This window comes from Schistocerca americana, chromosome 4, assembly GCF_021461395.2.
Source record: "Schistocerca americana isolate TAMUIC-IGC-003095 chromosome 4, iqSchAmer2.1, whole genome shotgun sequence".
NCBI classification, from domain to species: Eukaryota; Metazoa; Arthropoda; class Insecta; order Orthoptera; family Acrididae; genus Schistocerca; species Schistocerca americana.
The window spans coordinates 557,057,949-557,346,306 of NC_060122.1; positions in this window are offsets into that span (position 1 = coordinate 557,057,949).

Genomic DNA, 288,358 nt, shown 5'->3' on the forward strand with positions numbered 1-288,358 from the left:
GTGCCTGGTCGGTCCTCCGGCGCTAGCTATGTGGCGACACATTGTTCCATTATTGCAACCTGACTTTCATTTCTGATTGTTTCTCGCATGAAAGAAGGACTCATAATGCATCTGCTGTACACCGCAGCCCAAACAGTAACTTTTGTAGAATACAGTGGTTTCGCTTCAAACAAATGTGGATTTCCAGACCCCTAAAACTGCCAGTTCTGTTCACTCACAACTCCATGAAGTGGAAGTATGCTCATCTATGAACCAGATGCAGCCAACATTAAATCCTTCATTATCAATCATCGTGAGAATCTGTTTCGCAAAGTCAGCCCTCTGTCTCGTAGCTCGTACGTATATGGATGGCCTGATGGCCTTGGATTCTGAATGTGTGACCACTGCCGCAGTATTTTCTACGCGTTGGGACTCTTCAAACCAGTCTGTTTTGCGATTCTTTGGACAGATTGCCTTGGATTTTTTTGAATAATTCCAGAAACTGTGGCGAAGTTTTCAGGAGTAACTTCAGTTTGCCTGAGATAAACAGTCCCAGCTAGGTCAACAGTCACAGAGTCCGTCTGTTGTTGTTGTCGCAACGCGTCCTTTCGGAACATTAAAAAGTGTATGAAAACTGCGCCTTGTTGCCATAGGACTGTGTTCTAACCTGTGGTATACTACCACCGGAAAAACACATTGTTCAGTGGAGTACATTATTTCAACCTCTTCCTTTGGTACACTAACCTCCTTTCGTGTTTCATCGGTGGAACTGATCGCTCCGAGTTGCGGCATATTGTTTACACGCGCTACGTACTGCGGTTACAACGACGTCTGTAGCCTTTCGAACCACTGTATAACTTATGTATAAGATTCTTACCGTTTGTTGCAATCTATTTATCTTAGTTTTCGAGACATTTAATTCTAAAATCAGGGATTCTTTCGTTTGACACCCTGATATTTTCCCACTCATGTGCATCTGTTTGTCCACCTTCACCGATTTGCAGACAACCAGTGTCTTCAGCAAGACTGTACACCAAACTGTCTCTCTCCAGTTGTGTGTATACAGTTTGATAAACACACATCGGACATGAGGATGCTTGAATGACGCGCCAGTTCACCTGTCATGGGTTCCATTGACCACTACTGAGATGCCACTAATCAATACGAGTGTGCTTTGAACTCAACTCCGACCGACTGCTCAACGCTTCAGTGCCTCTTGGAGTCCTCGCCACAACGCATCACTGCCGTCATCAGGCAGAAGTCTCTACTTGCACTGCTAACAAAAACAGCGGTGAAATACTACCATAAATTACCTTAAAAGAATACATAACAGCGGGGAATTTTGTGTGAAATAAATAAAGAAAATGGAATTTTTTTCGAAACAACTCCTCATTTTGCACCACAACATTCAACATTTGATTTCTCGTCTGTAGACTTGTTTACTACACATTTCTACTGTAACAATCCAAAGTGAAGTCTAAATTAATCTATCGAGAGAAGTGAGGCTTTAGGCGTCAGGTGAATTCTCGAACGATTTCTTAAACAAGTCCACGGACTATTACCCTCGCCATCGTTTTCTTGTCTGAACTCGTGCTTAGTTGTAATTAAGACGGAACAGACGTCATATGCAGATAACAGCAGAAGATGGCTCACGAAAATAACAAAATAAGGAATATTTTATGACATTGTGCAGTATAAAAAGAAGAATGACATTTTCACTCTGCAGCGGAGTGTGCGCTGATATGAACCTTCCCGGCAGATTAAAACTGTGTGCCGGACCGAGACTCGAACTCGGACCTTTGCCCGCGAAAGGCAAAGGTCCCGAGTTTGAGTCTCGGTCCGGCACACAGTTTTAATCTGCCAGGAAGTTTCATAAAAAGAAGAGTGAAAACATTCGTTTAAGGCTAGGATACAAGCGAGAACGACGAAATAGGCTTCTAAATATAAAAGTAGTCTTCAAATTGCTGCCATTCAAGCAGATAATACAATTAAAGACAAAGTGCTGTATGAGGTAAAGGTGTTCAGCAAATGAGCAGATCAATAAAAATTTTCGTTCTTTCCTAATACACTGGAGGATGGTTAATTTGAGAAAGTACGAGGTGCATTCAAGTTCTAAGGCCTCCGATTTTTTTTCTCCGGACTGGAAAGAGATAGAAACATGCACATTGTTTTAAAATGAGGCCGCGTTCATTGGCAATACGTCTCAGAGATGGCAGCACCGTATGACAGATGGAATTTTACCGCCAGCGGCGAGAATGAGAACTGTTTTAAATACTTAAAATGGCGACGTTTTCCTTACTTGAACAGCGTGCAATCATTCTTTTTTTGAATTTGCGTGGTGTGAAACCAATTGAAATTCATCGACAGTTGAAGGAGACATGTGGTGATGGAGTTATGGATGTGTCGAAAGTGCGTTCGTGGGTGCAACAGTTTAATGAAGGCAGAACATCGTGTGACAACAAACCGAAACAACCTCGGGCTCGCACAAGCCGGTCTGACGACATGATCGAGAAAGTGGAGAGAATTGTTTTGGGGGGTCGCCGAATGACTGTTGAACAGATCGCCTCCAGAGTTGGCATTTCTGTGGGTTCTGTGCACACAATCTTGCATGGCGACCTGAAAATGCGAAAAGTGTCATCCAGGTGGGTGCCACGAATACTGACGGACGACCACATGGCTGCCAGTGTGGCATGTTGCCAAGCAATGTTGACGCGCAACGACAGCATGAATGGGACTTTCTTTTCGTCGGTTGTGACAATGGATGAGACGTGGATGCCATTTTTCAATCGAGAAACAAAGCGCCAGTCAGCTCAATGGAAGCACACAGATTCACCGCCACCAAAAAAATTTCGGGTAACCACCAGTGCTGAAAAAATGATGGTGTCCATGTTCTGGGACAGCGAGGGCGTAATCCTTACCCATTGCGTTCCAAAGGGCACTACGGTAACAGGTGCATCCTACGAAAATGTTTTGAAGAACAAATTCCTTCCTGCACTACAACAAAAACGTCCGGGAAGGGCTGTGCGTGTGCTGTTTCACCAAGACAACGCACCCGCACATCGAGCTAACGTTACGCAACAGTTTCTTCGTGATAACAACTTTGAAGTGATTCCTCATGCTCCCTACTCACCTGACCTGGCTCCTAGTGACTTTTGGCTTTTTCCAACAATGAAAGACACTCTCCGTGGCAGCACTTTCACCAGCCATGCTGCTATTGCCTCAGCGATTTTCCAGTGGTCAAAACAGACTCCTAAAGAAGCCTTCGCCGCTGCCATGGAATCATGGCGTCAGCGTTGTGAAAAATGTGTGCGTCTGCAGGGCGATTACGTCGAGAAGTAACGCCAGTTTCATCGATTTCGGATGAGTAGTTAATTAGAAAAAAATCGGAGGCCTTAGAACTTGAATGCACCTCGTACAAATCGTTCATACATTCATCCGCCTTTCCTCTTGTAATCACTGTCCTACCCACAAAACACAGTATTCCTCGTCTTCCATATTTTCCATCAACTATATTTCCCGCTATCCACCCCAACACCTACGTACCATCTCCATAGTTTTCCTGCCTAACAGACCCGTATCATTTTACACACACGGCTCAGCCCTGTGGAAAATACTATCTCCTCCGACAATATTTCTCACCCAGTGCAGGTCCTTCAGATTTTAAGTGAAAGAGCAGTGCTTCAGTATTTTTATCAGAGGAATATCACCTTCCTGCGATGTGTTTTTAAAGTTATATATTTTAGTTTTTAACATTCCGTCTGTGATTTTTAATATAAAATAGAAAAAAAGCGCCAACCTTTGTTTCGAATTCTCATTATACTTTTTTCTTAATTCTCTCGGCTGAAACGAGGAAAATTTTTCAGCTGACAGCCTAACTCTGCCCTTATGGGGAGAGAGCGATGAAAAAACAATAAAGGATAACGGAGGGCCCAGGTCTCGGTTGTGATCCATCTGCACTCGCGTAGCGTTATTTGTAAGCAGTGTTGCTTGGTTCCAGATATTGTTGCATCTAGGCTCTTGACTTTGGTTTACACTCCAGACATATTATTCTGCCATGCCGTCGTCTTGTTCGTCCACCACTCTTGTTACCTTTCGTAGATTTCGGCGACTCAAGTCGACGCCCTCAGCCGGTCAGCCTCGTGTCCTGCTCCTGCCCGATTCCGGTTACTGTACGTAGACTTTCCCACAATTTCAAATTGCCGTAGTAGATCGGGTCGTTACCGATAACCCATTCGAGCTCCACAGAAATTTATAAAAAATTACAATTTATCTAAAAAAAGGAGCGGTTTTTCCCCACAAAATGGAGCAAAGCCCCGCGAAGAAAAATGGATGACTGCATAAAAAAAACCTGAAATAACTCTTTGTAACTTTGATGTAGTGTAGCCAAATTATCCGGCACAATATTGGACAGCAATTTCTCATAAATCTGAACATAACCCTTTAAAATAGTTGTACAAAAATAATACTTCGTTACGTCCTCTGAAAAAGTCATTGCGTTATAGAACTGTGCTGTGTTATGCTAGTGGATTTCGTCAGTGTCAGTACCACCTCGTCAGTGCCAATGAATGACTCTTCCTATATGTCACTAAATTTGTAGATTCCTGGAAGTTTTTTGTAAAACAGGTCTTCATAGTTTTCTTCTTGGTATACTGAAATTACGTTGACTAGAAAGGGCCGGAATGAGTTTCTAGGTTTCCTTGCACTTTTACTACAGCCGAATCATTGAGTGATAGGGAAATCTGATTCTCTCTAGAGTCCAAGGCTCTTGTTCTTGTTCTTCGTGTTCTTGTTCTTTATCTTCTTCAAATATTTCTTCGCCAATTTCTAATTCTGTATTCTGTATCTCAGATACTGCCGCGACGTGAATCTGAATCTAACTCTGACGAATAATCAGCTGGCTGTTCGATACGTTTTTTCCCTGTGTTTTAAATTGATGTAATGCAATCGAGCTTACATCGTTTTGTTTACAAAGCTCGCTGTTTTCTTTCTTTGGTACGTTTTTTCTTCGGGGTTCGTCCACTCTTTTATTTTTTTTTATTGGGTGTCGATGTTAGAAGAGCAGATTTCAATTCTTTGCCTGAAGGTTTCTATCTGTATATCTTATACAGCGGAATAATATTTTCATACTATGTAAATTGAAGATGCAAGGAGGAGGGAAAAGGCAAAGGAAAAGGAAGTAATTCATGACGTCAGTTGCATTGGGACTGTATACGAAGTCAGCAGAGACGAGTGAAAATATGTACCGGACCGGGATTCGAACCCTCCTTACTTTTATTTTTCATCGTTATTACATATTGTTCGTTATTGTTCGCATCATTTGGTTTGAGCGGAACTCACAAGACACCCTCTTCAAGTTTATCATTGTATATCTCACTCAGTTTTTTTTTTTTTTTTTTTTTTTTTTTTTTTTTTACTACAGAAGGCAGCCAGCTATCTTACCGAACATGCTGAGCAACCACGCTGGCCAAACTAGGTATCTGCGTTAACCACTGTGCAACCTGGACACAGTACTGATCGCAACTGCTTGAACCATCGCGGTATGCGCTCTATGACCCCCCTCACAGTCCCTCCCAGCGCCATCTATCCACAGTCGCCATACATGTCGCCCTTGTCCATTACGTTGAGATTCCTGCAGGAGGTCGAACGTGATGATGCATTCGCAATGAAGGGGTGTGATTCAGAGTCTGTCGAAGGGAATCATTTATATGAATGCATGGTGTCTGTTCTTTTGGACATGCCGAGGCATGGTGTCTGTGCTTTCGGGCATCTTTGGGAGAGCGGACAACACACATTCATATAACTAGTGCACGTCAATGGGCTCTGAATCCACCACCTTCAGTAAGAATGTACAATCAACTTGGACGTCCTGCAGGAATCTCAAAGCAGCGAGCAAGAGGGACATGAACGGCAGCTACAGACAGATGACGCTGGGTGGGGATGTGGGTCGGCGACGTTGCGTAGCGAGATACTTCACGCAATTGCTATTAAAATGTTGTGTCCACGTGGCACAGTGGTTAAAGCAACTGTTTAGTAAGCAGAAGACCCCGTGCTAGAATCTAGGTCCCATACACATTTTCACTTGTCACCGCTGGCTCCAAGTAAAGTGACATCATGAATTCCTTCCCTTTCCTATCCCTCCCCTCCACACTCCCTCTCCAACTTCAGTTTACATAGTATGTTATCACAGCTGTGGATGTCCGAAAGAACGGACACCATGCATTCATATAAATAATATCTTCAGGTGATATAATCTCACGCAGGGTGTGTTCAATGTCATCTTACGCGAAGGGGATATGGTTGAAAAACTGTTGTCACTTTGTTGGAGTTGCGGAAATTTTGTCTTTAAAACATGCGGAGATTTAACCCATTTCCTCATGTTCTCGCAAATGTGCCGTTATTGATTCTGGGAACTACCCAGAACAATTATATCACGAGAAAGTGAAGCTTAAATGCAGTAGCGTTAACGAGTCATTCCATGGTTCTTCTCTTTAGACCCTATATTGTACATTGTTCAAGTAAAACATCAGAAAAGTTACATGTAAGTAGAAAAATTGGCGCTGGGTAGCCGTGCGGTCTTGGGCGTCTTGTCACGGTTCGCGCGGCTCCTCCCGTCGGAGGTTCGAGTCCTCCCTCGGGCATGGGTGTGTGTTGTCCTTAGTGTAAGTTAGTTTAAGTAGTGAGTAACCTTAGGGACCGTTAACCTCTGTAGTTTGGTCCATAGTCCTTACCACAAATTTCTACATTTCTTGAATAATTGGAATACTTTATTTTCTCACCACTGGAGCAAACTGGTGGGATGAACTTTGATGGAATAATCAGTAAGACAAACCTGTCTTGCTGGCCAACTCCTGAATCGATGGCAGTCAATTCAAAAAATCAATGCGGGTTTATATCCCAAGCGGTGGTTTATCTGCACCTAACCTACTTTACGAGCTAGTTCCACGTCGAATCTTTTTTATTTAATTAGTTATGGTTATGTTATAACGTAAACTATGAGTTAGTGCCATTAGGCGTACAAGTGGATAAAAAGTAAGTAAATAAACAAATAAGTAGTGTACATTTTGTTATAATGTCTAGAGAAGCTGGTAGACGCTCAAGAATTTCGGACCTTTCCATATTGGTGCTGTTGTTTAGTGTGACGGGAAGGTTATTATGTTATTAACTTTAGCTTATCAGAACGTGTTAGCTCACTTTCATATCCTCCTCATTTTCTGCCTATGCGAGAGTTTTCAGTATTCGTTTTTTTGGGTTTCGAGTCCAAAGTACACACAGCACTGACTTTTTTCTTTCTTTTTTTTTACTAGTGGGAGCTAACAGTATTTCTCACTGGCAGTTACATCACCGAAAAAACAGTTCGTTTCTTCTGGCTCTGAATGATGTACGTTAATTTTATCTCGGGAGATGTCATGTAGTGGTAAATGCCGCAGAAATCGTGTTCTGTGTAGCCACTTCAATAAAGCATGAGGCGATCACAGTTGATTTGCGTCGTGTTCAGTGACAGCCCCATTAGCTCTCTGCTACAGTAGGAGACTGTTTAATCAAAGCCGATATGTAATCAATCTTGTTCTGTACTCCGGCGGACCTTCACAACATGGAGCGTCGGATTAGTTACTACAAGAGTATATCCACTCTACAGCATATTGTAGACAAAGCAGTCGGAGTACTGTTCATCCTCTCTTTTTTTGGACAGTAAAATATGAAACAAGTGTTTATCCACACCTAGCCGAGCATCATGAACACGTCAACACTAGGGCTTCAGAAAATGAGACTAGTCACCGTCTATATGAGATTTCGAGAAAACACAGCTATTCCACTTCCCTTTCCTTTAAATTAGAGTGTTGTTACTACTTGGTGAAGTTTTGCATACACGACGCTCAAAATACGATGGTAAAAGAAGGTGTTCCAGTCCCCTTTCCCAATATTTAAAGGAGAATGCAATTGTGCCGTGCTCATTTTTCGTTTAGACTCTGTGACAGTGTTCATCTTTCTGCAGATAAAATGCAAAAATAATGTGTCAGAACAACTGTATAATGGTTCTCACACTCCACTCCTCTTCACGTTCGTCCGACATCAGCAAAAACACCCTATGAGTGCGTTAGCGTCACTAGAATAACTGTTTGGGGTTAGGAGACATTTGAACCATTTTTAAAATATTTTTCCACCACTATGTTAGGTGATACTACCGATTCCGTCGCCTCACTACTACTTTCTGTACGGTTTTCAATGCACTGCTCCAGTTCTGTTCGAATCTGTTCATACCTCTGCTTATTTTTCGAGACGATGTTTACAATGCGTGTATCGAATGCTTTTAACGCGGCTCGCGTGACACGTTTCGTGACGTTGAGTTATTCCACGATTTGTTGCGCCTTACCAGACGCCTTACGAGCTAAATTATAAACTCTTTGGTTGATATTAGACACTGCTTCTAGCACCTGGTCAATATCAGTACGCATCTTTTTCTGACCGGCTCTGAGCGATGGAATAAGTTCGCGCGCATCTCTCGCCTCTTTCTGGATTACAGTAAACTGATCATTAACTTCCGTTCACATCTTTTGTTGATCTTTGCGGACTTTTTCGAACCCAGCATGGGTTTCTATTTGAGACCATTCAAAGCAGCATTTGTTTCGGTTTTTAAATTCGCCATTTCGGCTTTTAAATTCGCAGTTTCGGTTTTTAAATTCGCTGTTTTTAAATCTGCTAACCCTGCTCTCATCGTTTCACTTGTTTGATTGACAAGAACAGTGGGTTGCTTCAACATTGCGAACACACTATCGGACTCTTCGGCATCGTCATCTGTCACCATTTGGTGTAGATTTTGCCGTTCGCGTCTTTCTTGTGACGTCTCACTGACTTCTGTGCGTAGTGCTAACGCACCAACGCACATTCCTTCCTTAGCAAACTGTCCCGTTTGGTTCAGAATTACAATGTTTGGTTCAACGTACTGAAGTTGCACGTCCTCTTATTCTGCTTCTGAACCACTGGATTCATCATCTATTCGGCTTTGTACGTTCTGGACCTGATATAACGATTGCGAAACTGCCACCATTCCCTCTGTATTGTCACTTCGTTCTGTTTCGTGACTCGCATTCGATACATTTTGTTGTACGTTTTTTTCTATCCTATCTAGCTCTTCTGTTTACCTTATATGCGAGATCTACGTCCGTCCGCCATCTCAGACCGTCTAACTGGCCTCTATCTTTCACGATTTGTGCGACTGTGAGTTCTAGTTGACATGTAGTTATATGACCTGACACGCTTCTAAAATATCATGGAAAGTTTCTTATGCCATTAACACATCATTATAAACTTCATCCACAGTTTGTGGGTACTCAAACCAACACAACAAAAAACAAAAATTCTTCTTTACTCGATAACACAACCTTTTCTACTCTGTGGATCACACATTTACAGTAATCTCACCACTATGCAGACACATACACTGAGTAACCTTGTCACTTTCTGGTTTACAAAAAGAAAAAGAAAATTCTTAATCCAAATTTTAATTACTCTTTCTAATTTGACTAATTGCCATCCTGGCAGACCAACTGCCATCCTGGCAGGGTCGCCATTACCTGACACTCCACTCCTTTTCACGTTTGTTAGACATCAGCAAAAACACCCTGTGAGTGCATTAGCGTCACTAGAATATCTGTTTGGGGTTAGGACTGGACTCTTATTCTATGACTGAGCACAATGATGTTTAGCTGTACTGAATTTGTTTTATTTCTATTTTGTTGTTAAAGAAGCACATGGGTTTACATAGATTGTGACATGAAAATTTCAGGACAGTTCTCAAGATAACGCATTATGTCCTGTTTTGCAGAAATAACACTGAACACAATATCCAATTTTAATAGAAGATTCTCTACAGGATTTTTCTTACTTCTAGACAGTGAAGTTGGCCAATATTACGACAAATCATGCGATTCCGGTTGTTAGTTCAGTGCTATTTAGGATGACAATCAAGTCTAATGGGGGATGGTTAGTTTTTGTGACAAATTTGAGCGAAAGATTACTTAAGGTTTCTCTAGTTCACCATGGTCGCAAGCTGCTGATCCATCAATTTTACGCCTCTGTGAGCGCATTTATCTTTAGCTGCGACGTGCTGTCAGCTGTGTGGCTGCTCTCGTCCTCTGAAAATCCTATAAAAACTAAAAACATTCTTTACTAATTTTATCAGCTGAAACTGTCCTATGTTGCTTGTTAGGCGAGAAAACATACACTCATCCCTACTCCGGAAAATATGGCGCTATACACGTGCATAAATGGAGCAGCATGCTTCAATGCCCTCTCTGTTCTCGCAAGAACAATTAACTATGTGGCTGTTTCGTTTCTCCGCTATCAAAGCTCAACGGTTCTTCAGCTAATTTCTAGCTGAATGTCAGCCAAAGTGAATGCAATGTCCACACAAAAATTCCTCTTTTGGCATTGTACAGAGCGTGATGCACCATGTTCTACACTCGACGCTAGTTCAGAGGAGAGTCCCTGAAGTTTTCGGTATTGTGTCTTTCGCAGCAAACTGTCCCCACTTGTGTGTTTTCCTTCTTCACGTCACGGCTTTTTCAGACCAAAGGGAGCGTTCCTTTCATCTTCTGTGAACTTCCCCTTCGAATCACCAAGGGGCTACCTTTAAACTGTGCCGCAACATCGCCCCTTTTTCTCCTTCTGTGTTGATTTCAGCCAACCGGACATTTTGTGCCCGCTCCTGACGCCTAAATGCGTACACCACGAGCGTACCGAGGGCCTCTCACGCGATGAATCGCGTCGCTGGTCTGTTTGTATCCATCTGGAAATTCCCCAACACAGTTTTCTGAAGAATTTCTCCGTCGAAAGCAGCGCTGGGCCACTACCTGCTCCCCTCACTGTATCGCCCGGCGCGTTCGTTGTCTCTGTGGCTGCGGATCACCAACCCCTATTAGAATCCTTCCGTTGCAAGCGGGCTGTGATGGCGCAACTCGCGTCTGGCTTCACTAAAAAGTTTCTTCCAGCAGCTTTTTCCACCTTTTGCTCGTTGACATGCAGGATTTTTGTTTGTAAATATCGTCGAATCGTGTGTCATCCCTTTGCATTATTGTATGTTTTGATAGGCAAATCTGCTTACTACAACCGAAGTATGTCAAGTGACATATTCATCCACTTGTTATGACGTGTAAAATCTCATGTATGGTGCGAAATTAGCATCCATTCAAGCTGCCACTGTACATGGTGCGGTTCTTACCATTTTTTCTTTTTGTGAAAATTTTGAAAACAGAAAGGAACTTTGGCCGAAGTTTGTGGTGATTTTCTGAATGCTCCTAATGCTTCCTGTTAATTAAATGTTGCAGTGATATACTGAGTTGATGGTGAGTTACGCCTTCACCATGGGCGCAGGCAAAGAGAGTGTACAAAAACTGACTGAAGAAAACAAGAAATAAAAACAGTTTAAGGATTTAGCAGTAGAGGAATGTGAGAGTTCCAACTTCTAGTGTTCCTACCTTCCACCAACAAGAAGAACTCTTCCCATTAGATCGCAAGTGTACACGCACACTGTTTTATGACAAGGAAATCCTTGAGTGTGAGATCGCAAAAGGCCAGTGAAGTTTACAGCATTCGACATCTCACATATGAGTCTACCATGCAAGCTGCAATATTGACTGCTAATGGCGATGGGACTGGAGGTATCCAATGGTGAGCAGCACATCCTGAGGCCACTGACCAAGCGAGGTGGCGCAGTGGTTAGCACACTGGATTCGCATTCGGGGGACGTCATTTTAAACCCACGTCCGACCATCTTGATTTACGTTTTCCATGATTTCCCTAAATCGCTTCAGGAAAATGCTGGGATGGTTCCTTTGAAATGGTACTGTCGATTTCCTTCTCCATCCTTCCGTAATACGAGCTTGTGCTCCGACTCTAATGATCTCGTTGTCGACGGGACGTTAAGCACTAAAATCCTCCTCCACCTCTTCCTCTATGAGGCTACGCAGCGTAGCTGAACTGCACAATCGATGAGAAATTCATAGCAGTGCTACAGTGCTAGCGGTGCTGATAAAAAGCAGAGCAATGGCAACGATAAACAAAGCAAACAGTGCATTATGTCTACAACAAGGAACCCAAGGAATTTCGCAGAGTGAGAAAGAAGTGGCAGAAGCAATAGCGTTTCTGCAAGATGAGTCAGTGGAATGTGTGGTGTATACGCCGACTGTGTGGGCAATGTCCATCAGGAATACAAGGATGACAACACGTGATTAACAAATGAAGGTGATACTGAAACAGGTGTCGAGCCATATAATTCATCATTCTTGTCAGACAGGGATCCACAAATCCACGTTCATTCTAGACAATGTGTAAATTTGGCACTTACAAATTCTTCATTATGTTGTTCGTCATTTTATAACAAACCCTTATCAATGACAGTACATAATATATGTTAGATATAACATCTGTTATCCCGAAGCCTACATCTCATGTGATGTGTTAGATAAGGCAGCTGTAGCCCGAGACCTACATTCTGTTTAGTGTTTTTTTAAGCCTTTACATAAGCAAGTACATATTGTGTTCAGCAATCACTTGCCTGGATTAGATAACATTTTTCTATTTGGCTCTCAAAATATATCTTTAGCGGCTGAGCCTCTAATGCCTTTTAGCACCAATATTTTATTCATGTGTTACCAACATTACTTAAAGCCAAATCCGGGCATATGCTTAGTTGTATTGTGGTTATTTGCCCCTCTTCCTTTCTTTATGGCATTAGTATTATCGATATACTAGGCTTCTAATTAAGTACTTTAATGAAACTCTCTTAATCTTTGATGTTTTACTCTATATGTAGTCGAAATTTTACACTAATGGTTCATTACTGTAACTTCGGTGCATATGAATACTGGATGACATTTCAACCTGTTTCTGAACACTCTGTTTTACTTGTTTTTATGTTATTGATACTATTTTTATCACGTTCATGATACAGTTGACGTTTATTTATATACATTTCATGGAGTATATGCAATGATTATGCTGCTGTTTAACATTAGGGTGTTATAACGATTCTACCTTGCATTACAAGATTGGTGTTATTCTATGTTGGGGATAGCAATTTCGTTTTTCTGTTTAGATGTGATGATATACCAAATATGTTCGCCAAAGACAGTCTAGTCCTCTGCATTCAGCAAGAAACTTATAATCGAGACACTTTTGTACCACACGATGAAAATACTTTGTAAAGATTTTTAACCAGCTTCTCAATATTTTGTACAATTGTGGCACTTATATCTCCGGTCTTCTTTTCAGTACTGTTCTGTTTACGCATGTTATTAGTGTGTTTGCCTTTAAAAGTCTTGTGTGTTATTCTGGAATTGATGGCATGCTCTACATATGAGACGTGGCCTTTATGTAGGTAATGACAGATGTGATGTTGTGGCCTAAACTGTTTTACCCCTGTAAGTATTCGCATATATTTTGCACATCCTTGGAAAAGGTTCTGTAACATTTCCTGTATAATACATGTATTTTTTGTATCTTTGGATAGAATCCTTGAAGACGGTCTGTGACTGAAACCGATCGGCATTTGGGTTTTGTCTTACGTAATTGTGCTCTGCCTCTCTCTCTGTCACTCCCTCTCCTCCCCCCCCTACCCTCCCCCCTGCCCTAGTATTTTTGGGAATCGAATAAAAATTGAGTTTCGATGCCTTTCGGCCAACGGGCTTCTGAACCAGGGGCTTCACTTGGAACAGCATTTCATACTATCAAATGCCTGAGCAGCACCAGCGCCACTTGCACCTGGTACTTCTAGCAGTAATCATGATGAACTGCATTAAGCAGCAGCAAGCAGCCGGTGAGCATTTGCAAAAAAGATATTGGTATTTAACAAGTATTCGTATTGTCAAAATATATTTTTGCTATTATAATTACTTATTTCAGTACTAGACGTCATGTGTTCAGTTGAGGAGATGACTATGTTGAGTAAGGAGGGATTCGATGGGGCTATTTGTTGTAAACATCTAGCAGAGAAATGTGATCTCAGCTGTCTACATGGGAAGGGAAAGGCCATAATAGTGGCGCAGCGTAAGACCGCAGGCAGACAGAATACTGTTCTGCAAATAATGGAATGCAGCAGAATGCCAAGAAGCTGTATTACATAACCTACACATCGTGCCGCACATCGCTGGAGTTGCAGAACTTTCGTAAAAGGGTTATACAGTCTTCCACCACGCAAGAAGCGTCAAAAATTATTGTAGTAGGTCTTAATCTACCTTGGGTAAAATATTCCAGAGGTAAAATAGTCCCCCATTCGGGGGACTACTCAGCAGGACATCGTTATCAGGAGAGAGGAAACAAACGTTCTGCGGATCGGAACGTGGACTGTCAGATCCCTTAATCGGGCAGGTAGGTTTGAAAATTTAAAAAGGAAAATGGATAGATGAAAGTTAAATATAGTGGGAAGTAGTGACGTTTGGTGGCAGGAGGAACAAGACTTCTTGTCAGGTGAATACAGGGTTATAAATACAGAATCAAATAGAGGTACTGCAGGAGTAGGTTTAATAATGAATAAAAGAAATAGGAGCCGGGATAAGCTACTATGAACAGCATAGTGAACGCATTGTTGTAGCCAAGATAGACACGAAGCTCAAGACTACCACAGTAGTAGAAGTTTATATACCAACTAGCTCTGCAGATGATGAAGAGATTGAAGAAATGTTTGATGTGATAAAAGAAATTATCCAGATAGTTAAGGGAGACGAAAATTTAATAGTCCTGGGGGACTGGAATTCGATAGCAGAGAAAGGAAGAGAAGAAAAAGTAGTAGGTCAATGTGGACTGGGAGTAAGGAATGAAAGAGGAAGCCGTCTGGTAGAATTTTGCACAAAGCATAACTTAATCATAGCGAACACTTGGTTCAAGAATCATGAAAGAAGGTTATATACTTGTGAAACGCCCCCTTTGAAAAATTATACAAGACTGTGCTTAAACTGACACACAATATTTTTAGCGCAACGCAATCTGACTTTCAATAATCCCTACAAAAGAATGGCCTTGACAAACATTAACCTATTCCTTTCACAAACCACTTACCTCACAAAAACTTCGTTACTCGAACTACTGCAATACAGCGAGCGCCACTACTGCCAGCTAAATAAAAGATTCAAACTACGGAAGGCACTAACTACTGATAGGCATAGTTAGCAAATGAAAGATTTTAATAGAGAACAAACAATGTATTTACCTTAATAGTGTTGAAAAATCATAATATACATAGCAGTTCATGACATCCAGTCTTACAAATTTCAAAACTCCGCCAATTCTCTCCCCACATTCACCACTGCTGGTGGCTCACCTCCAACTGCGCAACGCTACGCGCTGTTCGCATCCAGCTGCCCAACACTACAATGGCAGACAACAATGCAAACTAGCCAGAGACTGCACACAGCACAGCCAGTGATTTTCATACAGAGCGCTACGTAACGTTGCCAATAAGAAAACATAAACAGCCTACTAGCACAGCCTGTGATTTTCATACAGAGCGCTACGTAACGTTGCCAATAAGAAAACGTAAACAGCCTACTTACAGGGTCTTTCTGGCATAAACAGCCTACTTACATAGCCCCCATGCTCCCCACAAAAAAATTTTACAAATTGTTTTGGGCAGTGGCCAATAATGATTTGATAAAATTTTTCATAATTACAATAACAAAGATATCAAATGCACACACTTATTGATGGAATGTTGGTCAAAAGCTAAAATTTTCTCACAGTCCATAAAGACAGTCCTGGTCATTCATCACAGTAAAACTGCAGTGTTTTTCTCAAAGTCTGAGCAGTAAAAGAAAATCTACACGGAAGTAGAGGATTTCCATGCAGTCTTGAAGAAGTAGTGTTGTCCTTCCAACGGAAAGACAGTGCTGACTCTCGACATGCAGACAGGTAATGGGCCACAACAGAGCAAACCCACAGCAGAGTCATTCGACGTTTTGAAGAATATTGGTAGGTAGGTCATCACAGAGAAGACCCAGTATAGTTTGGTAGAGAGTATGGTATTGGTGGGCCACCAAAGGTGCAGACCCACTGCAGTCCTTGTAGAAATAATGGTACTGATGGATCATCAAAGGTGTAGACCCACTGTAGTCCTTGTAGAGATGGCCAGCAGCCATCTGCTGCGACTGTGCAGGCGCACAATCACCATCAAAGAGTTTTGCGGACAATATAGCAAGTCCATAACCACCACTTGTGCACTCACAAAGTTTTTGGAATTGTCCTTAGAACCAGCAATGCTGTTAATCAGTCCCTTGCTGAATTATTAACACACGTCCAAACACTAACAGTCCTCTTTTTTTTCACATATTGTGCATATACTATGACCAACAGAAATATGTGCAGTGAAATGAATGCTTACAAGTTACTTAATTTGATGAACTGGTGTCAATTACAATTTTATAATATGAGAATACAATAACAAAGGTACAAAATACATCATTAAGAACATAACAACACAGATAACATTTGTAGTAATACGGGCTTTACAAAAGAATCGAAATAACATATACATCAGTGTTACACGAATTATGATATAAATACATACATAAAAGATCAGAATAACTTTTGAAACATCAACTTCACACATGAGCAACAAAACAGAACAGATAAATAATGTCTAAACATCTTTACAAAATAAATAACATAGTATTAGAAAAATTCTACAATGTAACTCTCATCAGCTAAACACATAAAGACAGGAAAAACACAAATACACAAGGGTACACAAACACATAGCAGAATAACACAAGATGAAAGGGCAGGGTTTGTTTTCAGTGTAACATTTGGTACTGCAGTCCAACCCAAAACTTCATTCCATAGATCTTTCGTCTTATTTCAACATTTGTTTCCACCAAAAAAATCCAATCCAAGCATGCTTTCTGTATTTATATGTTCACATATTTCTTACCTCATTAGTTATTTTCCATTATCTTACCTCATCATTTATTTCCAAGAAAATCCTACCTAAACCTGTTGTCCCTAAACCCTGCTTTTTTTTCATATCCTCTTTCAAAATACTTTTTTGGCCAAACCATTTTCTTATAGCTTTCCAATGCATTTCTTCCAATTCATCACAACTTGTTCTTGCATATAGCCTACCCCATCTTAAGCTAACTTAAATCTACGGAGCTCAGATGCTAAACTAAGGGACGAGGCAATGCAGCAGCACAGAACAATTAACACAAACAACAATGACAAAAAAATGGAAATTGGCAAAGCAAGCTACAGTAAATCTAAATTACCAAGCAAATGCAACATTACAACTAATATGAGCCAATGTGCAGCAACAAGAAAAATAAATCAGTAGTAAAACTGGCTTAACAGAGTAATGTAAAGTGAAATTTAGTAGCACTATGCCTGGCAAACAGCAGCAGCAGATGCAATAACTTATATCTAAACATCACATAGCTCAAGCAGAAAAAATATTACAGTAAAAATGGCCATGTTTAATACCTATGTCACATCTTAACACTAGAGTGATGCATCATAAAAACTTACTCTGCAAGAAAGTTACCAAGTCATTAAAAAAATTATTTATGCAATTCCTGTGAAGGGAAATGTCTATTTGTGCTCTCTTTTCTAAGAAAGTATATCATAAACGTATTCTCTACTGGGTCTGTAGACAGAAAATAGTGATATTAGTACATCTATTAAATTTTATAATAACCAGTGCTGCAGTGCAGCTAGAAACTAGATATTAAAGAAAATGAGCAAATATGTACAAAGGAAGGCATGAAACATCATTCATTAGCCATATGGCATTTAATAAGGTAGTAAAAAAAATTTCTCAACTAGAAAGACAGTAGTCATAATCAGGTGTATAGACATAAAAATATTTCTCGTCATTTCATTAGGCATTTCAGTAAATATCATAAATTAAGAGCTCCACAGTGTTATCATATGTTTCCAAGTTTGAGCGTGTCGTATTTGCGATGCTTTCTACAAAGGAATGTCAATAGCGAGGATAATGGCCCCTTTTTTTCCACCTGTGCCTCTGAAAGGCACACACTAATGGCTTTTTTCCAGGCGACTGTCGCGCAGCTGGGTGCCCACGACTCATTACGTGAAGGTGGTCACTTAACTTTCTTACTGAGATATTTACGACACCAGTTTGCATTACAGTGACAGTCTCATATAAAAAATTTCACATGTCGAGAATTTGCATTGCAAATGTGTAGAAACAGAATCCTATGAATATAACAGTGTTCAAAAAGTTTTCATCGGAATTGTGATACATTCACGCATTTACACACATTTCATAACTCTTAAAGTACGATTCTTGGTTTCCAACATCCTTTTCCACAAATCAGAGTCCCTAACCACTACTCATTATTCATATACGTATTTGTCGACACTTCTTCAATATTTCATCATAATAAATACGTAGCATAATCAAATTCCTCATATACGGTAGCATCATCTTATTGATCATAAACATACCTCAACAGCATAATACACATCATCGTCCTAAAAAAACCATCATAACACCTCAGTCAAATCTCAAAATCGTCGTAGCTTCCTCCAATAATTTCAAAACCTAAAAAAAATTCTCTGCTCATTTAAATATTGTCATCTACCTCAAATGTACTATAAAAATCATGATCCCATATCAAATATATCATTCAAAGCTCTCATAGTATCACAATGGTTCTGAAAAAATATGAAGAGTCCACAAAGTACATACAAAATACAGTTTCATAAGTGTGAAGTCATCCAACTGTGTAATTGTGTAAACATGTGTCACTGACATAGTAAAAAAAATGTTTATCTCTCGGTTAAATGATCAGATAGCTGTGAAATTTGTGTGTTAGAGAAATATGGTACCTATGTGTAAAGTTGTATAAGCAAATACCATATTAGCTAGGGCTCCTTGTGCTTGCCAAACACATGGTACACAAAGTAAACGTGTACCCCCCTGAGGATTAATGTAATTATACCCTCAGGTGTTACAGATTACAGCAATGGAATGAAATGTATCATGGAAAACCTTTATATCATTGTACTTCAAATATCTTTAAAAATAAATGATTTAAGTACAAAATTAATCACTCAAATACGTGTCCTGTAGCGCTAAATGTGCGTCTTGCTGTAAGATAATCTCTGTGGAAGTGTTGTAGTTATTGTCCTCTGATAGCTAAGTTCTGCAGAAGCCAATGTACTTATCTCATGAAAAAGAAAAGTGAAATGCTTTGCGTATAGATATCTTAGTTATTACGCTTATTGCCGTGATGAAGATAGTACTGTGCTGTAACGTATTGTTGTGCTACAGAAAAGGCTGTCTCATTGTAGCTATACCACAAAAGTTACTACTAAAACATGTTTTACTTTCGAGAATAATTCAGAAAAACTGTGCAGATATAAAACAGAAACACCGCAAAAGCAACATTGTAAATTGTCACTCATTAGTAGCGTCGTGATAAAATCGTGTAGCTGTCACATAAACTAACCACTGTGTCATCTGGTATCTCACAGAAAGTACTTTAAATCCAGAATGTATTTTCAAGTAAACCAAAATGTTGCATTAAAATCTCATTAGCAGTACTGGTAAATGTTCTAAGTATGTGAGCCTTATAGTCATTACGTAATCGTGCAACTAACAAGCAAGAATGTACAAATAACAACACTGTGTCGTCTGTTCACTATAACAATGCATTCGTAATTTCTGTTGAAATAAGTTCTCTTGGTTCTTGACTGGATATTTAACTTCAAACATTGTTGCATGGTAACAGTTTCTAAGTCTGACGAAGTGTACTAGTAACGTGAAGTGAAAAATTTTATAGCAAAGACCAAGTTAAAAAGCAGATTATCTCTCAATAAACGGTTATACGTGTGAAGTGTGGTGCAATCTTTTACTCTTCATAGTACTAAGAGTTTCAACTCGAATACAATTATCATGCGGTATACGTCGGTAAAGAATACTGGAATTTTTCTCAAGGTTAGCGTCTATGCTATTTTTCTCTGAGCCAGCCGGCGCACGAGGTTGCCTGCGGTGCGAGTCATTGCCTATTGTGTCTTTGTTGGCGCGCGTCGTTATTGGGATTTGAAGACCTAACTTCTACAAATTCACGTTGTCGAGAGAGCCCTGCTCTGTTTGAATCCCGCCAGTTCTGATGCAATTCAGCTCTTTCGTTACGATCATATCGTCTGTCGTCATGTCTGTAGATTCCATAGTTTCTTTCTTGTCGGTCACGTGGTGGAGAATTTCTCCCTGAATCGTAACTGCGCGCTGGACCGTTGCGTCTAAAGTTATTCTGTCTCCCTTGATAATAATTATTTTGCTTCCCAAATTGTCTTTTTCTCTGATTGTCTCTGTGATAGTCACTACCGCAGGGAGGTGATCTTTCCCTGTAATTATTACTACTCTGCCAACGGTTGTCATACGGGTGGTGTCTGTTTTGATCACGATTTGTGTTATGAGAATAGCCTTTTCGTGTCCAGTTATTATTTCTTTCATCGCGGAATTGCGACGGCTGTGACCTGTAATTGTTGTGTTCCTGTTTTCGCGTTTCGCGATTGTCAGTGTCAATTTCTAACTCTTGTAAAAGTCCCTGAAAAGCTTCAATGTCGTCTTTGCAACGTCCTGCCAAAATAATATGTCGTAAATGTTCAGGTAATTTGATTAAACAAATGCGGATGAGTTCTGAGGGGCTGTATGGGTTTGACAGGTACTGATTCTTGTGCAACATGTCTTCAAAATATTTCACAAGACTGGAAAATTCAGATTGTTCGAAATGCTTCATCATTATGATGCTAGTGTTTTACTCGGTCTTGGGTAGCTTGAGACCAATATACTGAGAGGAAGGCATGGTAAAATTCTCCTTCACCGTGACAATCGTGAATGACCGATCACATTCTTACAGCTGGTTCATTCTCTAAATAGCCACACATAAATTCTAATCTGTGCTCTAATGACCAGTTGGGAGGAAAACGATGAGAGAACTGATGGAGCCACGCTTGTGGATGAATGTCGTTGCCAGAATTCTTAAATGTTTTGAATTTACGTGTAGTAATGAACAGCTTATAGTCAAAATCATCATGTCGGCGAGTCGCATGTCGGTCATTGTTACGTCGCTTTGGCGGTTCAATCTCAAAATTCGGTGTACCTTGCCAATTTCTTTCATAATTTCCGAAGTGCCCTGAGTTATTATTTTGTGGCTGTTCCGTATTTATATGTCCCTCTTCCCGTATTGGGGCGCGAGAGTCCTCTGAAATACGTAATTCTTGTATTACCTGTGTCAGCTGATCTTGTACTTCCAGGATTTCTCTTTGGTGTTGCGTATTAATTTGATTTTGATTTTGTTTGAATTTCCTAATTTGTTCGCACTCTTCTGTGTCATTAAAGACTACCGGTTTTGTGTCATTCAGATTATCATCTACCTTCGTAGATAAATTATTTAGCTGATCCGAAAGTTCAACTACTTTCTCTGATAATGAACTAATTTCCTGCATGTGTCTTTCTGAACCAATTTTCAGAGTATCTACTGTGTCCTTTAAGTTTTCCTGAGTTTTTGGAGGTTGCGTAACCGAATCGGTAGGTGCAACTGAGTCAATTTTAGCTTGCAAGGTCTCATGATTTTCATGAACATTAGTTTGCAGTTCTTTTATGGCTGCTTCGTGATTCTGTAATGCTTTTTCATGCCGCGAAAAAATAGGTTGAAAATGCTCACAAATTTGTGTTTTTACGTCATTACAAACTTTTTGACATTTCGATTCAATGTTATGTAACTCAGTAGTTAAATCTTCACTTGTAAGAGGCCTGGAGACGCTGGAAGATTTCAGATTGAGTGTATAATGGTAAGACAGAGATGTAGGAACCAGGTTTTAAATTGTAAGGCATTTCCAGGGGCAGGTGTGGATTCTGACCACAATTTATTAGTTAGGAACTGTAGATTAAAAATGAAGAAACTGCAAAAAGACAGGAATAAAAGGAGATGGGACCTGGATAAACTGAAAGAACGAGAGGTTGTAGAGAGTTTCAGAGAGAGCATTAGGGAACGATTAACGAATACAGGGGAAAGAAATACTTTAGAAGAATCATGGGCAGCTTTGGGAGACGAAATAGTGAAGGCAGCATAAGATCAAGTAGATAAAAAGACGAGGGCTAGTAGAAATCCTTGGGTAACAGAAGAAATATTGGGTTTAATTGATGAGAGGAGGAAATATAAATATACAGTAAATGAAGTAGGCAAAAGGAATACAAACGTCTCAAAAATGAGCTCCACAGGTAAGTGCAAAATGGCTAAGTAAGGATGGCTAGAGGACAAATGTACGGAGGTAGAGGCATATATCACTAGGGGTGAGATAGATACTGCCTACAGGAAAATTAAAGAGACTTTTAGAGAAAAGACACCCACTTGTATGAATATCGAAGCCTCAGATGGAAAACCAGTCCTAAGCAAAGATGGGAAAGCAGAAAGATGGAAGGAGGGTCTATACAAGGGCGATATACTTGAGGGCAATATTATGGAAATGGAAGGGGACGTAGATGCGGATGAGATGGAGATATGATACTTCGTGCGTGAAGAATTTAACAGAGCACTGAAAGACTGAATTCAAAAAAAGGGGCCAGGAATAGACAACATTCGATTAGAGCTACTGATAACCTTTGGAGAGCCAGCCATGACAAAACTCTGCCATCTGCTGAGCAAGATGTATGAGACATGCGAAATACCCTCGAACTTCAACAAGAATATAATAATTCCAATTCAAAAGAAAGCAGGTGCTGACAGATGTGAAAATTACCAAACTATCAGTTTAATAAATCACGGCTGCAAAATACTAATACGAATTCTGTACAGACAACTAGAAAAACTGGTAGAAGCCGAACTTGGGGCCACTCAGCAAGCCGACCATGTGGTGCTGGTCGTTGGCCGAAGCAAGAGGGGTCCAGCCCGATCACGTGGCTGGGAATTCCATGTTGTCTCTGTGACGAGGACAGTGCTTTGTGTCGATGAAGGAGATGTCTGTGCTGGGAGTGCCAAAGATGTCGAACCTAGTGAAACCATAATAGCAGACATTTCACAGTTAGTATAGAAATTAATAGTAACGAGATGAATGATGATACCTAAAAAAACATGTACATTATCATTATTTGCACGACGATTCTGATGGTGTAATCAGATTTTCGATATCTTTATTAGTTTAAAGTTTAGTATCTGACTGTAAATTATACAAGTAACACCCAGCAACGAATTTCCAAAATCTAAACGCTTTATCTGAATTTCTCGATCGATGTGTCTTTAGAAAGGTATTAGTGTGAAACTGAATTGGTATAAATTTCAGGCATTTAACTAAATAGTGCCTGAGTTATTGGAGGGCAAAGTGGGCGATTACTATCGATCGCGTCAGGTCATAAGTACTCCACAGTTACACGAAAAAAACGATAGCAGCATGCTTATAAATATATTTATTCTTCTATGTCTTTGTTGATATCCGATGTATACTATTCATGAAGAAATTGGTCAAATATTTACTGTGTTTTAGAAAGCACAGAGACATTAGGCTACTGGCCTACTTTTGCTTGCTATTCTTTTGATATATGTTTATTTAATTTGTTTATGTATTTAATAATGTGTCTTAGAGCTTGTTTATGGTCCAGCAGTAGGAATATTTATTTAATTTCAAGTTATTTAAATGTAAATCCAGTATTTTCTACATGTTTCAATATGTTTGTGAGTGTACGTTGGCTCCGAGACATGGAGGGAGCGCTCTAGCCAATCAGAGCGCTCGTTACTAACAAGGGAACCTCCCCATCGCACCCCCCTCAGATTTAGTTATAAGTTGGCACAGTGGAAAGGCCTTGAAAACCTGAACACAAATCAATCGGGAAAACAGGAAGAAGTTGTATGGAACTATGAAAAAATAAGGAAAAATATACAAACTGAGTACTCAATGTGCAAAATAGAATGATAGTGTGGGCATAGGAGCGCCGTGTTCCCGTGGTTAGCGTGAGCAGCTGCGGGACGAGAGGTCCTTAGTTCAAACCTTCCCTCAAGTGCAAAGTTTAATTTTTTATTTTCAGACAATTATTATCTCTCCGTCGGTCCGTCCGCTGCATATGTTTTGTCAGAGCACAGGGAAAACTTTGCGACTGTAAAACTGTTGCATTCATTTCTTGCAGTTTATGTGACAAACTCTTATGTTTTCATGGGAGTGATTATCACATCCACAAGAAAACCTAAATCGGGCAAAGTAGAAGAATCTTTTTACCAATTCGCCAAATGTGCATGTTAGGTGAGTCGACAACATATTTCCTGTGATGTGACGCATATTCCGTCACCAGTGTCGTATAGAATATATCAGACGTGTTTTCCTGTGGAGGAATCGGTTGACCTATGACCTTGCGATCAAATGTTTTCGGTTCCCATTGGAGAGGCACGTCCTTTCGTCTACTAATCGCACGGTTTTGCGATGCGGTCGCAAAACACAGACACTAAAGTTATTACAGTGAACAGAGTCGTCAATGAACGAACGGACAGATCACAACTTTGCGAAAATAAAGAAAGTAAAATTTTCACACGATGAAAGACCTGAACTAATGACCTTTCGTTCCGCAGCTGCTCACGCTAACCACGGGACCACAGCGATATTGAGGTTACACTCTCCTTGATGTTACCAATCTTGCACATGGATTACTCAGTTTGTGGAACTATGAAAAACATAAGGAAAATATACACAACTTATTCCTGTTTTCTCGATTGATCTGTGTTCAGTTTTTCAAGGCCTATCCACTGTGCCAACTTATAACTAAATCTGAGGGGGGTGCGATGCGGAGGTTTCCTTGTAAGAGAGACGTATAGAGGCTGGGGACGAGCATCGTTTTCCGGAGAGGACACGAGGTAGTCCTGAACAGGTGCAGCGCGAGGGAGAGTACGGCACGGGACTCGGGGACGTGGAGTACGGAGCGAAGGACGCACGGTCGCGAGAGACACTTGGAGTGTGGAGTGGTTTGCACGTGGCCGCGAGAGATAGAAATACTTTGGAGTGAGGACTTGTTAACTTGTGAGATTCCCGAGGTTTCTACAGTGAGACGTAGTATGCGTTTAGAACTGAATATCTCGCGATCTATGTTGTCGTTCATAACTAATTACATGCAGTAGCAATCTATTGTTTCCCTGTTATTCAACATACATTTAATTGTTAGACCATCGAAACCAATAAGTTTTTTGCAGTAATGTATCACATTCTCAGAAGTACTTCTACTGTCGTTGTTGTCATTTAGAGTTGCTTAGATAGTACCTGCAGATTTTATTTAATTGCAATCTGTCATCCATAAATTTGTACGTTACATTCGCAATTTCTGAGTGATAGAAACCTTCGACCATACGATTCATATGTCTATTCATATTGTATACTGTAGACACAGCAGTATTTGGCTCGTGATGCCGCAACTATATATCTCAGCCCTTAGACAACGAAACCAGTCAAAACTTTTAATATTTCAGCTCTGAGTCAGAGGGTGCGTAGTTGAGGGCCATCACATCATTTCATTTCATTCACTTATTCGAAAGACCGCAGTTTCCAGCATTTTTAGACTTAGAGAAAGCTTTTGAAAATGCTGACTGGAATACTCTCTTTCAAATCCTGAAGATGGCAGGGGTCAAATACAGGGAGCGAAAGGCTATTTACAATTTGTACAGAGATTAGATGGCAGTTATAAGAGTAGAGGGGCATGAAAGGGAAGCAGTGGTTGAGAAGGGAGTGAGACAGGGTTGTAGTCGATTCCCAATGTTATTCAATCTGTGTATTGACAAGCAGTAGAGGAAACAAAAGAAAGGTGTGGAGCAGGAATCAAAATCCATGGGGAAGAAATAAAATCGTTGAGGTTTGCCGATGACATTGTAATTCTGTCTGAGACAGCAAAGGACCTGGAAGAGCAGTTGAACGGAATGGACAGTGTCTTGAAAGGAGGGTATAAGATGAACATCAACAAAAGCAAAGAGAGGATAATGTAATGTGGTCGAATGAAGTCAGGTGATGCTGAGGGAATTGGATTAGGAAGTGAGCCACTTAATGTAGTAGATGAGTTTTCCTTTTTGGGGAGCAAAATAACTTATGATGGTCGAAGTAGAGAGGATAAAATGTAGACTGACTATGACAAGGAAAGCGTTTCTAAAGAAGAGAAATTTGTCAACATAGAGTATAGATTTAAGAGTCAGGCAGTCTTTTGTGAAAGTATTTGTATGGAGTGCAGCCATGTATGGAAGTGAAACATGGACGATGAGTAGTTTTGACAAGATGAGAATAGAAGCTTTCGAAATGTGGTGCTACAGAAGAATGCTGAAGGTTAGATGGTTAGATCACGTAACTAATGAGGAGGTACTGAATAGAATTGGGGAGGAGAGGAAATTATGGCTCAATATGACTAAAAGAGGGAACAGGTTGGTAAGACATGTTCTGAGGCACCAAGGGATCGCCAGGGAATCGTGGAGGGTAAAAATCATAGAGGGAGATCAAGAGATTAATGCACTAAGAAGATTGAGAAGGATGTAGGTTACAGTAGTCACTCGAAGAAGCTTGCACAGGATAGAGTAGCATGGAGAGCTGCATCAAACCAGTCTCTCCAGTCTCTGGACTGAAGACCACAACAACAATATATTAACACTTTTTTTTGTAAATATCTGAGCATAGCTTTCTCTCACAGGATTTGAGGTTTGACAATGACGGAAACGGAAGACGACAGTCATAGTTGGCATTCAATGTGTTTTTTATTTATTTTTCCCCACAGCGCACCTTGATAAGATTATTTTCTGCGGTTGTTGACAGGAAGAGAAGTGACTGTGCAGTAGCAGTCGAGAGAATGGGACGCAGAAAATTCAGGACTGGGAAACAAACAAAAATTATAAAACTCAATAATTTGATAATCAACAGGTAAAATTTGATGATGATATCTTCAATAGTTTTAGAAATAATGGGTTAAAATTTGTGTAAGGTTTTCGTTAGGTGGTTTCATATTCTATGACTGCACACAACTGCATAAGCTGTAATGACATTGTTTAATATTGCAATTTTGTCACGGAAATACACACTTTTACACAGTTTACAATGTGACAATGTTAAGACAGTTGTCGAAACGACGCATCTAAGCCTCCGAAGGTGAACTAATCCTAAGCACAACAGTATTAAATTCTAACTCTCAGAAAGCTGAATAATCCTAAACATAACGATATTAAATTTTAACTAGAACTTTCTTCACAAAATTATTCATATGATTAGGTTATGAAGCTGGCGAGTACTACGATATATCATCCGATTCTGTTTCAAAGTTCAGGACTGGTTTTAGCATGACAGTCAAGTCCACGGAGGATGATTTGTTTTGTGACAAGTCGAGCGAAAGATTATCCAAGGTGGCTCGAGTTTACAGTGGACGCAAGCTGGTGAACTAACAAGTTTACGCTTCTGCACATGGTATTTACCTTAGCTGCGAAGGCCAGCCGGGGTGGCCGAGCGGTTCTAGGCGCTACGGTCTGGAACCGCGCGACCGCTACGGTCGCAGGTTCGAATCCTGCCTCGGGCATGGGTGTGTGTGATGTCCTTAGGTTAGTTAGGTTTAAGTAGTTCTAAGTTCTAGGGGACTGATGACCTCAGAAGTTAAGTCCCATAGTGCTCAGAGCCATTTGAACCATTTAGCTGCGATGAGTTGTGCTCTGCATGGCTGCTCTCACTCACTGAAATTCCTATAAAATCTAATTAAGCCTTTGCTGAATTTTGCAGCAGAAACTCTCCCTGTGTTTCTTAATATGCGAGAAAACATGAATTCATCCCTAGTCTCAGACTATGGCGATATACACGTGCACGGCTGGAGCAGCGTGCATATTATTATGCCCTCTCAGTTCTCGTAAGAACAATTAACTACTTGGCTGATTCATTTCTCCACAGTTGGAGCTCAACGATGCTGCAGCTAATTTCTAGCTGGAGGTTAGCCGCTGTGAACGCAGTGTTCATAAAAATTTCTCCTCTGTGTCACACAGAGCATTATGTGCTCCGTTCTGTACTTGCCACCAGTTCAGAGAAGAGTCTCCTCGAAAATTTCACTCTCGTCTTTCTTGTAGCCGAACTCTCTCCCCACCTGGGTTCTTTCATTCTCCACATCACGGCTTTATTAGACCAATAGGAGCATTCCTCCTATTTTGAGGAAACTCTCTCTACCAATCGCAAGGTGTGTTTCCGTCAATCGGACGTTTTGTGCCTGTTCGAGACACCTAGAAAGTTATATGTGTCTATCGTGTGTGTACCACTTGGAGTTCACGTGATTGAATGAATCACTGGTTTTGTTCATATGCCATTGGAATTCCGAAACGCAGTTTTCTAAACCTTTTTTCTGTCCTACTTCTAGTGACCCCGTTACTCTCCCTGCAGTATGCGTCACCTGTCCGGTCGCTAGCCCTCGCTGCAGGACGCAGCCCCTTAAAGACTTTCCGTAGTGCCTCCTGAAGTGCGGCCTCTGCGTCTGCCCGTGAAGACTTCCGCACAAAATCTCTTCTCTCACTGCTTGTTTCATCTTCTGCTCATTGACATGCATTATACAGGGTGAAAAGTATTTAAACCGACAAACTCTGGGAGGTTGTAGGGGACATCAAAACAAATATTTTTCCCCAGTGTCATTTTTTCCTGTGAGGAGTATTTAAACCGGTAGAGGAAGATTTCTCTGGCGGCAAATTAATTAAACCAAAAAACACTTTTCTATTTTTTTATGACCAAGAGACAACACATTAACACAATCCAGTTCCAATTACAGTAGATTTTTAAAAAAACTCCTCCATTGACACGTAAACAAAGGTTACACCCTCGGATCATGTTCTCTCCGACACGGGCAAAAATCCCAAGAGTATCCTGACTTGTTCCTGCTGCTGCTACTATCCGGGCAACCAGATCCTCTTCTGATGCAACAGGAGTTGCGAAAACAAGGTTGCGCATCTCTCCCCACACAAAAAAGTCCAGAGGGGTCATATCTGGGGATCTAGAAGGCCATTGTACAGGATCACGTCTGCCAATCCACGTTTCTGGGAACCGTCGGCTCAGGAATCGACGCACACGATGACTGAAATTTGCCAGAGTCCCGTCATGTTGGAACCACAAGCGTTGTCTTGTAGAGAGTGGGACGTCTTCCAGCAATTCTGGCAATGCTCTGGCGAGACATTTGTAATAGTGCCTGCCATGTAATGGCCTAGATAGCAGATACGGTCCAATTAAACAGTCTCCAACAACACTGACCCACACATTAACGAAGAACCGCACTTGATGAGCGCTAGTAACTGTGGCATGTGGGTTATCCTCACTCCAAACATGCGAATTGTGCCTGTTGAAGACTCCATCACGCCTGAACGTTGCTTCATCGGTAAACAATACAGAGGATGGAAATGTAGGATGCATTTCAAACTGTTCCAGGTACCACTGCGAAATTGTGCCCTGGGTGGATAATCAACTGGTTCCAGGTTGTGGACACGCTGTAAGTGAAATGAACATAATAATTGCTCTCGAAGGACTGTTCTTACATTCGTTTGATTCGTCCCCACGTTAAATGCAATTGCACGAGTGCTGATTGAAGGATCCCGCTCCACATGCTGCAAGACAGCTTCCTCAAATTGCAGCGTTCTTACCGTGCGACGGCGTCCCTGTCCAGGTAATCTGCTAAATGACCCGGTCTCACGCAGACGTTGGTACACTGCAGCAAAGGTCGTGTGATGCGGGATACGGCGATTAGGATATTGTTGTTGATAAACCCGCTGTGCAGCTCGTCCGTTGTGGTACGCTAAGTAGTACGCACCAACCACATCAGTGTAGTCACTCCACGTGTAGCTCCATTAGTAAACAGAGACAATGCACTACTACACTGGTGGACAGCAGTTGCCTACAACTGAAGAGCATAATACGCCCTCTAAAAACTGAAGCTCGTAATACGGCCTCTAACAACTGAAGAGCATAATATGGCCTTCACCGGTTTAAATAATCCTCATAGGAAAAAATGACATTAGGGAAGAATATTTGTTTTGATGTCCCCTACAACCTCCCAGAGTCTGTCGGTTTAAATACTTTTCACCCTGTATAGGAGTGGTGTGTTAATACCGTCGATTGAGTGCCATCCCTTTTGCTTCACATACTTATAGGCAAATCTGCTCATTACAGGCCGAAGTAAGTTAGGTGTCATATTCACCTTCCCGTTACGATGTATAAAACCTTTATGTAAGTTGCGATATTGACCTTCATTTATTCTGCCACCTTACATATCCTCCTCCTTCTGTGTTCAATTTTGCGCTGGGTCAATCAATGATTGAGAAACTGATTGAAGTCAGTGCAAAATTGTTTGCAACTTTAGACTGTAGCAATTGACCTATTTACTGACCAACTTCCTATTTTATTATTTTATATACCTTAGACAGTAGTTTGATCTAGTCTCCTTATCGTTCTATTTCACTTTGTACTTGATTTCATATCTACAGATTTGAGCTCTTAAGTTATGTTCTTTTCTCTTTCAAGATTTAACATTTTTTTTCTAATTTTCTGATTTTTATACAATTCTATTTAACTCGTCTAAACTCCTTTCCTTTCAATATATTTGTCTACATTTTTTTCAATTTAAATACAAACAATTGGAGCTTATCTTTAAATTTGTATGATCCTTAAAAATTTTAGTTTTGAGACTGATCTGTTTTTTGATTACCTAATTTATGTTAAATGATGATGGATATGTATTGAATTTGAGGAAACCGTCATTTAACATTATCCTCCCCTTTTTCAATATCTCCAGGTTTCATATCAATCATAACCTAAGGAAGTTTCATTTCTTATAATAAAGCTTTATAATTTATTTTAAACTCAACCAAATGATTCCCATGACTTTATAGGCATAATCCTATTAATGAACATATTTATATTCCCCCAAAATCTTAAATCTATGCATTCTAACCTTACAAAAATTTTCAAATTTGACTTTTCCAAACATATTAAATTACTAATTCCATTAATTACTTTACAAAACTTAAACAGACATCATGGAATACCTAAACCTATTTATATTTATCTATCCTCTCTTTTTTGAAAAACCTCTCACGCACTAGATTCTTAACCTTTTCAAAAGTGTTAACTTTAGGTTTTCTTAATTAAAACATGTTGAAAAATATGAAATACTAGGAAACATTATCGTTGTGTCAAGATAAGAATTATTAAACGCATCGCCAATAAGGATCTGTTGCTAACACATAAGTCTTCAAATGCAAATATTTTTAAAAACAATCGCAAAAATTTTTCTTATTTCCCTTTATTCGGATACTAGTTTGTCACAGACAGTTATTTCTCTTAACTCTTTAAAATAGTTAATTGAAATCGTCTCTTTGTTTCTCGCCGCGTCTCTGCTGAACATGGAATGACGGTCGGCAGAGAGAAAGGTCACTGAAGGTCTGAGCGTGTTGTGAATGCGTGGTTGCCTTTGTTCCATTTCGCATGTGTCTATGTCGACGTTGTATTGGGGATCTATTCTGGCAGCATAAACTTTTCTTCTTCATTTGATGAATCTTCATGTCGGTTCATCAATGTTCTATTCGTCTCTAGGTTTTCATATCAGTAGTCATCTCCCATCTTTCGGTATGATATCTGAAGCTGTTGCAACTTACCATAAGGATAATCGGATTTTTGTACGGCTAGAACAGTTAAGTGCAACAATGGTCTTGTATGGGAAGAGGTTTGAAAAGGTTTCTTGATCTCTTCTGGTCCAGGCTCTTCTTTCTTCCATATCTTCTGCGTTGCATCTTCTGTTCTTGGTGCATCTTTCTGTCTTCTCACTTGTGCCTTCGTTCTTCTCTGGATCGGGAATTGGGATTCAAGACCTGCTGAACCTCGTTCCCGTTTAATCCGTTCTTATGGCGACTTCTTTGAAATTGTTGTGTATTATTTTATTGTATTCGATTGTTCATCTACGTAGATTGGACAGCCTTCCATCGTTTTCTCGCTCCGTCCTACGAGTTTTCAGGGACTGTTTCGCAGTTGTTGCATCCCGAATTGTCTGATAACCATTCCAGCGATTTTGCAAGTTGCGCTACAGAAACGCGTCTTGTTCTTTCTGTTGTAAATTTAAACACCCACTCTTCCTCGCTGTACCATATCCGCCTCCGTTCCGATTCAGTGGACATCCATCATCTCTCCATATGCTGCTTTGAACAGTTCGCGATAGAAGTATCAAGTATCTAACACTTTTGCAAAACCATTGTTATAATGCATGTGCGTGGCTTTAGTATGAGTAAAGCTCACTTCATGGTACATGTTGATTGTATCCAGGATCCGTTGTAGCTCTCCAAACTTTTTACCCAGAGGTGTTATCCTCTTGGACCGTTACTTTTACCAAGGCGGCTTCTTTCGTCATCTCGTAAGGTGACGTACCGGACATTCACGCTCAGTGTCCCTTTCACGCCTAACCGCTCTCCTCAGTCCTGCTGTCGATCTGGTCGCAATGATGGTGCACCTTGTCTGCTGACTTCATATCTAATACAATGTTTGTCGCTGCTTTGCGTATCTTACTCTTCTTACGTCCTCACCTATCCTCTATTTTACAGGATATCATTATCTATTTTATTCTAACCCTTACTCCCTTACATTACAACTTTACAAACATTAAATTTTTTATAACTTTACAGAAAGCATCATTAATTCTATCCAAAAATTGTTTTTTAATCACTATTTTTACTTATTTATCTTTTTTCTCCCCATCTTGCTTAATTCCTCCTTAAGATAAAGGTCATGGTTTTCTCATCTTCATCACGATGGATAGTAAGAGTAAAGTTGATGGTGATGACGTTAGTAAGTTAGTGAATTTTCCCCATTACCGCTTATTATTTTTCTAACTAAAAGTATATTATGATATGTGATGAAAGACGAGGCGAATGGCTCACAGACACTGGAGTTCGCAGGGCCCCGATCTAAGCTGTACGTGTACCATATAGATACTGGCGCCACCCAGAGGCGGGCTAAAGGTGTATAGTGTGTGGCCTCAATATATCTATGATCGAGGACTACGAGTCATGTCTTTTAGACGGCGACGTTGCTGCGCCACCTATGCCGCAACAAGTGGTGCAAAGTACTCTTTCGGTCATTAGATAAAGATAAATCTGGTGCACACCGCACCGTAACTAAAGTCGGATTGTCATGTCATGACGACAAGCAATTTATTGTCATGATGGAACTAGACGCCTACCACTCTCACACAGTCCACTTGCTCTCTCTCTCTCTTTCTCTCTCTCTCTCTCTCTCTCTCTCTCTGTGTGTGTGTATGTGTGTGTGTGTGTGTGTGTGGATAAGGTATTTACACTACGGACACCTCCAAAAACATACGTTTTTCGTATTAGGTGCATTGTGCTGTCACCTACTGCCAGGTACTCCATATCAGCGACCTCAGTAGTTATTAGACATCGTGAGAGAGCAGAATGGGGCGCTCCGCGGAACTCACGGACTTCGAACGTGGTCAGGTGATTGCGTGTCACTTGTGTCACACGTCTGTACGCGAGATTTCCACACTCATAAACATCCCTAGGTCCACTGTTTCCGATGTGATAGTGAAGTGAAAACGTGAAGGGACATGTACAGCACAAAAGCGAACAGGCCGACCTCGTTTGTTGACTGACAGAGACCGCCGACAGTTGAAGAGGGTCATAATGTGTAACAGGCAGACATCTACGCAGACCATCACAAAGGAATTTCAAATTGCATCAGGATCCACAGCAACAACTATGAGTGTTAGGAGGGAGGTGGGAAAACTTGGATTTCATGGTCGAGCGGTTACTCGTAAGCCACTCATAACGCCGGTAAATGCCAAACGACGCCTCGCTCGGTGTAAACAGCGTAAACATTGGACGATTGAACAGTGAAAAAACGTTGTGTGGAGTGACGAATCACGGTACACAATATGGGGATCCGATGGCAGTGTGTGGGTATGGCGAATGCTCGGTGAACGTCATCTGGCAGCGTGTGTAGTGCCGAGAGTAAAACTCGGAGGCGGTGGTGTTATGGTGTGGTCGTGTTTTTCTTGGAGGGGTGGGGGGGGGGCTTCCACCCCTTGCTGTTTTGCGTGGCACTATCACAGCTGATGTTTTAATCACCTACATGCTTCCCACTGTTGAAGAGCAATTCAGGCATGGGCACTGCATCTTTCAGCACAATCGAGCACCTGTTCATAATGCATGGCCTGTGGTGGTCACACGACAATAACATACCTGTAATGGACTGCCGTGCACAGAGTCTTAACCTGAATCCTATAGAACACCTTTTGGATCTACTGGAACACCGACTTCTTGCCAGGCCTCACCGACCGACATTGGTAGGTCTCCTCAGTGCAGCACTCCGTGTAGAATGGGCTGCCGTTCCCCAAGAAACCTTCCAGCACCTGATGGAACGTATGCCTTCGAGAGTGGAAACTGTCATCATGGCTAAGGGGGGACAAACACCACATTGAATTCCAGCATTACCGATGGAAGGCGCCACGAACTTGTAAGTCGTTTTCAACCAGGAGTCCGGATGCTTCTGGTCACGTAGTGTATTTGTAAATAGAGAGATGTATATGTATGCATACAGAATAGTAGTACGGTCAATTGATTGTCGTAGGTATTTGTGAATGTGTCTGTAAATACGTTATCTGCATACTGCGTGTGCGTGTGCGTGCGTGTGCGTGTGCGTGTGCGCGTGCGCGTGCGCGTGTGCGTGTGCGTGATTTTCCGACTGCTACTGCTATTGTAAATAAAATATTTCAGTGCTCTCTCCCTCTCCCTCTCGCTTTGTTTCTCTCTCTCATTCTCTCCTTCTTTCTCTTTGTTGATAATAAGTGTTTATCTCTCTCTGCACACATGTAGTAAATGAGAGCAAATGACAAAGGATGTTTTGTAAATACATTTTAAAAATATGAAATGAAATTACCAAAGAATTTTTCACGTATAAAAACTTATTCTTCTTCATTTACGAAATACCCTGTATCTATACCTATAAGTTTTTTTATGTATGTTGATGATAGGAGTCAGAAAAATTAAAAAAAAGAGTCTTTTTGAGCATAATGTGTTTCACACCACAACATACACACACACACACACACACACATATATATATATATATATATATATATATATATATATATATATATATATATATACTGATCTAGCTGGTCCTACTTCACTTTGTTGGCGTGCAAATACGTAACGACGACATGGAACGTTGCTCTATCATACTGCTGTCAGTGACACATTTTATCTGACACGATCAGTAACGCATAGTATAGGTCATGTAAACGCACTACACTTGTATACTTCACGTATGTGGCGTGGCTGAACCATCAGTTCTTAGTTCAAGCATTGCCTCTCCATTGCCTATTCACTACTATTTTACCTTTTAACATTCGGACATTAACTGGCGTAAGCAGAGAACTAAGTGTACTCAATCATGCCACACAAGTTGTGTAATTCCAGTCACGTATAGAGCACTTCAGTAGCACTTCGCTGTACATTCCCTCTGTCGATAATAACTTCGAAGTCCATGTCTGGCGCTGGCCACACATTCTCTCTCTTTGAGCCATTTGCTGTTAAATTGTACATTCCAGTGAAGAGCAGTTGCAGCCTTCTGCTGGTAGTAGACTTGACTGCAGTTTCGATGCTGCTGCTGCCGGGTAGGGTCGATCGAATGCCGGCAGATAAAACTCAAATACAGGCTGCTGCTGCTGTGATGGCGGCTGGTCAGACGCCAACAGGTCAGGAAGATCGGCTGCCGCTGGTGGCTCTCTGTTGTAATGCAGTTCTGCAACAATAATAAAACAGTAACGCAAATATATATCCATACGTAATAATAATAACAGCACCAATAATAATGAGCAAGTACTTTCTTTCAAATAAAGTCTTTTTATTGTACTCCCTGGCTGATGGCTGCCGCTGAATGTGCTTCATCGTGATTACTACTCAAAGTACTGGACGAAAATCGTGCTGGTGCTGCTCAGGCATTTGATAGCATGAAATGCTACTCCAGGTGAAGTCCCCGCGGGCTCAGGAGCCCATTGTTGGCCGAAAGGCGTCGATGCGCAAACAAACGCTATTGGATCCCCTCAAAACAATTACGTAAGTGACCAATTGTAGACCAATTAAGTTGTTATCTTATCAGGGGTCAAGATCGTAAATTGGATAAAATATTCTGGAAATAGTAGTACCATCCTACTGGTGACTGGGAGCTGAAGCACATGTGCTGTTCAACCGAAGGCTTACGATTTCTTGCCGATCTATATCGACTAACAACTGGAGCGAAACTACTTGCGCTAGAACACTCGAAAGGATTTGATGGAATAATAATAACAATATTTAGCCCAGATCTCACACACGTCACACAATTTCATCTATATCTTTCACGGAACACCTTAAATGAGAACTCTGTATTTTATTTTTGAAAATGTGTAGCTGATTTTGGAGCCAAGTGCAGCAGCAGTATTTACACAGCAAAGCTAGTTAACGAATCAGCTACTTTCAATTTCAAGCAAATAATTTATGAAGAGGTTTGAAATGGCTTTCCGTTTGGCTGTTTTGAAGGTTGTTTCACAGTCTGATTAAGAGAAGTTTATCCATCATCGAAATAGCTTTGAGGATGTGACCTGACTGTAGCATGTTGTGAACGTAGTTTCAGCAAATTAAAGGCGAGTATGCCTGAAAATAGCGTGTCAAATTTAGCTGTGTTGTTGACAGAATACCACACAACTTCTAAACTTGACTTCAATAGCATGATCGAGGAATTTTCTTCGCTCAACGCAAGGGAATCCAAAGCAAAATTATGATAAAAGAAAATTTCCGTCAAGGGATATTTTATCAACTCTTAATTATTGTTCTTATATTTATAGTCAATAATTTTGCACTGTTAATAATTTATGTGGAACAAACAAAATAATTGCACACTCATACTTTACGTCTACAGGCCCAGAGGATTGCATCCAGTTACGCCTCCTCTTGCACTGGATTCCGTTGCTTGCTTTCGGTCGCCAATCACTCTCTATGCCATTTTGCAGCAAGTCCTCAGGGATTCCATCTCTCCATCTTTTTTCTGGTCTAGCTACATTCGGAGTCATGAACAATAGACATACATTAGTACACAGACAAAAGCGCATCTGTTACTGAAGCCTTACGCCGCTGTCTTCCTTCGCCAAACGCCATAATTTGTATGTCGTATTACTGCGATTTTCTGAAACGAAATGAACATTAAAAGCTTCAAGAAGTGGTCTTAACAAATTCTGCGGTTGGGCTAATATTTGCGTACTAATTGAGTTTAAAGCATACACGGAGAATCGTGTTATGAAAAGAACATCAATTTACATTGACACACGTTTAAAATAGGCTGCAATTTTCGTAAGAACGCTCAAATAAATAAAGACAGTTGTTACCAACGACAAAAATCACTTTAGGCTTACGGGAGCACTGTCGTAAAGAGCATACTATCCAAAGAAAATCCGAAGTTTATCGAAGTGCAGTAACACCTCGAAACCAACGCGACTCATTACTGCATCATAATGAACAATAAAGAATAACACAAGAGTTTTGTATCGACATTTTTTAAAACTTTCCTAGCCACTAATATACAAATGAAGACTGACTACTATCACTTACCGAGCCAAAATTCGTTCATTGTTGGCCTTGTAAGCTATACCAGAAGATATGATCAGTTCTTGCAGTACGGTTAAAAATGCATTAAACACACACGTAAAATTATATTATGAGAACACAAGCTAACATTTACAGCAGTTTCGTAAAATCGTAAAAACGTCCATATAAATAAAATTATTAACGTCAAATGTTATGTCCAACTTCCACAAATTCTGAAAAAGAATGCAAAGCTCCTCAAAAATAGTAAGAGATTAATAAATGAAGTCGTAAAAGCGTGGTCCGTCATTACTGTATATTAACGCATCTGAATAATCATTCCACCACTACTATGGAAAAAAGGAGGAAAACAGTTCTTTAGTGCTTTCATTCACATAAACACTGGTGGCACTCCACGTGAGACGAACTGAAACGTAATTATTAGGGTTTACGTACAGTGCAAAAGCAAATACACTGAGGTGACAAAACAGGCCGGTGTGGCCGAGCGGTTCTAGGCGCTTCAGTCCGGAACCGCGTGACCGCTACGGTCGCAGGTTCGAATCCTGCCTCGGGCATGGATGTGTGTGATGTCCTTATGTTAGTTAGGTTTAAGTAGTTCTAAGTTCTAGGGGACTGATGACCTCAGATGTTAAGTCCCATAGTGCTCAGAGACATTTGAACCATTTTTTTGAGGTGACAAAAGTCATGGGACAGCGATATGCACACGTACAGATGGCGGTGGCGGTGACACTACGTGCGCAAGAGCTAATGGTAGGGTTAGAGTGTGGCGTAGACCCCACGAAGCCATGGACCGAAGTTGTGAACAAGGCACTTTGCAAGCTGGTGGTGGCTCCCTAATGTTGTGGGCTGCGTTTATAGGGAATGGACTGGATCCTCTGGTGCAACTGAACCTACCATTGACTGGGAATGTTTATGTTTGGCTACCTGGAAACCACTTGCAGCCATTCAAGGAACTTAATGTTCCCAAACAACGCTGGAGTTTTTATGGATGAAAATGCGCCAATTCGCCACAATTATTCGCTAATGGCTTTAAGAACGATCTGGACAATTCGAGCGAATGATTTGGCCACCCATTTCTCCCGACATGAATCCTATTGAACAGATATGGGATGAGTTGCTACACTACGCCGTGAAAAAAAAAGTCCAACACAGTATCAGGTTTCCAATGACATTTGTCACCTTAGTGTATAAGTAAGATGCTTCTGCTTACGCACACACTGAGTCGTGTTCCTTTCCTTGTACCTCCCGTCTGCTAAACTAAAAATTGCAGCATCACCCGACGCAGGTGTTGCACATTATGTCAATACTCTAAAGGTAACATATAGTTCATCCCTATTTCTTTCTACTGTTTCATCAGTACACACACAATTGTTTATACGTCCTTTAGTATCGTAATAGGGCATCGAGAGCGATGTACTGGCTTCAGTGACACCAATGATGCTGTATACTGTATTTCCAGTCTAGTAATGTAGGTCTGCGTCACGAACAATAGCAGTTGGCATAGACTGGTTCTGCGCACCTACGTCACGCATTTTTCGGCCGTTAATGAGCAGTCAGCAGTGTTCTGGGCCCTCTATACTGAACGTCGTATCCAGAGCCAGCATGAAACGTAATCGTAGCGAGTTGCTTAATGAACCTTTGCTCCATATGTTGCAAGTTCTCGTCGCTGAAGGTTGTGGTAAGCGACAATTCTACATAAGTAAGCGATCGACATAATTTGCAGGCTACATGCTTTTTTGAATCGCAAAACACATGTATACACGCATCGCAACTGTTGCTTGGAATAGGTAACGATCCTAGCCCCACAATACCTTTTTCTGGGAACCGCCGTTATTCTTGTATCAGACTACAGTGCTCTTCTTCTGCGGGGAGTAATATTCATAGATTTGTCAGGCTGTCGCTTTGTATCCATCTGAGCGACATTCCCTGCCCATACAATCCATTTGGATCCTACAATGCCTACAACGTTTGGTCTGTTGTAGATCTCATTCAGCTCTCAATTATGTTGTATCTTCCATTCTCCAGTGATCTTAAGACATAACGCTCGAAAAGAAGAAAGTTATTTAGGTCTAACTCGAAGTTTCGCAACCTTACAAGAAAATGGCTCTGAGCACTATGCGACTTAACTTCTGAGGTCATCAGTCGCCCAGAACTTAGAACTAATTAAACCTAACTAACCTAAGGACATCACACACATCCATGCCCGAGGCAGGATTCGAACCTGTGACCATAGCGGTCGCTCGGTTCCAGACCGAAGCGCCTAGAACCGCACGGCCACTGCGGCCGGCTCGCAACCTTACAGTCCAACGGTTTGGGGAGGTGTTTTGTGCAGCTGTCAGTGACCCAAACAGAAGCACGATCCTAGCTTTGATTTTTATGTCACATGTTGTGCCATGTATAAAGGTACCACCAGATTTTTAAAATCATGAACCCTGATGAACGGGTTCCGATTACCAGAGTCTGGAGTGGGTCTCTTGAATAGGTACCGGTCATCGTTTCATTCAGCGCTGCCGCTTCCACGCTGTCACTCATACGCATCAGTTCTTCCTTAAATCTGAACAAAAGGGCCACGGTTCCCATCTCTCAGTAATGTTAAACCAAGTGTGGATTACTTAACTTTACAGTACATCTTTTGCGCCTCTTTTTCCAAGATATCTTGTTGACCATCCTCTATCATTGTTTTGAAATGCATATTCTTTACTCTGCTCAGGGCTGGTTGAGTATTTCTCCGTACTTATTTGAATTGTACTTTACCTTGTGCAAATATGTGCTTCGTAGCCAGTTGTCCTTGGGTTCTCTTATCATGATCGGTGCCTTAATGAGCCGGCCGCTGTGGCCGAGCGGTTCTAAGCGCTTCAGTCCGGAACCGCGCTGCTGCTACGGTCACAGGTTCGAATCCAGACTCGGGCATGGATGTTTGTGATGTCCTTAGGTTAGTTAGGTTTAAGTAGTTCTAAGTTCTAGGGGACTGATGGCCTCATATGTTAAGTCCAATAGTGCTTAGAGGCATTTGAACCGCCTTAACGCGTTTGTTCCCAAACCAAATCTTCAAGCCTTTGATCTGGTTCTTGATAACTGCTCATTCCACCGTATTTATAGCATCCCTGAATTATTTCAGTACTTTTCCTTGGTTTCTTTGTGAATTCTCTTCCTCCAGAAATCCAAAGCGATTGATGAGCTTGTAAGCGTACTGTCATGTCGCTGGCTTGGTTGCGGAGTATCTTTGCGGGCAGCCGCGTCTTTCGAGTCGAGCACCCGGACACGGAACTGTTATGTTGTGAAACGTGTAGCTCTGCGTGTGAGAGGCGTTGTTAGTATGGAAGTTGAAGTGTTGCTGCAAGTGATATTATAGTAAAGTGATGAAATATGGAAGTGATTCAGAGGGAAGTGCTTAATGATGTAATTAAATGTGAGCAGTGCCGCCGATGACGTATTTGTGTATCCTCCATTGCACGTCACACCGTTGATCAATCATCCCCGCCTTGTTCGGTCTCCCAGAATGAACTGGTGTGAATCAGTAGAAATTAGTTACCATAAAAGAATGCAGTCAAGTGCCAGTGTCTTGTAGCGAGCTTGTGAACGATCGTGCGATCATTGCGTTTCCGCAGCATCAACAATCAGCCACGCAGCGATGGTTACGCGCACGCTCGTACAAGTGAGAGCTGAGAACTGAATAATTATCTCTATAATCAGTGTTATATCACTACTAGTGTCAAGGAGGACTGGACTGGTACTGAAAGAAATTTGTGTATGCGTGACGAGCGTAAGATCTTTCGTGCGATCATTCGGCTTCCGCATCTTCAACAATCACCCGCGTCGTGTCGGTCACGCGTACGCTGGTCTGAGTGATATTGTGAACTGGTAATCATCCATTAATTGAGATAAACACTTATGATTTAGAGTGTAAACAGTGCAACCTGTGATTTCTTATCGTCTCAGAATACAGATGTTCATAGCAGACGTAGGACTATGTTGAGTTTTTACGTTGAGTGGCTCCCCTAAACCCGCATGTATATTTTGAGAGATAATTTCAGGCAAACCAGCAGCAGTGTGGAGCAGGACAATACGACCGCCGCGGGATTATCAGGTACGTGGTGTGGACAGGGCGCAAGGTCAAGGAACGACAACCAGTATAAAAAGTACCCCCACCCATTTGTACCCCCGGGTGTGTTAGAAGCTGGAACCGAAATTCATTTCTCTTTGTAGTATCTTTGAGCATATGGATGAAGTGACTCTCTTTAGAAAGTTGTACGTCACTTCATCCATATGCTCAAAGGTACTACAACGGTGAACTGTGCTCGTAGCTAGCTTTTTATTAGGAAGTAAAAATAAAATATACTAAAAAATAAAATATACAAAAAAATAAAATATACTAAAAAGATAAACTATACTAAAAAATAAAATATCACACAAAAACCAATGTATAGGAGCTGTTGAAAACAATGTATAGGTTTCGTTTTAATTAGAATTTTTAAAGGAATTTTATACAGTTTGTAATTTATGTACTACAATGATAGATTTAATTTTTTTGTGTGCAGTGTTTTTATCGACACTGTTCATTTACGTAATATTTGTCAATAAAATCTCATTTTTATTAAAACTACTTACAGAAATATAAAAAATGTTAAATCGCCGAAGAAAAAGCACGGAGAGGCAGGTTTACCGGTCGGTGGCAGGCGGCGGTCGGGAGGGGGGGGGGTAGGGGGGGGGAGACGGGTGAAAGGAAGGGGTGTAGGTTTGGCATTACCGCCAGGGGTGCAGACTCATCTCGGTAAGGCGAATTTTCCAAAAATAACAGATCAGAAAACAGAAAAAAGAACCGTGGTGGATCAGTGAGAGAACAGCATCATGCGGTGGGAGTTTCACATGAAAATTTTGAATTTGTCATAGCTTTACATAAACCTGGGTGCTAGAAAAAAAAAACCAGAAAAGTGGAGCTTCGTCTGCAGCAGAATCTAAGAGCTACTGTGTTTAGGTCGAGGAAATATACGGACAAAAGAGCGTTGTATGTTCAACAAGATCGATGTAGAAAGAAAGAATGAATATGGTGACTAGGTATTCACTTCAGAGACTTAGTGTATGTAACTACAAATCGTATTACAATTACTGCATCCACCCTAAATTAAGACGGATAGATGGCGTCTGTAGTCATTGTTAGACAAGAAAGATTAACAAAAACCAGTGGAAATGGAAGTGTGAAATTGCCGTCACTTAATGAACCTTACAGAGGCGCCGCTATGTTTCGTACCTGATAGAACAGCAAAAGCACAGCACACAACACGCCATACAAGAGTTAACAGTTAAAATTTTCAAATTCCATATTTTGACGTGTCGTGTGTAGTGCAAGGAAAGGCTGATTTGTTAGTATATCTGCCTTGCTACAGGAACCGATACTTACACAGCAAGCAATACGCGAGAGATGATCATTTGTGCGCATAGTGTTAAGGCGAGAGAGGAATCGTCAAATCACATTTAACCATTTCGCCATCCGTTCCAAAAATACTTCGTGAGTATTTGTGCTAAGCTGGAAAGTGAGCAGCTACTTTATGTAAGATTAGATAGGTAAAAAGTGAGTGCTCATTATATTCCCTTACAGGATAATGTTTCCAATGGCTAGAAAGTTAGTAATACTGTTTGAATAGTTATGTTAACTGGCAGAGTGAGGCACGTTCAAGAATATGTTCAAGATGATCATATGTCCTATGATCGCAATCACGCCATAAGAACCTTTAAAACATTTACGCACCACCCAACTGGACAGAGGTTACAGTTCATTTTATGGAAAGTCAAGTACCGATTGATATAATTTTAGAGAAAAGAGATTTTAAACATGTGCTGAGCAAATTTATTGGCGTTCTTACTAAAACCAATACATATAGCCCTGAGAGGTGAAACGAAATTTTCTGAGGAGTAAAAACCAAACGATTCGATTCTGTTTCAGTCATGAAGCTAAATAATTTTCAAAAGATTATGACTAGTATAATAACTTTGTAAGACAAAGTTGATTATATAAGTTATCAATAATTACTTTTTCTCAATTAGTACCATTAATGTAGTGGAGGTGCAGGTTCCTGTCACAGTCCACCCACTACACACATGCTGTGCTTTGTCTCGCACATCGATGATGATGAAAGTGAGACATATACGTAACAAATGCTAAATATTTCAAGAAAACTTCTCAAAGTTGTAGATAGTACTTGCAGAAATTGCTTCATTACTCTCTTCGAAACAGATAAATGAATTAATTGACAGTACGACTCAGTAGTAACTACATAAGGGCTACTATAGTACTGTACGCAGTTTTATTATTATTACTGTTACTATCAGTGGCTGTGATCAGACACAGAGCGTTAGCAGTCGCAAGTTTTCCAATTTTTGCCAGTTCAAAAGTAAGGAGCAGCAATCAGATGCTTTACAAAGAGCAAGTATAGTGCACACATTTTAACCTGGTTGATTTTAAATGGGGTTGCAGTGCACAGGTCAAGTAAGTCGGAAGGAGTAATTCGGGATAAGCAAGTCTTGCAACAAGTGTCTACCCTCACTGTGGACAGTTAGTTTTCTTATCTGAGAAGGAGTTGTGGGCAGCACTCGCGATGCTCCACGAATTCCTTCGTCATTCATTCTAAACACCCTTCTCTCCTCCACACACACAAACTAAATATCATTCATCTTTCATCATTTTAAAAATAAAAGTCTTTCATTCTACAGTTTTGTTAAGTGCTAAAGTTGGTAATAATATGGGCGAGGGGCAGCAACAGACGGAAAGCGGGGAGGAAGGGGGGGAGGGGGGGGGAGGAAAGGGGTGCTAGCTAATGTCTGATTGCACAGAGAGATAATGATCTAAGATAGATTGGAACAGTCTTCCGCAAGCACACAAATGACTCAAAGAAATAATAGTCCGACTGACGGAATAAATTTTTAAATAACTGCCAGATCTGCTGCTATCCGAAGACGGAAACCTGGAAATGAAGGCATCAGTGAGAGTGCTACAGTTTAAGTTATCAACCAAAACGTAACCATCTATATTGACAAGTAGAGCCTGGATTTCCATGGAAATGTATGTAATGTGTAAGTTTGCATGTTTTCGCTATTTGGGGGAGCAAATGGATATTTCAAAGATTTTTAGCTATAATAGCATCAATTCAGACATTAATAATGTATATTATATTATTTTTCTGCTTCATTGTATACATTAGAATGACGCGTGATACCTCATTTGACTGTTTTTTTTTTCATTTGAGTTATGCAAAAGTGCAGAATATCAGTAATTTAGTTAATTTTGTGAGTGGGCTTAAGCGTCCTAATTCGGCTCGGTAGACGCCAGTAGAAGTCAGTATACTTCGTGCCTTCTCTAACTGCTGTCAGTCCTTGTTATCCACAGTGAATGGTACGAATTATTGTACGTGATCTATGGAAGTACTGAACGTCAGGTATGTGGAACGAAATGTGTGTCGCCAGCACTGCAGGAGATATTTCCCTTCACACCGCTGCTATTTGCCGCTCAGTAGCCACGGAACGCAATCGCCTCTGTAGTGAACTCAATGTGAAATTTACGGACTGTATACCACTAATTATTCACGACATGAAAAATTTAAGCGATTGAGAGCAGGACGTTGCTTCGTAGAACTCTGTGTAAAATATGGCAATAACACGTCACTAAACCATTTCCTTCCCGCGTTTGTATTACGAACTCGGTCGACAATGCAGCACTTTTCACTATCGCTAACAAAGGAGATGATGTACTTCCGGGATCTAATGAGCACGGGTGCTTCACATGTTTGTGCCAAAGTATAAAATTTAGTAATGTTTTCTGATATCGTCCAAGATTTCTTCACTTAAGTATTCACGTGTCACTTACGATTATATAGAAAAGTCATTTTACATGTACAAAAATATTCTATGACAGAAGTGTGTGAGCTTAAGCGAAAAAAATTTGGGTAATTTGTTTATTGTGTACTGTTTTAAGAGAAACTCGAAATACAGGACTGAATTTTGAAACTTCGTATTTATTAGTCTTTTATTGCCTCACTGTGCATGTTTAGTGATATGATACTGCATGAATTCATGCATGTTTTACTATTTGTTGACGCATGGAAATCTGGGCTCTACTGATGAGACACGGTTTGTGCCTTATTCCTCTTTCCTTTGTAATACGTTGCTCGTGTACCTCGTTGACGAGTGCTGCCACTTTGCTAAATCGGTTAAATACGGTCCCGATTATCAGACCAAATACGGGTCGGCGTCTGCAGAGCTAAGCGAAAAACACGAATCCAAAATACACAAGTAATTCCTGGAAACTGCTGTCTACCGGTACTCTACAAGTAAAACATTTACAAACATGTAGACCGTCCGGAGCTTCAGCAGCAGTTAGCAATTTAACATTGTCAATGTTCCATTTTTAAGGCAACAGTACTACTGAAACTTCCGGATGCTGGAAAAGTATGATGAACAGTACACTCCCACCGGGGATACTTAAAAGTATGGTTTCATTTCGTTTCGGTACAGAAGAATAATTATGAAGCAAAAACCCATGGAGGAAACTTAATCAATTTCTTTTACTACAGATATGAAGTAAGTTGGAAGTTATCTATCTTTAGCTTCTAGGGAAGACTTAGACAAACATACAGACAGGAAATAGGCCGCCGGCATATTACGATGGTGGTAGATGTTATTATTTGTCTGAAGATGAAATGGGAAACAACGGAGAAATATTTCAGGGATGCGACGGTGCGACTGGTGCCCACTTCGTCTTTTGGCGGTAAAACATGAGTCACATGTAAAGTTGTAGAACTAGTGTAGGCTACTGTAGACTGCCGTAAGTAAGCGTAGACTGCAGTAGTTTTCCTCGTAGCTTTGATCAGTTAAGGCAGTACCTGCATTACCTGTACGTTGGTGTACTGCATACCTACCGGGCGTTAGCTCATAGCGACCAGTGTCTTACTAGGTTCCCTAGCAACTGGCAGTGGTGAAATATCTAGAAACTGAGTGAGGCTACATAAAAGGCTGAGTAACCTATGGAACATTTTTGTTCTGCATACTTTTCCTCCTTTCTGTTACTTAAGAATAAACTGTATTTAAAGCAAAACTGAAACTGTCAATGTTTAATTCAGTTTTTTGTCGAAAATCGTTGACTGGTAAAGTGAAACAGCAGTACGTTATCGTAAAAATAAATAAAATAACACAGATTTATCATACAGCGCTAGAAAACGCAATTTACTCAACAAGAAGGTAAAATAAAAAACGCACAATGAAAATATATCAAACATCTCCAAAATACTTCGTCGAACTTATATAAAACAAGTTTATGTTACTCATGAATAACTTTCGCCTTCATCAATAATAACAGTAAGCTATTCCCTTTGATCATGATGAAGAACATTCTATTGAGCACTAAATAACAGTAATTATATATATTTTTATGTTTGTGCATGTAAACTCTACTTGCATCAAAAGTAATTTCTTTGGTTACATAAGAGCCTAGAAGTAATGTGATTAATTTTTATTATTGTTCTTATAAAATGCAATTTGTATTCTGTAAGGATATAAAATCCATAGCGGATCAACGCTGAATAATGTGCAGTTCGAATTATGTGCAAAACAAACAACCAAACAAAACAAACAAAAAAGGGGTCTTCGGCTCCCATTTTCTCTCTTAAACGTTTATTCATGCTCTTTTCCATACCATTTCTACCAATACCACCGGTAATCCTACCATTTACAACGCCATTTATGTAGTGTACCATAGCTACCGAACCGAAGATTTGGTATAGCGGTACTCCAGTCACATATTATACTGTATTCTACACAAAATATTCCTTATTAAGTCGAAAGGTTAAAGACACCTGGGGGGGGGGGGGGTAAAATGCTGACGTTGAGCACGATTATGGCAGCGAGATTAAAGAAAAATGACGCGTTGTACGATTTGTCGACCTACAAAAACAGTACGACAATGTAAAATGCTCTTGTTGTTATTGTGGTCTTCAGTCCAGAGACTGGTTTGATGCAGCTCTCCATGCTACTCTATCCTGTGCAAGATTCTTTATCTCCCAGTACCTACTGCAACCTACATCCTTCTGAATCTGTTTAGTGTTTTCATCTCTTGGTCTCCCTCTACGATTTTTACCCTCCAAGTTACCCTCCAATACTAAATTGGTGATCCCTTGATGCCTCAGAACATGTCCTACCCACCGATCCCTTCTTCTAGTCAAGTAGTGCCACAAATTTGTCTTCTCCTCAATTTTATTCAATACCTCCTCAATAGTTATGTCATCTACTCATCTAATCTTCAGCATTCTTCTGTAGCAACACATTTCGAAAGCGTCTATTCTCTTCTTGTCTAAACTATGTATCGTCCATGTTTCACTTCCGTACATGGCTACACTCCATACGAACACTGACTCCCTGACACTGAAATCTATACTCGGTGTTAACAAATTTCTCTTCTTCAGAAATGCTTTCTTTGCCGTTGCCAGTCTAGATTTTTATATCATCTCTACTTCGACCATCAACGGTTATATTGTTTCCCAAATAGCAAAACTGATTTACTACTTTGTCTTATTGCATAATCTAATTCCCTCAGCATCACCTGATTTACTTCGACTACATTCCATTATCCTCGTTTTGCTTTGTTGATGTTCATCTTATATCCTCCTTTCAAGACACTGTCCATGCCGTTCAGCTGCTCTTCCAGGTCCTTTGCTGTCTCTGACAATGTCATAGGGAAACCTCAAAGTTTTTATTTCTTCTCCATGAATTTTAATGCCTATTCCGAATTTTTCTTTTGTTTCCTATAGTGCTTGCTCAATATACAGATTGAATAACATCAGGGATAGGCTACAACCCTGTCTCACTCCCTTCCCAACCACTGCTTCCCTTTCATGTCCCTCGACTCTTATAAGTGCCATCTGGTTTCTGTACAAATTGTAAATAGCCTTTCACTCCCTGTATTTGACCCCTGCCACCTTCAGAATTTGAAAGAGAATATTACAATAAACATAGTCAAAAGCTTTCTCAAAGTCTACAAGTTTCAGAAACGTAGCTTTGCCTTTCCTTTATCAGTCTTCTAAGATAAGTCGTAGGGTCAGTTTTGCCTCACGTGTTCCAATATTTCTACGGAATCCAAACTAACCTTCCCCGAGGTCGGCTTCTACCAGTTTTTCCATTCGTCTGTAAAGAATTCGTATTAGTATTTTGCAGCTGTGAGTTATTAAACTGATAGTTCGGTAATTATCACATCTGTCAACACCAGCTTTCTTTGGGATTGGAATTATTATATTCTTCTTGAAGTCTGAGGGTATTTCGTCTGTTTCACACATATTGCTCAACAGATGGTAGAGTTTTGTCATGGGTGGCTCTCCCAAGGCTATCAGTAGTTCTAATGAAATATTGTATACTCCCAGGACCTTGTTCCGACTTAGGTCGCTCAGTGCTCCGTCAAACTCTTCACGCAGTAACATATCTTCCATTTCATCTTCATCTACGTCCTCTTCCATTTCCATAATATTGTCCTCAAGTACATCGACCGTGTATAGACCCTCTATATACTACTTCCACCTTTCTGCTTTCCCTTTTTTACTTAGAACTGGGTTTCTATCTGAGAGCTTGATATTCATACAAGTGATTCTCTTTTCTCCAAAGGTCTCTTTAATTTTGGTGTAGGCAGTATCTATCTTACCCATAGTGATATATGCCTATACATCCTTACATTTGTCCCCTAGCCATCACAGCTTAGCCATTTTGCACTTCCTGTCGATCTCATTTTTGAGAAGTTTGTATTCCTTTTCGCCTGCTTCATTTACAGCATTTTTATATTTTCTCCTTTCATCAATTAAATCCAATATTTCTTCTGCTACCCAAGGATTTCTACTAGCCCTTGTCTTTTTCTCTACTTGATGTTCTGTTGCCTTCACTATTTCATCTTTCAAAGCTACCCATTCTTCTTCTAATGTATTGCTTTCCCCCGTTCTCGGCAATCGTTCCCTAATGCTCTCCCTGAAACTCTCTACAACCTCTCGTTCTTTGAGTTTATCCAGGTCACATCTCCTTCAATTCCTATCTTTTTGCAGTTTCTTCAGTTTTAATCTACAGTTCATTACCAACAGATTGTGGTAATCTGCATCTGGAAATGTCTTACAGTTTAAACCCTCATTCCTAAATCTCTGTCTTACCATGTGCGATCTGATTAGTCAACGCTAAGACGCACGCTCAGAATATCTGACATACCAGATATTGCTCTGCACGTTCGGAAAGACTCCCGAGCGTGCTATTCCATGCTGTGACGTCAGAAACTCGGCGCGCTCAACGCTCAACGTTCGGATGCACGGTCCGTGTGCCGACGGCTTAAGTGAGGGAGGTCAGTGGTCGACGAACCGACAGAGGCACTGGGGGTTGAGTACACTTGCCTCGCTCAAGCAAATACGTATCTTAACAACAAGCTATGAGGATGCCACTTACATTCCACAGCAATGTGAAGATGTTCACAGTGATGGAAGTAAAGGAATGAAACAGGTGGGACGAAGAGAATAAGTGAGAAAATAGTGTTTGTGTCATTTCATAGACTTATTTTCGCGAGTAGACGGGAAATCATAAAGTTTCCATGCGTTTTCCTGTCCAAGAAACCAAATATTTGAATTTGGTTGCATTTGCTAAATAAAGAAGGAAACTCATGCTGTAGCTGTTGTATCTCAGCAGATACATTTTCCTTTCTTGTTACTTCATTCCATCAACCGTCATGTCGAGGGTGAACTGGGATCAATAGATTGCTGCACTTTACCTGGGGGCATTAATAAAATAAACACACTATTTATAAAACGTTAAAAACATAAAATATATACCTTTTTAGAATTATTAAAACTGGCGATTGTATATAGCCTTTTTTCAAAAACTCTCAGTTGATAATCATTAAGAAAACAGTGCACTTCACTTTACAGGGAAACAGGAAATGAGCAGTAACTCAGGGGCATTGTTGGAAGGAGAGTAGTTTGGAAAGGATGTGGGACAGAAAAAAATATAAGAGGATGCTGCATCAAGCTTTTGAAAACGTAGTGAAGAAATGGTCGAAGAGGAACAGTCACATGTATAGGAAGAGGAGGATTCTGTTGAAGCTGGAAGGATTGGTAGTACTTTGGCCGATAGATGATTATATAAGGGGAGGCGGTTGAAGTTCTTTGGCTTAGGGATGTAAGGAATGTGTAGTAAGTTTTGAGAGAGTATGTTGGTACAAGCAGACAGAGTACAACCGTCAGTAATAAAAAATGAAAACATAGGATGGTTGGTGTGAAGTTTGAGGAAAATGGAGGAAATCTGAAACTGTTCAGTGTGAGAGAAGAATAAGGAGAGATTAAAAAGTTAGTACAGGATCTTAATGAGAGATGATAGATGTAGAACACAAGGATGAGATGAAGAACATGAGGACTAATTTACTGTTTTTAATTGAAAAATCAAAAACCGAAGTCTAAATAGCGAAAATATATACATTAAAGAAGAGCGAAATTATTCTAGGGGAAAGAAAATCAACAACGACACCACACTTTTGCCTAAAATCTGAAAGATTTGTTCTGGGAGAAAAGTATTTTGGAGGAGAGAATATGTTCCATAGGGTTGAGGGTTGGGGAAAATCATGGAGGTCAGGGTAGATGCTGAGGTGGATAGTGGGAAGACAGAAGTTGGGAAAGATAAAGGGTGCAGAGGAGTTTGGTTTGTGGGTGGGGTAGTGGTGACAGGATTGAGAGAGGAGCACTGATATGGAGTACGATAGGAGGGGAACAATCGAAGTTGGTAGAAAGGATCTCAGTGTTTGGGATAAACGGCAACGCGAACATTACTCGACTATTACTTAGGAAAATGAAGCCTTCGAAACGCACCGAGTAGGCAAAAAATCATTGCAGTGAGTTGTAGCCCGCTCATTATGAAATCCTACCTAGATGTATGCTACACAGCAGACGAAAAAAGGGTACGGTGATTTCATAAAACTCGGTAAGGAGTCGAGATGCGTAGTGGTTGGGTTGGGAGACGGCTGCAAGGGAAACGGGCGACAGTTTGGCGGGTAGCCGCAGGACTCGGCAGCGCCACAGTCGCTGCGCCATGTTAGCTGCGGGATTAGCGCGGGAGCAGCAGTGCGATGAGCCGCGCCAGTCATAACGATAAACATGTCGACTGGCGGGAGGGGAGCCCACTGTCGCAATTAGGGACAAGCCGCGTCGCCGCCGCTTAATTAAGCCGACTGCCTCTGGGCCGGGCTAGGCGGCTGCATGCCCCACTTCCAGGCGCCGCTACGCCCTACTCTGCTCTGCTCTACTCTCTACTCCACTCTAGCAAGGCAGCAGCGCCGGCCTTATTGGCTGTTGGCAAACGCTCCGCTGCTCAGACCTTTCTGGGAGGGACAATGGCCGTTGCCCGTCTAGCAGCCGCCGTTTGCTTCGTCTCTTTGGTGAGGGCCACGAAATACATAGACTTCGAATGGTGTGAGAGTGCGACTAGTCGGACATACTCGACAGAGAATCCTCGAGACACAAGGAATGTATTGAGACTTGCAAATATTGCACATTTCCAACGAATTTAACTCGATGTCTGTTTCACATAACACTATCAGTTACTTGATGGATGTCACCTTTGACATTGTTCATCATAAGAATAAAAGTGATGTAAAATTACACAAACGCAGTGATTGGTCACCAACTGTAGCACAAATACTCTGCTGTTGTTACGCTCTCGGAAGTAGATAGTACGTATGTATTGTTACTTTGCTGCTGTAAATGAACTTTTAACATATTATAATTTATTAAGAGCCCTGTCCGCCGCTGGTAGCTGAGTGGAAACCAACAGTTACGTGGTCAGTGGTATGGCGTACAGTGCACCACCCACACCTTGATACGGGAACGCGCGCACTGTGGTATCAGGTGGTAAATGGGAAAATAAGTGACTCGTTCCACGTTGCATACAATTCGTATGGCGGACGAGCCACTGTGTCCGCAGTGCAATGTTATAGACACAGAGGAGCATCGCCTGATACGCGGGCCTTCGGCGGAAGTATGGTCAAAAAAATGATCGCCTTCCTCCTTCGGGTGGGGCTGCAAGAAATAGAACCACGGATACTACTTCTCCCAGATATGGCATATTATCCCCGAACAAAGACAAACGCAGTGACTTGGATTCGAGGTTTGACTGTGCGTTATCTTTTCCGAGACGGCAGTAAGAATGTGCTCGACTTTTGGGCCTTACCGCAAGAGCATCACTCACAGCTTATGAGACATCCGAGATATCGAACACATTACGCTAAATTTTTAGGAAGTGCCTTGCTTGATCTCCCACCCAGTTGGGGTATCTCGGGTAGGAGAATGTAATTATTGCCTATAAGTATCAGAACAAGAAAGGATCAGGACAGTGGAGAGGATTCACCACCACACGTGAAGACGTACCCGACACCAACGCGAGGTATAACGGGACTAGCGGGGAACGCGCGCAAACGAGGAACGTGGTATTGTTTTGTACTGACAGAAGCAGAATATTTTTTCTCTATTATGTAAAAAAAAGTCAACTTATTTACGTTTCCCAGAAATATTTTATTTTATAAAGGTCACCGTTTTATACGTTAAAAAAATGCTAGATGCAGTTTATGTTTGTTGTTACTACAACATTATGTAAAAAAAGTCCATTTATTTACGTTTCCCAGAAATATTTTATTTCATAAAGGTCATCGTCTTATATATTAAAAAATGCTGGAAGCAGTTTATGTTTGTTATTGTTACACCACTATGTAAAAAAAAGTCCACTTATTTACGTTTCCCAGAAATATTTTGTTTTATAAAGGTCATCATCTTAAAAAAAAAAATGTTGGTAGAGGACTTGCCCACGAATGGCAAAGGTCCCGAGTTCGAGTCTCGGTCCGATAAAAAAAAAGTGGTCAGCGCGACAGAATGTCAATCCTAAGGGCTCGGGTTCGATTCCCGGCTGCGTCGGTAATAATTAAAAAAAAGAAAAAAAAGTGGTCAGCGCGACGGAATGTCATACCTAACAGTTCGGGTTCAACTCCCATGCTGGGTCGGAGATTTTCTCCTCTCAGGGACTGGGTGCTGTGTTGTCCTTATCATCATCATTTCATCCCCATCGACACGTAAGTCGCCGAAGTGGCGTCACCTCGAAAGACTTGCACCAGGCGAACGGTCTACCCGACGGGAGACCACACGGCATTTCCATTTATATTAAAAGCCATCAACGCATTTCTTAATCATACTACAGGTATGGAAAGTCGCAGTCCCTATGAACACTAGATGAGCTTATTGTAGCTCCGTCAATATGTACTGTGAAAATGGCTGGCACTGCTTACTGATCCGTAGTGAAACACGCTCGTGAAAGACCGTTAAAATAGCGAGAAACAGATTGTTCTTCAAGGTTTTCACTATATTAGAAACAGATTGTTCTTCAAGGTTTTCACTATATTACAGATAGAATCGGCTACAAATTTTAAGACTTTTATGTAAATTGATACATGTGGCTTCATCGGTAACGTTGGTTAACTTTATTCGGCTCTGCTGTCGATCGCTGTTTCGAATCTCGCTATGTGTGTGTTTTTTAAATTTTGTTTTCGTCAAGTTCGATTATCTACGTAATTTAAATATGCAACTCCACATACATATGTTAATTAAGAGATATATAAACACCATTATTTTATGAAAAAAGCGCAGCTTCTCGCTTCCAGTTACACACCGCAGTCAAAATTCCAGTTTCCATTGCAAATATAAATTCTTAACTATCAATATTTTGTAGGAGACTAACTACAGTGCCCGGAATGTTTAGTATCTGCCACACAAAATGACTGACCCTGTACCTTGTTGATACACATTTTTGAAAAAAAGAGGGCAATCAGGCACAACCTATCTGTTATGAATTTCATTATCTTTGTTTCGGTTTTTAACTGCAAGTGTGGTCCCTTTTTCAACTTTCCGTCTTCTGTATAACGGACAACCATTGATACCTAATTGGGTATCATAAATGAACTGACGTTTAGCCGTGCCAGTATGTGTGTATGTGGAGGACCTCGCTTTTGTGGTTCAACTGAATACATTCAACAACGGTCTCTCCAAATATCTGGCTTTTCGAAATAATGTCAATAAATTTGGCACTGTGGATTTAAATATTAAAAAAAACTGTAAAGTATCTTCTACGGTATATGTCGTATGTAACAATGGCAACTAAACAATAGATAATAGTTTGTAATCATGTTTCTGTCAAATTCTCAAGCTTTCGCTCATTGTGCAATCTAGTGGCGTCTGATGGTACTATCCTCAAGATGGGTATCGCCACTGTAATTTATTTTCACAATAGGAATTGCAGTCAGTTTACCATGACATATTTCGTTTGTTAGGCATTTAATTTTTCACAAATCTTCTTCATTATTTCATCTGAATGTAGAAATCTGTAGAAAATCGGTCAAGAACTTTGAAGTAAATCAGTGAAGTACTTTTTCAAAATGTTTCATAACAACGTTTCTACTTTATATATACATTTATATACTGATGACTGTCTCCTCATCTGGATCCCTCATCTCTGCTGTATCCAATCCAAAGCCCACAACTGCCTCCAACTCCTCAAACTCCTCTCTGGGCGGAAATGGGGGTTGAACCCCCCTGCCATCCTCCACACCTACAAATCCTTAATCCATCCCATCCTCTGTTATGCCACTCCTGCCTGGATATCTGTCCCCCCCCCCCCCCAAATTCTATAAGACCCTCCAGATCCTCAAGCACCATGCACTCCACCTTGCCTTCCATATATGCCTCCAGCCCCCCATGCGGATCCTCTACGACCTGAGTCCTTTCCCCCATCTGCTCCTATTTCTCGAACATATCCGCTTTGTCTACACCTCCCGCCACCTTGATCCCCTTAATCCCCTGGTTGCTCCTCTCTTCTCTAGCTCCCGCCCTCTGTCGCGCCTTCACCATTGTGTCCCCCCTACCCTCCACGTCTAACCCCTCCATCTCCTTTCCCAAGGTGGCTTGCGTCAACTCCCCCACCCGGATGATGTCCTCTCTCCCTCCAATTATCCCCCTATCAACTCTGATCTTCACCTCACCTCCCATCCTCTGTCTTTTTCCTGGGCTCTCTCTCCCCTCCTTCCATCCTCTTTTTTCCCTGCCTACCCTCTCTCTGCCTCCCTTCTCACCCGCAAGTCCTTTTTCATTCCCCTCCTCTGTCGTTCCCCACTCCCTCTTGCATCTGCCCTGCCCCCCCTAGTGAGCCCTCTCCCTCCGTCGGTTCCCCCCCCCCCCCCACTTAGTTTTTCCTCTCCTCCCCCCCTTTACTTCCTCTCATCTCTCCAGATTCCCCCCCCCCCCCCCATCCGCCCTTGGCTGTGGTGTGTCCTCTTCGTGACAGTTTTTTGGTGCATTGTTTGAAGTGAGTGTTAAGTGTTGTGCTTCTTTTCTGAAGTGTTGCAAACGGAAATCATATTTTACCTCTTGCGAACAGAAACCAGACTGTCACCATGTTTTTTTAATTGTCTGTTTACCATTTTACCTGCTTGCTTCCTGTGTATTTTATTTGCATCGCCAACCCTTTGTTTTATGTTTTAACTTCCACAATTTTCTGCATTTTACTATTTAAGCCATCGTTTTTATTTCCTGCTTTTATTTTTTATTATCGTCTTCTTATGTTTTAAAAATTCTGTAGGCTGAAGAACGGTGTACTAAGCTGTTGTCAGCCCGCCCCCTTTGAGGGGAATCGAAACTCAATAAACGAAACAATTATATACTGAATATATTAAGAAATATATACCCCATGTCCTCTGAAATATTCATTAGGGGACCGTGTAGGAATCTGATGTAAATCAGCCAGGGACATTTTGGTAACAACCTTTCCACTTTACATATTAGGTACATATATGGTTCAAGTTACATCACGAAACCAGAATATTATGCAAACAGTAATCTTCTTCTTGCCTTGAAGGTAAACTGTGTAAAATTACATCAAGATCGCAATAACATAGTAGATTTGTTTTAATTAGCAACAAACAAACAAACAAACAAAAGGACACCCTTGTTATGTACAATATATAGATTGCTAATAAAAAGTGTTTAAATTAAGAAAACATTAAAAATTAAATTTGGGACAAAAATGAAAGCTCTGATACCCTTTATATGCAGTGTGTCACTTGTTTTATACCACACACGTTTCACGCAAGCGTCGCAGGAAAGTGGAAAATGACAGTTTTCAAGGCATCGAGCACATTGCACATTGCACATTGCACAACTGCTGCATTTGCACTGTTGCTACCATACACGTGCGATCTGAACCGAATACAATCGATCTGGAGCCAGGGATTTGTCGCGAGAAATAACAAGACATTTAAGCTGCCAGATGTACTGGAACTAATGCACGAAGCTTTGTCACCCGTCACTACCGAAAGCTGGTGGGATGTCGAACAAACAGCATGCCATAACAAAGAGGAGAAAATGTGATGTTTGGAAGGCTTCTTGGGTTCTATTCCTGAACTCGTCATTATCAGCGTAGCAGCTGACAGTTCTAGTACTGAAATGTATTTCTCATATTTGGATATGGAAGGAGTTCAGATTACCAGACGACTGAGTGCGAGCAACGCCTTCAGTGGCTTCCATATTTAATTAAATGGTGAAACCCTGCAATACGCTTTACGCCACTCGTAACCCAGGCAGGAAAATTACCCTATGTTGAAGATAGGAATTTTCATCAGTCTTATTTTGAATTACAGTACTGTGGTGGCTAAAAACGAGAACATATAATGTTTTCCACCTGGATCCCTACGAAGCGTACTGCCGGAGTTTGGCCGTATACTATTTCATTCTGTTTAAAAATTAAATCACATTCGAAGCTATATTGTTTCTGCACGTGTCTCGGTTTACGTTTCACAATACTACATGTTAGTTGGAGCATGTGGCTGGCCAGTGCCGTCCAGATTAAATACGCTGATAAACCAGTTGATACGTATTATTGCAGAGTCTTAATTATCGAATTTGCCTGCACCCCAGACTGCTTCGCTTCCTCTCCAAGTGAAACGCGATCCAATAAGAATACATAAGAATACATAAGGATACATAGTGTAATGTTTACAGCAGGTCTGCTCTCATGAAAAAAAGCAATATAATTAGATGTTTCCTCTCAGTGTAGACTGTTTTACACGACTGACTTTCTGGTCAAAATCGACTGCTCGTTGTGGGTATACATCATGAATTTGCTTCTAAATCAGCAGGCAACCACAACCTGAGAGGGTCAGTGACGTCAATGACCAATGACTTCAATTATGTCTTAAATTACGAGTAAGCTGCAGACTCGAATGAGCAGAAACAGGGGACTGTGGCATCGTCTGATAACATCGGAAGATTACTCAATCCTCGCAGGCCTCGCTCCTGTTAATAGCAATGGATTTTGTACATTTGTGCCTTCTTAAGCTTTACTTTGGGTTTGCATTGTTTTCGTGACACATTGCAGAGTTTGCACCAGGGCCTGGCATTTTTCCATGTAGTGTTCTATCACAAGAGAGACAAAATATCTTAAAGCATCGGCAGCCAGAATGTGGCTCATGAGCCGTGCCATAGCACTCAGCCTCATTACACATTTGCCCCTCTGCCACGACACCGTGTCTTAGCCTGAGGAGGAGGTAGAGGGGGAAACTGCGAACGAGCCGTATTTAAATGGCAGTGCAGTGGCACTGCATATTACTTGGTTTTATATTTCATATTTCTCAACAACATAAATCACATACAAATTGGGGCGCTGAAGACGTAATATAATTTTTGTGCTATACAAATGTCGGCATACGGATAGATGTAGACAGCTACACTCAGGTTGCCATGTAATCGTGACTTACTTAGTTTCATGATGAAAAAACGGCCTTTCACATAAATATGTTTATCGAAATATTGTAGCGCTTCTGGAGCTTCATTATCAAGACGCGGAAACTCTACTGAGAAAAGCTAAGTATACGTCCTGGACGGTTTATCGTAAAACGGTTTGTCATCAAAACGGGTATTACTTTTCATGTCAGTCAGTTTCATTTGTGCATGCCTAGTGGTGCTTTCAACTGAAACGGCAAACAGGGTCGAAAATAGCTCGACAACAGTGGCATGATTGGCAGTGTCTTCAAAACATTCGGGAAATGATCCTTGTAATTCTTTCAAGGTCACAATGAATTCTTCAAACCTCATACTTTCTTTAACGGCAGTGAGCTTAGGGAACTGGACTATGTTTGATAGAATGTGTCCTTGCTGTAACATAATAATTTTCTTTTTAAATGTTTTCCCATCAAATCAGAAAGAAGTTGTCTCTCACCTTGTGGTGTTTTACCGCGGGCAGTGTGTGGTCAAGTTCACTTAAGATGCGAAGTCTGCAATTCATTCTGGATGCTCTAATTTTCGTTCTTGCATTAATGTTTCCTTCATGAATTCAAAACTAGCCAATTCTGAATCGAAAAACCGTTCTATTCATTCCGTTGACTTAACTGACGTACCTGTGAGACTATGTAATACTCTGCAGTATTATACTGCAAAGTACTATATAGTCTCCATACTCTTCATTCGATTCCATCAAAAACTGTTGCAACTGACAGCGGAATAATACGCCTGACTTCAGAAATTTTACTATTGGTTGGTTGAAAAGGGGGTAAAGGGACCAAACTGCTTTGTCATCGGTCCCTCTTACTATTCATACGACCACTTTTTTCACGCACAGAATGCTACTTCAGAAATTTTACCATTCAAATGACCAATTTCTTCACATGCTGTATGTCTGCAAATTTAACACAAAGAGCTTCTTGATATCCAGAGCAATGAATCCCATTTCCTGATCGTTGTAATTTCTTGCTCTTTCATTGTCAATTAAATCCCTAAAGTCTTTCTGTATGGTATTCATTGCAAAATTTCAGTATCCGTTGTTTATACGACTACATAATATATGCTGAGAATTTTTGTCTCTGTATTCTGTCATTCCAATTCATTTTTAAAGGCTTGTGACGAAAGATCAATACACTACCTCTTTTTGTGGAAACTGCCACTGGACCTGTGAATGTCCTCTATACCAGATACAAATAGCGAAGAGTAAATAGAGGTGACACCACGATTCTTGTGGCATGAAGAGATCTATACAGCACCAAAAATGTCATACCGCAGTTCTAAATGAAATGCCGCTCTGTACCTACACTGAAGAGCGAAAGAAACTGCACCTGTCTAATATCGCGCAGAAGTGCCGCAACACGAATTGGCATGGGCTCGAGCGACTAATGGTGCTGGAGGGAACTGACAACATGAAACGTGCTGGGCTGTCCATAAATCCGCAACAGTATGAGGGGGTGGAGATCTCTTCTGAAAAGCATGTTGCAAGGCATTCCAAATACACTCAATAATGTTGATGTCCGGGGCGCTTAGTGGCCGTCAGAAGTGTTTAAACTAAGAAGAGTGTTCCTGGAGCCACGCTGTAGCAATTATGGATGTGTGTGGTGTGGCAGTGTCCTGCTGGAATTGCCCACGTCCGTCGAAATGCACGACGGATATGAGTGGATGCAGGTGAACAGGCAGGATGCTTAGACTACGTGTCACTTGACAGAGTCGTATCTGGACGTATCAGGGTCCCATATCACTCCAACTGCACAAGTCCTGCACCATTACAAAGCCTCCACCAGCTTGAACAGTCCCCTGCTGACATGCAGGGTCCATGGATTCATGGTGTTGTCTCCATACTCGTACACGTCCATCCACTCGATAGAATTTGAAACGAGACTTGTCCGACCTGGCAACATGTTTCCAGTCATCAATAGTCCAATGTCGGTGTCGACGGGCCCAGGCGAGGCGTGAAGATTTGTTACATCAGTGGTACACGAGTGGGCCTTCGGCTCCGAAAGCCCATATCGATGATGTTTCGTTGAATGGTTCGCACGCTGACATTTGTTGATGGCCCAGCGCTGAAATCTGCAGTAATTTGCGGAAGATTTGCATTTCTGTCACGTTGAAGGATTCTCTTCAGACGTCGTTGGTCGCGTTCTTGTAGAATCTTTTTCCCGCCGCAGCGATGTCGGAGATTTGATATTTACCGGATTCCTGATATTCACGGTACACTCGTGAAACGGTTGTACGGAAACATCCCCACTTCATCGCTACATCGGAGATGCTGTGTCCCTAAATCTTGGTAAACGGCCATTGTAGCAGCAGTAACGATCTAACAACTGCGCCAGACACTTGTTGTCTTGTACAGGTGTTGCCGACCGCAGCGCCATATTCTGCCTGCTTGCATACCTGTACGTGAATACGCATGCCTACACTAGTTTCTTTGGCGCTTCAGTTTGACAACGCAAAAACTGTAGAGGAAGAAAGAGGTTGGGATTGGAATGCATCCAGCAAATAATTGAAGAAGTAGGTTGCATCTGCTGTTCTGAGATGAAGAGGTTGGCACAGGAAAGGAATTCGTGGTAGGCCACATCAAACCAGTCCGAAGACTGGTGACGCAAAAAAAAGGAACCCATTTGTATTCCTCTGATTACAGCAGCATCCGCCGGTAAAACGCTTCAAACATAAAGTGCTTCAGACATAAAGTACGTAGATTTTGCCATAGAGTCGCAATCTGCAATAAAAAACGGGAATTCCAATTGAAGATTTCGAAATTTCCCATCTCCCCTCCTCCCGCCACCCATAGACGGATGAGGGGGGGGGGGAGGGGGGTCGAGTGGTGGTATAATTGGATGTCCCCTTCCGAGACAAACAAATTGGAACTATAAATTTTTTTGACCCGATGTGTAGTTTTCGAGACATTTCGATGCCTTCAGGTAAAATGAACACTGTGTGTGCAACAGTGACACCATGTATGATTCATAGCACAATGTTTCCTTTGCTACATGTGAGTCACAAATTCACAGTCTGATCATTTAGTAGCGGGTTGTTACCTATGCAAACATACGAGACATAATTTTTTTCTGCGTATGTCTCATCATTATCATAAATTATAGTGGGAATGGTAGTCAAAACAAAAAAAATAAACAAATTTCACAGTTAACTTTGACATTTTATGCTGTCACAACAGTGAAAACATAGAATTTAATATATACTCCACTTCGTTGTGAATCTTTTGTAGACTATCATCTACTGCAAAAAGTAATTTTTCACTATTTGCGTAAATAATTGAGACGTCTCAAATATCATGTACTGCAAGAAGTAATTTCTTGCTATTTGAATAAATAATTGGGACATCTCCATTACATGGCTAATTTTTCATTGCTTCATCTGCCTTAAAAAATATAAATATCACTGAATTGCATTATGTGGGAAAACTGTATACGATGTGAATAATATATCCTTAATGTAACAGTCAATAAATTTTCTATACTGGAGTAGTAACAGTTCAGTGTAATGAGTTCATTGTGCCTATCGTGCACTTTAATAACTTTTGAAACTTTAATAACTTTTTATGAAAGTGTACTTCTGAACAAGTATCTATCTATAACACAACCAAAACAAGCAGTCACAACAATATTCGTTTAGAGATCTAATATTAATACCACTTGTAGATCCACTGCTTGATTCTTTGTGAGTAGGATCTGACATTTTTATGTTCAAAGTTTTTCTAATAGGCGCAATGAACTGTGTAACAATATTTTCGAAATGGAGTGTGTCCATGTTCTTCATTTTTACGTGACGTATCATGCACACTCTACCACTGTTGAGAAAGTCGTGTGTAGCAGCACTGATGCTCAAAAATCTTACAGTGTTTCAGATGAAAAAAGCATCGCTCCTCCAAATTAGGTGTTGACCCATCTGGCGCTCTGGTACTAGATGTCGCCAGCCCATTTGTAATGCTGATAGTTTTTCAGTGGACACTTACATTTTGTGAAGAAATCAATGACAGCAGCTATGATGATAATAATGATGACGATGATAGCTCTTTTTTAAAAAAAAAATTTCCTCTCCGGTGCCAAACTCTTTCATCTCAGAGTAGCACTTATAACCTACGTCCTCAATTATTTGCTTGACGTATTCCAATCTCTGTCTTCCTCTACAGTTTTTACGCTCTGCAGCCGCCTCTGGTACCATGGAAGTTATTACCTGACGTCTTAACAGACGTCCTATCATCTTGTCCCTTCTCCTTGTCACTGTTTTCCACATATTCCTTTCCTCTTCGATTCTGTGTAGAACCTCCTCATTCCTTACCTTATCAGTTCATCTAATTTTCAACATTCTTTTGTAGCACCAGATCTCAAATGCTTCGGGTCTCTTCTGTTCCGGTTTTCCCACAGTCCATGTTTCACTACTGTACTCCAGACGTGCCTTCTCAGAAATTTCTTCCTCAAATTAAGGTCGATATTTGATATTAGTAGACTTCTCTTGGCCAGAAATGCCTTTTTTGCCATAGCTAGTCTGCTTTTGATGTCCTCCTTGCTCCGTCCGTCAATGGTTGTTTTAATGCCTAGGTAGCAGATTTCCTTAGCTTCATCTACATCATGCCCATCAACCCTGATGTTGTTTCTCGCTGCTCTCATTTCTGCTACTTCTCATTACCTTCGTCTTTCTTCGATTTACTCTCAGTCCATACTGTGTACCGATTAGACTATTCATTCCGTTCAGCAAATCATGTAATTCTTTTTCACTTTCAGTCAGGATAGCAATGTCATCAGCGAATTGTATCACTGATATCCTTTCACCTTGAATTTTAATTCCACTCGTGAACTTCTCTTTCATTTTCATCACCGCTTCCTCGATGTACAGATTGAACAGTAGGAGCGAAAGGCTATATTTTTGTCTTACACCCTTTTTAATATGGGCACTTCGTTCTTGGTCGTCCACTCTCATTATTGACTCTTGGCTGTTGTACATATTGTCTTTGACCCGTCTCTCCATATAGCTTACCCCTATTTTTCTCAGAATGTGTACCATTTGTTTCTTCCTCGCCGATTCTGCGCAGTATCTCCTCACTTATCTAATCAGCTTGAACTTTATTCTGTAGCACCACATCTGAAATAGTTCGACTCTCTTCCGCTCCAGTTTCCCTATAGTTCATGTCTCACTACCATACAATGTTGTGCTCCAAACGCAGATTCCCAGAAATTTTTTCCTGAAATTAAGACCTACGTTTTACACTAGTAGACTTCTCTTGGCCAGGAATGCCCTTTTTGCCTGTACTAGTCCGCTTTTCATGTCCTTCTTGCTTCGTCCATCATGAATTAGTGTGCTGTCTATGTAACAGAATTCGTTAACTTCGTCTACTTCGTGATAAAAAATTCTGATAACTTTCACGCTGTTTTCATTTCTACTTCTTTTCATTACCTACTTCTTTCTTCGGTTTATACTAGTCCATATTCCGTATTCATTAGACTGTTCATTTCATTAAAAGCGTCCAGTAATTCTTCTTCATTTCCATTGAGGACAGCAATGTCATCAGTGAACTCTATCACTGATATCTTCTCACCTTGTATTTTAATCTCACTCTTGAACGCTTCTTTTACTTCCGTCATTGTTTCTTCGATGTATACATTGAACAGAAAGGGCGAAATACTACATCTTCGCGTTACACCCTTCTTAATCCGAGCACTTCGTTCTTGGTCTTCCCGTCTTATTGTTCTGTCTCGTTTCTTGTACATATAGTATGTTACTCTTCCTGCAATATAGATTAACCTTATTTTTGTCTGAATTCCGAACATCTACCACCATTTGACACTGTCTAACGCTTTTTCCAGGTCGACAAACGATATGAAAGTTACTTGATTTTTCTTGTCTTGCTTCCATTATCAACCGCAACATCAGAACTGCCTCACTTAAGATGATGCCAAACTGAACGTCATCTAGCAGAGCCTCAATTTGCTTTTCAATTCTTGTATATATCGTACTTGTCAGGAACTTCGGTGCATGAGTTGTTAAGGTGATCGTGCGATCTTCGTAAATCAGTAGATGATGTTTTCTTGAAAGTCAACGGGAATAATCGTTTTGATCCTACTTCCCCCAAAGGTTTTAGAAATTCCAATGGAATGTTATTTACCCTTCAGTCTTATTTGATGTTATGTCCTCCAAAGCTCTTTTAAATTCTGATTCTAACAATCTCTTCCCTTTCGACTCCTTCCTCTTCGTCTATAGCATCATCAAAAAAGTATTTCCCATAGTAGAGGCATCCAATATTCTCCTCTGGATTTAACCGTGGAATTCGGAGTCCACTCTTAATATTACGGCCCTTGCTGTTAATTTCACCGAAGGCTGTACTGGCATTTCTATGTGCGAGCTCGTCTTTTCGACAACATTTCTTTTCCCATTTTTTCACGTTTTCCGTGCAACCATTTTGCCCTTCCTCCTTACTTTGTTCGTAAGTGAGTTGTATTTCTGTATTTCTGAATTTCCCTGAACATTTTTGTACTTTCTTCTTTCATTGATCAACTAAAGCATTTCTTCTGTTACCATGGTTTCTTCGAAGTTGCCTTCATTGTACCTTCGTTTTTCTCCCCAACTTCTATGATTGCCCTTTCTAGGGATGTCCATTCCTATTCAACTGAACTGCCTACTGAGCTGTTCACTATCGCAGTATCTATAGCGTCAGAGAACCCGTGTCACTTTTTTTTTTTTTTTTTTTTTGAGTCATCAGTCTGACTGGTTTGATGCGACCCGTCAAGAATTCCTCTCCCGTGCCAACCTCTTCTTCTCAGAGTAGCACTTGCAACCTACGTCTTCAATTATTTGCTGGATGCATTCCAATCTCTGACTTCTTCAACAGCTCCCTCTAGTGTCATCGAAGTCATTCCCTCCTGTCTTAGCAGATGTCCTATTCTCCTGTCCGTTCCCTTGTCAGTGTTTTCCACATATTCCTCTCCGATTATACGCAGAACCTCCTCATTAATGCTCCAAACGCACATTCTCATAAATTTCTTCCTCAAATTGAGGCCTATGTTTCATAGTAGTAGAGTTCTCTTGGTCAGGAATGCCCTTTTTGCCAGTGCTAATATGCTTCCGTCATTGGCTATTCTGCTGCCTAGATAGTAGAATTCCTTAACTTCATCTACTCCATAACTACCAGTCCCAATATTGAGTTTCGCGCTTTTCTCATTTCTAATTACTTTCGTCTTTCTTCGATTTATTCAGTCCATACTAGGACCCATTTGGTTCTCATTCGCGGCACTCTTGCTGCTAAGCGGTAAGTCGCCGATGTTCTACGCCCCGTTTTGTTGCCCTTCATGGAAAGTCATCCTGGGTTTACATTTCAGCAAGATAATGCCCGCCCGCACATGGCGAGGGTTTTTTCTACTTGCTAGTAACTTACTAGTTATTCGGTTTGGCACAGATTGACAGAGTTGTCCACCTGAGGGATAACATACCATACTGTCCAACTGGCGCGTTGGATCCCCAAAATACCGGGATGGTTGGAGGGCTCTTTCCAAAATGCTGGAAATGTTCTCAACGTATGTACTGTAAACTACTCAACTACAGAAAGAGAATGTCCTGCTATGATGTGGGCCATGTGCAAATTTCGACAGTAACTCTATGGAAGGCTATTCACAGTTGTTACAGACCAGAATTTACTTTGTTGGCTGACAGGTCTTAAGGATCCAACAGGACGACTCGCCAGGTGGGCACTACGTCTTGAAGAGTATGACACTACCGTAGTGTACGAAAGTGGAAGAAAACACCAAGATGCCGACTGTCTCTCAAGAAACCCTGTGCAAGACTATAAAGACTTTGATGAAGATGGTGACTGTCTCGCTGCACTTCAGGATCTCTCTACTGAGCAGAAGAAGAACGCCAAGATATCTCAAATTACGCTTGCCTTAAATCGGTCAGTGGATGTGAAAGAACAATTTAAGGTAGTTAATGGATTACTTTGCAAGAAAAACTTTGATCCGTTTGGTAAGTGGTGACTACCAATGATTCCTAAACACGTTCTACAGAAATTCCATGACACACCTGATGGCGGACATTTAGGATTTATTAAGATCTACGACAGAATACGCAAGAGATTTTTCTGGCTAGGTTTATTTAGGAGTGTCCGTCACTAAGTGTCGCACTGTAGAGAGTGCCAGAGCAGAAAGGCAGTTCCTCAGAAGCCACCTGGCTGACTCATACCAATTCCACCAGCTGAAACGCCTTTCCAGCGTGTTAGGATTGACCTCTTCGGACGATTTCCAAAGTCTGCTAGTGGCAATAGATGGATTATAGTTTGCATTGATTATTTGACACGCTATGCCATTACAAAAATCGTGAAAACAACCGAATCAACCGAGGTAGCCAAATTCATCGTGGAAGACATTGTTTAAAAAAACGGCGCCCCAAGGTCGTTAATTACGGATCGGGGGAAGCTTTTCAATCGAATATCGTGACAGAGATAAACAGTCGGTGCAACATTACCCATCACATGACTCCATCCGCAAACTAACGGGCTTACTGAACGCCTTAATAAGACCTTGGCCGAAATGCTATCAGTGTTCGTCGCTGTTGAGCAGAGCAACTGGCATGAGGTGCTACCTTTCGTGACGTTTGCCTGCAACACCGCCAAACACGACACCACAGGATTTACGCCATTTTTCCTGGTGCATGGTCGTGAGGCGACTACGACGATGGACACTGTGTTTCCGTTACATCCTGATGACGCGGCTGACGACTACATTGGCTAGTTGTTAACCAGAGCTGAAGAAGCTAGGCAGTTAGCTCGACTCCGCACGCTGCAGCCTCAAGAAAACGATCGCCGAAGGTATGACGCGAGCCACCGCCCTGTTGTCTACCAGCCTGGTCACCTCGTCTGGACCTTCACTCCTGATCGGAAGGTTGGTCGCTCTGAGAAGCTGCTCAGGCGCTAATTTTTGACCTTATAAGGTTGTCTGATGTTACTTATGAAGTTGAAGATTTCGACCCCGATGCAAGGCGACGAAAGATCAGAGGTACGGTCCACGTCCTTCGAATGAAGCCGTACAAGGATCCTGCCACCCAGGGCAAATTCGAAGCTTCAGCGAAGGGCAACAAGTGGAAAGGTGACGAAAAGCGTAGCGGCAAAACAAGTTCTAAGAAGATCACAGCCAGGGCGAGTATCAGTCATCGGGAGTCGGAGTATGCAGGACCGATGACTCGTTCCCGGACTAGGACGCCGTAACACCGAGACGCTGTTCACTTAAGGAGGGAGCAACGTCACAGAAGAAGCTGAGTAACACCGTGGTGTAGCGGTAATGATACTAAACTGTTGCATGGAGGGTTGAGTTCAAAACTCACCTGCACTGTACAATTTTAATTTCTATATTAGCAGTACCTACAAACGTCAAGAATTATTGTACTGTAATGTTCTGTAACTATATATATATATACTGTATGTGTTCTGGCCGGAGGCAGTTCTCTCCACGCTCTTGTATGTGCAAGTGCTGAATAAACCTCCTGTGGTGTCTACGTGACAATATGACACTTAGTTCCTGAGATACGACCTCATAAAGACTGAATATGTGAAAAACTATCGTATCACGTAACACTTTTGCCGTCAGTATTCACATTTGCCGCTGAATGTACCTACAAAAATGTATTATTGTACTAATGGTTCAAATGGTTCAAATGGCTCTGAGCACTATGGGACTCAACTTCTGATGTCATTAGTCCCCTAGAACTTAGAACTAGTTAAACCTAACTAACCTAAGGACATCACAAACATCCATGCCCGAGGCAGGATTCGAACCTGCGACCGTAGCGGTCTTGCGGTTCCAGACTGCAGCGCCTCTAACCGCACGGCCACTTCGGCCGGCTTATTGTACTAATCATACTCCATAAGATATTATGTGAAATACTGAGATGCATGAGAAACTGCCGCATCATGCATAGCCTTTTAATTAATTACTTCTTTAGTACTAACTCTATTTGCAACACGTTTCGCAGGCGGTATTTACAAATGCACTTAGACAAATATATCATTGTACGACCTACGAGTAAACTTTAGGAGACATGACCTCATAAGCACTGAGACGTGTGAGAAACTGCCGCATCGAGCATGATGTTTTAATTTATTACTTCTTTACTACTATATTCACAACACATAGTGGAGACAATAGGCATATATACAACATGATGTGTCTACAATATTATATGATTGTACAGGACAGACATCGGGAGGTACGGTGTCATAAACATTATGCTGAGTGAAAGCGAAATTGCAGCGTGAAATTCGCTAGACATACAGGTAAAATATGCATACAAATACACGTGAAACATGTTCACCATGTGTGAGATACATTTGACATGTGCGTATGCAAGCAAAACTACGGGTAAAAAGCTCACCCTAAACCACTGGAAAGATTTCAGTCAAACTCCAGGTAAGGTAACATGAATAGGAAGATGAGAAGATGGACAGACAACGAGGAGTAAGGGCACAATAGCGCCTTTCTTAGCAATCATATACAGCCACTCACTTGACGAAAGGTCTGTTCCTAAAGACTGGAAACTAGCGCAGGTCACACCAATATTCAAGAAAGGAAATGGGAGTAACCCATTGAATTACAGACCCATATCACTGACCTCAATTTGCAGTAGGAGTTTGGAGCATATACTGTACTCGAACATTATGAATCACCTTGAATAAAACATAACCAACATGGATTCAGAAAATATCGTTCTTGTGCATAGACGGTAAATCATCGAGTAGAACAGAAGTGATATCTGGCGTTCCGCAAGGTAGTGTCATAGGCCCTCTGCTGTTCCTGATTTACATGAATGATCTAGGTGATAATTTGAGCAGCTCCCTTAGATTGTTTGCAGATGACACTGTAATTTAGCGTCTAGTAAAATCATCAGACAATCAATTCCAATTACAAAATGATCTAGGGAGAATATCTGTATGGAGCGAAAAGTGGCAATTCGCACTAAACAAAGAAAAGTGCGAGATCATCCACATGGGTACTAAAAGAAATCCGATAAATTTTGGGTATACGATAAATCGCACAAATCTAAGGACTGTCAATTCGACTAAATACCTAGGAATTACAATTAAGAGCAACTTAAATTGGAAAGACCACATAGATAATATTATAGGGAAGGCGAAACAAAGACTGCGCTTTGTTGGCAGAAAACTTAAGAGATGCTACAAACCCACTAAAGAGACAGCCTACTTTACACTTGTCCCGCCGGCCGTTGTGGCCGTGCGGTTCTAGGCGCAGGTTCGAATACTGCCTCGGGCATGGATGTGTGTGATGTCCTTAGGTTAGTTAGGTTTAAGTAGTTCTAAGTTCTATGGGACTGATGACCTCAGATGTTAAGTACCATAGTGCTCAGAGGCGTTTGAACACTTGTCCGTCCTCTGCGCAGTGTGGGATCCGTACCAGGTAGGATTGAGGGAGGACATTGAAAAAGCGCAAAGAAGGACAGCCCGTTTGGTGTTATCGCGCAGTAGGGATGAGAGTGTCACTGATATGATATGCGAGTTGGGGTGGCAGTCACTGAAACAATGGCGGTTTTCTTTGCAGCGAGATCTATTTACGAAATTTCAATCACCAACTTTCTTTTCCGAATGCGAAAGTATTTAGTTGACACCCACCTACACAGGAAGAAATGATCATCATAATAAAATAAGCGAAATCAGAGCTAGAACGGAAAGATTTAGGTGTTCCTTTTTCCCACGCGCCATTCGAGAGTGGAATGGTAGAGAGGTAGTATGAAATTGGTTAGATGAACCCTCTGCCAGGCACTTAAGTGTGAATTGCAGAGTAACCACATACATGTAGATGTAGATGAGTTGTTAGGTAGAGATGTACAGGGATAGAGATGGAGGAAATGAACAGAGAGAGGGGAGAGTAGAAGATGGGTGTAGAGAGGAGATAGTGGGGGAGTAGAGGATGGGCAAAGGGAAGAGGAGAAGATTGACAGAGAGAGGAGATAGTGGGGGAGTAGAGGATGGGCAAAGGGAAGATGAGAAGATTGACAGAGAGAGCAGAAAAATGAGATGGACAAAGAGGAGATGAACAGATAGTGCAGGATGGAGGAGGTGAACAGAGAGAGGGGGTGGTGAGATTGACAGAGAGCGGTAGGGTTAGATGTGATGGACAGGTGTAGTGGGGATGAGTAATGATAGCGGAGGTGAATAGAGGGAGGAGGGAGGAGAGGTAGATAAAGGGATAGGCAGAGAGATGGGGGAGAAAAAGGTGGAAAGTGGGGCTATTGATATAACGTTGGCATATCGATATTATTTCTAAACATATCGATAGGTAACGACGTTATTTCTTCCCCGATATATAGCTATATCGACATCTAAATTGCAATAGCGAATGCCGATATTTTTATTTTACATTACACTTTTTTCCCAAATTTCGATAAATATTCGAAGCTGTTGTTTTGAAATTGTAATAGAACAATTTTATTTTCACTGTATGAAGGAGAACTTTTTGAGCTTTCAAGTCCATCCTTTCTCTTTGACTGTGTGAAGCAAGTATAGATGGCACAAAGAAGAAATCCGATTGCACTGTGAGGTGGAAAGTGGGGGGGGGGGGGGGGGGGGGAGAAGCGGAGTGAATGGAATAACAAGAAGTTCGACGTGAAGAAACAGCACTAGTTGCGTTAAACAAAAATTTAAATGACAAGACTGCTCTTTGCGGTGGGCAGAGACATATGAGGGGAAATGCTGACGCAATCGGCGCCCGGTGCTACTAGCAGAAACTGAAACGTTTAACTTCATTACGCTATTTTGGCACTAAAGTGCTAGGTGGCTGGCTTTTGCAGAAATGAGGAAACAGGGAAGTCGACATGAAGTGTGGCAGACAAATCCGATATGTGACGAAATCGAACGACGGGTCCATCGGACACCTTTTGTTGTACCACCTGCAGTTACCATTGTTAACAAAGTGATTATCGTCAAGCGTGAACGTGCATCGTTTTCCTTTCAATTCTTGCTCTAATGGAGATAAGCAGGCTGCTAGCTTGTTGATGTACATGTAATATCTCTTTATATTCTACTAATTATCCCTGCAGAATTCTATGAGTGAATTACGTTTCCTACTTGACAATCTATATACTGGCAGAATCGATGCGAAAAGTAGTACAGTACTATTATTATTCTATGAGCGCATAATTACTCTTTGTAATATTCTCTCTGGTGGGTGGGTGTTGAGAGGACATCTAGGATTTTCTCCGTGCCGAATAGCCGCATTGAATAACTGTAATTTTGCTATCGAGATTACTGAAGGAAAGAGATTGGAAATATATTGTATGCTAATCAAGAGAATATATACTAAGCATTTACATAAAAGGTCTGTAAGGAATTTCCTTATATATGTATTCTCTAATTGGAAATTTGCACGGATGTGTCGTTTCGTTGGTAATCAGAAGGGAACTTCCGCTGAATTGGAAACGAACCTGCAATTATTAGATCCAAGAGCTCCATTATTTCATCGGATAATTAAACTCTATCAAAGCAAACTTTCCGCTTGATCTTAGGTTTCCCGACTGACTACGCAACGCAAAAAAACCAAGACATTTTATTTACACAGGATTGCAGATCGCTTCGAATGATCGAGACTGCGGACACGGAGAGTCATCGTCCGATTCTGATGAAACAAGTAAAGCTTAATTATAACTTTCTTGAGCGACTGTGATGACTGTGATACGGCTGCTTATGAATGAGATCATTAATTAAAATACTAATAACTAACTTTCCTCCTCACCAGCAACCAGAATAAACACAAATATTAATTAAAATTATATACAGAATATCTAAGAATTAATCAATACTTAAATGTACAGGTATAAAACTGGCAGTATGCTTACAATGTGTAGCCGATATTTTCTTTTTGTCTTATGGATTGATATGCTTTCTGTCGATACATCGAAAATATCTTCCGATATATCGATTGCAGACAGTGATAGCTTTTAGAAATATCGATGTATCGGACTTCCGATATTTTTAAAAAATATCAGTAGCCCTAGTAGAAGGAAAGAGGGGCAAGGAAGAGATGGACAGAGGGAGGGGGCAAGAGTGGATGGACAGAGTGACGGAGATAGATGAGGGAGGAGGAGATGGACTAATAGAAGATCGAAATAAATAAATACCTGGGCAACGCCAGGTTTCTCAGCTAGTATTTTAATATTTACCGTGTTGATTCGTGGAAGAGGTTATTATCTAGGGCTGGATGAGAAAGAAAATCGACGGCGAATTTCATTTCCACACCCACGAAACTTACAGATTTGCGACAGAGGTAAGTGCAGGAGAACAGGAAGAAATGCAATTAGAGGAGAAAGACGTCAGTCTCCGACACGTTGCAGGGGGCAAAACTTGGTTTTTCCCCGTGCACTGTCTTGCTGTCGGTATACAAGCGTGCTTAATGAAACGTGCTGGGGAAGTTTTCCAAGGGTGGCGGCAGCAAATAAGAGCGCGCGACTCGTGTCGGGTGCAGTCGGCGGCTCCCCCGGCGCGAGACGGTGCCGCCTGATGTACGGCAATGGCGATGCAGATGTCTGGCGCCGCCGTGCCGTGCCGGCCCGGGACGCCGCAATTAGTGGCGGCCGAGGCGGTCGGCGCGCCGCCTCGAGGAGGACGCCCTGCGCCTGCCGCCCGCGATAAGGGAGATTCACGGCACGACGCCGCAACCTTCCACTGTTGCAGACACGCTGCCTCTATCACGACGCCCCACTTATGGTTCCGTAGAATACGACCATGTGGCCTACTGCCTGATCGAAAGTATCCGGACACCTGTTAGCGGATGTTAATATGGGTAGTGATTCTTCAGTTTCTCCCGGCGTATTTGTTGCTCGAACAGTCCACGGGTATACCTGACGATGGCGACGTGTCTGATCGCCGAAACATTGTGCCCGTTGGACACTATGAACCGGCAGTATACCCGTGGACTGTTAGAGCAATATGGGTAGTGTCCACCCTTCGCCTTTATGGCGGGATGAACACTGCTGGGGACATTTTCAATGACGTCTCGCAATCTCTGTGGGAGTATGGAAGCCCATTATCCTCCAACATCCTAAACTAGAGAACGGCGTGATCATAGACGCTATGGTCTGAAGAGTAGTCGACGTTTTAACTCATCCCAAAGCTGTTCCATCGGGTTCAGATCGGATCTCTGAGCAGCCTAGTCCATTTCAGAAATGTTATTGTCCACAAACCGTTGTCACGCAGATGCTGCTATATGGTGGGGTGTACAACATGCTGATTCAATCATCGTCACCTAACTGTTTGAAACGTCCCCTTAGAGAAATTTATGAATTACTCTGCTGGTAAACCCCTTACGTTATTTGATTTTCGAAAAGCTGAGCAAAACTGAACGTACTCAGACATTTCTCTCTTTACTTATCCTGATCATCACTATACTGACACACAATATTTTTAGCGGAACGCAATCTGACTTTCAATAATCCATACAAAAGAATGGCCGTGACTAATAATAACCTATACCTTTCATGAATCACTTACAGAAATCTTCGTTACTCGAACTGCTGCAATACAGCAAGCGCCAATACTGCCAGCTGAATAAAAGATTCTAACTACTGAAGGCACTAACTACTGATAGGCATAGTTAGCAAATGAATGATTTTGATAGAGAACAAACAATGTATTTACCTTAATAATGTTCAAAAGTTATCATATATATATATCAGTTCATGATATCCAGTATTACAAATTTCATTTTTCTGACGGACACACGTCCAAATCCTCCGCACTCAAAACTCTGCCATCTCTCTCCCCACATCCACCACTGCTGGCGGCTCGCCTCCAACTGCGCAACGCTACGAGCTGTTCACATCCAGCTGCCCAACACTACAATAGCGAATATTCCAACAATACCAACAAGCCACTGACTGCGCACAGCACAGCCAGTGATTTTCATACAGAGCGCTACGTGACATTTCCAACATAAAAACCTTCTTCTAGTGAACTAAACATTCCCGTAAAATTTGATCCGATCCTTCCGTATTTGGTGTTTTCTTAAGAGCTATAACGAAACCACAACCTAATTACAAAAAAACACCTTCATACACTAACTCCTCCACAAGTCGTCAATGATGGCAGGGAACGTTAACCAGGTATCCGTCAAATCCGATCCATTCCGTAGGTTTAGCACAGGGTACACCGCGATTCGTGACGACAAAACCCTCTTTCCCGGGAGTCCACTGTCCACTGCCGTCGTTTTGTACTCAAACCGAAGCCTTGCATAGCACTGAGCACAGATAAGTTTCGCTTCTGAGGAGCTGATCGAGCGTTTTATCTCATTATTTTTAACTCCCTACTCACAGTATTTGTTGTAGTCCACAGTGCTGGTAGCACTTTGGTATTTATGATTCCTCCCGCAGATTTCTTGCGCTTTTTAGAGTTGCGTACATCAGTCTGTAAAAACAGAGCTCCTATAGGAGCGATTTGTTGTTTTCTATCTGTCTGTCCGACATATCAAGTTCATATTGATGTCACAGCACAAGCAAAGGGAAATATTAGAATTTATTAATTTGTAATTACATCACACGAAAAAATATTTCTTTTCTCATTTGTTATTCGGCTTAAAACTGGAAATTAAAATATCCTCGTAAGTCTTGGATTCCCTGGAACAGATATATTGTCAATATTAATGTCGATAATAGGCAAAAATCGTCAATATCTTCGATTCCCGGAACGGATAAACTGCCTGTATACGTAATTTAATAAATGAAAAGCACCAGTTTGCTTTTGTCCTACAATATTACTTTTATTGTTAACCGGTTTTCTACAAACAAGGCCATCTCCAGGCATTTACTTGTAAGCCGAAAACCGGTTAACAATAAAAGTAATATTGTAGAACAAAAGCAAACTGGTGCTTTTCATTTATTATAATGTTGTTCTACCAAGAACCGGCGGAAGATTCTGTTAATACGTAATTAATTTTGTACAGAAACGTCAGCGCGCGAGTCCTACTTGCACTTGGCCAGTTTTTTACAAACACCCTCAGCAATGCTCGACGCTCCCTTACCGCCAGTATATGAGTTGTGCCTTTTGTGGTTTAGCTGTGGCTGTTTCCACTTCACGATCACATTATCTACAGTCGACTTGGGCGGCTTTAGAGTGGTTGACATTTCCCTGGTGGATTTTCTACTCGGGCGATGTCCGACGACTAGGCCAAGTTGGAAGCTTATCCTGACCTATCTATTCTGTTGTTGCATTGTCTCTCTCTCTCTCTCTCTCTCTCTCTCTCTCTGTGTGTGTGTGTGTGTGTGTATGATTGCACGGGGAACGCTCTCTCGGTGCCACCGTTGTGGAGTGATAGAGCCAGTATATTCTAGGTGTCGGGTAGTGGACCTGAGTTCATCGATCCTATGAAGGATTGCTTATCAGATTCAGTCAGAGATGCTTGGGATGTTCAGTTAGGCGTGAAGGTCGGCAGTCCAGGCCCATCTTTGAGCTCTAAGATGAGGCGGAGGCATCTGTTTTGAATGTGGCCGAAGATTGGATGGGCTGGTAGTTACCCAAGTGGAGCAGCCATAAAGAAGTCCAGGTAAAACTGTCGCTCGATATAGCCGAAGCTTCGTTCGAACATTCATCTGACAACTGCTGAACAGTGGGTGCAATTGTTGTAGGAGGTAAATAGTTGAATCCTCTTGTTATATGTATGACATTTGGAAAGGTGTTTGCTATCCAGGGTGACACCCAAGTATTTGACTACATTCATCCATGCAAGTTCTTGATGGTGAAGAGTAAGCCTGTCCCGCAAGTCGGGGCGTTTGCGAGTGAAGTGTTGTTGCTTCGCTACCCGCCTCATTTTGTATTAACACTCGCATGACATGTAGTGGTCAGTTCTGTACGCTGGCGGACTAGAGAGCCTGTATCGAGGGAGAGAGTGGCCAATGGTGATAGCGTCGCTGAATGGCTGAGACCTTCGAAAGCCAATTCCATTGTACAGTTATGTACAGATTGTAATCCAGTAGGTATTGAAGGACTTTTGCATGTTCTCTGTCGACTCTATCTACGTAAATTACCTTAGTGTCACTCTGTTGGTCGTATCTATGGCGATACTTTTAGAACTTCACAGCAATTTTAGAGGCAAAAATTTTATTTAAAGTGATTTACTGAGTATCACTAATAATGTGAATTACAAAATCATTAAAGACAGTCAAGAGGAATGCCTGGTTGCTCCGCTGTTGGGTGCAAAAATTGAAGTGAAGATGGATGTATGATGCTCGTTGTAATCCGAAGGTCGTGAGTTGGAATCCTGCTCAATACAGGTTTTCTTTAAACGTTATTTTCTATACTTTTAACAGTTCTTGAGTGACACGACGTGTTTTAACATGTATACAGAACCCTAAGTCTACGTACTTCCGACTGGTGACTCGCACTTGGCTCTGTAGTCTTGGCTATTCACGTTCCTGTAAATTATAATTATCGTGTGGATATTCAGTTACCTATTTTGAATTACTTTCTGCTGTTTCAGTAGAGTACCTAAGTACTGATCTTTTTCCGATTTTCTGTGGTACGGAGTTCCTAAAAGTTTGTACAGAATGAGGTGTTTCGTCGGCATAAGAAAATGTTATAAGATCGACACACACTTAAAAGGCATTATGTTGGGACGGAACGAAGCAAGAGTTTACCAATTTCAGCGATGAATATCCGCACGGAAAAATCTGAAATAGCTCTGAGATACATTAAACGAAATTTCTTCTTCTTATTAATCAGTTGTAATGTTTATATAGCATCACAAAATACAGCTGTGGAAATTCGGCAGACATACACACTGCTTCACGATACTCCCATTTGCTCACAAATTCATTAGGCCAGGGCTTCCCAACGTGTGGTCCGCGGACTCCTTAGGGGTCCGCCGGCTCTTTCTAGGAGGTCCACGGCCACCGTTAACCAAATCGTGTCAAATAATGAGTAAAATTATTCAATAAAAATGTGAAAATCAAATTCATCACTATTTTTTTTTTTCGTGTGAAAAACATGTGTACTTTTACTTCAGGTCGTACTTCCAAGCAGCCTTTGCGGTTCCTAAGTGAGAACGCATATACAGTTTAGTGCCGGAGAATGGGGGCTTCTCTGATCGACTGTTTCGCAACAATACGGGGGTCGTTTGTGCGCCGGCTCACGGCTCTAGATCTGCTGAAACCTTTTACGAATATGCGGAGCGAGCTTTGTCGACCAATCACAGCGCTCGCTGGCACGTATGCGGCCCCAGGCATAATTAAATGTTAAACTCGCTTTGTCAGTGCACTGCCTATTTCATAAGTCGATTTTTGATCAGTTTATTACTTCTAACATGGATCGGTGGCTGAAGTCAGTATCATTGAAGAAGGGTGCAGTTTCTCCATCGCCTTCACAACAAGGGAAGTTTCCAGTTGAAATGAATGAGGAGGGAGGACGACCAAAGGAAGAAAAATCACAAGAAGCTCCACAGCCGGATTTATTATGTGAAAACGCTGCAAGTACTCCATTGGTTGCAATATCCTGTGGAAGTGGCTTAACCAAGAAGCGTAAGTACAACGAAAGCTATTTAGAAATGGGTTTTATGGCGACAAAGGAGGCTAATGTTCAGTGTGTAATTTGTGCGCGAGTCCTTCCGAACAGTTCAATGGTTCCAGTTAAATTGTGCCGTCATTTTGAAGGTACTCACCCGGATTTCTAGGCTAAAGACATCGATTTTTTCAAAAGGACGAGTGCTGAACTAGCTGCTTCCCAGCATTGCATGAAAACTCATGCAAAAACAATTAATAAAAATTCATTAAAAGATTCCTTCTTGGTTAGTTATCGAGTGGCAAAAACAGGCAAAGCTCATACCATTGCAGAAAATCTCATAAAGCCGTGTGTTAATGATATTGTTTCTTGCAAGCTAGACGAAAACGCAATAAGGCTTGTATCTTTGGTGCCATTATCAAACAATACTGTCAAGAGACGCATTGTTGACATGTCAAATGATGTGAAAGACCCTCTTGTTTCTCGCATCCAACACAATTCATTTTCTCAGCAGACAGATGAATCCACTGATGTTGCAGAATTAGCGATTTTATTGGCTTTTGTCCGTCATGAATATTCTAGATGTTTTGAGAAGGACCTCTTATTGTGCAGGCCACTACCTGCCAACACAACAGGTGCTGAAATATTCCGTCTGTTGGATGATGTTTGAAGGACTAACGAAGTTTCATGATCTAATTGAATAGATGTGTGCACAGATGGTGCAAAAGTTATGACGGGTCCCACAGTCGGAGCAATAATGAAAATAAAAGAAAACGCCAAGAATTGCAGCAGTAGTCATAGTGCTCTCCACATATACGCTTTAGCTACGGAACAAATGCCTCTTTCGTTCAAGAAAGTTTTAGACGAATCCATTCAAATCATTAACTACATAAAATCGCAGCCGTTGAAGTCAAGACATTTCAAAATACTGTGGGAAGATATGGGAAGCATTCATCGTTACCTGCTTCTCCACATAGATGTGAGGTGCCTCTCACATGGGAATGCACTCTCTCGGTTGTACGAATTGAGATTGGAAGTCTTAGCTTTCCTTTTGGAGCATAACACCAAATTAGCAGACCGTATTAATGACGAAAATTGGCAGTGCATACTTGCCTATTTGTCAGATATTTTCTCCAAAATGAACGAAATGAATATTTCACTCCAAGGGCAACGTGAAACAAAAGTCACTGCTATCGACAAAGTTCGAGCATTCAAGAGGAAAATCAATTTTTGGGCAGAGAGTGTCGAGGAGGGGGAGGTCGAGTGTTTTCCTCTTCTCAAGGAGTTTTTGAAAAACAAAACATTGGCGCTTGGGAAGAATTTGTTTCATCAAATCCTGGAACATCTCCGAAGCTTGATGTCATTGTTGGAGCATTATTTCCCAACAGCTTAAGATGAGAAGCTGTAGAAATACGAATGGACGATCAACCCATTCACTGTATCCAAAAAACCGAACATTCTATCATCAAATGAATATGAGTTGTTGACAGAAATTACCACATACCCTACCTTGAAATAAAGTTTTGACATTGACGGTTACTCACACTTTTGGATCCGTTTGGATAACAAGACATACTACCCCCTTGTTGAAAAGGCAAAACGTGTACTTCTTCCATTTGCCACAACATACATGTGTGAATCTGGATTCTCCATCTATGCTGCCCACAAAACTAAGTACTGAAGCTGTCTATATGCGGAACCAGACACCCGTCTGCAGTTGTCAAGAACTGAACCCAACTTTTCAAAATTGTCAGCAGAAGCACTCTCAACCATCACGTTAGGATTCCATTATTATTCCTACAGACTCATCTATAGTAAAGAAGAAAGCATTTTTCTTTGTAGATGCTCAGTGAACGCATCTGAACTATAACTCTGTAGGGATTTTGTTTCTGTCTTCTATCATTTACAAAATAATTATTAATTGAGTTCTGTTGGCATTGATATTTTTGTTACGAAAATTAAAATGATCTCTAAAGCTAAGCTTTTTCTTATAATATATTCCGTCCTCTCAGTTAAAAATATGGCTTGCCTATACCTCAATTACAATTACTTGCTATTACTCTGACACTAAATTGTGGCAACTGGCTGCGAGCGTAAACAAATGAGTACTTTTCACGTGCCACCTTTTAAAGGGAAACCTCCTCTGCCAGAATTGTTTCCTTTGAGAAAAAAAGTCTTTCGTTCTGTGAAATGCTTTGTCTTCTTATATAGAAATAAGAGAGTCTGTCTGTTTGTTTTCCTAATTTGTCTACAGTCGAGGCTGACTGCCACGATATAGTGTCCAAGTAGCAGTTGAAGTTGTCAGCTGTGGCTAAACTGTTGCCATGCCGCCTGCCAGTTGCCAGCTACCAACCGACAGTACACTGTTGCAAAGCCGCCTGCTAGCTGCCGGCTATGGACTGACAGCTGCCGTTCAGTAGATACGCAAAGACGTAAAAATAACTAGACTTTCCGAGCTGTTTACATGGACACTAAAATCGATTGTGGAACTGGAAAACGGCTTTATCAAAGCAGATTTCCAGAATCGATTTTGAAGTGTTTACCTGACCAACCAAAAGCGGAACTGGGACATAGGCTTACGAAATCCGGTTTTGGAAACGCATGTAAACTGGGTGAATGTATTCCCACACACTGCACAACAGATGTCACAATAGTTCTTTAAAGGCAATTCCTTGGCCGCTTTTCTTTCGTGATGTGTTTGTATCCCGAATCATGGGTCTGCCTCTTTTTCTTCGCAGCCGCGCGGAATGGCCGCCCAGTCTGGGGAGCCATGTCGTCGTGGCTCCCTACACAGCAGTAGCCAAACAGTGGAAGTGAACAGACCACAAGTGGCAGCTTACCAACAGCAAACAGTTTGGACGTGACGGTGATTGCGTTTGGAGGAAGGCAGCTCCAACGTGTGAAATGTCAATCACCAAGTAATTTTAATCAGGCTATAGTATGTTGAACAAAGGGAGTAAGTCCACTAGTAAATGTCTGGATACAGTGGGAATTCAAATTGGATCGTTAATTTCAAGTTGTTTTCATTCATCTCTAAACCAAAGACTATTGATACTTCGGGGGAGGGGGAGGGGTCATTGGGAACATGGCACTTGCATTAAGAAGCTTTCAGTTCCCATGGGTTTCGCTCTGAAATTTAAAGTTACTGTGCTCGTGACTGACTAGGGGTCCGCCATGAATTTTCGACTGAAGAAAGGATCCGCCAGCTGAAAAGATTAGGAAGCCCTGCATTAGGCCTATATAAACGTAGACGAATAGCATTTGTTTTAATCATGTACCGAGTATTGAGGTAGAAGATCTGCTTTGGTCTCATGCGTCAAACACATGCCTGAATTTACTCTTGAAGTGGCTAGCTTTCTGCTTGCGTTGCTGGATAATTGCAAGTCCCGAGCGCAATCTGGTACAAACATGGCGGCCACGGGCCGATTGGCCACTCTCTCCCTATATAGGCTCTCTATGGCGAGCCTGCCTTCCGTGACATCTTGTGGCAAATTCCGCAGTACTAGGGTGTCCGGATACTTCTGGTCAGACAGTACACATTCATACCCTGCAAACCACCATAAAGCACATTGCAGAAGGGATTCCAGTTGTGCCATACAAAAACGCCCGAAAGGAAGATAGTCACACCTGGTTGTCGCCTTTTTAATTGCCTGAAATTGGCGACGAAGGGAGTCCACAAGTTTTTTCAGATACGCCGTATCCAGTTGACGCCAGTTATTGATTTTGAATGAAAGCAATCTCGATTGCAATTTTTTTTATTAATTACGTGTTTCTTCCTTGTAGGGCATCATCAGATTATGTAAAAATGTAGTAGGATATGCTTCAAATGTCAGTTGCCGCTGAAAGGCACTAAATAACAGTAACAAACGTGTGAATTTAACATGCAGTCGTCAAGTGTTTTATCAGATACGTAAAGGATAGTCAGTTACTTTCTTGTGCTGCGCGCACTTACATAGCCGAACGTGTTGCGTGCATGGCTCTGTGCTGTGTTCACCATGCCGAGATTGCTTCACTACACGCTACGTCCTTTACGTATCCAGCAAGACAGTTGACAATTCAATGCTATATCGAGACGCTTGTTACTCTTATTTAATACCCTTCAGGGGAAACTGACAGATGAGACTTATCCCACTACATCTTTATGTTATCTGGTGAAGGCTTACAAGAGCGAAGTGCGTAAGTTTTTGTCAATAAAACAGTTTTGCAGCAGAAACTGTTTTCAATCAAAATATTCATAACCGGTTGCTGCACCAGAGTGCCAAACAGGTGTGAACCTATATTGCCTCTTATTGATGTTTAGGTCTTATACCGCTACAATATTGTGAAGATGTTGATTGCTACGTTTCAGCCGGGCGGAGTGGCCGCGCGGTTCTAGGCGCTTCAGTCTGGAACCGCGCGACCGCTGCGGTCGCAGGTTCGAATTCTGCCTCGGGCATGGATGTGTGTAATATCCTTAGGTTAGTTAGGTTTAAGTAGTTCTAAGTTTTAGGGGACTGATGATCTCAGATGTTAAGTCCCATAGTGCTCAGAGCCACTTGAACCATTTGATTGCTACGTTTCACCTCTGTTCCAAACAGCGCAAAGCAATTTCTGCGCGATTGCAATCGAGCGATACAGCGGGCTAGTCGAGGTGCGATGAGGCGCTTGAGTGTTCACCAAACAAACATCATATGTGTGCAGTCCTGAACAGCTGTTGTTATTTTTGAAGTCGGGAGTGCCACAGTATTCTCGTCATGTAGAAGAAAGGGCAACACCCCGACACCAAGAACTTTGAAATAGGCATCCTGGTTCATGTTCACGGTAACCTGAATCTGTAGGCCCAAGACATGACAAGAAAAACACACCAAAAGCGTCATAAACTACACCCTGAACACACAGCGGCTTAAGTGTCTCATTGGACCGGTGGTGCCCTCGGCGCCTTGATTCTTTTGAGAATAGGCAAAATCGTGACCCTTTGAACCGCACTAAATCCCTACAGCGTGCAACTGTCCAGTTTCTCTACTGTTTGGCTCACTGGTGAGATGCAACTTTACGTCCAGCAGTCACTAATGACTATTTGTAAGGTATTCCACTTCGAACGACATTTGCATACGATTTGCTTCTTTATGTTAGTTTGAAAACTGGTTGAGAAACCAGAAGGAACTAAACTCACAGTGGAGTTGCTCATAAAATTCCCCTTTGAGAGGGTCATGAGAACTGTTCGCTGATCTAGATCCTTATTGAGTAGGAGAGAGAGATATCAGAAGAAGAAGATTCAAAGAAGAGCTCCACAACGCATCGTTCTGTGTAGAATCGCGGACGTCCAACCGTTTAGCTCCTAGTGATAGTTTCACTGTCCTCTCCGTAGATGCTCACGACAATAGCAAGTTAAAATTCGACCAGCTTCGCCGTTTTCGAGATACTCGTTCACAGACCCTGCGTAATAATAATCCGTCCTTTGTCGCTTATCTCAATGGATTTCCAATTTTGCAGCCCATATCTTCCCACATACTTTTGTTGGTGCGCCGTGCGACCGCAACGCCACCTCGGGGTGGGCAGAGGTCATAATGTTTTGGCTGTTCAGTGTAATAAGAGTTAAAATAGTGATAATAATAATGGCGATATTAACAACAATAATAGTGACATGTGTAAAAAGACTTTACAGCTGTGCAAAATAGATGTTTTGTGATATAGTGAGTTCTGGGGAAAGCTTCTACAGGAGCTTTCAAGCTCACATAGATACATTTCAAGTGCAGCGTAGGTGTATGGTAGAAACTGAGATGGCAACACGCCGCGTTACCAGAATGACACTATTTGTTGCATGAGGTGCACATTGTATAATGTATACAGCAGCTACTTGTATAATGTATACAGCAGCTACTTGTATAATGTATACAGCAGCTACTTCAATAAACTCTCGAAGCACTCCCGACGTTACCCGACTGACACCATTCCAGGACGCTGGTTTGGAAGAGGAGGAGCAGAAGATGAACATCGCCGATGACCTCTCAGGTCTCCAGCCCTCACACCTTGTGCCTTTCATCTGTGGGGTTACGGAAAAGACCGCGTTTTTATCCCCATTGTGCCTGACACCCTTGAAATTCTGTGACATCGCATTGTTGAAGCTGTGAATTCTATGACTAGAGACCAGCTGCTTCGTGTGTGGCAGGAAGTGAGCCACCGTTTTGATATTTGTAGTGTAACTTATGGTGATAATATTATATGCACAAAAATTTGAACTTTTGTCTTTCCAGGAACGTTGGAATTTTGTTTCTGTCTTCTGTACTCTAGAAGCAATAAATGTTTGAAATCTTTTCCTTCTTTGCGGATAGCCCTGTGCTTAGTGTAACAATAGTTACGTACTCAAACAGGACGTGCACAGAGTACAGCTTGTTTAAAACACTGTCCATTTCGTAAGTCCATCGGCGAAATGCAGGATGACGTGAAATGAGTAGTGATTCTAGCACGGTAAAGAAATAACACTCTGTACAGCTAAAGCCTTTGACTAGCTGTCAATGAACCGTTGGCCTGAGGGTAGAAATGGTATTGGCCTAGTCTCGCTGCAAAGCCACTAACTGAGAACTACTATGAGCATTCTTTCTTCTAAGTGATTAATAGCAATAGATATGAAATTTTCGTCAGCTAAGAAATAGTACGACCTTGCATACTTCATGTCATAACGAAAGGTGATTTCTCCAGAATTTAGTTCATTGTTGTATACGAGTCATTCATTTATTCATTGAAAATTTATATTTCTGCTTTTTATGTAATGTTATTTATTGCTGCTTTTACTGTAATACTAGCTGTTACCCGCGACTGCACTCGCATATCAGTTCGTTTTGATGAGTGGTGGTGAGTAGACAAGTTGCTGCATGTGCCATAACATCAGCTGCTGTCACATGCCTGCCGGTTCGCGCAAGCATAGCTCGTGACGTGTGCCCCACTCTCCGCCATCCCAAGATGTTCCATGGTGTCCGCATGTGCAGCATCGCTGCCAAGCAGTGAATGCAGAGTGGCACGAGCATCGGGCTACAGAAGTTGCTACTGTGTACATTACACAACGTGTACATTGCACAACAAATAGTGTGGAAGTATGGATTAAAGACACTTGCTATTGTGTAATCATTGCATTCTTTACTTTGAATTGTATCGCATAGCTCATCTCAATTAATAAAAGAATTTCCAAATATATGATAAAGATCAAAAGTCAAAGTGTTAACAACTTTTCCGAAGAGGACAAATTTTACCTAACTCAGGTGATAGTCTTCAGATCAGTAAACAACTTGTACCACACATTTGTTCTTTATCAGTGTTCAGTCTACCTCCATACCAAATTTCATCGAAATCTGTTCAATAGGTTACCCATGATAATGTAAAAGACAGAGGTAGTTTCGCATTTATAACTTTAGTGTGGATTATTACTAAACTGAGAGGACAGCCATTATACGACTATCTAAGAAAACTTATAACGAGCTATTGTCGGACACAGAAGGAATGCTTATATTTTCTCTGGCGTATGGAGAAAGCATCCTTTTAATACGTGAAATATCATCCTATTGTGGCAACACAGAATGCTGCAAGAAACTAGTTTTTGCGCTAGGAATACTGGAAACTGACAAGGAAATGACAATCAAATATGGATTCAAGCAAATTCAGAAAAAAATGGCAGATCGTTTTCATATAAATTTTAAATAAAACACCGTACACTCTTTAGCAGTAACTGTCGATGCCAATAGTTTGTTCAGAAAATACGTTTCTTTCAGTGTCAGTTTGACTTTGTACAGCAATCATTAAAGCTGTTATCTCAATTGATATCCTATATCTAACAGCAGTCATACTGTTATTGTGAATAAATTTTTATACAAATTTTTGACTAGGATCTTACTAGTTTCTCAAAAATATTTGCTCTGGACATTTTTGAATTACTTTCTGAACCAAGTTCCTTGACGTCGAAATGTGTATCATACAGACCAAATTCACTACGATTATTATCAATGTATATTCGAGAAATGCTGTAACTGTTGAGAAATGATTTTCATAAAGAACTCCAGAATCGTCTCTAGAACAGTTAATCTAATTTGCTGTACATATAACTAATAAAAACGCTGTAGGGGTGATGCAATCGTAACGTATAAGCAGTCTGTCATTCTTCATACAGCAAGCCAAAACGGAGATAATTGTATTTTATGGATTGCAACCACAGTTGTTACAGGTATCCATTGTACTTACAAAAAATAAATGTTTATCTCGCAAAGCAGGCTTTAGCAGCCGGTATTTATATCCTTGGAATTTTTTGTTATATGGGCATCAGATCGTGGTCTAAGGCTTGTCTATGTCCCAATGTTTCGTGTACTAAAGCTGCAGACGACATCACAGCCTAATGTGCCTTGTGCACATAACATCCTTGGCGCTTAGCTGTCGGTAGTATTTGACGTGTAGATGTGTCTGCTTCGTTGCAGGAAAACTGGAGAATACCGGCCTGCAAGAGGGCGAGTGAAAAATGATTCAAATGGCTCTGACTACAATGGGACTTAACATCGGAGGTCATCAGTTCCCTAGAACTTAGAACTGCTTAAACCTAACTAACCTAAGGACATCACACACATCTATGTCCGAGGCAGGATTCGAACCTGCGACCGTAGCAGTGACGAGGGTTCCGGACTGAAGCTCCTAGAACCGCTCGTCCACCGCGGTCGGCTAGAGGGCATGTGACTAGCGGCGGGTGGGGATGCAGCGGTGTGCTTGACGGGCAGAAGTGAAGGTACTTTCTGGCAGCAGTGTGGAGAGTTGGAGGTCTTGGACGTGTGAGTGCTCCGCTGCGCCAAACACAGGAGGTGGTGTAGACTCTGGATTCTTATTGGTGCCATCACGCCATTAGGAGCTTAACTGTCAGCTACTCGACTATCGGACGAAGCGGGCCTGCTCGGGGAACCGTTTCCTCAACTGACATGTGACCCAATGAATCCTGGTTCCCTTCGGACATAAGAGGTATCTGTGGCTGTTCCTTCGATATTCCGTTGTGTGTCAAGGTGATCGTTTGTATTTTTCTACGATTCTGGATTTAGCCAATTTTCTGAACATATATTCGCGATTTGTGGCAAACGTGGGGTGTAAATTGGATTTTGATTCCTACTTACCAATTACTGGACACCGTGACAGTTGATGGTGCACGCTTTTTTTAAAAAAAGTTCTTCTGTAAGGTAATTATCTGGCACACCACATATTCAGTTCTTGCCAGCATTGTTTTATTTTACTGGTGTTTTGTATTTTATGAGAGTAGTGTTTAATTCTGTTTATGTGTGTATCTTACATGACCGATTAGCCATTATTTAATACCCTGTTTATTGAATTCGAGAGCGAACATAGAACGGGGCTTCAGTATACGCTTTAGTTGGTTTTACGGCTATCATCAGATCATTTTCGGTAATGTATATTCCTCGTAAATTTATGAAAAAGGTATCTATTTTGTAAGACAGCTGGCCAGCTGATTCTAGTAGATCCACATTACTTGTGACTAGCTGTTTGCCGAACTAGTTACCCGTGTAACAATTTTATTGTTTGCCGTTTCTGCCCGCTGCGTCTAGCTGATTCTTTCTGTAAATATGATAGGCCACTGCCGTTGTTTGGTTGCCTGTAACCCCCTGACGTTACCTCGAAGTTCTGTGTTTAACTGTTTATGGTTTTAGCCAGGGGCTCTTTATTTTTATATTTAGTTTACGTTATGATATACTACGGCTCATTCCTTCTAAATCCCCCTTAAGAAAATCTAAGGAGCAGCGTTTAAGGTGGCTTTTAGAATAATTTTTTTATATTTAGTTTACGTTATGATATACTACGGCTCATTCCTTCTAAATCCCCCTTAAGAAAATCTAAGGAGCAGCGTTTAAGGTGGCTTTTAGAATAATTTTGTTCCAGATGTTCCAGGCAATTTGCCGTGAATGTTTCAGGAACTACACGCCTTGTGCCTGGTCTTTTGATTGGCTACTTGCAACGTAACCTTCCAGTACTGGTGGTGGTAAAACTCTAGGAAGTAGGAAGATTACCGTCGCTTTGTCATGTCCTACAACTCCTGCAAGCTACCGCCTGTAGTAAATGGTTTCTGAAATTCGTGTTGCCCACGAAATTACTGGTCCCCGCGAGCTATTGCCGGGTATTAATAATTTCTAGCGGAAGGTTTTAATCAAGCGGTCAAAATTTGAAGGCAACGGATAGCGCAATATTTTTTGGAACCACCACAGAAGGCACCTATACAATGCTTAATTGGCTGTATACAGCTTTTATTTGCTTTCATGACCCAGGATTCGACGGTGATAAGGACTTTCACTTATTCTTTATGATGGAGGCAGCAAATAACCTGTTGATGGTAGAGATTAATTGATATTTATTCAGTACCGATGGCATTTCAACAACTAGCCGTGTTTCTGTTGTAATATACATCACAACTGGTCTCTCTAGTTAACATGGTCCAGTTTCGCTACGTAATTATGGAATGGTAGTGGGGAGGGCAGACCTGGCTTCAAAGTAATTTTATACAAACACACAATTATACCTAAACCCATGCTTATTGCATCCAATTGCTATAGCTGACTCAGAACAAATTCAGCAAAAACACTACAAGCAAACTAGGTCAGGGCGGATGAGTGTTTCGCAAGTCTTTATGGAATCAATGGGGATTAAAAATGTTACTTTTCCTAGTGGCACGAGTTTACTTAATGCAAAACATTTCCAACAAATCAAATAGTTATGGGGGAGCACAAGAAACATTATCACTTCAGTGCCAATCAACACGCATGGCCAAGTTTCGGTAGCCAACAGAAATCCAGAAAAATACGGGCACACAAGATTATTCCTTCCCTATTTTACACTCGCCCACTATAGTATGGTTATTCACCGTGTACAATACATTTTAAGATATAAACTACAATCTATGAATGTGGCGGTTGCTCCAGCCGACCAAGTAGCGCGAAAGCAACTTCACAAAGGAAACATATGGAAAATAAATAAAAATCCCCCAAATATTACTGTAAATGAATGAGCAGATTAAAATACATTGAATGAGTGAATTTCCGTAAAGCACAGAGCTATAATATGACCGTGAGCTAAGGCCCATGGTCCGTGGCCTGATCAAGGCACAAACGCAAAGTTCTGCTGAAATTTGAATAAATTATGAAAATAAACTCCCTGCTGGGGGGTTTAGTAGCAATCTTACACCTGATTTCAACAACTGGACTTCATTACCGAGCAGATTTCAGACAATCAAATACCTTTGTTAACATTACCAAATCGAGAGCTGCGTCTCCACGTCTGTCCAGCGCCGAGACCCAGGAAGAACTGGACCTCCAGACACCTCGACTAACCGTCCTTCGTTCAAAAGGTGGTGGAGGGGATGGTTCGCCAACCTAACAGAGCCAATACTCGTGCCTTCGCGACCTCTCTGACCTGATTCGCCCACCATCTCTGCCAAACTTGTTCACGTTTAGGGGTTGGTATTCTCCTACCACAGAACCACTCTAGACATGCAATGCTACGACCTCTTACCAGAGCTTTCTGCTACATCATATACTATCTTATTCATACAGTCCAAGGTCGCATACGGGAAAGGATACAAGGAAACATGGCACACATGAAATACAATGAATAAATAAATAAACACCACTTGGTCGAAAAAAATGTTCAAATGTATGTGAAATCTTATGGGACTCAACTGCTAAGGTCATCAGTCGCTAAGCTTACACACTACTTAACCTAAATTATCCTAACACACACTCCGAGGGAGGACTCGAACCTCCTCCGGGACTAGCCGTATAGTCCACGACTGCAGCGCCTCAGACCGCTAGGCTAATCCCGTGCGGCACCACTTGGTCCATTCTCTTCTGTTTGTTATACGCGGAATTCACTTCTACCGAGTCAAAACACTCTGGCTATAATTCTCCTGTACCGGAATTTATTTGAAAAATATGGAACGGGACAACAAGTTCCGTTTCGTACTGTGCCGTAAGGCTTACTGCATTTGTACGTCTGAGAGCCTGCTAGCCACGGAGGCGTGTTTGGAAGAAATCTTAAGATCCCGTATGGGCCTACTGTATTCTTCACTAGATTTCGTGTAAATCCTAAAGCACCTCCGCCCATTGTACAAGCTTTTTGCGTGGCCGCCGGCTACTGAATACATTTAGTAGTAAAGAAGCAATAAATTAAAACGGTATGCCTGATGCGGCTGTTTTACTGCATTTCAGCTATAAACTTTTTTACTTTCATCATTTTGTGGGAGTTGTGAGCGAGAAAAAGTATCTTAAAGGTTTGAAATTATGTGTAAAGGAAGTCGCTAAGCGCTCTCACTCTCAGGCGCTGGATGAATGTAATCTGGCTATTTACGCATCGTGATCTACTCTACTATTTCACCCGCACGCACACCCCTTTGATAGGTAATGGTTCTTACCCCCACAATTACCAAGTTTGGTTCAAATCGGTCCTGTATTTACAAAGCTGTTTGCTGCATGCCGTACGCGCCTCAACTCCTTTTATGTGTGAAGCGTCCTGAGTGGTCTCTACTATACGTTTGTTGCATCCATATACATTATAAAAATTAGCCAGGTGCAAGTAGGACTCGCACTTAAGGGTTCCGTACCAACTTAATTGTGTATGTAAACATTTCACCCAATCTGAGAGTCGAGAATCTCTACGGTTTTTGTTTCCTATCGACATTGATACTGGCAAGACAACGATACCGGAAATTCCAAGACTTCAGAGAATGTTTCAAGTTTGAAACCGGATAACAAATGACGAAAAACAAATTTTTTTGTGAGTTAATTAAAAATTAACACTTCTCGGTTTCTTTGCTTTACTTGCACTACGAAACCTTGCTCCTTGCCAAATTTCATTATTCTAGATGAACTGGAAATGTACTATTGGTTTTGGTGTGTGAGTTTATGAGTATCAAAATATGTGACATAAATGGCCGTATTTTTTGACTTCTCTGACTTAGAAATTTATTGCGTTTTTTACATATCAGTTTAATAAGTCACGGCTGCAAAATACTAACACGAATTCTTTACAGACGAATGGAAAAACTAGTAGAAACCGACCTTGGGGAAGATCAGTTTGGATTCCGTAGAAACACTGGAACGCGTGAGGCAATACTCACCTTACGACTAATCTTAGAAGATATATTAAGGAAAGGCAAACCTACATTTCTAGCATTTGTAGACTTAGAGAAAGCTTTAGACAGTGTCGTCTGGAATACTCTGTTTCAAATTCTGAAGGTAGCAGGGGTAAAATACAGGGAGCGAAAGGCTATTTACAATTTGTACAGAAACCAGATGGCAGTTATAAGAGTCGAGGGGCATGAAAGAGAAGCAGTGGTTGGGAAGGGAGTGAGACAGGGTTGTAGCCTCTCCCCGATGTTATTCAATCTGTATATTGAGCAAGCAGTAAAGGAAACAAAAGAAAAATTTGGAGTGGGAATTAAAATCCATGGAAAAGAAATTAAAGCTTTGAGGTTCGCCGATGACATTGTAATTCTGTCAGAGACAGCAAAGGACCTGGAAGAGCAGCTGAACGGAATGGACAGTGTCTTGAAAGGAGGATACAAGGTGAACATCAACAAAAGCAAAACGAGGATAATGGAATGTAGTGGAATTAAGCCGGATGATGCTGAGGGAATTAGATTAGGAAATGAGACACTTAAAGTAGTAAAGAAGTTTTGCTATTTGGGGAGCAAAGTAGCTGATAATGGTCGAATTAGAGAGGATATAAAATGTAGACTGGCAATGGCAAGGAAAGCGTTTCTGAAGAAGAGAAATTTGTTAACGTCGAGTATAGATTTAACTGTCAGGAAGTCATTTCTGAAAGTATTTGTATGGAGTGTAGCCATGTATGGAAGTGAAACGTGGACGATAAATATTTTAGACAAAAAGAGAATAGAAGCTTTTGAAATGTGGTGCTAAAGAAAGATGCTGAAGGTTAGGTGGGTGAATCACATAACGAATGAGGAGGCATTGAATAGAATTGGAGAGAAGAGAAGTTTGTGGCACAACTTGACTAGAAGAAGGGATTGGTTGGTAGGACATATTCTGAGGCATCAATGGATCACCGATTTGGTATTGGAGGGCAGTGCGGAGGGTAAAAATCGTAGAGGGAGACCAAGAGATGAATACACTAAACAGATTCAGAAGGATGTAGGTTGCAGTAAGTAATGGAAAATGAAGAAGCTTGCACAGGATAGAGTAGCATGGAGAGCTGCATCAAACTAGTCTCAGGACTGAAGACCACAACAACAACAACAAGGGACCGAAGACCCTAGTACGTGACACAAATTTCAACTTGATACGTCAGCCCGTTCCTGAGAAGAAGCGGATTTAACGGACTGACAGACAGTCTGACAATAAATTGCAAAGAATTTTTTTTCGTGTGATGTAATAACGAATTCACACTTTTCAATTGCTTGTACGGCGAAGTCTTGTTCGCTGCCGAATTTCATGATTCTAGGTCAGTAGCCTATGGGTTTTGATGAATGACTTTTCGAGTATCTGATATGTAGCATAAATGGCTGAATCTTTTCATTGCATTAACTTCAATTCCTTACACGGCCGAGGGACCGTAGATTGCACTATGTGATATAAATGTCATCTTGATACGTCCACCCGTTTCTCAGAAAAAGGATTTATAACAGTCGCAGAGACAGACGGACCGCTAAGCTATCCTATAAGGATTTAATTTTTATAGATTGGGATACGGAACCCTGCAAATGTATATATATATATACGTGTGTTTCGGAAATATTTTTTATAAATACAGTGAGTATCTGTAAGTGCTATGGTTGCAATCCGTAACATGTATCATCTGCAATTTGCTTTGCTACGAGAAGAGTGACAAACTGCTTATACATTACGATCACATCATTTCTGTAACGTTTTTATTAGTTGTATATACAATAAATTGTATGTAATTCCTCTAGAGACAATTCCAGAATTCATTAAGAAAAACGTTTCTCAACCGTTATCAGATCTCTCGAATGCAGAGTGAAAATAATTGCACAAAATATTTAGTCTTTACTGTATGTATTTGGACGTCGAGAAATTTGATTCAGAAGCTAATTCAGAAAAATTGCAGAGCAACAATTTGTGAGAAATTGGCTGGATTTTAATTAAAAATTTGTACAATAATTTTTCGCTTAGCTAACAGTGTGTCTGCTGTTAGGCATGGGATATCAACTGAGATAACAGCTTTAAGCCAGCCGGAGTGGCCGAGCGGTTCTAGGCACTACAGTCTGGAACCACGCGACCGTCACGGTCGCAGGTTCGAATCCTGCCTCGGGCATGAATGTGTGTGATGTCCTTAGGTTAGTTAGGTTTAAGTAGTTCTAAGTTCTAGGCGAGTGCTCAGAGCCATATGAACCATTTGAACAGCTTTAATGATTGCTGTACGAGGTCAAACTGACACTGAAAGAACGTATTTGCTGAACTGAGTTCTGGAATCGAAATATACTACAAGTGTACGGTGTTTTATTTAAAATTTATTTGAAGAAGATCTGCCCTCTCTTCTGAATTTGCTTGAATCCATAATTGACAATCATTTACCGATCAGTTTCAAGAATCAGAACATGTAGCTCAATAACAAGTTACTTCATCAAATTACCTTCCAGGAATTTGTGTCCATGCAATACGACGATATTTCACATGTTAAAAGTAACTTAGCTGAACAGTTACGCCTTTGTTTCACTCCAGAGGAAATACAAACTTTCCTTCTGTTGCAGACAGTAGCTTATAATAAGTTTTATTAAAAGATTGTGTAACGGCTGTGCTCTTCATTTAGTAATAATCCATACAGATTATAAAAATGTATGTGTGTTCCACATTTCTCCTAAATCACTGGACCGATTTCAACGAAACTAGGTACACATATCATTTACTGTTTGGAATGAATTACTGTGGGGAGAGGAATCAACCAACTATCAACAGAGAGATGGGGGAGGGGGGGGGGGGCTGGAAAAGAAGTGTAGCCCACGACGCGAGAATAACCCATATTCATTTATCCAGTATTTGAGAATGAGCGCACTTAAAGACTTGCAACAAACTTAACACATAATTTCAAACCTTTACGAAACTTTTTGTCACCGACGACTCCCAAAAAATGATGAAAGAAAAAATGTTTATCTTTGCTACATTTTCTCTGTTCATGCTGTAAAACTGCCACATGAAGCATGACGTTTTAATCTACTATTTCTTAATTGCTAACTGTATTCATGACAGAGTTTGTGGACAATATTCACATATATCTTTCAGTATACCGTAAAATTTACGTACGCAGTTCAGGATATATGACGTCATGAACATTGAAACACATGTAACAGCACTGCATCACCCAACGCGTTTTAATTTATTACTTCGTTGACACTAACTCTAGTCGCGGCCCTTTCGAAGACAGTATCGACATCTGCCGCTGAATGTATCTACAAAAACATATCATTCTGCGTCACACAGTTCAGGAGTTATGACATTACAAACTGAGATGTGAAAATAATAACTGCCGCATCATGCCATACGTTTTACTTTACTCCTTTTTTGCTGCCAACGCTATTCGCAACATATTTCGCAGACAGCATCCACACATTCCGCTGAATGTATCTAGAAAAATATATCATTGTGCGACACGTAGTTCAAAATCTTGAATATGGCAGCAGTCATCAAGTGCAATGGATACAATGGGATCATTCAGCTAACCAGTTACACATCAAAAGTTTATTTACATCGTTACCTAGGTTTCGAGAGATATGAGCCTGTCTTACTCTAAAGAAGTAATAACACCTAAAAATAGGATCTATTGCAGTCATTGCAAAGTAGTCATATGGCCAGAAAAAAGAAACTTGAAAAATTACGTACAGTGCAAAAATAAACTCACGTGTTACACAGTGTGTGAAAAGAGAAACGAAGCATAAGGCTTACTCAATAGTAAAAATGGTCCATGTAAAATTTAAATTAAATCCAGCATGTAACTTTATAATTTTTGTTAAGTCACTGTTGATAATATGTTATTTTACTGTCATTTTATCAGCATGCCGGGTGTCTTCTGTGGAAGCCACGGCTTCTTATGTGAGCGCCACCTGTGCGTAAGTGAAGGGAGCCGATAATTTTTTGAAAGTGTCAATAAAACTCACACCTACGTAGCAAACAAACTAAGATAAAGAAAAGGGAAACAAAAGCGATTCTTTCCGCTCATCCACAACCACACACAGTAACACCTACAAACAAATAAATGATTACCACAAACATAGAGACCACAAAACAAAAACAGAGGTGGCCAAAAAATGTTTTAAATTCATGGTGTCCTACAGCCTTTATGAAGTTGAATGACTATTCCCTAATATACTTGTATTAATACGAGTCGTATATTACTGTCCCTTCTTGAGTTTTCCATATACGTTGCCTGACAACAAAAATGAGCAACTCAGAAACCACAATCAGCTGTCAGTGTAACTTCAAACTCGTACGTACCATCGTCGGTTATGTAAACAATTAGAGTTGCAAATTATGTGTGACAGATACCAGCTCCTGTGTGTTTTTAAGGTATTTGAGCAGCGTCAGATGTTGAGTGGTCACTTTGGAGGACACTGAAATGCTACGTAATCGTATGAGATAGCGTTATCATCAACTGCCAGAGTTTGAAAGCGCCTCTTTGTGGGTCTCCATTTGCGCGGCGGTTCCAATCGTGCGATATCCAGATTTGTGGGGCATTCGGATGTTACAGTGGCCTGATGTAAGACGCCATGACAATGCGAGGGTGGCATACTCGATGTCAAGGTTCCGGTTGACCACGCCTGATCACCACAGGGCAGGATCGCCAAACTGTGCACCAAATACATCTTAGTCTCTTCACATCTGTGCCTACCATCCGAGAACAAGTCATGGACGCCCTACAATGTCCTGTATCATCGCGTACTTCAGATCAGAGGGCAGCAGCAGTCGTAGTAGGGAATTATCGTCCAATGTGTAGGCAAACGTTGACACCGCAACACAAATGACAAATTACTCCCGGGGAGCCATCGAATATGACTTCTGATCACAGCTGATAGTGATTGAGGGAACTCCGGCGGCTCAACGATACCTCACGGATATCTTGTTCCACATGCGCTATTTCTCAGGCGACAGTATTGCAGTGCTATTTTTCAGGAGCAAAATGCTCGTCCACAATTGACACGTGTCTCTATGAACTGCCATTGGCAGCATGATCCGCAGATCAGAAAATGGTTCAAATGGCTCAGAGCACTATGGGACTTAACATCTGAGGTCATCAGTCCCCTAGAACTTAGAACTACTTAAACCTAACTAACCTAAGGACGTCACACACATCCATGCCCGAGGCAGGATTCGAACCTGCGACCGTAGCAGTCGCGGATCCGCAGATCAGTCCCCGATAAAACATTTGAGCTACCAACTGTAACGTCAACACATACAAAACACCCTGTGTCTTCTCTCACCACTGACTGGAGACTGGCAGCAGCCACACTAGGAAATCATCAATCCATGCCTACGCTTCCATTAGCACCACAACACAGACGGCTCTGTTTGCACTGGTGTCGTCACCGAGAAGCGCACACTGCTGATGAACGGCGTCGCATCGTGTCCAGCGAGGAATCGTGGCTCCATGATACCCCAGATGACCACCGTCAGCTAGTTTGGCGGCGACTTGGACAGATATCCCATTATTTCCAATATTTTGGAGAGGCACGAAGTGTTACTCCTCATGTCATGACCTGAAGAGCCATCGCATATACTTTCAGGTGACGGCTGCTGCGACCGGGGAAACTTTGACTGCCCAACAGCACGTCACCGACAACATGCGTCCTCATGTGACAATATCTTGATGCCATATTTGATTAGGACAAATCTCGTCCACAGTTGGAACCTGTCTCTGTGAACAGTCTCTGTGATGTTGATGCATTCCCGTGGTAGCATGATGCTAGATCTCTTCCCGACAGAACATGTGTTGATCAGCTCGATCGTCAAGGCTGTCCCATTGTCAGTATCATTGGTATCTAGGGCAGTTACGAAAGTTGTGGTCCAGCTTGAATCAGGAGAGCGCGGCTCCTTCCGCCGGAGATTCGAGTCCTCCCTCGTGCATGGGTGTGTGTGTTGTTCTTAGCATACGTTAGTTTAAGTAGTGTGTAAGGCTAGGGAACGATGACCTCAGCAGTTTGGTTTGAACATTTTGAGTCAGGAGAGGACTACGACGCACTTCCAAACAGAATCAGTGCATGCATCCACTTTAGAGGGGCTGTAGCGTCAAAGTGGGCTCATACTGCCCTGTTCTTGGTAAATGTAACTCGATTTTGTAATCGTTGAAATAACATCGCACACCATCTAGATTTGGGAAGTGTCGTTTCGTTTCTTCCCTCCCTTCTGGTTGCTCCACTTTTTCCGTCAGTGAGTGTAATTATTTTCCAGAAATTATGAATATTAGCTCGTTTACTTTTCGGCATTCTCCTGTAACACTACATCTCAAACGTATCGTTCTTTTTTTCTATTGAGGCTTCCTTTTTACTATAAAGAACACATGTACTGTTACAGGCATTTTCCGCAATATTTCAAACGTTTGCAATTCAACTGTTTCAATCCTTGCCACCTTAGAAATTTCAGACCAAACGTGAAAGACTAAGGAAGACAAATACCAATGACTAGGCTCACGGTTCATGTGGGTCATATTAATTGCCGTGTTCCAGAAGTCCACTGTCAAAAATTTATTTGTGAAATTGAGGACTATTTTCGATACTAGTAGACTCAGTTGTGCGAGGAGTATCTATGACTGAGCTTCGTCCGTCATGCGTTTTGTTGCTCCCATCGTAGAAGAGCTTCCTTATTTCTTGAGCTGCGTGGTCAGCAATTTCCTTGTCGAGTACGTGGCTACTCTCGCTTCTGCTATTTCTCATAAATTTCTTTCTTTGATTTACTCTCATCCCTTACCTTGTGCTCAGTAGACTGTTCATTACTTTCAAGGGGTCCTGTGATTGTTTCTCAATTTCACTGAAGGAATGTTATACTGATATCTATTCACCTTAAGATTTAATACAGCTTTTGAACCTCTCCTTTTATGTCCATTGTTTCTTCGATATAGCTATACAGGTTAAGCAGTAGAGGAGGAAGAAGTGTGTTCCTGCTTTATGTCCTTTTCGACTTGAAGACTTCTTTTTCCGTCCTCTGTTCTTATCGTTCGCGCTTTCCTCTTGTCAATTTTCTATACTGCCCGTCCTTCTGTATACCGCATACGACTTTTCTGAGGGTTTTAAACATCTTGCATAGTTTTACGTTGTCGAATGCTTTTCATTTCAATTTTACCAAGTCACTATTGTTCTTTCTTCTGCACTTCCCACTTTTGTCTACCCTTGAATATATTTAACCAATATTATATACTAAACATGCCATCCATTCCACTGAACAGTTCTTTAGCCTCTCTCAGCCTGGCGCTCTTTGGCTGTGAACCAAAGCATTGGCACTTATTTCCCTCAATCTTTGGCGTATGGTCTAAAAGTTCCAAGGGATCAAAGCCTAAAACATTTGAATCTTTCGTTTTTGAAGTATTGAGGAAGGTGCCCGTAACAGTGGAAATGAGCTATAACAGGTGAACTCATATTTAAACGGAGAACTCCAATAAAGTAGTCACATACAAGGCGATACAGAAGAATGCTGAAGATTAGATGGGTAGATCACATAACTAATGAGGAAGTGTTGAATAGGATTGGGGAGAAGTGAAGTTTGTGGCACAACTTGACTAGGAGAAGGGATCGGTTGGTAGGACATGTTCTGAGACATCAAGGAATCACCAGTTTAGTATTGGAGGGCAGTATGTAGGGTAAGAATCGTAGAGGGAGACCAGGAGACGAATACACTAAGCAGATTCAGAAGGACGTAGGTTGCAGTAGGTACTGGGAGATGAAGAAGCTTGCACAAGATAGAGTAGCATGGAGAGCTGCATCAAACCAGTCTCAGGACTGAAGGCCACAACAACAACAACAATAATACAAGGCGAATCAGGAAGAAAGTCACATAATTTTTGTGCTGATACTACATGTGAAAATAAACCGAAAAAGTCCTATGAATATGTGTCCGGTTTTCAATTGTTACGGAACTGCAGCAGGTTAAAGACTACACCCATCCATGAAGTAAGTATGTAGACAAATGTGTATATTACTTGCTGAAATGCTGTATAGGTGCTGTGGTAGAAAGAATAATGGTGGGACAGATAACTGACCCATCTTGTAAGAGGTGTGTGGGTTCTCAAATAAATGGCAGCACCGTCACGTCGCACTGAGGCAACAGCTGCAAGTGATCCCAATCTGTAATCGTGGTTTGTATCAGCTTTCAGTCTTGAGGTGCTTGTGCGTCGTACTTAAGTGTTGTTTAATTGAGCAGATTCATTGTGTACATGAATAGAAACATGGCGTATACGTCCACCCATGCAGAATACGCAGACATTCTGTTTGTATACAGGTGCCGTAATGGCATTGCTCGTGCAGCTGTGACAGAATACCAGAGACGTTTCCCTGATCGACGCAACCCCTGTGCCAGGGTATTTCCAAGGGTTTTCTAACATTATGAGAATCCAGAACAGTACCCAGTGTACATAAACATCAGAACGTGAGTCTATTCAGTCAACTGAGAAAAAGGGAGACATTATTGCACTGGTACAAAGGAGTCCCACCACCAGTGCACTGTGCATTAGTTGTCCGCTCGATGTTCCACAAACGTGAGTGTGGCGTACGTTATATTGCGAGAGCTTGTACCCATTCAGTGTGCGCCCCGTGCAACATTTGCATCTGGATGACTCAGTAAGCAGACAAAAATTTTGTGAATGGTTGGCTGTACGCTCAGACATAGAACAATACACTTAATTTACGCACAATTCTCATACACGAGCGGTGAAGAACGCACATGACACTAGGGAAACAAGATTCCAAATTAGGTTCTCTGCGAATATCTGGTGTAGTGTGATTGATGACAGGGCCTGCGTTCCTGCCAAATCGGATGATAGCCGCAACAAACAAATATTTCCTGATGGATGACGCGACATTAGAGCAACGACAGCAAATGTACCTTCAGCATGATTGATCACTGATTCATGGTACCAGACAAGTATCCCAGTATCTGAATAACACATTTTTTTGACGGTGGACTGGACATGGCGGACCCATTAACTGGTCTGCCATATCACCCAACCTAGCCCCATTAGACTTCTGTTTATGGGGCTGGTTAAACGGGGATGTGTACACTACGAAAGTGGATACAAGTGAAGAAGATACAAGTGAAGAACTCGTCGCTCTCATCAAGGACTCTGTTGCCTAAATTAAAGCCCACCAAGATTATGATCTATGTGCGTACCCTCCAACCTGTTGACAAACGCGGTGAGATGAGTGGGGGACTTTCCGAACACCTCTTGTAGGATGGATCAGTCATCTGTCCAACCATTATTCTGTCCACCAAAGCGCCAACACGGCATTTCGGTATGTAATGTTCACACTTGTCTTCATAATCATTCATGGACGTATATATTCTTCACACCGTTCCAGTTCTGTAAAGATCGCAAATCGAACATATGTTCATAGGACTTTTTCTGTTTATTTTCGAATGTAGAACCACCTTACAAATTATGTGACATTCCTCGAATCACCTTGCGTGTTGCCCGCTTAAAGCCGCTCTCAGTGGACATGGCTGATATCATAAACAAGGCCAAGGCTTAGTGAGGGTGAACGCGTAAAATATAGACCTTTTTCATCAGCTGTAAACGCCTTTGTTTCTCTTTTTACGTCTTTTCCACCCGTGTTATTACAGCTTTTGACCCAATGACGGTGCGTGCGTGCTTTTATAAATTTACGACGCGTATTTGCCGTGCTTGACACGTCCAGTGCCGGTACTTAACCGCCCATCCATAATTTCAAATATGTGCCGTTTTCTCTTTGATCAGCACTTCCTCATACATATTACGCAGAGCGCGGCGCCGCCTGCCGGCGTGTTCGCGCCATTTAATCGAGGGCGCTCTTGCGCACGCCGTGTAGCTCAAACAGGCCGCTGCCAGTGCTTTAATAACTCCGGCCCCTACTTCATTCCGGCTGTTTTTAAAAACGTTTTACTTTCGTATTATGAAAGCTCCAGCGGTATTTTTTGGTCGGAATTATACAGTGAGCTCGACAGTAGAAGCACATCAATTATTTCAGTTTTAATTGCACATTCAAAAATTTTAATAAGCGTGGTGTAAGCTAACGCAATTTTCAAACAAAAGATAAGCTATAGATCATCCGTCCTGTACAAAATACGATTTTAATTGGCAGTACTTTTCAATATATATAACTGAAATACAGTTTCAATTTGTAATAGAGCGTCAGTAAATAAGTTATCAGTGCGCACAGAGTTGAAATCGACGGCTGGATCTCGGTCATATGCGGTTGAGCTCTTCTATTTTTACGCAGAGGTTCCGGATGGAGCTATGGATATGATGGTACGAAAAATTTCGACTAAAAAGCTTTGGTAAACGCCTGTTCTGTTTAAAAGGGATAAAAAAATTGAAAATAATCTTCGAAATTTATGTAGATCACTGGGATGACCTATGGATGAGTGTCGAGATTCCCATAATAATCGAGGACTTTGTAGTAGCGTAAATTAAAATTTTGATTACACACCAGACGTTTAAAATTGTAACGTAAACAGGGACGAAACCAACAAATACTATAAAAACACATAATTGGAGCTACTAGTCAACACGTGGGGTACATGTTCAGTTGCAGCTCCAAAACATTCTCCACGACACAGTATTGAGACAGTGGCTGCCAACTCTTTAGGGGCATAATGAAATTCTCTGAAAAGTAAATACCATAACGTTTCGAACATGTTTGATTCAATCATAACATTTTTTGAAAATATCTGCTATTGCTCTTTCAAAAATGGCTCTGAGCACTATGGGACTCAACTGCTGAGGTCATTAGTCCCCTAGAACTTAGAACTAGTTAAACCTAACTAACCTAAGGACATCACAAACATCCACGCCCGAGGCAGGGTTCGAACCTGCGACCGTAGCGGTCTTGCGGTTCCAGACTACAGCGCCTTTAACCGCACGGCCAATTGCTCTTTCATAATATAATAATATTTAACAGATAAATAAGCAATAATTACCGAAAATTTGCCAATGTGAATATTAGTGCCTGACGCGTTACTGAGGGAGCGACACCTTGTGAATCGAATGTGTGGTGGATGTTGTTTAAATTTCGCATGCAGTCAGCGATGCTGTAATACGTAAATCACTGGACAACCACTTGTAGTTGCGCTTGCAGTGGTTCAACGGAGATGTCCCCTCCATCATCGATCACTATTTCGCCAGACACTTTTTCACTCGACGACAGGGTCAATGGATAAGCGATCTGAAGCGCTGGCAAAGCTGATGTCTCCGCTTTAGCTGCCTTTATCAACGCATTTTGAATTGTCTGACGAGGTACAGATGAGTGAAATATTGTTTAAGCAGCAAGTATTTGGAAAAACAATTGTAATTACAGCACTGAAGTTCGTTCACCATGGGACATATACAGCCGAGTTGGTAATTGTCTGCTAGTGAGGGGGAGGTGAGTCGTGGATCCTTGGTTTCTTCGGTTTGTTTCTGGGAAAGTCGGCACAGGAAAGAGAAAAATAACAGAACAAGTACTAAGTAGAAATTGCCAATAATTGTGCATTTCTTGTAAAAAAATTCTTTACGTCACTTTGTAAGGAAACTGATGAATATTTTAATAGCATATGGTAAGACTGTCCGCACATTTCGCAATCTGGAACTTTACCAACGCGAAGTTGAGGTCATTTCTGTGTTCCAAGAAAAAGACAATGATGCTAGTCGCAGTCAATAAAAAACGCTCATTTACATACTAAATAAGTCACCACTTGCCTTCAGACATAAATTCTATTCGCAAGTATCGAAAAGTAAAGACCTACGTCCTAAGAACAGTTTCAGTCATATGAAAACGAGACAGATGGAAAACCGTAAATCAGCTTTTTATTATCCAGAAGTAATCCCCGCAACTATCAATATATTTATCCCACTGTGAGACAAGACGATCAATGCCTTGAAGGAAAAATATTTGCTGTTGCCTACGGAGCCACGATGTGTATCTCTTCGTCCGAAGCAAATCGACGGCCTAGAGGCCTTCCTACAGGGCTTCAAAAAATAAGGAAATTATTATATACACTGATCAACACCCACGTGATAGTAAAATTTGCTTTATTAGGTGTAGCCAGGACACCACTTAATTTTACAACACATTGCCTTCTTTGGAAAATAAAAATGGCTTTTCTCCTGCCCAAAAATTTAGTATCAAAACACGAATATACAACCTTAATAAAACTGACTATTAAAACTGAACTGATTTTACGTTCCTTGGTAGTGCTCTCTCGATGCCGAGGAGTTAGACGGGCGCCGCTTCCGGTCGAAGACTGGCGTATTGAAGACGGGCACCTGGTTTCCACCTGGCGGCGGTCCGCGGCGGGTCGAAAGCCACCTGTTTCCTTTCCTGCCGGCTATTTAACCCGGCGACTTAAGTCTTCCTCCGCGGATTCTGTCGTGAGGATTGGCGGCCGTTGGCGATACCCGATTGGCGGATGGTGATGTCATCGTATTACCATCCGCGTCGGGAAAAGGGAAAAAGGGGTCGTGGCGTGCGTATTAGGCGGCTGCTTTCATGTTTGGCGGGAAACGCCTTTAGTGCCGGCTGGCGGAACGCGCCGGAACTACGTTGCAGGTGCGGCTTATTCTGCAGCGGTAGCCGCCCGTTGTATTTGCGTAGCTGTGAGCGCCACGACAGAAATCGCGTAGGGAGAAATCGGGACTGTGTAGGTGGTGTAAGGCCTCCCAGCGAAACAACCTTGGCAACATGTGGGCAGGCATTATGATGCCGTCCGTAAACCCGCTGCGCATTCACTTTATGGAGCACGGCGCCACGATTGACGCACAGCTCTACGTAGACGCTTTGCAAAGCTTGAAGCGGGAAGTCCTAACTCACGAGAATGTTCACCGATGGCATCACTCAATTACGGGAGAGCTCTCGCTCATATGCTGTCGAGGGAGTTTAAGCTACGTTGCAGGCATTCCCCTGGGAAGCTCTGACACATCCCCCATCAGGACCACCCCATGCTATTTCTATATTTTTGGGGCCTCAACGAACACGTAAGTGGCCGTCGATTTGCTTCGGACAAAGTAATTCACTTCTGGTAACAATCTTGGTCAGTCTCCTGGCTGGTTTGATGCGGCCCGCCACAAATTCCTGTCCTGTATCAAGCTCTACATCTCAGGGTAGCACCTGAAACCTACTTCCCCAATTATTTACTGGATGTATTCCAGTCTCTGACGTCCTCTACTGTTTTCACTCTCTACAGCTTCCTCTCCGATTCTGCACAAAACCTCCTCATCCCTTACCTTACCAGTCCAACTAATTTTCAACATTCATCTGTGCACCACATCTCAAATGCTTCGATTCCCTTCTGTTCCGGTTTTCCCTCAGTCCGTGTTTCACTACCTTACAATGCTGTGCTCCAAAAGTACATTCACAGAAACTTGTTTCTCAAATGAAGGGCTTTGATTCATACTAGGAAACTTCTCTTGGCCGGGAATGCCCTTTTTTCAATTGCTAGTATGCTTTTGACGTTCTCCTTGTTCCGTCCGTCCTGGGTTATTTTGCTGCCCAAGTTAACTTGACTTCACCTATTTCGTTATCACTAATTATGACACTAAGTTTCTCGCTGTTCTTATTTCTGCTGCTTCTCATTACTTTCGTATTTCTTCAATTTACTCTCAGCCCAAATTCTTTACTGTTTAGATTGTTTACTCTATACTGAAGATCATGTAATTCTTCTTCACTTTCACTTGGGACAGAACTGTCATCAGAGAATCGTATCATTGATGTCCTTTCACCTTGAATTTTAATTCCACTCCTGATCTTTCTTTTATTTCCATCACTGTTTTTTTCGAAGTATAGATCGAACATTAGGGAAGAAAGCCACATCCCTATCTTACACCATTTTTAATCCACGCACTTCGTCCTTGGTCTCCACTCTTATTACTTCCTTTTGGCTCCTGTACATGTTGTATGTATCCATCTCTCCCTATACCTCACTCCCTATTTTCCTCAGAATTTCGAACATCTTGCACCATTTGACGTTGTCGAAGGTTTTTCCAGGTCGACAATTCCTATTTTTCTTTAGTCTTGCTTCCATTATCAACCGCAGTGTCAGAAATGCCCCTATGGTGCTTCTACTTTTCCTAAAATCAAACTGATCGTCATCTAACACATCCTCAATTTTCTTTCCCATTCTTCTGTATATTATTCTTGTCAGCAACTTCGATGCATGAGCTGTTATGCTGATTGTGCCATAATTCTCTCAATTATCGGCTCTTGCATTCTTCAGAGTTGTGTGCATGATATTTTTCTGAAAGTCAGATGGTATATCGCAGACTCGTACGCTTTACACAAAAGCGAATAATCGCTTTGTTGCCACTTTCCCCAATGATTTCAAAAATTCTGATGGAGTGTTATCTATCCTTCTGCTTTATTAGGCATACGTCTTCTAAACCTCTTTTAACTCTGTTTCTAATGCTGGATCCCCTTTCTCTTCTACATCTGCTCCTGTCTCTTCTTCTATAACCTCAGACAGATTTTTCCCCTCATGGAAGCCTTCAATGTACTATTTCCACCCAAGTGCGTTCTGCTCTGCATTTAACAGTGGAATTCCCGTTGCCGTCTTATTGTAACCACCCTTGCTTTTAATGTCAGGGAAGGCTGTTTTGACTTTTATACACTCCTGGAAATTGAAATAAGAACACCGTGAATTCATTGTCCCAGGAAGGGGAAACTTTATTGACACATTCCTGGGGTCAGATACATCACATGATCACACTGACAGAACCACAGGCACATAGACACAGGCAACAGAGCATGCACAATGTCGGCACTAGTACAGTGTATATCCACCTTTCGCAGCAATGCAGGCTGCTATTCTCCCATGGAGACGATCGTAGAGATGCTGGATGTAGTCCTGTGGAACGGCTTGCCATGCCATTTCCATCTGGCGCCTCAGTTGGACCAGCGTTCGTGCTGGACGTGCAGACCGCGTGAGACGACGCTTCATCCAGTCCCAAACATGCTCAATGGGGGACAGATCCGGAGATCTTGCTGGCCAGGGTAGTTGACTTACACCTTCTAGAGCACGTTGGGTGGCACGGGATACATGCGGACGTGCATTGTCCTGTTGGAACAGCAAGTTCCCTTGCCGGTCTAGGAATGGTAGAACGATGGGTTCGATGACGGTTTGGATGTACCGTGCACTATTCAGTGTCCCCTCGACGATCACCAGTGGTGTACGGCCAGTGTAGGAGATCGCTCCCCACACCATGATGCCGGGTGTTGGCCCTGTGTGCCTCGGTCGTATGCAGTCCTGATTGTGGCGCTCACCTGCACGGCGCCAAACACGCATACGACCATCATTGGCACCAAGGCAGAAGCGACTCTCATCGCTGAAGACGACACGTCTCCATTCGTCCCTCCATTCACGCCTGTCGCGACACCACTGGAGGCGGGCTGCACGATGTTGGGGCGTGAGCGGAAGACGGCCTAACGGCGTGCGGGACCGTAGCCCAGCTGCATGGAGACGGTTGCGAATGGTCCTCGCCGATACCCCAGGAGCAACAGTGTCCCTAATTTGCTGGGAAGTGGCGGTGCGGTCCCCTACGGCAATGCGTAGGATCCTACAGTCTTGGCGTGCATCCGTGCGTCGCTGGGGTCCGGTCCCAGGTCGACGGGCACGTGCACCTTCCGCCGACCACTGGCGACAACATCGATGTACTGTGGAGACCTCACGCCCCACGTGTTGAGCAATTCGGTGGAACGTCCACCCGGCCTCCCACATGCCCACTATACGCCCTCGCTCAAAGTCCGTCAACTGCACATATGGTTCACGTCCACGCTGTCGCGGCATGCTACCAGTGTTAAAGACTGCGATGGAGCTCCGTATGCCACGGCAAACTGGCTGACACTGACGGCGGCGGTGCACAAATGCTGCGCAGCTAGCGCCATTCGACGGCCAACACCGCGGTTCCTGGTGTGTCCGCTGTGCCGTGCATGTGATCATTGCTTGTACAGCCCTCTCGCAGTGTCCGGAGCAAGTATGGTGGGTCTGACACACCGGTGTCAATGTGTTCTTTTTTCCATTTCCAGGAGTGTATATGCAAGTTAGTCCTTCCGATAATGAATTGTTTTTAGGTTTCCTCACATTTTAATGTATTCATTTCATTTCAGCTTCTGTGCACTTCCTATTTATTTCATTCCTCAGCGACTTGGATTTCTAATCTCCTGAATTTTCTTGGACATTTTTGTACGTTCTTCTTTCATCGATCAACTGAAGTGTTTCTTCTGTTACAAATGGTTGCTTCGCAGTTACCTTCTTTGTACGTATAGTTTTCTTTCCAACTTTTGTGATTGCCGTTTTTAGCGATGTCTATTCTTCTCCAATTGAACTGCCTATTTATGTATTCCTTATTGCAGTATCCATAGCCTTAGAGAACTTCAAGCGTATCTCTTCAATCCTTAGTACTTCTGTATCCCACTTCTTTGCGTATTTATTCTTCCTCAGTAGTTCTTACACTTCAGCTTACTTTTCATCAGTACACTGTGATGTAAACACAGTATTCGCTATTACTAGCTAAAATTTTATTATAGAACTCAATTAGTCTTTCTCCGCTCTCATTTCCAGTACCGAGCCCATACCTCCCATAACCCTTTCTTCTATTCCCTCCCCTGCAACCGCATCTCAGTCCCCCATGACTATCAGATTTTCATCTCCCATCTCCCTTTAAATACTGAATTACCCGTTCAATATCACCATATACTTTCCCTATCTCTTCGCCTTCGTCTTGCGACGTCGGCTTGTATACCCTAGCAATCGTTGTCGGTGTTGGGTCTTTATCGATACTGACGAGAACAACCCTATCACTGAACTGTTCACGGTAACACACTCGCTGCCATTGCTTCCCATATTTAACGAATCCTACTCCTACCCTTCTCTGCTGCTGTCGATATTACCCTATACTGATCTGGCCAGAAATCCTTGTCTACTTTCGATTTCACTTTGCTAGTACCTACGATATCTAGATTTAGCCTATGAATTTCCCTATTAGATTGAAGTCAGCCCATGGTATGCCGGCATGGTAGCTCAGCGTGTTCGGTCAGAGGGCTGCGTGCTTTCTGTAATAAAAAAACTGAACGGATGTCTTGTGACGTCCACCCATACCAAACGCAACGAACTATTTCGAACAAAATGAATTCGCCGGCACGGTAGCTCAGCGTGTTCGGTCAGAGGGTCAGCTACCCTCTGTAATAAAAAAAAACTGAGTTAATCGATCAACAACGAACTTAAACGGATGTCTTACGACGTCCGCTCTGAGCAGATGCAACGACCCGGGTTCGATACCTGGCTGGGTCGGAGATTTTCTCCGCTCAGGGACTGGGCGTTGTGTCGTCCTTACCATCATCATTTCATTGCCATCTACACGCAAGTCGCCGAAGTGGCGTCCACTCGAAAGACTTGCACCAGGAGGACGGTCTACCCGACGGGAGGCCCTAGTCACATGGCATTTTCATTTCCATCACATTGAAGCTTCTGATGTTCCACGCCCCGAGTCGTTGGTTATTGAATCTTTTTCTCATGGTCACCTCCCCGTTGGCAGCCCCTCCCGGAAATCAGAATGGGAGACTATTCCACAATATTTTGCCAATGGAGAGATCATCGTGACGCTTTTCAATTACAGGGCACGTGTCCTGTGGGTATGCATTATGTCCAACATTAAGCAGCCCTGTCAGCAACTGTAGGAATATTAATTTTAATTTTAATAACTAACAGCTTCAGTTACAAAGTTTATCTAGATTTACCTAGGTTTCAGTCGGGATAACCCAAACCTTCTTCAGAATAAAAGTAACTACCGTTTGTCCATAGTGGACAAACGGTAGTTACTTTCATTCTGAAGAAGGTTGGGTTATCCCGACTGAAACCTAGGTAAACCTAGGTAAACTTTTCAACTGAGACTGTTGGTTTTTAAAATTAAAATTAATATACATAATGTCTTTAATGCAGTGGTTTCCATTGCCTTCTGCATTCTCATGCCGTTGATCATTGCTGATTCTTCCGCCTTTAGGGGCAATTTCCCACCCAATGGGCAAGAGAGTACGCTGAACTTCTGTCTGCTCCGCCGCCCTCTTTGACAAGGTCATTGGTAGAATGAGAGTGACTTCTTATGCCAGAAGTATTGGGCCGCCAATGCAGATTTTTATTCAGAATAAACAATAACTAGTGCCACCGCCACTTTTACCCTAAAAGGTATCTAGGACGGATGTTTGCCACCATTCAGGCTCCACCCACGAACAAAAATGAAATAGCGGCTGATTTTTTTTTGTAAAAAAAGGGTACTATGCTTTATTGTATTTTATTTTTTCTTTTTCTTTATCTTCTTTTGAGGCTACCCACAGCAGGCGGGTGGAGGGGTCGTCTTCTCGTTCAGCGAGAGTTAATCACCCTATAATTACCGTTGATGTCGCTCCTTGGTCCCTCCTGTGCCTATATCTTCGCTTCTTTCTCACATACGGTACACCCTAATGTTCTGGATTAGATTAGATTAGATTAGTTTTTCGTTCCATAGATCCATGCTGAGGAGATCCTCATGGATGTGGAACATTTCAATTTTTTTTAAAAGCTGAAATAACAATACTAGTAGTATGAATATATACATCATTTGTTTCTATTAAAAAATTCGTCAGTGGAGTAGAAGGAGTTGGCAACTAGTAAGTTTTTCAGGCTCCTTTGAAAATGATCTTTATCTCTAACTACATTTATTATGTTTGCTGGCAAATTATTGAAGATGAGTGTTCCTGAGTAGTGGACCCCTTTTTGAACTAAAGTAAGTGCTTTTAAGTCTTTGTGCAGATCATTTTTGTTCCTGGTATTGTATGTATGAACTGAGCTGTTTGTTGGAAAAAGAGATATATTATTTAGGGCAAATTTCATTAAAGAGTAAAGATAGTGAGAGGCAGTAGTTAGTATACCCAGTTCTCTGAAGAGGTTTCTACAGGACGTCCGTGGATTTACTCCACAAATAATACGTATTACACGCTTTTGGACTCTGAAAACTTTTGTTTGACTTCAGGAATTACCCCAAAATATTATACCATATGACATTATGGAATGAAAGTAGGCAAAGTATGCTAGCTTTTTCATTTTTATGTCGCCTATGTCTGCTAACACTCGAATTGCAAATACGGATTTGTTAAGGGGGTTCTGCAGTTCTGTGGTGTGCTCCTCACAACTGAATTTATTATCAAGTTGTAATCCCAGGAATTTAAGACTGTCAACCTCTTTTATCTGATCTTCTTCATACTTAATGCATATGCTGGGTGCAAACCTCTCGCAGGTTCTGAATTGCATATCTACATCTACATCTACATCTACATCCATACTGCGCAAGCCACCTGACGGTGTATGGCCGAGGGTACCTTGAGTACCTCTATCATTTCTCCCTTCTGCTCCAGTCTCGTATTGTTCGTGGAAAGAAAGATTGTCGGTATGCCTCTGTGTGGGCTCTAATCTCTCTGATTTTATCCTCATAGACTCTTCGAGAGATATACGTAGGAGGGAGCAATATACTGCTTCACTCTTTGGTGAAGGTATGTCCTCGAAACTTCAACAAAAGCCCTACCGAGCTACTGAGCGTCTCTCCTGCAGAGTCCTCCACTGGAGTTTATCTGTCATCTCCGTAACGCTCTCGCGGTTACTAAATGATCCTATAACGAAGCGCGCTGCTCTCTGTTGGATCTTCTCTATCTCTTCTATCAACCCTATCTGGTACGGATCCCATACTGCTGAGCAATATTCAAGCAGTGGGCGAACAAGCGTACTGTAACGTACTTCCTTTGTTTTCGGATTGCATTTCCTTAGGATTCTTCCAATGAATCTCAGTCTGGCATCTGATTTACCGACGATCAACTTTGTATGATCATTCCATTTTAAATCACTCCTAATGCGTACTCCCAGATAACTTAAGCAATTAACTGCTTCCAGTTGTTGACCTGCTGTTTTGTAGCTAAATGATAAGGGATCTATCTTTCTATGTATTCGCAGCACATTACACTTGTCTACATTGAGATTCAATTGCCATTCCCTGCACCATGCGTCAATTCGCTGCAGATCCTCCTGCATTTCAGTACAATTTTCCGTTGTTACAACCTCTCGATACACCACAGCATCATCTGCAAAAAAGCCTCAGTGAACTTCCGATGTCATCCACAAGGTCATTTATGTATATTGTGAATAGCAACGGTCCTATGACACTCCCCAGGGGCACACCTGAAATCACTCTTACTTCGGAAGACTTCTCTCCATTGAGAATGACATGCTGGGTTCTGTTATCTAGGAACTCTTCAATCCAATCACACAATTGGTCTGATAGTCCATATGCTCTTACTTTGTTCATTAAACGACTGTGGGGAACTGTATCGAACGCCTTGCGGAAGAAACACGGCATCTACCTGTGAACCCGTGTCTATGGCCCTCTGAGTCTCGGACGAATAGCGCGAGCTGGGTTTCACACGACCGTCTTTTTCGAAACCCATGGTTCAAATGGTTCAAATGGCTCTGAGCACTATGGGACTCAACTGCTGTGGTCATAAGTCCCCTAGAACTTAGAACTACTTAAACCTAACTAACCTAAGGACATCACACACATCCATGCCCGAGGCAGGATTCGAACCTGCGACCGTAGCGGTCGTGCGGTTCCAGACTGTAGCGGCTTTAACCGCTCGGCCACGGAAACCCATGCTGATTCCTACAGAGTAGATTTCTTGTCTCCAGAAAAGTCATTATACTCGAACGTAATACATGTTCCAAAATTCTACAACTGATCGACGTTAGAGATATAGGTCTATAGTTCTGCACATCTGTTCGACGTCCCTTCTTGAAAACGGGGATGACCTGTGCCCTTTTCCAATCCTTTGGAACATTACGCTCTTCTAGAGACCTACGGTACACCGCTGCAAGAAGGGGGGCAAGTTCCTTCGCGTACTCTGCGTAAAATCGAACTAGTATCCCATCAGGTCCAGCGGCCTTTCCTCTTTTGAGCGATTTTAATTCTTTCTCTATCCCTCTGTCGTCTATTTCGATGTCTACCATTTTGTCATCTGTGCGACAATCTAGAGAAGGAACTACAGTGCAGTCTTCCTCTGTAAAACAGCTTTGGAAAAAGACATTTAGTATTTAGACCTATAATCTGCCATCCTCTGTTTCAGTACCATTTTGCTCACAGAGTGTCTGGACATTTTATTTTTACCGCTTTGACATAAGACCAAAATTTCTTAGGATTTTCTGCCAAGTCAGTACACAGAACTTTACTTTCTAATTCATTGAACGCCTCTCGCATAGCCCTCCTCACACTACATTTCGCTTCACGTAATTTTTGTTTGTCTGCAAGGCTTTGACTATGTTTATGTTTGCTGTGAAGTTCCCTTGGCTTCCGCAGCAGTTTTCTAACTCGGTTGTTGTACCACGGTGGCTCTTTTCCATCTCTTACGATCTTGCTTGGCACATACTCATCTAACGCATATTGTACTATGGTTTTGAACTTTGTCCACTGATCCTCAACGCTATCTGTACTCGAGACTAAACTTTTGTGTTGAGCCGTCAGGTAATCTGAGTCTTTTCGAAGTTTAATGTCAGTGAATTGGCTTTAAACCATTTATTAATATCCATGAAAATATCATTAGAAGATATTTCTAGTACTACACTCGACATACTATTTATTGCAATACTTGTGTCATGTGCAAACAAAACGAACTCTGCTTCTGGCAGTGTAACTGATGAGAGATTATTAATGTACACAAGAAAAAACAATGGCCCTAAGATGGATCCTTGTGGCACACCACATGTAATATCTTCCCATTCTGATGATGACTGATGACTTAATTCACTAGTGCCTTGCACTGACACCCTTTGTTTTCTCTTAGTGAGATATGACTTGAACCATTTTGTAGCACTGCCTGTGACACCATAGAATTTTAATTTATTTAAAGGGATGTTGTGGTTCACACAATCGAATGCCTTTGACAAATCACAGAAAATACCTGCTGCTTGTAACTTGTTATTTAATGAATTAAGTATATTTTCACTGTAGGTGTAAATAGCCTTCTCGGTATCAGAACCCTTCAGAAATCCAAACTGTGTTCTTGATAATATGTTATTTGTGGTCAGATGGTTGAGAAGCTGCCTGTACATTACTTTTTCTAAAATTTTTGTGAATGCTGGAATAAGTGAAATCGGTCTGTAGTTTGATGGTATCTCTTGATCCCCTTTCTTGAATAGAGGCTTAACACCTGCATATTTTAGCCAGTCAGCAAAAGTCCCGGTTATAATTGACTGGTTACACAACTAACTCAGAATTGTACTAAACTCACAAGAACATGCCTTAATTAACTTTGTTGATATTTCATCGTAACCACTAGAATGCTTTGTTTTTAAAGATCTTATTTTGGAAGTTATTTCTTTTGGTGAAGTGAGTGACATACTCATGTACCTGAAGCTATCTGTAAAGGCTAGTTTCAGGTATTCAATGGCATTATTTACTGATCCTGACAATCCCATTCTATCAGTAACGGATATAAAGTACTTGTTAAATAGATTTGCCACACTATGCCCATCGGTTACTAATGTGTCATGTACTGCAGTAACCACAACCAACAGCGGGGACGCCTTGGACTGCGGATCGGAGCCGCCAGGCGGGGAAGCACGCATCACCGGGGAAACACAGGACGAGTCGGACGACAGACCAACGACAACTGATAACAACCGACCACGACCGACTATGAGCGACACAACAAGGAAGAGATAAACAACGGAGGCTTGTGGAAACCACAACACCAAACGTAGATCCACTCGGAACCAGAGCCAGGCAAATGTCAACAACGAGCAACGACCAGAACGCAGTACCGCCGAGATAGAAACGAAATCCAGAGCGAGTACCAGACTGGCTGGACTAGGGCAGAGCGGGTCCCTATATACGAAACCGGAGGGAGCGGCTATTGGCGGCTGTCTGCACGTGGCTTAGCGGTGGCGCCCTCGCTGCGCGAGAGCCGCTGCGCGGAATAGCCGCCGCGGAGGCGGAGCCCTCTATGGGCTGACCACGTCCGTTTGTTCTGGCGCGTGTTCGACTTCCGCGGCGGAAGGTACTAGATCTACCCTTAGTGCGTAAACAACCACCCCAAGTAATTCGCAAAGAGAGAAACATACGACGTCTTGCGCCATAAAACCGTGTAGCTGCTCGTCAGATAGCGCCAAAAATCTAACAACTCTGCAACACCCTCGCTACAAAAAGTATGACAATGCCAGACGATTAACCCTTAGCGAAGCGTTATGACGAGCAGCAGGGCAGTAAATGATGTCAGGATGAATCAGTTACGTGGACGCCACGGACTGAGGCGTTCGTCTCAACAACAGTGCCAATGTTGATGTGTGAGGAGCCGACTGTCGGCAGACATAGAAATGAAACGGTACATGTCGGTGTCGACAGCGGCGCATATGGGGCCAGAGGGTCCGCGGCAAGACGTTTAGTGCATAAACGTTGTCGGGTGGGGAATTTTTCAGTCGTTATTACATATCACAGTGCCCTCTCCGCAGTGGGAAGGAAAGGCGAGTGCGTGTTACTCCACACCCGCTTCCAGCAAATCGCTGGATGTCGGCGCTGAATCGCATTAGCTGGCAGTGCCAGTTGAAAGTAGTGGTAGAAGTCCTTGGTCCGAGGCCCCCACGTGGTCAGCAGGAATCCTTATACCACGGGCATTTGGTTCCATAGAGAACCGCAAATACACTCCTGGAAATGGAAAAAAGAACACATTGACACCGGTGTGTCAGACCCACCATACTTGCTCCGGACACTGCGAGAGGGCTGTACAAGCAATGATCACACGCACGGCACAGCGGACACACCAGGAACCGCGGTGTTGGCCGTCGAATGGCGCTAGCTGCGCAGCATTTGTGCACCGCCGCCGTCAGTGTCAGCCAGTTTTCCATGGCATACGGAGCTCCATCGCAGTCTTTAACACTGGTAGCATGCCGCGACAGCGTGGACGTGAACCGTATGTGCAGTTGACGGACTTTGAGCGAGGGCGTATAGTGGGCATGCGGGAGGCCGGGTGGACGTACCGCCGAATTGCTCAACACGTGGGGCGTGAGGTCTCCACAGTACATCGATGTTGTCGCCAGTGGTCGGCGGAAGGTGCACGTGCCCGTCGACCTGGGACCGGACCGCAGCGACGCACGGATGCACGCCAAGACCGTAGGATCCTACGCAATGCCGTAGGGGACCGCACCGCCACTTCCCAGCAAATTAGGGACACTGTTGCTCTTGGGGTATCGGCGAGGACCATTCGCAACCGTCTCCATGAAGCTGGGCTACGGTCCCGCACACCGTTCGGCCGTCTTCCGCTCACGCCCCAACATCGTGCAGCCCGCCTCCAGTGGTGTCGCGACAGGGGTGAATGGAGGGACGAATGGAGACGTGTCGTCTTCAGCGATGAGAGTCGCTTCTGCCTTGGTGCCAATGATGGTCGTATGCGTGTTTGGCGCCGTGCAGGTGAGCGCCACAATCAGGACTGCATACGACCGAGGCACACAGGGCCAACACCCGGCATCATGGTGTGGGGAGCGATCTCCTACACTGGCCGTACACCACTGGTGATCGTCGAGGGGACACTGAATAGTGCACGGTACATCCAAACCGTCATCGAACCCATCGTTCTACCATTCCTAGACCGGCAAGGGAACTTGCTGTTCCAACAGGACAATGCACGTCCGCATGTATCCCGTGCCACCCAACGTGCTCTAGAAGGTGTAAGTCAACTACCCTGGCCAGCAAGATCTCCGGATCTGTCCTCCATTGAGGATGTTTGGGACTGGATGAAGCGTCGTCTCACGCGGTCTGCACGTCCAGCACGAACGCTGGTCCAACTGAGGCGCCAGGTGGAAATGGCATGGCAAGCCGTTCCACAGGACTACATCCAGCATCTCTACGATCGTCTCCATGGGAGAATAGCAGCCTGCATTGCTGCGAAAGGTGGATATACACTGTACTAGTGCCGACATTGTGCATGCTCTGTTGCCTGTGTGTATGTGCCTGTGGTTCTGTCAGTGTGATCATGTGACGTATCTGACCCCAGGAATGTGTCAATAAAGTTTCCCCTTCCTGGGACAATGAATTCACGGTGTTCTTATTTCAATTTCCGGGAGTGTATTTTCCTATGAAGGCATTGATCGCCTTGTTTCACGGGTGACGTAACGATTGTGATGATTACTTTCAAGATAATGAAGAGCTTACTTACCTGTTTTCCTCTCTGCCTCGTTTTCATTGACTGTCTTCTACAGGATTACGAAATATAAAGATCGCTTAGGCTTCGTTGTAAGTAAGGCAGACGGCAGAATTCGGAAAATGCAATAGGTTTTCAAAGGAGATTGTTTACAGAATAACCTTACTGCCCAAACTAGAACTGGAATATTGCTCAAGTGTAGATCACCAATAGCAAACAGGAGCAACAGAGACAATGAACGTGTACAAAGAAGGGTAGAACAAGAAGCCACAGGCTTGTTTGATCCGCAGGAGAGCGTCACGGACATACTAGCAAACCTAAATTGGCAGATCTTGAGCCAGAGCATACTTACAAAGATTCAAGAACCAGTACTGAGAAAACTAGTAATATACCCTGCCTGGCAAGAAAGAGTGAAGCACCCAGAAGATATGGTCGGATGTCGTAAATTAGTAATCGACTCCCTGCAACATCCTGTGCCATACCGCAGCAGCCAGGCTAGGGACTATCAGTCCTCGCCGTGTCTATACTGGTGCCATTACTGGAGACCATGGACTGCTCATAAATGAAGTCGCATTGTGTCCAGCGATAGATCGTGGTTCCGCGCTAAGTGACTATCGTTGGCGGGTGTGGCAGCGACCTGGAGAGATGTCCTATGCTTTCATTGTTTTGGAGAAGCACAGTGTTGCTAACGCCGATGTTATGATGTGGGGAGCCAGCGGGTATAGCTTCTGGTCACGGCTGGTAGTGACTTAGTGAACTTTGACAGTGAGACGGTATGCCACCGGCATGCTGCGACCTTCTGTATCACATCTCATGCGGCGGTATGTCGGTGGCGTTTTTGAATAGGACAATTCTCTTCCACAGTTGGAACGTGTCTCTATGAACTTCCTCCGTGATGTTGAGGTACTTCCATGGCAAGCAAGACGCTAGATCTGTTCCTGATAGAGCATATGAGGGACCAGCTCGAACATCAACTCCGCCCCAGTGTCAGTATCAACGATTTCAGAAACGAGTTACGCAAGTTGTGGGTCAACATGCCTCAGGAAAGGATACAAAGTCTACAAGACCCTCTTCCCAATATAATCACTACATACGTTCAAGCCAGAGATGGTGCAACGTCATACTGATAAACGGGCACATACTGCCAAGCTTTTTTTTGTAAATTTGACTCTGATATTCTGATCACTAAAAGAAAATCACATACTCTCAACCTGCGACGTTTCATTTGGTTTCCTTCTTCGCTTCTGGGAGTTATACTTTTTTGTCATGCAGTCTCTTACAACCCCACAGGGACCGCGAAAACAAGATTAGACTAACTGCAGTGCGCTCAGAGGCATTTAAGTAATGATTCTTCTCACGCTCTATACGTGAATGGAATGGGAAGAAATCGCTGCACATTTGTAACGTACTTCACAGTGTTCTGCAAAGTGTAGATGATGTGAGAACTAATGCACGCAGTTAGGGCACCCCTATGACAATAAACGTCAGTTTATACGCTCCACAGTGTTATTGCGATAGGCATGGACGCGTTTGGTGCCATGTAATGTCAGAACCACAGCGAGAAATCTAGTTTATAGTGGGCAGCGTACAATCTGCAGCACTGCAAGCGCGTGCGCGATGCGCATGGCGTTCACGCGCATACGATGTGGGACAGAGAGCGCAAATACACTTCGCATACTTGGCGGAAGTGCCGAAGATTACCGGTGTTGTTTAGCCTAATAGCAGCCAAGTGAGCACTCGTACAAGGCCACACGGATGTCACGCGCTTGCATTCACTTGCATATAGGCTGCGAATTTGCAGTGAGAGCGTGCACGATGAACTTCGCTTGTACCAGAGTTGGAGGCATTTTATCCGAATGACGAATAACGAATGCAGATAAAAATTATTATTCGTTATTCGTGAATAGCGAACACAATTCGAAACATTATACACTTACACGAATAAAAACATTTATTCGTAATCAGTGAATAAAAAGTGTTACACATCTAGATTAGTAATAAAACCGTTGTGTATGTCTGTTTGGACGTAATAATTTCCAAAACTACTAAACGAATTTTCACAGGTAACTTCAGCGTACCATGGGGTAACATTGGCCTTATTTCATCAAAATCGGATCACGGAGAAAATACACTCCTGGAAATTGAAATAAGAACACCGTGAATTCATTGTCCCAGGAAGGGGAAACTTTATTGACACATTCCGGGGGTCGGATGCATCACATGATCACACTGACAGAACCACAGGCACATACACACAGGCAACAGAGCACGCACAATGTCGGCACTAGTACAGTGTATATCCACCTTTCGCAGCAATGCAGGCTGCTATTCTCCCATGGAGACGATCGTAGAGATGCTGGATGTAGTCCTGTGGAACGGCTTGCCATGCCATTTCCACCTGGCGCCTCAGTTGGACCAGCGTTCGTGCTGGACGTGCAGACCGCGTGAGACGACGCTTCATCCAGTCCCAAACATCCTCAATGGGGGACAGATCCGGAGATCTTGCTGGCCAGAGTAGTTGACTTACACCTTCTAGAGCACGTTGGGTGGCACGGGATACATGCGGACGTGCATTGTCCTGTTGGAACAGCAAGTTCCCTTGCCGGTCTAGGAATGGTAGAACGATGGGTTCGATGACGGTTTGGATGTACCGTGACCTATTGAGTGTCCCCTCGACGATTACCAGTGGTGTACGGCCAGTGTAGGAGATCGCTCCCCACACCATGATGCCGGGTGTTGGCCCTGTGTGCCTCGGTCGTATGCAGTCCTGATTGTGGCGCTCACCTGCACGGCGCCAAACACGCATACGACCATCATTGGCACCAAGGCAGAAGCGACTCTCATCGCTGAAGACGACACGTCTCCATTCGTCCCTCCATTCACGCCTGTCGCGACACCACTGGAGGCGGGCTGCACGATGTTGGGGCGTGAGCGGAAGACGGCCTAACGGTGTGCGGGACCGTAGCCCAGCTTCATGGAGACGGTTGCGAATGGTCCTCGCCGATACCCCAGGAGCAACAGTGTCCCTAATTTGCTGGGAATTGGCGGTGCGGTCCCCTACGGCACTGCGTAGGATCCTACGGTCTTGGCGTGCATCCGTGCGTCGCTGCGGTCCGGTCCCAGGTCGACGGGCAAGTGCACCTTCCGCCGACCACTGGCGACAACATCGATGTACTGTGGGGACCTCACGCCCCACGTGTTGAGCAATTCGGCGGTACGTCCACCCGGCCTCCCGCATGCCCACTATACGCCCTCGCTCAAAGTCCGTCAACTGCACATACGGTTCACATCCACGCTGTCGCGGCATGCTTCCAGTGTTAAAGACTGCGATGAAACTCCGTATGCCACGGCAAACTGGCCGACACTGACGGCGGCGGTGCACAAATGCTGCGCAGCTAGCGCCATTCGACGGCCAACACCGCGGTTCCTGGTGTGTCCGCTGTGCCGTGCGTGTGATCATTGCTTGTACAGCCCTCTCGCAGTGTCCGGGGCAAGTATGGTGGGTCTGACACACCGGTGTCAATGTGTTCTTTTTTCCATTTCCAGGAGTGTATATAGTAATTTAAAATTTTAGGATGCTGCTCAGCTTAGTATGTTTATCTTAGTGCCAGCTTAGTGCACCAAATAACCAACAGACGCCGCTGTTAGTTTCTTTACCTCATGGGCAGAAGTATTTTCAGAAGACAGAACTAAGTACCGCAACGTTATGTTTGTTTACGAAACAACTTTGAATTTATTTGGATAGGATGTACGGATTTACAGATTTTTTTTGTATATAAAAAACTTAGGGTTCCGGTTTTACCGATTCAGGTACAAAACCCTATAAACCGACGGCATGCAAAGCACCTTTGTAACTTCTGCTGCGAATCATGGTCATATAGCTAATAATAGATGAATTTGAAATCCACTGACATTTATTGCTCCAATTCTTTGACATTTGTTAAACGAATTTACTTTCTGTTGCTTTTAAATTAATTTTCAGAACAATTCTTATTGTCAAATATCTCATCAGAATTCGTTTTTTCGTTTTCGAAGATCTGCCATTGTGACGCTAAAGAAAATACATTCTACACATACAGAGATGATATCAGTGCGTTATTTCTCCTGAATTCGTCTTTTTTTTTCGTGATAACGTTACATGACTTTCAGTTCACAGTCTTCTTAGCAAAAACAAAATAAAATTTTCTTTTTGTATTACAACGCCGCTCGAAACTCACGACCCGAATTTTTCGACATTTCTTTGGCTATTACATATCTGTAGTTTGCTGTAAGCCTTTCTTAATGATATAGGTGAACTTTTTCTTTTTAAATGTTGGGCAAGACATTGCTGCAAATAAGTGCAGTTGATTTAGATGGACGGAAAAGTCTTCCAATAATCTCTTGACAGTTTCTTGACAAAAACGTTTCCAGTGTGCTGCAATATTATGAACTCTCTTATGTATTCAAATCCAGAGTCTCTTCAGAAATGTTTGAATTTTAAAGCTCTAAGTTACTGCATAGAGCATGTAAGATAGAAAAAATATTCCATATTCTTATGGAAAGATTACTCAGAGTTAATCCTAAATCAGTTTTGGAAAACACTAGACGTGGATAAATTAAGAAAAAAATGTTAGTGGGGGATCGAACGCAAATTTTTAATTGTGTCGTCTGGAAATTAATCCATTGAGCCACAGAATCACATTTATTTGGAATCCAGTTTTAAGGTATTTATCAAAGAGAAAGTACGCTGAGTCAATGGAACCAACACTAATCACAGAATTCGAAACTAGGACTAATACACCAAATACTGTGGCGTTGTATGATATTTACTCACGAAAAAATTGTTGAGTGATCTACTTATTAGAGTAATTATCTAGACAGAGATTTATTCGAATAATGACCATCTATGTTTATCACTACAGCTTGTGCTTTCTTCCTTTTTCTGTTCACTGCAGTTAATATTATCAACTGTAACGAGTATTATTATTTATTTTGTTCGATTAATGCGTGGGAGACTACAGTTGTACAGTTGGATTGTAATTCTTCGTTTTCAAAAAATTAATCGACCATTATATTAGTTTGTCGTGTACCTAAAGATAAATCTCTTATTTTGTTCTATCCAAAATATGTCTCAATATAAGTGAGATTTTAGGAGTAGACTTAATTGCTAGCACTAATTCATCAGCTATTCTTTCACAAAATCTACAATTCCACATCTGAGTCAGAGTCCTTCAGTAACACTTAATACGCGATTATCACCTTAATGATCAAAATCAATCACTATAATACTTTGTGAAAATCAGGTATACGGCACACACTTTCTCCATAGAAAACGTTAAAGATCGACAGCTACAAAGAAATTCTCATTCTAAACGCATTCCGACGTTTGCTGGGCCTATTAGTGCCACTTCGTTATGATGAAGCTGCATAGAGTTCATGTCCCCTTAGCTGCGTGGAAGGAGAGTGAGAGCGTGCCGCGTGATACGGACTGCGTAAACTGCTGGCCACTCTGCTTAGTAACGAGTGCGAAGCGAGTGATGGACACTGAAAGCTGCTCACGCGGTTTAGCGATGCTGATGCAGCGCCCTGGTACTTACTCGCATTACGTACAAAATTGATAGCCTACCAGTAGCCGTTGACTACAGGAAAAAAAATCACAACACCAAAAAATAATTAATGAAATTTCGGTACTATATTTGTCTAGGTAACATATTTAAGTGATTAAAATTGCAAGATCAAAGGTTAGCGAGATAAGCCATTGCAAATGTGAAATCTCTGTACATTTTAACTGGTGTAGCCACCAGATTGAATGCAAGATTGCAAGTGTGTAAGCATTATGTTGTACAAGTGCCAGAAGTCAGTTTGATCGATGGGGACCAATGCCTGCTGCACTTTATCAATCAATACAGGGACGGTTAATGCTGTTTGTGGATGACGCTGGAGCTCTAGTCCGATGATATCCCATATGTGCCCGATTGGGGACAGATCTAGTGATCCAGCAGGCCAAGGCAGCATGTCGACACTCTATAGAGCAATATACTTGTATGGATATGGTGTCTGTTCTTTCGGACATGTCACCATATCCATATAAGTATATAGCTCTAGCAATACCGGCCATGACCTTCTTCTTCTGTACGGATGCACACATATTCCCCGAACTCTTACGGGACTTGGTAAGAATGTCTTCCACGAGTAATGAGTGTGTTGGGGTGGGACGCTACGAATGTAGTGTGTGGACATAAAAGGTGAGAATGTGGGTCTCGTGGGAGGCGTGTGCTAGATATTCCTTGCAGTCGCACTGTCCTCTGTGCCGTCGGTGGCTCAGATGGATAGAGCGTCTGCCATGTAAGCAGGAGATCCCGGGTTCGAGTTCCGGTCGGCGCACACATTTTCACCTGTCCCCGTTGATATATATCAACGCCCGTGAACAGCTGACGATATTAATATGATTCTACTTTCTCTGTAGAGCATGTTGGGTTACAACAGAGGTGTTTGGACGAGCGTTATGTTGTAGGAAAACGCCCTCTGGATGGCAGCACAGCAGTTCGAATCACCAGACTAGCGTACAAATTCGCAATCAGGGTGTGCGAGATAACCACCTGAGTTCTTCTGCTGTCATACAAAATCGTAGTCCAGACCACAGTCTAGATGCAGGTTCAGTGTGTCTAGCATGCAGACAGGTTGGCTGCAGGGCCTCAATTAGCCTCCTTCTAATCAACACACGGCCATCACTGGCACCAAGGAAGAACCAAGTTTTGTCAGAAGAAACAACGGACCTCCACCCTGTCCTCCAATGAGTTCACACTTGACATCGCTGAAATCGCAAATGGTCGTGGTTTGGGTTCACTGGAATGCACGCTACAGGGCGTCTGCCTCGGAGCTGTCCTTGTAGTAACCGATTTGTAACAGTTCGTTGTGCCTCTGTGGAACAAATGCTGCTCATATGGATGCTACAAATTCAGTACAATAGGCCAGAGCCACACTCCGAACAAGGTAGTATCCCCCCCTTTCGGTAGTGCCATGTGGCCATCCGGAGCCCAGTTTTCTAGCGACCGTACATTCTCGCGAACACCGCTGCCAGCAATCATACATAGTTGCTATATTCCTGCCAAGTCTTTCTGCAGTATCATGTAAGAAACATCCAACTCCTTATAGCGCTGTTACATGATCTCATTCAAACTCAGTGATTTGTTGATAATGACGCATTTTTCGCCTTGAAGGCATTATTAACATCAACTCACAACCCCCAATCTTAAAAGTAATTATCGCTCACGACCATTACAGCGTGTATTTAAAGTAAACGTGATTTGCATCCTCATAGTAGCGAACTAGATCCACTCTTATGCGACTGGGGCATCATATTTCACAAGTAGAAACACTTCTACCAACTTTCATTGCGTCACACAACTCCTTCTTGGCAATCCGATTTTTTTACTGTCAGTGTATAACTTCGAAACGCTGTAACGCTATTGGATTGCGTTTCCGGGCATGGTTCTATATCTTCAGTTTGTTCCATAAGGTAGGTGTTAGAGCCCCTCGAAGATTGCTACTCACTGTACGTAAATCATGTCTGCAGCCTCTGAAGGTTTTACATTGAAGATACAGTTGTGCACACAAAGGTCGCGTTCTTATAATGTTGTTGCGAAAAATGCGACAAGTACTTACAGATCATCAACACTTTGATTACAGTCTACCAGGTTAGCATAAATAAGTATAGATGGGATTTGACTGCATAGCTTGGTAAAGGGATATTGTTCTTTCACTGCCTGGCATTCCAACACATGCCATCTATAACAATCAACCACATACTTCGTAAGCGCCGGGGGTTTGCTGATTTTTTTATTTTCTTTTTTCACATTTAGACACATAAAGTTTCGTCTATGACTGAAACTCTTGTTTCAACGGTGGTATCTCTTACGCATGAACGTCTACTTCATAGTCCTGTGTAAACTGATTTAAAAATTTTGTTGGCGACTAACCTTGACAGTAGCTGTTAGGTTACCAGCCGAAATATCGGAACAAGAATTAATAATATCCAACATGCGCATCGGAAAGATGACGGAATAAAAAACTGGTGGTTTGGCAACGATATTCTAATTCAGTCAGAGACGGCCACTGACTTGTGGGAGAAGCTGAACAGAATGGATACTATCTTGAAGAGAGACTACTTGATGAACATCAACAAACGTGAAATAGGGGTACTGGAATGTAGTCGAATTAAATCATGCGAAGCTGAGGGAATTAGATTAGGATATGAGGCACCACAAGCTGTCTATGAATTTTGCTGTTTCGGCAGCAAAATAACTAACGATGGCCGAATAAGTTATACACTGGAGACTGGTAATAGAATGAAAAGCATTTCATAAAAAGAGAAGTTTACTAACATCGGATGTAAATTTAAGTTTTTGGATGTCTTTTCTGAAGGTTTTTCTTTGGAATGTAGACTCGTACGAATGTGAAACGCGGACGCTAAACAGTTCACACAGGAAGAGAATAAAAGCCTTTGAAATGTGTTGCTACAGAAAAATGCTGAAGATTAGGGGCGTAGATCGTGTAACCAATGAGGAAGTACGGAATCGAATAGAGGTGAAATAAATTTACGGCACAGTTTAACTAACTGCTTGTTTTATAGGAAAATTAATACACAAGGTTGATTATTATCGTGAAGCATACAATGGGTATTTTAAAAAAGAAAATCCAAAAGAAATATGTGCATGCACTTAATAAAAAGACGCAGAGAATAACGTCAGAGTAAAATGTATTACCATCATGCCCATACGGACATCAAAGCAAAAAACCAAAATGTTCTACAGGCGATTACTCCGAAAAAAGCGAATAATAAGCGAGAAGTGTAGCGAAGTAAAGAAAATGATAAATGGGCGCATAAGCAGCTATGGAGAGAGTTTGAAAGTCATATCAAGCTTGATCTACGTGTATGCGAAAACTTCGCATGTGCGGCCATAAAACTGTGGAACACCGTGGAAGATGCGAAGAAAATAGCTGTATGAAGGAACGATGGGTTAATGGTTTTCTGGGAGCTCTTGTGGAAACCAAGCAGGGTATTCTGCAGATGCCGTACTAAACGGAGCGTGATATGACTGAAAAAACAGAATTCATGAGATCCTGAACATGTGCTGGGAATAAATAATGTGTTAATCGAATTTGGCAGCCCACCCTTCATTAGGGATAACTTTTAATTTCATTAAAGGTGAAAGAACTGGCATTCACGTTAGTTTATTTTTGTTTTGAAAATTGCTAAGTGCTTCATGGAATGTAAAGGACTACTAACATCAAGGAGTTCACATATAACACATCCAAAATAAAACTGAACTGGAAAAAAATGTTATACGGAATTGTTGGCTGCGAAATCTGTGAAATTTGTGAATACAGATTTCGTTTAATAACTTGGAAGGCTGATGTTCTTTATGCTTAAAATCGTCTCCTCTGTGAGCTGCCGGCCGGAGTGGCCGTGCGGTTCTAGGCGCTACAGTCTGGAGCCGAGCGACCGGTACGGTCGCAGGTTCGAATCCTGCCTCGGGCATGGATGTGTGTGATGTCCTTAGGTTAGTTAGGTTTCATTAGTTCTAGGCGACTGATGACCTCAGAAGTTAAGTCGCATAGTGCTCAGAGCCATTTGAACCTCCGTGAGCTATCTTCGTCGTACTTGTAACTGACCGATTGGATTAGTGTGGCGAGAGCGCTTAATGCCACACTTCTGTCGTTGGTGAGTCAAGTAGAATGAATGTGATAAAACTCTATGCTAGTGCATAGACCTCATCAAGGGGTTTGTAGACTTTCGTCTTCATGTGATAGGGTTAAGCCTACTCTTTCTGAGATGCTGCAGAGAGATTTCGAATCAATCTCAGGACACTGATGAAAAGTGAAGGAGCACAGTGTCACAATAACGTTATCAGTGAGTGTACCGCGTTCTAAGATTTAGAGGTCAATACGCCCACGCAACATTACACCTCCCCACACCGTGACACCTCGACCACAAAACGCGATCACGTTCGGCAATGTTGCTGGGTGCATTACTCGTTCCCACGTCTCACATTGTGAGGGTACGTACAGAATTGTCGAACGTGATAGTTTTGGCGGTCTAGGTGTTATGTTGTGCGGAGGTATAAATGTTTCGTTGGCGTACTGACCTCAAGATCTCGAACACGGTACACTTCCAGACAACGTTATCGTGAGACTGTACTCGTTCCGTATGAATGTCTTTTCAGGGGGGCATTCGGCTTCAGTTTTATGGATGAAGTGTGCATCGAACGGCGCTGGTGGAGGTCGTCTTTGAACGAGAGGATATTCAGCGATTGGACTGGACTGCCCTGTCTTTGAATAAAAATGTCATTTCTGTTCGTCTCACTGAGTATGACTCTCAGTTATCTTCTACACTATACTGTAATGTGCTGTGCTATATTGCAGCCGTTCTTTCTAAGTATGGTATATTATCCTTTGATGAGCTTCAATTTATTTCATCGATAAAAGCCAATGGTCGTACGGTTTCCAGTTTCCTGACAAGTACGCAGGTGTGCAAAACTTAAGGACGAAAGAAACTTTCGCATGATGTCTCAAGTAACATAGCTCGATGAAAATAGTAAACGACTTAGGGAAAAAAATAAAAAAATCACAGATTGAAAATAGGAAATCATAGGAAGAAATGAAATTGAAAACAGAAATTTTCAGTCCAGCGTAGGGAAGAAACTAAAAATGACCTCCAACCAATAATAATCAGTTTTTAACTAAATACGTGACCTTGAAACGGAACAGGAAAACATGAAAACAAATTGGCGTAATAACAGGACGAATTTTGGCTAAAATCAACGTAAGTCCCGAGTGCGACTGTTACACAGATAAAAGAACTGAAAGAAGAGCTTAACACAACGGCAAGAGAAATTAGCGAAGAACTGGAAAGTTTTGACAGTAAACAGTAATAACTTTTGACAGTAAAATCTTAAGAACACAAAGAACAGTTAAGCACAGTTAAAGAAAAAGTTGATGACAGTTAAAGAAAAAGTTGATGACCTGACAACGAAAACGGGAAATTTGTCAACCACTGAAGATAGAGATTCAAATGACATGCTACCAGTACAATTATCAGAAACAGTAGAATACCTCCCATTAATAAAATTTAAAAAAAAAAGCAGGAGAAAATTTATCGGGAAAATAAGCGATATAGGGAACATAATGAATGAAAAGTAAGCATAACTGCGAGGACGAAAAGAACGTATTTGACTGTTTGCATTCATATTCAGAAAACTTCTGTGACCACACAAATTAATGACGTTTGGATAAATTTCCACGAGACCGGTACCACCCATCCAGATACGACAGTAAATCGCGACGTGGTGCAATGGAGAACAATTTGGTTAACACAAAAATGATAACTTCGATTACAAACACATTTTGACAGTACGTAAAATCAGAGTTTTCAGGAATTACAGTAACGAAATTCACTCTCAGTATTGGATTGATCAGTTCTTATATTCTTTACCGCAAAACTGGCAACTTGAACGCAAATTAGAATTTCTCTGCGGTTATTTGGATAATGAACCAGCAGCAAGAATGTACTCAGTGGTGAGAGATAGCCTAAGCATACATGATTCCCACTGAGCATTTCTGTGAGGCTACTGTACACACGCCACGCCAGATCGGGTAAAACACAGCATTATAATGTTAGAAAACTTTGAACAGTCTAACATCTTTAGCTCAACAAGATACTTTGAAGACATGATATGCAGAAATCACTGCTTATCAAACCCACACAGTCCGTTGGAACTAATTCGCATGTGTTTAACACAGTTACCTACCCATTTGAGACACGTGCTTTTTTGGCTTTCAAATGTAATGATTACTTAGAAACATTTCAAACTTTACTTCAGGAATTGGAATTCGACAGTGATAATGGTTTAAGAAAAAACGCAATTACAATCACAACAGAAACTGTGACACGTAAGATGCTCTTGTACCACGTGAAAAAAAAGAAAACCTATGGGAAACACCACATCCCGCGCGGGATTAGTCGAGCGGTCTAAAGGCGCTGCCGCCATGGACCGTGCGGCTGGTCCCGGCGGAGTTTCGAGTCCTCTCTCGGACATGGGTGTGTGTGTTTGTCCATAGGATAATTTAGGTTAAGTAGTGTGTAAGCTTAGGGACCGATGACCTTAGCAGTTAAGTCCCATAAGATTTCACACACATTTGAGCACTTTTTTGAACCCCCACAACAAACACAAACACAGAACAATTACAGATCAGATAACCGACATCGTCCGTATGAAGCATAATTATCGCAGCTGAATAATGGTTATTTCGATACAGATAATTTCAGGAGCTTACCTTACAGGAATTTGCTAATGAGAACATGCGTAATCATAACTATCATAACAATCAAAATAATCACAGACAATGCTCTTACTCAGATAATGGCTGAACACAAAATTCTGTCTAAATCTCATCCATTATCTTGTACAAGCAAGCATCTGAATCACAAAGTCTTTAATGTATGTAAAGGACCTTATAGGATTCATAGAATTCTACACGACGATGTTGGGGAAACTGAAACTATTCGGACCCACAAGAGCAAGGGACTTCGACATATTTCGCAAATCAGCCCATATATAGAATAATTCTATTTGCTTAAGTTGTACCCAGATGATAGAACTGCATGTCAGCTATTTCTAATATATTTCTTGTATTACAGTGCACAGCACCAGTTAGTGATAAACAATGCTATTGCACCGCATGCCAGAGCGACTTCCGTCGCGCGGCGGGGAACATTTGCACGATTCGGGCGACTTTCGTCAATCAATAAACTTCATTTGCTGCTACGACGAGTATGCTAAACAAACTGCTTCGAACTTCGGAATTTCACTTATAATCGAAATAACAACAAATAATTTCTAATAAAATGAACGCTGACAGCATTTTATTTAAAACCAGTTCTGAGACGATACTGAGGTTATGAGCAATTTGTTGTCCACTTGAGAAATATTTTTTATTATACACAGTGATGATAATACAGAGACACATAACATTTTCTAATATTTAGGATGGTAATTGTTTTGTCTGGAAAGAAGCGTTATAGGTATTCTGATAAGAAGTTTTTGGGGTCAGTTATGAGGTAGTGAAGTTGTGTTTATTGAAGTGAAATATTTACAGTTATAGCTATGAGGTGTTGTTCATGTGGAACTAAGTGGACGAAAACAGAGCAGCGAATTGTTATTTTAAGTGTATTGAAACGAAGACAGCGACTGTGATTGATTTTGTAATAGGACAATGAGATTTATGTTGGTTAGGTACATTAGATGATAATAATGAGATTTATGAAGCATACTGTAATAGAATGAGGCAATGATTAGGATGATTAATGTAGAGAAATAGCAAGTGAGTAATGGTTAGGGCATAGGAACCCTCTTTCTTGATACAGTCAAATTTGATGCCATGTGGATGCATTTCGTATTTATAAACGTAAAAGGTATGTTTTTGAAAATCGGAAATATTGAATGAACGTGAATGTAGACAACACAGTTGTTTCTCTGACGTGGACTTTGTGATTATCTGATGCAAATTATTCAACATTTTTGCTAAACATTCAGTGTCATTTTTTTGTGGAATAACATAACATGTAACAGTTACGCAAATTTTACAGTAACTCGAGAAGGGTACGTTTTTGTCTCCATTTGTACACGAAAAATGTTTTGCAAAGAACTGGCTTAGCATTGGTTGCTACTATGTATTGTGACACATTCTTTTAGCACGTGGTACCTCATTCAACTTTTTGTGGCTTATCTTTGTGGTAGTGTTTATTTCCATGTTTACACTGATGAATGACATTTTTCTCTTAATTGCCTATAGCTACATACACACAAAATTTAACTTCTACTGAATTTCGTAGAACTAATCTGCCTTTTCTTTGTCTAACCTATAAACTCTACATATGTATGAAACGATGTCATAACAACATTGTCCATCAGTTTAGGTGTTTGGGAAATTTTCGAAGTGAAGATGAAATTCACGACTCCCGAGGTGCGATATGGATAGAAAATATACTTAGAATAACAAAGAGGAAAAAAAAAGAGAAGTGAGATGCAGGCAATATGTGGGACACTATTGATGATTTTTTTTTTTTTACTTTTCAGCTTTTGCTTTCTGTCATAGCATAGGATAAAATTCTTTTTTATGTATTTTTCTATTACCATGTGTGACTTTACAGACTGTCTTCTTGTATTTACATATGATGTAATATAATAACTTGCATTGCTTTAGCTTAAGGAATTTTTAGGTTAAACTTGCCTCCTACATTTATGCTTTCTATTGAGTTTCTTTATAACGCGTATTCTCTGCATAAATTGGTACTATAGGATATGGCGCCGTTAGTATAATAATTATGTTAGGTGTCGTACTGCAGTGAGCTCTCATAGAAGATGTGTAAGAAATAATGAAAGGTGTGTAAGGAGGAAGCAAAGAGAAAAAAGTAAGAAAGGAAGTTGTACACATATACATGAGCAAAGAAATGTTTACAAAGATAAATTTGAGATGAAATGATTAGGTTGGGTAACTATTTGACGAAATATGGTTAGGTAGGGCATAAATGAAAAATGGTTGAATTGGGCAATGGTTCTGAATAAGCATGAAATACATGACAGAAAAAAGAATGAGGTAGAGTGAAAGTTATATTTGTTGGAAGTTTGTGGAATCATGGATATTATGATTAAGTGGTGCACAAACTAAATGATGAAATATAACTAGATAGAATACTAATTACTGACTATATTAGGTATAACAATAGACTGATGTTTCACTGACAGTGTAAAGTATTCTTTGTTGTGAATCTTTGATACTCTCAAGTGCATGTTTTTCGTAATTATGTATTTGTGTTCGCTATATCTGCGTGTGTGACCACTAACCTCAAGTGTTTATTTCTTGTGTCTTATCACTATCCTTACATATCTCTTTCTGCCTCACTCCGTATACTTTTGTGTGTTTTACTGATTTTAAGCATACCTATTTATTTGATTAGATTTAGAATTCTCCCTGTCTGATATTTCTGTAAAACCGTGATGCCATTTTTTCTTACTTTTTTATAGATGTAGAAATCCGTTGTTACCATTTCACTACATACGCGGTCCATACGTACAATTACATGAAATCTTATTACTCCTGAGTTAACATAGGTAACTGTATGTTGTAAATTTAATAAATTGTAACTGATTGACCACTCACCACATATGAGTGAGACCTGTTAGGACAGGAGATATACTGAAATACTCTCTGCCAAATGTTGACACACATCACCGATACAAGCTGCAACTGACTTTTATAAGGAACTCTTCGTGTTTGTTACACGTTTTGTAGGTTTTATCCTTATTGTTTAGAGTTTGGTCCCCATCCCATTCTTATCACTAGTGCTACACATACAAAATTCTACTCAGGAAGAGTGAGGATAAGTAAGGTGGGCATGTCATTTTGATTTTTTTAAGTTCTCGTTGTGCACGGCAGAGAGACAACAAATTATGTTGCTGCTAATCTTTCGTCTTGTTGGGGCACAATCTTTGCCTCTGCACAGTCTCATACATTCTTAGCTGAAGTGTGATAGGTGATGGACGTATTATGTAGTGCTGTGTTGACTTGTTATTGTATCTGTTGTATGAAGAAAGAGTTATTGTAAAGGACAGTAAGGATGAAAATCATGTATATATTGGAAGGCGAAAAGAATATAAATTTTGGATAATGTTATTATATCTTAAGAGAAGAAGTTTGAGGTAAGACTGCAGTATCGCGCAGCTAGTTTGCCGGAATGATTAATATCAGCTAGTTAACTTGCTAAGAGATAAGAGAAAGACCAACCCACTTCCCTGCATCATGCATTAAGATATCAACTGATTAAGCTGTTTGGTTTTTATAGAAATTCTCTGTTAACATTGGACGATTTTGATATCATTGTTCACTTTGTTAAGCATCGTTCAGACCAATGTTAGGTATGAAGATGCGAAATTTTATTCTGTCTTTTTGAATATATATCTCGTTGTTTTGGAATAGGAATAGTTACTTTCCCATTGTTTAAGGGAAGTTAATCATTACGCATTTCCACATTGCATTACATGGTATGCAACAGTATGAGCATTGCTAGGAAATTTTATTTAAAAATAGAAACGTAGCTTAGCCGCTGTTTGCTTTCTGCTTGCTGATTTGCTTTCGAGAAATCTGTAACTACGTCGTCAAGACGAGACGTAAGTGGAAATTTTGGTTGCAGTCAGATAACTGTTTTACGCGAGTTGCGCCTTTAATATCGATACAAGTTGTTTTCAGGCCAGATACAATTCAATTCAAATTAAGTTCTGTTTAGTCAAATGAGTTTAAGTTGGATAACAGTTTGTGAGTACATGGTTTTGGTAATACGTAGATTTTTTTTGTAGGGAGTGGGAGGTAAATTTGGACTAAGTTCCTTTTTCTCCTTTTTTTTTTGAGTCATCATTCTTCCGACTGATTTGATGCAGCCCGCTACGAATTCCTCTACTGGACCAACCTCTTCCTCAATTATTTGTTGGCTCTATTCCAATATCTGTCTTCCCCTACAGTTTTAACGTCTTCAGCTCCCGCTAGTACCTCCTTGGAATCTTAACAGATGTCCTGTCATCCTGTACCTTCTCCGTTTCAGTGTTTTCCACATATTCTTCGAGTCTGCACAGAAACTCCTCATTATTTTATCATTTCACCTGACTTTCAGCATTCGTCTGCTGCACCACGTCTGAAATACTTCGACTCTCCTGTGTTCCGTTTTTATCACAGTTCATTTTTTACTTCCTTACGGTGTTGTACTCCAGACGTACACTCCTTGACATAAAACTCGACCGGCGGCTGGCCGCTTCAGAGGCTAAGTCCGCGCCGATCGCGACATGGGACAAAAAAACTGGCCAACTCGCTAATTCTCCAAGTCCGGTTATCTGCACAATCTGGCAACACTGTAGGCTGCAGCACTTCCTGGAGGAAAACTTGTCCCGTGATAGAGAAACCCTAGGCTGATTACGCCTGTGGTCTAGCGGTAGCGTGCGTTGTTTCTGTTCATAATATCAGTGGATCGAGAGCAGCTCGCATAAAATATTTTTATACCCTCTTCTGTCTGAATGCTGAAGACGTGAATGTAATGGCAGCGCAGATTCAATCTATTTCGCTTTCTGACACACTGATATCAAAATTTTATCCAGTAACCGTTTTGCGGCAGATTTCCTGCAGACTGTCCGCTGGACGCCGTACGCGGCAAAGCTCCGGGATCCATTTGCTGGCTACTGGCAGCGGCCGTGGCGACAGCAGCGGCGCTGCACTCCCCCGTTCTTTATCGAAAGCTCCTGCTACCGCTCATCGCTTCTGATGATTTAAAACGCTTTATTATTAAATGTTGCTCCACAGAAAATTTCTACAATTTCCATTCACGCTGAAAAGCAACGGAGACAGCCGTCCTGATTAGTAGGCGGATATTATATTACATTAATCGGCAAGAGCTGAGTATGGCCCGAAATTAATTTTATAGACTGGAACGAAATTAAACCACCTCACTACATTCGATGAATTTATAAATGCTTCCTACTTCGTTTCTTTTCCTTTCAAACTCAATTATTTGTGCAACTTTTGGTCAATGTTCGGACGTTTTCGTCAAGCCAGAGTGAGCGTCTGTGGTGTAAAGTGTATTACAGTTCTTGTTTCATTCCTTATGGTAAGTCTATGCGATAAACTGTGTGAATACCTTGCAATGCATGCTCTGTAGCAGTGTAGGAACACTGCACATTTGGAGTTCCATGTATGGGTTCATGAAGTATTTATTGTTGATCGGAAGTGATAGTGAAGGTCATCAGATTTAAACCAGAAAAATTTGTCGTTTTGGAGGTTTCAGAGAACGGAAAGGAATTGCTAACGCCGGTGTTAGAAAACGTCTACAGTTAAATGCAATTGGAAAAATTTGGAAGAAGGGAACTATATTAATCAACATGTGCACTTCATAAACAACCTTCTGACATCTTAGACCTATATGACGAACAAAGCTAAAATTTATATCGTTGACAGTCGGTTTGAATCTTTTCAGGATCTATTTTACAGAGAAGCACCTTGGCATTTGCAAAGCAGACAACCATGATATTAACTTAATTTACTAAGTCGAAATCGGACGAATATTGATGTTTAAAGGCATTCTTCAGATTTCGCATAAGGAATTTTTACTAGCAGTTTGCAACTCCATTAATTAAAATGGAAAATAAAAGGTTGTAGTCAGCGGCTTCCACCGAGATTGTAACTGCTATGTCATACAGTACGAACAACGCAACGCACAAGGGAACCTCTTTTTTTTCAATTTTGCTTTTTTTCTTTTACTTTTTTTTACGATTACCCCTTTTTTCCTCTCTTATTTTAAAGCCCCTTAGGAAAATGGGACTAAAAAAGGAACTAAATGCCACCGCCACTTTCCATCCTATAACAACAAAAAAAATCTTGTCCACTTCAGGCGTTGGCTCCTGACTAAACCTTCCCCAGAGAGCTGCCTATATACCAGGGGAAATGTGGGAACTCAAGGTTAGGGCTATCCTTACAAACAAAACAAAATCTTACTTTTTCTGAATTTTATTTTTATTTTGATTTTTTTGTTTATTTTTGTTGTGTAATTGATCAGACGTTTTCTGCGGACCGCTGGTAATATGTTGGGTCACGTCTTCTCGAAATTGATGTGTTCCGTTCAATAGTTCAGAAATGATCATTGGTTCAAACAGGAAACCTTCTTCACTCTTGGCTTAACACATTCCAGCTACGAGGCTGGTCGTGGAAAGCACTCCGAAGGAAGTTCGAGAAAAATTGTCTGTATTTAGGGTGACGGACAACGACTTAATGACGGTCGTTGAGGTATGTCCAAAAATCGAGAACAGAGTCTACTGTTTGTCCAAATAGGTAGTGAATGGCATGTCCGCGAATCCAATTCACAGCATTGTATTCCGAGTATTCCGATTCCGAATGTCTCGCGTTAGAAAAGCCACAATACGACGAATAACCTCTGAGCTAACGACACACTGGCGACAACAGACGGACTATAGTCACTGAGATGTTGCCTAAGCCTCAAAACGCAACCTTAAAACACACAAACAGGTGTTACTTATGTGAAGAACGCCGTTCTTGGAGTCCAGAAATTAAATATACTTTCTAATTGTGTCATATTACGGTGGATTATATCGTACGAGTCTTCGATGTGGAAAACGAATGTCAAGTGAATTTAGCGAGGTAATGCCGGCCTACACCCGGAAGCAAATGCGCTATCAGAGTGTTGACAAATGCTTGCTACGACGCTGCCATTTCTCGGCTCTCTTACGAGGCAGCTCTACAGCGAAATGCTTGCCGTGATTCTCCGATACGGTTCTTCAGAATGGAGACGCGCGTGCACGTTTGGTTTTAATGCGGCGTTCTCCCCTGATGGTTTCTGGCGTCGCCTTTGGGCTATGTATACATTTGAGACATTCAATTATCATTAATCCAGAATGATACAAGTTTCAGCTTCCGGCGTGGAAGAAGGCTGTTGACGCCGACATTATATCATTTCAACGTAGGGAAAGCAAAACAGATCATTCAATGTTTCTCATTCAACATAAAGCATGTGAGATAATTTTCCGTAACGTTCATAATCATCTAAAAATACAAACGAAGTAAAAATACATCGGAAGCTTATTCGAATTGAATATAATGTAAGATACCAAACGCTTTGCACCTCGAAGTCGAATTTGTCCACGTGTAATCTTTTGCAGCATACACAGAGAATGTCATGATTACCACGAGAATGAAGAAATATGTTGGTAAGGATGGAAGCAAGAAGAGACGCAACCAACAAATATTCGATTCCTCATGGCATTCATTTAATTTGAGACGTAAGAAGAGGTAAAGCGGGATATTACTTTCGTTAACACGAAAGATATGCCGCACATATTGATAACGAGGAAGTCTGCGTCTTCATACGTTTCCTCCTTGAAATCTGTATGCTCTATTATATACTAAGTAGCCCGATCATTGTTTCAGTAATTTTACCCTCTTGTTTGACCCCGTAACGATGAACAGATTCCAAATGCATGTCTCTGCATGAAAGTAGCTGTTCGAACCCTTCCTGGGTTGTTTTTTGTGTTTTATTGCTTGGAATTCCTGACTAGACCACTGTGCCTTCCCCCCTCGTGGGTTAGGTCTCAAAACTAAACCGCTTTTTATCCAATGGCATAATTTATTCAGACAGCATCAGCACAAGACTATCAAACAAAGCCTTTCATTTACAGTTGCAGCACTCTAACCAGCACTGACCGAAGTGTAATCCTCGGTCTTGGTCCGAAATGAGCAGCTGTCTGCTACTGCGGCAAAGTCCGTACTACACTTTCGATTCCGCAGCACCATTTTATCTGGTAACACTGTGTAGTTGCAGAGTTGTGCCAGCATGTCTGTCCTCACACTGTCAACTTTATGTATCTCACTTCTCCTGTAGCGTTGATCACGAGGAGTCGAAGTAAATGAGTGTATTCTGCATGACGTAACATTCAGTATTCCCTTCTTTCATAGCCACTCTTCATGTGCATCGATTCCAAATAGGAATGTGAAAACTCTTGCGAGTGAGAGAATGACAATAACAATCATAACAAGAACAAGCAAATAATGAATGATAATTATTCCAACGCAGGACGAAAATGGCTTTAAATATAAAAATCTATATTTATATCTATATCCATATCTATTGATCTTTGAGTTGGCACAATGCAAATATATTCTTAGCATTTAGTTACTGAATTTAGTTCTGGATGTTTACAGAGAAAAGGAAAAGTCGGTACTTCTCGCTAGTGTAATATAATGCGAACCAGCAACTACCCTTTCCTTAGAACACGACTGAAGCAGGTCCCCAAGTTGGTACCAAGGCACTGCTCCATTCTGTTCCCTGACATTGCTCTGATGACGGTTAATGCAGATAGTTCCGATTATGAAATACAAAACGTATTGCAGGTTAGTTCCTAGGATAGTAACATTAAATTTGCGTTGTAGACGGCGTATGAACGTGACGACTATCCATATTACTCATCAGTATAAAAAGACAATATTATGGGAATTTAGCAGGATTACTCAACATGAATTCTGAAATTGGATGACTGACCGCACAGGTGCTAAACGTCCTCAAGAGTATACGATGTCCTAATCGCATTAGGAATATGAAGATCGTCTTCGACAGCTCGCAACTTTCACATTGCTATCTCCACCCTACTCCAGACAGCCCTCGGTGGAGTTGCGCTACGTTACCGATGTAATGGAAGGCCTTCAAACCGACAACAGACCACATATTGAAAAATACAAGCGAATTCTCTTGCAGCGTAAGCTTATTGTAACTAATCTAAAAATTATTGGAGAGGAACATTGTCCTATTCAAAAAAAGTAAAATGTTACACACTGTTGACGTCAAATGGACATTATCTATGTCTTGTCTTGTGTCCTACTCATCTATAGTATCAAGTGTACTATCAAAATGATTATATATAATGGATGATAATGTAATGTATTGATACCAGATGGTGGGTTCACAACAGTATTGATGCGAAAATAAAACAGAAGTTCGCAAAAGTGCAGGTGTGCATTTTCGTACGTGTTCACCTCGAGATGTACAGTCGTGCTCAAAAGTATCCGAACGACCTGAATTGCATTTCGCCTGATTCGCATGCAACCGGCATAACGCAGCTGTCTAGCAGGTCCTCTAATCGCTCCTTGGTACAGTCGTTTGACTATTGAAAATGGTTCCAATAAGTCACCACTAGAAAACACTGCTCTGAATCGCAATATCTCAAGATGTAAAGTAATACCACGATACTACAAATATCAGGGAACACCTTATCACAGATAAGACTGTCCTTAAGGCTTGTAAGCTCACATTTACTACAATAAATGACATACCTGAAATGTTACCACTCTCATTATTACGTCAAAATTCTAATGCACGTAGTAAGTTCGTCGTATTCATGATTTCCTCTTCAAAGTAACGTACCGTACTTATTATTTAACACAAAATGACATTAAAAATTTAAGTTACTCACGAGCAGCTAGTTGAGAATATGTATGAACATCAAATGACACGACGAACCGTTTTGTTCCGCATATGGATTCAAACCCAGCTCATGCAGACTAAGCAAAAATTTCGTGACTGACGGAAACTAACAGTCATTCCTGATTAGGCATACAGAGAGTGATATACCTCAATTTTAAATATTGCTTCTTCAGAAGTAACTTACTTGAAATGCCGTGAGGTAAAGCTTTGTGTTAGACACGGATTCGAACCCAGAACCTAATCGGATTGCTATCGAAGCACAGTCAAATGTGACATATCGGATTTTCGCGGCAGCAGCAAGATGTTTTAACTGAAATGACGAGACGAAACATTAATTTTTTCTTTCCCAGGACTCCAACCCGGCACCTATCGCTGTTATATTCTAGAGAAAACGAACGTTAAATATGGGTTTGTTGCACCAACAGTGACATGTGAGCATGTTTGAACTAGAAATGATATGACAAAGAGTTCAGCGCTCACTGGGAATAGAGCCCCACACATATCGTTGTTGACTACACACAAAGAGACGTCAGCTACCGAATTTTTCTCCACTAGCTGCTCAGAATAACATCTTGAACTTACAGTCATCTCGCAAATAGTTCTGTGTCTCACTGGGAGTTAAAAACGTCAGATATCGTTAGTGTTGACAACGAATGAAAATACATTAAAAATCAAAATTATTATCCACCAGTAGATAGGTGTTCACATGCTAGAGCTTGATAATACATAATTAAAAGTTTAGTGCCGGGCCAGGATTCGATTCCATTCACGAGTAATATGTGGAGATGTTGAGGAATCTGCAGTTTTGAACAAACAACAAATTGTAGCCGAGCTGTATTGCCACGAAGGGATCGAATTCCGCGTTAAGGGCGGTCTGAGTTGCATTCCCAGTTCAGAAACAATTTTATCGACATACAGAAGCTCGGATAAAAGATGGAATAAGTGTCCTGTGACCATACATAGCGTTTGTTTCGTCACTTGAAATAAATAACTAGTACAAGAAAGGTTACTGGTGATAGAGTTTCTACATGTCGCCACTCCAGACTTTATTGAGGTTCAACCTACCGTCTACTTGGTAGAGGACGAATATAATCTTTAATGTGAGTTTTCAGACCACACTGCCATTATATCTTCTTCACTTGCTGTAGCCAGGAGAGAATGGAATCTGTCTCTCCCTATCTCAAATCATTGACAGAAGTGGGAATCGAACCCAGACCATAGGTATAACAACCTACCATCCGTCCAACAGACCACGAAATCCTCTTCTCTGCGACCAATTTTTCTGTCGTAACGCCGTTGCGCCACACTGGATGAGAATTCTGACACACAGGCTCCCTGTAGTAATTTGCAGCATGTTCAGTAAATTCATTTACTTCGTTGACCGAATCACCATGAACCAGCTGCCTCGGCTACCCGGTGCATACAATCGACTCTATTTTGTAATCACCGAAATGAAATCACGTAACTGCCACCTACACAGAACTGCCAACAGTGAAGGATGCAGAAGTATTAATAGGATGTGTTCCTTTCCACTTGAGCTATTCTATTGCGCTATCTGTTTGTAGAAAACGTCGTTCAGTCCAAAAGAAAAGCTATAACTGTTTGTCTCTCAGAAGTCAAGACCTGGCCATATGCATAATCTCACAGTGCTGCAGGATCCAAAAGTTCTGGTGGAATAGCTGTCGAGGTCTGAAGCAGTTGTAGCTACGTGTCAGCTGGTAGTGTAGATAATATGTCGCGAGTTCGAATACATTCAGCGCTACATCTTTTAAAACGCAATTCTCCTGAAGTTATCAATCTAATGGAACTTTGAACATAATTCCCTTCACTTCTCAACCCAAAGTAGTCGCATGTGGAAAAAGGGCTAACTACTGTGACATTTTGTTCCATTCAGTTTTAATAGACAGCAGGCAGCAGATGCATCTCGAAGATGTGTAGGGAGAGCGCATCGTGCCATAATATGTTAGAAAAGTATTTTCTACATTAGCTGTCATGTGTTAGTGATATTTTATTCTTCTTCAAACTTTGTTTGACAGCTTTAACTCAGAACAAGTTTTCTACATGCATGTAATCAATAAACTGCATGTGCATTGTCAGACTGTCATAGGTAACATCAGAGAATTCGCATATATCGTTGATGATTAATTTCTCTTTCATGTTTAATATTGTTTTAACAACACTAAAGGAAACCTTACGAAAATTGTGCACTGTATTATAAGAAATGAAATAAAACTAACCACGATAACCTTACGACGAAAGTCTGTTTTAATAAAACCGAGTATCTGTACACAAGCGTGCCTCTATCGACACGAAGTAGTAAAATACTACTCACTTAAATTTTGATTGGGTCTGTGTTTAATTGGTATGCTGTGTCATACTCAAGAGGTATGCAAATGTGGCATTTCATAAATATAGTTACGTATTCCTAGAAACCCAAAATTCGCTTGTCAGCAGCGGAAAGAGGCGTTACCTGTTGTGCAGCATTGTAAGTTTTTCAACATTGCACTATGAGCCGAAAGCATTTTCTTGCGATTTCCTTATTGATGTTTGATCCGACTGCATGTAGCTCTTTCACAGAAGGGATAAAAACGTTACAGTCAGTGAGACTGGAACTGCGAACCATAACAGACGCGTTTCCACATTTTTTTTAAATTTTTTTTTTTTTTTCGTGCCTCCTTCCTCCCCTACAGCCCGTCCTTCCGCTCGCCATTTGTGCCTTCTTCGGCTAGCTTCTGTGCTATGTTTGTTACGTAAGAGATAGTTGACCAACGAAGTAAATGTGTACAAGTAAACAAAATCCCTTCTTTTGGGGTTTTGGAAAGAAAATAGGCCCGCTACATTCTTCCATCATTGTGTGGGAGCGATTTTTATAGGAGAGCCAGGCATACTTCAGCCTGCTGGCGTCTCATGTTTGCGTCAGCAACCTATTAGTGCTGCTTCGCGAGGGCAAAGGGTAAACGAAATAGCCACCTTGTTGGCGTAAAAGGAATGAGAAACTTAATAGATAATTTCATAAAGAAAGAAAGAAAGAAAAAAAAAAGTAATCCTGAAATTGTACAAAATATCGTTTAATTGTTCTTCAGCTCTGTCGGTAAGACAAAGTTCGGTTCAAGAAATTTGCGTAATTTTCTTTGTATTTCTTTTGTCGTTCGAGCTTTTGATGTTATGTCATCAGGTACATCTAATAGTCTGCTGCACCCTTCGTCATAGCCGTTGAGATGTAATGGACTGTCAGTCCTTTGAGCCAGTTGGCTGACCTTCTTTTAGTGTTAGGATATGGCACGTCATCTGGCAGAAGGACGTGTGTCGGTGTAATCGTGTTAGGTGACGTGCGGAGCACATGTGCTAGTTTTTGCCTGAAGAGATTCCAAACGTCTTTCACATCGTCACAGACGAAGCGATGTTCTTCAGTGTCGACGACATTGCAGCTGGGACAGTTTGGTGTGTGTGCCAGACGTATCGCGCGGAGTTTAGAGTTGTTGGGGATTTTTCTATTGACTGCGAGGTACCACGTCGATCGCACATTGGATGGTAGATGGGGGTCAGATATGTTTTCCCATATGTTTTTCCAGTTATAATGTCGAAACTTGTTTTCTATTCGATTGCGCAATTTTCCTTCCAGCAAGGTGTTGTAAACCTCCTTAACCTGATATATGTCCTTCTCCGGTATTCTATGGCGTACATAGCTGTATTCCACAAGAAAATGTTTATAGTGGTACAGCCCGTGGGAGATGTGAAGCACATCGATTGGTGGATCTCTGCTGACTGGGGTGATTTCACGTAAGAGATGAGCCACTAAGGTCCGCGGTGATCGTTGCCACTGTTTATAAGTTTTGCTAACGTATAGCGCTTGCGCTTTAAGGTAGATGTCTGTTAGATGTAGCCCTCCACTGCGTGTCGGTAGCGTCAAGGTATCATATGAAACCTTAAATATCTGACCTCTGCTGACAAAATAACAAAGCGCTGCTTGCATTTGGTGTGCTATGGTTCGTGGCAGAGGCAGCACTTGAGCAACATAGTTTACTTTTGAGGTTATATAGGTATTGGCTAGTTGCACTTTTTGTATTGCATTTAAATTACGCAAGCTGTGTTGTTTTATGCTTGCTCGTAATGTGGCAAGTAATTTTCTATAATTGAGAGCGGCTGTGCGGCGGATATTATTGTATATTCTATTCCAAGGCAATTTATTTTTTCCACAGTGTTGATTCGTCCAGCGGCTCTGATCTCTATGTCCCTACCAAGATTCATAATACCAGATTTGTTGCGGTTGAGTTTAGCTCCTGACGCCAGTTCGTAGGTCGCCACAACTTCAAGTACTGTTGCCACCTCGCTTTCGTCAGTCACAAGTACCCCTACATCGTCCGCGTAGGATTGACATATGATCTTCTGTCCGTGTATATGTAGTCCACGGAGTTGCCGAGTCAGGGATACTAAGAGAGGTTCAGGCGCAATCGCAAAAAGCGTCATGGACATGGGGCAACCTTGTCTTTTCGAACTGTGAATATTGATCGGGTGACTGAGTTTTCCGTTGACACTGATTCTTGACGTGCTATTCGTCAGTATGTTTTTCACGGAGGCTATAATTTTCTGTGGGAAGTGCATGGATGTCATACACCGGAACAGGTACGAATGATTAACTTTATCAAAAGCTTTTTCAAAGTCAAGCGACATCAGGGCACAGCGAATGTTGCAGGCTTCCGATATCGCTATAACGTCTCTGTAGTCGCATAAGGTCTGAAATATCGTTCTATTCTTTCCAACACTTGTCTGGTAAGCTCCTGTCACTGTACGAATAACTGAATTAAACCTTTGCATCATGATACGGGCGAAGATTTTATAATCACTATTGAGAAATGTTATGGGTCGAAGATTCGCCACGGTTTTGCCTCTTGGTGTTTTGGGGACTAAGACCACTGTACCTTCACAGAATTCCTTCGGAAGGTCAGTGTCGGCCTTTAGTATTTCATTGCAGACGAGTGTCAATTTAGCAATTATCTGTTCGCGAAAAGTTTGATAAAATTCAGCGGGTAGCCCATCTGGTCCAGGTGATTTATTCTTTGGACTCCTCGAGATGGCATCTTCGACGTCTTCGTCCGTTATTCTTGCTGCGAGCACATCAGCTTCTTCTGGGGTGAGTCGCTCTGTCGTCCTAGCAGTGAGAGCTTGGCCAGCAACTCACTAAAGTGTGGATGGATCTCGTCTCGTATTGCAGCTTGATCTATCAAGAGTCTCCCGTCTGAAGTTTTGAGTTCCGTCAGAATTTTCCGTTTTTGTCTTTTGTTCTCTTGGAGGATGTGGTACATCGATGTTGTTTCTTCTCGTGTACCGTTCTGCAAACGCGTTCGTATTTTACAGCCTTCGAGATGGTGTCTCTGCAGGGTGAGCAATTTTGCTTTTATTCTGTTGATTTGCCCATAGTTTGTTATGATTGTAGCATTCCGAACGCACAAGTCTCTCAGACAGCTGTAGTAAAAGTCTAATGTCCGCTTCCGCCAGGCGACTTTTTCACGGGAGTAAGTTTTCATTGTCTTTATTATTGCGGGCTACGCGCAGTTTAGCCACCAATTCAGCGCCGTACCGTACAAGTGGAACTTCCTTTCACATTCTGCCCAAGTGGTGTGGAAGGCGGCGTGACATCCAGGATCCGAAAGATGAGCAACGTTTAGCTTCCACTGACCTCTCGCCCTGTAAGTTCCCTGTTTCTCTAAATTTATCGTACATATGTACGCAATATGATCAGAGAAAATAGTGGGCCATAGCTCGGACTGTAAAACGTGTCTCCTTAAATTGGATGTTGCGTAAATCCTGTCGATACGACTGGCAGAATGGCTGGTGATATAGGTGAAACCTAGCTGATCACCATGTTTTAGTTCCCAAGTGTCTAACAGATGGAATTCTCCGACGATGTTCTCCAGCTCCAGAGATTTGTTAAAATTTGGCGTCTGATCTTGGGGACTCAGCACGCAATTAAAGTCACCCGCAAATATTATTTGTTCAAATCGCACCGCGAAAAGGGGGGCGATGTCCTCCTTGAAAGATTCGGCCCTGCGGCGCTTGTTTCCGGTTCCTGACGGGGCATATATGTTGATAAACCTGGTGTTGTTTATCGTGACAGCGAGACCTCTGCTGTTCGGCAGTTTCGCCACGTCTGTAAGTAGGATCCCCTCTTTAGTCATAATCGCTGTGCCGAGGCTATTGTCATTGCCAGGATTGATGACGGCGTTGTAGCCAGTGATGTCTTCCAAACGGATAGCCGTTACTTCTTGCAGCATTAAGATGTCAACATCAGCGGCGTACAGAAAATCTTGGAGATTTCTCAGATTGAGGTCGCAATTCTGTACGCCTGCAAGGACGTCATGTCGACTATACCGTGTCAGGTGGGATACTGTTTGCCAGGTGAAGTGGATGTTTGCTCTACTTAGAAGAAGTCGGCATCATCATCTTCTGCACGAGCGTCTTTGATGGTGGTTTGTTGTCGGGTGGACACATCTTATCGACGGTATGGTGCCGTCCGTCCTGAACGTTGTGGTATGTCAACCATCTCTGCATCATGGCTTTGCTCCTCCATGTCATCCGCCCAATCTCGCGTGCACGTAACTTCCCGCGTGTCCGTTTTTGGTACAGGTGGAGGGTCCTTCGGACTAGCTGTACCGCCTGGAATGTGGATTCCACGGTCGGGTTCAGTGTCCTCGTTTGGGGTCTTCGTTTTTGTTGTTCGATCTTCCAGAGGAGCTGCTTGTGTCGTCTCCGCCAGTTCTTGGCCTATCTGTTTCGTCTTTTCACGCAAGATTGGCGCGATTTCTGCTGCTACCTGACGGGCTATTCGACGTTTCTTCCGTTTCTTTGGTGAAACAGTTGTAGGCTGCTGGTCATTATCCTCCGATGTTGCAACTGTGTCCTCTTTGTGGTGCCCGACTTCTTCGAGTGGTTTGCACACGCCTTCTTCTGCCGTCTTAGCCTGGTCTTGTTCTGCACACCTGTCAGTTTCCTCGTCTTGGTGTGCTGGACCTGTAGCTTCTGTGCTGCTAGTATCCATGGCTATTGTAACATTGGGAACGTCGGCATAAGCAACTACCGCCCTGTCGAAACACATATCTGGGGCGACGTCACTGCGAATTACGGCGGCGTACGACACGGGTAGCGTGGCCATCTGACTAGGCGGGTCTCGCTCCCCAGTCGGCAGTTGCGTCACATGCCGTTGAACACACTGCGCGCGGACGTGTTAGGTCGAACCACAACCCGAGCAGGTTCTCGGCTGGCCATCGTAAATGATGATCGCTCGATATCCACCAATCCAGAGATACGATGGGATATGTTTCAGCATGTCAATCTTAACTTGCCTGACTCCATTTAATACTGAATACTTGTGCAAGCTAGACCATTTTTCGGCGACATTGCTGATAATGGCGCCATAGTCTCTCAGTTTGTTGTTAACCTCCTCGGTCGTTATTTCAAAGGGGAGCTCAAAGATTCGAACCGTTCTTATTCCCATTCCGCCATGCGAAACCGTGACCTGCCCTATGTGTCCGTCTGAATGTTTGAATTTTGCCACCCCACCACATGTTTCTACGATTTGGTCGCACTTGTCAGAACTGGATAACTTAAGGAACACAGTCGGACTGACAATCGACAGGTGAAATCCAATCAATTCATCCACTTTGATCTGAAAAGTAAGATTTCGGTTGGGCGTAGTTCGGATCGAAAATCAACATCAAAGTATCGCGTCGCGTTGTCTGTTCCATTATGTCATTCTAGAATGTGATCGTGGACTATGACTAACGCAGAAAGCGCGCACTCACCACACAGCGCCGGCCGCTCGCAGCGACGATGTAAACACCGCAACAGCCGCTCCGCACGTCCGCACAGCACGGCCGCCGGCGGCGGAATATAACCACAGAGCTGGCGAAGAGGTATTGTTCTGAGCTTCCTCTTACGAGGGCAATAGTGACTAGAACTCATAAACCGCTATTTAAAGGTCGAGATTAGTTGCGATTTCCACCTGCAACGACTTTCCTGGGCTGAAAACCGTAAATTTACAATCTTTTGTTACCCTTCAAGCGATAATAACTCAGATTATTCAATGGAAATGACAAGTAAAATCAAGTGAACTTTGAGGCTTAATTCCGTGCGCACCAGGAAGTAACTCGTCTATCACAGAGTTGCCAAACATACGTTGCCTTGTTGCCAAATCTCAGTTACAGTACCAGCAGGAAGAAGGCGAACCGATGTGATCCTACAGCGGGCTGGGAAGTGACCATAGCTGGTGTCTCCAAGTCGCGGCTGCTACGGCCTGGAATACGTAATGTATCTGATCCGCTTTCTGTAACTAGGTTTAGGGACTGGAGCGTAGTTACTAATAATACTCAGAACTGACTGCAAACTAAGCATCGTAAATCAGTAATTCTCATTGTTGTTTTTATATTTCTTTCGTAAGTGTACTGAAAACTAAGAAACTCATTCACAGGCGTTTTCGTGCCTCGGCGATAGTTGAGCACAACAAACAAATAAAAATAAAAAAGAATCTGTATGTGTGTGTGTGTGTGTGTGTGTGTGTGTGCGTGTGTGTGTGTGTGTGAGAGAGAGAGAGAGAGAGAGAGAGAGAGAGAGAGAGAGAGAAATAAAAAGCAATGAGAGAGAGTGTAAAAAATTGTTGTAAAGAAATTGAATCATGGTCTTTAAAGAAATCTTTCATTAAAATGACACGTTCCACATCATTACGAAATGTCGTATTCATGATCTATGGAACAAGAATTAATCCAATGTAATATTGATGACTAGCCATGAAGAGTCATGAATTACCGAAATTTTTGCCAATACCAGTAACCAAATCTAAACTTGAAAATAAAAGCCGACAATTTTTGTAATAAACCGTGACTCCTATCAAGACCCTTTCGTCCCTGTTACCTAACCACGAAAGATGTCTGATATACCTCCATTCTGAAGTAACAAAGTGTGCATGCATTTAAAGATGAAGTGCATGATGTGAAGTTCTGTGACGGAGATACGAACCCAACACGTAATTGGATTGTTAACTAAGAAAAATCAAATGTTACGTATCGGTTTTTCTTACGAGCCGCTAGGTGTCTGAATCTAAAATAAGGATACAAACTTTTGTGCCTAAGCGACAATCGAACTGCACACCTACCGTGCATTCACGAGTATAGCTTACGTATCAGTTGCTTACTCATGAACAGTAAGATGCGTAAGAGTAATCTGGTGGAACGAACTATCACAGATGCAATGCATGGGTTCAGGCATTTACTTTTAAGAGGCACAAACAGATTTATTTTACTTCTGGTAACCTCAAGAGAAAGACGTTATAATCCAGAATCCGCATTAAACATCACGTTCCTTCATTACTAACTGGGCAGAGCCGGTTTACGTTGGGAAATGACATTGCGGTAGTTGTGGTAAACAGAAATACAGTCGCCAGTTAGCTTACTTACATTAGAAAATTTTATTTTATTTAATGAACCGATAGCCATTTAAAGGGACAGGGCTCTTATTTTACTTGTACTTGATTGAAGTAGAGACGTTGAAAAATTTGGTGCTGGACTGTGATTCGAATTCGTATCTCCTCTTTCGAGGATCTGAATCTCTCAGAACAGTATAGTTCAATCATTTCGTTCCTTTTCCCAAGACTGCAATCTTCTCTAGGTCTCCTCCAAAGGTAAGTATGTGGGTCTGAAACCTGATCCAGTACAAAAACATTCATAATTTCATTTCAACCTTTATCAAGTGCACACCCACCTGCTAGTGAAAATTAATGCGCATTTTTAATGTCTGTTCATGCGTTGCCAACAATCGCAACAGGTGTCGTTATTTCTGGTCAAACACGCACTCATCTTACTGTTCATGAGTAAGCAACTGATACGTAAGCTATATTCGTGGATGCACGGTAGGTGTGCAGCTCGATTGTCGCTTAAGCACAAAAGTTTGTATCCTTATTTTAGATTCAGACACCTAGCGGCTCGTAAGAAAAACCGATACGTAACATTTGATTTTTCTTAGTTAACAATCCAATTACGTGTTGGGTTCGTATCTCCGTTACAGAACTTCACATCATGCACTTCATCTTTAAATGCATGCACACTTTGTTATTTCAGAATGGAGGTATATCAGACATCTTTCGTGGTTAGATAACAGGGACGAAAGGGTCCTGATAGGAATCACGGTTTATTACAAAAATTGTCGTCTTTTATTTTCAAGTTTAGATTTGGTTACTGGTATTGGCAAAAATTTCGGTAATTCATGACTCTTCATGGCTAGTCATCAATATTACATTAGATTAATTCTTGTTCCATAGATCATGAATACGACATTTCGTAATGATGTGGAACGTGTCATATTAATGAAAGATTTCTTTAAATAGCATGATTCAATTTCTTTACACTCTCTCTCATTGCTTTTTATTCTCTCTCTCTCTCTCTCTCTCTCTCTCTCTCTCTCTCTCTCTCTCTCACACACACACACACACACACACATACACATTCTTTTTTATTTTTATTTGTTTGTTGTGCTCGACTATTGGCGAGGCACGAAAACACCTGTGAATGAGTGTCTTAGTTTTGAGTACACTTACGAAAGAAATATAAAAAAAAGAATTAGAGTTACTGATTTATGATGCTTAGTTTGCAGTCAGTTCTGAGTATTATTAGTAACTACGCTCCAGTCCCTAAACCTAGTTACAGAAAGCGGATCAGACGCATTACGTATTCCAGGCCGTAGCAGCCGTGACTTGGAGACACCAGCTATGGTCACTTCCCAGCCCGCTGTAGGATCACATCGGTTCGCCTTCTTCCTGCTGGTACTGTAACTGAGATTTGGCAACAAGGCAACGTATGTTTGGCAACTCTGTGATCGACGAGTTACTTCCTGGTGTGCACGGAATTAAGCCTCAAAGTTCACTTGGTTTTATCTGTCATTTCCATTGAATAATCTGAGTTATTATCGCTTGAAAGGCAACAAAAGATTGTAAATTTACGGTTTTCAGCCCAGGAAAGTCGTTGCAGGTGGAAATCGCAACTAATCTCGACCTTTAAATAGCGGTTTACGAGTTCTAGTCACTATTGCCCTCGTAAGAGGAAGCTCATACCCATACCTCGTCGCCAGCTCTGTGGAAACGTGCTGATCTGTGAACCCGCGTCTGTTATGGTTCGCGGTTCCAGTCTCACTGACTGTAACGTTTTTATCCCTTCTGTGAAAGAGCTACAAGCAGTCGGATCAAACATCAATAAGGAAATCGCAAGAAAATGCTTTCGGCTCATAGTGCAATGTTGAAAAACTTACAATGCTGCACAACAGGTAACGCCTCTTTCCGCTGCTGACAAGCGAATTTTGGGTTTCTAGGAATACGTAACTATATTTATGAAATGCCACATTTGCATACCTCTTGAGTATGACACAGCATACCAATTAAACACAGACCAAATCAAAATTTAAGTGAGTAGTATTTTACTACTTCGTGTCGATAGAGGCACGCTTGTGTACAGATACTCGGTTTTATTAAAACGGACTTTCGTCGTAAGGTTATCGTGGTTAGTTTTATTTCATTTCTTATAATACAATGCACAATTTTCGTAAGGTTTCCTTTAGTGTTGTTAAAACAATAGTAAACATGAAAGAGAAATTAATCATCAACGATATATGCGAATTCTCTGATGTTACCTATGACAGTCTGACAATGCACATGCAGTTTATTGATTACATGCATGTAGAAAATTTGTTCTGAGTTAAAGCTGTCAAACAAAGTTTGAAGAAGAATAAAATCTCACTACCACATGACAGCTAATGTAGAAAATACTTTTCTAACATATTATGGCACGATGCGCTCTCCCTACACATCTTCGAGATGCATCTGCTGCCTGCTGTCTATTAAAACTGAATGGAACAAAATGTCACAGTAGTTAGCCCTTTTTCCACATGCGACTACTTTGGGTTGAGAAGTGAAGGGAATTATGTTCAAAGTTCCATTGGATTGATAACTTCAGGAGAATTGCGTTTTAAAAGATGTAGCACTGAATGTATTCGAACTCGCGACATATTATCTACACTACCAGCTGACACGTAGCTACAACTGCTTCAGACCTCGACAGCTATTCCACCAGAACTTTTGGATCCTACAGCACTGTGAGATTATGCATATGGCCAGGTCTTGACTTCTGAGAGACAAACAGTTATAGCTTTTCTTTTGGACTGAACGACGTTTTCTACAAACAGATAGTGCAATAGAATAGCTCAAGTGGAAAGGAACACTTCCTATTTAAACTTCAGCATCCTGCACTGTTGGCAGTTCTGTGTAGGTGGTAGTTACGTGATTTTATTTCGGTGATTACAAAATAGTGTCGAGTGTATGCACTGGGTAGCCGAGGCAGCTAGTTCATGGTGATTCGGTCAGTGAAGTAAATGAATTTACTGAACATGCTGCAAATTACTACAGGGAGCCTGTGTGTCAGAATTCTCATTCAGTGTGGCGCAACGGCGTTACGATAGAAAAATGAGTCGCAGAGAAGAGGATTTCGTGGTCTGTTGGACGGATGGTAGGTTGTTATACCTATGGTCCGGGTTCGATTCCCACTTCTGTCAATGATTTGAGATAGGGAGAGACAGACTCCATTCTCTCCTGGCTACAGGAAGTGAAGAAGATATAGTGGCAGTTTGGTCTGAAAATTCGTATTAAAGATGATATTCCTTCTCTACCAAGCCGCAGTCGTGTTTCGGTGGGCGAACTGTGCGGACGGGCCTTGTTTACGTGCTCTCTGCGGCCGGCGGCGTGCTGACAAGTAAGTGGGCGCTCTTGCGGCTTGCACGTCAATTGTATAATTGAAAATGAATCGAACATGAATATGACGCAACCGCTTCGCCAAGATACTTTGAAGTTCACGTTCGATGAACGCTTTGCTCGACCTAAAGCATTGGAAGTAGCACAGTTCTTGCGCGATGTAGTAAAGCTCATTTCCACTGATATAATTGGGATCCACTTATCGATTTTGAGTAGCACAGTTTGCGTAAAGATGGTGAATGCTAAAGGCTGTGATAGGAGTATTGAAGGATGTGGAGGATCTTTTAAATTTAATCACTGTGATGGAAACGTCGGTGATGTCAAAGTAGTTCATGCAGGTTTCGGGATAAGAACAGTCCGTATTTTTGAACTTCCCTTTGAAATAACTACGGAACAAATTAATTTCGTCCTCAAAGCATACGGGAGGGTCATTAGTAATGTTGCGGAAAAGTGGACCACCTTTCAAACGTTTCCAGTTTTAAATGGTGTCAGGCAAATAAAAATAGATCTTCAGCAGCATATTCCCTCGTATGTTTACGTATGCGGTTATGGGGCTATTGTGATGTATAATGGACAGCCGCGTACTTGCTCTGGCTGTGGACAGACTGGACATGTACGTTCCGAATGTATTCAGGGGAGAGTGACGCAGTTACCGGCGGGGGAAGCAGTCCCACCCATGACGATGACGACCTTACCAGTGACATATGCTACGGCCACCCGTGGCCACTCTGCTACGACACCGAGTTTCGCTTTGGAGAGCAGTGGCGACAGAAAAGACGAAAACCAAAGCTTGTCCGTTACCACTAGCTCTACTGAAGTAACGACCGTCGTTCCGTCGCCTGAAGCGGCGCCCATCACAGAAGCAGGTTGTCTTTCCAAAAATGACGGAACTATTGAGCAAGATGTACAGAGAGACGAGAACGAGGATGCTGCACAAGATCCCAGCACGGCTTCCGAGACTGAAGAGCGACAGAAATCCGGATCTCTTCCCAAAAAGCATTAAAAAAGGAGGATAGCTCCACCTGACGCTCCTCAAAAGGTACAATCAGTGCGTGAAAAGGCACAACAAATCGGTCGCAAAATCAGTGGTATGACATCCGTCAATTTTGACGTAGACCCACAGAGCCCGCATACAGCGGGAGAAGACGAATTTCGACAAGTGAAAACGCAGACGCAGCAGGATGGCGAAACGAAACGGCCCACAAGTAAAGAAACAAAGAACAAGACTCCATCTCAACGTGGGCCAGAGATAGAGATGTCTCAACACAGTGATACGAGAAACTGGGCAGATGACATTGAAGAATTTCCCGCAGATGAGGAAATGAAGGAAGTGGCACTTCTACCAGGAGGAAAGATTCCAGTGCAGAAAGACAAGCAAATGAGGGGCGAGACATCGTCTCCGCCAATACATGGAAAACCTTAGGCTTCGTCGGCAGTGGACCATATCGACTTGTATACTTACTTAATTAATCATGAATTCATTACAAGCTTGTAGAATCGGGACTTTGAATCTAAACAAGATCCGTAGCGAATTCAACCGTAAGAACTTGCAAGACATGCTCTATGCCGCTGATATTGATGTTATTATGTTACAAGAAGTAACAGATATTAGACTGGATGTCATCACAGGTTACAACGCAGTCGTAAATCCAGGGAGCGACCGTGACCTCGGAACAGCGATACTCGTCAAAGACGGAATTATCATCAAAGATGTCGAGAAACTGGTAAACGACAGAGGTCTGGCTGTCACCATTCACAATACGCGTTTTATAAATATCTATGCACCATCTGGCACCGGGAACAGGAGGCGAAGAGCTGAATTTTATAAAGATGATATAGTTCCCCTTTTCGGTGGCTGCTACGAGCATATCATTTTTGGAGGTGACTATAATTATGTGCTGTTTCCAAAAGACCAGACGCCGCACTTTAATAACTGTGCAGAACTCGGAGCCGTAATTACAGAACTCCGCTTAATTGACACCTGGGAGCTCATGAACGGTGCATTGCTGGGTTTCACTCATATTACGAATCATTCCGCTAGTCGCATCGACAGGATCTATGTAACAGTCGACCTGGAAATGCACGTCCTCCAGACAGAGTTATGGCCCGCTATCTTTTCGGATCACACTGCATACATATGTACCATGAACCTAAAACGGCAAGAAACGTGTAGGGGACGAGGCTTGTGGAAGTTGAACGTGGAACACCTAAAAGACCCTGAATACCATGAAATATTCAATAACGTATGGAATGCGTGCGAGAACAAATTCACTTCATATACCTCGCCACTGGCATGGTGGATGAAATGTGTGAAACCCGCGATAAGAAAATCGCTGATGAATTACTCCCGCGTGAAAAGTGTTTAGCAAAAACGGACGATAGAATTTTACTTCCAAGTCCTTCGTGACCTATACCAATCTGATGTGTCTGTAATCAAATGGTTCAAATGGCTCTGAGCACTATGGGACTTAACAGCTGTGGTCATCAGTCCCCTAGAACTTAGAACTACTTAAACCTAACTAACCTAAGGACATCACACACATCCATGCCCGAGGCAGGATTCGAACCTGCGACCGTAGCAGTCGCGCGATTCCGGACTGCGCGCCTAGAACCGCGAGACCACCGCGGCCGGCTGTCCGTAATCGCCAACTACGTGGAAATAAAACGGAGTCAGGCTAAACTTCTCGGACTGAAGCGGAAACAGGTGGAAGGTCATCAGGTAAGAGCAAGACTTCACGATGCTGTAAAAGGAGAAGAAACATCTATATATCACGTGATTAATGAGAGGAAGAGGCAACGCAGGAAAATAATAACCAAGATCTTCTGACGGCATGTTACTGACGCAGCAAAGCGACATCAAGAACGAAATTCACATGTATTACAAAGAGTTATTAGGTAAAACGACAATGGATATCCCGGTGGACAATGACTTCATGACGGGATTCACACGCAGGCTCGACCCGGTAGAAGCAAACAACTTGTTAATTGAAATTACAGAAGAAGAAGTCGCAGACGCTATAACACGAAGCCCGAAAAATAAGTCTCCTGGGCCTGACGGAATCCCGGCGGAGTTTTATCAAATGTTCAGAAGGCAGTTGATTCCCAAATTAGCGTGTATCTGTAACGAATTAATAAATTCCGCCAATGGCGCTCCACACGACTTTCTAGAAGGAACTATTGTTCTAATCCCGAAACATCCTACACGAAACTCTGTAACAAATTTTAGGCCTATCACTCTCCTAAATTCTGACTATAAAATATTTGTCCGCATCATAAACGAAAGATTAAAATCAGTATTGAACACAGTCACTGGATCACATCAATCGAGCGTAGGAAAAGACAGATCAATTTACCAAACACTGTGCGACTACAGAGATATTATTTCCAAGGCCGCAGCCTGTAAAATAAAATGCGCCATCGTGTCATTGGACTTTGAGAAAGCGTTCGATAGAGTCGATCATGTTTACCTTTTTCACACCATGCGTGCCATGAACTTTCCGCAAGGTTTTATCATCATTATTACAAATCTTCTGCAGAAGTCAACATCGACAGTTATGGTAAGCGGTGAGTCCAGTAGGCCCATTGTAATGAACAGTTCGGTGCGACAAGGGTGCCCGATGTCTATGTCACTCTTTGCAATAGCAATCGAGCCATTACTTTTTCGCCTGAGCCACAACTTACAAGGATTCACTACACGCGGCCGTAGGATTGTCTGCAGGGCATATGCCGATGAAGTTGCATTTATTGTCAAAGACAACGACGAGATAGAGAAAGCACTCGACATAATAAACAAATATGAACAAGTATCTGGTGCGAAACTGAATAGAAATAAGTCTGGCATAATGAATATTGGAAGCGGATTAGGAGCTCCCATTCATGGGCCAATGAAGGAAATTGTCACCATGACATGTCTTGGGGTGGAGTATACAAGGAATATTCGGCAGACCATCGCAGTTAATCACAGAAGAATCCTCAACACCATCCGTGCCTGTATACGCCAGCACAATATCCGTACTCTTGATGAGATACAAAGAATGGCTCTCGTCAACATTTATTTGTCCTCTAAATTAAATTACGTGGCGCAAGCCCTGCCAATGCCGAGGGAAGTGGCGAACAGGATTTTGGCTGCTTTAGGCCACTTCGTCAGCCGCGGCCACATCTTCAAAGTCAAGTACCAAACGTTGACTCTACCGACTGGGAACGGTGGATTGAATCTCACAGATGTGTACAATAAAGCACAAGCATTATACGTCTGTAAAACATACAATCTGTGGAAGCGGTCAGTCAACAGTGTCGCCGAATTCTTGTTAAATGAAATAGCGCCGGCCAGCCAGGACGCCCCAATAGACGTTCACCACATCCCAAATGAACTCTACCACCTAAAACATTTCTTCGTAGAATATAGCTACATTAGACTGGGAACACCCGAGAAAGATGTCATCAAAGTCAAGAAAATATACCAAAACTTAATGAACTTTCAGACCACGAATTTCATAGAACAAAAATTCGTCGGTCACTCTTGGCATGATATCTGGAGGAACATACACCACCCATATTTACCAACAAAAGTGCGGTCATTGTGGTACTATTTTGTGAACAGGAAATTTCCAACGAACTCCAGACTGCATTCCATTCACCTGGCTGATCCCCCTTTGTGTACCACTTGCAACCTGATTGATACAGATGAACATCAATTTGTCTGTGGAAATGCGAATAATATATGGTTGTCAATCAGAAAAAAATTATCAACTATGCAGAGAAAACCGCCGTATTTGATAACGCCAGCGTGCCTTTTATACCCGGAAGAAGAGCTATACCCCACCTGGAAGAAAAATGCCGTCAACTGGTTGAAGGGACACGCCGTATTTTACCTGCTGTCCAGTAAAGAAAGGAGCGAAGGAGATTTTTGGACGTACATTTCCGACCAGCATCACAAGCTACTACGCATGAATAATTATTATGATACATATGCCAACTTCCCCAGAAGAACAGTCATGTGAACTCCATTTTCGATGATGCGATTCAGAACCTGGAGAAACCAGAGACATTTTGATCTTTGAAAAACATATACGATCAAGTGACGAACATAACTATCTGGTTTAGACTTGGAATTTTTTTTCTATAATGCCAATGAACCTGTAATTAATTGAAGTTTGTTTTACTACCTTTAAATCTTAGTTGAATATTATGTACTACTGTGGAACGTTATTACTAAAAAAAAAAAGTGACGAAACAAACGCTATGTATGGTCACAGGACACTTATTCCATCTTTTATCCGAGCTTCTGTATGTCGATAAAATTGGTTCTGTACTGGGAATGCAACTCAGACCGCCCTTAACGCGGAATTTGATCCCTTCGTGGCAATACAGCTCGGCTACAATTTGTTGTTTGTTCAAAACTGCAGATTCATCAACATCTCCACATATTACTCGTGAATGGGATCGAATCCTGGCCCGCCACTAAAGATTTAATTATGTATTATCAAACTCCAGCATGAGAACACCTATCTGCTGGTGGATAATAATTTTGATTTTTAATGTATTTTCAGTCGTTGTCAACACTAACGATATCTGACGTTTTTAACTCCCAGTGAGACACAGAATTATTTGCGAGATGACTGTAAGTTCAAGATGTTATTCTGAGCAGCTGGTGGAGAAAAATTCGGTAGCTGACGTCTCTTTGTGTGTAGTCAACAACGATATGTGTGGGGCTCTATTCCCAGTGAGCGCTGAACTCTTCGTCATATTATTTCTAGTTCAAACATGCTCACATGTCACTGCTGGTGCAACAAACCCATATTTAACGTTCGTTTTCTCTAGAATATAACAGCGATAGGTGCCGGGTTGGAGTCCTGGGAAAGAAAAAATTAATGTTTCGTCTCGTCATTTCAGTTAAAACATCTAGCTACTGCCGCGAAAATCCGATATGTCACATTTGACTGTGCTTCGATAGCAATCCGATTAGGTTCTGGGTTCGAATCCGTGTCCAACACAAAGCTTTACCTCACGGCATTTCAAGTAAGTTACTTGTGAAGAAGCAATATTTAATATTTCTCGTAGTTCGTTAACAGGGACAATAGATGCTGGGTAGGAATTCGTGTCCGTTAAAAATGTTGGCGTTATGCAATTTAAAGTTGATATTTGCTAACTGATACTGTCTAAAATCGAGGTATATCACTCTCTGTATGCCTAATCAGGAATGACTGTTAGTTTCCGTCAGTCACGAAATTTTTGCTTAGTCTGCATGAGCTGGGTTTGAATCCATATGCGGAACAAGACGGTTCGTCGTGTCATTTGAAGTTCATACATATTCTCAACTAGCTGCTCGTGAGTAACTTAGATTTTTAATGTCATTTTGTGTTAAATAATAAGTACGGTATGTTACTTTGAAGAGGAAATCATGAATACGACGAACTTACTACGTGCATTAGCAATCTGACGTAATAATGAGAGTGGTAACATTTCAGGTATGTCATTTATTGTAGTAAATGTGAGCTTACAAGCCTTAAGGACAGTCTTATCTGTGATAAGGTGTTCCCTGATATTTGTAGTATCATCTTGAGTTATTGCGATTCAGAGCAGTGTTTTCTAGTGGTGACTTATTGGAACCATTATCAATAGTCAAACGACTGTACCAAGGAGCGATTAGAGGACCTGCTAGACAGCTGCGTTATGCCGGTTGCATACGAATCAGGCGAAATGCAATTCAGGTCGTTCGGATACTTTTGAGCACGACTGCACATCTCGAGGTGAAAACGTACGAAAATGCACACCTGCACTTTTGCGAACTTCTGTTTATTTTCGCATCAATACTGTTGTGAACCCACCATCTGGTATCAATACATTACATTATCATCCATTATATATAATCATTTTGATAGTACACTTGATATTATAGATGAGTAGGATACAAGACAGGACATAGATAATGTCCGTTTTACGTCAACAGTGTGTAACATTTTACTTTTTTTGAATAGGACAATGTTCCTCTACAATAATTTTTAGATTAGTTACAATAAGCTTACGCTGCAAGAGAATTCGGTTGTATTTTTCAGTATGTGGTCTGTTGTCGGTTTGAAGGCCTTCCATTACATCGGCAACGTAGTGCAACTCCACCGAGGGCTGTCTGGAGTAGGGTGGAGATAGCAATGTGAAAGTTGCGAGTTGTCGAAGACGATCTTCAGATTCCTAATGCGATTAGGACATCGTATACTCTTGACGACGTTTAGCACCTGTGCGGTCAGTCATCCAATTTCAGAATTCATGTTGAGTAATCATGCTAAATACCCATAATATTGTCATTTTATAATGATGAGTAATACGGATAGTCGTCACGTTCATATGCCGTCTACAAAGTAAATTTAATGTTACTATCCTAGGAACTAACCTGCAATACGTTTTGTATTTCATAATCGGAACTATCTGCATTAACCGTCATCAGAGCAATGTCAGGGAACAGAATGCAGCAGTGCCTTGGTACCTACTTGGGGACCTGCTTGAGTCGTGTTCTAAGGAAAGGGTAGTTGCTGGTTCACATTATATTACACTAGCGAGAAGTACCGACTTTTCCTTTTCTCTGTAAACATCCAGAACTAAATTCAGTAACTAAATGCTAAGAATATATTTGCATTGTGCCAACTCAAAGATCAATAGATATGGATATAGATATAAATATAGATTTTTATATTTAAAGCCATTTTCGTCCTGCGTTGGAATAATTATCATTCATTATTTGCTTGTTCTTGTTATGATTGTTATTGTCATTCTCTCACTCGCAAGAGTTTTCACATTCCTATATGGTGTCGATGCACATGAAGAGTGGCTATGAAAGAAGGGAATACTGAATGTTACGTCATGCGGAATACACTCATTTACTTCGACTCCTCGTGATCAACGCTACAGGAGAAGTGAGGCACATTAAGTTGACAGTGTGAGGACAGACATGCTGGCACAGCTCTGCAACTACACAGTGTTACCAGATAAAATGGTGCTGCGGAATCGAAAGTGTAGTACGGACTTTGCCGCAGTAGCAGACAGCTGCTAATTTGGGACCATGACCGTGGATTACACTTCGGTCAGTGCTGGTTAGAGTGCTGCAACTGTAAATGAAAGGCTTTGTTTGATAGTATTGTGCTGATGCTGTCTGAATAAATTATGCCATTGGATAAAAAGCGGTTTAGTTTTGAGACCTAACCCACGAGGGGGGAAGGCACAGTGGTCTGCTTCAGGAATTCCAAGCAATAAAACACAAAAAAACAACCCAGGAAGGGTTCGAACAGCTACTTTCATGCAGAGACATGCATTTGGAATCTGTTCATCGTTACGGGGTCAAACAAGAGGGTAACATTACTGAAACAATGTTCGGGCTACTTAGTATATAATAGAGCATACAGATTTCAAGGAGAAAACGTATGAAGACGCAGACTTCCTCGTTATCAATATGTGCGGCATATCTTTCGTGTTAACGAAAGTAATATCCCGCTTTACCTCTTCTTACGTCTCAAATTAAATGAATGCCATGAGGAATCGAATATTTGATGGCTGCGTCTCTTCTTGCTTCCATCCTTACCAACATATTTCTTCATTCTCGTGGTAATCATGACATTCTCTGTGTATGCTGCAAAAGATTGCACGTGGACAAATTCGACATCGAGGTGCAAAGCGTTTGGTATCTTACATTATATTCAGTTCGAATAAGCTTCCGATGTATTTTTACTTCGTTTGTATTTTTAGATGATTATGAACGTTACGGAAAATTATCTCACATGCTTTATGTTGAATGAGAAACATTGAATGATCCGTTTTGCTTTCCCTACGTTGAAATGATATAATGTCGACGTCAACAGCCTTCTTCCACGCCGGAAGCTGAAACTTGTATCATTCTGGATTAATGATAATTGAATGTGTCAAATGTATACATAGCCCACAAGGCTACGTCAGAAACCATCATGGGAGAACGTCGCATAAAAACCAAACGTGCGCGCGCGTCTCCACTCTGAAGAACCGTATCGGAGAATCACGGCAAGCATTTCGCTGTAGAGCTGCCTCGTAAGAGAGCCGAGAAATGGCAGCGTCGTAGCAAGTATTTGTCAACACACTGATAGTGCATTTACTTCCGGGTGTAGGCCGGCATTACCTCGCTAAATTCACTTGACATTCGTTTTCCACATCGAAGACTCGTACGATATAATCCACCGTAATATGACACAATTAGAAAGTATATTTAATTTCTGGACTCCAAGAACGGCGTTCTTCACATAAGTAACACCTGTTTGTGTGTTTTAAGGTTGCGTTTTGAGGCTCAGGCAACATCGCAGTAACTATAGTCCGTCTGTTGTCGCCAATGTGTCGTTAGCTCAGAGGTTATTCGTCGTATTGTGGCTTTTCTAACGCGAGACATTCTGAATGGGAATAATCCCCTTTCATTATTAGTTCCGAGACGTGACTATTTTCCTCGGACAAAGACCAATGCTGTGAATTGGATTCGCGGACATGCCATTCACTACCTATTTGGACAAACAGTAGACTCTGTTCTCGATTTTTGGACATATCTCAACGACCGTCATTAAGTCGTTGTCCGTCACCCTAAATACAGACAATTTTTCTCGAACTTCCTTCGGAGTGCTTTCCACGACCAGCCTCGTAGCTGGAATGTGTTAAGCCAAGAGTGAAGAAGGTTTCCTGTTTGAACCAATGATCATTTCTGAACTATTGAACGGAACACATCAATTTCGAGAAGACGTGACTCAACATATTACTAGCGGGGCGCAGAAAACGTCTAATCAATTGCACAACAAAAATAAACAAAAAAATGAAAATAAAAATAAAATTCAGAAAAAGGAAGATTTTGTTTTGTTTGAAAGGATAGCCCTAACATTGAGTTCCCATATTTCCCCTGGTATATAGGCAGCTCTCTGGGGAAGGTTTAGTCAGGAGCCAACGCCTGAAGTTGACAAGATTTTTTTTGTTGTTATAGGATGGAAAGTGGCGGTGGTACTTAGTTTCTTTCTTTAGTGGCATTTTCCTAAGGGGCTTTAAAATAAGAGAGAAAAAAGGGGTAATCGTAAAAAAAAGTAAAAGAAAAAAAGCAAAATTGAAAAAAAAGAGGTTCCCTTGTGCGTTGCGTTGCTCGTACTGTATGACATAGCAGTTACAATCTCGGTGGAAGCCGCTGACTACAACCTTTTATTTTCCATTTTAATTAATGGAGTTGCAAACTGCTAGTAAAAATTCCTTATGCGAAATCTGAAGAATGCCTTTAAACATCAATATTCGTCCGATTTCGACTTAGTAAATTAAGTTAATATCATGGTTGTCTGCTTTGCAAATGCCAAGGTGCTTCTCTGTAAAATAGATCCTGAAAAGATTCAAACCGTCTGTCAACGATATAAATTTGAGCTTTTTTTCGTCATATAGGTCTAAGATGTCAGAAGGTTGTTTATGAAGTGCACATGTTGATTAATATAGTTCCCCTCTTCTAAATTTTTCCAATAGCAGTTAACTGTAGACATTTTCTAACACCGGCGTTAGCAATTCCTTTCCGTTCTCTGAAACCTCCAAAACGACAAATTTTTCTGGTTTAAGTCTGATGACCCTCACTATCACTTCAGATCAACAATAAATACTTCATGAACCCATAGATGGAACTCCAAATGTGCAGTGTTCCTGCACCGCTACAGAGCATGCATTGCAAGGTATTCACACAGTTTATCGCATAGACTTACCATAAGGAATGAAACAAGAACTGTAATACACTTTACACCACAGATGCTCACTCTGGCTTGATGAAAACATCGGAACATTGACAAAAAGTTGCACAAATAATTGAGTTTTAAAGTAAAAGAAACGAGGTATGAAGCATTTATAAATTCATCGAATGTAGTGAGGTGGTTTAATTTCGTCCCAGTCTATAAAATTGATTTCGGGCCACACTCAGCTCTTGCCGATTAATGTAATATAATACCCGCCTACTAATCAGGACGTCTGTCTCCGTTGCTTTTGAGCGTGAATGGAAATTGTAGAAATTTTCTGTGGAGCAACATTTAATAATAAAGCGTTTTAAATCATCAGAAGCGATGAGCGGTAGCAGGCGCTTTCGATAAAGAACGGGGGAGTGCAGCGCCGCTGCTGTCGCCACGGCCGCTGCCAGTAGCCAGCAAATGGATCCCGGAGCTTTGCCGCGTACGGCGTCCAGAGGAGGACAGTCTGCAGGAAATCTGCCGCAAAATGGTTACTGGATAAAATTTTGATATCGGTGTGTCAACAAGCGAAATAGATTGAATCTGCGCTACCATTACATTCACGTCTTCAGCATTCAGACAGAAGAGGCTATAAAAATATTTTATGCCAGCTGCTTTCGATCCACTGCCGTTATGAACAGAAACAACGCACGCTACCGCTAGACCACAAGCGTAATCAGCCTAGGGTTTTTCTATCATGGGACAAGTTTTCCTCCAGGAAGTTCTGCAGTCTACAGTGTTGCCAGATTGTGCAGATAACCGGACTTGGAGAATTAGCGAGTTGGCTAGTTTTTTTGTCCCATGTCGCGATTGGCGCGGACTTAGCCTCTGAAGCGGCCGGCCGCCGGTCGAGTTTTATGTCAAAGAGTGTACATTCTCAGAAATTTGTTCCTCAGATTAAGACCTAGGTTTGTTACTAGCAGACTTCTCTTGGCTAGGAATACCCTTTTCGCCAGCGCTAGTCTGCTTTTGATATCCTCCTTGCTCCGACCATCATGGGTTATTTTGCTGCCTAGGTAGCAGAATTCCTTTACTTCTTCTATTTCATGACCATCAGCCCTGATGTAAGGTTTCTCCTTGTTCTTATTTGTGCTACTTCTCATTACTTTCCTCTTTCTTCGATTTACTGTCAATCCATACTCTGTGCTCATTGGAATGTTCATTCCATTCAGCAGATCACTTAAAATCTTCTTCACTTCCACTCAGAATAGCAATGTCATCAGCGAATCATGTCAAAGATATCCTTTCACCTTGAATTTTAATCCCACTCCTGAAACTTTATTTCCATCACTGCTTCTTCGACGTACAGATTGAACAGTAGGAGCGAAAGACTACATCCCTTACACCATTTTTAATCCGAGCTTGGTCTTATTATTCCCTCTTTGCTCTTGTCATGTTGTATATTACCGTATCTCCCTAAAGCTTACCCTACTTTTCTCAGACTTTCGAAAATATTGCAACATTTTATACTGTCGAACGCATTTCCCAGGTCGACAAATCCTATGAACGTATATTCATTTTTCTTGCGTCCATTATCAACCGCAACGTCAGAAATGCCTCTCCGGTGCTTCTGTCTTTCCTAAAGCCAAACTGGTCGTCATCTACACATCCTAAATTTTCTTTTCCATTCTTCTGTATATTATTCCTGTCAGTTAGTTGGATGCATCAGCTGTTAAGTCAGTTGAACAAAACATACAAACTTTATTTTCCTATAACAATGACACATGCCCTTAAAAGCATTCAAAAACAATACGGCTGAGGGGCCAAACACATGTTATTAAAATTGGCTTAAGGAATACACAGGGCTGAAGGCCTTAGTTACAAAATTTTACATGAAAACTCGGCTGAACGCCACACACTGGAGATAGAAGAACTGAGGGATCTAAGATCTGGATAACAAGAAATTCAGACTGAGAAAAATATTTTCAAAGTTGTAAACAAGGATTTTTCAAATTTTAATTTAAGACGGCTGACGGCCTTATCTTAAAATATTTCACGTAAAGTTTGGCTGAAGGCCACATACTGAACATAGAACAACTCAAGGCTTAAGACCTGGATAAAAATAAGGATATCAAATGGGAAAAAAACGTTTTTTTTAAATTATTTTAAGCAAGAATCTTCAAAGTTTAATTTTAAGCTGGCTGAAGGCCTTTGGATTAAACAAACTAATTTAACAGACGGGTGAAGGCCTCACACAATACTTGAGACTAAAAGAAAGTAAACAATCTACAACAAACGAACAGTGGTGCTCACAAGTGCTCCAAAGATCAGAATGAGGAGGTAACTAACATAAGTGAGGGGACGATTTGGATGGGATTCGGTTAATGAAAAGGGGACATACAATTCAAGGTTTATTTCCCAAAAACAATCAATTAATTGTAATAAATTACACTGTGGCTTACAAATTACAGTGACACAAACAAATCAAGCTGCTTACAATATGAGGTAATAAACATGTTGTATACCACAGGTAAACAGAGAAACTTCAAATCTGTTTACAATTTGATACATTACAAATAGTCGTTGTGCATTAAACTACATACTTTCAACTAATACAGTTAAATTTTTAAATGTGAAGCACAAATGTATAATTTATAATTAAATTTTCAGTTTAGGTTACTCCTTCCTATACCTTCTTTAAAAGAGTGTTAAAATCCTTAACACAACAACACGTACATGACTAAATATATGTACGGCAAGGCCCAACATCAACAGCGCAAAACACATTCAAACTTTCGCCAACATGGGGCGCTTGTCGGTCAAAACATGTTACGACTACAGCTGTGGGCAAACTTACATAGGTAATAACACAGGTCACCTAGCAATCTTTCCAAAATCAGTTTACACGAAGGAGTAAGAAGGGGGGAGGGGTAAACACAATAAATACCATACGCAAGTGCACTTGCCAAACCTACTACTAAAAATACAGTATAAAAAAAAGCTCTCAATTAATGACAATCCAGGATAGACCCGGCAATATTGCACCTGAGCGCTAGTAGCCAAAATAAGGTTGACAGATACCAAGGTGTGACATCATCTTAGGGCTAACTGGCACAACAAATAAATAAGAGTAAAAGAACAAGCAAATGCCAATGCCCAAGAATTTAAATAGGGTTAAGTACACACAAGGCTAAAATCAACCTTGGACATTGTCTTAGGCTTAATTGACACTGCAAATAAATAAAGGTAAAAGAACAGACAAATGACAATGCCCAGCAATTTCAATAAAATAAGTAAGCAGAAGGCTAAAAGTAATTTCTAGCAACTTAACAAGCACGCATAAAAATATCAGACTGCTGCCACATCACAAACGGAACAGGGGCGCGCGCAGTTCCCAGCAAGCCAGAAAAGCAATAACACACACTCCAGCAACCGAGCCAGCCTGACCACAGTAATTTCAACTCAGAAACAGAGGCGACGACCGGGTACACACCAGCAGAAAACTCGACACCCAGACTCCGGCTAAAACGGAATCACACAGAAAATATAAACAGCTGAAGTAAGGTGAAACGAACCCCGCCGCGCAGACCGGACAGAGCAAACACACAGAAAACCTGCCCTGCAGTCCTTGCAACTCCTGGGTGCGGAAACCCAAGCGATATCGTGGCACCCTTTGCAGAGGCTGAGAACCTCGAGCGATCTCGTGCGGGAATCCGTCAGTTGTCCACTACACCACATCATCAACACGCCACACTGCCCAACGCCCAAATCAATGAGGCCCGCCGACAACGAGACCACACCTCCGTGCCGGGGCGGAAGGCAAAATACCACCAGCTCGGTGCGAATCCAACAGCCGAGTCGAGCGCGCGCGGCCCCCCGCGAAAAACGCTCCAGAGGGCAGCAGCCGCCTCAGCACCGAACCAGACGGAAACAGAAATACAAGTCGCTATCGGTAGTGCCGGGTACGCAACGCGCCAGAGAAAAGGCACAATAAGTTTAGGTGAGACAGGCAGCCAAGCGTAATACTAAATAACTGGATGGCCATCCTACTCAGGGACGGCTGAGGGACCGACCAAAAACCTAATCAATTCCCTTCCGCCCGACCACAACGGAAAAATCAGCGAGGACGAAGATACTAGCAGCATTACGTCTTGAAAATTGGCGTCTGAATACAGTCAAGACACAATAACCACTCAAAAATATGAACAGCACCCAAGGCTGAAGAACTACACGTCGTGCTGGACAGCATCAATACGGCGAGGAAAAACACACTGCCGGAAAACTATGCTAACGACCAGGGTAGGTAACTGGAACGTTAACGGCCAAAAGGCAGAGGATACTGCTGGTGCACTTCACTAATAAGTATCAATTAATTCAATAGTTAAACACCATACTGGAAGACGGCTGCAAAATTTCACAAACTGCAGCACGCCATACGTTTTTGCTTGCGGGAACGGCCCAGAAAGGAACAACTGGCAATGAACGAAGAGATGTCACAGCAGTTGAGGTTTCATACCAGGCTAAATGATCAGTCAACTTCAGCGTCCAGGTTCGGTGGGCGACGAACTTTGTAGCTTTCCCAGCTAGCGTCTCACAAATCCGACCGTGGGTGCACACCGCCCGATGCCCCAGCCTGACCCCGCGCCGCAGAGACTTCCTTGCTGCTCTGTCCCAATTGACCGACTGCAGCATGCAGACAGCATTAAAATAACTGCTCAGTCAAACCACACAAGCCACACACGGTTCAGCGAAAACACTTTCACAAACAACTCGAACAATACTGAAACCAGTCAATGTGGAACAACAAGAACGAATCACAAGTTGACACACAGAGATCCCAGAAGCGGCCGGCGACCAAATACACGTCGTCCGGTGAGACGACCGACCGAACGACTAACCGAGGTCGCCCCCACTCAAGTCATGCGTGACGGCAACGGTTGGGTGAGTCATGGCTATCTGGACTCCACTGCTGCTCCGTGCCAACTCCCTTGATGTCCGTTCATAACTTGGACACACGACGACCCGGAGACACTGGCTCTGACCCAACCTTGTAGAGGGAACACTTGGCCATTGGCCACCACAGCATCTCCACACAAGCAAGGAACCGACCCACGTCTCACAAGGTGACCAACTGAAGGGGCCCGGAAACGGTTGGGCGAGTACTTGCTGTCTGGTGCTCAATCCCGACAGAGAAGTTGCAGCATTAGAAAATTGTAGTGAAATGCAGGAAGATCTGCAGCGGATAGGCACTTGGTGCAGGGAGTGGCAACTGACCCTTGACATAGACAAATGTAATGTATTGCGAATACATAGAAAGAAGGATACTTTATTGTATGATTATATGATAGCGGAACAAACACTGGTAGCAGTTACTTCTGTAAAATATCTGGGAGTATGCGTGCGGAACGATTTGTAGTGGAATGATCATATAAAATTAATTGTTGGTAAGGCGGGTACCAGGTTGAGATTCATTGGGCAAGTGCTTAGAAAATGTAGTCCATCAACAAAGGAGGTGGCTTACAAAACACTCGTTCGACCTATGCTTGAGTATTGCTCATCAGTGTGGGATCCGTACCAGATCGGTTTGACGGAGGAGATAGAGAAGATCCAAAGAAGAGCGGCGCGTTTCGTCACAGGGTTATTTGGTAACCGTGATAGCGTTACGGAGATGTTTAATAAACTCAAGTGGCAGACTCTGCAAGAGAGGCGCTCTGCATCGCGGTGTAGCTTGCTCGCCAGGTTTCGAGAGGGTGCGTTTCTGGATGAGGTATCGAATATATTGCTTCCCCCTACTTATACCTCCCGAGGAGATCACGAATGTAAAATTAGAGAGATTAGAGCGCGCACGGAGGCTTTCAGACAGTCGTTCTTCCCGCGAACCATACGCGACTGGAACAGGAAAGGGAGGTAATGACAGTGGCACGTAAAGTGCCCTCCGCCACACACCGTTGGGTGGCTTGCGGAGTATAAATGTAGACGTAAATGTAGACGTAGACGAACTCACCGCACATCACGACCTGGGAATACTAGCGGTCTCTCCAAAGATGGTACTAGTGTGTTCTTATCGATAGCGCTGCTGCTGCCACTCAGGCAGGCTAGAAACCTAGTGACGCCAGTAAATCGAAAAAGAAAAGGGACGGCAGTACCGCAAAAGACAAGATGTCAAGTAATAAATGGCATGAACATGAATCGCGCAGGGCTCAGTTTGGACCTGTCTAATGATAAAGCGATTGTAATTTACCACTACATTCGTGAACAAAATGCATACTAATGACCCCCCCCCCCAAACTGTGATCTGGTTATCTACATGACACAGCTTACTACTTATATTTTTCATTGCTAGGTTCTGAGAACGCTTTTTCTTAGCTTAATCGGCTTAATACATTTCTGTTGGGTTGTTAAACTCTGCAACCATCAGTACTGTTTAATTAGTGGTATTGATATTTAGATCCACATGAAATAAAAAAATTTTTGACTGTCTGATTACAGTGCACGCTGCTTTGTGCTACAGCCTGGCAGGCGACAGTACTCACCGAGGCCCATTATCTGAAGCTTGGGCGATTCTATCGGGCGGCAGGTGGGCGTGTTCCGGCAGTTGCTGTCAACCACTGTCCACACGTTGAGACCGCTATGGTTCTTTCTCTCCAACTACATGGTTAGCCCTTATGCGGGATGTAGAGACATTTAACTTCTCAGACAGTGGTCGCTATTGCTGAAAGCACACCGTGGGACGTTGGAAGCGATGCGCACTACAGATGGTCCCGAGAATCGATACAAGATTGCGTTGAAATGGAAGTACTTACCCCATGCTGTTGTATACGTTTTCTGTTGTGAATAGAGGCTGGTAGAACTCAACGCACTGCTTCACAGAGCATAGTTCCATTGTCAGCTAGCTAGCTGCGAATATAGAGTATAACACTACCGCGTGTTAATGGTTACCAAAACTGGTTTAACCTTGCAGTAAATGTTACCCTCTGGGAGGATTTTGAAAGTTTTGACCGTGTGTTACCTAACAGACAGAGGGAATCGAACATGAAGTTCGTAATACACTACTGACCATTAAAATTGCTATACCACGAAGATGACATGCTACAGACGCGAATTTTAACATACAGGAAGAAGATGCTGTGATATGCAAATGATTAGCTTTTCAGAGCGTTCACACAAGGTTGGCGCTGGAGGTGACACCTACAACGTGCTGACATGAGGACAGTTTCCAACCGATTTCTCATACACAAACAGCAGTTGACCAGCGTTGACTGATGAAACGATGTTGTGATGCCTCGTGTAAGGAGGAGAAATGCGTACCATCACGTTTCCGACTTTGATAGAGGTCGGATTGTAGCCTATCGCGATTACCGTTTATCGTATCGCGACATTGCTGCTCACGTTGGTCGAGATCCAATGACTGTTAGCAGAATATGGAATCGGTGGGTCCAGGAGGGTAATACGGAACGCCGTGCTGGATTCCAACGGCCTCGTACCACTAGCAGTCGAGATGACAGGCATCTTATCCGCATGGCTGTAACGGATTGTGCAGCCACGTCTCGATCCCTGAGTCAGTAGATGGGGACGTTTGCATGACAACAACCATCTGCACGAACAGTTCGACAACGTTATCAGCAGCATGGACTATCAGCTCGGAGACCATGGCTGCGGTTACCCTTGACGCTGCATCACAGACAGGAGCGCCTGCGATGGTGTACTCAACGACGAACCTGGGTGCACGAATGGCAAAACCTCATTTCTTCGGATGAATGCAGGTTCTGTTTACAGCATCATGAAGGTCGCATCCATGTTTGGCGACATCGCGGTGAACGCACATTGGAAGCGTGTATTCGTCATCGTCATATTGTATCACCCAGCGTGATGGTGTGGGGTGCCATTGGTTACACTTCTCGGTCACCTCTTGTTCCCATTGACGGCACTTTGAACAGTGGACGTTACATTTCAGATGTATTACGACCCGTGGCTCTACCCTTCATTCGATCCCTGCGAAACCCTACATTTCATCAGGCTAATGCACGACCGCATGTTGCAGGTCCTGTACGGGCCATTCTGGATACAGAAAATGTACGACTGCTGCCCTGGCCAGCACAGTCTCCAGATCTCCCAACAATTGAAACCGTCTGGTCAATGGTGGCCGAGCAATTGGCTCGTCACAATACGCCAGTCACTACTCTTGATGAACTGTGGTATCGTGTTGAAGCTGCATGGGCAGCTAGCTTTACCTGTACACGCTATCCCAGCTCTGTTTGACTCAATGCCCATGCGTATCAAGGCCATTATTACGGCCAGAGGTTGTTGTTCTGGGTACTGATTTCTCAGGATCTATGCAAAATGTAATCACATGTCAGTTCTAGTATAATATATTTGTCCAATGAATACCCGTTTATCATCTGCATTTCTTCTTGGTCTAGCAATTTTAATGGCCAGTAGTGTAGTAGCAGTTGGTAGACTGCAGAAAGATTAAAATTTTGTAAGAAATTACAGTAACAGAGTTCCTGTAAATGAAATATAAAACGGTCGCCAGCCTAATTAGGCATAATAATGTGGAATGAATCTATCTTTGCTATTGCAAAAGGAACTTTCCTTAATTCTTTCTCATTAAAGTGCAATGAACACCTGCAATAACCAGACGAACTACACAGTGAATAGCAGTAGTTACAAACAGCATACGTAAGCAATAAAAAAAAAAAAATGGAGTTTATCCCACTCACCATCCTCTCTAAAAACTTCAGGAAAGACTTTATTTAAAAGTTAACTTCAAATCGGATTAAAAATTTAAGTGCTTCATAACATCACTTGTAAAGCAAGTGGTTTTAAGTTAACCTCAATTTTGTTCATCAATACTATAACTTTGGCACTTTCCAACTGTAGCAATTCATAGTAAATTAAAAACTTTTCGTGTGATAAATATTATGTGCCCCTTATCTCGTAACAATATTAATGTTCCTACGCATTAAACAATGACACTTGTAAAGTAGGAACTATTCAAAGTAACTTGGAGCGTTTCATAAATTCAACGTAAAATAAAATAGATTAATACTAGTCTTTCACAAACAGGACACTCGGACTGAGGAAAGAAACCTGCTTGGTTAATTGAAGAGGAAAATATCATGGTTCAAATACCAGTGTTTGCAAAACTTGGATTATTATTACAAAATTGAACATACACAAACACACTGGTTCATACTAATATAGATTTAGAACCTCCTGAAGTTGTTGGAGCAGTGGCGCAATAGCGGTGGCGAGCACGTGGCAGTTACCTGGTCTCTCATCTGGCGGATTATTGCTCTATTTCATTTCTTCTTGGCGACGTGAATATCATTTTTAGAGCCATTTCCAATGCGGGAGCACCATTTTACAGCCACAATTACACCCGAGGCCATTCCATCTCATATGATACCGGATGCGTCGTTCGGCACTTGCGCTGTTGACTGGTTGGCTGCTTGCTACTGACTCCTTCTGTGCCCTCTCGCTTTCCGCCCAGATTGAGCTCCAATTCCACCTTTTAGCTCGCGTCACACCACTTCCGTAGCGGAGGGGAATCACTATGTCTTTTATATTGTACAATACGAAGTTCCTAAGTTTGAACCAGTTCTTACATTGCAATTTCTCGTACATAAACAAACATAGTTAATAAAATTCCATTATTTAAGCACACTATTATAATCCTACAAACGTATTTCGCTAAACTCCACTTCCTTACAGTAATGCAAAGACATTAAGCAGTAAAGAGTAAACAGTTTAAACTTCGCATAATAAATTAGACTGTATAAAAATGGCTCTGAGCACTATGGGACTTAACTTCTGAGGTCATCAGAACTTAGAACTTCTTAAACCCAACTAACCTAAGGACATCACACACATCCATGCCCGTGGCAGGATTCGAACCTGCGACCGTAGCGGTTGCGCGGTTCCAGACTGTAGCGCCTAGAACCGCTCGGCCACCCTGGCCGGCTACACTGTATAAACTACTCACTATCGATTATGGTGTTACAAGAGCACACGTGTGAAGTGAACGTAATGTTTTCTTTTCTACTGTGGCTAGTATTATACATTTATCACAGGAGTATAGGATGGTTCAAATGGCTGTGAGCACTATGGGACTTAACATCTTAGGTCAGCAGTCCCCTAGAACTTAGAACTACTTAAACCTGACTAACCTAAGGAAATCACACACATCCATGCCCGAGGCCGGATTCGAACTTGCGACCATGGCGGTCGTGCGGTTCCAGACGGAAGCGCCTAGAACCGCTCAGCCACTCCGGCCAGCAGTGTAGGATGCTTTTTCCAGCAGCCACTGCGTGTGTTGTTCGTAGTTGTAGGAGTGTCAGAACCTATAATGCAAGGTACAGAGGTGCAAATAGTCAGAGCGTGTCCCTGCAGAAAAAGAGAGTGAGGCGTTGCGTCCGTGGGGCCGCGGGACGTCGGAGGTTGTGTGCTAGAGACGATCGCTGGAATCGATGAGAGATGCCGGAGGTTTTACATTTATCAGATATCTGTAGAACTTTTGTGCTTGAGTTGTTCACAAGTTGAATATCGCTGGTCGCTGGTTAATTAGATGTGCGTATTTGGAGAATCGGTATAACTGTTATTCGTCTCGTGTTACCAACTGGCGGGTCGGAATAGTCGCGCTTTATCAGATAGCAACAGAGGTGCAATGATCTCTGTGAATCAAAGACTTTATACATAGAAATAATTTATTTTTGCTGCAATATGGCCATTTCTCCGGTATGGCACAGAATATTAATAGGCAGAAATTAGAAAAAAAGTTTATTAAAACCTACCCACATTGACACAGCCAAACTCAAGTCAAGCCAGAGACGCAAGAAGAAGCAGGAAATGAGCAAGTATGTCGCATGTGGGTCAAGTTAGCGACATTATGACACTGATGAGCGTGGATACACATTCAACAGAAAGGAGACTACAACAGAAAACCAAAGGGATTCAGACAAGAGTAATCGTTAGCTTGTTTGACATAATTCAAGAAAATCTACCTTTTTGACAAGAACATATAGAGATGAACTGACACAGCAGTTAACGGCCTGTTAAAGGAATATAGCAGAATCAGGAGGGCACATGAAGTGTTTATGAACAAGCTTCACATCACTGTCTCATGCTAATTCCCTTTAAATTCCCCACCTCTCCAGCTCTCGTACTGAGTTGATAAATAGGATCAATGGCATTGACAGTTGTAGCACTCGATCCCATGATTAGGATACTGTAGTGAATGTACGTCCTAGAGGCTCCAGTGCTGGCTATGAAGTGGTTGAAGTTGTACTCGAAATGGTAACCTTCACCTCACGAACTTCACACTGCTTGCCGCCTGTCATGTTTTGATGGAGGAACTGACTGTCTTCCGACAACACCACATCGCAGGGTGCTGCCAGCACTGAACCTCGGCACGGAACCCTGGTGTGGAAGATCGAAGACTTGTAAATATTGAGAATAAAAGATTGAACTTTAATAATGGTTTACTAGCGTCGTTGACGCTTCATAGTTTCCTACCAGCTATCCCGACTGCAAGCAGAGGTGTCTCCACTCGGTCCTGTATAGCTCAGTCTCGTTTGGATGACACCAATGTGTGTATTTACTTGCGATCTTTACCGTATCTATTTACGAATCTTATAGAGGTGTCGCAAACTAATAATTCAAGAGCTTCTTTCGTGTCATATGTCTTTTATTCTGTCTGGGAGCACTGGCAGACCTCTCGCACCGTTAATACTCTAGGGGGAGTGAATTTCTTGTTGAATTTTTCTCGATATTCCCAATTGGGTCAACGTGTAGCAGGGAAATAGCAATTTCGTCTTAATGTGCCACTCCTGCTCACGTTCGAAGAAAACTCCGGAGTAACATTGCTAACACGTTTCTTGTAATGGCCATTTTCACAGCAGCTGTATATAAATAGCAGTTGTTTCAACGAAAATGCCTTTTGCATGCTGCACATAGAAATTTTTTATTTTTATTTACGCACCCAGACACGTTTCGCTTTCTAATTCACTGCATCTAAGCAAACTGCTTTTTCTCATCTGGCAATCAGGTGGACATCTCACAGTTCACTGTTTTCGTTACACATCACTGTAACTGCCATCTTTTTAATACAGAGATTCATTTGTTTTTCTAAGTGTTACCAACTCTTCAGCATCTTTTTCCAGAACAAATCCATTTCGTCACAATTAAAAACCTGTTGGGCAGATGATCCTCAGAATCTACGAGCATCTTGAAGTTTTAAATGAAATTCTCTGTTGCTTTTGTGTCGGAGCTGGCTGCTTCTTCGTGCCTCATAACGCTGTGGTTGCCGGTTCTTCTCTTAAACTTCTCGAACCACCCACAGCTTCCTTTAAGCACTTCTTTGATCGCTGACGATCCTGGCGTCTTCTTAACGAGGTCACCGAAAATCATTCTCGTCTAATTACAAATGATGTGCGTCGCCTTGCTTTTGCATTTCGTATAAGAAGCAAGCTCTCAATATCGTCCAGAATATAAAACCATTGTTTAGGCACTCTTGTCACTCACTCCCTTTGAATCATCTGTCCCCTTAATCTTGTCATGGTTCATGAGGCTAATGGAAGCGGTTGATGTAGACCGATCGTATGTGCGTGCTAAAACAGCAACTCTCGCACCACATTCGCGTTTTTCAGTGATCTTACGTTTCATTTCTAGGTCATTTTCTTTCACTTTTGGTCGTCTTTTTGCCGCTTTATCTTCGGGGGCATATCTACGAAGGTTATTGAAATTTACACAAAAAAAAAAAAAAAAAACACTGAGTGAACACAAGTTTAGAAAAGTGTGTGATCACAATCTGCACTATGATGGTAACATAGAGACCGCTACAACCAGCCTGCAGTACTAACTAAACACATTTATCATATGCCACTGCTAACAATGAAAGGAGTTCATATTGTTGAACGTTTCCTCCCCCGCGCGCGAACAGCTGGTGATGTCACATTAAATCGTCATCACTCGTTAAGCAAGTCATCTTCTTTACAGTTCGTTTGGCTAATTATGCAAATTGCGCGCTACGAGAGGTGCTCTTTAAGCGAGGTTCCACTGTATAAAGAACATATAACAAGCTGGAAGTGTTGAAAATAGCCATTCTACCATCGCCGAACACGTAATAAAACTTGGACATGAACCATCCAACATGGAACGAGGCATGAAAGTTATTAGAGTAATTAATCGCAACAAAAAATCTCCTGACTTACAAGTAAACTTTCAAATACAATGAGCCCTTGCAATAAAAGGGAAAGTACTTAATGAGCATCTGTATAAGCAATAAGTGTCTGGTCGTGTTAGCCACTACAATAGCAACAAACAAAAGTCTGAAACAACCAGAATAAGTAATTAATGAATCTTCCTCTCTCCCCATTTTCTCTCTCTCTCTTTCACACGTGTCCGGTCACACACACACACACACACACACACACACACACACACACAAATATCAGATAAAAACTAACTCTCTCACAAAGGACCAACATATATAACAAAAAACATACACACGCACATACACACACACACACACACACACACACACACACACACATTCACACACAACAACTGAAAAATGTCAAACCTCATACACAAGGCAAACAAAAGACGAAAGATAAACACACAGTGACAGTTAGCAACACTACATGCTATAAACACACACATGTTGATCACAAAATGAAAAGTGATAGTGATGTGTTGTGACAAAAGTGGGTGGGATGAAAAGAACGCCGGAAATCAGCCAGCTAGATCATGGCGACTAATGAACACTTCTCCAGGGCCACACATATGGACTAACAGCACTGGAAATCGTAAGTAATACCGAATGCAGTAAATGAAGCAGGCAGAAAGGAATATAAACGTCTCAAAAATGAGATCGACAGCAAGTGCAAAATGCCTAAGCAGGGATGGCTAGAGGACAAATGTAAGGATGTAGAGGCTTATCTGACTAGGGGTAAGATAAATACTACCTGCAGAAAAATTAAAGAGACCTTTGGAGAAAAGAGAACCCCTTGTATGAATATCAAGAGCTCAGATGGAAACCTAGTTCTAAGCAAAGAAGGAAAAGCAGAAAGGTGGAAGGAGTATATAGAGGGCCTATAAAGGGCGATGTACTTGAGGACAATATTATGGAAATGGAAGAGGATGTAGATGAAAATGAAATGGGAGATTCGATACTGCGTGAAGATTTTGACAGAGCACCGAAAGACCTAAGCCGAAACAAGGCCCCGGGAGTTGACAACATTCCATTAGAACTACTGACAGCCTTGGGAGAGCCAGTCCTGACAAAACTCTACCATCTGGTGAGCAAGACGTGTGAGACAGGCGAAATACCCTCACACTTAAAGAAGAATATAATAATTCCAATCCCAAAGAAAGCAGGTGTTGACAGATGTGAAAATTACCGAACTATCAGTTTAATAAGTCACGGCTGCAAAATACTAACGCGAATCCTTTACAGACGAATGGAAAAACCAGTAGAAGCCGACCTCGGGGAAGATCAGTTTGAATTCCGCAGAAATATTGGAACACGTGAGAGAATACTGACCCTACGACTTATCTTAGAAGCTAGATTAAGGAAAGGCAAACCTACGTTTCTAGCATTTGTAGACTTGGAGAAAGCTTTTGACAATGTTGACCGGAATACTCTCTTGCAGATTCTGAAGGTGGCAGGGGTAAAGTACAGGGAGCAAAAGGCTATTTACAATTGGTACAGAAACCAAATGGCAGTTATAAGAGTTGAGGGGCATGAAAGGGAAGCAGTGGTTGGGAAGGGAGTGAGACAGGGTTGTAGCCTCTCCTCGATGTTATTCAATCTGTATATTGAGCAAGCAGTGAAGAAAACAAAAGAAAAATTCGGAGTAGGTATTAATATCCATGGAGAAGAAATAAAAACTTTGAGGTTCGCCGATGACATTGTAATTCTGTCAGAGACAGCAAAGGACTTGGAAGAGCAGTTGATCGGAATGGATAGTGTCTTGAAAGGAGGATATAAGATGAACATCAACAAAAGGAAAAGGAGTATAATGGAATGTAGTCGAATTAAGTCGGGTGATGATGAGGGTATTAGATTAGGAAATGAGACACTTAAAGTAGTAAAGGAGTTTTGCTATTTGGGGAGCAAAATAACTGATGATGGTCGAAGTAGAGAGGATATAAAATGTAGACTGGTAATGGCAAGGAAAGCGTTTCTGAAGAAGAGAAATTTGTTAACATCGAGTATAGATTTAGATGTCAGGAAGTCGTTTTTGAAAGTATTTGTATGAGTGTAGCCATGTATGGAAGTGAAACGTGGACGATAAATAGTTTGGACAACAGGAGAATCGAAGCTTTCGAAATGTGGTGCTACAGAAGAATGCTGAAGATTAGATGGGTAGATCACATAACTAATGAGGAGGTATTGTGGTGTCACCGCCAGACACCACACTTGCTAGGTGGTAGTCTTTAAATCGGCCGCGGTCCGCTAGTATACGTCGGACCCGCGTGTCGCCACTGTCAGTGATTGCAGACCGAGCGCCGCCACACGGCAGGTCTAGAGAGACGTCCTAGCACTCGCCCCAGTTGTACAGCAGACTTTGCCAGAGATGGATCACTGACAAATACGCTCTCATTTGCCGAGACGATAGTTAGCATAGCCTTCAGCTACATCATTTGCTACGACCTAGCAAGGCGCCATTACCAGTTTATATTGAGATTGTAATTATGTATCAAGAGCGATGTTCTCCAATTATGGATTAAAGTTAAGTATTCCAGAAGCTATGTACTATTTTTGGCTACTATCATTCCTTGTCATTTTCCAGACCTCACGCCAGCCTGCGTGAGCTTAAACGCGTGCCTTTCGGCATCCTCGCATAGTGACTTGGCTGTCTTGCCAAGTCACAACAAGTTTTGAATAGGATTGGGGAGAAGAGAAGTTTGTGGCACAACTTGACTAGAAGAAGAGATCGATTGGTAAGACATGTTCTTAGGCATCGAGGGATCACCAATTTGGAGGGCAGCGTTGAGGGTAAAAATCGTAGAGGGAGACCAAGAGATGAATACACCAAGCAGATTCAGAAGGATGTAGGTTGCTAGAGGTACTGGGAGATGAAGAAGCTTGCACAGGATGGAGTAGCATGGAGAGCTGCATCAAACCAGTCTCAGGACTGATGACCACAACAACAACAACAACAACATATGTACAAAATGAAACATGTATTGCAAGACGCTTCACAAATAAAAGAAGCGAAACACGTATGGCAATAAACAAATCTGCCTCTCATTTAGTTGCATAGATGGAACATACCTCCATGAAATCTAATTTGTTCTCAATGTGGAATCACATTACTACTTTAGGTATGAAGGTACTCCCCGTTGGTGACACGTGAAAATTTGTTCCCGACCGAGGCTCGAAACCGAATTTCGTGCTTGTCGTGAGCATTCAACTGGACCACTTCAGCTGTCCGGGTGCTCTTCCGGGACTGGCCCAAACTTTCATATGTCATACAGTCTACGACCCCAGTCCGACACAAATGCGAGACATATTCTGCAATTACACATAAGTTTGATAAATTTAGTAGACCTGCAAGATCGTCACCAGTGCCTGTTTCTTTGAACAGTGTTAAAACTAAGTGTTACAAGCGTCGACGGGCAAAATGACGATCGTAATTTTAATGTTTATCTCGTCAAATCCTCTGGCGGGAATTTAAGTACAGGCGAGAGCGATGGGGTAGCAGCTAGTACAACTTATGGAAGTTTGGGTCAGTCTTCTAAGTGTACTCAGATAACTGACGGTGTTAAGAGAATCGCTTGCGCCAAGCGTGAAATCTTGTCACGGAAGGGCATTTGTCTTCATACCTAATGCAGTTAATATGAGAAAGATTCCAACCAAACTTGATTCATTTGTCCCCTACTGCCGAACAACAATCGCTACCTGGGTAAGAATCACATATCTATTATAGTTCAATATATAAGACGTCATAAACAACGAGATTCGTTGCATTGTACGTGATGTTTATATTTATTACATCTTTGCTACTAACTCTACTCAACATATTTCGTAGACAGTATCCACATATTCTTCTGAATGTACCTAAACATATATGCATACATATATGCATATGCGTAGTTCAAGAGATATAACGTCTTAAGATATTGTTAAAAATTAAGTATTACAACCCTCAACGGGAGAAACTGCAAAATTAATATTAACGTTGATTAGTTTTGTCTCCTCGGAACTTTGTGATGGGAATCCCAGCAACGCTGCAAGCGATGGTGTCGTACACAATATGACTTGTGGAGGTTTGCTTCGGTCCGGGAAGAGTGCTTCGATAGCCGGTGTGGATTATGAGACCGCTCACAACAAGCGGGAAATCTGGATTTGAGTCTTTAGCAGGCACAAATTTTCATGTGTCACCAGCAAATAATAACGTCATACCTAGTGCAGCTAATGTGAGAAAGATTCTGTAACCATGAATAAATTTTATAAATTTAGCACAGCTGCAAATTCGTCACAAATATCTATTTCTTCAGCCTTTGATAAAATAAAGTAGGAAAATTCTCCATTATGCCTTGACGTTTTGACTTGCGTATGATTTTATACAGGGTGAGTCACTATTGTCACCAAGAATAACTCCGAAAATATGATAGGAGCTGAAAAGTTCGTGGGACAAATTTGCATGGGACAACGTGTACCATAGTAAGACGTTGGTTTTTTGTTGCTAGGTGGAGTCGCTTCAGAGATATGAAGGTAAACTTTCTTTTTTAAATGGGATGCTATAGTTTGGTACTTATTTCCTGATAGCGGCTATCGAAACGAATCCAATGGTGTGTAACAGCAAGGTTATTGAAGGTCAACTAAGGTCACAAAGGTGGCATGAACGTCCATTTACAGAAGGTGTCCGAAGTGATGACCATTGGTGTCAATGCAGTGCTGCAATCCTCTTATCATGGGTTGAGTGGTATTTCTTGTCACTTCATTCACCGAAGCACATGCTCTGCCAATTCTCTCTCGCAGATTGAATGTACTCATGTTGGCATCTGTTCTTGAATCGAATTCTGGAATATTTACTTCGTCTTCTTTTGTAAAGGCATTTCGGAAGGCTGTGTTAAGTAACTCTGCTTTGGTAGCACTGTCTTCGATAGTATCTCCATTGCTGTGGCACAGAGAAGCCATTGATTGTTTCTTGCCGCTAAAATACTTCACATACGACCAGAATCTCTTTGGATTTTCTGCCAGGTCTCGAGACAAAGTTTCGTTGTGGGAACTGTTAGACGCATTTTGTACTGAAGTCCGCGCTAAATTTCGAGCTTCTGTAAAAGTTCACCAATCTTGGGGATTTTGTGTCTGTTTAAATTTGGCATGTTTGTTTCGTTGTTTCTGAAACAGTGTTCTGACCCGTTTTGTGTACCAAGAAGGATCAGCTCCCTCGTTTGTTAGTTTATTTGGTATAAATCTCCCAATTGCTGCCGATACTATTTCTCTGAATTCAAGCCACATCTGGTCTATACTTACATCATTAATTTGGAAGGAGTGGAGTTTGTCTCTCAGGAAGGCTTCAAGTTAATTTTTACCTCCTTTTTTGAATAGGTATATTTTTCGTTTATTTTTGGAGGATTTGGGGGTTACAATATCCAGTCCCACTACGACAACTCTGTGTTCACTCATACTTGTATCTGTTTTGATGCTCGTTATTAACTGGGGATTATTTGTTGCTTATCTATAATCGTATGAGTCGGGCACGCGTTTGAAATCAAACTCAGGTTTTCATTAAACCTTTCAGCAACTGTATCATTTGAATTGGGAAGTCGGTAAAAGAATCCAATTATTATTTTATTTCGGTTGCCAACAATGACCTCTGCCCATACAAACGCACAGGAACTATCTACTTCAATTTCACGACAAGATAAACTACTTCGAACAGCAATAAAAACGCCACCGCCTACAGTGCTCAGCTCAAATGCTTCAAATGGCTCTAAGGGCTTAAGGACTTAACATCTAGGTCATCAGTCCCCTAGACTTAGAACTACTTAAACCTAACTAACATAAGGACATCACACACACTTACCAGAGGCAGGATTCGAACCTGCGACCGTAGCAGCAGCGTGGCTCCGGACTGAAGCGCCTAGAACCGCTCGGCCACAGCGGCCGGCAACAGTATTCAGCCTATCCTGTCGGAACACCCTTAGGTTCTTCGCAAAAATTTCGACTGAGCTTACCTCCGGCTTTAGCCAGCTTTCAGTGCCTATAACGATTTGAGCATCAGTGCTTTCTATAAGCGCTTGGACCTCTGGTACTTTCCGAACACAGGTACCACAAGTTGCAAGTGTTATACCGATGGTTCCTGTATCTACGTTCTTCCTGTGTTCGGCCTGCACCCTTTGTGGCTGAAGCCCTTCTTGAATTTTCCTACGACCCTCTAACCTAAAAAACCGCCTAGACCACGCCACACAGCCCCTGCTACCCGTGTAGCCGCCTCCTGCGTATAGCGGACACCTGATCTATTCAGCGAACCCGAAACCCGACCTCCCTTTGGCGCAAGTCGAGGAAGCTGCAGCCTACACGGTTGCATAACTGCCTCGATCAGACCCTCCACTCGGCTCTGTACCAGAGGTCTGCAATAGGTACTGTCGACTATGCTGCAGATGGTCAGCTCTACTTTCATCTTGCAAGCAATACTGGCAGCTTTTACCACTTCTGTTAGCCGCTCGGAACCAGACAGAATCTCTTCTCATCCAAAGTGACACACATCATTGGTACCCACGTGAGCAACCACCTGCAGTTGACTGCACCCTGTGCTCTTCATGGCATCCGGGAGAGCCCGTTCCACATCTGGAATGACTCCACCTGGTATGCACACGGAGTGCACATTGGTTTTCTTTCCCTTATTGGCAGCCATGTCCCTAAGGGCCCCATAACGCACCTAACGTTGGCGCTCCCAACTACCAATAATTCCACCCTCGGAGATTATCCGGATCTTGGAGACTGAGAGATTTCCTCTGAAACAGTACAGGTGACAACATCTGGCTCAGCGACAGCGTCAGCCACAGACAGCGCCTGGAACCTATTTGTCAGACAAACCGGGGAGGCCTTACGTGCGGCCGCGTGGGAAGTCTTCCGGTGCCTGCTACGCCCCAGGGCGACCTCCCACTCGACCACAGGTGACGGGTCAACCTCAGTGTGAGTAGTAACTGGGCTGTCCACCGGTGAGGACCGATCGGAAGACTCGGCCGTACTGGACGTCCGTTGGATCCCCACGGCCGGCCCACAACAGTGGCGGCCATCCACTGCAGCCTCAAGCTGTGTAACCGAGTACAAATAGCAAGTGAAGCTTCTCCTTATACGTACACTTGTCTATGCCAAAGAAAAGCTGAAGCAGACGTGACGGACGAATTGGGTGGGTTTGCATTCACTTTTTGCACATTTCTCAGATATTTTTTGAGCAATGTTTCAGAGCTAATATTAGCAAGCGTTAGATAATTGAACTCGTGTTTTCGAGAGCTTTCAAAGTTTATTGCTCAATTAAAAGAAGCTAAAGTCGCTGTAATAACACCGCCGATGCGAGGATTAAGGGTATTAAATCACGTAGCAAAATTATGTGCCTGTCTACGTACTAGCGTTTGTTGAAAACCAAGTTTCGATGTCTTAACCCGTTCACGAAATAAAATGGGTGATACGTTTAACACGACGCATCCTGTAAATTTTAATGGGCCCATGGACCATTTAACTTTGACGGGGGAAGGGCTCCACTGTTCAGGAGTCTGGTAATTAAAAGTTCGCTGCATTCGAAACTAACACAGTTTCACTGTTCACTGGCTGAATGTAATTTTAAAGTTTCTTAGCGGAAGGTCTTAACTGTGAACCGGCAACAGTGTGCTTTGAGGAGCTATATTTCTGTCAGGCTTCGCAAAATTTGACTGCCGTGATGTCTGCTCTTCTTCGTGCTCAAACAGAGCCCTTCGTTTACTTCCTCCACGATAGAACTCTAGTTGTAGTGCTGTAATGAACAACGTAATTTTTCTAATAACAGTTTTGAAATCAGTTGGTCTTAATATTGGCATTTTGCGCAAAGCAACTTCGAAAAATAATAATCGAACATTTCTAAAAGTTATTGCATTTTGTTTACGCGCCGGAAAGCTTTTCTACTTCGTCGACATTTGAAAAATAAAAAGTAGGCTCAGCCACATACAATGCAAAAACACTAATTTAGCACGTTTCGAAGGTGCATGCCCTCATCGTCAGAAATATCTACACAAACGTCTCTTCATTGCGTGGAACACTTTTAGAAACGTTCATCCGCGCAAGTACTGTAATTAATATACGAGTACAAGGTTTCTTTCAGGCAATTTTCAGCAGTCGATTTATGTTTAAAAAAGCTCATGACCCTGAACTGCAGTAACTGGATTTTATTAGTACTACCGATTTCGGCCGTAAGCCTTCATCTGAATCATGTGATTGCTAGGCGCCAATTTGTGTTGTCTTAATGTTGTTCTACAAATCGGAATGTCATGTTGTTAGGTACCAGATGATGGCTTACAGTCTAAACCGTAGTACTAATAATATCTAGTTAATGCAGTTCAGGGCCATGAGCTTTTTGAAAAATAATGTACAAGGTCCGTTACACAAAAGGATTTACGCTGTCTGAACTTTAATAACTGAGGAGTTATTAATGACAGTCTGATTCATTTCTAGTACGTGTAGCCATTCATCTGCTTTCCTTTTCTTTATTTTCAGTCGTCAGTAACTACATGGAAATAATAAAATCGCTGGAAACTTGTCCCTGGAGCAAAGACAGTGGATTTTAAAGTCTTAGTGGGAACGTGAAAACATCTACGCCACAAAGCCATGTGCTTCGGGTGACATGAGAGAGGCAACTGTGACTATCTGTGAATCCATTGCAGTGGCAATCATAACACGTGTGACATCTGTTCCACAGCGTTGCAAACGCTGTATTGCTGTCGATGGAGCGCATTTTGAACATCTTCAGCAACAAAACATCACCAGTAATGTCGTGACCCTCTACGTGACTTAAAAATTCATAGATTTTGTGATTTTAAAACTGAAGCACTGTAAATACCTTTGTTGGCCAGCCCGTACACATAGTAAAAAACCAGTCATATAACCCATTATTAAAGTTGCTATTGGCTCAGAAAGAACTTTAACATGCAGCAACAAAATTTTTTAATCTTTTGCCCAGTAATGTAAAATATCCAACTGGATGGAAAACAACTTTTAAATCTAATCTAAAATCGTTTCTGCTGTGCGATTTCTCCTATTCCATAGACGAATTTCTGTTTACTGCATTTTTTAAGGCAAAACTGATTTGTAAGTGCAGTTGGGGTCGACAGAAGCGTCCGATCCAACGCGTCGGCTTTGACCCGTGACGTAAGGGTGTTGTCGTGTGTGACGTCATGACGGCGCGGAGTTTGGTTTGAGTGTGGCTGTCTCCAGTTCCGTTTTATCTTATTTTATTTACTTTTCTGATCTGTTCGTTCTATCTCGTGAGATTTTTTTTAAAATTTAAAAACACTTATTACTTATTTTAATTATGTTTCCTCGAATTTCTGTTTTAGTTTATTATATTTATCTGTCTGATCTGTTCGTTCTATCCCGTGAGATTTTTTTTTAAAAAGACAAAAAACACTAATCAGCTACTGAAGCATCTTTATCTTCTATGGGTTGCAGGGGTTACGACCCCTGGGGAGGTGGGTGGGTATTCATGCATGGCTGTCATCACTTACAGGTTGTAGCTACGCAAGGCGTCTAAATTTGTTTATATTTAGTTTGCCCCCCCCCCCCCCCCACCCAAAACACCCATTTCCCGCGCTTGTCCCGTTAGTGTCATTAGGCTTCTTGTGGAAAGTGTGTGTGTTTGTTTTTGTTTCCGCATTTCGTGACGTCATGGGTCAAAGCAGACGGGTGGGATCGGACGCTTCCGTATTTCCGCGCAGTTGCACGTGTACGGCTGAAATGTCATGTGTAAAATGACTCGTTCCATATCATGACTCGTTCCACATAATCAATTGTTGGCAGCCCTGACGCCGGCGACGAGCGCCTTTCGCTTGCTGTGTTACGAGATAAGTAATTTAGCTAGTAATTAATTGTTTTTGCTGTATATTATATAATATTTACGTGCACTGTGTGTCAGATAAACTTGGTAAATTGAAGGTTTCAGTTTTTATTTGCGTTGAATAGGAAAAGCGAAGTTTCTGTTTAGGACAGTTTGGCGTGTAGGCAAACGTTTGTTTACCTTCTTAACTGACGTTAAATACGCGGGATTATCAATTAAGTCAGTGTATAATACTCAGTATTTACGTTTATTAGTGTCATTTAGACTCGATACATTGGAGGTAGCAGTTTTTATACGTTTTATCAGGAAAAGTGATACTGACAGTGAATTCTAACCTCACTTGTATACGTTGCACCAGCAACCTGCGAGCGTTAATAGTAAAGGAAACGTAAAATACGTGGTAAATTATTGTTACACTACAATATCTGAGTAAATCAGTGTTAAAATACAACTTCTCAGCCCTTCTTACACACGGTTTAGTTAGCAGAAAGCTAAAACTCATCTCGCCGTCTGCTTAAATTCCATAGCTTGTTGTGGGCTTTAGTGATCGTGTACTGTAAGCCCATTGGTTCCTATAAAGTAGAGTTCGTATCTGTGCTTTACATTGTGAACTCTTATTGTTAGTTAGAGGTTTTTTTTGTACCTGGATCTGTCAGTGTACAATACTCAGTATATACGTTTATTAGTGTCACTTACACTTGGTGCAATTAAGGCAGCAGTTTTTATACTTTTATTAGGTCATTTTCACTTGTACGCAAACGTTTGTTTATATTATAAATACGAGGGATAATCAGTAGGTGTAGCTTACCGTAGGTTACTGTTTAATTCTTTAATAATATTCACTAGAATGCCCCTAGCAGTTTACTGTAGGTCATTATCTTTTTCTTTAGTATTCACTAGATAGCCCCTAGCAGGAAAATAAGCACCAGATCTAGCTTCTACCATACATTTTTATTGGTTTTCATGGTTGATGTCCTTTCTGCTAACTAGAGTGTAGCTGTTAACCTTGTGCGGCAGTAGGTTTCCTTGAGTTTATACAGTAAATCACATATTAGCTAGATGGATAGGGACTGTGTCTGTTGTGTGCGGATGCAGGAGGAGTTGGCCACAGTCCAAACGCAGCTGAAAGTTCTGTTGGCCACAGTCAACAGGCTCCAGAGTGCTACCTCGAGGTGCGGTGGGGATGGGTGCCAGCCTCAGCTGTACTAGATGTGCTGGGGGGGTGGGGGGGGGGGGGGACGATGTCACAGATCTCTGTCACTGAGCTGACTCAGGTGCGACTGATCTGGCCGGCCCACTCTCACTTCAGTGTGGATGGCGGACTGTGTCAAGGTCTCGAGCCTCAAGGCGAAGGCTGCATGGGGGACGGAGGCTCCTGCCCAATCCCATGCTCTTTGCTAATACATTAAGTGTGCTATCTGATGCTGGGGGGGGGGGGGGGAGGCTGAGCCGGGTCAGAAAACCCCTTCTGCTAGGATAGTGGCCGCTCCTTCAGCAAGGTCAGACAGGCAATTGGGGATAGGGGTTGTTAGTTATTGGGAGCTCAAATATTAGGCGGGTCATGGAGCCCCTCAGGAACACAACGGTTAGGGCGGGGAAGAAGTCCAACAATCACTCAGTGTGCTTGCCTGGGGGCCTTGTCCAGGATGTGGAAGAGGCTCTTCCGGCAGCTATCGAGCGAGCATGCGGGGTGCAGCCAGCTGCAGATTGTTGCTATCTGATGCTGCACCAACGATGCCAGTCGTTGAGGTTACGAGAAAATCCTTGGGGCTTTCGACGGCTGGCTAAATCGGCGAAGGCGGCCTCCATCTCTCGAGGAGTGCAAGCCAAGCTGACGATTTGCAGCATCGTACCCAGGGTGGACTGGGGTCCTTTGGTCTGTCGAGTGGAGAATCTAAACCAGAGGCTACGTCGACTCTGGGACGAAAATGGTTGTAGAATCCTCGACCTACGCTATGGGGTGGAAGGTTGTAAGACGCCCCTCGATAGATCAGGGGTGCACTACACACAGGAAGCAGCTACGTGGGTAGCACAGTACTTGTGGCGTGCACATGGTTTTTTTTTTTTAATTAGGTTCCTCCCCACGGAAAACAAAACGTTAGCCTGAAAAAATACCAGTTCATGACACTGATGTGGGTGTGGCAACTGTAAAAATTGTTAGTTCGTCTAAACAGGTCATTCCAAAGAATTTAAAGATGCTAAATCTCATGTTAGTAAATTGTCGAAGTGTCTATAGCAAGATCCCCGAGTTACTCTCCGAAATAAACCGTAGTAATGCCAGTATTGTATTAGGTACCGAAAGCTGGTTGAAAACAGACATAATTAGCAGTGAAATTTTGAACTTCGATCGGACAATGTTTAGTAAGGATAGGACTAATGCTACGGGAGGTGGTGTGTTCATTGCAGTTAAAAGCTGTTTAAACGCAGTTGGGATCGATACTGAATTGGACTGTGAAATAGTCTGGATAAAGCTGTCAATCAGACAAGGAGTGACCACTGTATTAGGATGTTTTTATACACCACCAGCATCCGCAAGAATCGTCACAGAACGTTTCAGGGAAAGTCTTGAGTACATAGGAAATAAATAAATATCCAAATTATCCATTAGTTATAGGTGGAGACTTTAATCTGGTATCCATTGACTGGGAAAATTACACGTTTATCACAGGGGGCAGAAGCAAAGACTCGTTATTCTAGGAGTGCACTCAGCATACAACCTTGAGCAGTTGGTTAGAAAACCAAATCGAGATGGGAACATATTAGATATCTTGGCGGCAAACAGACCTGATCTTTTTGAGGAAGTTAATCTAGAAGAAGGTATTAGCGACCATAATGTCGTTGTGGCTTCTCTGTCAGTGGAAGTTGCAAAACAACCAAAGAAACAGCGTAGAGTCTTCTTGTTTGGGAAAGCAAATAAGTCTTTAATGAATATCTTCATAGTCAGCTCCAAGCATTCATCGCGGGACACAAAGATATTGAGCATCTCTGGTCGGAATTTAAAGGTATTGCCCACCACGTGCTAGGGAAATATGTGCTTAGCAAAAATGTAGGGGAGGGTAAGGATCCACCTTGGTTCAACAAACACATCAGGGAGTTGCTGAGAAAGCAGAGAATTTTTGCACAGTCGTTTTAAACGTAGTCTCTGCCCCGCTGACAAACAGAAATTATTCGAAATGAAAGCAACTGTCAAAAGGTCAATGAGAGATTCTTTTAACGAATTTGAAAGCAATATTTTATCTGCAGATTCTAAAAATAACCTCAAAAAATTTTAGTCGTACGTAAAATCTATGAATGCTACAAATAATTCAATACCTTCTCTTGCTGATAGTACGGGTAATGTAACGCGTGATGATAAACAGAAGGCCGAAATTCTAAACCTAGCTTTCAAAAACTCGTTTACGGTAGAGGACTGCAGCACCATTCCCCCTTTCAATTATCGAACAAACGCAGAGATGGCTGACATAGTGTTTAGTGTATCTGGGATTGCAAACCAGTTAAGAGTCTTAGACGCCAGGAAGGCATCTGGCCCAGACGGTAGCCCTGAAAGATTTTATGTTGACTTTGCTACAAATATAGCACTATTCCTATCCATCATCTGTCAGAGGACACTGGAACAGCGGAAAGTTCCACGGGACTGGGAGAAGGCCCAGGTCATAGCAGTTTATAAAAAGGATAGAAAATCGGATGCACATAATTACCGGCCAATTTCACTGACGTCGATTTGTTGTAGAATCATGGAACGTATTTTGTGTTCAGACATAATGACCTTTCTAGACTCTGAGAAGTTCATACGCAGAAACCAGCACGGTTTTAGGAAACAGCAGTCATTGGAGACACAGCTGGCCCTCTTTGTGCATGATATACAACAGGCTCTAGATACCGGCTCCCAGGTTGATGCCATATTTCTCGACTTTCGAAAGGCGTTCGACTCGGTTCCGCACTGTCACTTGCTCCAAAAAGCGCACTTTTACGGTCTATCTGATGACATATGCGATTGGATAGAAAGTTTTCTAACAGACAGAGAACAATATGTCATCCTGAATGCGGAGACTTAAACAGAAACAAGGGTAACCTCAGGTGTGCCCCAGGGCAGCGTAATATGTTCGCTGCTTTTTACGGTTTACATAAACGATCTGGTTGATGGTATTGACAGCGGCATTAGACTGTTTTCGGATGATGCTGTAGTTTGTAGGAAAGTAGTATCACACGAAACTTGTGAACAAATCAGTGAGGATTTGCAGAAAATAAATGCGAGGTGTAATGACTGGTGGTTATCTCTCAATATTAGTAAGTGTAACCTACTGCGCATAGCAAAGAGAGCCGCGCGGGATTAGCCGAGCGGTCTAGGGCGCTGCAATCGTGGACTGTACGGCTGGTCCCGGCGGAGGTTCGAGTCCTCCCTCGGACATGGATGTATGTGTTTGTCCTTAGGATAATTTAGGTTAAGTAGTGTGTAAGCTTAGGGACTGATGACCTTAGCAGTTAAGTCCCGTAAGATTTCACAAACATTTGAAGATTTTGATTACAAAGAGAAAATCCCCATTGATGTACGAGTACAAAATTAATGCCCAGTCTTTGGAAGCGGTAACATCCGTCAAGTATCTGGGTGTGTAAGGGTGTGTAAAGCTGGCGAATGAAGTACTGTACGCCGACGTTGTACAGTGCCATGCTAACGCTCCAGTACTCTGTCGTGATTGATCACTCCGGTTTTGGTGTCCCACGGGTGCAGGTTTTCGAAGTCCCGTTTGAGGTTCCATCGGAAGTTGTCGTGGCCCCTTTTAAACCTTATGGCAACGTCTTCAGTCATGTTGATGAAACATGGAAGATGTCAGAAACATACCGTGTCTTCAATAGTGGCCGGCAGATAAAAATTAAACTGAGAAAGCACGTGCCTCCCTTCTTGGTAATTGCCAGCTTCAGAGCTGATGGCCAGCCACGCACTTGTTCGGGTTGTGGCCAGGAAGGCCATGTCTGTTCTGAATGTTTCTGACGTGGACTGATTCAGACGCCGATCGGAAACGCCGCTCTCCCCGAGGCGCCCACTGTGTTACTCTCTGGCCCAGGCGAATAAGGTGGGGCTGCCTGCTATGCCTGCTCTGAATCAGTTGGCACTGGCGATGGACGTTTTGACTGTCACACCTACGCCGCCGCCGGAGGCAGTACCAGCAGACGATGGCCAACAGTAGATGCAAGCCGTCGACCCCACTCTACGGTTGTTGAACATGGAGCCATACCAACATCCGATTTTCTGCCGTCTGGCCAGATGTCGGACGATAGCCTCCCGCCATCCGACACGGAACAACATGCTAGGATGCACGGAAGAGACAACGCCGTACCCCTTCTTATTACTACCTCCATCGGATGTGTGCACAGGATGACGGTCCTCCTACTGATGATGCGCCGTCCTCTGACGCCCTCGTGCCTGACGATGCGACGCCTTTCCCCGCCTCCATCTCTAGTCCTAAGGACACCTACCTTTCCCCACCTGCATCTGATGTGGGTGCCTCTCTTTCTGTGCCTGAAGCTACCTGCAGGCGCACCTCTAACATTGTTTCTTTGAGCCGACCTGATGAGACCTCTGTCTCCTGGGCGCCTGGGCGGTCGACGTCGATGCTAAGGATGCACGTTCTGGAGGTGTGCGCAGCGATGGATCCCCCATTTGGTAGGGTTGGCTCCCTCCCCATCGCAGTGATGTACCCTTCCACAGGTGACTAACAGGAACTCCCTGTGTTTCCACCATATTTGAATTACCCATCCTCCTGGCGATGGCACCTTTTCAGACTTATAGCATAACCACGGTCAATGTCAATACATACGCCAAAATCTTGTCTTTCTCCATGACATGCTGTATGCTGTGGACGTTGCCATTGCCTTCCTTAAGGAGGTGCACTTTGCAACCTTTTGTGCTCCCCTACGCTTCCTCTACTGGTTGCAGTGTGGCGATCCTCCTATGTGACGGTATCTTCGCTGATACAGTTGATGTCTGAGGTATGGCTCTCATGTTTAGTGGCGTCAGGATCATTAACATCTATGCATCATCTGGCTCGGGTCGCCACTGCGAACGTTCCACTTTCTTCTCTGAGGCAGTCACGCCTCTTTTCCTGGATCGGCGGGATGCATTGATTGTGGGAGGTGATTTCAGCTCCACCCAGGCACTCAAAGGCCAACTACCACGTTTTTCGCTGCGCGTGGCGCTAGCGACAGTTTTCCAGTACCTCAAACTTAAGGATTCTTGGGAGAATGTTCATGGTGAATGTCCGGGGTTTACACATTTCACTAGTCATTCTTCCAACCATCTCTATCGTGTTTCCATGTCGACCGATATTGTCAATGGAGTACAGGTTGCCGAAGTCTGGCCCACTGCGCTCTCTGCTCATAATGCATATTTCTGTGCCACGAATCTCTGCCACCGAAGGGTGTGGCGCGGCCTTAGACTATAGACATGATCCACCTTACTTCAGCCGACTGCGGCAACTCATCAAGACTGTGGTGTCACCGCCAGACACCACACTTGCTAGGTGGTAGCCTTTAAATCGGCCGCGGTCCGTTAGTATACGTCGGACCCGCGTGTCGCCACTGTCAGTGATTGCAGACCGAGCGCCGCCACACGGCAGGTCTAGAGAGACGTCCTAGCACTCGTCTCAGTTGTACAGCCGACTTTGCTAGCGATGGTACACTGACAAATACGCTCTCATTTGCCGAGACGATAGTTAGCATAGCCTTCAGCTACGTCATTTGCTACGACCTAGCAAGGTGCCATTACCAGTTATATTGAGATTATAATTCTGTATCATCAAGAGCGATGTTCTACAATTATGGATTAAAGTTAAGTATTACAGCAACTGCGTCCATTTTTCTAAGTTCTCATTTCCTTGTAATGTTCCAGACCTCACGCCAATCTACGTGAGCTTAAAGGCGTGCATTTCGGCCTCCTCTAGCAACACGGTGTTGGCTCTTCTGTCCATGTGGACAGCTAATCTTCGAAGCAGTGCTGCACATCAATCTGCCCTGTCATGGTGGGTGCTCTGTGCAAAGCCTGCCCTCCACAAGGTTTTGATTGGCTACAGAAGGGAGGTCGCAGCGTGGCTACGACGAACCCAGGATATCTGTTTCGCCATCATCTTTGAATGTATCATAATGTCATATTCACAAGAGCGCAGGCGATAGCGAATCGTGCCAAGCCACAAATCACATGCCTCTCTCACCGTCACCTTGAAGGGGCTCTGGTCAGGGCGCATATACACGATGGGTTAGTGCAGGGGCGCCCATCTATGTATCGTGTGATAGTGGAACGGCGCCAGCGTCGAAGGAGTTTCATTAATGTTCTTAGGAGTGATGATGAGCGGCGCTTAGATACCCAACGCGATATAGGGACTGCCCTCCATCACATATTGTTATGCTCTGAAAAATGTAACCATCCTACAATATTGCAGCAGTCTCCAGACTCTTCTTTGGCTGGGTTCCTGGGATTCAAGAACGGCTCTATTTGCTTACTTCACGGATGGCAAAGTCCAAGATGCTCTCCAGGCAGGTTGAACAGACAAGTCGCCTGGCCCTGATGGACTCCCACTGGAGTTTTAGCGGACGTTTCGTCCCCTATTAGCGCCGGCGTGGACCGAATTTGTCGGGACCTTATGTCACCTCTCGTGCAGATCCCAGACGGTTTCATCGATGGGCTCCTCATTCGTATCAACAAGACTCGAGTACCTCATGGATATGCGATTACCGCGCCGTGACGTTGCTCAACAGCGACACAAAGATCTTTAACCGGTTGTTGGCTGCACAGATTCAGCGGAGGATCTGGTACATTGTTTACCTTCATAAAATTTCTTTGGGAGGTACCAATAACATCCCTACTGCCCTCTGTCGCCATCGGGACATAATCGGGCTCGTCGTAATACTCGATTGACTTCAGCCAGGCGTTCGATCGGGTTGATCACAACTACATGGAAGTGGTGCTCCACAATATGGGACACACTGATACTACCGTCGACGTCCAAATGCGTCTCCTTCGTCGAGCCACATCCTGTGTTCTCTACAAAGACCATATCACTCCTCCCATCTTGATCCGCAGTTCGGTGCATCAAGGCTGTCTGTTCTCTACACTGCTGTATACGTTCGCCATGGAACCGTTGCTCTGCGGTCTCCATCAACGCCTCTTTGGATGTCTCTTGGTGGCCACGCATTGTGGCTATTTATTCATCTGCAGACGATCTCGTCATCGTTCTTCGTGGCGGCACTGAGGTCAGAGAGTCATTGGCATGGATTACCACCTACGGCGAAGCTTCTGGTAGCTGCCTTAACGTCTGAAAATCGAGTGCCATGGCAATAGGTGCAGGGGTTCCTGCGGATAGCGCTGCTCCTTTGCGCGTAGCTGATACAATCCGATACTTAGGACTCGATTTCGCAAGTGATCTGCGGCGCATGATTGCCCTCAACTGCAGGCGCCTTCTATCCCAACTAGGACCTGAGCTCCTAGATCATCATTTACGAGTCATTGATCTTCTGCAGCAGCACAATGTGTAAACGTATATTTGGCGTCACGTATCCCTCACGTGGCACAGACACTTCTATTTCGCCGTCCACACCCTGAGGCATGGTAGCAGCGTTGGTTTCATTTGTTTGCCAAAGCTTGCTGTTTAAGGTAAGACACCCTCACCCTACCGCAGTGCGAGGGCTGTTTAGGTCTGTATCATGAGCCTGACAGAGCGATAGCCCTTTTAGTCAGCTTTCACATGGCGCTGTGTCGCCGTTGTCCTTTATGCCACCGCGCGGGGTACCCGTGCGGTCTCAGGCGTCTTGTCACGGTTCGCACGGCTCGCTCCGTCGGAGGTTCGAGTCCACCCTCGGGCTTGGGTGTGTGTGTTGTCCTTAGCATAAGTTAGATTAAGTAGTGCGTAAGCCTAGGGTCCGTTGACGTCAGCAATTTGGTTCCATAGTCCTTACCACAAATTTCCCTATGTGCCTTACAAACCTGTTGCTGGAGGCCCTTGCACCACACTGTCTCTCAGCCCTTTTTTTACTTCCGCCATTTTTCCTCAAACTGTGCTACGTCCGTACTGCGATACTGCCAATGCACTTGACATCCACGAAGGCGATCTATGGCTTTTTTCAGCAGCACAGGTCACAGAATCTGGTTGACGTGAAGCATCCCCACGTCGACTGAATTGCTGTTTGACGATCGGGATGTGCTCCTTATCTTGTCTCTGAAGTCCAGTCTGCATGGCACCTTACTGTCAATGGGAAGCAAGTATGTCAGTCATGGCTTCACAGGATGCACCTCGCTGACACCCCGTTGTGTGTCGTCTGTGATGTTTTGGACACGGAAGACTATCGCCTGGTGTGCGGATCGACGAGAGGTGCCTGGTTCTTGGTGCAACAGGTGCTGGCCCTCATTATCTGTACGACTCTTCATAAGATACCTATTCACCTGCTCCTGTTACCAGACGCGGGATAATTCCCGCAAGCGAAGACGAACTTCGTGAAGTGGATTTGTAGACACGCAGTTCACTACTTGTTTACTGATGGCAAGAAAAATATCCCAGATTTTTTGGCGCTTCCTTAATGAACGCCATTGTGTAGTCCTCCGCAATCTCAAATACAAACAATTATTCTCCAGTTTTCTGTGTAGTGTATTTCTTAACCCATCGCAGATTTGGGGTGTCACTGCATTGAGGAGTTGAGCCACTCTCTTTCCACTCTTAGAACCGGTTATTCTCTGTTCACCGAAATGTTATCCTCAAAACAATGCGTTAATAGTCTCACCTAATCTGGAAACTTCCCTCTCTCTCCTCGTCGCGATGCCGATTTCATGGTATTCAGTGGTATTAAAAAGAAAAAAAACAAGTGGTCAACGTGACAGACCCACAACGGGGGGGACTCGGGTCCTCGGCTTCGATTTCCGGTACTGCCAAGGATTTTTCTTGCTAGGAGGACAGATCATCCTCGCCATGCCAACTGAGGGTCTACCTGATTGGGAGTGAGAGGCTTCAAATTCGGAACTTCGATAACAGTCGATAGAGCGGTGTGCTGATCCAATACCCCTTCATACCGCATTCAACGATGAATGACTGTGGATTACTCGGCGGTCGACCAACAATCGGTTGTCTTCAGGGCCTGATATTTAATTATTGCAGAATTAAAGACATGTTACCTGATGTTTTAAAACAGGTCGTACATATTACTGTTTTCGTTTCTCATCTTTTTTGTAGTTCTTTTCGATTTGTTTTTATCGACAATATTTGACAAAGAGTAACACTTTATTAAAATAACAAAAATTGAAGTTTGAAATATAAATAAAATTTTCCTGTTTTAAGAAGTCTGTGCAAAGATGATAAGATAGAGGAGAGATTTGTTAGTGCCATTACTGTCGGTGAATACCTCAGAATGGTTTCTTTGAACAGATGACCGCCAGACACAACAAAAAGTTTAGTTACTAGTAGAGAAATAGTATCGCTAATCCCATGCATTAACATTAGGTGATCATTCGTGCACAACATTTGGTTGGCTAGGTTGCCAGCACCTTACACTTATTTACTGTTACATCTCATGTGCGTCCTCGTGTTCCTTTTAGTGTCATTGTTTTCGCTGTCGCTGTGTCGCTGTCCGTTGTGTCCGCAGGTGCTCTTCATATGTTGTTTTTGAAGTACCGTTTGTCAATGCATTTAACTGTGGCCATTGTTCTTCGTCTCCTATTGCTGTGTATAACTGTATGTCTGTGTCCATGTAGTTTAAGTGTAGTGTATGTCTATTATTCGCGTATTTTCCGCAGAAGAAGACAGAGTTTTATGGGGAACCTTCTTACCCGCATGTGGGTGTAGGTGTCTGTCTCAGACTCAACCGTGGGATAATGTCCGTGTGCAGTTAAGAAATGTGCTATAACGCACGTGGGATCGATATGTTTTATTCTCAACTGCTCCCTTATGTCAGGTAGGAAGTCGTGCAGTCTGCCTCTCTTTCACTTACATACCACAAACTTTTCCACGTATCCAGACGCCAACATTTTAGGCAATGTGTCTTCTGTATCCGTACAACAGTATTCTGTGTACCATATCTAGTCTTCCCATCTTCAGTCAGTACCTTGCAGCTCTGTATTTGATAGCGTTATCTGTGGGTTATTCCGAGCACCACACACTGTTCATTCACTGAGTCTAGTCTGACTGATGCTTTGTTGGTGACCAGGTTCAGTCTGTATGTCCATGTGTTAGCTGCGAAGCTGAGTACTGATTTGAAGAGCACACTGTGGTATGTCCGTATGAATGTTAGACGTGGTCTGTACTTACTTACTTACTTACTTACTTACACTGGCAAACCAAACCGCAGCCGGTCTTTGGCTTCACTCAGTCCAGCCTTCCACACGTTCTTGTCATCTGTATCTTCTTCTCCCAGACCCAGTCTCTCTATGCCTCCCATGGTATTATCATTCCATCTCATTCCCGGCAGTGCCAGTGCTCTCTTTCCTTCAGCTTCTCTATCTATTACAGCCTTTATTACCATATTCTCCCTTCTCCTCCTCACAAGTTCGTACCATCTTAGTCTCCTAATTTTCACATTCGGTACAACGTCAGGCAGTGTTTATAATTGTCTGAGTTCTCTGTTTTTCCTTTTTCTCCACTGTTCATTTTCTTTCACTGGTTTATGTATTTTTCTCAGTACTTCATTTTCAAAAGTGATGAGTTTTTTCTCTGTTTTCTTTGTCAGAATCGATGACTCACTTGCATAGCACACTATTGGTTTGATAATGGTCTGATATATTCTTATTTTTGCCTACCTCGTTAGTAACTTCGATCTTATGACAGCTCCTAGACATCTTCCCCCAGCTTCAATTCTTGTTAACATCTCTTGTTCTATAAGGTTTTATTGGTTGATGTTGACACCGAGGTACGTGAACGTGTCTGTCTTCTGTATCGTTAGATTTCCAATTTTTAGATGGTTTGGTCCTACTACTGGTAAGTTCTACTACCATGAACTTTGTTTTGCTTTCATTTATACTTAGACTTACTATCTTAGCTTCTTCCATTAGCACAGACTCTATTTTCTCCAGGTCTTCCACGTTTTTCCTATCAGCGCAATAAGTGCACAATATCATCTTCTCATATGGTGACGCCTTGACTTTCACGTGTTACTCTCCTCAGTATGTTATTGAGGGCCAAATTCAACAGGGTTGGCGATATAACATCTCCCTGTATCACTCCTGTTTTTACTTCAAATGCTTCTTAGAACTCCCCCTGTACTTTCAATCCACACTTTGATTCCATCACACACATTTTAGTTTGCTTTATCAGCCCATAAGCTGCCATTCTCCTCCACGTTTCTTCTCTTACTATGGTGTCATACGCCTATAAACAGGTGAAAGGTATCATGATTGTGCTTTCAGTTCTTATCTAATATTCGTCTTAGTGTGAATATTTGGTCGATTGTTGATTTACTTTTTCTGAGCCCTGCTTGTGTCTAATATTTCCTCAGTGTATGGGTTGAACCTGTTCAATATAATTCATGATATTACTTTATAGCATGTGCATAGAGATATCCCTCTGTAGTTCTGTGTCAGCATTTTGTCTCCTTTCTTGTATATGAGACATACAGCAGCAGTTTTCCATTCCTCTGGCATTACTTCTTTTCTCCGTACCTCTCTTATCAGTTCAGCTAACCATTCATGTATCTTCTCTGCCCCTTATTTGATTAGCTCTCTGATATCGTGCCTATGCCAGGGGCTTTCCCATGTTTAGTCTTTTTATTGCCTCCTTCACCTCCATCAGAGATGGTTCTTTGACTAATGGTTGTACGTTCTGATTGTTTTCTGCCTTGTTTTCATTGTTGTAGGTATCTACCGGGTTCTTAGGCAGTTCTTTGAAGTATTTCCTCCACTTTTCTAAATTTCCTTCATTCGTAGTGATCAGTTTTCCATTCTCGTCCTTCATTATCACAGACTTAGCTCTGTACAGCTATTCATTGTCCTGTAACACTGTTTACTATTGTTCTGATCATAGTTCTCCACAGCCTTCGCTATCTGTTTACATATGAATGCTCTTTTCCCTCGCCTTTTCATTTCTCTCGTGGATTTCCTGTATGTTCTTTGGTTTTCATGGTTGTTATTGTTCATTATTACCTGTCTGGCTCTTTTCCTTCCTGTACTGCTTTTTTACATGTTTCATTGAACCATGATTTGCGCTTTATATTGGTATTATTATTATCTCATAGTAGTTCATGCGCTGTCTCCCTCACAACTGCTGTCATCTTCTGCCATTTTGTGTTGATCATCTACTTTTCTATTGTTGTCATTCTCTAATTCAGCGAATCTATTTTTAAGCTTAATCTTAAACTGTTTATTCACCTTCTCCTCTTTTAGCACTATTGGTTCACCAACATATTTTTCTGCCAAATATTTAGCTTCCTTATTAAAACCACTGGTAGGAAAACCTAGTCACCACATTTGTAATTCTATGGATTTTATTCAGCGACTTAGCAATGTCAGGCTAAATAGTATGGATGTGCTTGTTAGTTTTGACGTGGTATCATTATACACCAAGGTACCTTTAAAGAACTCTATCTCTTATCGGCCAACATTTTGATAAGAACATTACGGCCTTATTTGAACATGTGCTTTTATCATCTTATTTTCAGTTTAATGGTGAATTTTATGAGCAAATTGGCGGTGTTGCCATGGGAAGCCCCCTCTCCCCTCTGGTAGCTAATTCTGTAAGTAGGCTGTTTAGGTTTTTTTATTGGTAACGCCACCTCTGTATAAAAATCACTGGCTGTGCTGTGTGAAGTCTGTGGCTAGTTTGCATTGTTGTCTGCCATTGTAGTGTTGGGCAGCGGCAGCTGTATGTGAACAGCGCTTAGCGTTGGGCAGTTGGAGGTGAGCCGCCAGCAGTGGTGGATGTGGAGAGAGAAATGGCGTGATATTTGTAAGAGTGGATGTTATGAACTGCTATATATATTATGACTATTAAGGTAAATACATTATTTGTTCTCTATTAAAATCTTTCATTCGCTAACTATGCCTATCAGTAGTTAGTGCCTTCCGTAGTTTGAATCTTTTATTTAGCTGGCAGTAATGGCGCTCGCTCTATTGCAGTAGTTCGAGTAACCAAGATTTTTGTGAGGTAAGTGATTTGTGAAACGTATAGGTTAATGTTAGTCAGGGCCATTCTTTTGTGGGGATTTTTGAAAGTCAGATTGCGTTGCGCTAAAAAATATTGTGTGTCAGTAAAAGCACAGTCGAGTATAATTGTTTAAAGGGGACGTTTCATATGTCGACCCTTAGCCTAGGATACCTCACTGGAATCTTCAAATTTTTTTTCTTGTAGTTTGTGTAATTAGTGTAGCTTTTGTTTATTGCCAGCGCGTAATTATAGGGAGAATTTCCATTGTAGTTGTAGTTTTTCATTGTTGTACAGTAAAACATTTGTGGCATGCATGTAGATTTGCACCAAGTATTTCGCAGCTGCGCTTGCAATTAAGTAGACATTATTTCCATTGCTATGTTATTTTATTTTGCTCTTCAAATTGTGCTTTTCTGTGTTATCGTGTGAAATATTGTGACAATTATGGCGTGTGAAAAACGTAATACTAGGCTCCAAAGTAAACTGAGAAATGACAGTGAAGACGAAAGCAGTGTGTTAGCGCCGGAGAGTAATGAATTAACTAATGTTCAAAGTAGTAATTTGGTAATTGCGCATAGGGAAATGGAGCGGGTTGCAAATAATGGTGTACACAGTGAAACAATTGGTGAACAGGGAAGCATTATCGATCGATCGGTCGGCAACAGCTCGCCTCAGGAATCCGAAATGACAGGAAACAATGTCGCAAATACTGTAGATTCAGGTTTTGGGTTCTCACCATTTTCTCAAATGAGTCAAGCCACATTTTCCGCTTGTCAAAATGTGAATGTTGCCGGTGCAAATTCACTGGCGAAAAGCACTGAGTAACATGTTTCAGACACCAGTGCATTGTTATTACAATTAATGCAACAAATAGGACAAAAGCTTCAAACGTTAGACACAATGGAACAACACCAGAGACAAACACAGCAACAGTTAGACACAATGGAACAAAATCTTCAAAAGTTAGACACAATGGAACAACACCAGAGACAATCACAGCAACAGTTAGACGCAATGGAAGAAAAGCTACAAAAGTTAGACTCAGTGGAACATACGCTTGAACAAACACGTGAAGATTTAACTACTGAGTTACATAACATTGAATCGAAATGTCAAAAAGTCTGTAATGACGTAAAAACACAAATTTGGGAGCATTTCCAACCTATTTTTTCGCGTCATGAAAATGCATTACAGAATCACGAAGCAGCCATAAAAGAACTGCAAACTATTGTTCATGAAAATCACGACACCTTGCAAGCTAAAATTGACTCAGTTGCATCTACCGATTCGGTTACGCAACTTGCAAAAACTCAAGAAAACTTAAAGGACACAGTAGATATGATTTCAACACAAATGGACACTCTGAAACGTGGTTCAGAAAAACACACTGAGGAAATAAGTACACTATCAGAGAAAGTAGCCGAACTTTCGGATCAGTTCACTAACTTATCTACAAAGGTAGATGATGATCTGAATGACACAAGACCTGTAGCCATCACTGACACAGAAGAGTATGAACAAATTAAGAAATTCAAACAAAATCAGAATCAAATTAATACGCAATACAAAAGAGAAATCCGGGAAGTACAAGAGCAGTTGGCACAAGCAATACAAAAATTTCATATTTCAGAGGACACTCGCGCTCCAACACGGGAAGAGGAACTTAGAAATACGGAAAAGCCACAAAATAATAACACAGGGCATGTCGGAAATTATGAAAGAAATTGGGAAGGTGCACCGAATTTTGAGATGGAACCGCCGACAAGACGTAACGATGACCGATATGCGACTCGCCGACATGATGATTTTGACAATAAGCTGTTCATTACTACACGTAAATTCAAAACATTTAAGAATTCTGGCAACGACATTCGTCCACAAGCGTGACTCCATCAATTCTCTCATTGTTTTCCTCCCAACTGGTCATTGGAGCACAGGTTAGAATTTATGTGTGGCTACTTGGAGAATGAACCAGCTGTAAGAATGCGATCGGTCATTCACGATTGCCACAATGAAGGAGATTTTTATCATGCCTTCCTCTCAGCATATTGGTCTCAAGCTACACAAGACCGAGTAAAACATAGCATCATAATGATGAAACATTTCGAACAATCTGAATTTTCCAGTCTTGTGAAATATTTTGAAGACATGTTGCACAAGAATCAGTACCTGACAAACCCATACAGCCCCTCAGAACTCATCCGCATTTGCTTAATCAAATTACCTGAACATTTACGACTTATTATTTTAGCAGGACGTTGCAAAGAGGCCATTGAGGCTTTTCAGGGACTGTTACAAGAACTGGAAATTGACACTGACAATCGGGGAACGTGGAAACAGGAGCACAACAATTACAGATCACATCCGTCACAATTCCGCGATGACAGAAATAATATACGACAAGGCTGTTCTTTCAACGTAAATCGTGACCGAAACAGATACCACCCGTATGACAACCGTTGGCAGAGTAGTAATAATTACAGGGAAAGATCACCTCTCCGCGGTAATGACTATCACAGAGACAATCAGAGAAACAGACAATATGGGAACCAAAATAATTATTATCAAGGGAGACAAAATAACTTCAGATGCAACGGTCCAGCGTGCAGTTACGATCCAGGGAGAAATTCTCCACCACGTGACCGACAAGAAAGAAACTATGGAATCTACCGGCATGACGACAGACGATATGATCGTAACGACAGACCTGAATTGCATCAGAACTGGCGTGATTCAAACAGAGCAGAGCCCTCTCGTAAAGGTGAATTTTTAGAAGTTCGGTCTCCTAATTCCAATAACGGCGCGCGCCAACAAAGAAACAGACAATGACTCGCACCGCAGGCAGCCACCTGCGCCGGCTGGCTCAGAGAAAGATAACACAGACGCTAACCTTGAGAAAAGATTTAGCATTCCTTACAGACGTATAAAACATGACAATTGCTTTTCAGTTGAAACTCTGCGTACTAGAAAGAGTAAAGGTTTACACCACATTTCACATGTAAAACCGTTTATTGAAAGATAATCTGCTTTTTAACTTTGTCTTTGCCATAAAACTCTTAACTTCACATTTCTAGTATGCATTGTCAGACTTAGAAACTGTTACCATGCAACAATGTTTGAAGTTAAATATCCAATCAAGAACCTAGGGAACATTTTTAAACAGAAATTACGAATGGATTGTTATTGTGAAGAGACGACCCAGTGTTATTGTGTGTGTGTGCATTCTTGCTTGTTAGTTGCATGATTATGTAACGACTATAAGGCTTACATACTTAGAACATTTACCAGTACTGCTAATGAGATTTTAATGCAACATTTTGGTTTACTTGAAAATACATTCTGGATTTAAAGTACTTTCAGTGAGATACCAGATGACACAGTGGTTAGTTTATGTGACAGCTACACGATTTTATCACGACGCTACTAATGAGTGACAATTTACAATGTTGCCTTTGCAGTGTTTCTGTTTTATATCTGCACAATTTTTCTGCATTATTCTGGAAAGTAAAACATGTTTTAGTAGTAACTTTTGTGGTATAGCTACAATGAGACTGCCTTTTCTGTAGCACAATAATACTTTACAGCACAGTACTTTCTTCATCATGGCAATAAGCGTAATAACTACGATATCTATACGCAAAGCATTTCACTTTTGTTTATCATGAGGTAAGTACATTGACTTCTGCAGAACTTAGCTTGCAGAGGACGACAACTACGACACTTCCACAGAGATTATCTTACAACAAGACGCACAGCTTAGTGCTACAGTACATGTATTTGAGTGATTAATTTTATACTTAAAACATTTATTTTTAAAGGTTTTTGAATTACAAAGAAAGTTTTCCGTGATACATTTTATTCCATTGCAATAATCTGTAACACCTGAGGGTGTAATTACATTAATCCTCAGGGGGGTACACGCTTACTTTGTGTACCATGTGCTTAGCATGCACAAGGAGCCCTAGCTAATATGGTATTTGCTTATACAACTTTACACATCGGTACCATATTTCTCTAACACAGAATTACACAGCTATCTGATCATTTAACAGAGAAAGAAATTTTTTTTTTTGCTATATCAGTGACAGATGTTTACGCAATTACACAGTTGGATAACTTCACACTTATGAAACTGTATTTTGTCTGTACTTTGTAAACTGTTCATATTTTTTCGGAACCATTGTGATATTATGAGAGTTTTGAATGATATATTTTTGTATAGGATCACGATTTTTAATGTACGTTTGAGGCAGATGACACTTTTGACATGAGCAGAGAATTTTTTTAGGTTTTGAAATTATTGGAGGAAGCTACGACGATTTTGAGAGTTGACTGAGGTGTTATGATGTTGTTATTACGATGACTATGTGTATTATGCTGTTGCGGTATGTTTGTGATCAGTAAGCTGATGCTATATGAGTTATTTGATTATGCTATGTATTTGTTATGATGAAATATTGAAGAAGTGTCGACGAATATTTATATGTGTAATAAGGTAAGGAGTAATGAATAGTGGTTAGGGACTCTGACTTGTGAAAAAAGGATGTTGGAAACCAAGAATCGTACTTTAAGAGTTATGAAATGTGTGTAGTTGCATGAATGTATCACAGTGCCGGTGAGAATTTTTTGGACACTGTTATATTTACAAGATTTTGTATCTACACATTTGCAACGCAAATTCTCGACCTCTGAAATTTTTTATATGAGGCTGCCACTGTAGCGGAAACTGCTGTCATAAATATTTCCGTAAGAAAGTTAAGTGACCACCTGCACGTAATGCGTCGTGGGCACCCAGTTGTGTCAGACGCCTGGAGAAAAAGCCATTAGTGTGTGTGCCATTTCGGAGGCACAGGTAGAAAAGACAAAAAAAAGGAGGACATTACCCTCGCTATTGACATTCCTTTGTAGAAAGCACCGCAAATACGACATGCTCATTACTTGGAAAGATACTTACATCTGCACACCTGATTATGACAAGCGTCTTTCTCGAGAATTGAGAGAATTTTTACTGCCTTATGAAATGCCATATGGCTAATGAATGATGTTTCATGCCGTCCTTTCTACATATTTGCTCATTTTCTTTAATATCTAGTTTCTAGCTGCACTGCAGCATTGGTTAAAATAAAATTTAATAATTGTACTAATATAATTATTTTATGCCTACAGAAAACGAGGGCACATAAATAGACATTTCCCTTCACAGGAATTGCATAAATAAGTTCTTTACGATTTGGTAACTTAATCTGCTAGTGTAAGTTCTCGTGATGCATCACTCTAGTGTTAAGATGTGGCATAGGTATTAGACATGGCCATTTTTAGTGTAATATTTTTTCTGCTTGAGCTATGTCATGTTTAGAAATAAGTTATTTCATTTACTGCTGCTGTTTGCCAGGCATAGTGCTACTAAATTTCACTTTACATTACTCTGTTATGCCAGTTTTACTACAGATTTATTTTTTTTTGTTCGCTGCGCATTGCCTTATATTAGTTGTAATATTGCTTTTGCTTTGCTAATTTATGCTGCTTGCTTTGCCATTTGTATTTTTTATCATTGCTGTTTGTGTTAATTGTTTTGTGCTGCTGCATTGCCTCATCCCTTAGTCTAGCATCTGAGCTCAGTAGATTTAAGTTAGCTTAAGAGGGGGTAGACTATATAAGAAACTGATTATGGACAATAGGGAAAAAATGCATTGAGAAGTGATATGAAAAAGATTTGGGCCAAAATGAGTACTGTATAATGAGCCATAATTATTTTGAAAGAAATATGGTTAGAATACAGAAAAGAGGTATAGATAGGACTTTTTGGGAATAATGATGAACGAAGGGAGATCTCCAAGAACAAAGAAAGTTTTGTTTGCAAGATACTGCAGTAAAACAAACCCTGTCCTTTCCATTTCTGTTATTCCGCTATGTGTTTGTGTACTCTTGTATATTTGTGTTCTTCCTGTCTTTATGTGTTTATCTGATGAGAGTGACATAGTAGAATTTTTCTGATAATATGTTATTTACTTTGAAAAGATGTTTAGACATTATTTATTCTGTTTTGTTGCTCATATGTGAAGGTGATGTTTCAAAAGTTATTCTGATCTTTTATGTATGTACTTATGTCATAATTCCTGTAACACTGATGTATATGTCTATCCTATTCTTTTGTAAAGCCCCTATTATTACAAATGTTATCTGTATTATTATGTTTCTAATGATGTATTTTGTACCATTGTTATTGTATTCTTATGCTATAAAATTGTAATTGATACCAGTTCATCATATTATTAACTTGTAAGTTCCATTTCACTGCACACGTTTCTGTTGGTCATAGTATATGGACAATATGTGAGAAGCAGGGACTGATAGTGTTTGCACGTGTGTTAATAATTCAGCAAGGGACTGGGTAACAGCATTGCTGGTTCTAAGGACAATTAGAAAAAAAAACTTTGTGAGTGAATGAGTGGTGGTTTATGGACTTGCTATATTGTCCGCAAGACTCTTCGATGGTGATTGTGTACCTGCACAGTCGCAACAGATGGCTGCTGGCCATCTCTACAAGGACTACAGTGGGTCTACACCTTTGGTGATCCACCAATACCATTATTTCTACAAGGACTGCAGTGGGTCTGCACCTCTGGTGGCCCACCAATACCATACTCTCTACTAGGACTACAGTGGGTCTGCTCTGTGATGACCTACCTACCAATATTCTTCAAAACTTCGAATGACTCTGCTGTGGGTTTGCTCTGTTGTGACCCATTACTTGTCTGCATGTCGAGAGTCAGCACTGTCTTTCCGTTCGAATGACAACACTACTTCTTCAAGACTGCATGGAAATCCACTACTACCGTGTGCATTTTCTTTTACTGCTCAGACTTTGAGAAAAACATTGCTATTTTACTGTGATGAACGATTAGGACTGTCTTTATGGACTGTGAGAAAGTTTAGCTTTTGACCAACATTGTATCAATAAGTGTGTGCATTTGATATCTTTGTTATTGTAATTATGAAAAATTTTATCAAATCATTATTGGCCACTGCCCAAAACAATTTGTAAAATTTTTTGTGGGGAGCATGGGGGCTATGTAAGTAGGCTGTTTAGGTTTTTTTATTGGTAACGCCACCTCTGTATAAAAATCACTGGCTGTGCTGTGTGAAGTCTGTGGCTAGTTTGCATTGTTGTCTGCCATTGTAGTGTTGGGCAGTGGCAGCTGTATATGAACAGCGCTTAGCGTTGGGCAGTTGGAGGTGAGCCGCCAGCAGTGGTGGATGTGGAGAGAGAAATGGCGGAGTTTTGATATTTGTAAGAATGGATGTTATGAACTGCTATATATATTATGACTACTAAGGTAAATACGTTGTTTGTTCTCTATTAATATCTTTCATTTGCTAACTATGCCTATCAGTAGTTAGTGCCTTCCGTAGTATGAATCTTTTAATTAGCTGGCAGTAGTGGCGCTCGCTTTATTGCAGTAGTTCGAGTAACCAAGATTTTTGTGAGGTAAGTGATTTGTGAAACGTATAGGTTAATGTTAGTCAGGGCCATTCTTTTGTGGGGATTTTTGAAAGTCAGATTGCGTTGCGCTAAAAAATATTGTGTGTCAGTAAAAGCACAGTCGTGTATAATTGTTTAAAGGGGACGTTTCAATTCATTCATGGAAGACTTCGAGGACAGGGCACTGGACTCAGCATGTTTTAAACCTACGGTCTACTGGAGGTACATGTACGACACATTCGTGGTATGGCCCCATGGTATGGATGAATTACATCGATTTCTTGAGCATTTGAATTCCATCCATGCTAGTATTAAATTTACTATGGAAATAGAAAAAGACGGCTGCCTCTCCTGTTTGGATGTTGTCGTTCGCCGTAAAAGTGAAACCAATGCACACAAATCTATATCTTCATGCCAGTAGCTGCCATCACCCTTCACAGACCATGGGTATCCTTAAGACCATAGTGCATCGGGCGCACTGTATATCCGATAAAGACAATTTGCAAGGAGAGCTAACATACCTCAAGAGCATTTTTAAATCGAATGGATATTCTCCGCAACAAGTTCGTAGAGCTTTCGATGTAAAACCTAAAAAGCAGGTATGTGATGGGGATGAAGATGGTAATTTCTTCAGATCTAGTGCGTTTTTGCCCTATGTGGGTGCTCTTTCTTCAAAGATAGGCCGTATTCTTGAGAAACACTGTGTTAAGGTGATTTTCCGGCCCCCCACGAAGATTGCGGCTTTACTCGGCTCTGTGAAGGACGATTTACTGCTTCGTAAGGCGGGTGTGTACCAGATTCCTTGCGGAAATTGTGAGCAGTCATACATAGGTCAAACAACACGCACCGTTCATGAGAGGTTGTGGAGCACCGAAGATATACACGCTTATTACAACCAGACAAGTCAGCTGTGGCCGAACATTGTATTGATACTGGTCATTCCATGAATTACATTGATGTGAAGATTTTAACATCCACCTCTTCTTTTTGGGAATCTATATTCAAGGAAGCTATAGAAATTCGATTAGCCAACAATGTAATAAACAGAGATAATGGTTTTAATTTGGACAAAGCATGGAATCCGGCTCTTGGAGTAATTAAATTGCAGAGAAGTCGTCATAGTGTCACCGCCGCCGATCAAACATCGATAAGCAAATCGAATGTCTGTACGGCTTCGCCACAGGCGGCGCATGTGTAAGCGTATGTCTCTGCTGCCGACCAGCATCTGTGTCTCGCATGCGCAGTACCGCCGCGGTGGAGCATATAAGGCCGCGCTTGGCACCTCGTCGTCAGTCTTGTGACTCGCTCTGATGATGGCCGGACGATACGCGGCCGAAATATCAGTAGGAGAAATTTTATTTGCGCGGCTGCATGCCCGAAATTTAATGGAGATTGTGATTTGGTTTTGGCCGTTGATTGGGAGACATTTTAAGATCTGTTTGGGATGTCAAACACGGTTACACTTCATTTTGTCACACGCTTCATCTATGCTTTTTGCCTTTACACGTTTTTCACTGCTGGTGGTTCTTGCTGGTGTGTTGACAGCGATAATGGTGATGTATGTTGGTCTGGTTTTCTTATGGGGGCTTTGTTGACGTTTGGGATGGTTGTTGTTTCTGGGCGCACGTTGACATAGTTGTAAACGTCACAAGTGTCTTCCTCAAATTTGTCTTCATCTAATTTGCCTACTTTCATAAGTCTGGTTTTGGTAGTTCTGGGTTTTGTATTGGTTTGTTGCCTGATTGTTTCGGCGTCTATTGATTCAGGTCTAAGTATCTGTCTATTCCTTGTTTCTTTTGTCTGGAGTGGAAAGTGCACCCCAGAGACAAATTTGACTCGTTTGATATACCGTTAACAATTACGTATGTCGTAGAGTCTTACATGTGGTGGTGCTTCTTGTGTATATGTGATGTGATGTACTTCGTTTGAGTAAAAGTGTGTAAATGAGTGCTGGTTTTGTACATATTTTATTGTTTCAATGTAGCCATCCTGTAACGTCGGTGAGTGTTTCAGAGGCGGGTTGAATTCATTTTCGTCGTAATTCTCTGCTAGCAGACTCATTTGACTTTTCCTGGAAATTGATTTCGGTAGCTTTTCTGTGTTGTTCATGGTGATGAGTATTTATGTGTTTCGGATGATTGGCTTTGGATGTTCATGTTTGTTGTGTGTGTGTTGATTTTAGTTTTCATAGTCTGTACTGTCCAGGAGCCGAACATGCATTTGTTTATACGTTTGACAATCAGCTCCTTTTGATTTTTTGCAGACACAGCCTACGTATTTGCAGACGCAAGCCTCGATGGACGTTCAGTAAGTGCGCTTGTGTCCTTTGTTGGCACACTTGGCTCACGGAACTTCGGCCTTTCTGCACGTTTCAGTCGTATGTCCAAAGTCACAACACTTAAAACATTCATTTACTGCTGTGTAGTGAACGCTCGCATATGGGAGGATGACGGTTCAATCCCGCGTCCGGCCATCCTAATTTAGGTTTTCCGTGATTTCCCTAAATCGTTCCAGGCAAATGCCGGGATGGTTCCTTTGAAAGGGCACGGCCGGCTTCCTTCCCCGACCTTTCCTAATCCAATGAGACCGATGACCTCGCTGTTTGGTCTCTTCCCCCAAACAACCCAACCCAATCCCAACAGTGAGTCGAAGTCTATGTAGACTCTCTGTCTTTGTGCTAGGACTCTGTATACGTGGGGGTTGACCTCCATACCTGATGATTAAAACCTCTTCGCTTAAGTCCTATTGTAAATCGTCCTTTGACTTCACCGTCGAAGTCTCCTTTTGTAGTGTCACACTCAGATTCTACTCTTAAAGGGTTTCCAGAAATATTTCGTCAGTAAGTGTATCGGGCACGTGATAGCGTCCGTACAGCATAAGGTGGCCGATGCATAGTGACCAGATATTGGGCGAGTTCATTCGTTTGTTCGAAGGGGGAGTGTTTGCCTCCTTTCGGCTGGTCGGCGATTACAGAATCGAGGCGTACGTCCTGCAATTTTTCTCAAACGGTTTTACAGAAACTATTCGGCAAAACAATTTCATTTTTGCCGTATTTATATGTATATATGTGAGCTTTATGATGATGTGTCCATAATTTTGTTAATGATCATAGTTTTTGTGATATTTGGATGGACGTAAGACTGAGCGAACTTCGAAAAAGTTTGCAGTTAAAAATCTCGATTACTATTATTTTACATTTGACGCATGTTACACAATATGTTGCTGCATATGACATGTAGCAAACATATTGAACTTTTCTTTAGGTTTGGCTGGATGTCTCTATCTGTCACCAATTTAGAGAAAATTGATCTAATGTAACACACTCATTTGCTATCGCGAGCGGCAGCCATAAAGCCAAATATGCAAATATTTCTCATATTTAATAAACATTATGAGATATTGAGATGATATTTTGATAGCTCACAAAGAGGAGAGTATTTTGCCATGTGACTATTATGCAAAACTTCATTATCTACCGTGTTATTCCACTAACTACAGACTTAAATAATGTATTTCTTAAGAGCTGGTGAAATGAGAAATGCTATGGGTTCTGGAACTGCGCAAATGATGACATTGTACATTTATTTTTGTACACAGGATTTGCTTTTTCGTAAGCTACAGACTTTGCACTTCCTCAGTTCCTTACTTAATAAACTTAGTAAACCATTGCTTCAAAACTCCCTCACATTTGTGTCTGCACAACATGTTAGTGGAGCGACACTGTAAATTTTGCTACGTTTCAGCAAAAGAAGCAAATTTTAACATGCCAACAAGAGAAATGTAAAGGTTTTACTTGAAGTTCGCCAATCATTTAGCTTTTCTGAAAGTTGCAAATTGTTAATAAGCCAGGCGAAAATAAATCGCTGTTTTTTTTGGCATTTTCAGTGGAATTCTTTTTAGATACTAACCAAAGGAGAGGTGATACATCTTTTTGAATGATCACCATGCCAGTGTGGGCGTGGAGGCGCTCTACTAAATGCTTACAAAAAATGTGAGTGCAGACTTTCAGCGCCCGGCATTTCCCCCACAGCGCCTTCCTGTGACCCCCACCACTACCGCTGTCCACACGCGTGCCCCACCGACTGCACATCTACTGGCCACGTTATTCGGCACGGACTCTGTGCGACCACGAGTGCCATGTGTTTTCATGGCCCTTGTAACCTCCCCACAAATTTATAATAATTATGGAGCCAAGTGTAAACCCCCACAGAAATAATAATTAAATGAATTTTAGTTATTGTAACCTCTGAACAAAATTAATTTTAATGTAACCTCTAAACGAAATTTGCTCCCATTTATTGTCTGTGTGCAGAAATGCATTCACATTTAATGTTACCACAAAATTCTTTTCTCATTTAATGTCAAGTTCGAAACAGAAAAATTCCTAAACACCAAAAACAATAAAAAAAAAGTTTTGTAACCTGATGAATTTTATGAGGACAGCAGCGCTGACCTTCGGCCCTGTATTCTGAATAAAAAAAAAGGCAAAAATTGTTGCCTCATTAAAACTGCAATTATATCTGCTCTTAATTAGTCATTTTTCGACACAGTTTCGTGCAATGCTGGTGTATATTTTTTTTTTTTTTTGATTCTTGGAAGCAATGATAATGCATAGGAAAAATTCTTTAAATTGAAATGAATGCTTTTCTTTAAAAGAGTTACTTTATATTATAAAAATTATTATTGGGGCATTTCTTTTGAACAAATTAAATTACAATTAACATATATTATTAAATATGTGCATGGCTGCTTCTTTACCTTCTACAACAATACTCATCCTCCAGAATCCTGACCAGAGTCGCGAGCAGAGCACACAGCCGACGCATGCCGACTCCACCAGATTACAACCCGACTTGCTACTGACTATTACAGACTCGCTACTACAGCCGACCGACTACTACTGTCGACTCGCGCAGTCAAGTGCAGACGATAAACTACTCTCTGGTCAGAGATTCTGTCATGCCTCGCCCATCGCCGGCAAAGCATACGTCTTACACCATTTACAGACAATGGTGTGCAGGTCTTTCGTTTTCTCTGTTTTCTTAGACAGTCCTCCTGTGTTGCCGTTTCTACCACAACTGCAGTGTGGGTGTTTCTGATTGATTTGATATGTAGATTCTCTTTCCTAGTGTTTACGTTCTTGGTGATTTCTGTTGTACAGCTTTGGTGTCTTGATTTCCTGTGGCTTTGATATATTGTGTTGTGGCCTGTTTTGTTTTAGCCTGGTCTATTCTTCGGGCCTCTTTGGTTTTTGGCTATATTGTTAAGGTGGCAGCAAAAGCCAGTGTGTGTGTTTGTGCTTGGACTTGTTCTGTGACTTTATCAGTTAATTCTCTAATTTATTTTTGCAAGTCTTGGTTTGTTACATTGAGTTCCCTATTTTACTGTGGCCTAGCGGTTCTAGGCGCTTCAGTCCGGAACCGCGCTGCTGCTGCGGTCGCAGGTTCGAATCCTGCCTCGGACATAGATTTATGTGATGTCCTTAGGTTAGTTAGTTTTAAGTAGTTCTAAGTCTAGGTGACTGATGACCTCAGATATTAAGTCCTATAGTGCTTAGAGCCATTTTTTAGTTCCCTATTTTCCTCCTCTAATTTCTCACCCCTCTGTTGAAGGGTTTGTATTTGTGTTTAACTGGATTAGATGCTCTCTGTAGTTCAAAGCTTAACCGCCTGTTTTTATCATTTAGGCAGGAGAGGTATTTGAAAAACTAAGGGAAACACTCTATCACGACGGTTAACAGAGTGGATGAAGTATTCTTAGTCTTTAGTTGCACTCCTATTTCGCTCAGTATTTTGTCTATGGCTGCTATCTTTTGACTGGGAGATATAGGTACGAGTTCTTCCTCTGTGTATTCCATTACGCGTGTGACATTGATGGCTTGCGCTAGCGTCTTAGCCCATGCTGCCCTTCTTCTTACGTCGACCTCCGGTGTCGTAGCATCGCTGCTTCGTCTGGTGGTATCCAGGGCCCAGTGTAGGCAGGCGGTTGTTTATCGACATCAGGGAACACAGCAGGTGGCTGCTGCTACTGACGTCGACGGCGCGGCTCGAAGCATCTGGTGGCTGTTGACGCGTTGGATTCCGCTGCAGCTGAAGGTGGCGAGGTGTCGTAGCGCGCGGCGCGGCGTGCTAACACGCAAGAAGCGCTCCGACTGACTCGTGAAACCGACACCCGCTCGGCTGGCGGGAGGGCGACGGCCTCTCCGTACACGCGTCGCAACAGTGCCAACAGACGAACGCACTACAGGTACTTTAATCACTCTGTCTGGTTTATTTACGATACCTAACGAGTAAATGAAAACGCACTACTTGAGAGAACACTCCCCTTACCCGTGAAGTAAATATCACTGTCTATAATCAAATTTTTACCTAGGAAAACTATGTCTCAATGTGGAGACGCATCACTCTGCAGCCGACTCGGTGGCCATCTTGGAAAGCAGGACCTGATAGCGAGATTCCGTTTTTTTCGGATGTGTAATAGGAAAACGCATTCTAACGGCAGTTGGGAAAAGGAAAGAGCAAGCACCATAAGCTGCAGTCGAGATCCTGGTAAGCTTTCAAGCATTATTGTAGCCGAGATAGACGCATGTTGATAGGTGTTCTGCTTTTCTTTCATTTCGTAGAAAAGGGAGAAAACGGTGACCGAGCCTGGGTTAACTCCCTTGCTTTACTGCTGCAACAATTAAATTTGTTCCTAGGTCTCCTTTTTTTTTTTTTTAAAAAAAAAGAGAAAAAAAAAGAGTCAACTGCTATAGCGTTTCCTCTGCTTGATGAAGAAATTTCAAATCTTCTCAGTTCAAGGTGTACGCTTCAGTGGCACTATTTTGTGCACATTAGATAGGGATTTATGCCCTGCAGTTTAGGTACACTCAAGTGCACCCACATCAACCTTATGAAAAGAAATATGCTAGATGTTTTCGGGGAACGACAGGTTGTACTGTTTACCAAGATGAAACATATGCATGACGTGTGTATCTTCCTTGAAGCTGTAATTTTCGCAAACGATAGCGACAAATTAAAAAAAAAGTGTTACCTACTTAAAATATCTTGTAGGGAAGCAGCTTACTCACACATTATAAAATTCACATCAGTCTTTCCATTGTGTGCAGCCAGTCCGCTGTAACTAGTTCTGATGTCATAAATGTTGCGCAATACTTTAAAAATCAAGTAAATAACCTGAAACGTTTTTAGCATGTCAGGAGTAATACTAAATCAATATGTGTTGAATATCAGTTCAATAACTTTAACCATTTTTGAAATTTGGATGTTTTTTGTAAAAATCATTGGCGCAACAGAAAAGAGCTAGAAACTTAAAAATTTATATTTAGATTCCTTTTGCATAATAATTTAGTAGAAACAGTATTCTCGATCTCACAAATTAAAATTTTAGTTGAAATTCATGATTTTCTGGTTTTTATCTTAAAAATTAAGGAAGCAAGATAGATTAAGTAGGCGAATAAATAAAGCTATGATGTTTAAATTTAAGTAGAAGGGAGATCCGCTATAATCATAAAAATGTGAGAAGGTTCAACAGAATAACTATAAAACTATAGCTGTAGCGTATCTCCAAAGATCAAGTTCAGAGCTCGTCTACTGCGTGCAGTGTAATTAAATTAATTCTCTCGCCCAAAATATTTGACTTAGCCACGTCAGACATTTATTATGGTTACTTACTTGTGTGCTGATTGCACATTTAAACTGAGAGTTTCATCGGCCATCAGCAAAAGAAGCAATGATTTATTCGATAACTTAAAGTGGTGCATTACTAGCCCAGCGGCTAGTCGGGAGAGCCGATTTGATCAGGCGTTCCCTTAGCCGTCCGCACCGCGGCTTTATATATAAGAACGCTGCGCAAGAAAAGAAGGCCCCAGTTCTCTCCAGACGCTGATTAGCGAACCACCAGTGCCGGGAGTCGCGTCGCGTCGGTATCGTAGATATAAACAGCCTCGGATGCAGTAATAAGTTACTCGGGATACGCGTAACCATGAAATCGTTTTCGAGTGAAGTGTTAATTTTGGGATGACGTTAATGATCTATCTTTAGTTTGCGTATGTCGTATTTTCACGTGCCGCCGCAGGACAGACATTCTACCATTATTAGCGTGGCGTTTGATGAACATTATCATCAAATTATGGCGAGCATTCACTTAAACATATAATTTGAACAGTTACAGTTGCACCAGCGCATTAGACCCTGAACTGCACTGGTAGTTGGATTGTGTGGATTCTTTTTAGTCTGTGACTCAGAATATAGTGAACATTTTAGAGAGAATGGTTTTTGATTATGAATCCCAGACAAGCTCCTAATTCCTCAGAGCTATAAGTTGTAGCTATAAATGTATTTCTCAGATGAAGTGGGCACTAGGAATTCTAATTACAGGCTTCACGTTTTGCTAATCACTTTCTGGTTGCCAATATTGTAGCTAGAGAGCCAGTGTTGAGAACAGCAAACAACAGCATTAAACAAATAATAGGAACATTTAACAATTATTCCACCCGCCGCCCCACAGTATCTATCTCCCTTTGTTCTTAGCACTCAGAATTGATGAGCAAATCGTCTGGATGTTTCGAAAACAATGAAGGCTAATCGGTGCATACCTGCCAATTTGGGCTTATCGCATATATCTGTGTCAACAAGACGACTTTCTTCAGTTCCTCATTTAATTTTAGACTTGTTCCATACGACGCTACGTAAACACTGCTCTTGTGGGTTTGGAAGTTAACAATAGCACTAATCTTTTTTTACTTCTGTGAGTCACTCTCATATCATGGAGTTATCTTTCGATAGCTTTGCCCATAGCTGTACGAGGCTCACATTCGTAGCACTCTGTTACTGACTATAGCTCTTCATTTCGAGTCACCGGAGGTAGTACTCTGAATGTAGCTAAGAGAAAATTGAAATTTTGCAATGATCTAGTTATTGTATTACTTGATTAGCGAGTAACCTGTCCCAGGTACCTAAAATGTATTATTGCATCATCCTTTTTTCACACAACAGGTAGAATATTTGAAAATATCTCTTGGTATTGTAAGGCCGTGCGGAGGTGCCGTGCGGTTTGAGCCTTCCTGTCACCAGCTGGGCGGCCACTTCCCCCTGAGGTTCGAGTCCTCCCTCGGGCATGGGTGTGTGTGTGTGTTCTTCTTAGCATAAGTTAGTTTAAGTAGTGTGTAAGTCTAGGGACCGATGACCTACGCAGTTTGGTCCCTTAGGATTGCACACTCTTGGTATTGTAAGTATGCTGTAGCTGGTAGTCCACACAAAGCTTCTTATCCAGAAAAACCATGTATTTAACGATACGTCTTGAAGCTATATAGTATCACAATAACTGTGGGAAGCACGTACTGTACCAAACAAGCGTCAGCTAACAAAGAGCAGAGAACCCGAACAGCAGCGCAGAGCAGTCCCTCTCCAATGATCCTATGGCTTTGTTAAGGGTGAGATACACAATATCTGACCACTGTGGAGTAGGACTACATTTAGTTACAGATTAAAATGTTTTGGACAAATGTTGTTCGTCGAATGAGTACACAACACAATGTTAATTGTAGTGTGTAAATGCTCGGATGGTCTTGATATGATAGTTTGAAACTGAACTAAAGAATTGTTTGGTACGAACACAGCATGGTGTGAAATCCATTGCAATATTTCGGAAGTCTTAAAATATATTATAAAGTAAAAAATGAACCTAAAATTGAAATTTTCTGTTATTATTGTGACTAAATTACTACTACTCATAAATTCGTGGCACTCTTAATGGAAACTCTTAATGGAAACACATATCGCCGAGTTGAAAGCTGAGTCGTTTGTTATCCTTCAGAGAATAACACAACCGATATCTTCTGCACATGGCGTCATGTAATTGACGTCCACTTCCACCTCGTTACATCGGCGAGCTTTGTGGCATCTGCTAAGATAATAAATGATAAATACAGACGCGTCATCTATAATAACGAAGGAAAGAAACTAGTTAACAGAGAAGACATTCCAACGTCACAAGCAGGACATGAAGAAGTAAAGTATATGGTAGAAACTGAGCAGATAATTCAGTATGTAAAGAGCGATGATAATCTAATGATTATCGTGGATTGGAACGCAGTATTAGAGGAAGGAATAGAAGACAGAGAGTTACATGAAATAACCTAACTGATTTCTAGAATATGGCCAGCTGGCTACAGCAAATTCAAAGTTCAAATACTAAACGATTCGAACGTATACTTGTAAAATGCCTTCAGACACGAGAAGATTCCAGCTTGCTTGCATCATGGTTAGACAGAGATTCGTAGATCAGATACTGTATTGTGAGACGTAGCAGCAGCAGATATAGAATCGATCATAATGTAGTAATGATGAAGAGGAGACAGAAAGCTAAGAAAATCGCCAGGAAGAATCGATGAATGAAGAAGGGGGATCGTGAAGTGCCTTGAAATGATGCGATGCGTTCGAAATTCTCGAAGTGCCGCAACACGATGTGGCATGGACTCGACTAATGTCTGAAATAGTGCTGGAGGGAATTGACACCATGAGTCTTGCAGGGCTGTCCACAATTCCGTAAGAGTACGAGGGGCTGGAGAACTTCTCTGAACAGTGGGTTGCAAGGCATCCCAGATATGTTCAATAATATTCATGTCTGTGGACGTTGGTGGCCATCGGAAGTGTTTAAACCAATAAGAGCGTTCCTGGAGCCACTCTGTAGCAATCCCGGACATGTGGGGGGTTGCATTGTCCTTCTAGAATTTCCTAAGTTCGTCGGAATGCACAATGGACATGAATGGATGCAGGCGATCAGACAGGATGCTTACGTACGGGTCAACAGTCAGAGTCGTATTTGGACGCATAGGGGTCATATATCACTCTAACATCACACGCCCTACACCGTTACAGAGCCTCCGCCAGCTTGAACAGTCCCCTGCTGACATGCAGCGTCCATGGATTTTGAGGTTGTCTCCATTCTCGTACAAGTCCATCCACTAGATACAATTTGAAACGAGACTCGTCCGACCAGGCACCATGTTTCCAGTCATCAACAGACCAATGTCGGTGTTGACGGGCCCAGGCGAGGCAGTCATCAAGGGTACACGAGTGTGCCTTCGGCTCCGAAAACCCATATCGATGATGTTTCATTGAATGGTTCGCACGCTGACACTTGTTGATTGCCAGTCATTTTCGGAACGGTTGCACTTCTGTCACGTTGAAAGTTTCTCTTCAGTCGTCGTTCGTCCCGTTCTTGCAGGATCTCTTTCCGGCCGCAGTGATATCGGAGATTTTATGTTTCACCGGATTTCTGATATTCACGATACACTCGTGAAATGGTCTTGTGGGGAAGTCCCCACTTCACTGCTACCTCGGAGATGCTGTATCTCATCGCTAGTGCACCGACTATAGCACCACACTGAAACTTATTTAAATCTTGATAACCTGCCATTGTAGCAGCAGTAACCGATCTAACAACTGTGCCAAACACTTCTCGTCTTATATAGGCGTTGCCGACCGCAGCGCCATATTCTGCCTGTTTACATATTTCTGTATTTAAATGCGCATGTCCATACCAGTTTCTTTGGCCCTTCAGTGTAGATGTTGAGCTACAGAGAGCTGTTGAAAAGTATGGGAACTGATAAATAAGAAATGAGGAATTTCTCGGTAGACTCGGTGAGGAAAATATTGGCAAGATGATACGACGTGTATTAACACATCAGAGAATAACTTCCACGGTATTATAAGGAAGCTGTAGAAGGTAAAACCCGTAGGGGAAGACGGAGACTGGATTACAGCCAACAAATAATTAAGGACGTAGGGTGCACGTGGCATTGTGAGATAAAGAGATTGGCATAAGAGAGGAATTCATTCGTGGCGTGCCGCCTAAAACAGAAGTCAGTCTCACCACTCACTTGAATCCAGAACTACAGAAATACAGTGCACTGCTCACCAAACCTTCCTTACTACATCGTAAGGTTTTTCCGTTGAGACTAAGGTAAATTTTCAGATGCCGTGTCTTTCAGCCCGCAGGATGAAAAACAGATTCCCGATATAACTGCTTTTCAAATAGTAACTGGATATCACAAATACGAAAGAGATTTATCACTAGATTTTTTCCGCAGATAATTATAATTTTGGATATAAAACAGCACGGTTCCTTTTAGAATTACGGCGAGGACTGTGTCATCTTTTCCATCCATCAGTGCACGGACTGCTTGCACAATATCTACTCTTCATACTAGTAGTGGCAGAGGAGTTTTCGTCTACGCTTAAAGTGATCATTCTGTACCGCCAACATGATAACATGCATCAGTCTGTACATAGAGATAACTTTGGCACTTGAATACACCTGGATTTGTTAAGAACGATGTATTATGAATTTATTGAATTAATTTCATTCTGCTCTTTCAAAATATTTCTTACGACGGCAGTTTATTTGACGGAAATCAATAACAATTACAATATAGTGATATATGATACAATATAGTGATATATGATCAGAGTCAGTTAAAGTAAAAGTTGAAACTTCTAGCAGATTAAAACAGTATGCCTGACCGAGACTCGAACTCTGGACGCTTGCCTTTTGTGGACAAGTGCTCAACCGTCTGAACTACCCAAGCACGACTCATGACTCCTCCTCACAGCTTCAGTTCTACCAGTACCTAGTCTCCCACCTTCCAAACTTCACAGAAGCTCTTCTGCGAACCTTGCAGAACGAGCACTCCTGGAAGAAAGGATATTGCGGAAACATGGCTTAGCCACAGCCTGGGGGATGTTTCCAGAATAAGATTTTTCACTCTGCAGCGGAGTGTGCGCTGATATGAAACTTCCTGGAAGATTTATCTCATTCTGGAAACATCCCCAGGCAGTGGCTAAGCCATGTCTCCGCAATATCCTTTCTTCCAGGAGAGCTTCTGTGAAGTTTGGAAGGTGGAAGACGAGGTACTGGCAGAATTGATGCTGTGAGGACATGTCGTGAGTCGTGCTTGGGTAGCTCAGACGGTAGAGCACTTGCCCGCGAAAGGCAAATGTCCCGAGTTCGAGTATCGGTTCGGCAACAGTTTTAATCTGCCAGGAAGTTTCATATCAGCGCACACTCCGCTGCGGAGTGAAAATCTTATTCTGGAAACGTAAAAGTTTCTGCGTAATGTGTCGCGACATACTGCACGGTAACTGCCACTGAATAGAGCCGACGTTTCAGTCATAGTGTCAGTGGCCTTCCTCTAGCTCTACAAGCGTACTTTGTTGCCCATAGTCCATTATACATCGTCATTCACGATTAGCGATGCACGGGGTGATTCAGCGAAGCTGTTCACCTCAATATGTAAATGTTTCGGCGACCCAGAAGTCATCAAAATACTGCACTTTAGTAGCGTATGCAGTGAAAACGAAGTGTGTCTAGAACTCGTTGCTCCAGCGACTGCTAATGTGTATTGCTAAAATATTCGGGAACTCGACTAGTAAAGATAAGAGAAACTAATAATGTTTTCACAAAAATTACACTGTGAGGCAGAGCAAATTGCTTATTGGAATTTGGAGCCCCGAAGCGGTGGTTATTCCGAGGAGGGTTGTGCTAGGCTCATTCGAGATGCCAGGGCGTAGAGTTATAGCTCCGTTCGGTTTAGTCAACAACATGGAGTGCTAAAAGGCGGAGCCCGGGTTCGCGGCCGAGGCATACTTTACTAACGGTCACTCTCAACATAGCCACGCAGCGTTCATTCCGTACCTTTTTCGCTGTAACGCCCTGTTGTCGTGTACTTGGTGGACGGTCGATTGTTTCATGTGTAATCAACTTTAGGGAAACTGATGATTGGAAGGAAGAAAAACTGTGTTTCCACGAACAAAAAGGTCACCCCAAAACATTAACATGGCGAGGCTTTCTGTTCTGCGATACCTGAGCCGTGCGCTGCTCGCGGTCATGCCGTTTATTGCTCGCCATCTTGTTTTGTTGGTTCTGTCGCCTCATTTTTCTTTTAATTCGATTTACTGGCGTCCCTAGGTTGCTGGTTTTGCTTACCCGTGAGTGGCAGCAGCAGTGCTTATCGATAAGTCGCACTCTCTCTGGAGCGACCGTTAGTATTTCCAGGTCGTCGTCTGTCGGGAGTTCAGTCGGGAATGGAGCGCCAGTGAGGCGCGGACAGCCAGTACTTGCCGATCGCTGGCCACACACATGAACTGTCCGACGGAAGGAGATTGGAGCAGGAACGACCGCCGGTTGGTCGTCTCATTGGGCGACGTGTATTTGGTCTTTTGACCGTTTCTGAGCCTTGTCTGTTGGTCATCTTGCAGGACGTTGGTCGATTCCTTCCGCGTGAAGAGATGTCGCCGATGGGCAAGAGTTACCTCTGCATGGGTGGGTCCGAGCCAGTGTGCCCAGATCGCGGTGTCTCCGAGTTCCGAATGGACAATGAGTTGAGTCGATTTGGAGCTGCTGTGAGCTCTGGACAGGCAAGACTCGCCTGACCGTTGGCGACACTCATAACTTGAGTGGGGACGACCTTGGTTGGTCGTTCGGTCGATCGTCTCATCGGACAACGTGTATTTGGTCGCCGACCTCTTATGGAAACTCCGTGTGTGAGTGTGTGTGTGTGTGTGTGTGTGTGTGTGTGTGTGTGTGTGTGTGTGACTTGTCATTTCTCCTTGTTGTTCCACGGTGATTGGTTTTAGGATTGTCGGAGTTTTTGGTGCAAGTGTTCATGTGGAACTGTGTGTAGCTTCTGTGATTTCCACTGAGCAGATGAATGCCGTCTGCATACTGGAGAAGCCAGTCGGTCAGTTGCGACATAGCGGCGAGGAAGTCTCTGTGGTGTATGGTCAGGCCGGGGCTGCTGGCCGCGTGCACGCGCGGTCGGAGTTGTGAGGCACTAGCTGTGAGAGCTGCATAGTTCGTCGCCCACCGAACCTGGATACTGGTGTTGAGTAATCAGTTAACCTGTTACAAAACCTCAACTTCTGTGACGTCTCTTCGTTCATTGCCGGTTCTTGCTTACTGGGCCGTTCTCGCACGCAGCGACGTTGGCAAATTTGTAGCCGCCTTCTTGTATGGTGTTTAACTATTGAAATGATTGTAACTTATTAGTGAAGTGCACCATTGGTATGTTCTGCCCTGTGGCCGTTAACGTTCCGGTTACCTGCCCTTGTTGTGTTGATGCTGTCTGGCATGGCGTGTAGTTCGACAGCTTACTGTTGTTCCTTTCGTTTTTCTTTGAGTGGTTATTGTGTCTTGACTGTGTTTAGATGTCAATTATCAAGACGTAGTGCTGCTGCGATCTTCGTCCTCGCTGATATTTTCGGTTGTTGTGCCGTTGGTTGGGTGGAAGGGAATTGGTTAGGTTGTTGGTCGTGCTGCCACCCGGTTATTTAGTGTTACGCTTGGCTGCCTGTCTCCCCAGGCCGACCCTTGGAACACTTCTGTTGTTTGTGATTTTCTTCTGTCGCAAGTACTGTGCCAGGCCTTCAGCCGAGTATTAATTTTTTCTGTTCTATGTTCAGTATATGGCCTTCAGCAGAACCTTATGTGAAGTATTTTAAGATTAGGCCTTCAGCCGTGTTTTATTTAAAATTCTTGTTTGCTCTGTATTTAGGCCACGTATATTTTAAAATCTGAGGCTTTTAGCAGTAATGTGTAAATTCCTGTCTTTAAGGTTTGTCTTTAATTATCTTGAATTCTTAAAATGGACTTCACCTGTGAGGTGTAAATGCTTATCTTAAGGTTTGTTTTTATCTATTTTGAATAATTTTTTGGGCCTTCAGCCGTCAAGATATTTCAAGTTTTCTTAAGATTGTTTTCTGTTTACTGTGTAAATGTTTGTCTTTGAAGGTTGCCTTTTATTATGTTGAAAAATTATTGGGCTTTCAGCCGAGGAATTAATTTAAATTTTCCTGTTAGTCGAGATTTGTAAATGCTTGCCTTTTAAAGAATTTCCTTTGCTGTTCTGAAATATTATTTGGGCCTTTAGCCGAGAAGATATTTTAATTGTACTTAAGTAAGACCTTCAGCCGTTTGTCTAAATTATGGTGCCTTAAAAGGAACTATTTAAGGATATTTGAATTTTACTTAACTAAGGCTCTCAGCCGTTTCTCCAAATCCTTGTGTTTTAAAAGGACTTATTTAAATTTTATTATTGAGAAGTTACTTGGGCCCTCAGCCGTGAATTGATCCTTGTTGTTTTAAAGAGAAAACTGTGCATTGGTTTTCGAGGAATAAAGTTTGGTGTTCTTGTGTAACTAACAGTAACTGATCTTGGCCCTTTCCACAACCTGATCTGCTCTGTCCTGCGAATTTCAGATTTCAATACCCTCAGCGCTCTGCCTCCAAAGATGCAACTGCTCTTGGATTATCTACTAGTTCTGTGAGAAAAATCCTTGGTAAAGAACTGAAACTTCATCACTACAAATTGAATGTGATGCAGGAATTTAATCTACGCGATGTTGTTGCTCTAGAAAATGCATGTGAGGCGTTTCTTGGCATTCCTCTCGACACACTAGTTTTCTTCAGAATTGAGGCTCACTTCTATGTTTCTGGATCTGTAAATAAGCAGAACATGCACTATTGGAGCCTTGATACCAACAGACAACTTCATCAACGTCCCCTATACTCACAACATCCAACTGCTTGGTGTGTGGGTATCGCGAGTTGAAATAATTGATCCATGGATTTTGAAGGAAACGACGGGGTAGTTTTGGTGACTTCTGACCGCTATGTCCATATGATTCAGGAGTTCTTCGCACTGTCACTCAATGAGATGGATGTGGGCGTTGTATACTTCCAGAAGAACGGCGCCAAGACACACACACAGCGCTTGTGCCAATGACCGTTTCGCGCCAACTCCTCCCAGGACATCTTATCTCCTTGAGGGGCAATCTGGACTGGCCAGCATTGTCGCCTGATTTAGCCCCCTGCGACTATTTTTCATGGCGCTATTCAAAATCACTTGCTTACATATATCGTCCTAGGACCTGGCTCATCGGAAGAACAACATTCGTCAGGCTGTCACCAACTCACCTGTCGATATGCTCGAAAAAGTTGAACGAAACAGCTGAGTTCGGTAACGCAGTGCATTGAGAATAATGGACTCAGTCTGCATGATATCATCTTTAAAAAATGGAAACAAAAATTTTAAGTATTGTACTTCATGCTCTTCAAAAAATTAAATGTTGTTTGTTCGGAAATTCCCGTTACAGACTTATAGGACTTGCAGAAGGGAGTGAGTACGTAATGTTTTGAATTGGAGCACATGTCCAGAAACATACTGTTTCCGTTTTACAGCTTTTTGGAAATGTTTGCTAGGTAGCTATGCAAAAGGGTAGTCATGGGGGCTGTGGGGGGAGTGGTTAAGTCGAATCGGCAGATCTCACTTGACGCCTAGCCTATCTCTCTGGCCTGATACGAGCATCGTTCAGGTATCTGTGGGTGGTAGAGCAACATAGTAGAGAATAATTGCAGAATGCATCAACATGTTCCTTTAGAATGGCGAAGGTCAAGATCGTTCTCCACAATGTCTGACTCCATCGCATAGCGTTTCCGCAACAATTACGCAACGTATTCGAGAAAGGGTACCTTCACCGTTAGCAGGCATGACAGTGGTGCTCCAAGGAGACGACGAACAGCCAAATTGTAACAGGCCGTACTGCGACACGTTGAAGAAAACCCGTCAACGCGTATGCGAGCAATTTTTTTTAGCTATTAACGAGTTTAATTATAAAAGAAAGTGATCTACTGGGTCACGCAAAGTCAATTATTTGTAAAAGTGGTTGCATTACTAAAGCGTTTCCAAATGATTCTCGAACGGAAACGGTGCGTTTCAGGACGTGGGTTCCAATTCAAAATATTATCTACTCACTCCCAAGTCCTAGAAGTATGCATCGGGAATTTCCGAACACCTTATATATATATACATCTGTATTATTTTTAATTGAATTTCCAAATAAGCAATTTGCTCTGTCCCACCCTCTACAAAAAAGGAATGATAGAAGTAGCAAATTAACGTAGACATGAAAAAAACTGAAAATATAGTTACAGAAGAAATTGAAACATTGAAAAATAAGTGATGGAAAGGCAATAAAACAGAAGGTTACTGCTCCAAACTTGTTTTTGTAGAAACGACGAAGCGACATACTTACTTTTGGAAACGAGTGACTCGATATTTCATAGAAGCGAAATTAAGATATACAGAAAGGAAAGAAATAAAAAATGAATGAGAACATTTAATATTCTTTTATAGCATGAAAATCAACGTAAGAAACGCACCGAAAAGCAATGAACAGTTCGCAACAGTACTAAACAAAGAATAAACTAAATGGAATGAGATGATAAACAGAAAAGGCAAATTTATCGGGTTCATAATGAAGTGAAGGGCTGTATGGAACAATGGTATGAGTTCAGAAAACTGCGTGCTTTGTTCATCGACATTAACAGAGGCAGCCGTACGAGGAACTTGGCTTCACCCACTTTACTTCAGTGCCTGAGAAAGGAAGCCACATCGATCGAGAGAAACATCTGGCTCTCAGACGTTCAGTAATGACTCGCCGTTTGCATCGGTCGGGCGTAATTTAATAAATTTCCGACATTCTCGTTATTGCGAGCTTGCTTCCGCCAGAGATCCAGCTATTGAACGCCGTGAGAGAGAGGGAGAAGACCGGGAACGGCTTCTCTCAAACAGGTTGCATAAAAGAAGAAGACCGATTTTACAGGATCGCAGCTGGGCTTGTCAAATTAGGAGTAAAATTAGCGGAAGCGATGTTCGATATAAACAGCCACGTTAACGTGAACCAAATTATTAAGAGAAACCAATTACCAACTTTGTCAGGGGTGTGTCGGTCGGAATTGCTTTCTTACATCACTAATTTCTTCGCCCCCAACTTTTTGCTTAAGCAATTACGTGATAGCTTCGAGGAGAAGGTAATTACCGAAGTCGGTGTGACAGACGCGTCGCCTAGAGACGTCGGCTGGAGGAAGCTTCTACATCTACATCTACATCTACATTTATACTTTGCAAACCACCCAACGGTGTGTGGCGGAGGGCACTTTACGTGCCACTGTCATTACCTCCCTTTCCTGTTCCAGTCGCGTATGGTTTGCGGGAAGAACGACTGCCGGACTGGTCGCTAGTCCTTGGTTCGTGTGCAGGCAGTGTCGTTCACAGATCCTTACTCAGCTCGTTGTTGTTTTCTAGTCCTAGGATGTTAGTTATGCTAGTGCATTCAGTCAACTGACGGTGTGTTTTGAACAGGTTACGTTCGGGCCTGCAAGACAAAAGGTTTTTTTTTTTTTACGTACAGACGCCAAACACTGTAGGTGCCTGAAAACCACACTGGAAACGCTTAGCACGAGTACAGGACGCCATACTGAATACTGTCCGGAAGGGCATACTTTGGACATTGTGAAACGTCCAATATGAGAACGATATTTACTAGCTGTGCAACCCTTCAGTCATTAGCTGATGATAGGACTATGATCTCCAAGTAATAGTTTTCTCCAGAATTCGTTGCTTTTTCCATTGTCCGTGGTTATTTTCACAAAGAGATGATTTGCGTTACGCAGCAGTGCAGCAATGTTCTTGAAAGTTGCACGACATAAGCTGTTGTGGCCTTTAGTCCAAATTCTCATTTGAGACAGCTCTCTAAGCTAGTCCACCCGGTCCTAGCCTCAAATCCCTTCATATCTGCCTGACCATTGGACTGATTATGGCAGCCTCTGTAACAGCGTGTTGGTCCACTTCTGAAATACACTACAGTAGTGACTCTGCACGGAATGGAGTCGGCAAGTCCTTGCTAGGGTTACCGGAGATATGTGACACCAAATGTCTACGCAGTTTCCATAAATTACGGGCCGGTGGTTTGAGGGCATGGAGACAGCGCCCAAAGCGTCCCATTCCGAGTTCAGATCTGGCGTATTTGGTAGCTAAGACAACAACGTGAGTTGTATCACGATACACGGACTACTATAGCACGAATCTGGCCTTGTGTGATGTACAGTTATCCTGCTGGAAGATGCTATCGCCAAATGGGGAAGACAACAAGACTGAACAGATGAAGTAATATTCGCCTAATACGCGACTGGCGTGGTGGATGGTCATCCACAGCATAATACTACCTCCGCCGGCCTGCGTTCGTTGTGAGGTGCACATTTCGAGCAGATGTTCACCTGGATGATGACGTTTACGGACACGACCATCGAACTGGTGTAACAAGAAATGTAAGTTGTCTGACCAGGCGACGTTTCTATTGATCCACAGTCCAATCTTGATCTCTCATATCCATTGCAATCCTAACGGAGGATGTCGTCTGGTCAACATGTGAACTCGTAGAGGTCGTCTGCTGTGGAGCTTCGTTGAACGAGGTGTGCTAAATGGTTTGCTCTGAAACACTGCCGGCTGCTGTGGCCGAGTGGTTCTAGGCGCTTCAGTATGGAATCGCGCGACCGCTACGGTCGCAGGTTCGAATCCTGCCTCGGGCATGGATGTGTGTGATGTCCTTAGGTTAGTTAGGTTTAAGTAGTTCTAAATTCTAGGGGACTGATGACCTCAGATGTTAAGTCCCATAGTGCTCAGAGGCATTTGGACCATTTTTCTGAAACTCTTCTGCCTGCACCAGTGTGTTGTCATATCTGACACAGACCGCCGACACAAAAGATGGTTTCGAACCCTGCTTTAGTCATGCCTGAGTGTCAAAAGGAACAGGCATAACAAAGGCACTGCATTTTCGTACTGCAGTAACGCCTTGTTGAACCTGTTTACTGTATCAATACCGGTTGAGCCTGCCTACTTTAGTCACAACGAGATGAGCCGGCTTACTGCAGTCATGCCTTGGTCTCTCCCTGCAATTTTTATCCTAAAACTTCCCTTCGTTACCAGACCCACGATTTCTTGATGTCTCAGACTATATACCATCAACAAAATCCTTCTTTTAGACAAGGTGTTGCATAAATTTATTTTTCTCCTATCCGATTCTGTACCTTAGCATTATTTATTGTATGTAATCATTTGATCTTCAGCATTCTCCTACAGCACCACGTTTCTAAACTTTCTGTCGTTTTCTTGTCTGAATTTTTGTCGTCCACGTTTCACTTCTGCACAAGGCAACGTTCCAAATATATTTCTAACACTAAAACGTATGTTTGGTGTTTCAAGTTTCTCTTCTTCAGAAAGGATTTTCTTCCTGTCGCCACTGTAAATTTTACAGCCTCTGTGCTTCACGGATCATCACTTCCTTTGAGGCCCAAGCAACAGACACCACCTATCAGTTTTAGTGTCTCATTTCCTAATCTAATTTCCTCAATGTCATTTGATTTATTTTATCTATTTCTTTATTACCTATTTAGCCTGACCATATTGGACCTTAAGACCCTCTCTTACATTTGATGAGGGTCAATATGTATAAGAAATATTATATAACAATCAAAATAATGTGTACTTCATTAATAAAAATACTATTTGGTGATAATAATAATCATAATACTGTTCGTAATGATAATGTAGGAATTAAGGATGATATTGATTAATTATTACATAAAAAACTCAATAATAATAATAATCTGAATAGTTAGTAACAATAAATAAGTTCTAATAATAATAATAATAATAAATAATGGGACATTAAGAATGTATTTATTAATACAACACTTTTGAAGACTTGTTTGGTATTAGAAGTAGTGGAAGAGATAATGAAAGACGAGAAGATTGAAATGAAAGTGATGATGGCTGTTAGGAAAGAAGAGAATTTCAATAGAGAACTTTGTAGCCAAGGGGAGCGAAAAGTGGTGGGGGAGGTATGTAAAGCAGTTACTTTTTCCAATAAATACGTACTTCCTATCTCAAATTTTTAGAATGAAAAATTTTTTACCAGCTGCTAAGTACCATCACATCTGCCCCTTCGAAGGGCATACTTCAGTTCTTGCTTATGACAGCAGACAGTGGTAGTTGTTACCGCTATTATTAAAATTTGCGGTATTAATACATGGTTTTTGAAAGTAACAGGTTCGTAACTACATATATGGTCCAGGGAAGTACCTTTTATTAAGGGAACAGAGGACAAGAATGGGTGAGAGGAATGTATTCTGTTGTTCTTCTCATGAGAGCCACATCTTTGCCCAACTGGAAACTAAAACTTATTTTCTGTACAAAAAGTATTGCACAAAGAATTACCTACAGTGAAAGAAAATTCGTAATACTAAATATTCATTATTGCTTTTACATATGTTTTGGCTTGTGACAAGCAATGCTTTTATTATTCGATGTTCTTGTCATATTTGACGAATTGGACGTATTTATCTTTTCGTCGGTTCATCTCACTTAAACACTTCAGTTACGATATTTTGACAAATAATTGTTCTCAGAATCGGTCTTCTTGTCGTTAGTTCTTTGACCCGGCCGTTGGAGTTCTCAGCGTTGTTGGTTTCCAGTCTAGAATTAGTGAATGCGCACAGCAATCACGTCAAACCGAACACCGTATCTTGCTTGCCTTGTGCCTGTAAGTCGCTTTCCTAGGATACTACGACGGTTCACTTATGGTGCAGTGAAGACCACAGACGTCACAAGACATGGTGTTTGTGAGTAAGATATCAATTCGGTAAGTTCGCCACACTTTTGTAATACGCTCTGAAGTAGTTCGCCTTGTAGTGATGACTGCCGTACTTCTGATGCACCGCACACACTCAGTCTCACTTTCCTCTACCTGTACCTCGTCAGAATTTCATTCTTTTAAACAAATAAAATTTATTTCAATTTGTTCATAAACATTCGTCATAATTGTAACACATCAGCTTTCTTATGAGTCCCCTTGTGCTTAGATAATCTGCTCCTTGTTTTCGTGTTGGAAACAGAAAAGTTTGTCAGTGGTTCAGAAGTTCACACTGCTTTTTATACAAACACACACACACACACACACACACATATATATATATATATATATATATATATATATATATATATATATATATATTGCACATTCAAGTTACAATAAAATGCTATCGTTCATTAAATACGTTCGAAAAATTTGCTGTATTTACCTATTGGGCATTGCACGTGACTGCTCAACTAATACTGAAACACGTTATTTGATTCCGCGAAGCGACGGGTTAACTCTGTTTCTTTCTATTTATGTTTATTTTTGGGCAAATTATTGTCCTGAGTATCGCCAAGCTCATGTGGCTCTTAAAGTCGTAACCGATAGGACGCAGTGGCAAGAATTTGCTGTTAAATTTACTTCTAAATTACTCTTTAATAGTTGAACGATAAGACAAAAATCAACATAAGATAGATACATAGAATACCACTAGAAAAAGACATTGCTAAAGCTATATGGGAATGTGCCATTATAGAAGAACAATAAACTTTCGTACTGGATTGCACTTTGACACTTAACCTAGTTACTATTCATACTTTGTACAAGTATACATAGATGTGGCTCCAACAGGAAGCGACAGAGAAACTTATATCGTTGTGTCAAAAATATTTTCCTTTACTCGTGGTACTGTTTGCATCTCTCGACATAAACATTTTCAATACGCGTCACCGTATGATTCTCACTGAAACGGTTGTTCTATCTTTTGGATAGCGACACATATGTTTGCTTACTTTTATTTATTCTTTAACGGTTATTCTTGTAACTACGAATATTCAACATGCAGGTTTTTCTTCTTTGTTTTACGAGTACTGATACACTGATTTCAAATTTGTGCGACACAGAGCATTTTGCTTAACATCTGCGTTGCCTGAACATTTCACCATCTACTCCTGTTTTCATACGGTAAACTTCAGTGAATTGTTTATGACTGTATCATTTATGGAGGAAAGCTGAGGGTTAACTCCTTTTCTTTATAGCTAAATTCTTTATGTTAATCAGCAAAATCATAAGTTGCCAAACGTTGTGTAACTAGACGCTTTAGTTGTTGATTTTCGGCTCACTGTACATGACTCAGAACTAGTATGTTCTCTTACACTGCCTTCATGATTGTTATCCTGTTCACAGTAATGAGCGTCCTGCGTGTTTCATTTCTACATATCATTCGTCATCACGCATACTTACACATTAATACATAATTATATTCTCCACCGGCGGGGTCTTCACCGTATCTACCATTGTGTTTCTATATCCTCTCCTGTCAACTGGGACGTGCGCTTGCATCATTCCCATATACTAAACAAACTTTTTGATTTCTCGACTACCCATTGTATAGTCAAGTAGTCACTCATACCTAAGCATAACATTTGTAGAGTAATTTAAGAGCACACTGTTCTCCATTTTTGCGGAACGTTATTCTTATGTCTTTTGCAGTCCGTAAGTACTAAAATTTCATTCAGATGCAGTACTGGTTAGTTGAGTTACGTACACTGTGTGATAAAAAGTACCCGGACACCTCCAAAAACATACGTTTTTCATATTAGGTGTACTGTGCTGCCACCTGCTGCCAGATACTCCATGTCAGCGACCTCAGTAGTCATTAGACGTCGTGAGAGAGCAGAATGGGGCGCTGCGCGGAACTCAAGGACTTCGAATGTGGTCAGGGATTGGGTGCCACTTGTATCATACGTCTGTAAGCGAGATTTCCACACGCTAAACATCCATAGATCCTATGTGATAGTGAACTGGAAACCTTGTAAGTAGGCTGTTTAGGTTTTTATATTGGTAACGCCACGTAGCGCTCTGTATGAAAATCACTGGCTGTGCTGTGTGCAGTCTGTGGCTAGTTCGCATTGTTGTCTGCCATTGTAGTGTTGGGCAGTTGGCTGTGATCAGCGCGTAGCGTTGGCAGTTGGAGGTGAGCCGCCAGCAGTGGTGGATGTGGGGAGAGAGATGACGGAGTTTTGAAATTTGTAAGACTGGATGTCAGTTATGACTATTAAGGTAAATAAATTGTTTGTTCTCTATCAAAATCTTTCATTTGCTAACTATGCCTACCAGTAGTTAGTGCCTTCCGTAGTTTGAATCTTTTATTTAGCTGGCAGTAGTGGCGCTCGCTGTATTGCAGTAGTTCGAGTAACGCAGATTTTTGTGAGGTAAGTGATTTGCGGAAGGTATAGGTTAATTTTAGTCAGGGCCATTCTTTTGTAGGGATTATTGAAAGTCAGATTGCGTTGCGCTAAAAAATATTGTGTGTCAGTTTAGTGTTGATCAGAATAGGTAAAGAGAAACCTGTCTGAGTATGTTCAGTTTTGCTCAGCTGTTTGAAAATCAAATATTGTAAGAGATTTATCAGCACAGTAATTCAATAATTTTTCTAAGGGGACGTTTCAACCTGAAGTCACACGTACAGCGCAAAAGCGGACAGGCCGACCTCTTCTGCTGACTGACAGAGACCACCGAAAGTTGAATTATTTTTACTTGTCAGAATTTGAGAATATTAAGATATTTATTATTACTCTGGGCGGTTGTCGTTTAGAACAATGGCACTGACCTCTGTACCAATGTTCTCCTATAAAATTTACATAAATAAATTAATTTTACCAATTCATGAATATAGGAGCTGTTGCATATAAAAATTGACAACACTTTTACGTAATATTTGATTATATTTAGTCTAAATATTACATGAAACTTCCACGTTTTCGTGTACCGTCAGAAAACGGCTTCTTACACTACGAAAAAACAAAAGAGAAGAGATGAGGGAATCTTTTTCCAAAAAAACAGAGACTGCAATTACATTCGCAGATCATATTAATTTATTACAGAGTCTTTGTTATTTTTCTGAGAAGAGATATAAATATTATCTTTGAAAGTTCACACAATAACATATTTCGTCACGACGTCAGTTTTAGTATATTTGCGAAGTTATTTAATTTCATTTTTATCTCGTTATATGGCGTACCGCCACAAAATTATCGTCTGAACTTCCGTCACGAATTTTGTTAATTCATCTTGCACTGTTTATAAATCGTTCTTTTTCACAGTTAGTTCATTAGACCCAACTACAGTTTTCTTTCGTTCTTCTATTATTTGCGAAAAATTTTGACTGAATTTTTGATCAAGTTTTGTAAATTTTTGACCGAATTTTTCAAACATATCCTTCAGAAATTGTGCCATCCTATTCGCGCTGAAGCAATGTTGCTTCGTGTTTGTGATGCTACTTCCATCATAGACTTTCACTGTTAGAGCAACATCGGACTATCTGAAATTTCCTGTCGCCTCTCGATGCCTGTTTTATAACTGCTCAGGGAAAAAAGTACTTTCGGGTTATGAATGTGGTGGTAAATTGTCCACTGTCTGCTCTGAACTATAACCTAGAAAAATTCCCTCAGTTATATTTCCTGTTAAATCTGTATCGTGGCTGCCGTTAATGGTTTCGTCTTTCTGATGACGTACCATATCGAGTTTTGGATCGGCCGATCCACATTTACTACTTCCTGAGTCTTATTATTTAAAATATTGATTATTTTCTTAACCTTTCCTTTGTTCCGTTTATAATGGCTAAACAGATCTTCCCACACGAAAATATTATAGTGAGTCGTAATCATTTTTTATATGTTAGAAAATTTTTAGTGCAGGATTCGTGCACAAGATTGCTGCTACTTTCTATGAGAATGTTATGTGTAGTACAAGCATGCCAACATAAAATACGTTCTACCGAAAATTATTACTGAAAAAACTACATAGAGACAGTCTTTCGGTCTAATTTTGCTACTGAATTTAATTTATATCGTTTGACTGACTATGGGCGAAGAAATATCAAGCTATCGTCTTACCTTAATTGATGGAGTCTTATTCATTTGCGTTTTCAGATATTACTTATTCTTTGTATTATAATTTTGTAAAGATTTTGTTTTCAGCCTCTTTTCTTCCTTCACATACTCCTTTCTCATTATTTATTTTTTATCACTTCTCTTTTAACATGTAACAGAAAAGAAAATTTTCATCCGTTACTACAAGAATAATTAGTCCTTTACAAACATGTGTAAGTATGTGACTATTGTTACGGGGACAGTCTCTGTGAGGTCGCCAAATATAATATATTAATAAAATGGTAATAATGGGAAAGGTTATGGTCTATCTCACAAGGAAATACACATGTATAAGAGAGTGTTATGTGATTATGTATTGATATGTTAATTTTTATTTATTATTATGAAGCTGTGCCAAGTTGTCTACCTTAAGAAAATCTGTGTATCAGTTCGTTGTCACTATCTCATACAGTCCAATGTCCGTAAATGCAGTAAATATCGACTGTTCATCTTCTGGTTTCCTATGGTCACGATGAGGTCTAGAAAGTTGCCACTCCTTTCAATAGTTATTCCCGTGTTCTCCATAAAGGAGGCGAATCGGACAATTTCGTTTTTAAGTCTTCTTGACTTAAAACAGGCTTGTATGTTGTATATAATGCTTAATTACCACACCATATATATTGTGCAAGTGATTCATATAAAACTGTGCTCCTTTTGCACATGCAATCAAGTGTATTGCTAAGCTCACACATTCGTTTGAACAAGTGGGAAGACTATACCGAGAAAGAGTAAGAAAAAAGGATCGTACAGATTCTTCACGGTAAACGATAGCAGCCAAACAGTTACAGGATAAAGATTTACTGAAATCCTTAACCAGGGTTTCGATATATCTAAATATACCTTCATCATAAGCAAAAATACACTAAAATCACATTTTGCAGTGGACATGCATAAAACAATCGTGCCAAATGCGTCGTCAGCAGTTAAAATTAAAATATCACCTCCATCTGTACAAAATAAGTATGAAGAGGTGGTCGATACGAACACGCCATATTATCAGTACTTAGCCTGTGAGTTCAATATACCGTGTTCGCATCGACCATCTCTTCATAATTATGTTGTACAGATAGAGGTGATATTTTAATTTTGACTACTGACGACGTCTTTGGCACGATTGTTTTATGCATCTCCACTGCATGATGTGATTTTAGTGTATTTTTGCTTATGATGAAGGTATATTTAGATATACCGAAACCCTGGTCAAGGATTTCAGTAAATCTTTATCCTGCAACTGTTTGGCTGTTATCATTTACCGTGAAGATTTTCAACAGTTGCTGCTTCAGCCATGTTTAAAATTTTGGTCGCACAGATTCACTTTTTCTTTTCTAGTCATGTTTCACTGACATTTTCAATGATTGTACTGTTTGTATTATAAAATTACAGTTGTGTTTATCTAATAAATACGTAATTCCTCTTACAAATTTTTAGAATGACAAATTTTTTATCATCTGCTAAGTATCATATACTGAGCTACGGTTCCCATTACAATTAAATTTTCGTCCCTTAGTTATCCGAATAATACGTTTCTCTCGTTACAAGTTTATTTTTCAATTTCTTCATTTCTGTGGAACTAGTCTAGATCGCAAAGGAACTTTTATCATACGGTGACCAGTTTCAGTCATGATCATCTCCAGACCTGCAACTGTAATATGATACATATAAATTAGAGGGATAAATAAAATGCACTTAAACTTAGCTGTAAGACTGCAAAAAGTACATATACCCATATTGGTGGACCATGGCTGTACACGGAGCAACAAACGCTGAATGACGATAGTCAACTGTTGGAGAAAGCTGTGCAGCTATTTCTTAAGTACTGGAGGCTCCGCCTGCAGCTGACAGCGTGATATCAGCTTTAACCAACCAGAAAGAAGTAGAATGAATTATATACCGAAAAATGTACTTACCTGGGAATAGAACGTCCAAGTTACATAGAATAATTTTATAATAAAGAAGAAACAGCTTGTTAATGCAGCTGTATTACTATGGGGTGTTCCGACTCAATTTTACTTCCCATACAAGTCGGTAATCTACATATAACATCTTGGACATCACGTAATGCATACAGGAATTTACCCTAAACTTATGTCAAGGCACGGCAGCTGTATATCTTATTGCCTTCCCAACAAACATTATCTACGTACACCCCTTCCCAACGCCATCTCCGTAACTTCATCCTCATCGAAACGGTCCTTCTGCTTTATCACACCATCCGAGCCTTCCCACATATCCTGCATCATGCTGTATCAGCGTTGGTAATAACTTTGTGCAACGTGAAGTAGCCAAGTATGTTGGGCTGATCTGGGCGCAAGTGCTGCCAAAACAGCGTCCTCAGCGGGGCTGCAAGTAATTCTTGCCACAAGCTGCCATCGAAACCGGCGCTAACCTAACGTGTATTACTATGTGATTTCAAGAGGCGCATTCGCAAAACATATGCGTACTGCCGGGAAGCGATAGGGGGCAGTCAAGTAATAGCAGTGTCTTCAGTATCACAGTCTCTTGGACGACGGGTGGTCATACGTAGCTTCCAACGGAGGACCACAATTTCAGTGTGTGGTGGAGCCAGGTTTCGATCCTCTGAATTTGAGAGGGACTCGGACCGAGTCAGCAGTGGGCCACACTAGGCCTTCCAGGAGCACGGTCGATTCCCGTCTAGGAGGCCGGGGGGAGGGGGGTTGTGAGGAGGACGCCTAGGGTCAAGTACCGGTCGTTGCAGAGGACATGCACCCAGTCACCGGGGGCCGGCGTGCGGCCGTCATCGAAGATTTCATTACTGGAGTGGAGAGCCTCACCATGGCGGTCCTAACTGGGCTACCGGCAAAGGGGCTGCCTCCTCAGAAAAGCAGAGCGACCAAACAGCCGAGTAAGCGGAATTCGAAGTGAGGGAACGATGGACACCTGTACCATCTGAGGCAAAGGAAAATAAAATGTTTGCAGATTGCCACAGCGTCTCCCTGCAGCCGTGAGCTGCTCTGTGCCCCACCCCATAGCTTCCACTCCAGCATCCCCCTAGCTCTGGCGACTTCATCTAGTGTCAGAGTAGCTGGCGTCGTCTTTGCAGTCCAGCGTTCGGATCCACCGCCTACGTAAACTGCAAGAGCGATTCAGATACAGCAGTCGCAAGTTTTGTTCTGAAATGTGCAGGAAGTATGGTAGGTGCAGATTTAGTGTGCGGGTTTTTCTTTTTTTTGCTATGGTTGTTTATTAAGGAAGGGCGCCGAGAAGCATTTAAGTATTGTTTCGTCGTGAACTTTAGTGAGATTTGTAGTATGAGAAACCTGTTGTTGTTTCACTGTCTCCTGAGGGTAAGAATCATGACTCTCTGGTATCGGTGGGAATAATTTGTGGGCCATTCTGCAACTTGTGCTGAGTTGGTGGCATTAGAGTGTTATATTTGTCGTCGTTTCGGCCACAATGCGAATCAGCGTTGTGAGTCTAAATGATAAGACGTAGGAATTAAGGTTCTTTTCTTCTGCGTTGTATCTGATTGGTTTACTGTAGTAAGTATGAGGAATAGTGGCATGATCAAGCAGAGAAATTTTTCTTTTTGTGTTCGTCCGGTTTGTGATTTGGGATATGCAAGAGCGAAAGCAGCACTATGGCAGAGGCAGGGACGCAAGGAGTGTCGGAACCTGAGGCGGTTGCTCAGTTATCAGCGGATAATACACATTTAGGTAATTAGTTAACAGCCAGGGGTGAGCAGTTGTTGCCTCAAGGGCCACAGCAGGACACAGATCCGGCTGCCGCAAGGTTGATTATGCCTTTTTCGGGTAGAACATCTGAGGATGTGCGTTTCTTTGTAGAAGATTTAGAGACATCGGTAGTGATGAATGATTGGACTGACAATCAATTGCTGCACGTGGCTAAGATGCGGTTAATTGGAGAAGTTAAAACGTATATGAGGTGTTCTGCGGTCTTCAGAAAGGCGATGGAACAGTTGAAGGAACGGTTGTTGCAGAGATACAAGAAACAGAACAGCGCATGGTACTTTAGGAGGAGGTTGTATACAATGGTAAGGAGACAAGAGGAAACGGTGAAGAAATTTGCAGGTAGGATAAGAGACATGAAAGAGCAACTTATGAGTTGGGGCAAAGTGATGAAGCAAATAAGGATCTGGTACAAGAGTCCTAACAGGGGGCACTGGGTATCTTTTCGAGAGGTTGCCCGCGAATATGTCTAGAAAGGTGCGTGCTCTGCTGGTCAGTTAGCGATACAGTGGGAGGAAACAGGCACAGCAGCGGGGGATCATGATAACCGAACAGTGTTTTCTACTAGCATATAGTGTTGTAAGTGGGGTCGTACGGGACATGTGTAGAATCTGTGTCGCCAGCCACCAGGGAATAGGGATAGAAGTGGTAATCAGCAACGTGAAGGATGGAGGGATGGACGTGGTAATGTGAAGCAGTCGCTAAACGATATAGGGAACCCAAGGTCCACTTAAAGGAGTTCCCGTTCAGTTTCAATGCTACAAGTACATATGCAGAGGTGGAATGTTCAGTGGTAAGATTTGTAGGAACATGGAAATTTATGATTTTGTTGGGTACAACGGCGCATGTGTCTGCGGCTAGTAAGACTCTAGTAGGTCAAAGGAAGTTGAACTCACCACGTTGTAGGATGTGTGTCTTCGATCTATTAGATTATTTTCGGAAATGTAGTATTGTACACCTACAAGCAAAACAAGGATAATGGAATGTAGTCGAATTAAGTCGGGTGATGCTGAGGGAATTAGATTAGGAAATGAGACAGTTAAAGTAGTGAAGGAATTCTGCTATTTGGGGAGCAAAATAACTGATGACGGTTGAAGTAGAGAGGATATAAAATGTAAACTGGCAATGGCAAGGAAAGCGTTTCTGAAGAATAGAAATTTGTTAACATCGAGTATAGGTTTAAGTGTCAGGAAGTCGTTTCTGAAAGTATTTGTATGGAGTGTAGCCATGTATGGAAGTGAAACATGGACGACAAATAGTTTGGACAAGAAGAGAATAGAAGCTTTCGAAATGTGGTGCTACAGAAGAATGCTGAAGACTAGATGGGTAGATCACATAACTAATGAGGAAGTATTGAACAGGATTGGGGAGAAGAGAAGTTTGTGGCACAACTTGACTAGAAGAATGGATCGGTTGGTAGGAGATGTTCTGAGGCATCAAGGAATCACCAGTTTAGTATTGGAGGGCAGCGTGGAGGGTAAAAATCGTAGAGGGAGACCAAGAGATGAATACACTAAGCAGGTTCAGAAGGATGTAGGTTGCAGTAGGTACTGGGAGATGAAGAAGCTTGCACAGGATAGAGTAGTATGGAGAGCTGCATCAAACCAGTCTCAGGACTACAACAACAACACACCTACGAGAGGGAATCGTTGGTCGAATAGTCATACGTCCATAGGTCCATGAACGTGGATGATTATAGCACCATAGAAGTGAAACTGAGGAAAGAGATGTTGATAGTGAATTCAGAAACCCACAGTACTCACTACTCTATCAAACAATTCCAAATTAAGAAACAGGGTTACTGACAAAGTTGAGAACTCCAAGCTCCCATATAGGAGCTCCCTCAAAATAGATAAAATGAAAACAATTGCAGGTAAAGGGTGACTTAATCACACTTGAACACTAGTGCCAAGCTAAAATGTCATTGCATAAAATGATACACGTAAAACAAAAACACTGATCTTTAAAAAATAAATGTTTACGCGCTCGGACGTGTTAATAAAAGAATTAATAGAAAAAACTGCACAAGGAACCCAGCAGATGCTATGCAGTTTAATGTTTAGCCAGTTGCCAGTCCCTAATATATCTACTAGCTTAACCCCCCTTGACGGAGGGAATATAAATACTAAACTTTGGAAGGCGATATGTGAACAACTCCGGTAGTGGCCAGGTTCTTAAACACTGCCAGGCCTAGACCTCGGATGACATTTCACTCCCCGCCAAGGAACTGGCACAATCAAAAGTTTCTGCCTGAATCACAAAGACATTCCAATAACTCCGGTACATAGAATCTCTCGACATAACCTTTGACTCATTTACACACGGACAACTGTTTTAATAGAGCGCAGGCTTTAATAACGGCGACATAGAATCATTTGATTGCAAGTGACACAAGGCACTAGTAAAACTTCTGAGAAAATTTTCAGATAACGGCCACCATTTAACTAGGCCAACTGAACTGTTCCACACCGTCTTAAGGTTAGACTATGAAAGTCTCACCATAATAATAAAGTTTCAAATCTCTAAGTGCGTCGGTGAACAAACAATTACGATGACTTACTCCATATCAGGTACACAATACGAGAGAGCGGGTTCCACAGCTTCACCGCTTCCCTTCAGATTTTGTTCCCAGCCCAGTTGCAGAACTTGTATCTCCAAGCTGCCCATGTCGGCAAAACGCCCAACCAATTTCACACCACAACGTGTAACGGTCATCACGCTCGTTTGGCAGCCGTTGACACCCGTCTCCCCGCAAATGTCACGAGATCTCGAGGGTTACCCGTCGAAAGCTAACAACCGACTCGCTTCGCCTACCAAGCTGCAAGATAAGACAAGCGAAACGCAAAGATAGCTTACCTCAACCACAATCGATCTCAACGATACATGAACAAAATACGACTGGCGCCAGCTTGCCACGGCTCAAAAGAAATAGAGAAGGAGCGAATGGAAGAATTTTTATGGGAATTGAGGGTCTGTTTCTTCCGCAAGGGCCATTGCCACTAACTCCGATAGTTCAGCACAGAACACCATCGGAAAACCAAGCACCAGTATATCGGATATCAAAATTTAGCAACCGATAGTGGAGGATTTTATTAACCAGCAACTACCTGACCGTATAATAGGACGTAGTAATAGTGCACAGCTGGTCTAGGGGTAGCGTCTTTCATTACTAATCGAGACGTTCTCTGTTCCACCGCTTAAATTTTAAATAAAAATCATCAGCAATGGCGGTCGAAGACTTTCAGCGTAAGGAGTCTCCCTCAGGCAATCAACGGCCTTGTCAAAGAGCGGACAGGGGTTCAAGGCACTCTCTTGCCCCTGGGGTGGGAAACTGCTACTGAAGGCGGAAGAATTAGCAATGATCAACGGCATGAGGATGCAAAACTCAATGGAAGCCACTGCATTAAAGACACGTAATGTGTATTTGAAAAAGTGTCATGACGATCTTTCCATTGCCAAAGATTCTGCACTATACGCCCATTCGCATCTCCAGATCGGGTCTGAATGATACTTCAGGTATACATGCCAACGTCGCAAGTCGAAGAGGAAAAGATAAAGAAAGTATATGAGAAAAAAGATTGAATAGTAAATCTAAAGGATAACGTTCTACGAATCTGGACGTGGAATGTCAGAAGTTTGAACGTGATAGGGAAGCTAGAAAATCTGAACGCAGAGGCCCAGTGTAGATACAGTGGGGTCAGTGAAGTGAAATGGAAAGAAGACAAGGTGAGTAGAGGGTAATATAAACAGCTGCAGCAAATGATGTAACAGGAGTAGGATTCATTAAAAAACAGGAAGGGAGGGCAGAGAGAGTGTTACTGTGAACAGCTCAGTGATACGGTTGCTCTTACCAGAATCGACAGCAAACCAACACCGACAACAATAGTTCAAGTCGCAAACTGAAGATGAAGAGACGGAGGAAGTATATGAGAATATTGAAACGGTAATACAGTATGTAAAGGGAGATGAAAATCTAACGGTCATGGGGACTGGAATACAGTGGTAGGGGAAGGAGTAGAAGAAAAGGTTACAGGAGAGTATGGGCTTTGGACAAGGAATGAGAGAGGAGAAAGACTATTACAGTTCTGTAATAAATGTCACCTAGTAATAATGAATACTCAATTTAAGAATTACAAGAAGAGGAGGCATAGTTGGAAAAGGCCGGTCATACGGGAAGATTTTAGTTGGATTACATCATGGTGAGGCAGAGTTTCTGAAGTCAGATACTGGATTGTAAGGCATGCCCAGGAGCAGATATAGACTCAGCACACAGTGTAGTAGTGATGAACAGTAGGCTGAAGTTTAAGAGATTAGTCAGGGAAAATCAATACGAAAACAGGTGGGATATAGTAGTACTAAGGAATGACGAGATACGCTTGACGTCCTCTAACGCTTTAAATACAGCAATGTGGTATAGCTCAGTGGGCAGTAAAGTTGGAGAGGAATGGCCATCTCTAAAAAGGGCAATCAAAGAACTGGAATGAAAAACATACAGGGTGGCCCACGAAATGTGTTACCATTTTGTTTTTTAATATAAACTTTATTGTCAATAGAATCTGAAAGGAACATATACTACAATGAAGAGCCGTCCATGGATATTTGTTCTAACTCAGTACATGCTCAATATGTCCACCATTTCGTTTCCTAACTTCCTTCAAACGAACACTGAAGTTAGTGATTACCCTACGGCACATGTCTTGTAATTTCACTGCGAGCTTGAAGAATAAGTCTTCTGAGTTCCATTAAATCACGTGGACGTTTCGGGAAAATTTTTTCCTTTAGGTACCCCCAAAGAAAAAAGTCACATGGATTGAGTTCTGGACTATTGGGGGGGGGGGGGGCAATTTTGTCCGTCATTGAAGCGACCCCGAAACCTGAGTGAAATGATCCACATGTCGAAATGCTCATGTAAAAACTCCAACACAGTGTTTGCAAAATGGTTCAAATGGCTCTAACATCTTAGGTCTTCAGTCCCCTAGAACTTAGAACTACTTAAACCTAACTAACCTAAGGACATCACACACATCCATGCCCGAGGCAGGATTCGAACCTGCGACCGTAGCAGTCCCGCGGTTCCGGACTGCAGCGCCTAGAACAGCACGGCCATCGCGGCCGGCAGTGTTTGCAGTACGTGGCCTTGCTCCATCTTGCATGAACCGCTGCGTGTTGAAGGGCAAGGCAGTAGCAAGAAGCTGTGGAATGAAGCTATTGCGAAGCATGCTCAAATAACGCACACAGTTTCTTCAAAGAAAAAGGGTCCAATAAGTCCGTGACTGGAAATTGCTGCCCACGCTGTAATCCTCGGAGCATAATGTTGTCGTTCATGAAGCACTTGTGGGTTTTCAGTGGCCCAAAAGCGTACATTTTGTTTGTTAACCACACGTCTAAATGAAAATGCGCCTCGTCTGAAAACCAAACGTTGTTGAGAGTTTCTTCCCTATCCTCCGCCCACTGAGCAAACAGTAGTCTCTGCTGCTTGTGTTCTTCAGTGAGCTTCTGTGCACAGGTCATCTTGTATGGGTGCACATGGAGGTCACTTTTAAGAATGCGTTGAACAGAGCGTCTGGATATTCCCAGTTGCACTGCTACCTTTCTAACCGATTTCCCGGGACTTCTCTGTACAGCAACTCGTACCGCTTCAATATTCTCCGGCGAACAAGCAGGCTTAGGCCGAGGTCGCTTCGCTTCCAACACTGTTCCTTCCTGTACAAATTTATCGTACAACCTGTGGATGGTCTTCTTGGAAGGGACCCATCGTGTGTTAAACTGTTGTCGAAAACGCCTCTGAGTCATAACAAGGCTTTTCGTTTCATGAAAAAGTTACACAATTGCCGATCGTTGCTGTGTCGTCAGTCTTCCATTGTCAGCCATTGCTGCCTACCAGTCTCCTAACGGCAGTATCGTGAATGACACGTCATTTCGTAACTCATTTGTTTTTCCAAGCTCTGCTGGTACTGCCGTAGAGAGCCCGGCGGGATGTCTAATGTGCGTCGTAAATTGTGAAAGAAACAATTGGTAACACATTTCGTGCGCCACCCTGTAGGTACGAAGGAGGTGACTGCGAAGAAACTATGGGTAACACAAGAAATACTCCAGCTGATCGATGAAAGAAGGAAGTATAGAAACGTTCAGGGAAATACAGGAATAAAGACATGCAGGTCACTTAGGACTGATATAAACAGGAACAGCAGAGAAGCTAAGGTGCAATGGCTGCAGAAAAAAAAAGGGAAGAAATCGAAAAAGAAATGATCGTCGGATTGACTCAGTACATAGGACCGTCAAAACAGCCTTCTGTGAAATTAATAGTAATGTTGGTAAGACTAAGACTGCCTTGGAAATTCCACTGCTAAGTGTAGAGGACAGAGCAGACAGGTGGAAATAGTTCATTGAAGGACTATGAGGGAATATTTGTCTGATGTGATAGAAGAAGAAAGGGGAATCGATAGAGAAGAGATAACAGGTCCAGTATTAAAATCAGAATTTAAAAGAGCTTTGGAAGATTTGATATCGAAAAAGGCAGAAGAGACGGATAACATCCCATCGAAATTTCTAAAATCATTGGGTGGAAGCGGCCACAAAGAAACTATAACCGCTGATGTCCAGAATATACGAATATGGCGATATATCATCCGACTTTCGGAATAACAACATTCACTTAATTCCGAAGACTACAAAAGCCGACAAGTACGAGAATTATCGCACAATCACCTTAATAGCTCATACATCCGAGATGCTGACAAGAATAATATACAGAAGAATGGAAAAAAATTGAAGTAACAGAGCTGAGAACAGCGAGAAACTTAGCATTGGGATTGATGGTCATGAAGTAGATGAATTTAGGGAATTCTACTACCTAGGGGGCAAAATAATCAATGATGGGTGGAGCAAGGAGGATATCAAAGGCAGGCTAACACTGGAAAGAAGTCATTCTTGGCCAAGAGAAGTCTACCAGTATCAAACATAGGTCTTAATTTGAGGAAGAAATTTATGAGAATGTACGTTGGGAGCATCGCACGGTATGGTAGTGAAACATGGACTATGGCAAAACCGAACAGAAGCTAATCGAAGAATTTGAGATGTAGTGCTACAGAAGAATGTTGAAAAATAGGTGAATTGATAAGGCAAGGAACGAGTCGGAGAGAAAAGGAATGTGTGTAAAATACTGGAAAGAGACAGGACGTCTGTTAAGACGTTAGGGAATAATTTTCTTCTTACTACAGGGAGCTGTAGAAGGTAAGAACTGTAGAGGAAGACAGAGACAGGAATACATCTAGCAGATAATTCAGGACATAGGTTGTAAGTGCTACTCTGAGCTCTGAGATGAAGAAGTTGTCACAGGAGAGGAATTCGTGGTGGGTCACGTCAAACCAGTTAGCAGACTGATGAAAAAAAAAAAAAAGGTAGGTTATATTGCTTGGGGATCCAGGATCGTGGTTGTGCCAAAAAAGTCTATGAAAGGGACATGGAAATAAAGATACTACTGTGATATCGTTATCTCAATAGCAAGACTGTAATGGATGCATAACTCATGCCAAATATGTCTGAGGTTTGGATCACTTGGGACAGTGCCCGAACTTTTCGACCTCGATCTGACGAGCAGTTATCATCAGTCTGAGGTTTAGATCACTTGGGACAGTACCCGAACATTTCGACCTCGATCTGACGAGCAGTTATCATCAGTTTGAAGTGGCTGCAGAGGATCTTTCGGAAACTATATTCTGCTTGCTCTGAAGCTAATGTCAATATAGAAGAACGTCATTCGGCCTAAGAAATGCTCCTGCAACGTTTCAGAGATTTTTGTACAGCTTGTTGAGAGGTTTGAAACCACAGCAGAGCCTCGTTTACCTAGATGACATAACAGTATTTTCGAGTACCATGCAACAGCATAGGCAGCGTCTAAGGGAAGTATTTAAGAGGTTACGAGTGGCACATTTGATATTGTGTCTAGAGAAGTGTCATTTTGGATTGGAGGAGATGAGATATTTGGGCCATTTTATTAGTAAGGAAGGAGTGCAGATGGATCCAAGGTTGGTACAGGCAGTGCGGGATTTTCCAGAAGCAAAAAACAAAGAAATTCAGTCCTTTCTCGGCATCTCGAATTTCTATAAAATTCGTGGAAGGATTTTCCGTCGTAGCGACAATAATCACTGTGAAATGATGATTAAATCAAGACACTAAGATGTTGACAGACGTTGACATACATCAACGGGGAAGTTGAAAATCTGTGCCCCGACCGGGACTCGAACCCGGGATCTCCTGCTTACATGGCACATGTTCTATCCGTCTGAGCCACCGAGGACACAGAGGACAGTGCGACTGCAGGGATTTATCCCTTACACCTCCCCGTGAGACCCACATTCCCAACTTAATGTCCACACATTACATTCCTAGTGCCCCTGCCCATTACACTCATTACTAGCGGCAGACAATCTTACCGAGTCCAGTAAGAGTTTGGGCAATGCGTGTGCATCCAGAACAGAAGAAGGAGGTCAATGGCCGGTCAGCCTTAACTATAAGAAGAGTAAAAACCCTAAGAGATTTTGGTCATATGTAAAATCAGGAAGTGGGTTAAAATCATGTATTCATTCTCTCAGCGACCACACCGGCACAGAAACGGAAGATAACAGAGAGAAGGCCGAAATACTGAATTCAGTCTTCCGAAGTTGTTTCACCGCGGAAGATCGTAACACTGTCCTTCCTTTCAATCGTCGTGCGAACGTCTAAATGGCAGATATTGAGATAGCCGATCGCGGAATTGAAAAACAGCAACAATCGCTTAGTAGAGGAAAGGCTTCAGGACCAGATTGAGATATCTATAAGATTCTATAAAGATTATGCGAAAGAACTTGCTCCCCTTCCAGCAGTAATTTATCGGAGGCCGCTTGAGCAACTAAAGGTACCTAACGACTGGAAAAAAGCGCAGGTCATTCCCGTTTTTAAGAAAGGCCGTAAGACAGATCCACACAATTATAGACCAATATCGTAGACGTCAATCTGTTGTAGAATTATGGAACGTATTTTGTGCTAAAAAATTATGACGTTCTCGGAAAACGAACAGCTCCTCTGTAATAATCAACATGGATTCTGGAAACAGAGATCCTGCGGAACCCAGCTGGCTCTGTTCCTCCAAGAGATCCACAGCGCAGTGGACAACGGCGCTCAGGCTGTTGCCGTGTTCCTTGATTTCAGTAAGGCATTTGATATCGTCCCGCATTGCCGTTTAATAAAAAAAATACGAGCTTACGGAGTATCGGAACAGAGCTGCGATTGTATTCAAGACTTTCTTGCGGATAGAACTCAACAGATCGCTCTAATGGAACTAAATCGACAGATGTAAACGTAATATCTGGAGTACCACACCGAAGTGTGATAGGACCGTTGCGGTTCATAATATATATAAAAGATCAAGTAGAAAGTGTCGGATGCTCTTTAAGGCTGTTAGTTTCCATACGAGGTAGTATAGAGACAGAAAATGTCATATCCATTTGACCTGATAAAGGTAGGAAAGAGAAGGAATGATGAATCAGTGCACAAGTTCATGTGAACGGTTTGGGAACGAGTGCAAAAGATCACCAGGTATCAAGGACCTGTCAACATTAAGCTTCAATTGCTCATCAGAACTATAGTGTGCGCATCAGGTGTCTGCTGTCTTTTAAGGGTTGTCCAATTGTAATTGCAGCAATTTCACGAGGGAAAATGTGAAGAAAACAAAGGTAGAGCAAAGGGAGAAACCGAAAGATGTGACTGGTTTCGCGTTTTTGGTATCGCATATACGAAAAGATCCGCGAAATATCTGTTAATAATGCTGTGCTTTGCTTTTCTTTATCATCATTACCCTTTAGCGGAATAAAATGTATATATGGAAGTCTTATTGTTCTGTATCTGGCCTACAATTTAAGGAACGATTTTTCGTAACTGCAACTCATGCTAAGAATCAATATATCTTCCCTACTTCATAGTGATTAAAAGTTGCAATTACTTTGTTATGAGCACTGATGTTACAGTCTGTGTGATCGTTCAAAAACACAAGTTCGCAGTGGATTTTATTTCTCGTTAAAATGCTATTTCATACCACGACTAGCCCAAGAACATGAGACTCTCATTAAAAAATACGTTGTCACTATAAAGTTTGCCAGATCAGAACGGAGCACAGCAAGATTCCTATCAGATTCTGAAGGTACATTAAATTATTTGCAGTGTAAATTATATCCTATCAGCAGCCCGCGTCAATCTGCAACACATCATAAAATCTGCTGATCTTCACTGCCAGTCTGGGAGCTAAAAGAAATAATATTATTTTACTATTATTTTACCGCTTCCTTGCGGTATGCTCGACTATATTGTAAGTCGTTTAAATACGCCGCGGCAGCGGCTCTTCGTTCTCCACGCAGCTCAGCACCACAGATAATATTTATATAACTGAAAAATGTCTCAACAGGATGGGATAATATGCAAGCAAGCTTAACAATAAATAATACAAGTTTTCATTTAAACAACTCTATTAAAACCTTTAAATATCTCAGTGATTACAGACCTTTGTGAATTCACACGTAATGGCGTACATTGCTTAGTCTCGACAAAAGAATGCTACACTAGTGTTCGCTACTACGACACAGGATATCTTACTCGTTCGACTCCCAGATGAAGAAGACAAAGAAATTGCTATTCGTCACGTATTATATACTAGTTACTTATTTTAATCTTTGTTCGACATTTATCGTCTGTGGCGGTTTCATTACTCGCCGACGCAGATATTCTCAAAAATAAATAATAAAAAAAATACATAATTTTATACAATAACACAATATGATACTTATAATTTTCTCGTTACTACATAATATGTTGTTTTTGTTTATTACTAGACGTTACACTGGGTCATAGCATGAGGTGCCATATGCGCTGCGAGCTCGGAAGTAGTAGAAAGTACATGTAGTTTTTTCTATTAGTTAGTAGCGACTGACCGCTTCATTTAGTTGTAATTTAGTTATTTGTTTGATGTTATGTGTATTACAGAGACTGTTAAGAGCAGCAGTCTTTTGAAAATGGAGGGAGGGTGATGGTGATACTTGTCCTCAGGTTACTGGAAATGCGAACTTGGCAGTGGTGCATCTCGTCATCTTCGTTAGGGTGGATACCTTGCAGGTCTAGCACTTACATATATGAGTACAATATACGAGGCAGTAGGATGTGGTTGTTGAGTCAGTAGTGGGCGTTAAGGTTAGTATTGAACACATGGGAGTTGTGGAATCAAGCGAGGTGATTAGGGGAGACATTTGATGAGCTTAAACGGTGTTCTTACCATTGTTGCCAGGTAGCAAACAACATTACGCACAGATGCCACAAGCAGGTAGCCGTGAAGACTTATTGGCAGCAAGGAGTGCCAGACAGCACCCTGCTACACCTCCTTGACTTCCGTGGACTGACACCTCTGGCCGTCAGCTAGTTGCACCCGGGGCACTAAGGCTTGCAGAAACGCTATGCGTGCCTCAGGTGGCTGCTACCGTCGCACGCCAACTACCAAAATTAAGGTCCCAGATCAAGTTGCTCAAGGAAGAGAAGTCGATACGACCCATAGTTAATTATAAGAGTTGTCCATCATATAAATTGAATATGAAACTTAATGAAATCTTGAAAGCAATTTATGTAAATGAAAACTTTAGCATAAAAATAGTTATGAACTAGCTCAACAAATCCATAATATAGAGATTGCACCTAATGCTAATTTTACCTCATTGGATATTAAAAATCTATACACAAATATACCTATCAATGAGACGATCAATATAATTAAAGACAATTTATTACAACATAAAGATATGACCAAGGATGAAATAATTGAATTTATAGAATTACTTGAATGTACCCTTAATTACAATTATTTCTCCTTTAATAATAAAATCTACCATCAAAAAGATGGCTTAGCGACGGGTAATTATTTAGGTTGCACAGTCGCAGATATTTTTGTAAATTACATTGAAATAAATTTTTTTTAAATAATCCAGACACTGCAAACAAAATTTTGTATTATAAACGGTATGTAGATGATACTTTAATACTTTATAATGGTCCGAAAGATGAAATCTATAGGTTTACTACAAAACTGAACTCTGTACCTCCAAAAATACAATTTACTGTTGAAAATGAAAATCAAAAATGTATTAACTATCTGGGTCCCGTTATCTCCAATACCAATGGCAAACATTGCTTCGCCACATACAGAAAACCTACAACTACTGATGTTATTATTAATGCTAGGCCATGTCATCCTGACAAATATAAAAAAGCGTTTTTTAAGTCAATGATCGACCGGATGTTAAAATTACCCCTTGAAGAAAATGAAATTAAAAAAGAAACAACTATTCTAAAACAGATTGCAAAGACCAACTCTTTTGATACACATGAAGTTGACATTATGCTCAATAAAATGCAACAATCACTAAGTACACCACTAATAGGAGCTCATAAATACACAAAACTGACCTACATGACGAACATATCAGATAGGATCAGTAATCTATGTAAGAATTCTGAAATAAAAATAGCGTTTGGAACTAACAATACTTTGCAAAGTAAATTACGACATACTGTAGGTAATGATAACGATAGATTTCTCATATCAGGGATTTACAAGACCCAATGTGGTGATTGTAGAAAAATATACAGTGGCCAAACCGGCCGGAGGTTTACTACACGATACAAAGAACATACATCAGGTACCGCACGAGCAAAATCAGTCTTTGGCTATCACATAACTTCTAATAAGCATGCCGAAGGGACGATGTAACAGAATTTGCATGTCCTTCATTACGCTAATAAAGGCTTATTATTAAATATTTTGGAGGAGATCGAGATATATGCCCATTATAGAGATGAACCATCAGTGCTTCTCAATGAACAGTTGGATTTTCGTGAAAAATATTTTTATGATCTCTTTGACGAAATTCTATGAACACGTGTGTACTCTTTTGTTCAGAAAATCATACGACCCAGTTGTAACCATGGCAGAAATGTACCTTAGAACAGTACGTAAATATCTATATCACAATTTTAAACTTCCAACTAGAAATATTACGAAATGTGACTCAATTTTTTCAGTTTTATGACAATTAAAAAAATCTATGTAATATCGTACCACTCTGCAGTTGATCATCCCACCATTGCATATATCTCCAGTGCCAGATAAAGTTAATATAAGACAGACAGACTGAATCTAGGATAGATGTATACTTGCAGTCGAGTTCCAACTCACATATCGATATAATGCCGCAATGCCAAAGACCTCCACAACATAGTTGATTTTGAAACCATTGTGGTAGTTCCACCGTAGCCCATGGAGGGCACTCTGAGTATACATCATCTGTACATTGATATTTTATAAAATATTTAAGTAATTCCATGGTTGTAAAGAGATATTTTACACATTACTATTTTTATGTTATTATTGTCCATTGTTTTTTTACATTTTGACGATTATGTGAACCCATTTTATACTGATTGGTTGACGTGAGGTGGAGGGAGAAGAGGTAGGCGGAGCATCTTCGTATTTTAGCGTATGCTTGTCACTTGCTGGCACCAGTTGACATCACAGCAGCCGAGAAGAGTGCTCCACCTACCATCTTCGAAGGATGCCATGGGTATAACACGTCTTATTGTATTTTATCCTTATAAGCATTTTGCCATATTTTATTGTCAATCTAGTAAGGTTTCTATTACTTTCTAAATTAAATTACATTTCTGATGATGGGCATGTGATATGACCGAAACCGGTCACCTATGTTCTTGTAATATACGTGATGTGATCAAGACTGAATTTTAAAAAGGAAAAAAATTGATATAATTTTACTGTAATGTGTCTGACCTCATGAATGGATTCCTGTCTCCTTCACCCCACTGATCGAACCTGCAGTACCTGGGTGGGAGAGCAGCTACAAGTTCTGACGGACACAGGCATTACTTCCCCACCTCCCTACGACAGTGCATCGAATCAGGGCATTACAGTTACTACTGCGACCTGCTCTGAGTCATATTTACTACAGGGACCTATTCTAGGTCGTAATTACTATCGCTACCTGTCCCGAGTAATCGCTTTTACAAGAAGAAGAAACAACAATTTATCCTGTCTAGCAAGTAAGCTTACACAAAATAGCCACTGCGATAAAGTTATCATAGTTAAATTGACACAAGGGAAGGAAACTTCCTTCAGTAAAAAAGCTCGACTGGTATCAGATATCAGTGTAGAACTGAGAAGTTCCTAAAAGTGAATATCAGGAGAACAGCATTGTATGGAAGCTTTGTATGAAAGTGAAATGAGGTTGAAAACTGAATGTTGTGTCTACTATTATTACAGATTGTCTCACGGGAAATAATACATTTTATTACGGTTATTATGAGTTATAGCGTGTATTTATACCTATATAATGTATAGGTAACTTTTCTAAACACATTTAAATTACTGCAAATCCAGATAATTTCTTAAAAAGCACACTCCACTAACAGCCTCCGTCATTGCCAATGCATTGCTGAAGACGATCGCGGAAGCTCGTCTCATTACGTTCTCAATCTTTTCTTGAGGAATGGCTTGCACCCTTCTCGGATTGCGACTTTCAGCTCATCGATGTTGTGGAGTTGCCGTGAAAAAACGTTGTTCTTGAGATGATCCCGCAGAAAAAAATCAGAGGCTGAAAGATCAGATGAAATGTTCAAATGTGTGTGAAATCTTATGGGACTTAATTGCTAAGGTCATCAGTGCCTAAGCTTACACACTACTTAACATAAATTATCCTAAGGACAGACATACACACCCATGCCCGAGGGAGGACTCGAACCTCCGCTGGGACCAGCCGCAAAGTCCATGACTGCAGCACCTAAGACCGCTCGGCTAATCCCCCGCGGCAGATCAGGTGATCTCACCGGTATTTTGATATAATTGAATCGTGAGAGTAATCGATATGGAAAGTGGAACTTCTGTGCGATCGTTGATTATGGGCCATGTGGGCTGTAGCCCCATCTTGCTGAAACCATGTCGCCTTCAGACGACAATATCCTTGTAACTGTGGAGTGAAGAAATTGTTTAATGATGGCAGCATACCGCTCGCAATTGACACTCGTTGGCCGGGCACTGTTGACTTCAAAAAATGGCCCAGTGACTCCAGTTGGTTCTAGGCGCTACAGTCTGGAACCGCGCGACCGTTATGTCGCAGGTTCGAATCCTGCCTCGGGCATGATTGTGTGTGATGTGCTTATGTTAGTTAGGTTTAAGTAGTTCTAAGTTCTAGGAGACTGATGACCTCAGAAGCTAAGTCCCATAGTGCACAGAGCCATTTGAACCATTTTTTTGATTCCAGTCGACTGTCCAAAAGCACACCAGACGACGACCCTTGGACTGCCTTCGACCTTCTGTTGAATGAGCTGTGGGTTTGTGTCCGAGATTCAGTTTCAGTTTGCCTCAGGGGACATCACAAGGTATATCAGAAACGCGTCATCCTGATCGATTGTGTCGAGTACTGTTGTGCAAAAATTGCGCCTACTCATCTTCTCCTGATCTTAACTGGTGAGTCACTTACAGGAGGAAACTTTAAATCCTGAATGACGTGCGAGGGATTTGCAATACTCTGGAGTAGCGACGGACAGATCGCTTCTTTGAAGAGCCGCACAAACTCGTCGGCTTCTTTACGGCGTTCGAACTGTCTTTTTAGGTCCCTTATGGGTCGCATTAGTCACTGAAACCGTCTCATGCCATTTTTTTATCCAGCTGGGTATTGTCCTTCTGGCCTGAATACGCAAATGAAAGTCTCTTCCACGTCGCCGTGCGAGCTGCAGCGGTCTCCAGTGACTCAATTCACACGTGGGCTGGTCAACGTCCTATACTGAACCAAATGGCATGCTCTGTGGGTCCAATTAGATATGGTTGATGGTGCGAGCTGAACTGAACTGAAAATGTACTATTTCCCGTGGATCTCCTTGTAGTTGTAATTTGCGGCGAAATTCAGCGAATCTTGCTCCTCTTTCATTCCTACTATTGAGCTGATATTCTCTCGTAATTGTGTTATGTGCCTTCCATTACTGAAGCTTTCCAATCCTTCATGTTTATTAGAGTTTCATCTGCCTCTACGTTGTGCGCTTTTATATCCTCATTATATCTTCATCTTCTATTTGTGGTATCTGCGAGTATGCCATAACTATTGCAGTAGCTGTTGGTTTACTGTCGATTACGATGAGAGTGATCAGCAATATTTTTCATAGCAATTCACTTTTTGTCCTACAATATTGTTCATAGTAGTTCCTACGCCATTGATATAGTTTATTGATGCTACTAACATTACCCTACAGGGTGGTCCATTGATACTGACCAGGCCAAATATCTCACGAAATAAGCATCAAACGAAAAAACTACAAAGAACGAAACTCGTCCAGCTTGAGGGGGAAACCAGATGGCGCTATGGTTGGCCCGCTAGATGGCGCTGCCATAGGTCAAACGGATATTAACTGCGTTTTTTTTAAAAATAGGAACCCCCATATTCGTGTAGTACGTAAAGAAATATGAATGTTTTAGTTGGACCATTTTTTTCACTTTGTGATAGATTGCACTGTAATAGTCACAAACGTATAAGTACATGGCATCAAGTAACATTCCGCCATAGCGGACGGTATTTACTTCACGATACATTACCCGTGTTAAAATGGACCGTTTACCAATTGCGGAAAAGGTCGATATCGTGTTGATGTATTTCAATTGTGATCAAAATGCCCAAAGAGCGTGTGCTTTGTATGCTACTCGGTATCCTGGACGACATCATCCAAGTGTTCAGACCGTTCGCCAGATAGTTATGTTATTTAAGGAAACAGGAAGTGCTCAGCCACACGCGAAACGTCGACCACGACCTGCGACAAATGATGATACCCAAGTAGGTGTTTTAGCTGCTGTCACGGTAATCAGCACATCAGTAGCAGACACATTGCGCGAGAATCGGGAATCTCAAAAACGTCGGCGTTGAGAATGGTACATCAACATCGATTAATCGATTACACCAGTACCATATTTATATGCACCAGAAATTGCATGACGACGACTTTGAACGTCGTGTACAGTTCTGCCACTGGGCACAAGGGAAATTACGGGACGATGACAGATATTCTGCACGCGTTCTATTTAGCGAAGAAGCGTCATTCACCAACAGCGGTAACATAAACCGGCGTAATATGCACTATTGGGCAACGGAAAATCCACGATGGCTGCGACAAGTGGTACATCAGCGATCATGGCGGGTTATGTATGGTGTGGCATTATGGGAGGAAGGATAATTTACCCCCATTTTATCTATGGCAATCTAAATGGTGCAATGTATGCTGATTTCCTATGTAATGTTCTACACGATGTTTCACTGCATGACAGAATGGCGATGTACTTCCAACATGATGGATGTCCGGCACATAGATCGCGTGTGGTTGAAGCGATATTGAATAGCATATTTCATGACAGTTGGATTGGTCGTCGAAGCACCATACCATGGCCCGCACATTCACCGGATCTGACGTCCCCGGATTTCTTTCTGTGGGGAAAGTTGAAGGATATTTGCTATCGTGATCCACCGACAACGCCTGACAATATGCGTCAGTGCATTGTCAATGCATGTGCGAACATTACGGAAGACGAACTACTCACTGTTGAGAGGAATGCCGTTACACGTATTGTCAAATGTATTGAGGTTGACGGACGTAATTTTGAGTATTTATTGCATTAATGTGGTATTTACAGGTAATCACGACGTAACAGCATGCGTTCACAAAGGTACATGTATCACACTGGAACAACCGAAATAAAATGTTCAAACGTACCAACGTTCTGTATTTTAATTTGAAAAACCTACCTGTTACCAACTGTTCGTCTAAAATTGGGAGCCATACGTTTGGGACTATTACAGTGCCATCTATCACAAAGCGAAAGAAGTGGTCCAACCAAAACATTCATATTTCTTTACGTACTACACGAATATGTAATAAAAATGGGGGTTCCTATTTAAAAAAACACAGTTGATATCCGTTTGACCTATGGCAACGCCATCTAGCGGGCCAACCATAGCGCTATCTGGTTTCCACCTTAGACAAGTTATTTCGTGGGATATTTGGCCCAGTCACGATGAATGGACCATGCTGTATATTGGTACGACCAGAAATCCTTACATTCTTCCCAAATATCTTCACAGATTCCCACTGTATGCAGGCTTAGCCATTACATCTGCCATTTCCAGTTTTTGAGCTTCCCTCCAACGTTCATTCCTCTGACGTACGGGACTCCTGTCTGTAGAATATAACCGTTTCGTTCATATTGTAGTCTTCTTCCCATGGTCACCTCCTTAGCCAACGCCTCCGAGATATTTGAATGGGGAACTAATGTGGAATTTAATGTCAATGGAGAGGTCATCATCATAGTTGCTGTGAATACACTTAACGTTCTCTAATGTACTGGTTTTCATTGCCTTCTGCATCCTTAATGCGTTGATCAGTGCTGATACTTCCGCATGTAAGGAGTAGTTTCCGGACCCAAGGGAGCAGGTGAACTGAACCTCTGACCACTTCTCCGCCCTCTTTCACGAGGTCCTAAGCAGAATGAATGTGACTCCTTATACACGAGGTCTTGAGCCGCTGTTATGATTTTTACTGAAAATGTAGGCAGTGGAGGGATCGAACTCGGTACGCAAGGCGTTTTGATTAGTAGACGAAGTCGGAACCACTAGACTACCGTAACCGCAGAATATGCAGCTTCAAGAGGGTCAGGAGGGATGGGGGCGGGAACGGGAAATCTGTTGTTGTTCTGACGGTGATGATGATGGGCTCAGCACGCTGAATTCTTTTGCTTCGAGATTTGTGCTGGGTGCATAAATACAACATCGGGCACCTAGGTGCATGGTTCGAACAGAAAATTATCTAGATTTCTGGTGTTGTCAGATTCCGATGTTTTCTTTTGTCCTCTGTTTTGTAGTCGTGACTTGACAGTTCTCTACACAGTGACAAACTGTCATCTTACTCAGTAAGAATATGAAAATACGGGCCAGTATACAGTGTGGACCAAAGGTCAGTACCCATCGTAACCTATTTGAATACAAAACAAATAATCGGAATTGTGAAATGACTAATTTCTTTACTGTAGACACAGTATTGCCTCGTCATTCAAAATCATCTTATAAAAGGCAATCAAAAAGTTCCCGTGTGAGGGCGTTGCTGCAGCGTCCAGGTACGTAATCATCGACTTGCAGGGGAGCTAGTGTGGTGTTCGTGTCTTTCCGACGCGCGTGCGGTAAATGCGGAAACATGAGCTATGGCTACGTTATTACCAAAATCATCCAAAGGTGAGCAACGTGCTGTCATTACTTCCTTTGCCGTCGAAGGACAAACACCAGTAGGTATCCACCGGACACTGAAGAACGTATATGGGCAGCACATCTATCGAAAACCACCGTCCTGGAATGAAAACCTCGACAAGGGGTGCTGCTGCTTCATGATAACGCACATCCCTATATCGCAAAGTCATCTTGCAGAAGCCACGCCAACTCAAGCGAGAGACACTCGAGCACTCGCCCTATACTAACGATCTTTCCAAAGGATGATCACACCTTCGGTCCGTCAAGAACGATCTTGAAGGGTCGAAGATACCTAACGGGCGAGGATGTGCAGCAGGCGCTTACGGCCTTCTTCACGAAGCAGGACGTGGTGTTTTAGCAAACGGATACCTTCCATCAGGTGTGTCGGCAGAATGATTTCTCAATTCTCAAGGCAATTTTGCCTGACTTGAATAACGATTCTCCACTGTGTGGCCTTCGGACAGAAATTCTTTGATCAGCCCTTATAGATAACTCACTATCACCTTCTCTTAATTCATTTCACATTATCCCGCAAAATTGAGGCGCAGAAGTTCTAGAAATATCGTGTTGGTGACATAGCCTACCAGTAGACTTTTGGGGTTCTGGAGAATCGACTGTAGAACTTTAAGCTTAGTTTCATCACTTATTGGTGGCGAACCTGAGCTGTGGTATTCAGCGACAGATTCATTTTTTTCAAAACGGTACTGTAAATTCCACTCACTTATTATTAAATTATCCCCACCTTTTTTCACGTTTTTAATGCAACACTTTATTTCATTGGAAAATATCTTCACAGCAAATTAGAATCGGAAAAAAGGGCATTAGAATCGACTATGTCAGAGATATTTAATTTAAGGGGGATAGGACGTTAAACGGGACGACTTTGAGCAGCAGAGACACCACAGGAATTTTTAATTTCCAATGTCTATACTTTTAAAAATAAATTCATAAAACTTTGTCAGAATGACCAGAAAGGATTCAGGATTTGCACTTATAATGGTAGAAGTTCAAAAATATAAGAAAATAATTTATTATTTTACATTTGTATTTCACCTTTTTTCACTTACCATTGGGTGCATTTGTTGCTATAGGTACACTTTTCTTCATAAGTAAGAGAGATTCTTCGATGAATTTTGCACAGCATACAAACCATACTTACAGGTTTATGAAACTCTAGAATTTTCCAAATCTATTAAAAACTGTGATAAAAAGTGAGATAATTTAATACATTTATGTTTTTGCTAGACGTGAAGTTTAAAATACAACACATCATTAGTTTTTCATAAATTAAATAATTTCTTGAGTTTCACACACCTGTAAGTATGGTTTGTGTGCTGTGCAAAATGCATCGAAGAATCTCTCTTACTTATGAAGAAACGTGTACCTATAGCAACAAACGCAGCCAATAGAAGTGGAAAAATGATGAACTTTCACATGTAAAAAAAAAAATTTGTTATTTTTTTGAACTTCCACTGCTATGATTGAGAATCCTGAATCCTTCCTGGTCATGCTGACTAAGTTTTATGAATTTATTCGTAAAAGTATCAACAGTGGAAACTAAAATGTCGTGTGGTGTCTCTTCTGCTCCAAGACGGCCCGTTTGACGTCCTACCCCCCCCCCCCCCCTTAACCTTCACGCGCTCGCGCTAGAAATACTCACGCGAGCGCTCGCGCGGGCGGTCGGCCTCTCAACCTCTGTTGAGGTTTTCCGTTTTTAAATGTCATATTTCCATAAAATATCGACATTGGATATCTCACACAATATTGCCAACACATTTGTAGTCAAAATTATTTATTTAACAATAAAATATACAATGGAATACAAAAAGGAAGCCAAATACCCAAATGAAATATAAGAACATTATTTTAATTGTAATGTTTTGGGACTATATAATGTAATACTTAAGACTTGAATTATTCACTGTCTTAACTCGTCACAAGAAAAGCTAATTTTGATTTGAAAAAAGAATTTTTGATTGAAAACGTCACAAACATTTCTGTCAGATGAAAAATGCTGATCAGTCATTATCCATTTCATTTTCGTTTTGAGCTGACAACAATTATTACACGTAACTGTCGTGGCTGAATGTCGTAGACATACGTTTCTTCCACATTCACCGCATTCTCGCATTGTTTTTATATTCTTTTTTGAGCCACACAAATAACATATCCCTCTCCTTGTACGGGTTGATACAGCTAGATAAACTACGTCACTCTCTCTGTAATTTTCCAAAAATACTAACAAATCTTTCGGTAAATGCTTCAATTTAGCTCTTTCTTTCAGGTTTTCGCTCATCAGTTCCAAAGATAACGCATGTAAGAATTGTCTTCTCGTTTTTTCTTTCATGTTACCTGTGTTGAATTGAAAAATGCGTAACGAATTTATTCCTGCTAAGTCAAGTAAGCGGAAAAATATACATGCAGGCCACCTTTTGTTCTTCTTGATGTTGAAATTCTGGTGCACATGAGGTCTACAGTATCAACTCCACCTTTGGTTGAATTATAGTCTGTGATTTGTACAGGTTTTTTGGTATCTTCATCAATGATGTCGGTATCATGCATTGTGGAGAGCACTACTACAACTTTCCTTTTTTTTTTTGGAAACATAGAAATCAAAGTTTTGTCATCTTTTCAACCGAACATGTAGTCTCCTGCCACTGCATTTCCATTTACTGTCACAAATTCTGGGGGAATTTCTTTTTTTTCTCATTGTACCTAAAAAAGTGAGGCCTTTGCTAAGGAGGTATTCAGCCAACGGGTAACTTGAAAAATAATTATCAGTTGTTACATTTCTATTTGTGCCTTCTATGCATTCAACTAATCTAGCGACCAAGTCGTATGGTTTGTTGGATAGTACGTTAGGGCCTGGAACTTGTTTTCCTCAGTACACTTCTAAATGATAAGAATAAAAAGTGCGTGCATCACACAATGCATACATTTTTAACCCGTATTTGGCTGGTTTTTGAGACATGTACTGGATGAATGAACATCATCCTCTAAACGCAACCAACATCTCATCAACAGTGACAAATTCCTCTAAACTGAATGATTTTTTGGCTGTTAGCAATAAAAGAAGACAAAATTTCTCGTATAGGAGCACGTTTGTCCGTTGCTTGACGTTCCAATCTCGTGTTTAGGTCATCAAATCTTATAGCTCGTAGCAAAAATCTAAATCTATTTAGGCTGAAATTGGCTCGCAAAATTGTCAGACCTGTTCCATTGCTATTGAAATATTCAGAGAAATTTGCACGGTTTCCTCTTTTGACCGCAATAAAAAACAGAGCACCAAACAATGCTAGCATTTCAACCGTTGTTGTCGGCTTGTAATCCCTTTCACGTACTTCAGAGTCACTGCTTCCTTCTGCCAGTGCTTGACGTGCCAATTTTTTCCTTTCAATGTAAATATTCGTGTACCTTAGTACCTTATGATCCCCTCTACCATTTCGGGAGTTATTATACACAGAAAACTTTCCAGTCGAGTTTCACATTGTCTGGCTTTTCCTCTAGGACCTGGTAGAGTTTTGATTATATTTTTTGACTTTGATTTTATGCTGGTAACATTGGCACTAGTAGCCCAAATAGTGTCCATGTCCTTACCTATATAAAATCTGATGTCATTTGTTGGTAGTTCCTGTTGATCTATGTCATTTTGTCCCCCGTTTACCAAATCACTTTCCGACTCACTTTGATGTATATCATCTTTAATCCCTTCTTGTTCATAATCTGGGTCATCGGAAACGTCATCTTCTAGGGATTCCTCATGGCCTTTCCCCTCTGCTTCCTCTCTCTCCAATTCGACCAAGATTCTATGTATGTCATCAGACGTAAGGTTTCGTCGTTCCCTTTAAAAAATAAAAATAATTGTTACTTTTTCCAACAGAAATTTCTTAGAATGACGAAGTGCTAAAGTAGAAAGAAAAACAGAAAATGTGAATGGCAAAATTTATAGAAAATAATGCACATTCACTAGAGAATTGGAAGAGTCTATAAAATTGAGGAATTATAGGGGAATTACAAAAAGAAATACTTACATTCCGAAGTAGACGAGTAGAACAAAGTCTCGTAAGCGCTCACAAGGCGGTAACTGGCCGTTTTTGTGACTGCCGTAAGCGCTTGCAAAGCGGTAAACTGACCGCCGAACGTGCTCGGAACTATTTGAACTTGTCCTGAGAGGCAGAGAGGTGCGACTTGGACGAACATTGAGCAGCATCTGTCGGAAAATGGTGCAACTAGAGAATACATGTCTCTCCCGCCGCCTCGTTACCTTTGTGGAGTAAGTATGGCGCGAAATTGCAAAAAGGCGGTCACTTCACCGCCCGTGCGAGCGCGCGAAGGTTAATAGCAGTCCCCTCTGGTGTTTGTATCTACATTAACTTATTGTTTTCAATGGGCTACGGTGGGTAGTGGCTATTGGCCCACCCCACAATCGTCAGCGAGTGCCCCTAGACTGTCCTGCAGCGATGGGCTTGCACCTGGTGATTGAAATCTAGCGTCCTGCATTTTTAACCAATCAGTAACGGTCTGCGGCGCCATTAGATTATGGGATCAAAGTGTTAAATCAAGCGCCAGAAGGTTTTAGAGACAGAAACGCAGACCCTTTTTCAACTCCACATACTGCACATTACGTCGATAATCGTCTGCTGAGAAACTTGCTAACATGTCTGGGTCACGGTGCCAGCCATTGTGGCCGAGCGGTTCTAGGCACTTCAGTCTGGAACTGCGCTGCTGCTGCGGTCGCAGGTTCGAATCCTGCCTCGGGCATGGATGTGTGTGATGTCCTTAGGTTAGACAGGTTTAAGTAGTTCTAAGTCTAGGGGAGTGATGACCTCAGATGTTAAGTCCCATAGTGCTTAGAGCCATTTGAACCATTTGGGTCACGGTTCCTCGGCAGATTGATTAGTCACGGTTCCACAACAACGAATATATTATAAAACTAGAAACCCGCCTCGATTGCGAAAAAAACACCTAGTGTTAACCTAGGTTTCGGCGTAGATAACTACATCTTCTTCAGAACAATAAAACCCACAAGTGCCTAAGAAGACACATTGGGGCCTCTGCGACGTCTAGGTTACCGTCGTCGCTGGCGGTGCAGTGTACCGGTGTATCGGAGCTTAAAAGCAATTGATATTGACTTGGCTGGACAATTTAATAAACAGCAATTGATTGGAGGCCCCAATGTGTTTCGTGGACTGTGTATGCAGTTCACTTGTGATGTACAGGCTGTGTTTGGAGGTTCAACATGGCTTACCTTGGCTGTTGTTTGGGGCAATCATGCAGACTATGGTGGCCTTGAAGCATTTCCAGATGCTAACATTCTGGCCTGGAAGACCTGGAGTATTGCTGAGACTACAGGACTGTTGGCTAAACAGCCTTATGGTACATTGGTTCCCAGCATGCCATTCACTTTGTCTATGGCGGGTCATGGCCCATCGAACATAGACCGGTGGGAGGTGGAGCGTACACCATTAAGTTAAGTAGTGGTTTTGACTTTGTACATATGTACTGATTGTGTTTTCCGTTTCTTCGATTACAAATGTATAGCTATGGTGTTCTTTTAATCATTGACAAAGGTCTTCTTAGGCACTTGTGGGTTTTATTGTTCTGAAGAAGGTGTAGTTATCTACGCCGAAACCTAGGTTAACACTAGGTGCTTTTTTCGCAATCGAGGCGGGTTTCTAGTTTTTTAATATATTAAACAACGATTGCTGACGCGCTGCGATGTTTAAGGTTCTTACAACAACGAATGTTGATACTTCAAAGACTAGAATACAAATCAAGTGGAGGGAAACTCAAGAAGAACGTTTCAGTCAAGTGTTCTTTTCTTACAATTTTCCCTAACATGTCCAAAAGATAGTTAAATTCGTTGCAGCAGGGGATGGAGCAGTTTGCAGCGTCGAGTTTCGTCGGGACAGGAATGGGGCAGCACCTGTCGTCCGCTGCGCTGCCGGTAAACGGCTGCCACACGACAAACGCAGGCGACCGCCCCTCGTGCGACGCGCAGCCGGCCAGCTTAATGCGTTTCGTGCGCCACCGCAGGGGAGGCCAATTAGCGCTAGTTGCCTGCCGCGCAGGGGGCGCGACACTCCGACCGCGCGTCGCTGCAAAGTGGGCAGCCACCTGGACACTGCGCAGCCGCGCAACAAAAGGAGCGCAACTGCCGTCGCTTGGTAGGTGTGACGCTCCACTAGCGTGCACTGGCGCTAATGGTTGTAGAGTCCGGTCCCGTCGGGTGCCATCCCTTATTAGATCCTTAGGCAACTGATTGTGACTTATTTTTTATTCAGTTAATTAGTTTACATTTATCTTTTGTTCTCTTTGTCATTTAGGAATCTTTGCCCACGTAATTTTAATAATTTTTACGTACGAGAGGAGTTCAGTAACTAATGCAACACATTATTTTTCTCGGCCAATTTCTGTGAGGCATCGTGGAATATTCCCGCTTCGGCTCCTACAGATTCATGAAGTTCCGAAAGGTGGCGGCTCTATTAACTAGCCTTCAAAATGGCATCTTTAACGGACATATGTTCCAAGTAGAGAGCTGTCATTGGGTTTCTTCTGGCGGAAAAACAGAACATCAAGATATTCACAGGCGCTTGCAGAATGTCTACCGAGACCAGCCTGTGAACAAAAGCACGTTGAGTCGCACAAACCTGTCGATCTCGCTATGAGCTGCAATGTTGGAACGCTCGGACACACTCACTCGAGTTTTTTTGTATGTCCATCCTTTTAAACGGAGGGCTTGGGGACCACGGCCGTCCTTAATATCTTATTTATTGTGTAGCTACAGGTTTCGGGGCTTCAATGCACCATCTTCAGGCTGTAGATGATGCTGAAGGGGATAACACGATCCATATATACACCACAACAGTGGCCAACATTACTGGTTTACGCAGACTTTCTATAAACGTTGGTGTTAGCACTCTGACCATCAACAGCCAACTGAGTTCATGGTGTCAGCACTTCAACCATCAACTGGCAACTGAGTCCATGCAGTCCATGGTCACAGTGCCAACAACCCACTATCACAGACGTCTGGTAACACGGTGTACTACAGTTGGTCTGCGTGCGGAGACGAATGCAGAATAACAATAGCAGCAAGGGCTACATGCGGACACTGCGACAGCTAGACCAAACCACAACAGTGCACTACAGCCACACTCGTAAACACGGTCGTCATCGTAAACATGTCCCTGCAGATGCTGCTCGCCGACCGTGGCCCGTGTTTGTTACAACACGCAACTGAACGTTGGAGGTTTCAAGCGTCAACTTTAGGTTACAATATCTCCGGATGTAATTAACATTTTACAATGCAACAAACGGCACTGATTACGTATTTGTTTATATGTTCAGATGTGCTAAGAAAACTAACGTGGTTCCATTAAAAAAAGTAGGTTTTTGTTAAAAGACATACTTCCGTGCATTTTTGTATGGTTTGTATTAAACAGTTACACTAGCCCCTCTCCTCACGTCCGGTCTGTGGAATCGGTTCGTCAGTATTTGATGTGGTTTACGAAATATATCCAGCGGTAACGTTAGGTGACTCACCCTGTATATATATATATATATTGGCCGTTGAAATTGCTATACCAAGAAGAAATGTGATAAACGGGTAGCCGGCCGCGGTGGTCTAGCGGTTCTAGGCGCGCGGTCGCAGGTTCGAATCCTGCCTCGGGCATGGATGTGTGTGATGTCCTTAGGTTAGTTAGGTTTAAGTAGTTCTAAGTTCTTGGGGACTGATGACCACAGATGTTAAGTCCCATAGTTCTCAGAACCATTTCAACCATTTTTTGATAAACGGGTATTCATTGGACAAATATATTATACTGGAACTGACATGTGATTACATTTTCACGCAATTTGGGTACATAGATCCTGAGAAATCAGTACCCAGAACAACCACCTCTGGCCGTAATAACGGCCTTGATACGCCTGGGTATTGTGTCAATCAGAGCTTGGATGGCGTGTACAGGTACAGCTGCCCATGCAGCTTCAACACGATACCACAGTTCATCAACGGTAGTGAAGGGCGTATTGTGACGAGCCAGTTGATCGTCCCCCATTGACCAGACCTTTTCAATTGGTGAGAGATCTGGAGAATGTGCTGGCCAGGGCAGCAGTCGAACATTTTCTGTATCCAGAAAGGCCCGTACAGGACCTGCTACATGCGGTCGCGCATTATCCTGCTGAAATGTAGGGTTTCGCAGGGATCGAATGAAGGGTAGAGCCACGTGTCGAAACACATCTGAAATGTAACTTCCACTGTTCAAAGTGCCGTCAATGCGAACAAGAGGTGACCGAGACGTGTAACCAATGGCACCCCATACCATCACGCCGGGTGATAAGCCAGTATGGCGATGACAAATACACGCTTCCAATGTGCGTTCACTGCGATGACGCCAAACACGGATGCGACCATCATGATTCTGTAAACCAGGGTTCATCCGAAAAAAATGTCGTTTCGCCATTCGTGCACCCAGGTTCGTCGTTGAGTACACCATCGTAGGCACTCCTGTCTGTGATGCAGCGTCAAGGGTAACCGCAGCCATGGTCTCCGAGCTGATGGTCCATGCTGCTGCAAACGTCGTCGAACTGTTCGTGCAGATGGTTGTTGTCTTGCAAACGTCCCCATCTGTTGACTCAGGGATCGAGACGTGGTTGCACGATCCGTTATAGCCATGCGGATAAGATGCCTGACATCTCGACTGCTAGTGATACGAGGCCGTTAGGATCCAGCGCGGCGTCACATATTACCATCCTGAACCCACCGATTCCATATTCTGGTAACAGTCATTGGATCTCGACCAACGCGAGCAGCAATGTCGCGATACGATAAACGGAAATCGCGATAGGCTACAATCCGACCTCTATCAAAGTCGGAAACGTGATGGTACACATTTCTCTTCCTTACACGAGGCATCACAATAACGTTTCACCAGGCAACGCCGGTCAACTGCTGTTTGTGTATGAGAAATCGGTTGGAAACTTTCGTCGCGTCGGCACGTTGTAGGTGTCGCCACCGGCGCCAACTTTGTGTGAATACTCTGTAAAGCTAATAATTTGCATATCACAACATCTTCTTCCTGACGGTTAAATTTCGCGTCTGTAGCACGTCATGTTCGTGGTGTAGCAATTTTAACGGCCAGTAGTGTATATTGGGTGCAGCAGAGGAAACGCATGTTTTTTTAAACCACTTATACTTGGTATTCGGCGACGAGTGGAGGTACTGACCTTGGGCGATTCTTGGCAGAAAGCTCAGACAATGCAGTCTCAGTCGCTATGGAGCGTTGGGGCGTAAAGTACGGTGTGTATGCTGTCCAGCAGTTCTTTAGAAACAATGATTCAACAGTCATGCTTCAACGACCTTTCCCTCGAAAGTTTAACATCAGACGTCGAGATCTTGTCCCAGATCGAAATAGCACACTCCGATGGGTAGCAGCGTATAGAAGTACTGGATCTGTGATAAAAAAGAAACTGCCTAGTCGTCCCCGTTTAGTTGGAATTTCGGAAAATGTTGTTCATCGCATCTTACATGATGATCTCAAATTTTACTCGTACAAAATAATGATTGTCCGACAGCTAAGTGAGACGGATTTTGTGCATCGCAGAGCATTTTGTGGCGTAATGGACACTATGCTAATGGAAGATGCAGATGTCCCAGTGTTCATGAGTGATCAAGGACTGTCAGTATTAGGATTCAAACAACCCACATGGACTACACCAGAAAAGTAGCAGTGTGGTGCGGTAACTCGAAGTTACGGATTGTTGGAACTCTCTCATCAAAAATTTATCCCTACTTTCTGTGACACGCGTGATATTTTCATATGCTCTCTCCCACTATACACAAACCATAAGTCCTACAGCCAAAAAAGAATGGGGCCTTTTTGTAGAAAATTAAATGTAGTAAAATTTTTTATTAGAATACGTTTTCGCTGGGTGCCATATTTTTCGAGTTGTTAAGGAAAAACGCATTTGAAGGTCGCTTTTGTACATTTCCTTGATTCATTAGAAAACTACGGCCTCTAGCGAAAACGTATCCCAGTACAAATTATAACTACATTAAATTTCCTACAAAGAGGTCCTATTCATTATACGAGGGTTGGAACTTTGATAGTGGCAACTATTTATTTACAGTTCGTACAAAATAGATACGTGTTTCAAAGTTTTACTGACCCTCAAAGTAGTCACCAGTGATGTGGCTGCTAAGTGCTATACCACCTACTGCACTCCCCTGACTTAAGCCCACTTGAATTCAACTCTATTTCTAAACTGAAGGAAACACTTCACGGCATTCGCTTCAGATCTGCTACAAATTCGTCGGGCAATAGATCGCGCCGCTCGAACTGTCAACACAACTGGCACTGCTAAGAGTATCCTACGACTTCCACATCGCTGGCAACGGCTTACACACAATGCTGGTGTCTACTTTGAAGGTCAGTGAAACTTTGAAACATTTATCCATTTTGTACGAGCTGTAAATAAATAGTTGCCACTATTAAAGTTCCAACCCTCGTATATGTGGCACTAACATTTTGAGCATAGTTGAGGCAGAGAGTATGAAAATCTTGCTCGTGGTATTTGAAGGCGTTGCTATTTGCATGAAACCCATAGGTAAGGGCTGGTGAATCACCATGTATAACAGAGATCTGCCGGATCAGAGACTCATAGTGATTCAGAAGTTAAGTATTAATTCATCACGTACTTACTCTAAATAAATGTATTGATGTTTTATTCGTACATTAAATGCTCAGTTACCTCACACGAGCTACGGACTTAAACTATAGCATCACATTTAAGCAATCCACTAAAAATAGTGCTGTATGTGCAGGTAAGTTCCTATGTGGTGTTCCTTTTTTGTGTAAGTAATAACGATTAGTTGATAACGTAGTTTTTGCACTTTTATATAACCAAACCAATTATTTTTTATGCAAGTGCACTGTCCATGTAGAAATTTAAAAAATCCTTTATAAATGTTGTTGATATTTTGTGCTCAGTGGAATGTTATTCATCATGATCAGAGGCAAGAGTTTCCTATTATTAGTCGTAAGTGCAAAAGTTGTTTATGAGTAACAAAAGTATTTTATATAAGCGCGACGAATTAATGAAGAGATGTTTGATATGTATTCGTTTTGAATTTTCTAATGGTACCTTTTCCTGAGGGAATTGCGATTCCAGCTCTTTACTGCAATACCCCTCTGCCTCATACTACAAATCAGTTTTCGAATAAAACCTGAACTAAACAATGACAGTTTCAATTTTCCTGTAAGAGCTATTTATTTTTAAGAAAGAGACAGGAGGCTAACTATGTAGAACAAAATGACCGTAAAGCTATACTGAAGCTCCAAACAAACTGCATAGGCATGCGTATTCAAATACGGAAATATGTAAACACGCAGAATACGGCATGGCGGTCAGCAACAACAAGTTCAAATTAAATGTTTTAAATAGCTCTGAGCGCTATGGGACTTAACATCTGAGGTCATCAGTCCCCTAGACTTTTTTTTTTTTTTTGGTCATCAGTCTACTGACTGGTTTGATGCGGCCCGCCACGAATTCCTTTCCTGTGCTAACCTCTTCATCTCAGAGTAGCACTTGCAACCTACGTCCTCAATTATTTGCCTGACGTATTCCAATCTCTTTCCTCTACAGTTTTTGCCCTCTACAGCTCCCTCTAGCTCCCTCATGTCTTAGCAGATGTCCTATCATCCTGTCCCTTCTCCTTATCAGTGTTATCCACATATTCCTTTCCTCTCCGATTCTGCGTAGAACCTCCTCATTCCTTACCTTATCAGTCCACCTAATTTTCAACATTCGTCTATAGCACCACATCTCAAATGCTTCGATTCTCTTCTGTTCCGGTTTTCCCACAGTCCATGTTTCACTAACATACAATGCTGTACTCCAGACGTACATCCTCAGAAATTTTCTTCCTCAAATTAAGGCCGGTATTTGATATTAGTAGACTTCTCTTGGCCAGAAATGCCTTTTTTGCCATAGGAGTCTGCTTTTGATGTCCTCCTTGCTCCGTCCGTCATTGGTTATTTTACTGCCTAGGTAGCAGAATTCCTTAACTTCATTGACTTCGTGACCATCAATCCTGATGTTAAGTTTCTCGCTGTTCTCGTTTCTACTACTTCTCATTACCTTCGTCTTTCTCCGATTTACTTTCAAACCATACTTTGTACTCATTAGACCGTTCATTCCGTTCAGCAGATCATTTAATTCTTCTTCACTTTCACTCAGGATAGCAATGTCATCAGCGAATCGTATCATTGATATCCTTTCACCTTGTATTTTAATTCCACTCCTGAACCTTTCTTTTATTTCCATCATTGCTTCCTTGATGTACAGATTGAAGAGTAGGGGCGAAAGGCTACAGCCCTGTCTTACACCCTTCTTAATACGAGCACTTCGTTTTTGATCGTCCACTCTTATTATTCCCTCTTGGTTGTTGTATATGACCCGTCTCTCCCTATAGCTTACCCCTACTTTTTTCAGAATCTCGAACAGCTTGCACCATTTTATATTCTCGAACGCTTTTTCCAGGTCGACAAATCCTATGAAAGTGTCTCGATTTTCTTTAGCCTTGCTTCCATTATTAGCCGTAACGTCAGAATTGCCTCTCTCGTCCCTTTACTTTTCCTAAAGCCAAACTGATCGTCACCTAGCGCATTCTCAGTTTTCTTTTCCATTATTCTGTATATTATTCTTGTAAGCAGCTTCGATGCATGAGCTAATAAGCTGATTGTGCGATAATTCTCGCACTTGTCAGCTCTTGCCGTCTTCGGGATTATGTGGATGCTTTTCCGAAAGTCAGATGCTATATCGTCAGACTCATATATTCTACACACCAACGTGAATAGTCGTTTTGTTGCCACTTCCCCCAATGATTTTAGAAGTTCTGATGGAATGTTATCTATCCCTTCTGCCTTATTTGACCGTAAGTACTCCAAAGCTCTTTTAAATTCCGATTCTAAGACTGGATCCCCTATCTCTTCTAAATCGACTCCTGTTTCTTCTTCTATCACATCAGACAAATCTTCCTGTTTCTTCTTCTATCACATCAGACAAATCTTCACCCTCATAGAGGCTTTCAATGTATTCTTTCCACCTATCTGCTCTGTCCTCTGCATTTAACAGTGGAATTCCCGTTGCACTCTGAATGTTACCACCGTTGCTTTTAATGTCACCAAAGGTTGTTTTGACTTTCCTGTATGCTGAGTCTGTCCTTCCGACAATCATATCTTTTTCGATGTCTTCACATTTTTCCTGCAGCCATTTCGTCTTAGCTTCCCTGCACTTCCTATTTATTTCATTCCTCAGCGACTTGTATTTCTGTATTCCTGATTTTCCCGGAACATGTTTGTCCTTCCTCCTTTCATCAATCAACTGAAGTATTTCTTTTGTTACCCATAGTTTCTTCGCAGCTACCTTCTTTGTACCTATGTTTTCCTTCCCAACTTCTGTGATGGCCCTTTTTAGAGATGTCCATTCCTCTTCAACTGTACTGCCTACTGCGCTATTCCTTATTGCTGTATCTATAGCGTTAGAGAACTTCAAACGTATCTCGTCATTCCTTAGTACTTCCGTATCCCACTTCTTTGCGTATTGATTCTCCCTGACTAATGTCTTGAACTTCAGCCTACTCTTCATCACTACTATATTGTGATCTGAGTCTATATCTGCTCCTGGGTAAGCCTTACAATCCAGTATCTGAGCCGGCCGCGGTGGTCTCGCGGTTCTAGGCGCGCAGTCCGGAACCGTGCGACTGCTACGGTCGCAGGTTCGAATCCTGCCTCGGGCATGGATGTGTGTGATGTCCTTAGGTTAGTTAGGTTTAAGTAGTTCTAAGTTCTAGGGGACTGATGACGACAGCAGTTGAGTCCCATAGTGCTCAGAGGCATTTTTTTTCCAGTATCTGATTTCGGAATCTCTGTCTGACCATGATGTAATCTAATTGAAATCTTCCCGTATCTCCCGGCCTTTTCCAAGTATACCTCCTCCTCTTGTGATTCTTGAACAGGGTATTCGCTATTACTAGCTGAAACTTGTTACAGAACTCAATTAATCTTTCTCCTCTTTCATTCCTTGTCCCAAGTCCATATTCTCCTGTAACCTTTTCTTCTATTCCTTCCCCTACAACTGCATTCCAGTCGCCCATGACTATTAGATTTTCGTCCCCCTTTACATACTGCATTACCCTTTCAATATCCTCATACACTTTCTCTATCTGTTCACCTTCAGCTTGCGACGTCGGCATGTATACCTGAACTATCGTTGTCGGTGTTGGTCTGCTGTCGATTCTGATTAGAACAACCCGGTCACTGAACTGTTCACAGTAACACACCCTCTGCCCTACCTTCCTATTCATAACGAATCCTACACCTGTTATACCATTTTCTGCTGCTGTTGATATTACCCGATACTCATCTGACCAGAAATCCTTGTCGTCCTTCCACTTCATTTCACTGACCCCTACTATATCTAGATTGAGCCTTTGCATTTCCCTTTTCAGATTTTCTAGTTTCCCTACCACGCTCAATCTTCTGACATTCCACGCTCCGACTCGTAGAACGTTATCCTTTCGTTGATTATTCAATCTATTTCTCATGGTAACCTCCCCCTTGGCAGTCCCCTCCCGGAGATCCGAATGGGGGACTATTCCGGAATCTTTTGCCAATGGAGAGATCATCATGACACTTCTTCAAATACAGGCCACATGTCCTATGGATACACGTTACGTGTCTTTAATGCAGTGGTTCCCATTGCCCTCTGCATCATCATGTCGTTGATCATTGCTGATTCTTCCGCCTTTAGGGGCAATTTCCCGCCTCTAGGACAAGAGAGTGCCCTGAACCTCTATCCGCTCCTCCTTCCTCTTTGACAAGCCCGTTGGCAGAATGAGGCTGACTTCTTATGCCGGAAGTCTTCGGCCGCCAATGCTGATTATTTATCAAAATTTAGGCAGTGGCGGGGATCGAACCTGGGACCGAAGACGTTTTGATTGTGAATCAAAGACGCTCCCCCTAGACCACGGCTAATCCCCTAGACTTAGCACTACTTAAACCTAACTAACCAAAGGACATCACAATCATCCATGCCCGAGGCAGGATTCGAACCTGCGACCTTAGCAGCAGCGTGGTTCCGGACTGAAGCGCATAGAACCACTCGGCCACAGCGGCCGGCAAGACAACAAGTGTCTGGCGCAGATGTTAGATCGGTTACTGCTACTAGAATGGCAGTTCGTCAAAATTTAAGTGAGTTTCAACGTGGGGTTATAGTCGGCGCACGAGCGATGGGACACAGCATCTCCGAGGTAGCGATGAAGTAGGAATTTTCCCATACGACCACTTTACGAGTGCACTGTGAATATCAGGAGTCCGGTAAAACATCAATCTCCAACATCGCTGCGTCCGGAAAAAGATCCTGCAGGAACAGGACCAATGACGACTGAAGAGAATCGTTCAGCGTGAAAGAAGTGCAACCCTCCTGCAAATTTCTGCAGATTTCAGTGCTGGGCCATCTTAAAGTGTCAGCGTGCGAACCATTCAACGAAACATCATCAATATCTGCTTTCGGAGTCGAAGCCTCCCTCGCGTACCCTTGATAAATGCACGACAAAAGGCTTTACGCCTCACCTAGGTCCATCAGTACCGACGTTGGTATACCGATAACTGGAAACATGTTGGCTGGTCGGACGGATGGACATGTACGGGTATGGAGACAACCTCAGGAATCCATGGACCCTGCATTTTAGCACGGGAATGTTCAAGCTGATGAAGACTCTGTAATGGTGTTGGGCGTCTTTTGTTGGAGTGATATAGGATCCCTAATACGTCTAGATACGACTCTGACAGGTGACATGTACGTAAGCATCCTGTCTGATCACATGCATCCAAACCTGTTCATTGTGCATTCCGAGGGACTTGGGTAATTCCAGCAGCACAATGCGACAGTCTACACGTCCAGAATTGCTACAGAGTGGCTTCCAGAACACTCTTCTGAGTTTAAAAACTTCCACTAGTCACCAAACTCCCTAGACACGAACATTATTGAGCATTTATGGGATGCTTGTAACGTGCTGTTCAGAAGAGATCTCCACCCCCTCGTACTCTTACGGATTTATGGACAGACTTGCAGGATTCATGGTGTCAATTCCCTCCAGCACTACTTCTGACATTAGTGGAGTCCATGCTACGTCGTGTTCCGGCACTTCTGGGTGCTGGAGGGGGCCCTACACGATATTAGGCAGGTGTACCAGTTTCTTTGGCTCTTGAGTGTGTATCCTCATTTAGTTTCTACATGGCTTACAGCTTCTAGTTTCTATAGGAATCTAGGAAGACAATGATCGCATATGCAGACAAATCGATCAAAATGTGGACGCGCCAGTAGGTATGCAACACACCTAACGTGCAGGTAATGAGTTTAAGATCCTAACTGACCAACGCTGCTAGGAGCCTTGAGCCAGTGCCTATGAGCAACATCGCAAAGAGAGAATCTGTGTCATCACCTCAGTGTGGAGTTTTCAAAGTAACTACTCTGCATGTGATAGGATTGGGCAAGCAGTTTACAATCGCTTAAGTAGAAGACCTGGACATTATGCCACGGAATGCTTATGGTTTGGACTCAGATTTAAGGATTATGTGTACTGAATGGCAAGAAATACGAATGTAGCGTTGGTGTTGGTTCATTTCCTTTTGAACTATTCCTTTTGTTTTGGAATCCGTGGACCAGAGCTGAAGGAAGTTACAATAGCAGAGGTAGTTCAAAACCTATTGAATCAGAAGATTCAGGTCGACAGTAGAGACCTGTGTAAGCAGGTGGATGCGTTGATACAGGACATGAGGGATCTCCACTACGTCGGTAACCGTCCTACACGCTAGTACTGTTACACTTTTGTTTTTGAGCCAGCAGACTTCTGATTGGTTTGATACATTCCACCATGAAATCCTCTCCTGTGGCAACCTCTTCGTCTCAAAGTAACACTTGAAACTTACGTCCTTAAGCATTTGCTGGATATGTACCAATCTCTGCCTTCCTCTACTGTTTTTACCCTCTACAGCTCCCTCTAGTACCAAAGAAGTTATTCCCTGATGTCCTAACACATATCCTATCGTCCTGACCCCTCTTCTTATCAGTGTTTTTCATATACTCCTTTAATTGCTGATTCTCTGGAGAACTTCCTCATTCCTCAACTTATCAGCCCACCTAATTTTTAACATTCTTCTGTAGCACCACGTCTCAAATACTTCCATTCTCCTCTGTTCCAGCTTTCCCACGGTCCATGCATTACTGCCATAAAAGGTTGTGCTCCAAATGTACATTTTCAGAAATTTCTTCCTCCAATTGAGACCTATGTTTGATAGTAGTAGACTTCCCTTGACCAGGAACACCATTTTTGCCAGTGCTAATATGCTTTCTATGTCCTCCATGCTCCGACTGCCAAAGGTTATTTTGCAGCGTAGGTAGGTAGCCTAATTCCTTAAAATCATCTACTTCTAGATCATCAATTCTGATGTTAAGTTTATCGCTGTTCTCATTTCTTCTGCTTCTCATTATTTCAACATATCATGTATTTCTTCTTCACTGCTAGTGAGTATAATAATGTCATCCGAGCACTTCGGGCTTGGTCTCCCACTCTTATTGTTCCCACATGGTTCTTGTACATGTTGTACTAGTATATTACCTGTCTTTCCCTATTGCTTACCTCAATTTTTCCCATGATTTAGAACACATTCTACCATTTTGAATTATCAAACGCTTTTTCCAAGTCGACAAATCCCATGAATGTGTCTTGATTTTCCTTCAGTCTTGCTTCCACTATTAACCCAAGGTCATAGCAATCTCTCTGATGCCTTTAGCTTTCCTAAATCAAAAATGATCGTCATATAAATGTTTTGTGCTCTTATGTATATTATTCTTTCACCAACTTGGATGTCAAGCTGATTGCGCGACAGTTTTCGTAGTTGTCGGCTCTTGCAGTCTTCGGAATGTTGTGGATGATGCTTTTTCCAAATTCAGGTGGTATATCGCCAGTCTCATACATTCTGCACACCGGCGTCAATAGTCGTTTACAGCCACTTCCCCGCAGTGATTTTAGAAATTCCGTTGGAATTTTACGAATCCCTTCTGCCTTCTGTTCTTGTCTTCCAAAGCTCTTCTAAATTCTCATTCTAATTCAGGATCTCCTATCTATTCCCTATCCACTCCTGTTTCTTCTTCTACCACATCATTATGAAAAGCCTCCCCTGATACAGGGCCTCAGTGTACTCTTTTCACATATCCTCTCACTCCTCTGCATTTAACAACGGAATTCCAATTGCACTTTTAATGCTACCACTATTGTTTTTAATTTCACCGAAGTTTGACTTTTCTATATGCTGAGTCAGTCCTTCAGATAATAATTTTTTTTGGTTTCTTCACATTTTTCATGTAGCCATTTCGCCTTAGCTTCCCTGCACTTCCTATTTATTTCATTCCTTAGTAATTTGTTTTTCTGTATTCCTAAATTTCCCTCAACATTTTTTGTGGTTCCCTCTTTAGTCGATCAACTGAAATATTTCTTCTGTTAGCCTTGGTTCTTCGCATTTACCTGTTCTTCGCAGTTACCTTCTCTAAATGTCTATGCCGCTTCAACTGATCTGCCTGATGAACTATTCATTATCGCAGTATCTATAGCCTCGGAGAACTTCAAGCTGGCCTCTGTGGCCGAGTGGTTCTAGGCGCTTCAGTTCAGAACCGCGCGACTGTTACGGTCGCAGGTTCGAATCCTGCCTCGGGCATGGATGTGTGTGATGTCATTAGGTTAGTTAAGTTTAAGTAGTTCTAAGCTCTAGAGGACTGATGACCTCAGATGTTACGCCCTATAGTGCTCAGAGTCATTTTTGAGAGAACTTCAAGCGTGTCTCTTCATTCATAAATTTTCCGTATCCAATTTATTTACGCCTTCATTCTTCCTGACATACCTCTTCAACTTCAGCCTAGTCTTCATTATCACCAAATTGTGATCTGAATTATATCTGTCCCTGGGTGCCCCTTGCAATTTAATATATGCTTTTGGAATCTCTTCCTGACTATGATGAAATTTAACCGAAACTTCCTGTATCTCCTTTCCTTTTCTGATCATATCTCCTTCTCTTGTGATTCTTGAACAGAGTATTCCCTATTACCATCTTAAATTTATTGCAGAACCCCACAATCTTTCTCCTCTCTCATTCCTTCTACCAAGCACATATTCTCCCGTAATCCTTTGTTCTACTCCTTCCCCTACAGCCGTATTCCAATCTCCCATGAGTGTTAGACGTTCATCTCCTTTTACGTACTGAACCACCCGTTAAATATCTTCACGTTCTTTCTCTATCTGTACATCTTCCGCTTGCGACCTCGGCATATACAGGGTGTTACAAAAAGATACGGCCAGACTTTCAGGAAACATTCCTCACACACAAATAAAAAAAAGATGTTATGTGGACATGTGTCCGGAAACGCTTAATTTCCATGTTAGTGCTCATTTTAGTTTCGTCAGTATGTACTGTACTTCCTCGATTCACCGCCAGTTGCCCCAATTGAAGGAAGGTAATGTTGACTTCGGTGCTTATGTTGACATGCGACTCATTTTTCTACAGTACTAGCATCAAGCACATCAGTACGTAGCATCAACATGTTAGTGTTCATCACGAACGTGGTTTTGCAGTCAGTGCAATGTTTACAAATGCGGAGTTGGCAGATGCACATTTGATGTATGGATTAGCACGGGGCAATAGCCGTGGCGCGCTACGTTTGTATCGAGACAGATTTCCAGAACGAAGGTGTCCCGACAGGAAGACGTTCGAAGCAATTGATCGGTGTCTTAGGGAGCTCGGAACATTCGAGCCTATGACTCGCGACTGGGGAAGACCTAGAACGACGAGGACACCTGCAACGGATGAGGCAATACTTCGTGCAGTTAACGATAACACTAACGTCAGCGTCAGAGAAGTTGCTGCTGTACAAGGTAACGTTGACCACGTCACTGTATGGAGAGTGCTACGGAAGAACCAGTTGTTTCCGTACCATGTACAGCCTGTGCAGGCACTATCAGCAGCTGATTGGCCTCCACGGAGAATATGTGCTTGGTAGAAGGAATGAGAGAGGAGAAAGATTGTGGGGTTCTGCAATAAATTTAAGATGGTTCATCCAACAATGTGTCAATCCTCATTTCAGTTCAAATGTTCTCTTTACGGATGAGGCTTCATTCCAACGTGATCAAATTGTAAATTTTCACAATCAACATGTGTGGGCTGACGAGAATCCGCACGCAATTGTGCAATCACGTCATCAACACAGATTTTCTGTGAACGTTTGGGCAGGCATTGTTGGTGATGTCTTGATTGGGCCCCATGTTCTTCCACCTACGCTCAATGGAGCACGTTATCATGATTTCATACCTGTGCTGCTAGAACATGTGCCTTTACAAGTACGACACAACATGGGTTCATGCACGATGGAGCTCCTGCACATTTCAGTAGAAGTGTTCGTACGCTTCTCAACAACAGATTCGGTGACCGATGGATTGGTAGAGGCGGACCAATTCCATAGCCTCCACGCTCTCCTGACCTCAACCCTCTTCACTTTCATTTATGGGGGCATTTGAAGGCTCTTGTCTACGCAACCCAGGTACCAAATGTAGAGATTCTTCGTGCTCGTATTGTGGAAGGCTGTGATACAATACGCTATTCTCCAGGGCTGCATCAGCGCATCAGGGATTCCATGCGACGGAAGGTGGATGCACGTATCCTCGCTAACGGAGGACATTTTGAACATTTCCTGTAACAAAGTGTTTGAAGTCACGCTGGTACGTTCTGTTGCTGTGTGTTTCCATTCCATGATTAATGTGATTTGAAGAGAAGTAATAAAATGAGCTCTAACATGGAAAGTAAGCGTTTCCGGACACATGTCCACATAACATATTTTCTTTCTTTGTGTGTGAGGAATGTTTCCTGAAAGTTTGGCCGTACTTTTTTGTAACACCCTGTATAAATGTAATGTTGTTGGTTTGCTGTCGATTCTTATTACTGAACTGTTCACAGTAACTCACTCTCCGTCTTACCTTCCTATTCAAAACGAATCCTACTTCCGTTGTACCATTTTCTGCTGCTGTTGATATTACCCTATATTACTCTGACAAGAAATCCTTGTCTTCTTTCCTGTTCGCTTACTGACACCATTACATCTAGATTGAGCCTTTGCATTTCACTTTTCAGATTTTCTAGCTTACCTACCACATTCAAACCTCTGACATTCCATTCGCCGACTCGTTGAACGTTGTCCTTCCGTTGGCTATTCAGTCTTTTCCTCATGATCACCTCCTCTTTGGCAGTCCCCTCCCGGAGATTCGAATGGGCGGCTAATCCTGAATCTTTATCCAATGGCGACATCATGACACTTTTTGAATTACAGGTTACATGTCCTGTGGATAAATATTATGTGCAGTGATTTCCACTGACTGCTGCACTCTAATGCTCTTGATCATTTCTGATATTCCGCCTTTTAGGCGAAGTTTCTCACCCCAAGGGCAATAGATTGCCTTGAACCTGCTGATGATTTTAATTTGAAATGTACGCTGTAGTTTCGAAGCCAAGACCGGGAAAGTTCGATTACCAATTAAAGACGCCATCGCTAGACCAAGGGTACTCCTCTGAGTCCTGGCTCTGTAAGGCAGAAGTTGACCTGTTATCATTCGTAGAGAGCCTGTTACCTTCTGCTAAGGAGAGATATTGGTCAGAGGAATTGCTTTTCTTTTGGGCCAGGTTAAATTTGGCGGGAGACGCTAAGGAGTACACAGTGTATCAGGAGGAGTTCAGGGAGGTGCTGACATCCGAAATTCTGAAGGCGGGCTTCGTGCAGCGGTACAGTGGAAAAAGTAGCTCTAGAGAGTCTCGGATAGCTACAGAAAGCGTGTCAGTTCAAAACTGTGCAGGACAAACACGCGATGAGAGCAGTTCTAGCAACAGTCGGTACTGTAGTCGCAAACAGCTATAGTTGTGATAGGAAAGAACCTGAGCTTCAAGCGCTTATAGAAAGCACTGAAGCTCAAATCGTTATTGGTACCGGAAGTTGGATAAAGCAGGAACAAGTTCAACCGCTATTTTCACAAAGGACTTAATGGTATTCAGAAAAGATAGACTATATAATATTGGTGTCGGAGTGTTTATTGCTGTCAGAAGTAATTTAATTTGTAGTGAAATTGATGTAGATAGCTCTTGTAAATTAGTATGGGCAGAAGCTATACTTGACAACCGGAATAAATTATTAATTGATTCCTCGTACTGACCACCTGACTCAGATGATTCAATTGCTAAACTGTTCAAAGAAAACTTGAGTCTCATTTCAAACAGGTACCCCGTTCATACAGCTGTATTTCGTGGTGACTTCAATTCACCGTCACTACGTTGCCGAAAATACAAGTTTAAAGTCAGTGGTAGGCATGAAACGTCGTCCGAAATCTTACTGAATTCTTTCTCGGAATAATATTTGGAATAATTAGTTCAGGAGCCCACTGGAAGTGTAATGGTTGTGAAAATATTCTTGACCTCTTAGCAACAAATAATCCTGAACAAACAGAGATCATCATGATGGATGCAGAAATTAGTGATCACAAGGTCGTTGTGATCAACTAAAAATTTTTTAAAAGAGAAAAAAATTCACTTGAGGCCTTCCTAAGAGGCAGTGTACAGTCCTTACAACCTGACAATGTAAGCATAGACCAGAGGTGGTTTATATTCAAAGAAATACTATGGACAGTAAATAAATTAATTAGAGATGGAACTCCCATGGTACACAAAACATGTCAGAATGACGTCACAGAAGCGGCGAACAAAGTGTACCAAATGCAAAAGTCTGCAATGTCTCCGAGATTGGCGATGTTTTACTGAAGCTCGAAAGTTATCACAGACTGCAAAGAGATGCTCTTACTAGTTTTCGTAGTAGTTTCCACAACAAAACGTTTCCACAACAAAACTTTTCCACACCAAAACTCTGTCTTGAAATCTGGCAGAAAATCCAAAGGTGTTCTTGTCATTCCGGCAGCAAGACACAATCAGTACCTTCACTGTGTGATAGTAATGGTAATGTTAATGATGGCGGTGCTCAACAAGTGCCAACATGAGTTAATTAGAAGTAGATGTCCTCGGTATACCGAAGCAGCTTAAATCATTCAATAAAGGCAAGCCCTACGATCCAGATAGTATACTAAATAGGTTCCTTTCAGAGTACGCTGATACAATAGCTCCATATTTAGCATCAGTATATAAGAACTCGTTGGACAGCCGATCCGCACCTAAAGACTGAAAAGTTGCACTGGTCACACCAGTACTCAGTACACGAAATAATAGTAATCGGTAGAAATACAAATTCATATCCCTAATGTCTTTTTGCAGTAGGAGTTTGGAACATATAATGTGTTCGAAGATTACGAATAAATTCTTGACATTCTAAGGACCTCAACCATCTACTTGTATTCAGAAATTAGAATTTTTTCCGTTCCTCTGAAGGGAATGTGCTGTGTAATACAAGAAAAGATTTTGTGCTCCTGTATTTTAACATGAATTAATGTAGATAAGGTCTTCATTTGTTTTATGGTACACAATTTCTTAGACTTGCTAATAAAATTCTTCATTTTTTTGAAATTGTCTTGATATGTTGTAATCTATGGACATTTGTGCAACAATTGACTGTAAGTAATACATCTACATCTACATCTACATCTACATCTATACTCCGCGAGCCACCTTACGGTGTGTGGCGGAGGGTACTTATTGTACCACTATCTGATCCCCCCTTCCCTGTTCCATTCACGAATTGTGCGTGGGAAGAACGACTGCTTGTAAGTCTCCGTATTTGCTCTAATTTCTCGGATCTTTTCGTTGTGATCATTACGCGAGATATATGTGGGCGGTAGTAATATGTTGCCCATCTCTTCCCGGAATGTGCTCTCTCGTAATTTCGATAATAAACCTCTCCGTATTGCGTAACGCCTTTCTTGAAGTGTCCGCCACTGGAGCTTGTTCAGCATCTCCGTAACGCTCTCGCGCTGACTAAATGTCCCCATGACGAATCGCGCTGCTTTTCGCTGGATCATGTCTATCTCTTCTATTAATCCAACCTGGTAAGGGTCCCATACTGATGAGCAATACTCAAGAATCGGACGAACAAGCGTTTTGTAAGCTACTTCTTTCGTCGATGAGTCACATTTTCTTAGAATTCTTCCTATGAATCTCAACCTGGGGCCTGCTTTTCCCACTATTTGTTTTATGTGATCATTCCACTTCAGATCGCTCCGGATAGTAACTCCTAAGTATTTTACGGTCGTTACCGCTTCCAATGATTTACCACCTATGGCATAATCGTACTGGAATGGATTTCTGCCCCTATGTATGCGCATTATATTACATTTATCTACGTTTAGGGAAAGCTGCCAGCTGTCGCACCATGCATTAATCCTCTGCAGGTCCTCCTGGAGTACGTACGAGTCTTCTGATGTTGCTACTTTCTTGTAGACAACCGTGTCATCTGCAAATAGCCTCACGGAGCTACCGATGTTGTCAACTAAGTCATTTATGTATATTGTAAACAATAAAGGTCCTATCACGCTTCCCTGCGGTACTCCCGAAATTACCTCTACATCTGCAGATTTTGAACCGTTAAGAAAATACATGGGGGATGTAGCAAGATCTTATCTTTGTTACTGTTTTTCAGATGTACTCGTACTTAATTCAGTTCTAATATAAGTCAGCTGTTAATGTTTTACAGTGAGCTGATTTATTACTTTTGTCACCCGAATACACTGATATTAGAGAATTAAGTATTCTGCCATATTGATGGTACATTTTATATTTTGGTTCAAATGGCTCTGAGGACTATGGGACTTAAAATCAGAGGTCATCCATCAGTCCCCTAGAAGTTAGAACTACTTAAACCTAACTAACCTAAGGACATCACACACATCCATGCCCGAGGCGGGATTCGAACCTGCGACTGTAGCAGTCGCGAGGTTTCTGACTGAAGCGCCTAGAACCGCTCGGCCACAGCGGCCGGCAATTTATATTTTGGTATTGGCTCACTATGTAGCATTGAGATTCATATGTACCAGATAACGCAAACGTATTCATTTCTAGGGGAGCCCACAAAGCTTTAAAAGATCAGTGCTGACTGAGTTTGGCCAGTATCTAATCATTTACTAACGGAGTTTAGCATTGTAAATTGTGAACTATTAAAAGAATTCTTTTGATTTATAAAAATTCGTTCCATCACTGTAATCGTTCTTTTACTGTGGAACGTTACGGTGTACACAACAGGTATCAACTGCTAATTAAACATTTTAATGGCGGAAAGTTTCCTTGAGCAGTCATGTGTATGGAGCACACAGCAGTAGCCACATCACATCCGTGCCCTCCAGGCACACTCTTCCTGGGAAACGGAAGAACGCCGTCCAAGGTGCACCTCTCAGTGTCGAGAGCTGTCAACTGCCGCTCAGCTCTGTGGTCGCTCACACGTCTAGGCTGCACCGCTGCTCCCAACAGACTGCAAGACAGACTTCTTGGAACCAAACAACACAAAACGACTCTTCCTCATTCTCTCAGCGAGGCTGTCCGTATGCTGTCCAATAGCAAACGCGTGCTGCCCTGGCTCCAGTCGTCCCATTCCTCTTTGAACACCACCTATAAGCCAGGACAACACCAGACGGCGCCCCCGCCCCTCCGGAGAATTCGATACCTCTGTCCTTGTGTTGCTGGCCAGCAGCCGGCCATCCTCCTCCCAAGCACTGACTTCAAGCTCCGATTCGACTGCTGTCTGACACAAGACAGGAACGAACCTCTCGGAACGAGACGACGTAGGGCAACGCGACCTCCATGTACCCGGCGTCCCTCTGGAATTTGTTGTCAACCAGCAGCCACCGATAGTCTTCCTTAGCGCTGGCTTCCATCCGGTCTGCTTCGGTAGCAGCGTGGTTAGCGTATCGGATTGCTAGCTGAAGGGCCGCAGTTTGATTCTCGACCGCGTCGGAGATTTCCTCCGGTCGTGGACAGGGTGTCGTGTTGTCCTCAAGTACCTATCGTCATAATTGAAATTCCTCTATTGAGATAGCTGCATGGGCACGTCTCAAAGCCAATAAATTAAAAAAAAAGTTCCATTTGGTTTCTAACTATATGCGAGACATGTTAAAGGTGACGCGTTCTCCCTGTCATCAACACCGGTGGCGCTGTGCTCGGTTGCTTTGTTGTTCTGCATACCAGGAAGACATCGCCAGCCTTGGCACAACTGCCGAGCGTGACAGTACTTTAAATGGACCGAGTAAGAACGGCACACTGACTTTTAAAACATACGTTCAAACTTCTCCAACTCTTTTCAAGTTCATCTGCACGCAAAGGAAACTCAAATGTTATGAACAAAGCGAATGTGGTACAAACAGGTAACTTTAAGATTGCTTCCATCCTAGTTTAAAAATATTGCAATGTGATGTGATACGTGCACGGCGCGTCCCGATCTCAGCTACGCGAGGGACGGCACTTTTAAATCTCCCACCAGCACGCCACCGGGCGAGCGTAGTACTTTCATGGCTCGCCGTTCTCAGTTGGGTGGCGCCACGCCACCAGAGGACCCCATACTGGCATGCCTCGACTCTGATTGGCCGATGCGACTTTTTAAATAACCTCAAGCAGAGCTTCACCCTCAGATGTAATGCATGGACAGAGCACGGAAAGCTACCGCGAGGATAATAATTTGTCGTGGCACGACGGTACTGAACATTACTGTATGGCTGGTCGTTGGTAGCCGAGCGGTTCTAGGCGCTTCAGTCTGGAACCGCGCGACCGCTACGGTCGCAGGTTCGAATCCTCCCTCGGGCATGGATGTGTGTGATGTCCTTAGGTTAGTTAGGTTTAAGTAGTTCTAAGTTCTAGGGGACTGATGACCTGAGAAGTTAAGTTCCATAGTGCTCAGAGCCATTTGAACCATTACTGTATGTCAGTGAATTATATAAGTGTATCAGAATTTAACACTATTTGTCACAGTTAAGAACACTATTCTCCCTGTTTAAGGGACGAAGGCCGTACAGTCCAGAATCGGCATGCCAATCAGGCGAAATCACCGTGAACATCGAGCAATCATCCCATGAACCCATCAGACTGGCGTACCCGTTTGTTAAAACACAGTGTATTGCTACCGGCTGCACATCCTCGTCCGACAGGAATAGTCGGCCCTTCATGAACTTTTTGAAGGAACCGAGGGCGTGATAATCGCATGCGGAGAGTCAGAACTATAGGGCGGTTACTAGAGTGTCCTCCACACCCACATGAGTTGGCGTAACGTTTGGGTTACGACATTTGCGGTATAGAAAAGTGCGTTATTTTTAATCAACACCCGCTGTATCAGTTTTGTCGGACGTGGTTCTCGACAGACATGCAGCCAAATTCACAGTCGTCATGCCCCAATGGATGTGTACCGTCGTTTGTCGTTCGGCAGCCAAGACAGGAAAAACAGTACTTGGACCCGTTTGGGCACATTTGGTAATAACCCCACCCTACCTCACGTTTCGGATTTACTGCACGCATGTCGGGAGGACACGAATGCCACAATAATCCCTTGCCTGCATATCGAGGCTTACGAACCGTCTCTGTCTCTCTCTACGTTGCATATGCGCTGCTTTTTCAACGGCCCTTACATACATAACTCAGCTGCAGAAGAACTTACGGCTGGCTGGCTGGCTGGCTCTGAGCACTATGGGACTTAACATCTATGGTCATCAGTCCCCTAGAACTTAGAACTACTTAAACCTAACTAACCTAAGGACATCACACAACACCCAGCCATCACGAGGCAGAGAAAAGCCCTGACCCCGCCGGGAATCGAACCCGGGAACCCGGGCGTGGGAAGCGAGAACGCTACTGTTAAGTGTACACGGTGTAAATAATGTTACTAACCTGTCACCTTTTGTAGATGTCTGATTGTGTTTATTAGGCACCGGCAGAACAATGAGCGTAGATAATAAAGGTTTTCATATTTGAGCGAAGAACCTCTTCTTCAAGACGTGCGGTGAGCTTCGGCTGTACTGATAAGAGAGACTACCGTAAAATATGATTATGATGATACCCAAAGCTGCTGCTAGATGCTCAAAAGGCAGTCAATAAGTATAATATACTGATGCTATCGGTTAAGTTATGATAGATTTTACATTATTTAAAGCTAAAGGAAACAAGACACGAGATCATGAGGGAAATACTCAAAGCGTACTGGAGTGCCCACACGATCAATAAATCACGTTATTTAATGAAATTATGTGATCGGTTCCGGCCTTAGATATATAGCGACAACATTATCAAAGTCACGGACCATCAGAGGCAAATATAGTGTTACAATGTGGATAGCACACCTTTCCATTGTTTACAAAATGGGCTCAAGAAATTGTAAGAACGGAAAAGTGATCTTACTGGGAGTAGTTCATAATTTATCGCTTAAGGTTAACGAAATTTGGTTACACCCTCACGTGAATAAACTGATGGTAAAAAAAAAAAAAAAAAACGCAGCACCAAGAAGGAGTGCTAGGACATAATCGAAAGGTGGTAGGCTTATTTATTTGTAAGATGATGTCTGCTCAAAATTCGCTCCAGTCGCAAGAGCGGCGCTAGTAGCTCTACTTTGAGAATGAAAATTAGGTTTGCTTTAAATAGACACTGTAACGGTCGTGAGCGTTTGTTTGAGATTGGATGTGGTGAGTCAAGAATGCCTTTAAGACGACAAAGACGCGCTTGTCAACACCTCACTGAGTTTGAACGAGACGGACGCCCTGCGGCGTGCACTCCACTGACCCCAAACCACCGCCTGTTGCATTGTCAGTGGTTTCAAGCGAGAGGTCATCGGAGGGCAGGGTGGAGGTCTGTAGTGTTTGATGCCTCGGTCTCAACGATGGCCGTGTGTTGGTTAGAAGGAGGCCAGCTGAGGGCCTGCAACCAACGTGTCTGCGTGCTAGCACACAGGACCCACACCTGGAGGTTTGGTCTGGGGTGCTATTTCGCATGATAGTAGGAGCACTCTCGTGTTTATCCCACACATGAATGCAAATCATCTGATTGACGATTCAACCTGTTGTGCTGTCATTAATGAACAGCATTCCAGGGGTGTTTTCGAACACGGTACCGTTCGCCCGTATACCGCTGTTGTCGGTATGTTGCTTTAGCTTGTTCGATCACTAAACTGTCTTCAATCGAGCACTCGTGAGACATCTTCGGTTGAAAACATCAGCGTCATGCACAAACAGCAGTAACCAGCCATATATTGATGTACTAAGTGCAACAGTCATGGAGCTCTATCTCACAAACTGACTCCGGCACCTGCAAAAATCTGCATTCAAACATTCTGGCAGTTTCGTCGATGATTAAACCCAGAATCTACTCTGTAGGAATCAACATGGATTCCGGAAACAGCGATCGTGTGAGACCCAACTTGCTTTATTTGTTCATGAGACCCAGAAAATATTAGATACAGGCTCCCAGGTAGATGCCATTTTCCTTGACTTCCGGTAGGCGTTCGATACAGTTCCGCACTGTCGCCTGATAAACAAAGTAAGAGCCTACGGAATATCAGACCAGCTGTGTGGATGGATTGAAGAGTGTTTAGCAAACAGAACACAGCATGTTGTTCTCAATGGAGCGACGTCCACAGACATTAAAGTAACCTCTGGCGTGCCACAGGGCAGTGTTATGGGACCACTGCTTTTCACAATATATATAAATGACCTAGTAGATAGTGTCGGAAGTTCCATGCGGCTTTTCGCGGATGATGCTGTAGTATACAGAGAAGTTGCAGCATTAGAAAATTGTAGTGAAATGCAGGAAGATCTGCAGCAGATAGGCATTTGGTGCAGGGAGTGGCAACTGACCCTTAACATAGACAAATGTAATGTATTGCGAATACATAAAAAGAAGGATCCTTTATTGTATGATTATATGATAGCGGAACAAACACTGGTGGCAGTTACTTCTGTAAAATGTCTGGGAGTATGCGTACGGAACGATTTGAAGTGGATTGATAATATAAAATTAATTGTTGGTAAGGCGGGTGCCAGGCTGAGATTCATTGGGAGAGTCCTTAGAAAATGTAGTCCATCAACAAAGGAGGTGGTTTACAAAACTCTCGTTCGACCTATACTTGAGTATTGCTCATCAGTGTGGAATCCGTACCAGGTCGGGTTGACGAGGAAATAGAGAAGATCCAAAGAAGAGCGGCGCGTTTCGTCACAGGGTTATTTGGTAAGCGTGATAGCGTTACGGAAATGTTTAGCAAACTGAAGTGGCAGACTCTGCAAGAGAGGCGGTCTGCATCGCGGTGTAGCTTGCTGTCCAGGTTTCAAGAGGGTGCGTTTCTGGATGAGGTATCGAATATATTGCTTCCCCCTACTTATACCTCCCGAGGAGAGATTCGAGCGCGCAAGGAGGCTTTCCGACAGTCGTTCTTCCTGCGAACCATACGCGACTGGAACAGGAAGGGAGATAATGACAGTGCCCTCCGCCACACACTATTGGGTGGCTTGCGGAGCATAAAAGTAGATGTAGATATAGAATGTACCAGCATTTCATCTGTTCAATGGCTTATCTCGTCGTTACATGAACCTGTGCTCTTGTAATGTTAATCACTTAAATATGTTACCAAGACAAATGTTTTCCTGAAATTGCACTAGTCTACATTAATTATTATTGTCGTTGTGATTTTCTTTCTACGTCAGTGTATTTTCATCTAAGGTGGCTGTTGCTGGGCCGAATGTAGCAAATAAATGTCTTTTATTGTCTTTGTGTGGGATGCTGGAGCATAATTGTGATGTTTATTCTCTGAGAAAAGCTAACTCCGTTATTTATACTACTGCTGGGGACCGAGTACGCAGACTCGGCAGCTGCTTGCTCCTTCTGGCTGGGCGCGCCTCGGCGTCTCAGAAGAGGATTTGCAACAAAGCGCTCTCAAAGCCGCCGCTGCTCGCTGGCATTTATTAGCATACGCATTTAGAAAGACGGCGCGCAGGGGCAAAGACGTATGCCGCCTCCTGACCTCCATTTGCAACGCGAATAACTTAACTCTTCGTGCCAGAAGGGGATCGCAGATATGGAACGCTACACATTCAAATATTTTACGCGATTAGAGCCACGATTCCGAGCTCGAAAATTTCTGCGTTTAAGTCGGCGTGAGGCAGAGTGGCTTTGTTCCGAGCCAAGGGACCTTATTGGCTTAATGTGAGGTCGTCTGGGCTGCAGGGAGGGTGGGCGCTTCATTCTCTGCGAGTTTAATCGCTGGCGCGCCAGCGGAAGAGAATCCACTGAAAAGACCTGCCCGGCGGGAATAGGTTTTCCTAGCCGCGTGTCGCTCCGGAGGGGGAACTCGGGAGTTTTACCACCGTACCGCCGCCAGCGCGGCCGTGGCTGCTGAGAATGTGTGCCGTTGATTGTGGTACTGTCACTCGTGAACGACTGCAGAGAATTCATGGCGTTAACGCTTGCGTGTTTTCTGTAGAAGTGGTTAGTGAAGTCTTCTTCTGCGAAATGCTCAAAGCTCTTTTTTTTATTTTCTTGTGGGAGGAAAAGACAGTAGGTAATACCGTCACACGATGGAAATGGTTAAAGAGAGGACGATGCAAGCATTTAATTAATCTAGCATTTTTTTTACTTAATTGTTTTTCTGTACGGATGTTCATCAACTGGTAATCGAGAATGGGCCATTTATTTTGAAAATTTAAAACAGCATAATTACAGAAGTTGAAATATTAGTGTCTTCACATGAACAAAAAAAAATTAGTTCCCCTGACTATCAGGCATACAGCTTAGCCTAACACGCACAGAATCAACTAAACGTAATACTGGCTGGGATTCCAATCACAGGCGTTTCTCCTCTATTCAGCACATCGTTGTCGTCCTTGGGCAAGTCCATCGTTGGCCCCTCTGCAAACACACATACACACACAAACACACAAGCGCGCGCGCACACACACATACACACAGAGTGTTATAAATCCACATGTCGTAATTAGCCTCGAAGGGACTGGTCTACATGCTACTCCACCTCTAATCCTGCGCACAGTTATCGACTAAGGTGAATGTAACGTG